At 45.2% G+C, this 288358-nt stretch overlaps 4 protein-coding genes, 6 non-coding genes and 4 pseudogenes across 16 annotated transcripts; 9 read left to right on the top strand and 5 right to left on the bottom strand.

The window, feature by feature from the left end:
* The first annotated feature begins 2412 nt into the window (after window positions 1-2412).
* Eif4a2 (eukaryotic translation initiation factor 4A2) lies at window positions 2413-9073 on the top strand. Of its 5 annotated transcripts, none has more exons than XR_004387654.1 (12): window positions 2413-2528; window positions 3290-3338; window positions 3420-3552; window positions 3822-3961; window positions 4683-4851; window positions 4938-5047; window positions 5279-5422; window positions 6256-6393; window positions 6627-6716; window positions 6949-7028; window positions 7478-7588; window positions 8295-9073. XR_004387654.1 is itself a non-coding variant. In XM_032900028.1 (11 exons), exons 1-11 carry the CDS (start codon window positions 2500-2502, stop codon window positions 7485-7487), a joined length of 1092 nt encoding a protein of 363 aa, XP_032755919.1. In that variant the 5' UTR covers window positions 2413-2499; the 3' UTR covers window positions 7488-7592. The 5 variants fall into 5 exon arrangements, 3 of the variants coding, with proteins under 3 accessions (XP_032755919.1, XP_032755917.1, XP_032755920.1); XR_004387655.1 differs by having other exon boundaries at window positions 7478-7584; window positions 8295-8403; XM_032900028.1 differs by lacking the exon at window positions 8295-9073 and having other exon boundaries at window positions 7478-7592.
* LOC116899917 lies at window positions 3656-3724 on the top strand. The gene has a single exon (XR_004387889.1). It is a non-coding gene; the product is annotated as a small nucleolar RNA SNORD2 (small nucleolar RNA).
* On the top strand, window positions 5083-5207 carry LOC116899806. Its single transcript, XR_004387808.1, has one exon. It is a non-coding gene; the product is annotated as a small nucleolar RNA SNORA63 (small nucleolar RNA).
* LOC116899916 lies at window positions 5454-5631 on the top strand. Its single transcript, XR_004387888.1, has one exon. It is a non-coding gene; the product is annotated as a small nucleolar RNA SNORA81 (small nucleolar RNA).
* On the top strand, window positions 6434-6562 carry LOC116899805. The gene has a single exon (XR_004387807.1). It is a non-coding gene; the product is annotated as a small nucleolar RNA SNORA63 (small nucleolar RNA).
* On the top strand, window positions 6754-6893 carry LOC116899819. The gene has a single exon (XR_004387819.1). It is a non-coding gene; the product is annotated as a small nucleolar RNA SNORA4 (small nucleolar RNA).
* Rfc4 (replication factor C subunit 4) lies at window positions 9074-23190 on the bottom strand. The gene is made up of 10 exons (XM_032900030.1): window positions 22984-23190; window positions 20265-20343; window positions 14781-14860; window positions 11291-11410; window positions 10238-10381; window positions 9917-10037; window positions 9685-9810; window positions 9520-9600; window positions 9293-9409; window positions 9074-9218 (listed from the first exon to the last, which is right to left on the bottom strand). Exons 1-10 carry the CDS (start codon window positions 23112-23114, stop codon window positions 9123-9125), a joined length of 1095 nt encoding a protein of 364 aa, XP_032755921.1. The 5' UTR covers window positions 23115-23190; the 3' UTR covers window positions 9074-9122.
* A 183-nt stretch (window positions 23191-23373) lies between these two features.
* On the top strand, window positions 23374-44430 carry LOC116897780 (annotated as a pseudogene).
* A 2702-nt stretch (window positions 44431-47132) lies between these two features.
* Window positions 47133-50264, top strand: Adipoq (adiponectin, C1Q and collagen domain containing). Its single transcript, XM_032899235.1, has 2 exons — window positions 47133-47580; window positions 49580-50264. Exons 1-2 carry the CDS (start codon window positions 47334-47336, stop codon window positions 50098-50100), a joined length of 768 nt encoding a protein of 255 aa, XP_032755126.1. The 5' UTR covers window positions 47133-47333; the 3' UTR covers window positions 50101-50264.
* Window positions 50265-113699: 63435 nt separating this feature from the next.
* On the bottom strand, window positions 113700-114370 carry LOC116897819 (annotated as a pseudogene).
* Window positions 114371-114679: 309 nt separating this feature from the next.
* St6gal1 (ST6 beta-galactoside alpha-2,6-sialyltransferase 1) lies at window positions 114680-240353 on the top strand. Of its 3 annotated transcripts, none has more exons than XM_032900031.1 (8): window positions 114680-115154; window positions 144753-144895; window positions 198218-198352; window positions 201412-202057; window positions 211516-211613; window positions 233884-233982; window positions 235223-235397; window positions 237624-240353. In XM_032900031.1, the coding sequence occupies exons 4-8, from the start codon at window positions 201460-201462 to the stop codon at window positions 237863-237865; spliced, it is 1212 nt and encodes a 403-aa protein (XP_032755922.1). In that variant the 5' UTR covers window positions 114680-115154; window positions 144753-144895; window positions 198218-198352; window positions 201412-201459; the 3' UTR covers window positions 237866-240353. The 3 variants fall into 3 exon arrangements, with proteins under 3 accessions (XP_032755922.1, XP_032755924.1, XP_032755923.1); XM_032900033.1 differs by having other exon boundaries at window positions 114680-114991; XM_032900032.1 differs by lacking the exon at window positions 114680-115154 and adding an exon at window positions 115766-116092.
* Window positions 240354-265398: 25045 nt separating this feature from the next.
* On the bottom strand, window positions 265399-274957 carry LOC116897783 (annotated as a pseudogene).
* On the bottom strand, window positions 269227-269357 carry LOC116899851. The gene has a single exon (XR_004387847.1). It is a non-coding gene; the product is annotated as a small nucleolar RNA SNORA17 (small nucleolar RNA).
* A 6239-nt stretch (window positions 274958-281196) lies between the features above and the next one.
* LOC116897820 lies at window positions 281197-282487 on the bottom strand (annotated as a pseudogene).
* Between the last annotated feature and the right edge of the window lie 5871 nt (window positions 282488-288358).

Raw genomic sequence — 288358 nt, forward strand, 5'->3', positions numbered from 1 at the left:
TTATTGTAAACACATTATAGGACGACAGACAGTGGGGTTTATCTTTTTAATTCATTATTATTGTCTTTTTTTTCGAGACTGGGTTTTACTATGTACCTCTGACTGTTTACTATGTAGACCAGGCTGGCCCTGAAACTCAGAGATCCATCTGCCTCCATGAGCGCTGGTATTAAAGATATGTGTGCCCATACTCAGATTATACTTTTAAAATACAAAATGCCTTCCACAGTCGAAGTCTAAATATTTCCTCTTAAGGGACTTACAAAAATCCTCAGGGCAATGTAATGACAGTACTAACCCTAAAGAAAACGTCCAATGGGCAAGTATGTGGACCTGCTTCTCTCTCAGTGAAACATCAGTTACTTTGTTGAGTTTCTTAGACCAGGTGGTTATTATTTACTTCTAATTTTATAGCAACTTTGAATGAGACTCTATGCTGATGGCCTCGTCCCTTGAGGCAAGGTCTCATTATATAGCCCTTGCAGGGATCCACAAGACTCTGTGTTGGGAGCAATGGCTTGAAATCCTCCATTATCGATGTTAATATTATGGTTAGAGTTTAGTATGACTGGGTTCATGGAAAATCCCCAGCCAGCTGCAGAAGACTAATACAAGTCTGGTGGTCAAGATGAGTAATGATATGACATGAAAGTTGTGACCTTGCCAAGAAATACATCTGATGTCAGGATGCCCAATATGACAAACCTGTAACCTTTCTGAAAAACCAACATCCTGTTGACATCAGCTGACCACACGAATACTGCGTCCTTGACCTGTGTAAATGTTTCCTACCCCTGTCCCCCGTTACCCCTGTTATGGTATACATTCAGCCTTGGGAAAAAATAAAATTGTCGCCTTGATCAGACTCTTGTCTTGGTGTCCTTCTTTGTGTCTCTTGTCCCCCATTCTCTTCCAGGTACCCTCTGCACCCTCACTGACACTCTGCTTCCTGAGTGCTGGGGGTTAAAAGTCCGTGTCACCATACCTGGTCTCTATTTTGTCATCATTTTGTGACAGTTTCTGACAGAGTAACTTCCTAATAAGTAAAGGTTTTATTTTTGAATAAGGAAGGTATCTGAGGTGGGTGAGATGACTCAGAGCTGGCCTTAGGGCATGCTGACCTGAATTCCATCCCCAGGACCTACTTGTGGGATCCACATGGTTGGAGAAGAATGGACTAAGGGTTGTTCACTGACTTCCACAAATGCTGAGGTGCATACTCAAGAAATAAATAAACACAAAGTAATCGTTTAGAGCCAAATACTTTTGGTAAAGTAGCAAATTGAGCCTTTTCCTCCTCCGGTAGATCAGCCTTTGGTCTTGGTCTTCTGAATTAATGAGAAAAAAAATTTGAGTTTTCACGATGCTTTTGTAATATGCTTTAAAATTCAATGATTAAATATCTTCTAATATTTTTAGCGAAGGGCCAGAGTTGTGGTTGACTGGAAACCTCTAGGCTTATGCAGCTATGCAAGTTTATTATGGGCAATACGAGCTGTATCGTCTCAATTTCAGTAAGGCAACATTAGACGATTAAAATAGTTTTTTTTTTTTTTTGTTTTGTTTTACCAAAAGAGACAAACAGCTTTTGAAGTGCTGGGGCTGAGCCTGCCAGGAGCACGCATTAACGTTTTTGTGTTACAAAGAATGACAGGTCCTTTGCAAAAGTTGGTAGTGATTCTATCAATCATTTCTCACACCTGTTAGGTTGAAACTGTTAGCATTATTTTTTTTAAACCAGAGCTGAAGACGACCGACCAGAAAGACATGAAATTCGAATCACCACCCTAGGGACATCTGTTAATGATACTCCAAGTTGTGCTCCTCGTCTTAAAAAAAAATATAACAGCAAACTGGATTTCCTAGGATGTGCTGGGTGGCCGACATTTTCCGTGGCAGGGGTTTCACCGGTTCCAGATCTGAACGGATACTAAATGGCTGGGCGAAATGCCAGGTGGCCCTTTACTGTCACATTAAACAGCAGTGAGAACGGTCGGGGTAACCCGATTCCGTTCCGGCGCGGAACGCGGCGGCCCGGCCCAGGGCCACGCTGACGCGCAGGTAGCCCGGAGCTGCGTCCTGGAGACGCCGCCCGCCAGCGAACAGCGCCACCGGCTTCCGCCCTAGGCGCCCCCGGCTCCGCCGGCCTCTGCGGCAGGGCCGCGGAAACCCCGTAGGAGCAGGGCGGCCGAGGAGCGCGGCGCGCGGTCGCGCTGCTGCAATATTCTTCCGCCGAAATCAAAGAGTCCCAGGCCCCCTCCTGATTCATGGATCTCCAGGAACGCTGTAATACCAAGTAATAGTGAAATGTGGATTTTGTCATCGACTCCTTTAGGGCTTCACCTCCGGTAACAAACTCCAGGAGTACAATTTTGTGGCTTCCGAAGAGGGAATAAGAAAATTCCTCCGCGAGAAACGGGTTCCGGCCGCGAGCCTATAAAAAACGGGCGGCGCCGTCCCGCTGTCTTTTCAGTCGGGCGCTGAGTGGGTTTTCGGATCATGTCTGGTGGCTCCGCGGATTATAACAGGTACGGCGCTCCTGGGGCGGCCGGTGGCCTGTAGTGAAGGTCACTAGCACCCGCGGTTGAGGTGGGTGGCTAGCGGCCACACTGCAGGTATGCGGGCTTTTTCTTAGGGCACACACAGTCTCCTTGTGTCCTTCGAGAAGCTTCCATGATGGTAGGACTCCAGATGTTGGGGAGACAGGACGGATAGGAGAAGGGAGTATTAAGGATGCCCTTCCTTAGGACACATTGTGACATCTTGGCCGCTGCCCCTCCCCATGTGGGACATGGCAAGCAGAGCCGTGGCGCAGTCTGCTTAGGGCAGGATAACCGGGTCCCGAAGGTTTATTTGCCGCCAGCGGCGCGAGCTGGGGTTCTTAGTGTTCTGTCGAGGTGGGAGACTGGACGGCCAGAGGACGATCACCCTGGACCGTAAACGGGGCGACGAGCCGTTGGCATGGTCCTGCCTGGGCCTCTCGGCGTCAATCACGCCGGCTTGCGCAGAGTTAGGGGCGGAGCTCGGCGCGCGGAGCGCTCGCGAGAGCTTCCCTTCCCAAACGGGAGGCCCGGGTCCTAGGGCACTAAAGTAGAGGGGCCTCTACACTGAGGACTCCAAATCCTCAGCTACTGGGGAGAACGAATGGTGTCTACCTGCAATGCCACCGTTCTTGAGGCATTTTCAGTAGAGCACACGTGCGCGGAGGGTAATGAGGCACGGGGTGGAAAGGCCTATTTAAGGGTTTGTGGCTTGGAAGAAGTATGTCTAACTGCAGTGTTCTTGTCAGCAGAGAACATGGCGGCCCAGAGGGAATGGACCCCGATGGTGTCATCGAGGTAAGGAATGGGTGTGGACGTTAAAGGGTTGGGAGGTACATTTTTTTCCGTCTTACTCATAGTTTTATTATTAACTTACAGAGCAACTGGAATGAAATTGTTGATAACTTTGATGATATGAATTTAAAGGAGTCCCTTCTTCGAGGCATCTATGCTTATGGTTTTGAGAAGCCTTCAGCTATTCAGCAGAGAGCTATTATCCCATGTATTAAAGGTAAAACTCCACTGACATTTAGGATAAGTGTTCTGCACCCACGTGGACCGTAAAAGGGAAAGTGACCTTTTGGGGAAGTACTAGCACCTGTTTGTATTCCTTAAAGTGAAATGATGGCAATCATCTTTCGGGACTGACCTGAAATGAAGAGAAAACTCTCTGCTGATCACTTATATGGGCATAATTTATGTTCCAACTGGAATACATGGTGTGTAGTAGAAGTAACGATTTGATGTGGGATCGGTAAATATGTATCCTACTTTTTTTAGGATATGATGTGATTGCTCAAGCTCAGTCAGGTACTGGCAAGACAGCCACATTTGCTATTTCCATCCTGCAACAGTTGGAGATTGAGTTCAAGGAGACCCAAGCACTAGTATTGGCCCCCACCAGAGAACTGGCTCAACAGGTATTGATAGTGTAGTTCAAAAAACTGCTTGCGTGTTGCATAGGTTTCAGGTTTCACAACTGTGAAAGATTTAAAATTAAGACGTATAAACTGTCCTAGTCCTATGAGAGCCCTCATAATGTCCGTGCATGCAGGGAGTTTGTTGTTAGCTAAGCAGAAATGGGTATTGTAGGTATGACTGTTGTAGGGCCTGGTGTAGCTCAGTTAAACCCATAGGTTTCTCAGGGTGGATTAGAAATTTGGAATGCAGTTGTGCAACATGAAAACTGCAGTGACATGTTAACCATTTGACTGTCTCAGTAGTTTGTGATGCATCTGTTGCATGCTATGTTTTCAAAGCGCTGCTATATTGGCTTTGAAGTAAATTCCTGATGAAGCTGCAAGCTTTACTCAGGTGAGGATAAGGCTCAGTACCTTGTGGGAGAAATACCAGCATTTGCCCTTACAGAGAGAACATTTCACTACACAGTGGAGAATGTAGACATTTTTTTTTTTTTACTTGTGTTCCTAGTTGGTGTTTGAGGCAACAGGGCACCAAGTTTGAAAAGACAAGAAGGGAGCATTAAGTAGTTCAAGAGTGAATTTTAAGCTTGTAATTAATAGGTTTTGTGCTATGCATGCATAAAAGCTGTTGGCATATATATGATAGTACAATTATGCCTTTAAGCTTAGTCCTAGACCTTGGCTTTACAGAATGGTAACTAAAATATTTTGCTTTTAGATCCAAAAGGTCATTTTGGCTCTTGGAGATTATATGGGAGCAACTTGTCATGCTTGCATTGGAGGAACAAATGTTCGAAATGAAATGCAGAAGTTGCAGGCTGAAGCCCCTCATATTGTTGTTGGCACTCCCGGGAGAGTATTTGATATGCTAAACAGAAGATACCTTTGTAAGTGACTTTTAAAGGCTCTTTCTTATTTGTCATCAAGAAGGCTGTGAGAACTTTGAGATGAAGTATGACTTTCTTATTAACAGCTCCAAAATGGATCAAAATGTTTGTTTTGGATGAAGCAGATGAAATGTTGAGCCGAGGGTTTAAGGATCAGATCTATGAGATTTTCCAAAAATTAAATACAAGCATTCAGGTAAAGTTCGTTTCTATTCATTTGGGTTTGGTTTCATGCAGGTACAGTTACAATAAAACTGAAGTGTTCTATTGTCGTTCCCCCTGCTTAAAGTATCTGATACATTACTATCTCTGCCTAGCTCTACCATAGTAAGGCAGAGACGCTTGGTTTCAAACATTTTTTCCCTGTAGTATTTGCTGCAAGCTTATACAAACTAAACAGGTAAAGACAGTCATTTCTTTTTTAAAGGTTGTGTTACTTTCTGCCACAATGCCAACTGATGTCCTAGAAGTGACCAAGAAATTCATGAGAGATCCAATTCGAATTCTGGTGAAGAAGGAAGAATTGACCCTTGAAGGAATTAAACAATTTTATATTAATGTTGAGCGAGAGGTAATTTTCTTTATTAAATGTAAGGGTTTTTACCTTCTTGTATAAGCACTGTGCTAAAATTACAGGAACTAGGATTATATCTTGGTTTTTGTAATAATGCTAGCAGAGTACACACAAGAAGAAGAGTAACTGCACTGGATTCCAAAGACTGGGGTGGACCTCTTTCTTAATGTCCAGTGTCCTTTGTCATAAGATTCGGTGCAATAAGTCTTTAGATCAATTCTCCTTGGAGATCATGACCGTTTGGGGGTGGCATCAGATATTTTACATTATGGCTCAACAATTAAGTAGCAACAAATTTATGGTGGGGAAATGCATTAGAGGTTTGTAGCATTAGGGTTGAGAACCCTGGGATGATGTCACAGGTGAGGCAGGTACAAGATAGAGTGAGGCCTGTCATTGGATGAGAAGGAAGGATGGGCAGGAGAAAAGTTTGAAGGAAGAGGAGATGAGAACAGAAGAGAGAGTTGGCGGGGTATGGGAGCTGACACTAAGCTTCTGTGTGCACCTTTACAGGTTCTTATGACGGTTCTTAAGGGGTGGGTGTGTACAGGGCTGTGTATATATTTAGGTGGGCAATTACATCTTATAAATTGGGCCAAAGGTTATTGTTTGTGTGTTCTTTCATGTAGCAATTTAAGTGTAAGGGAGTGGGGGTGGCTGGTCTGAGCTGCCAGAGTTGGGGTATGTGCTTCTGGCAAGAAATCTAGCAGATACCTTGGGGACTTGCTGGACTTGGGAGGGGTTAAGACAGTCATACTTTTATGTATTTTTACATCACAAACCACTGCTTTAGTTTTGTTGAAAATCATGGAAATTTTGTTTGACTTTAGGAGTGGAAGCTGGACACTCTTTGTGACCTGTATGAGACTTTGACTATCACACAAGCAGTTATTTTTCTCAATACAAGGCGCAAGGTGGACTGGCTCACGGAGAAAATGCATGCCAGGGACTTCACAGTTTCTGCTCTGGTAAGAGTTGTTGTATTTAGTAATGCTAATTATAGCCATTAAGCAGGATTTTACTACAATATGGCTGCTCAGTGCTGTGTTGTCGTTCCCCCTGCTCAGAACAATTGTTTCTTAACTATACCTGTCTGCTGTCTACCTGTAGCAGCCAGGGACGCTTGGTCTCATACATGATAGAAATTAAATGAATGCCTGACCTGAATAGGGATTGCTGAATTGAGTTGTTGCATTTGCAGCATGGTGACATGGACCAGAAGGAAAGAGATGTCATCATGAGGGAATTCCGATCAGGGTCAAGCCGTGTTCTGATCACTACTGACTTGTTGGTGAGTTTGCTTTTTTGTTTTGTTTTGTTTTTTTTAAGTACCAAAAGCTAGATTTGTGGAAAAGGTTTTATTTAATAACCTTAACCAATTCACGCTATTTGGCAGAATGAGTAAGACCACACTCCACAGTGGACTATACCACTTAGTATGGTTCATTACTATATTGTGGCCTACATTGATTGCAGAGATGTCTAGGTTTTGGATTTTATATTAAACAACCTCTTTATTTCAGGCTCGTGGGATTGATGTGCAACAAGTGTCCTTGGTTATAAACTATGATCTACCTACCAATCGTGAAAACTATATTCACAGGTGAGAAGAAAGCATCTCCAATATTTGTATTGGAGAAGTAAATTCAAACATGTCTACGGTGTTTTGTATACAAGGTACTGACTGGCAAATCAGGGAATAGATTGCAGTAAAAAGGCATAGTAATTTACTAAGGTCTAAAATTGTGTTTGGGAAGATTGGTCAGAACAAAGTGGGAAACTGTGTAATGTGGCCAAGGTTGTGTATTCACATGCAGACTAGGTTGATTTAGATTTCTTTGGTCTTAGCTTATGTTTGAGCCTTATAGTGATTTTTCTTGTGTCCATGTGCTTTTTTTCTTGGTGATTGATTCTATACAGTTGGGATTTTCTTGGTGTTGCTGGTAGCATTTTGAGTGATTCCCTGGTTTAGTTATAGTGGCTTTTTATCCCTAAATAAATTGAATTGTACTTTGTTATATGATGTAAAAAAAGACTTTTTAAAAAATACAGGAGTCGATAGCGGCAGTTGATGACGAGATGGCGCTCAGAAACGGCGTTGACGTAATTTAGGACGTGGAATCATAAGCGAAACAGCACACTGTTTGAATAAAGAGCGAGTCGGTATTTATATTTGATTTTCTTTTGTCATGATTATTTGATATTTTAAGTTGTTCCAGCCCAAGGCATTTTTGTATGTTAGCATTTCTGATAGGGAGCATTAGGTGGTTGTATTGTCTGGTACTTTGTAGGAAGGTAGAGAGCTGTTTTGGAGGTGTAACACGTTTGAGTAATTTGAGTATAACGTGTGAAAAGAAGCTGAGCAAAAAGCAGTGATGAGTTTGGGTTACCATACCAAATACTTGCTTTCACACTGGAAAAAGTAAGTTTTAGAAAATAGTTAACCTTGCAGTATTTGTATTTACAGTTTACAGTTCCAGAAGTGCGTCGAATGGATTGTATAACTGTTTCTTTTATTCCTGGTGTTTACATTTGTCCCAGGCTGACAACTGCTCCTGGCTGGCCCACTTTGGTATGGGCTTTAATTTCACCCCAAACACAATACTGTCATCTGCTTTATTGTAATGCTCAAGGCGCCTATCTCATTTTGCAGCCAGACAGGCCTTGAATTCTTTTGGCACTATCTGCAAAGGAAGATGTTTTCCCACCTGGATATTGGTTTTTATCAGCTAGTGCTGCACTTAAAAGCACGAACCCTAACCCTGATAAGTAACCAGCAGCTGCTGGTTAACAAGTGGATCGTCATATTCAGTAGCTTTGAATGGTACTAAAGCAACTTGCTGACTGCTGCTTTCTTTCTCTTACACAGAATTGGCAGAGGGGGTCGATTTGGGAGGAAAGGTGTGGCTATAAACTTTGTTACTGAAGAAGACAAGAGGATTCTTCGTGACATTGAGACTTTCTACAATACTACAGTGGAGGAAATGCCCATGAATGTGGCTGACCTAATTTAATTCCTGGGATGAGATAGTTTGGAATGCAGTGCTCGCTGTTGCTGAATAGGCGATCACAACGTGCATTGTGCTTCTTTGAGAATATTTGAATCTTGTCTCAATGCTCATAACGGATCACAAATACAGATTCTGATAGCAAAGCGACTTTAGTCCTGAGCTCTTGTGAGGAAAGGCATTGGCTTTATCCTCTTTAGAGTTAGACTGTTGGGGGTGGGTATAAAAGATGGGGTCTGTAAAATCTTTTTTTCTTAGAAATTCATTTACTAGTTATGTAGAAATGGTTGTATTAGATGTTCTCTATCATTTAATAATATACTTGTGGACTAAAAGATATAAGTGCTGTATAAAATCAGCCAATTATGTTAAACTAGCATATCTGCCTTTATTGTGTTATTAGCCTGACTAGAAAGGCCTTTAAAGTGATTTTTTTTTAGAGAAATTTGAATGCATTTTGTTGGTATTGTATTTATTCAATAAAGTATTTAATTAGTGCTAAGTGTGAACTGGACCCTGTTGCTAAGCCTCAGCAAGCAATCATCCTAGGTAGGGTTAACAACCCCCCAGTAAAATTGCCATATTGCACATGTCTTAATGAAGTTTGAATGTTAAATAAAAATTGTATATTCACTTTATATACAGGTGGTTTGGTCCTTTATTTCTATTCATACAAAAGAACATCAATCTTAACAGTTCTGGGTCAGTTGCTGCATCACAGTTGCGCAGAGGCTCATTAGCTGCAGGTGCTCATCTGCACCATCTGCTAAACACTTATCCACCTCCTGCAAAGGAAATGGGAAAGATGAAGGCGAGGCCAAAGATAGCTTGGTGACTTTTTGAAGTGTAAAATACTTACAGCAAGTTTTTCTGTAATAATGGACTTCTGTTTATCAGACAGGTTTTCATCTTCTATGATTGAATCATGAAGTTGGTTGACAAGCTGAGTGGCTGCATGCCCTTCATCTATTAGGTTCTGCAACAGAAAGTATGCAGTCTTAACTCATAAAATGGACTCCAAGTGGGCTTTACCCCACCCATGCTGACAAGGGAAGACTGCTGAGAATTGCCCCAGTGCAAATTTACCTTTACCACAGCTTCTAGTTTGTCAAAAGAGCCACTGTGACATGCAGTGACTATTCCCTCAATGGTTGCAGCTGGTATTACCTGAAACAACAAGCATTAGAAATCAGGAGATCTCTAGCTTGGAGGACTGATTGAAAAGTCAGAAGAGTTAGGTAGTGTACTTGCCCCAGCAATGTCTGTGATCACATCTTCCGAGATTTCCTTTCCACCTGTTAGTCGAGTAGCACTTTGAAGAAATGTAATTGCTTTCCGTAAATCTCCTTCTGATATTTTAACAAGATAAGCTATTTCCTGAAGAGAATTTGCAAGAAAACTGTTAACATCAAGATTAGAGCATTATTTTCAGGACCTCTAAGAGGTAAAAAGGGATTAAATCCCTAATCACCATAGTAATTACCTCATCGCCAATTTTGACGTTTTCCTTCTCAGCAATATCCAATAATCGCTTCTGTTGAATTTTATCTGACAGAGGCTTGAAGCGGAATTTTGAACATCTAGAAGTGAGGGGTTCAATTATTCTGAAAAAGATTGAAAACATGTATTTCAAAGCATAGAAAGGGCTGGATGTTCTCACTATAAATCCAAGTTGAAATCAAGCTATAATCTGACTATGACACATGTATGTGTACATAGATAGGTCAACCCTATAACTATATAACAGTGCTATGCATGATTTTAAAGAGACGGTTTAGCATGTGTCTTCCAGGTGTACACATACCGGCTGATGTAGTTACAGATGAGGCAGAATCTGGTTGTTTTAGACTCTTTTTCCATGGTTCGTCTTAAAGCTGCCTGAGCAGCTGAAGTCATAGAATCTGCTTCATCCAGAATTACAATCTTAAAGGGAGGACATGGTTTCCCACTAAATCAGAAACAAAGGAGTTGAATCAGGATAAGTATCTTTGCTAAGATACAATATATAGTTTATCTTTCACTATGTGGTACTCCATAACTCTTGGTCATACATAAGAATACTTTAGCACTCTACTTAGATTATGTGTATGGGGGGTGGTTATTTTCTGAACATTGATTGTGTTTCATTTTTATTCCCTATATCATGTTTCTTTAACACAGCTAAGTTTGTTCTGGCTTCTACTGTTCATTTAGCCAGTCCAGGACCATTTTATGAGGTTCAGCATAGTAATAGAGGCATTTCAATACAGTTTTCATGCTGCCAGGCTCTTACTGATGTATAATCTCATTGTATGGGGCTCTGGCTGACACCAATGTTTCAATGTAACAACAAAGGGAGGGAGGGGCCGTGCCCCTCACTACCCACCCCGGGGAGCAGCAGAGTCAACTGCAGAATCAACACAATGTGTAGGGAAGGATTTGGCTCTCATAGTAAGGGCACATGGAGGAAGATCCAGACTGCAGTAGCATCAGGACCTTGTAGGTCGTGGCCGCATGAAAAGCAGTGAAGCTAAATGCTGCCCTTCCACTTCCCACCCTCCTGATTCACTCGAGTAAGGGCTTATTCTGTGTTAAACACGGAATCTGAGACTGGTAATTCTAAGACTGCTATGAAAGAAACCATAAACCCAGTTGTGGTAAGCAGGGTCTGTCATCTTCTGATAAAAATACCTGAAAGGCTTTCCTTCCTAATTTCTATCAAGTTATCCCACCTGAATGCCCGACCTCCAAATACCATGCACTGAATTTGGGAATTAAATTTCCAATACTTGATTGAAGACCAAATTAAAACCACAGCCTATATTTAAAAGCATATATAATGAACGATGTTACAGAGAGGGAAAGGCAAGTTACTTACTCTGAACGACTTCCAGACACAGTTAACTGAGCAAAGTTTTTCACTTTCTCTCGGACTACTTGTATTCCACGTTCATCAGATGCATTTAACTCAAGGACTCTTAATCGAAAGAGTTCAGGCCTATTTCAAAATGAAAAGTATTATGAACCATATGGCACTAAGTCACCCAGGTTCTGATGTTGTGTATTAGTTCAAACCCTACCTGGTGAGCAAGACAGAAGGCACAGTCACACACATATTTAACACTTTGGCTAGAAACCTTGAGGCCAGGTGTACTAGCTGGTTTTGTGTGTCAACTTGACACAAGCTGGAGTTATCACAGAAAAAGGAGCCTCAGTTGAGGAAATGCCTTCATGAGACCCAGCTGTAAGGCATTTTCTCAACTAGTGGTCAAGTGGGGAGGACCCAGCCCATTGTAGGTAGTGCTGTCCCTGGGATGGTGGTCTTGGGTTCTATAAGAGAGCAAGCTGAGCAGGGGAACAGAAACCCCGACTAAGATACCAGGCATGGTGGCCAACACTATTAATCCCAGCACCTGGGAGGCAAAGACAAGCAGATCTGGGTCTAAACAACAAAAAATACTACCTCAAACAAACACTTAAAATATTCCTCAGCTCTGTGTAATAAACGTTTTCTATTAAAACAATAGTAACATGTTCCTTAATTTACTTATTCAATTCTTAGAGATCAAGTTTTAAATGTTGTAATTTAACATGTTTTGACTTCTTCCCATAGAATAGCTTGCTATAAGGAAGAGTGCTAGAGTCAAACATGAGTAGGTTGTACACGGCAAGGGATCCGACTGAGGGCCTTGCACGTCAGGTGAATGCTCTACCTACTGCTGAGCTATACCTCATCCCTAAATATGAACGATTTTTAAAAGATGGATTCTCATAGCTAAGCTAGATTAGAGCCCTCTATGTAGCCCACAGTGGCCTCAAACTTGCAATTCTCTTGTTTCCATTTTTTTGGTGCAGGATTTATAGGTATGTCACATCAATCACACCTGGCATATAAACAATTTTTAAATGAATATGTAAAGTAATATGGCACAATAGAGATCTGAGAAATAAAAAAAATTATACTAAAGAAAACCATTGTTTCAAAATTCTCTCTAGTGCATGCACTTTTTCATTTGTTCAAGGTTTTGCTATGAAGCCCAAATTGGCCTCCTCTGTGTGTGTGTGTGTGTGTGTGTGTGTGTGTGTGCGCGCGAGCGCGCGTCCGCCCAAGGGATGCACTAAATTGTTTTAGGTCTCCTAGAGCTGATATGAGCTACCTGTGTGGGACCTGGGCTCTGAACTCTGGTCCTCCGATACCTTTGATAAAGCTGAACTTTCTCTCTAAGACAATGGTTTAGTTAATTCTTTAAGTCACACGTACAACTAAGTATGTCATCTACAATTAAAGTCAAGTCTTTAAGAATATCCCTGCTGGGCACGTGGTGGTGCAATGCCATTAATTCCAGCACTTGAGGGACAGAGGCAAGCAAATCTCTGAGTTTGAGGCCAACCTGGAGCAGAGTGAGCTCCAGGACAGCCAGGGCTACACAGAGGAACCCTGTCTAAAACTAAACAAAAGGAATATTACCAATGTTACTTTGGAAACTGTTGTCATTTGGCCCAAGTTGGCCTTGGACTCATGATCCTGCCTGGCTTAGCCTCCTGAATTTGCAAGTATGCACAATGACTGGCCATGAACATAATTTTTAAAGTATACTAAGTAGATATATAAAGTAGATCTGTGACCGATTCCAAAATAAATATGCCGCTGAATTTTGTTAAAATTACACCAAGGTTGGTTTAGCTTGAGTCTGTGAGTCATTCTTAAAAGAAACTACATTTAGGAACTGTACACTTCAAAATCTAAAACAGTTACAGTAGTCAAGGCAGTAAACATAGGAAGAGGGATCTAAGCAAAATCCTGGGTTTTCCAATGTACCTAAAATTACACTCAGTTACCACTCACTGTGCTCACGCTCAGGGGACCCGAGGACAAGGAATGTGGCCACTAAAGGCAGGGCTGAGGAGGTACATGGCAGGACTACATAAAGCCACACGTAAATCACTCAGAGGATATGACTGGTCTTCTGGGTCCTATAATTAAAATAAAGTAATGAAATCACAAGCTTCTCTGTTATAGTACTCTCAGCATATGATATGAACAAGGTTCAGAATGCTCAAAAGAGGCAGGAACTGATTCACTCAGGGAAGAGTAAAATGGGGATCTAATTAATTTTTGTGGGCTGGAGAGATGGCTCAGCGGTTAAGAGCACCGACTGCTCTTCCAGAGGTCCTGAGTTCAATTCCCAGCAACCACATGGTGGCTCACAACCATCTGTAAAGAGATCTGATGCCCTCTTCTGGTGTGTCTGAAGACAGCTACAGTGTACTTATATATAATAAATGAATAAATCTTTAAAAAAAAAAAAAAAAGAAAATCTTAATTTTTGTTTGTTTGTTTTGTTTTTTCAAGGCAAGGTTTCTCTGTATAGCCTTGGTTATCCTGGAACTCCCTCTGTAGTCCAGGTTGAACTAAAATCCTCCTGTCTCTGCTGTGATTAAAGGTGTACGTCCAAGACAGAACCATGGAAACAAACAAAACAGCAATAAAGCCAAAAAGCACCCTACAGGGAGAAAGGGGGTAGCAGGAAGCAGTACCAAGATGTCGTGTGCTTTGCAAGTTTATGTACACCTGAGTGCAGGTATCTGAGGGAAGCAGGGAAGAGGAATGGGATTAGCTGGAGTTACAGCACAGTGCTCAGATGGGTGCTGGGAATTGAACTTGGGTCTTCTGGAATGTCAGAAAGCCCTCCTAACCCCTACATCATCTCTTCAACCTCTGGTGAAGTTTTAATCACTGATTCTAACATCATGTCTTAAACTCCTTTTCGTTCTTCTAAAGACTATTTTTTATTTATGTGTGTTTCTATGTGAGTATATGCTACATGTATTCAGGTATCCTCAGAGGCAAGATAGAGTCTGATGCCCTAGGGCTGGAGTCATAGCTTTCATTTGTGAGTCACTGGTTGTAGGTGCTGGAACCCACATTCTGGTCCTCTGGAAGAGAAGAAAAGCTCTCTTAAGCTCTAAGCCATCTCTTCAGCTTCTAATGTATAGTCTTTAAAAAAGAAGTTGACCAACTGGTGGTTTGAATAAACATGCCCCCCACCCAGGCTCATTTATTTGAATATTAGTCACCAGAGAATGGCATTATTAGAAAAGCATTAGGTATGGCCTTCTTGGAGGAAGTGTGTTAGTGGGATGGGCTTCAAGGCCTGGTGCTCTGTCTCTGCCTATGGTTAGGACTTAGCTCCAGCGACTACAGCATCAGGCTTGCCTGCGTGCTGCCGTGCTTCTCACCGTAACAGTAACCTTTGAAACCGTAAACCAGCCCCAGTTAAATGCTTTCTTTTATAATTGTTGCCTTGGTCAGAGTGTCTCTTCTCAGAAACAGATAGTGACTAAGACGCCCACCAATGTCAACTTACCCAAAGAGCTCTCTAGCTGCTGCCAAAATGGTGGATGTTTTGCCAGTTCCAGGTGGCCCATAGAACAAGAGATTAGGAAGCTGCAGAAATTAAATTTTAATGTTTGCACATTATACGCTGTCACGAAAGAAACTGAGAATACCCAACCATCTGTTGAATGATAGGTAACTTTTCTAATAGAGAATACACATGTCTAAAGATTTTTTTAATATAAGTGGTATCACAGTATTTAAAGTTCTAAACATGCCCTTGAACTTGCTATGTAATTGTAAGTGACTTTGATGACCTTGAGCTCCTGACCATCCTATGTCCACTTAAGAGTTTCAGGCCACGGGCTGGAGATGGCTCAGCGGTTAGGCACCCGACTACTCTTCAGAGGTCCTGAGTTCAATTCCCAGCAACCACATGGTGGCTCACAACCATCTGTAAAGGATCCGATGCCCTCTTCTGGTGTGTCTGAAGACAGCTACAGTGTACTTATATATAATAAATGAATAAATCTTAAAAAAAAAAAAAAAAGAAACAAGAGTTTCAGGCCACTACTCCCTGATAAAGCATTTAGTTCCAATTTAGGCAGGCAAATTCTAAAGGTAAAAAAGAGGCTGACAATTTGACTTTTGCCAAATGTTGCCCTTCTTGTTCATCCTGCTTTTTTATTCACGGTTCATTCAACCAGGGGCCACTCTGGGTGCTACTTAAAAGCTTTTACTGGGTTCATACTCCACTTGGAAAACAGTAACAAACCTCAAGCAATTACAATGACTTCTGATAAGAAAGAACTTCCCCTCCGAATGTCTGTACTTCTCAGTCTGGACTCTGGGCTCCATGCTCCATTTCAAGACTACACACTGCAAGTTGGAGCCTTATCTGACTGACATCATTCTACAGCGGCTCTTTTCTTCACTATTTTTGCTGCACTTGTTCTAATTAGCAGTTATTAAGTGTTTAACAGTTGAGTTTAATTACAAAAGACATGCTTACCTCATTAGATCACCTAAGGTGAAAAACATTTTGTTTACAGCTGGGAGTAATGGCACATGCCTTTAATTCAGCATTCAGGAGGCAGAGGCAGGTAGATCTCTTGAGTTTGACTCAGGACAGCCAGGGCCACACAGAGAAACTCTGTCTTAAGGAAGGAAGGAAGGAAGGAAGGAAAGAAGGAAGGAAGGAAGGGAAAGAGGAAGACAGATGACTACTTTAACAACATATAGTTTAAGTTAGTGCTATGAGACCCGACTTTCAAATAAAAATGAAAATCCCTTATGTGATAATATTAACTTGACAGGTTCTAGGTTCACAAACTGTGGACCTGTCCTTGAGGAATACCTCTAGAGACGTGTTTCCTCATGGTCAGCCCAGAAGACACAGAGGTCCATGCAACTGTGGTTCAGGCAAGTGAGCTAAATTTGAACTGAAACAGAACTTAGCACCATCATCTAAATGGTACTAGTTTTACAGACATGAAACATGCTAGAATAGGAAGGCTGGAGAGATGGCTCAGTGGTTAAGAGCACTTGACTTGAGCGTTCTTCTAGAGGTCCTGAGTTCAATTCCCAGCAATTACATGGTGGCTCACAACCATATGTAATGGGATCTATTTCCCTCTTTCAGTGTGCACAGAGACGGAGCACTCATATACCTGATAAATAAATCCTTTTAGAAATGCGAGAATAAAGTCACAGTGCTTATGCCAAGGTTCAAAATGCAGCTGAGGCCACTGCATGAAGCTCTCTGTGACAGTGAGGCCACTGCATGAAGCTATCTGTGACAGTGAGGGAGGCAGAAGTTACAAAGGAAACCTTTGGGATTTGGGAGATGCCAAGATGGTGGGATGTCTGCTGAGAAGCTGACCCAAGACAAAGGCTATGTGTGCTGTAGGTGGCAGAGCTGGAGGAAGGGGGCTACCTGGGTCCTTTGTACTAGAACCTCAAGTGTACAACTAGCTATCTATCCTACTGGGTTTAAGATACTCGTCTACTCTCTCCTTGCTGTCCTTTCTTCCCTTTGGGACGTTCACTCTGTACAACTGTATAACTGTAACAACTCTTCACAACTGTTCACTCTGTACAACTGTAACTTGGCTTCAGTTTTAAGGGACTCACAATTCAGAGACCATGTCTCAGAAGAATCTCTGCCCTTACACTTTTAAACAGTTTTAGCACTGTTAAAGACTGAAAATTTTGGAAATTGTTTTGAATACATTTTGCATTATGAGTCAGCCATTTGACTAGGGGGACAAAGATTAGAACGTCATAGTTTAAAAGTTTTATGCTTGAATGACAATTTGACAAGGGAGAGACTTGTGATGATAGCACTAACTGTATATTTGACATGAGATAGGCCTCAGAGCTAGGAAGCCAAGGGGTTGAACACCTCTCTGCCTCTTCCTTTTCTTTTTTAAATTCATTTTATGTTCATTGGTGTTGGCCTGCATGTGTGTCCGTGTAAGGGTGTCTGTCAGAAGCCCTGGAACCAGAGTTACGGATAGGTGTGAACTGCCCTGCGGTACTGAGCATTGAACCCAAGTCCTCTGAAGAGCAGCCATCTTGAGCATCAGTGCAGTGTGGCCAGCTGCCCCGAGTCCCCACTGCATGCCTTCTCTGCCTGTACTGTGAGCCAGCATAAATCCTCAGTCGTATTCTGTCTCAGCAATGTACAGAGTAACTGGCGCACTATACTGGGTCCCAAAGTTCTCCAGACAATAACTGATCTGTACACGGCTTAGTATTTGTAATGATTACCCCAGCTGACTATAATACATTTCAACTCTTTAAGGCAAAAGTAAAATTCTCCTTTTAAAATGTTTCTAACTCACATTTATTAGCTATACATTAAATGGGTTGTTTTTTTTTTAAGATTTATTCATTTATTATATATAAGTACACTGTAGTTATCTTCAGACACACCAGAAGAGGGCATCGGATCTCTTTACAGATGGTTGTGAGCCACCATGTGGTTGCTGGGAATTGAACTCATGACCTCTGGAAGAGAAGTCAGGGCTGAGCCATCTCTCCAGCCCCCATTAAATGGGTTTTATATGTGTGTATGTATCATGCTTTTAGCCTCATTACCTTGTCTTTCTTTCTAGAGAAAGACTTTCTCTGTGTAGCCCTGCATGTCCTGGAACTAGCTCTGTAGACCAGGCTAGTCTCAAATTCACAAAAATCGACTGCCTCTGCCTCCTGGGATTAAAGACATGCACCATCACTGTGTGGATGGAGGCTTTGTAACTTTTTAAGTGTAGTAGTTTTATTTATGATTTTCCTCGGTGTCTCAGGGAACCCTCAAAGCTCCAGGCTATTTCTAGTCTAGGTGCTGATATGTGAGGAGTGTGAAGGGAAAAGGTACACTAGAATGCCCCCCCCCATACAATCTAAACAGCTACCCTCTCTTCAGATTACTCATTTTTATACAATATAAACTGATCTCAGAAAACAACAAACATGGGGCTGGAGAGATGGCTCAGTGGTTAAGAGCACCTGACTGCTCTTCCAGAGGTCCTGAGTTCAATTCCCAGCAACCACATGGTGGCTCACAACCATCTGTAAAGAGATCCGATGCCCTCTTCTGGTGTGTCTGAAGTCAGAGACGGTATATCCACATACATGAAATAAATAAATAAATCTTTTAAGAATAAGTTCCAAGACTAAAGAGAAACTCTGTCTCAAAACACAAAACAAAACCAACTGACCAAAACCAGTAAAGATCCCCATCCCTTTATTTTATTTTGAGGCTAAGTTGGCCAGACTAGCCTTGAACTTACAATTCTCCTGCTTTAACTACTCCCTGAATAGCTAAGGCACCGACAGACCAAGCAAAATAAAAAGAAGTTAATAAATGTTGTATTAGGTGATAGTTTTATACTTGTCCAGAATTGTTAATTAGATTTTGTAATCTGTTACTATCAATTAAAATTGTATACCATTGTAACAGTAAAAATTAAGTGGCTATTTGGCTCAAATCAAAACAAATACTGGAAAGGATTTTTAAGTTTTGTAACTCAATTTTTTTCTCAATGTATAGTATAGTACAGATTTAGCATCCCTAGCTAGAATTCTCAAATCCAAAATATTTCAACACTAGTATGACGCCTCAAATTCATGGTACCCTGAACATATTTTTTTTTCACTGTATTACCCTTTAACCCTAACATTAAAAAGAGGAAGGCAGATCTCTGAGTTTGAGGCCAGGATATGTGAGAGAGAGGGGGGGGGAGTGGGGGGGGAAAAGACGCCAGCAACGATGTGAGACTAACCCACCGCTGCTTGCATGGGTGGGCACAATTTTGTTTTTGATGGTACAAAATCCTTTATGCCAATGTATAAGAATTCAGGGCATGGGTATAAAGTACGCACACATAAATGTTCCCCAAAGGCCCATCTGTGTGAGCTTGTGGTACTAATGGGTAAGGAAACTTCTGAACTATAAGCTGAAACAAAGTTTCCATTTAAGTTGTATGTATCATTTTGTCAAAAAGATACAAAGTTGCCTAACCTAGCAAATATTCCAAACTCTGAAAACACAATCTAAAATCCAAAATGTTTGGTTCCAATCACTGTGGAAAAGCAATAGTCATCCACCTGTACAGTAACTTCAGGAATAAATAATGGTGGCCTAAAGCAAACATCTCCAAAAGCAGCCTGGACTAGGAAACAAGATGGAAGGTAAAGACTACTGCCCACGCTCACTTCAGATTCCCTCTCTACAAAGCTCACAGGGACTTATTCGCAGACAACTGAAACCTGCTGACTCAGCTAGCTGTCCTGTCATTCACCTGCCAATCATACCATTTGGGAGGTAGACACTGGAGGATCTGAAACATGAGGCTATCCTCAGCTATGCTGGGAATTCAGGGCTACTTAGGGTACATAAAACCCAGTCTCAAAGTCCTAGTGCAAACCAAACTGCTCATCCTTCAAATTGGTTTATGTTGTCTCTAATACTTTAAAACCTAAGTTACCAAGGGTACTTATCCTATGTATGGCAGGAAATGTAGTGTTCTAAGAATTAAATGCTTCATTTTAAAAATAAAGTTAGGTTAAAAAGAACATGCACCCACACATATATGTTTCAGACAGGGTCCCACTGCGGCTGGCCTGGGATTTACTATGTAGACCATGTTGGTCTCTGCCCCCAGATGTTGAAATTAAAGCCACATGACACTATCCACAGCCAACTATATACATTAAAATCCGACCTGTTTTGATAACACACATCTGTAACTGCAACACGCTTCTATCTACTTGTTTAGCCTCTTTCTGCTACAATAAAGGCTCATGGAGTAAGGGTCCTAACCTATCTTAGTCAGTGATCTTCAATACTACATAATAATGCCACATAGAAGATGATGTGCAAACTACTTATAGTTTTAAAAATAATATCAAAGACTTATTGCATGTATTTCATATGGACAAAAGGCTAAAATAAAGGAAAAGGTGAATGAACCCCTAAATTTCCCAACATCATCAAACACCATCTACTTACATCAGCTCCTTCTAAAGACTTTTTCAGCACTGCAACCACTTCTTCCTGGAAAGCAACTTCATCCACGCACTTCGGACGGCTGGAGGATGGAAGGAAGGGAGGTTACGGAGCACACTGCGGTAGCCACAGAAAAGTCTTCAATGTTCCTGAAGCTAAGATACTAATGATAGCGCTCACATGTTCCTTATGAAATTGAAGGAGGCAGAAACTCCATTTGTATTTACCTTAAGCAAATACATACTGCTGGGATGAAGTTATTTTTGCTTTCTACTTGTACTGGCTGATAAAATATTAAGCAGAGGAATTTAATTTTATGCATCATGAAGAACAAACTTAGAATTAAAGTGAATTTCATGTGGAGGCTTACCTCTTTAATCCCGGCAAGTGGGAGACAAAAGCAAGTAGTTCTCTGAATTTGAGGCCAGCCTGGTCTACTTAGTGTATTCCAGGACAGTCAGGGACACAAACACGCACACACACGCACACACACGCGCACACACACACACACACACACACACACACACACACAAACAGTGAACACTTGTCTACAAAGTATCTCCTGAGATGTGGCTGTGAAGCTGAGTTGTGAGACTATTTAATAACCTAACAACTGGCAACTACTTTGGTTTAAAATAAATAAATAACACACTCTTTCTCAGCTAATACATTAAATGATCAGTACCATTTTCCCCTCTTGAGACAGGTTTTCTGTGTATTTCTGGTTGTTCTGGAACTTGTTCTATGGACTAGACTGGCCTTAAACTCAGAAATCTGCCAAGAGCTGGGATTAAAGGCATGGGCCACCATGACCAGCTAATGATTTTGATCTTAAGTCACTTATTAGCAATTTTTATTTTTTGAGACAATGTCTCAATATTTACCTCTGGCTAGCTTGGAACTCCCTGGGGTTGGGGATTTAGCTCAGTGGTAGAGCGTTTGCCTAGGAAGCACAAGGCCCTGGGTTCGGTCCCCAGCTCTGAAAAAAAAGAACCAAAAAAAAAAAAAAAAAGAAAAAAAAAAAAAACCTAGCCTAGGAACTCCCTCTCTGGGCCTCAGGCACCTGCTTGCCTCTCCCCCTCCAGTGCTATAACTAAAAGTGTGAACCGCCAGCCATTGTTTAGTAATTTTAAGAGAAACTATGACAAAGTCGTCTTTCTAAAATTTATGACTGAGGTTTCTACTTAGTAAATTAATAAAACATCCTTTATCTTGAGAAAGTTTCATGGGAGTTACAGACATGGCTCTGTGCTCTTCCAGGGGTCCTGGGCTCAATTCCCAGAGCCCTTATGGTAGCACACAACCATCTATGACTCTAGGCCTAAGGTACCTGGTGCCCTTTCCTAGCCTCTAGGGGCACTAGGCACACACTTGGTGCACAGGTTATTCATGCAGGGCAAACACTCAAACACATGAAATAAAACACAAGTGTAAACCTTTTTTGTTAAAATTTGGGGTGTCTGTGTTGTGTCACAAGTACACAGATGATATAAAGGGAACAAATTTCAGAAGTCCCTTTTCTCCTTCCACCAAGATGTTCAGGAATCAAACTCATGTTGTCAGGTTTCCACAGCAAGTGTTTTTTACCCACTGAACCCTTTCGCTGGCCCCAAATCCTTGCATCCACACTTTCATAATTAATCAGGTTGACACTGGGCATGGACCATTGCATGTGCTATAAAGGTCTGCGGAGGATTAGACAGATAACAAAGAAAATGCGATGTAAAGCTTCTTCAAAGGAGAAGCAGTATGTAAGTCTGAGCGCATATGGGAGCTAATAGCCAGAGCTGTCTGATTGGAGAAGCTGAAAATCTGATCCTCCCTTCCCCACATCCTTGTTAATTAAAAAAAAAAAAAAAAAAAAAAAATCTAGGTTTGGGGTGGTGAGGCAGACACTCATCGCCAAGTCTGATGACCCACGTCTGACACACGGGATACAGAGGGTAGCTGAGGACTTACTCCTGTGAGTCAAGGCTTGTTGGGGCATGTATCCTCCTTCCTCAACAACAAATTTTAAAACTAGGAAAACTATAGATTTATGGGCTGGAGTACAGAACAGTGGGAGGGTGCCAGTTCACTAATAAAAAGTAAATCAAACCCTAGATTAGGGTTAGGGAGACAGCCTGATGATCCGAATCCCATCAGTGGAATGAGTGTAACCACTTACTTTGGGGGTGACTATGGGATGAATTGGGGGCAGGAAGGGGGAGTGAAATCGATGAAGTACTCATATCTGAATTTCTCAGTAAAACTGAAACAAAACAACACATGAGGGCTTTTTCTGTCTTGTAAATAACCTGGAAATCTTTGGCAATCACAGAGGCTAAATCTAGCTAGCGGTTAGGGGTACTTCGAGTATCATCTTGCAAATGACAATTTAGTGGTACTTCACTACTAAAACAACCACAAAGAATCCCATATAATGATAGAAGGGTAAAATTTAGGTTTCAGTAGAACTGTTCATATCCAGCTCACAGAAACGTTGCCTCCTTCATTTTTGTGGGACTCTAAAAAATCTTAGGTCGTCTACAAAATAAGAGAATAAAATTCAGCTACTGCATCACTCCAAGGACCTAGGACTTATCATTGGTGATACCGGCCCCCCAAAGGTTATGATCTAAGAACAGCAAATTCCCCTTTACATTAAAAAAAAAAAATGACTAGAACTGATTAGAGAGAAAACTTATTAGTTATTTAAAAAAAAAGTACAAGCAGTTCTTACTATTTTTCCACCCAAGGAACTGGTTTGACTTTCTTGGTTTCTCCACTGCTTCCTGCAGAGGAAGATATGCCCCGTTCCTTGGTCAGTTGTGGTTTGGTACTGACAGATGTGCCTTTCAGAAATGCTTGCATGGTTTCTTCTCCTGGGTGTAAGAAAAAAAGAAACCATTATGGGGCAGTTCCCCTTGAAAGGACCCCTAACCCTGTCCCTTGAGCGAAGGCGGAGGACACAGCCCGGTCCCCGCTAGCCTGTAAAGACTGATAACACCCAGACCGGTCACTTACAGTTGTCTCTGTCCCCCTGGTGCCGCTGTTCCCGCCACAGGACGGCGGCGAAAAGCATGGCGGGAGCGCGCCACGCAACAACGTCACTTCCGGCGCGCGAGTCAAAATGACGCGCGCCTCCGAGGTGCGGCTCCGGGCTGCAGCTGGGAGCTCTATAGAGGTAATCCGCGGTCAGACTTCAGCCCGGAGTCACTGTAGAGTGCGGTGGGTGACGACGCGGCCACGGGCCCGACCTGCGGAGAAGGGACCGGGCCTAGGGCGGGCCCACGCTGGAAGAAGCTTTAATTAAGAAGCGGCTTCTTGGGTTTGCTGCCACAGTCACCCCGAAGGTCGGGGCCAGGACGCGTTCTCTTGACCCTTCGCCGGAAGGGGACACCTTGCGGACTACTGCCCCGCCCCCGATTTGCAAGGGCACCGGGCAAACTGCTTTTACAAGTGCGGCGGCTGAGAGATGGCTGCTTTTGTGGAAGAACTCGGTTTGATACCTGTGTTTTGATAGTGGCTCATCATCTGGTGGCTCACAACTGATTCAATTCAGTTCACTCCAGTTCAGGGGATCCAGCGCCCCCTTCCGGTCTCTGCAGGCCCTTAATACACGTGGTGTACGTACTTGCACGCTGTCAGAATATTCTCACACGGGGGGCGTGGGGGGGGGGAGACAGAGAGAGAGAGAAGTGTCTTAGCCAGTTTCTGCCCTCAGATGTCCCCATGTTAGCACAATAAGTTTATAGAGTAGCTATGTCTATGTGAACAGAGGTGGTCGCCACACGAGTTAAACGCGACTGCTCTAGTAACTGCATTGCTAGGGGCTGAACGTGCAATCCACAGGAATGAAAGATAATCACAGTTCCTGGGGTGGGGTGCCATCCCTCAAAGGGATCAACTAACCTTTGCCCTACAGTGGAAGAAATGTCATCGTTTCTACCAGAATTTGAATTTGTCTAATTGTGCTCATTTTCTAGAACCAAAACTCTCAAAGGCTGGGTTTCATCAGAAGCCCATATGTGTTTTGGCAGAAATACACTTTCAGTCCTAAAACAGACCTACAAGGTCAGAATCTCTGTGGTGTCTGTGAATATTTGTCATAGAAGGTTTTTGATTCCTCCAAAACTGGGATGGAAAACCTCAAAAACCTCAATGTAATCAATCCACAGTGTTGTCCTCAGTAATTCCAGGGCTAGTGCTGTAACAAAAGACTTTATTCCTTTCGGGTTTTCATTTCCCTTGAGATGGTTCTGTAAGAGATCCTCACCTTAAGCTGGTGACACCTTAAGCTTAAACTTCTCAGGTTTAAGAACTGGGATTACAGGGCTGGAGAGATGGCGCAGCGGTTAAGAGCACTGTCTGCTCTTCCAGAGGAACTGAGTTCAATTCCCAGCAATCACATGGTGGCTCACAACCATCTGTAATCAGGTCTGGTGCCCTCTTCTGGCCTGCAGGCATACATGCAGGCAGAAAGCTGTATGATGTATAATAAATAAATTTTAAAAAATTTAGGGATTCTAGCATAGATGCTGAAGAGATGGCTCAGCGGCACCTCCTTCCAAAGGCTTTGAGTTCAATTCCCAGAAACTACATGGTGGCTCACAAACATCTGAAATGAAATCCGATGCCCTCTTCTGGCGTGTCTGAAGACGGCTACAGTGTACTCACATACACAAGTTAAGTCTTAAAAACAAACAAACAAAACAAAACAAAAAAACAAGCATAGCTGGGTGTTGGTGGCATGTGCCTTTAATTCCAGCATTTAGGAGGCTGGTGAAGGTGATCTGAGTTCCAGGCCAGCCTGGTCTACAGATGTTGTTCCAGGACCAGAGAACAAGCCCTAAGGGAGCATACATTCATTACAAATTACGCAGCACACGACAGACTGCACTGCTTTTCTTTTTTTTCTTTTTTTTTTTTTTTAAAGATTTATTTATTTATTATATATAAGTATACTGTAGCTGTCTTCAGATACACCAGAAGAGGGCATCAGATCTCTTTACAGATGGTTGTGAGCCACCATGTGGTTGCTGGGAATTGAACTCATGACCTCTGGAAGAGCAGAGGTGCTCTTAACCGCTGAGCCATCTCTCCAGCCCTGCACTGCTTTTCACTACACTATTTGTTATTCTAACTGAGTTTCTTCTAGAAAATAGCCCAGTTATTGTGGATGGGGATGAGAATGCAAACTATGCAGGAATATCCAAACTGAAAAACAAACTCCATGCTGCTCACTGCTGGAAAGGTGGAGGCACCTGGGAGAATGGAGTCTAAAGATGAGGTGGACTAGTCTCATTCAATAACTAACTTTATTCAGAGCACCAGAGAGTTTATAACTCTGAGGGTTAATAATCGTCATAGGAGAAAATAATCATAAGGATAAGCCACACCTAGCAAAAACATGTTTCTTCAATAGAGGCATAAAACAACACTAGCCACTTGTAATGAATAATCTGAAAAAACTCACTCCAATATACCTGGGAGGGGTATGGAAACCCATCCCAAGAACAATTCAGTGTTTTGAAGAAACTGAGGACCGAAAACTTGTCTTTGCTTGAGTGTTCTCACAGGCCCACAGAATTCATACGACTTCATTCTTAGTGTTCTGACACCATGTTACTAGGAACAACCCACTGCTTATGAACAAATACAAAACCCACACATATAAGAGGCCCATGCGAGGCTGGCATTATTCTCTAGGCCAGTGGTTCTCAACCTTCCTAATGCTTTGAAAATACAGTTCCTCACAGTTCAGGTGACTTCCAACCATAAAATCATTTTGTTGCTGTTTCATAACAGTACTTCTGTTACTGTTACAAATTATACCTATCTGATACGAATTGTACATATCTCAGTATCTTCAGAAAGGTTGGTTGGCTTGCAAAAATGTTGCAACCCACAGGTTGAGAACCACTGCTCTAGGTTCTGATAACAATGAGAAGCATGAAGGTTAGCTATGGAGGAAAATATATACATAGAAAATATTAGAACCAAAAAGGATGAGGCAGCCCCTTTTACAGATCAATTGATCTAGCTAGCTATGTGTGTCTGTCTGTCTATCTATCTATCTATCTATCTATCTATCTATCTATCTATCTATCTATCTAAATTAAAATTTAAAAGTAACAGGGCCTCTAGGAAACAGCCCAGGAGAAGAAAACATTGAATTCAGAATATTCTGCTGGGATCTGGGCATAGGAGAACAGATGTTTGGGATACAAGAAGTTATGCACAAAGTTAAGGAAGATGGTAGGCACTGTAGTTTAGGGCAGTATCTTCATTTGTGACACGACTACCTGTGAGGAGAGGGTTGTGAGTGGTTTGAGGAAAGGCCCTGAGAATGGGCAAGTGTGTAGGGTCAACAACGTAGGTGGGATCCAAGGCAAGGGCCCAAGGCAGGCAGAAATCAGTCAGCTTATCCCCAACTGTCACAGCTGTTCAAGTGTACCAACCCCACAGATAATCAGGAGAGACCAGAAACCTTCGAAGACCACAGAGCTGCCTTAAAATAAGCACCACTGGTGATAAGTGTGACCACAGGAGACTTTGCATATATTCTAGTTTTGCTTAAACCCCTCACCTACTCTTCACTCCTTGTCCCATCCATGCTTACACCTTTAACTCCCAGTATTTCCCCTCTCCTTTTCCGATCACATGTTATACTTTCTCCTCCTCCCTTTAAGTTTTTTTTCCCCTCCTCAAGTTCATGTGTCCTTTCTGTTACCTGACCTTTACAGGCACTCTTTTCCTAGCTCTGGGAATTTTATATAGATTCTAAAAAATACTGTCTATTCATTCCGAACAAGAATTTTCTTTTTTATGCTGGTAACCTGTAAATTTGGTTTTGTATGAGTGTCCTGTATATCTTAGTATTTCTGCTGCTACCTTCTTGTATTAAGGATGAGGGGTATATGGGCAAAGACTGTGGGCCAGGGGCTCCAGAATGTTTTTCTGGATAAGGAACACAGAAAAAGGGTTAGAAAGAGAACTCTCTCTTTATAGAACTCTCTTTATATAGAGAGAACTCTCTATATATACCTTTAAATACATGGCTATAATATATTTATACTTGGGTGCCTGGTGCGTGTGGAGGCTAGAAGAGGGCATCGGATCCCCTGGCACTGGAGTTACCGACAGTTGTGACTTGTCACCTGGGTCTCCTGAACCAAACCCAGGTCCACTGGGAGAGCAGTCAGTGTCTTACTCTTTGAGCCCTTTCTCTAGTCCCCAGCAAATGCTTTAGTTGTTCACATTGGTCACTGATTTCCTTCCCTTTCCCCTTTTCATGAAAAATGTTAGCATTTAGTGACCCTCCCTGGGTGACTTCAAGTCACCAGGACACAGGCAACTCCCAAACCCTTAATCTTTTCCATCTCTTCTCTGAAGAATTTGGCCTTCACCACTGACAGGCTGTTTAGGGAGTGTCCCCTTTCCTAGAACTTCAGAGGGGCCTTTCACACAGCATCAATGATGGGAGCAGCTCCAGTCTGTGTGTGTGTGTGTGTGTGTGTGTGTGTGTGTGTGTGTGTGTGCTTTCAGCATTAACCCTCGTGTCTGCTCACTAACCAATGTCTCTAATTTATCCAGGTTAACAGTCTCTCATATCAGTTTTCTCCAAGTTACCTGGGTGCTATTTGTCAAAGTTGATCCCCTGTGGTGATGCATGCCTCTAGCATTCCCACCACCTCCTGGGTGCTTGCCCTGTGACCATGGTCATGGTTCACATGGCCCAAGAGTTTTTGGTTTTTCTGCAGTCTGGGTGGCTTGTCAGAAAGGAAAGAGGGAAACATCCCCCAAGTCTTGTGAGGTAGCAGGCCAATAAGTGTTTTTCTTAGCTTATTACAAAGTTATTCATTCATCTATCTGGAGACATGGTCTGTTTTATGTAGCCCTGGCTATCCTGGAGCTCATTATGTAGACCAGGCTGGCCTCAAATTCACAGAGATCTGCCTGCTTCAGCCTCTCGAGTGCTGGGATTAAAGACGTGCACTACAATGCCTGGCTACAAGTATTTTTAATTTTTATGGTAAGTATTTCAGTCCTCTCCAAGTGATTGTTTAACTCAGATTCACACACTTCAAGATGTGTACAGGTTTAAATTTTGGTTCACAGAACCAAACTTTGTAAAACACCTGGATTCAGTTTGGAAATGTATGTCAACCCAAGGTTCCTAGCCCAGTGCCTTTAATACTCACAAGAAGTGAGAGGTGGGGACAACAGTGGAAGGAGTGGGGGGCGGCAGTGACACCAATAAACAGTGAATGGAATGAAGAGTGTGAAACCCTATATCTCCAGGTTCAAGCTCAGCTCTGTCTGTTTGGGTAAGCTATTTTAAAACATTGTATTTTAAATCAGCCTTCCTCCCCTTCCTCAATATCCCTTTCCCCCTGTCCTCTCTTCCTCTGTCCTCCCCACTTCTACTCTTCCTCCCCTTCCTCCTCCTTTGCGTGTGGGATATTTAATAAGGACCCCATACACACTAGGTACCTGCTCCTTCACAGATCCATACCCTGAATTCTAAACTTCTCCTAACAAGAGGAAGGAGAAAGCATGTTGTCTCCTTGGAAAGATGGAGTGGGCTGGAGATGTAGATACGGTGCTGTGTTCAGAGAGTTCCCCCCGGGTTAGTGTGACAACTCAGTTTTCATATCCTCCAAGGACAAAGCCTTCGCCGAGGCTGCACATAGACAAGGACTGAGGGTGGCAGGGCTTCTCTTGAGACACGGTCTGTCCATGCATTTGAAGCTGGCCTTAACCTTGCTGTTTAGCCCAGGTTAGTGTTGAAATCACCATCCTCCTGCCTCTGACGCTATGCTACAATAGAAGGATCTTTAAGGCAGCTCCAGCGAGCTCAGTCAGTATGACTCATATACACACTAGGAAACGGCCCTGAATTTGTGTGACCTTTGATTTTTCTTTTCCACTAGATAAAAGAAGGAATCAAAAAGACCCCCCAAAACAAACGAGCAAACAAACAAGCAAAACCCAAAACCCCAAAACCAAAAAGCCCCCAAACCATAATTTGACCACTTTAAACCTCGGAGACTTACAAATGTCCTCTGTTGTGGTTTCATTCTGCCACCTAGTGGGCAAAAAGTGAAAAATCAGACCAGAGCAAATTAATTCGTCATGATCTCACTTGTCATTGTCATTTACCAAGTGCTTTCTGATTAGTGGGGTTAAACCTTTACCAAGCCTACTTCTGAGGTGACTAGCTGATGTTTCCAGAGAAAACATCAGTTCGATATTCTAAACCCCAGGCTCCCAGAGCAAGTTTTCCAAAATACTTGTACTTTGGAGCTACAAAGCATAAAGATTGTAGAGTGAGAGGCTCACGAGTTCTCATCCCCCTGAACTCTCCTGCTGCGTCCTCTCCTCGCTCCTCCTGCTCCCCCTCATCCTTGGAAGGAAGGGTTTATTTCACTTCTAAGTTTGAAGGTATAGTCTGCCATGGTCGGGAGGTCATGGTGGCTGGAGTGGTCAGTTTACATCCACAGTCAGGAAAAGGGAGCAGAGAGGGGACAATCTTCGCTTGAACGCCCCCCATTGAGATCAGCACCTACACTAGAAATAGCCTGAAGGCCTTGAGGGTCCTGTCTTCCCCAATACACTGAGCAAAGTCATAAATAAAAACTTCCACTTACAAATTACAAATCCTTGCTGGGTGACAGTGGTGCACCCTTTTAATCCCAGCACTCAGGAGGCACAGGCAGGTACATCTCTGAGTTCAAGGCCAGCTTGTCTACAGAGTGAGTGCCAAGACAGGCAGAGCTGCACAGAGAAACCCTGTTTCAAAAACCTAAAAACTCAAAAATCAAAACCACCCCCCCAAACCCTTACAATGTTGGTGTGACCGAGATGAATATTTGCTAAGGATTGGATGCTTGTGACCATGTTATGACTGCTAGGACCATTTCTTTAGTGTCTGTGGGAAAGTCTGTGCTTCCCAGGATGAAGACATTTGCAGTTAAGTCTGCCCCAGAGGGTAAACGCATCGGGTTCAGTGTCCAGCGACGCTCAGAGGATGGCTCCGGCTCTTACGACTGATACAGCATTGGCAGGTGCTGCTCCCCTCTCCCAGCTTCTGTGAGGTGCCTGTCACAAATACAGTTGTCCCCATCTTAGGGATGAGAACAGTCTTCTGACCTGGGAAAAATCCCACCCCCCAACCCTCCACCCGTGCTAATTCCTGCATGGTGAATTTCACTGATTGGCTGCTGGACTCTGGTGAATCAGTTTCCTTTCTTGCAAAATGGAATCATTCTCATGGAGGAGTGCTGTTCGTGGTGGCTCTGTAGTCCCTGGCAGCATCTGGGATACTGAGGTACTGACCCTGGGAATTTGGTCCTTTTAGTTCACACAGGGAGTAATGGAGGGGTTCTCTCCACCACTCTACATCTCCCTCATAGTGGAAAGACTGTCACCCCCTACCCCATCCACCATGCTGGCCTGCTGTAAGGGACCTCCAGGGCCCCAGTGACCTAGAGAGAATCTCCCTGGTGTTTCCAGTAGCCACAACTGGAGGACAGAGGTGAGGCCTGAGCCAGATGCTCTCACCATGACCAGATGCTAAATGGGGACCCAACCAGGCTGCTCAATTCCACACACCCTGTCCAGCTGCCCTCAGAGCCTCCCACATCTGGTGGGATTTCTGAAGATTTTTCCAGGAGGCGCTGTGTCCTGCACCCTGTGTTACTTCCCCTCCCCCAACATGTACTGGGCGAGCCCTAACCTCAGAATGGTGTGTGGGTCCTCCAGGTAGCAGGTGAGAATCTTCCACAGCCTCTTGCCTGCTGGGTGAGGTGACTGTGCCTCTGGTGCCAACACCAGGCCCTCTCTGCTCAGTGACCACTCCCTCCCCCAGTCAGTCTTTGCCCAGAATGCCTCTTTCCTCCATACCCACTCATCAGGGCTCCCCTGAGCCCTGGATCATTCCTGAACAGAGCCCTCCCTGTGGGTTTCCATTTTAGAGGTCCTTCTCTGCTGACTTGAGTCCTGGGGTGCCCTTTCTGGAGTACTTTTCATTAAGAAGTCTGTTTTATTTCAGAGTACGTGTATGTGTGTGTGGACAAGAGCATCTGAGTGCAGAGCTGGAAACATGCATTGGATCCCCTGAAGCCAGACTTAGAGACAGTTGGATGCCTCTCTTATGGGCTCTGGGAACTGCACTTGAGCCTTCTGCATGCCCAGTGCCCTCCCTTCACCACGGAGCCATCTCTGCAGCCATGCACTCCTTGGGATCTTCTGTGCACAGGCTTGCTCCCCTAGTCTGCCTCCCAATTAGTGGGGGTTGGGAGTAGAAAGCAGGAATCTTGTAGAGTTCAGCTACAGGATGTAGCCCAGGGAATCCTGCTACCTCAGCTTCTCATCTGAAAATGGTGAGACCCTTGGGGCACTGGGAAGATGGCGTTTGGATGAGCACCTGGTTCCTCCCCAGGTTCAAGGCTAGCACTTGCTCGTTATTAGATGGTGTGTAGTCATGCACTTTCCACCCATGCCCCACTGGCCAAATAGCCAATGAGAGGCTTTTTTATTTGATAATAAATGCCTAGGCCGTTAGCTTTGGCTCATTCCCTGACTAGCTTGTAACTTACATCACCCATCACTATTACATCACTATTCTGTCTTCCACATGGTTAGTTACCTCTCCTCAGTGTCATGTGTCTGAGTTCCTCCCAGTCCAGGCCAATGTCCTCCCTCTGACTGTCTCCCAGAGTCCCTGTGTCTCTGCCACATCTTCCACCTCCTATTGCTGCCTCAGTTTACTCACCGTGAGTTTTTTGTTGGCAGGAGGTGCCCCACACAGTACAGGAGAGAGTCTCTACAGATGGGTGCTATTCCCGACACAGTCCCAGGCTACCATAGATAGGTGCCATGCACTAGAAAATAACCACAGATCAATTAATCACACCACTGGTGTGAAGGTGCTGATGTACTTAATTGCTCTTCTGACTTCCCAAATGGAAGAGGTGCAGCAATTGATAGACACAAAGGAGGTGAGTGAGGGACATTAGTGAGAAGAGAGGGAGGAGGTGGGGAGGAGGGTAGGGAGAGGGACAGCTGCCAAGCACAAGGGCAGTGGTGGATTTCTTGGAGGATCAGGGAGATTCGACTATGAAAACTGAGTTAAAAGTCCCCCCCCCCACAGCATGTTAGAGCTGGAAAGGTTGTCCGAGACCACAGAATCCTCCCACCCCTAAGCCCAGGTGACAGTAGATGGCCTGGGGGAACAGGAGTCCTGAGACAGCACTGACAGCCATGCCTGCTCCTGGCAAGGACCAGTGCCCAGGGGCCCACATCCTCCACATCCTGGTCCCCCAAGGCTGCTTCAGCAGGGAGTGGGTCCCCATGGGAATTCCTGGAGGTGTGGAAGTAGTAGACACTCTGGGAAGGAGGAGAATGCTGAGTGTAACTTCCTCTTGCCTCCCCCATGCCCTCCCTCACTGCCATTGATCAGCTGCCCCTCTCTCCTCAGCCCCTCCCCCTGTCCCAGCCCCCCACCCCCACCCCCACTGACACCTGGCCAGGTCAGGAAGCAGAGTTCTGCATGGCACCCAGCACCTTCTTCTGGTCAGTGCTGGTTTGGTCACAGGTAGGGGCTCCTGCTGGGAACCCCAGTGACAAGTGGGCAGCTTCCCCCAGTGGCCTTGTCTGGTTGGAAGCATTCCCCATTGCTGCACTGAGACCAGACCCTTGTCCCCACCTGCCCCTCCCCCACCCAGCTAGATGTCCCCAGGTGCTTCACCAAGGGACACATCCACTCTGGTCCATTAGACACTGCGTCCTCTTCTCCAGGGTCTTGAGCATGATAGCTATTCCTAAAATAGTTGTCTGCTAGTTGTGGTTCGTTAGTAAAGCAGTTTGTACGTAAGATGAAAAGATGACTGTGCGTAAAACTGTTGCGTTGTTCCATTTGTTTAAATGAAAAGAAGACAGGAAAATAGGATGAAAGTCTCTTAAAACATTTGGAAGGATTGTTCTGTGGTGTGATACACCAGAGAAGACTACTCAAGGCAACAGAAAACCATTCTGAGCCTTTTTCAGGGTGAGTTTTCAAGCAGAAAAATCATATCCTGGGTGACACACCCCTGTGACCCAGAACAATTAGCCAGAAGCAGAACTACAGAAGCCACAAGGCACGGTTAGTACATCTAGGGACTTTCCCAGAACTATGGACTCTGATAGAAGGCGAGGGCTCAACCATTGAGCCATTGAGTTCTAACAGAACCCTTCTATTAAAAAAAAAAGTCCCTATTATTTATCTAACTCTTTGAATTCTTTCCTTTGTACAAAGTCCTATGCCATGCACATTAGCAATCTGCTATTACAGACCCGATGACGGGCGGCTCAAACAAAAAGTGTATTGGTGTCTCTCATGACAGCTGTAATACATGGGAAGGAACACTCCACGCAGCGAGGCAGAGTTCCTTGGTTTCTGTATCTGCTTTCTCCACCGTCCCCTTGAACACCGTCTTTGTGTGGCTTGCCTTGTTAGAGTTTCTACTGCTTTGATAAATCCCACGACCAAAAGCAACTTGGAGAGGAAAAGGTTTATTTCAACTTATGTCTCTCAAGTCACTGGAGGAAGCCAGGGCAAGAATCAAGAAGGAAGCTGGAGGCAGGAACTGGAGCAGAGGCCGTGGAGGATGGAGTTCAGTGGATTTCTCCTCATGGCTTGCTGAGCCTGCCCTCTTAGACCATCCATGAGCACCTGTCTATGGTACCACCACCACAGTGGGCTGGGCCTTCCCCCCTCAATCACGGAGCAAGGAAATGTCCCACAGGCTTGCCCACAGGGCATTCTGGTGGGAGCATAGCCTCACCTGAGGTTCTCTTCCCAGATGACTTATCTGATACAGTAGCCGTCAGAGAAATGCAAGGCAAAACCTCACTGTGATCCCATTTTACCCAGTCAGAATGTCATAAGAAAACAAATAACATTTTCATAAGACGATAAATAACAATAAATTCTGTCATGGGTGTGGATAAATAGGAGCCCTCGATACATGATACACTGCTGGTGGGAATGCAGGTTAGTCCAGTCTCAGTGGAAATCAGCCCGGATCTCAGGAAAGGAGGAAATAGATCCACCACACAGAACCCGGCTCTACTACTGCTGGGTCTTAACCCAAGTCAGCACATCACGGAGGGATTTGCACATTCGTGTTTACTGCAGCCCTAGTCTAGTGAACGAATGCAGATGCTCAACCATAGAGAGCGTTTAAAGAGAATGTGGATATATATGCTCAATAGATTTCCTTTGTAAGCCATGAGGAACGATCGGGTTATGGTGTATGCAGGAAAATGTGTGCAAATGGAGACAGTTATAGTGAACGGAGCCAGCCTCAGAAAGACAAATTGTGTTTGCCTGTCCTCTTCTGTGGCTCCTGGACTTTATACACTTACATAAAACCCTGCATGTGTACATAAAACAAAAACACAAGTGAAAGTGTTCAGGGGAAGGGAGCACGGGTGGCGAGGAGAGACGGCTCAGTGGTTGAGAGCACTGACTGCTCTTCCAGAGGTGCTGAGTTTAAATCCCAGCAACCACATGGTGGCTCACAGCCATCTGTAATGAGATCTGATGACCTCTGCTGGTGTGTCTGAGGACAGTGTACTCACATACATGAAATAAAGCACAAATGGGAGGGGGAGAGAAATGGGAGGAGGGTGTTATGCTCAGAGTATACTATTCGTTTGTATGAAAGATTTAAAGGGTAAAATATGAAGAGCAGTCCAAGGTCGTGGCGTTTCAGTGTGGGAACCTAAGGCTGCCCATCTAAGTCAGGCAGACCAGGGTCAGCAATCGTCCAGCAGCAGAAGGGGGGGGAGTGGCTGCTGGCCTCGGGCGAAGAACGGCTGTGCATCTGCCTTTGGATAGCACATAGCTGTCCTTTTCTTTTTCCTTTCCGGTACCAGGGATAGAGGTCAGGTGTCTGTAAATCACGCTACCACCGAGTTACACTTCTAAATCAACGACACTTTTCCTTTCTTGAATGTCCAAAGTTTTGGGAGTACTGCAGGATAGATCCACTCTTCTGCAGTTAGTGCTATGTCTCGCAATATGATTTTTATTTCATTGTTTCAATAAGCTGTCTTTTTTAAAGTCATGACTAAGTAATAATCATACTCAGCAAAATTTTAACCACACTTAAGGGAAACTCAGGCCTTTTGGGAAAAGCTGGCATTTTGCTTAAGTATCTCACTTCACACGTAGACAGCTCATGTGGACATGAGCTCCTGAAGGAATTATCCAATTTCTGTGGCTGCTTCATTCTGGGCAGTGACTCATCTGTTCTGGTAAAAAAAAAACCAGCCTTGCTGGGTGGCAGTGGCACACGTCTGTAATCCCAGCACTAGAGAGGCAGAGGCAGGAGTTTGAGGCCAGCCTGGTCTGCAGAGCAAGTTCCAGGACGGCTTAGGCTACATTGAGAAATCCTGTCTTAAAAAAACAAAAAAACAGAAACAAAAACCAAAAACAGAAAAAAAAGTAAAAAAAAAGAAAAGAAAAAAAGGAAAAGAAAAAAGAAACAAACAACAAAAAACCCTAAACCCAAACCAAAACAAAGCAAAAAAAAAAAAAAAAAAAAACCAGCACAAAACAAAACACCAAGCCTCAATACATGTGCGGTTGAACGTTCGCTTCTCGTCGCTGAGCAAATGTTGTCTTTCCACACAATGCCCTCTGTGGTGAGTGGCGGATTCTCCTGAGAGCTCACCAAATGAGAGGCTTTCACAACCCTCCGGGGTGTCTAGCAGACCCAGCGAAGTATTGATGTGGTTTTGGGGAGAAAGTCACTCCATCTTGTGCAACAGTTAGAATCTGCTGAAACCAGCAGTGCTCCTCCATGGGACAGGGGCCCGGAGCTCACCCGGAGGCTGAAATGAAGAGGCAGAGGTGAAGAGCACAAGGCATCAGAGAGCACACGGCCTTCCTGGTCAGAGATCCAGCAACAATGCACACACACACACACACACACACACACACACACACACACACACACATGTGCACAAACACATATGCATGCACACACATGTGCACAAACACACATGTGCACAAACACATATGCATGCACACACATGTGCACAAACACACATGTGCACAAACACATATGCATGCACACGCATATGCAGACACACACACACACACAAGCAAAATGCTAAGGTAAAGATACAGAATGATACAGCTTTGAGTTGCTTAAGTTCTTCTCTCTCCTCTGCTTCAGACAGTTTGCCTGGGAAGCTTACAGAGCCATATAGTCTCATCTGACAGCTCTTGGAATTGAGCTCATGTCCTCAATCTTCATGGCCGAAGTGTGTGTCTTCTGCAAATGTGTGTATTAATAGGAAGACAGGAAGGGAGATCATAGTTTGACTCTCTTTTCTTGGTGGGCTCGACACTGCTGGTCCTACCCAGCAGTAAAGGCAGGACTCAGGCTCTGTGCGGCCAGTAGAAAGTGGTAGTTAGAAGTAGCAGACGCCCTCGCCTGGAGTGATCTGTCTCTGAGTGTCCTATAGAAGTTGCTGCTGGCATCCAGAGCTCTTTCTTAAGTCACCATTCAATTCATCAGCTTTGTGCTCCTGAGAACCAGCTCTGGTCTTTCAAAAATAAGATGTGAGTTTGCTGAGAGGTTCCCAAGGTATTGCCTTTCCAACCTCAAGCCTTTTAGGAGCAGCTGAGTGGGTGGCAAATTCTAGTGAAGTTGTCCGTCAACCCAGAGCTGGGCTTCCCAGTAGACAGAAGAGGTGTATACTTCAGGGGTCTGGAGTAACCGAGGTTTATCTATTCACAGAAAATGAGTTTTCAAAACATTAGCTTGAAACTTGGAACCAGAAACATCTTGAAACATGGTGCTCTAGTGCCAAGGTAAGTGTTCTGTGACACTGGGCTTGAGTTATGTAGGATTTTAGAATCCGGAATTGCTATTTCCTTCACACTACATCAGGAACCTTCCTGTTCGTCAGCGCTCTGAACTCATATACACAGTCTTTCCTCAGTATGGGATCCAGGCTAGCAAGTGGCGGACACCTTCTATTTCTTAAAGGTTTGTCTATTTTTGTATACGGGCATTTTGGCTACATGCACTTTGCAAACCAGAAGAAAGCATTGGATTCCATTGGATTACTGTGGGTGCTGGGAATTGAACTCAGGACCTCTGGAAGAGCAGCCAGTGCTCTTAACCGCTGAGCCATCTCTCCAGCCCCTCTATTTCTTATTCTAGTGAAGCCTCTCTTCATTTTTACTGAAATATTAATGTCTGAACCCACAGCTTCACATTTAGTTACAAATGAAGAGTGGGATTATGATGTGAGAATTAGTGTTATTGACTCTCCAGGACAAATTTATGGGAGAGGGAGGTCTCCTGACCCCTGAAGCTATTTTTCATTGCATTTAGAAATATGCTTTTTTTATTTTCCTTACCCTTGCCCCATCTGTTGCTCTGGTAGAGTATGGCCAGCGCCTGGGAACAGGAGGGCTTGACAGAAGCTCTACTTGGCTTCCCAGACCCAAGCTGGATTAAGCCGGGTTCCCTGGGGTGGAGTCTTAAAGCAGCTGCCAGGAGCAAGGAGCTCACTCATTGGCTACTGGCCCTGACTGGGCTGGCCAATGGTGAGCTGGGGTCTGCTTGTCCCCATGAGTACCAGACTCACGAGACCTGGCGATTTTCTCTTCATTTCTGTCTGTACGAGTGCCAGTGGATCTGATTACACCAAAAGGTAAGAACAATTCTAAATTCCTGACTGGGTGGGTAGGAATGCCCAATCCCCGTTAGGTTGTGTTCAGATTTTGCTCTCTGCAGTAGTGTGAGGATAGGTGTAGAGAAAACTCCGACCATGGAAACATGGTTGGGGCAGATAAGCTTTGGGGTTTTTCTTTAATTCTTCAGAGCTCTGAGAGAGAAACAATTACCTTTCGGTTCACATGCTTGAGCCTAACCTGAAGTTTACCCTGTTCATTTGACAACGGGGTGCTCACTGCAAAAAGGAGCCTGGAATTAGTGAGATAGGACGGTCTATCCACAGATGAGACTCCGTTGGAAAGTGGGATCTATTGCTTCTCAGCTTTCTGAGTTACAGAGACAGGAGAAGCAGGCAGAGAGTCAGTCTAAGGAAGCCCAGTTGAGGTCAGACCTCAGACTGTAGGCTGTGTCTCTGCCACTTAGTTCTACTCAGCAGGTATGCATGGAGCATGCGCTGTAGAACACTTTGCCAGGACGATGAGTGAAAACATGGGTGGGGTCTGAGGAGTTCGAGACATCTGTCTGCATAGAGGCATTTTAGGGGATGCTTGAGTGGGGATTGGGTGACATAAAGTGACGAGAACCTGGAAAATAGTGGCAATCTGGACAGAAAGCCATATTTGAGAGATATTTTCTGACAGAGGCACTGCACCTGCTTGGTCTTTGTCAAACCTAACTCTTGCTCCGGGAACACAGCATCGGAACCCTGGTGGTGGAGGAGATGAAGGAGGGCGGGGTTTGGAAGTCAAGACAGCCTCTTGTGTGTCATGATATGTAAGTCCCTGGTCTGAAGAAATTTTGTTTTTGAGACCAGATCTCACTATATATTCCTGACTGGCTTGGGATTTACAAAGACCAGGATATTACTAAACTCACAGAGATCCACCTGCCTCACGGGCTCCCAAGTGTAGGGATCAAAGGCAGCTGAGAATGGGTTTTGAATCAAGCCTCACGAGAGTAGAGCCATCTCACTCCGAGTGACTTCATTAAAAAGGAGTTTGGTCAGAGTCATTCTGGGAGCAAGAGGGCAGGCAGAGCAGGCCAGAGGGGCATGAGAGTGCCGCTTGGTTCTTGGAGCAGTGTCATTCCCAAGGCTTAGTGAGAAATCCTTGATGCCTCTCACCCTGAGTCTTGAGGAATCTTGAGAGACATGGGCTTGTTTCTAGTCTTGTACGTGTGAACATGAATGCATGTGTATGTGGAAGCCAGAGGTGTCTCTCCATATGAGGTGTCTTTCTTAATCTCCGCCTTATGTTTTGAGACAAGGTCTCTTACAGAACCTGGAGCTTGATGAAGGAGGCCAGACTGAGGCCATTCATCTCTGGGGAAGTTCTCGACTCTGACATCCCCTACCCCAGTGTCAGGCTTAAAGCTGACGGCTTTTTACGTGGTTCTGGGGTTCTAATTCAGGTCTTCGTGCTTTCTCATCAACAGAGCCGTCTCCCAAGCATTTAAAAGCATTTTATTTACTTCTGTGTGTGTGCTTGTGTGCACGTACATGCAAGGGTCTAATGTGTGCAGTCACGCACATTCTACAGCAGGCATATGGAGGTGAGAGGGTAACTTTTGGGAGCCATTCCTCCCCTCCTATCTTGTTTGAGGCAGTTCTCTCTTGTTTCTTCCGCTCTGTGCCCCTGTGCACAGCCTGGTCCCCGAGCTTTGGGATGATTCTCCCATCCTCATCTACCCTCGGGTCTCAGGATTACCATGATCGCCACCTCATCTTGCTTTTTATGTGGGACCCAGGTATTGAACCCAGTCTCATCCTTGCCAGGGCGGTTACAGAGACAAACATTCCAGTTACTCGTCAACCCGGTAGCCCCCACGCGCTCTGCTGAAGTCAGGACAAGAGAATGCTCACGGCTCTCCCAACGCTGAGGGACACCTTCCAGATAATCTTAGGAGCTAGACAGAGTTGCCTGAGCTCCTGGCATTGCCATTTATGATTGGGTTGTATCATTGTGAAACTATGACTATTAACTTAATTTTTATTTGTTTGTTTATCATGTGCTGCTGAAGATGAAACTTAGGGTTTCATACACGCTAGGCAAATGCTCCACCACTGTCTACCCTTGAGTACCACTTCGATCCTTAATGGCTACTGCAGAGGCTGGAGAGATGGCTCAGTGGTAAGAGAGGTCTTGAGTTCAATTCCCAGCAACCATCTGTAAGGGGACTTGATGCCCTTTTCTGATGGCAACAGTATACTCACATATTTAAAATAAACAAATCTTAAAGAATGGCTTCTTTACATCATTCAACCCAAAGACTGCGTGATGTTAAGCCAGCATCTTGGCCTCTTTGAGTCTTAGGTGCTCCTGTTTATTGCAAGGCTGCCTATAGGCGGGCTAAATGAGATAAAAGTACTTTGTGCTGGGTGTGGTGGCACTCACCTTTAAACTGCATTCAGGAGGCAGAGACAGGTGGATCTCTATGAGTTCAAGGACAGCCTGGTTTACAAAGAGTTCTGGGACAGTCAGGAGTCCCTTTCTCCGTGTGTGTGTGTGTGTGTGTGTGTGTGTGTGTGTGTGTGTGTGTGTGTGTGTGTGTGTGTGTCCCTGTCTCATAAAACAAAAAATAAAATGGAGTATCTTGTGCAACTGCTACTCTACAGAATTGTCACACAGGTTAGGATGCTGGGCCCAAGCTTCGAGGCTAATCTTAGAGGCAGTGCTGCAGGCCACGCTGGTTTGTAAGCTGGAAATCTCTCAGGGCTCATCTTCCTATTCTCTCAATGTCTTCCCCTCTTGTGCCGTTGCGTCTTCTCCTTGGAGTCTCGTAAAGGTGAAAACCACCGACGAGTCCACGCTTCCAGCACACAGAGCCTTCCACGAGGGAGTCAGGGAATGCACTCAACCTTTCTGCCTCTACAAGCAAGGACGGGAGGGTCCTGCAATTGCTTTTTGGCTCTGGTACTTCTCTGTGCTGTGTTTACTGGCTGGAGGTATTGAGACCATATTCAGTGACCTCTTCTCTCCTTGTAGCCTAATCTCTGCCAGTCCCAGAGGAAACCCCAATCTTGAGTTTCACAAGATTCTGATGTTGCTGCTGCTGAAATGCCAGCAGGTCAAAGTGGAGTTTCACATCTCCTTCACTGGACTGTGATCCTAGAACATTGCAGCCATCCCTCTGTATAACTCCCGTGCGGTTTGCTAGGAAGGCAGTGTGGGTCATCGGACAGCATCTGTTTACTTGTTTTTTGTTTTTAATTTTGAGACAGGGTTTCTCTGTGTAACAGGTAACAGAGCCCTGGCTGTGCTGGACTCGTTCTGTAGACCAAATTGGCCTCGAACCTTACATCAATCAGCCTGCCTCTGCCTCCCGCGTGCTGGGATTAAAGTCATGCATCACCAGGCCTGGTTCCACCTGTTTCCTTCTTATTTTTTGGCAGAAATGACCAAACCTTTCTGGCTCCCAGATGTCTGAGCTGGAGGTCTCCCTTCTGAGGCTGTGTAGGTGAAGTGAATCGCAGCATCTGTCCACAGTGGGTGATGCATTCATGTTTGTTTGCTTCCCTTCTCTCACGAACTCGTAGAGCATTTTGTAGTTTATAAAATACCCCACACTTTCTGCCAACCGGGTCTTATGATAAGATTGTGAAATCACATTTCTAGGCAAAGAGAATAAAGCCAGTGAGGCAGATGGGGGCAGAATGAGGAGGGGGCTGGGAAGCCAGGCCATTTGATTGACAGTCTTCTGGTCTCTCATGGGGAAGGGTACTAAAAGGCAGGGTATATCACTGTAATAGTTTTCTCTTCCCCGTCTACATCAGAGTCTGTTATCGGGCCAGGACTGTATTTCCACGCCTTCTGTTGGATCTTGGAATTTCACTCAAGCAGTCAGCAGCCCCAGATCCCCACCCTTAAATCAGTGCAGTCAAAAGTGACAGCCATTGCTCACCGGCTTACTCCAGATACCCTACTAAGCATGGTTCATAGATTCTGTCGCTTAGTCTTCCAACAAACACATAAAGGGCAAGAACTGGTTATTCTGTACCCGAGAACGTGTCTCCCTGAGAACCCCCATATTGTCTCCAGAACGGCTGTGATCATTCAATGAGATGGTGGGACAAAGGCTTTCCAAATATAAAGGATTATACTGGATTCTTGCCATCTACCTTCAACACCTATCCAAAATGTTTCTTTTGTACCATGCTCTAGTCGTAGATTTATGTACAGCACTCAGTTCCACACCATAGGGTTTCCCCTATAGAAATAGGAGTCTTTCAAAGTCAAAGTGCAGCAATTGCTCTGTCTACATAACGAACAGAAATAATGCCGAGTTTAAAAAATGAGGTGTCTTGCGTTGTCCTTCACACAGCTGCCTTTACATCCAGAACGAGGTGGAAGTGAAGCCTCCAGTCAGGATCCGTCCTTAGCACCCACATGCTTAGGGCCAGGAGAGCGAGCTCGGCAGTCAGCAGTATGTGCAGAGGAAATTTTGCAAAGGGCTTGGTTCACAACTGTCTTTAACTTAGTTCCAGGGCATCCAATGACGTCTGCCCTCCATGGGTGCCTGTACGTAGGTGCATATCCCCATGCATATTCAAATAATCAAAAAATAAAAAATAAGTCTTAAAAAGGAACAGCTAAGGATATGTAGTGTTTAGTACCTCCGCCCCTTGCCACTCGGGGAATCTCAGAACAATCAGATCTGTGAGTGGAGAAAAGCATTGGTTGGGAACACGGAGGGGTGCGGGAGAATGTGGTCTTAGATGAGGAAGGTTGTTGGTTTTTCAGTACAGAGAGAGAGAGGGGCCAGAAAACTCTAGAGGTCTGCCTTTGCCTTCCTAGCACTAGGGATAAGTCTTGAACCACCCTTTGTCTCTGGGGTCCTCCTTAGCTGCCTTCATGATTCCAAACACTGGACTCTTTCCTATTCCCCCATGGAAAAGCTTGGTGCTGCTTAGACTCCCGAGTTGGAGTTCTCAGGAATATGATTGCTGGAGCTGTAAGAAGAAGGGCGGAGTTGACATAAGACACACGGAATCTTAAAAGTCTCAGGGCAATGGCAGCCGAGATGGCTCAGTGGGTAAAGAGGCTGAACCTAATGACCTGAGGTCATTCCCCGGGACCCAGTTGGTGAAAGGAGAGAACTGACTCCCACAAGGTGTTCTCTGACTTCTGTGAGTACACACACACACACACACACACACACACACACACACACACACACACGCACTAATTAACCAAACCAACTACCAAGCAACAGACTGACTGACTAACTAACTAACTAACTAACTAACTAACTAACTAACTAACTGTAATAAAAAAGTTTCCGGGCAAGCATTTTTTCTAATTACATGAGGTCTTCTCTACCCTGCCCTTTTTGCTCTGGGGCAGAGCCAGACCTAAGCTCTGCTTCGTTCTATTTTTAGCTGTTGCTGAGCCTAGGTTCCTGATCACTCCAGATTCAGGAGATGGCAACAGAGGCACTCGGAGACTCTATGGGCCAGTCTGGGGCAGCCTCCTGCTCTCCGAGAGCACCACCCAGGCAGTTGTTTCTGGCCCTCTCCTCCTCACATCCACCAGTTCCAATTGGTGAGCCGTTAACTAGAATTGGATATTTAGAGAGTGGTATGTCGAGGTGATAGGGAATGCAAAGATGAATTCGAGCAAAGGTATCTAACATGATCTTACGCCATAGTTTACAGCAACATTAAAGAGAGTCACAGGTACAGTAAAAAGTGATATCAGACAGATGAGTGAAAAGAATAAAGGAAACAGGGTATTACCAAACCCTTCCAGTGAGAAGAGCTGTTCAATGCTTGCAATCAAGGAGAATATCAACAGAGCTGAGCACAGGAACACAGACTCTCTGTTCCCCTGGAGGTGAGGACAGACTAACGGAAGGATGAGCTGCACAGAGGGCAAGTCATGGCAGTGTGATGTAAGAAGACAAAACCAGGGGTTCTTGTCCAGTTGAGACATCTGCAGTCGGGGAGTCAGTGAAAGTTGTCTCTTCCTGTGTGAACGCGGTGTGGACCAAAGCAAACGACGACGTCCCAGGAGCCTACAGGAAAGTGGTGGCTTCTCAAGCCCCCAGTTTTCAAGTTCATCGAGAAAAGCTGAAAATAAGTTTGCTGGAGGGAGCCCAGCCTGTGTGCGCCCAATTCCAAGCAGCAAAAAGGCATCGGGGAAGTCTTCAGGCTGTCCCTTAAAGATTCTAAAAAGGAGAACCAGATTCCCGAAGAAGCAGGAAGCAGTGGGTTAGGAAAAGCAGAGACAAAAAAAGGGACAACAGTTATAGATGGCTGGGAGCCACCATGTAATGTGCTGGGAACTGAACTCTCAACCTCTGGCACAGCAGCCCATGCTCGTAACCACTGAGCCATCCCCCTTACCTTGATTTTGTGGTTATTTTTAAAGAATACATCCAGGCAGTTCAAGGGAGCGTCTCCTTTGCAACCTGATCACAGAGATGATGAAAACGAATAGAGCTTACTCATCTGAATAATGTCTTCAGTTTACTGACATATTCTAGGGTGTAAATTTGGGTAAATGAGTTTGTCCAACTGGCTGGTTACAATAGGCATATAATGGAAAAAAAATGAGGCTAACATCTAGCCATTCAAGAGAAACCAGCTATAAAAGTGGAGATTTTTTTTTATAATTTGTAAATTCGACTTGCATACTTGAATTTATGTCATATGTTCCTTCTTTTACCTGGCAAGCTCCTTCCTAAAATCAACATTACATGATTACTAATCTACTGTCTCTGCTTAGATCTTTGTACTAACGCCGTTTTATGGGCATTGATTATGGAAATAGTGCCATATTGTTATAGCGTGTTTGCTTTAAAATCTTGACTTAGTCTTTTTCACATTAAAAACTTGAATATTAAAAAAAGACGACAAAAGCACCCCCCCAAGAAAAAAACCCGAATCAAAACATATCCAAGATACAACAGTGCAGAAGAAACACTTTGTGACCCCAGTAAGTTCACTGACAGAAAAGCACTTACACAGGTGCTTACTGAGGAAATTAAAAATAGCCCTTTCTATAAAATGTATGATTTATTAATGACAGAAGAAGAAAAACCCTTTATTTTGCTCACTAAATTTAACAGTTAAAACAGCAATATCTTTTCTTTTGTTTTTTTTTTTTTTGTTTGGTTCGGATTTGGTTTTTGAGACAGGAAATCCATATTGCTCTGACTGTCCTGGAACTCACTATGTAGATCAGGCTGGTTTCAAACTCACAAAGATCTGCTTACCTCTGCCTCCCAAGTGCTGGAATCAAAGGCCTGTGGCACTCTGCTTGGCTACCAATACACCGTTTAAAACTGAGAATACTCAAAGCTGGCAAGAGTAATTCGGCTAGGCCCACTCATGTTTTCTCTGTTGTGGTGAGGAAGGAGCCCAGCCCCTTGTGTGTGCTTGGCCAGTGCCCTGCTAAAGAGCAACACGCTCAGCCTGAGGTAGGTCTTCATGTGTGTATACTAATGCTGGAGTGAGTGGCAGGCAGCATGGTGTCGTGTAATGCTGGTATGTGCAGTAAATGATTTTAAAAGGGGTGGAGAGAGGGCACGTTACTCTTCCAGAGGATCTGAGTTCAGTTCCCAACACTGGAACACTAGAGGATCTGTCACCCTCTTCTGGCTTCCTCGGGCTCCTGTACAGGTAGTGGGAGTGTGAGCACTCTCTCTCTCTCTCTCTCTCTCTCTCTCTCTCTCTCTCACACACACACACACACACACACACACACACACACACACAAATGAAAATAAAATTAAATCTTTTTAAAAGACTTAAAAATGAATATTATGTTTAGGTGGGCTGGAGAAACAGCTCACAGTTAATGTCATGCACTTGTTGCTTTTCCAGAGGACCCAGGTTTAGTTCCCAGTACCCACATGGTGCCTCACAACCATCCATGACTCCAGTTCCAGGAAGTCCTCTTCTGGCCACCTTGGGCACACACACACACACACACACACACTCACACACACACACACACTCACATACACACACACACACACACACTCACACACACACACACATTCACACACACACACACACTCACACACACACACACTCACACACACACACACTCACACACACACACACTCACACACACTCACATACTCACATTCACACATACACACACATAAAATAAAAATAAATAAGTCTTTTTTAAAGAAGGTTAATCAGGGCATAGTGGCACATGCCTTTAATTCCTGCACTTGAGAGACAGAGGCAGATGGATCTCTTTGTTCTAGGTCAGCCTGGACTGCAGAGCGAGTTTCAGGTGAGCCAAGGCTACAACAGAGAAACCCTGCCTCAAAAACCCAAAAGGACAAAAACTTTAGAGTTCTGGCCTAATAATTTATATCTGGGAACATATCATAATAGTAAGTTTTACAAAGACTGTCTGCCCGAGGACAGCCTTGATTGATTATTTGTAAATCAATGTAAATATAATTTGTTGCAGAATATAATATGGAAATAAACTAAAAAATCCAAGTTTAAAACAATTACAGATATCTTGGCCATATCCACTCTATAGACTGGCAATGCATATATTTTAGATGATTATGAAAGCCAGAAAATGACAAGGCTGAAACAGGAGAAGAGCTTTAGGCAAAGAATGATGTCTGCCACTTTAGAGAATAAACAGATTCTTTGGATTAGGGATGCTTTCCCCTGTAGTTTCCAAAGAGTTCTGGTTCTCCTCTCTCTCTCTCTCTCTCTCTCTCTCTCTCTCTCTCTCTCTCTCTCTCTCTCTCTCATGTCTATGAAAACGAGGGAGAAAGGACTTGCCGGGGAGGGGAGTGGGGAGCCGTCTAGAGTTGAATGGAGCAAGCAGGAGCCTGAGTGCAGGAGGTTTTGCCACTCATTGCAGATTTCAGAGGAGGAGGATGTCTGAATGTGATGGTTTGAATATGCTTGGCCCAGGGAGTGGCACGATTTGGAGATGTGACCTTGTTGGAATAGGTGTGTCACTGTGGGTGTGAGTTTTAATTTCCTAGTCTTAGCTGCCTGGAAGCCAGTATTCTGCTAGCAGCCTTCAGATGAAGATGTAGAACTCTCAGCTCCTACAGCTTGGCTGCCTGAATGCCAACCATGTTCCCACCTTGATGATGATGGACTGAACCTCTGAACCTGTAAGCCAGCCCCAATTAAATGTCATTCTTATAGGAGTTGCCTTGGTCATGGTGTCTGTTCACAGCAGTAAAACCCTAAGACACTGACTGAAGGCTTCCTGGGAGAGAAAGGACTGGGTAGCCACTGACGGCTCTCTGCAATCTGTGGATACAGATCTTTGGACTGGAATCCACCTAGACGGACAAGGCATGATACAGGTCCTGATTGGATGTCCTGTGTGAGTCTGCCCTTCCCATGACTATACGCCTGTCAGTTTCAGGACTCAGGATGCTCCTGCTGCAAGCGCTCCTGTTCCTCTTAATCCTGCCCAGTCATGAAGGGATTACTGCGACCGAAGGGCCAGGAGCTTTGGTCCCTCCACCCAAGGAAACTTGTGCAGGTTGGATGGCAGGCATCCCAGGATATCCTGGTCACAATGGGATACCGGGCCGTGATGGCAGAGATGGCACTCCTGGAGAGAAGGGAGAGAAGGGAGACGCAGGTATGTAGAAGAGACCTGGGCAGAGGGGGTCCTTGCAGGGTAAGTGATTCCAGTGATTCTTTTCTATTCTTTCTTTTCTTTTCTTTTCTTTTCTTTTCTTCCTTCCTTTCTTTCTTTCCTCTTCTTTCTTTCTTCCTTTCTTTTCTTTTCTTTCTTTCTTTTTTTTTTGTGGTTCATAAGCATCCTGGAGCTTGAGCTGTCCTCCTTGAGTGGGATTAGACGGTACCTACTGAGGTATCTATGACTTCACCCCATCTGCATCTCATCCTCTCTGCCTACCCCTTCCATACTACCTATATATTCCTTGTTTTCCCTGTAGTTCTTGCTCTAGCCATTGGCATTCATAAGCACTTTCCATGCATTTCTGAAGTACCTTGGTTTAGTCAAGAAGACCAGTGCAGTGGGTTGGCCCAAGGCTGCTTGTATTCTAATGCTAATTTGGGATCCCCCAAGACCGTGCCCTAGCAATGAGTATATAAGACGCTGAGGGACCCTGCCCCCCCCCCAAGTTATTTCTGATTGGTAAATGAAGATGCCAATAGCCAATAGCAGGGAAGAAGAGACATAGGTTAGAGTTTAGGTTTCCCAGGCTTGGGTTCAGAAAAGGAGGAGGAGAAGAATGTGGAGGAGCAAGGAAGTGTCCATGGGGTCAGAGTCAAGAGAGCGTGGCCCTGAGGGGAGAGCGGCCCAGATGAAACATAGTCAGTAATAACTCGGGGTTATCAATAGGAAAGGTGATTCTCACAGCATAGAGGGTGGGCAGCTGCCCAGCTCTTGTGTTGTTTAAAGCTTGTTGTAAATGTGAAGACTGCGAGTGTGTCTTTCATCTAAGAACTCAATAAGCAAAGGTGGTGTAGAAATCCCGGGCTGGGGGCTGGGGATTTAGCTCAGTGGTAGAGCGCTTGCCTAGCAAGGGCAAGGCCCTGAGTTCGGTCCCCAGCTCCGAAAAAAGGAAAAAAAAAAAAAGAAGAAAGAAAAAAAGAAAGAAACCCCAGCCCGGGCTGGGAATTAAATAATCTTTACAACAGACGAGTCTAACATACAAGACTCTGGATAGCAGTTACTGAGAAGGAATGTCTTCCAACATGTAACACGTCCATCTGAATGTGTGCAGATGCTAAAGGGATGGTATACAGAAAGGGCGTGCTCGGTGAGGATGCAGATTGACAGTGAGGCCACTCTGAGGACTCAGGGCTTGAGCTACACCTCAAAAGGATGGTTGCAGAGGGTAGAGGAGGGAAGACAACTAGACAGGGATCAGAAGGCAACACAGTGGTTGGTTACTCAGTGCACAGAGAGCTCACAGGGCAGAGTAACTATGGTGGATACTTACAGGAGATTACTTTTCTGGAAATCTGCTGTGCTTTGGGGCATATGGAAAGGCATGGACGAAGGAGTGAATAGATGAATGAATTAAATGGATAAGTCATATTCAGAACATCTACTGACCCCCCCAAGGACCACTAATAACTCAGAGCTTCTACCAGAGCAAATCATTCCCATGTCAACCAAAGAACGATGAACGAGGTTTTACTATCTAGCTCGAAAATTCTAAATATCCACTACCAATCTGCTCACTCATCTTTTTTTTTTTTAAAGATTTATTTATTTATTATATATAAGTACACTGTAGCTGTCTTCAGATACACTGGAAGAGGGCATCGATCTCTTTACAGATGGTTGTGAGCCACCATGTGGTTGCTGGGAATTGAACTCATGATCTCTGGAAGAGTAGTCGGGTGCTCTTAACCGCTGAGCCATCTCTCCAGCCCCACTCACTCATCTTTTAATTCACCCATAAAGGCTTTGAAAAATAAGGTTGGAGATGAACTTAAGGGAACCTGCAGGCCGTGGAGAGTGCGGGAAGTGGAGATGATGTGTTTCCTTGTCCTGTCAAATGGATTGTGGGTAGAAGTTCGTTCCGGACAAAAAGCCTCTCACTGGAAAGAGTCTGGGCAGTTCTGTTCCTGCCATTCACAGAGTTCTTCTCACTTTCTAGGTGTTCTTGGTCCTAAGGGTGAGCCAGGAGACGCTGGAATGACAGGAGCGGAAGGGCCACGGGGCTTTCCCGGAACCCCTGGCAGGAAAGGAGAGCCCGGAGAAGCCGCTTACATGTATCACTCAGCATTCAGCGTAGGGCTGGAGACCCGCGTCACGGTCCCCAATGTTCCCATTCGCTTTACTAAGATCTTCTACAACCAACAGAATCATTATGACGGCAGCACTGGCAAATTCCACTGCAACATTCCGGGGCTCTACTACTTTTCCTACCACATCACGGTGTACATGAAGGATGTGAAAGTGAGCCTCTTTAAGAAGGACAAGGCCGTTCTCTTCACCTACGACCAGTATCAGGAAAAGAATGTGGACCAGGCCTCTGGCTCCATGCTCCTCCATCTGGAGGTGGGAGACCAAGTCTGGCTCCAAGTGTATGGGGAAGGGGACAACAATGGACTCTATGCAGATAATGTCAATGACTCTACATTTACAGGCTTCCTTCTCTACCATGATACCAACTGACTGCCACTAACTCAGAGCAGCCCGTAGCCTATACGACCCGAGAATCAAACAACAGGCGACAGGCTTTCAGCTTAGTTTGAGAGGTTGACTGTCTTGCTTGCTTTGAGGGTTCTGAGCGTTATCCCCATGAGTACTCATTTGTTCATTAAATGACTTTCTAAAAAATAATTTCTGTGTTCCTAGTCCAGAAAAAAAGCACTCCCTAGTCTCCGCGCCTCTTACAATAGTAGCAATACCAGAATAAAAATGACATTTGGTATGGGAGCTTCACAATAGTCTCATGACTATCTGGAAGTAGACCGCGCCATTTTCTGCTCACTGTACACAAATCTTGTTCACAAAAACCCCGTAAGGTACATAGGAAATACAGTATCTACTCTTTTCACGGCTGAGTTTATGAATGTCTAAAGACACACAAGCATTACAGTGGCAGAGCTAAAACCGAAAGGCAGAGTATGGTCTGTTCTCACTGGATGGCACCATTTTTCAAAAGCACATGCTCATCTGCAGTGTTGGCAGACGTCTCTTTCCCATCTCATCTGCGGGTCCCAGTTTACATCCGCCAAGACTTCTCCATAGAGCTCTCTCAGAGAAGGCGGTCCTATTAGGTCCTATTCTGATTCTCATTGGCTCCCTCCCAACCCGCACATCCTCCTCTCTGTGCCTTTGCGCATGCTCTTCCTTCCAGCTCGGGAAATCCCACCCACCTCCACGTGGAGGTTGTTCTCTGTTCCTCAAGGCCGCTTGGATAGGAGGTTTCTGGTGTGACCGCGTTCCAACTCCCTCTGTGTTTTTCCACGGATGAAAGTCTGTGTACGCGACATGTTCTCCTTAGACTAGGGGCAATTGCCTATTCAGGCTGAGCTTCCTTGCCCTCTGGATCCCCCCTGGAGATCTTTGACAAGTGCTTCAGAAACAGGAGTCTCCTGAATCCCGCTTGTATTCATAGTCTGTTTGCTTCAGTTTCTGCAAACCTCATTCTTATCTAAACTATTATTACATTTAGGAATCCTGTGGTTTAAGCACCCAATATCTGTTTGGTCAGCTTCACCCTTCCCAGGAAGGTGAAGGATGACTGTGCTTTCTACAACACGGGCCGAATTAATTCTTCCTCAAAAAAGTAACTTCAGCTGAAACACAGAGCATCGATGAGTTGATCTCATTCTTTCCGTGAGCACTGACAAAGTGGAGGGAGAATCCAGGCTCGGGAATCCATTCTTCTTTTCCAAGAATTACAGGTGAACAGACTGGGGAGATGGCTTTGTGTTTAAGAACACTTGGCATCTTTAGGGAGAACCTGGATTCTGTTCCACCCACACTGGACAGCTTACAACTCTAACTTTAGTTCCAGGGGGTCTGATGCCCCTTTCTGCATGCACGTGGAGCTCGTAAATACACCTCCCCCAACATACACATAAAATAAACAAATCTTAAAATACCCTACCATAGAAGCTGGTTAAGACCTTGATTAGTGGGAGCCTTTGAAGGATCATCTTGACACACATCTGCCTGGCTCTCGGTGTGCACTAAGGTGGTGAGGAGGCCTCCCTGGCTTGCCCATTGTCTTATATTCATTCTTCCTTCTGTGAACAGTGGGCATATGCAGCCCTCAGACAGCCGTTCATGACTGATGTAATGATGGCGCTGGAATCAAACCTAGAGCCTCCACAGGCTACACAGGTGCTCACCAATGAGCTGTAACACAAGCCCGGCATTTGGTTACTTTAGAACTGGTCTTCAAAACTGAGAGATGATTGGAAATTGAAAGACAAAAATGACTCTTGAAGGTGAGGGAGCCTGGGGGAGGGGCTGTGTGAGGAGGGGGCTACGATGGAGATGTGAAGTGAAAAAAATAAATAATGGAAAAAGAAAAAAAACAACCCCAAAATGATGCTTTCAAATGATTTAGTTTACATCCATTAAAAACTTTTTTTTTTTTCTAAATTATGGAATAGAGTTACAAGTGCCTCACAGTGGTAAACTATTCCTCAGGAGAGAGCTGCTTAGGTGACACTTTAAAGGCTTAGACACAGAGTAAATGACATCTATGTAAATGTTCTGTTTTCAAACTCAGGTCCTTGATGATTCCCTGTGGTAAGGCTACAGGAGGCTTTGTCGTCTTAAGCCTTTGCAGGTCCTTACTTTCTACAAATAAAGATCCACTTCAGTGCTACAAGTAAGACTACATGCTGTGCCGGACTTGGTTTTTATTTCTGAAGAAGCATCTGGTATTGAGAGAGGGTTAAGCTGTATTGTAACTATGTTGCAAGTAGCAGAATGCCCAACCTCAAATAGAGGGGGGGGGGGCGCAGCACTTGGTTGGGACCCAGGTGTCCCGCGCTATCGTCTCGCCAGCAAGAACCCACGCGGACACCAGGATCCTTTTGCAGCAAAGTGTTTACTGTACAGCTCTCTTGAATAGGGACAGGGGGACCTCAAGCGCTCGCCTTATATAGACAGCAGGCTGAGGCTATGCTAATTGTCCTTCAGGGATTGGCGGAACATGGTGCTGCTCCCTCATAGCATATTACCGTCCTACTGATGCCAGGTGCAAAGCCTGCGCACACGCAGTACCGTTGTTCACCACAGGAGGGCGCCCTACACCCAGGCAGGCTGTTTGTGTGCTCCTTCTCCTCTGTCTGCCTTAGTCCTGCCTCCTAGCTCCCCATCATCCCCTTCAGCTGACCTGCTTGCCCTATTCCTGGTCCTCTTTCCACCATCTTTCATGGAGCCAGACCCCAGACCTTCCTTAGGACAACAGCACAGCTTCCTTCCTCCACCTGTGAGCCACCCAACCAACCCACTGCACCATCTGGGGTTGCTTGGTGTTGAACCCAGAGCTCCAAACAGAGCTCCAGGTCTGGGTGGGACTAGTGACAGTTTGAAGCCTAAAGTCCAGAGTGACCTGGGATTGAAAACCAAGCATCATTCTGGTCAGTTTGGGGCAAGAACAACCGAAGAAACCACCCACCCAACAAACGTAAGGCCAGATATGGACACTAAGAAGTACCACAAATGTCACAATTCCAGATGCTCATTTAATAGCGCGACAACAACAACAACGACAACAACAACAACAAAAAGAACTATCAAGACATTATGCTTCCTCCAGAGGCCAGCAGCTCTTCCGTGATAAACCCTGAGAAAACCAATTTAGCCGAAGCACAAGCTAATGACTTCAAGATAGCAATTATGGGTATATTCAGGGAGTTAAAAAGGATATGGATAAATCCCTGACTGAAGTCTGTGAGCACACAATCACTGAGTGAAGTGAGAAAAAGAACTCAAAACAGGACAGTAGAATTTAACAGAGAAACAGTATCACGAAAGAAAAAACCACACTGAAATAAAACTCAAAACGAAAAACTCAGAGGTAGTCTTCACTAACGTATTAAAAGGCGTGGAAGAGAGAAATTCAGGTTTTAGAGATAAAGAGAAATAGATCAGTCAGAGAAAATGTTAAATCTAAAACCATCATCTTCTCTTCTTCTTCCTCCTCCTCTTCCTCCTCCTCTTCCTCCTCTTCCTCCTCCTCTTCCTCCTCCTCTCCTCCTCCTCTTCCTCCTCCTCTTCCTCCTCCTCTTCCTCCTCCTCCTCTTCCTCTTCCTCCTCTTCCTCCTCCTCTTCCTCCTCTTCCTTCTCCTCCTTCTCCTCCTACAACACCTCCTCCCCCCCTCCTCAACCTCTTCCCCCTCCTTCTCTTCCTCCTCTTCTCCTCTTCTTTCTTCTTCCCCTTCCTCTTCTTCTTCTTCCTCTTCCTCCTTCTCCTCTTCCCCCCCCTCCTCCTCTTCCTCCTCCTCTTCCTCTTCTTCCAAGTACAAGACACCAAGGAAATCTGGGACACTATGAAAATTAAAACACAACATATATCAAACTATGGGACACCACGAAGGCAGCTCTAAGAGACAAATTTATAGGTCTTAGTGTCTGTATCAAAAAATTGGAGACCTACATATTAATCACTTAACGACAGACCTGAAAGCTCTTGAAGAACAAGAAGAAACACCCCCAAGAAGAGTAGAGAGGAAGAAATAAACCCAGGGCTGAAATCAGTGGAATGCAAACAAACCTACAAAGGACCGATGAAGAGGGCTGCTTGTTTGTCTGAGAAAAGCAACAAGCTTGGCAAAATTTTAGTCAAACTAACAAAAATTGAGAAGATCCAAACTGACAAAGTTCGAGATGGAAAGGGAGACAGCTCAACAGATACCAAAAAAATCATAGGGTCATAAATTCTACCAGACCTTTAAAGAACTAATACCAATACTAAAATTATCCCACAAAATATAAACCGAATAAACAGCTCTAAGTTCTTTTGATGAAGCTATTGCCATGATACCAAAACTACACAAAGACTTGACAAGACATTATAGCCCAATATCCCTTATGAACGGATGTAAAAATTCTCAATAAAATATTTGCAAACTGAATTCTAGAACACATAAGAAAAAAAATCAACCATGATAAACCGGCTTCATGCCAGAGATGCAGGGATGGTTCAACATATGTAAATAAATAAATACAGCCCACTACATAAACAGACTGAAAGAGAAAAATCCCCACGATCATCTCATTAGATGGGAGAAAGAAAGAAAGGAGGAGAGAGAGAGAGAGAGAGAGAGAGAGAAGCAGGCCTTGGGAAGAATCTAATAGCTCTTTTTTCTTTTTTCTTTTTTTTTTTCTTTTCTTGTTTTTTTTTTTTTTTTCAGAGCTGAACCCAGGGCCTTGCACTTCCTAGGCAAAGCGCTCTACCACTGAGCTAAATCCCCAACCCTAATATCTCTTTATGATAAAACCCTAGAAAGACTAGGCGTATCAAACTAAGCCCAACAGAATAAAGTGAATTTACAGCATGCTCACAGCCAGTATCATCCTAAATGGAGAAGAACTCGAAGCATTTTGGGCGGGTGGTCCTGACTTGTATAAGAAAGCAGACCGAGGAAAAACAATAAGGGATGTAAGCCAGTAATAGCATTCCTCCATGATCTCTGCTTCATTTCCTGACCAGACTGCCCTCCCATAGCAACTGTGATCAAGACTTGTGAGTTAAAATAAACCCTTTCCTCCCCTACTTAGTTTTGATTGCAGTGTTTATCACAGCAACAAGAAACCAAACTACCTTCTCCTTCTCTCCGTCCTTCTCTCTCCTGAATATTGGGACGACTTCTCGGGTTCTTAGTGGATTAGATGATGTTTTGATTCTTTGTATCATCCAGGTTGGCCTCCATTCGATCTGGTCTCTGCCTTGGCCTCCCGCTACTGGGTGGCTTGGGATTTTGTGTTGGAACTAGCACATTGGGCTGTTGTGAAGCAAGATTCTGGGTTCTCTAAAAATCCTCAAGTCAACGTGCATGTCTGTGTGAGCAGAGTTAACTGGATTAGGCTCAGATTACATACAGTGTCTCATCCTCCGTGGGTATGGTTCCTTTGTGAATCCCTGCTTAGAGACGGGGCAGTTACTATCTTTCGTGTTCCGTGTGTCCCGTGTGGCGTTTTCTCTGGGACTTGGTAGCTGAGTGTGCGACCTTGGATCTATTCTTCGTTTGTGCAGCCTGGAACTGAGTCTACGAATTATGTAGGGACCTCTACAGAGTGAAAAGGACCTGTTTCCAGCAAGCTTCCTGGCCACTTCCTGGCTTTCTCCAGCTCCCAGGACCCTCCCTTTCCTGATTCTTCTGAACTCTGGTGGTGTTATGTGTAACTAGGGTTGGTTTGGAAAAAGCACTAGAAGAAAAAGAAGCCTTAGGTTGTCTTGAATGGTTTGAAAGCCACCACCCCTCCCTCTTACTGTCTCTGGCCCCAGGGCAAGCTGTCTTTGGGGTTGTGGAAGGATGCCTCACTGACAGGGGCCCTGCAGCATCGGGACCTTGCAGGCAGGACAGAGCGTCAAGAAAGTCAACAGTTTCTATTGGTGTTCCCGGGGCAGAGGCTACTTTTCCGGGGCCTGTTGGTTCACAAAGGTGATTTCCGGAGCCTTGCTGGTAGTCTCGAATACACAGTTCCAGAGCCTGACCTGCCTTTGGCTTAAATCGAGGAGCTGAAGACAGCAAACACACTCAGGACGCTCGGAGAGGCTATTTTCTGTTTCTTCAGCTTCCGCCTCAGTCCCGTCTGCCTACCTGTTCACTTTTCAGGCACATTCGGTGGTGGCCATTTTGCACTTCGTTCGGTATTTAGAAATCACTGGGAAAGGTAGACCACAGCTGGCTCGCTTTGGTTTGCATGTCATAGGACATTCCACGTGTTAACACTCTGGGCAAAGGAAGGGATTTGGGGAATTTGGGTGGCCCCGAGAAGGCATGTGATTTCCTTGATTCTTTCCAAAGATTCCATGTGGAGGGGGGCCGAAGCAGGTCTGGACTGTAACCCAGACTGCTTGCTGGGCCAGCAGAGGCTGAGAAGAGTGCAGACATGGTCCCGACACGGACAGGTCACCCTGGCTGCAGGAACCGAAGTGAAGTATCCTGAGCTCAAGTCATACTCACAAAGTGCTTTCCTTAGGAATATTTAGACACATCTAGGTTTTAAGAACGTTTGCTTTTTTCTTTTCTTTTTTCTTTCTCTTTCTCTTTTCTTTTTTTTCTTTCTTTCTTTTTTTTTTTTTTTTTCAAGTTTTTAGGTTTTTTTCCCCCCTACTTGTGGTTTTTTCTGTAAATAAACATTTTTTTAAAGATTTTATTTATTTTATGTATCTGAGTATACACTATTGCTGTCTTCAGACACACCAGAAGAGGGCATCAGATCCCATTACAGATGGTTGTGAGCCACCATGTGGTTGCTGGGATTTGAACTCAGGACCTCTGGAAGAGCAGTTGGTGTTCTTAACCACTGATCCATCTCTCCAGCCCATAAACATGCTTTTGAACAAAATTTACTATATAAAAAACATTTCGTTGTAGGTTGCTTTTGTTATTTTTTTTCTGTTTGTTTCTATGAGACAGGGTTTCTCTCTGTAGCCTTGGCTGTCCTGGAACTCACTCTGTAGACCAGGCTGGCCTTAGACTGAGAGATCTGCTTGCCTCTGCCTCTGGAGTCCTGGAACTAAAGATGTGTGTCACCCTGCTTGGCTCTCTTCACATTATTAAGTGTGTATTCTTCACAAAGAATTACTCGGTGGAATGAATGAAAGGTTTATTTCTCTGCAGTGGGTGGGCACAGACTCTTGAGCTCCTGTCCTCAGCCGAAACCCATTGTCAGCTGATGGGTCACTGGGATCTGTTTTCTTCAAAGACAGGCCCCTGAGAGACTCCCCATGCTCCAGCAGATGACCCAACACCAAGGCAAGCGCTAAGTAGGTTAGTAGGAAGTGCAAGTGCTTAGTAGGAAGCACTAAGAGGTTGCAGTGGGTTTTAGCACAGCATAGGAAGTTGGGAGACAACAAACAAACAAATGATGTAGGGTATAGGAGAGAAGTTTGACAGGGTGGACTAGGGGTAAATTTGATTAAAACGAAATATATGCACTTATGAAATTCTAAAACGAAAGCTTTAAACAGATAACTGTGGCTCAGTTCACGGTCAGGGTCAAGGCTGTGATGTGCAGGCACCTGCTAGATATTGTCATATCTCCCTCAACCTCCTAGGGACAGCTTCCTGTCCCTGCCCTTCCGGTACCCTTGAGATGCATATGATTTGCTTCTCCTAAAAGCCTTTGAGCAGCCTCAAACGGAACTTGACGTGGGTCCGGCCATGGTTTCAATGTGCTCTCCAAGCTCCTGTTGAGATGTAGTTTCCATTGTTAAAAAGAGTAAGAGGCGGGGTTGGGGATTTAGCTCAGTGGTAGAGCGCTTGCCTAGCAAGCGCAAGGCCCTGAGTTTGGTCCCCAGCTCCGGAAAAAAAAGAAAAAAGAGAGAGAGAGAGAGAAAAAAAAGTAAGAGGCAAAGCCATCAACGGGTGCCTCGGTCACAAGGGCCCTGTTCTTATGAAAGGGTTAACACGTCCATGCTGGCGGCCCATGCTACTTTTCCCTCTTGCCTGGCAGCTTCTGCTATGGGGTATTGGTCAGCAAGAAGGACTTGGCTACACACTGCCGTCTTAATCTTAAATTTCCCATTCTCCAGAAATTTGAGCTAATTAAAAAAAATGCTTTGGGGGTTGGGGATTTAGCTCAGTGGTAGAGCGCTTGCCTAGGAAGCGCAAGGCCCTGGGTTCGGTCCCCAGCTCCGGAAAAAAAAGAACCAAAAAAAAAAAAAAAATGCTTTGAAACCTACATTGGCCTCCACCTTGAGATCTTCCGAAGTCTCCCAAGTATGGGGATTACAGTTGTGTGCCATTGTGAATAACTATTTTCTATGCTCTTTAAATCACCCGGTGTAGAATTCTGCTGTAGCCTCTCCAGACACACGGGGTCAGTCAGATCCTTCCGTGAGTGTGGATCAAAGCACACTATGAAGACTTAAAACTCATGGACAGCTATCCTCTATTATGTGGCATAGGAAAAAAAGGCTTAGTTACAGAGAAATAAATTGGGTCGGGGAGGAATTGGGGGAAGGAAGGGTAAGGGAGGGAAAGAAGAGGGAGGAAGGGGGGGGAGGGGAGGCGAGCTCTCCTTGATTTCTGAAGGCTTCCCCTATTTCTCCTCTTGAGTCCTTTGACACAACAGGTCCTAGATTTTTACACAATTTCTCTTTTGAGCTTGGGCTGAGTTTCTTGTTTGCATCCAAAGATATAGGATCAGGAATTATTCTGCGCCTGTGCCCAGGGACCAGCCTGAGGTCTACTGAGGTCTGGTCCCATGAAAATATTTGTTCACGGTGTAACAAAGACACTATTATTAGGCTGTCAGAGGATAAATAAAGAACTATCATTTCCTATTTATTTATTAGCTAAATTACTCAGCTCCCACACCTGTGAAACTTTCCATTTCATCACTGGCTTCGTTACAGAAGCCGCTTATTCAGTCAGCCAATATTTACTCAGCAACTACTATGTACCAGACATATGACAATGAAAAAGTATCAACAGCATTATCAAAGCACATGAAATGTATTATTTTATTTAATCCTCACAGCACTTTATAAAATATCACTGACAAAGTTGACTGGTATGAAAGCTGGGTGTAAGAGAAGTTAGTATGTCACAGCTCTTAGACAGTCTAATAAGGAGTCACATCCAGAGCCCACGTTGTAGACAGGAAGAATCCCAGTGACATTCCCCCGCTGACTCAAAGACATTTGGGACACAGGTTATTCACAGGACCTTTTGTTTGAGTGTTCATGGTCTGGTGGGAAAACTCTTGCCTTGGAAAGTGAGTCACTGAGTTTGTTTTATGACAGGGAGTCTGGCTGCTAACAGGAAATATGAGGAAACGTCTTAGCCATCATTCAACCAGACAAGCCCTGAGGCCCTGGTTCCTTGTAGTATGATACAAGGAAAATACAGGGAACGTCTTCCTTGTTTATACCAGTGAATGAGGCCAAATCAATGTTAAGGATTCTTTATTTTTTAAAAACAATCAACAAAATGTTTTACATTGCATACAATAAAAATTAAAAATAAAATATAGCTTCCTTACCACGGAGAAAGCAGATCTGAAGTGGCGTGGAGGTGGCGTAAATGTGTGACCATTAAAGCTGGGACATGGGCAGAGTGCTGCTGCTTGACACTCGAGCCAGGGCTACAGAGCGAGAGAGATTTTTCTAAAAAGAAAGAAAGGAAAAAATACCTCATGGGTGGGATAGTGGGATAAATAGCTGGCCTTACTTGGGTACAAAACCACAGCCAAGAAGGGGCTCACTCCAGGCCTAAGATAAAGCCATCTGGTTATAATAGAGTGCTCTGAATTAGAGTCTACAGTACAGGAAGCTTGTGAATTCCACGTATTACAGGCGTTTCCTTAGAGGTGCCTGAACAAATGGGCGATTAGCTCAGAAGGGCAATTTGCAGTAGGGCTGGGGATGCAGCTCATTTAGCAAAGTGCTTGCCTAACGCACGGGAAGTCCTGGGTTCAAGTCCCAGCATTCATAAAATAACACACCAGTGAGCTCTGCACTTGGGAACTGGAGACAAGAGGGACTAAGGTCCTCAAACACGGAAAATTCAAAATCTGAGCCAACCTTGGCTCCATGAGATTCTGTCTCGAAAAACGAAAAAAAAAAAAAGTTTGCCACGAGTGATGGTGCACACCTTTATCCCAGTATTCAGGAGGCATAGGGAGCTCCATCCCAGCCAAGGGACAAAGCGACACTGAGGAGAGAAGAAAGCATGTAAAAGGTTGTAGACCAGTGGTTCTTGACCTTCCTAACGCTCTTCCCTTTAATGCTGTTTCCTCATGTTGTGGTGACCCCTAAGCATAGTATTGTTTTCGTTGCTACTTCATCACTGTAATTTTGCTAAGGTTGTGACTCATACTGTAAATATCTGATATGCAGGATATCTGATTAGCAATCCCCAAAGGGGTCGTGACCCACAGATTGAGAAACCACTCCTGTATAGGAAAGGATAGATATGACTCCAAAAAAAAAAAAAAGAGTATCTCTATTGCCTTTAAAAACTGGCTAAACAAGACCTGGATAATGATACCAACTGAAGTACCACAAGGATAAGGGAATGTCGCAGGGCCCCGCCCCTAGGTGAAGAGCTCCAGTAAATCAGTGGCTGCTGAGAGAAGGCAAACAAGTCTTCTCCCCGAAAGCTTCTGCAAAGCTATCCAGTCCCGGTGGTCAGCCCTAAACAAACATGCACAAGGGCAACTCTGTAACGTTTTCTCTCCCCACTCCTGCTCCCGGAATGACGACTCTGAGACTCATTATTTATTATCAAATACCTAGGCCATAAACTTTGGCTCATTCCCTGGCTAACTCGTAACTTACTCCATTTAAACTATTCTATGTCTTCCGTTTGGTTAATTACCTCTCCTTCAGTCCCTTCTTTGAGTGTCCACGTGTCTCACTCAGCATCTCCCTCCGAGTCTCTTTATTCTATCCTGAGTTTAGGTGCCAGTTAGTTTATGTCTTTTCATGGACCTCTTGAATCTCTTCCTTACATACTGTTTCCCAGAATCCTCTCTCTTCCTGCCAGTGTCCCACCTCTTGCCTCAGCTCATTGGCCATAGGCTTTTTTATTGACAGGTGATGCTTATAAGAGATTTTCTTATATAACACTAAATGGCTCAGAGGGTCATCTCTGTCTGTCTGTCTGTCTGTCTGTATGTCTCTCTCTCTGTGCATGTGTGTGTGCATGTCTCTTTCCAGTCTCTCTGTGTGAGAGAGATTAATTACAGAAGACAAGGTCATGGACTTGAGAGGGGAGGATACGTGAACAGTTGGAGGAGGGACAGAGGGAGTACAGAGTGTGTAACTATCCCACGCATGTGTGAAGCTATTAAAAATAAAAAGTAATTAAAAATTGTCTGAAATTATAAGACATCCAATAAACTTGAAGTTATTTGTAATAAGCACGACTAGTTCATGTCCCTGATGTACAAAGAGGCCAAACACATGATATGGGTATGAGGAGGCAAGTCACGGAGAGGAGAGAGCCACTGGATTGTGCACTGAGGAGATACGCTTCTTAACAAGTGAAGACTGAAATAACAAAGACACATATTTTACCTTAACCATTTCTCACGATGGAGTTAACTAAAGAGTCCGAAGTACCAATCTTTAATGCAGGTGTGGAGCATGAATTTGGGTTTTTACTAAGGCTGTTTTTATTCGTGTACAGCTCTTTGAAAGTCAAAGTTTTATCAGAGACATGAAAAATTGCCATACGTTTTGTCTAATGATTAAATTCTTGAGACTGCACAGGAGAATGATCTTAGCTGTAAGAAGATTATCTTGGTATTTACTAGTACAGTTTGGGAGGCAGAAGCTGGAAATGAGCTGTCCCGCAATGGAGCATTAGAATTATAACATCATTGCCTGGGAGGACATGATACTGCATATTCATGAACACTGATATCCACGTGGGATTCTTAATCGCCTGTGAAATGCTTAAATAGTTGTGCTACTTGAGTACAGAGCCGTGGTCTATGATTATGATTAGGCACAAAACATGCCATAGCAAAAGATTAGTGAACCCGGTAATCTCAGTGATCAGGAATTAGAGGAAATTAATGCGCTGACTTTCTGTTATCATAGCACATAATGGGGGATAGAGTAGAGAGTAAAGCTTTGACAGTTTGGAAGCCAGTTGCTTTGGTTGGCTCGTGACAAGGAGACAAACAGTGGTGGCAGGGCGTGGGTAGAGCTACTCCCTGGTAACAGGGAAGCAAGACAGCGTAGGCTAAGTCCCAGCACCCTGTAGAGGCCACCCCATGGTGCTATCTACCTTCCACCTCCTAAGGATTTCAAGACTACCAACAGTGCCACGGGCAGGGCACCAAGTCTTGTACGCTTGGCCTTGGAGGGACATTCAAGATCTAAATTTAGAGCTGGGCATGGTGGTGTATACATATAATCCCAGTGCTGAGGAGGCAGAGGCAGCAGAGCCCTGTGAGTTCGAGACCAGCCTGATATACATGGTGAATTCCAGAACAGCCAAAACTACACAGTGAGACCTGTTGGCTTGGATTTTTCTAAACCTACTTTATTTAGGGTTCTGGAATGCTTCAACCTCTCCTCTAGCCCACGGACCAGAGGTAGGGGAAGAAGAAGGTTTATTGGAAAAGGGGTTTGTGGACCTGTTTAGAAGTAGTTCTTTGGGGGCAGTTCCACTCTTTGTTGTCAATAGCGAACGCCAAACACGGATTCCTCTAGCAGCAGCTCAATCCAGCAGAAACGCAGGTTCTGGCTGAATTGTCATGAGTCAGTGGAAGCGGCAAGAATCAGCCAGGCTACCAAGAGAAGTTCTTTGGGGGAATTTCTCTCTGTGAAGTAAAGACCAGTGAAGGCCAGCAACGTGTCGAGGGCTGTAGCAACACAAGAGCCTCCTTTCGCCGTCTGTGTGGCTCTCCTTATACTCTTCCAAACATCTTCCCAAACATGCACCCTCTCCAGCAGCTGCTCCAGCAAAACATCACAAGGCCTCTCGTGTGTCTGCTTCAGCAAAACCTCCTCTCACAAGACAGCTTCCAGAAAAGCGTCACATGGCACAACTGAGTTGTTAAAGACACCAGAAATGTCTACTTCAGAGGACCTGCCAAACAGTATCTAGCCTTAGCATCAGGTATCGTCGTCTTTTGGTGGAAGACTTACTTTGTGTTGTATTATTCATTTACTTAGTTTTAGTTTTTGAGGCAGGATGTTTCTATCTTGACAGGTTGGCCTCATACTGGAGTTGAGCTGTCCTTGACCTCTGAATTCTCCTGTTACAGCGCCCGAGGGCTGGGATTGCAGACATTAGATCACCGTGCCTGGCTTTGTGGAAAAAATTAACACTTCATTTTTTATTTTTTATATTTTTGATTATTAATATTCTGTTGCCAATAACACAAACTTAAATCTGATTAGCTTACACAGAAATGGGAATTTATTGTTCAGTAAATAAATTACAGGGCCAGATCATAGTGCAGTGGACAGCTGTTGAATAATATGATTACTGGTCTATTATCCCAGCTCATCTATCTGCCTCTTTATTTTTTTTTTTTTTTTATTAACTTGAGTATTTCTTATGTACATTTGGCAAACATCCCCTTCCCTCCCCCCTTCCTTATGGGTGTTCCCCCCACCCTCCCCCCATTGCCGCCTCCCGACAGTCTAGTTCACTGGGGTTCAGTCTTTAGCAGGACCCAGGGCTTCTCCTTCCACTGGTGCTCTTACTAGGATATTCATTGCTACCTATGAGGTCAGAGTCCAGGGTCAGCCCATGTATAGTCTTTAGGTAGTGCTCTGCCTCTTTATTATCTATCTATCTATCTATCTATCTATCTATCTATCTATCTATCTATCTATCTATCATCCATCCATCCATCCATCATCCATCCATTCATTTATCCATCTATCATCTATCAATTATCATCTGTTTGTCTATCTGTCTATCTATATCTATCTATCTATCTATCTATCTATCTATCTACATCTATCAATTATCATCTATTTATCTATCACCTATCTACCTACTTATCAAATCTATCATCTATCATTGATCAGTCATCCATCTAATTTATCATCTACCTCTCAAATCTAATCTATCATCTTTCATCTATCTAATATATCATCTATCTACCTATATATGATATATCAATCCAACTATCTATCTACCTATCTATCTATCATCCATCTATCTATCTATCTATCTATCTATCTATCTATCTATCTATCTGTCTATCATCTAAGCAGGTGATTTATTTTATGTGCATATTCCTGAGCCTGTGGAGGTCAGACAAGGGTGTTGGATCCCCTGGAACTGGAGTTGCATATGATTATGAGCCATGATGTAGGCCCTCTTCAAGAATAAGTACTCTTTCTTTTTTTCTTTTTTTCGGAGCTGGGGACTGAACCCAGGACCTTGCGCTTGCTAGGCAAGCGCTCTACCACTGAGCCAAATCCCAAACCCCAAGAATAAGTGCTCTTTATCGATGAGCTATCTCTCTAGTCCCTGAAGGTGATGTCTTTTGTAAGACCAGAGAAAAAGGCCATCGAGATATTTCAATTTCTATGTATCATTCTTTTTAAACATTTTTTTTTTATAATTTCACATACGTGTAGAATGAAATATTGTATCTACCAATCTATGCTGGAATTCTGGATAGCTTGATTCTGTAGAGGCTTTATGCAGATACCCACAGCTGCAGTGAGCTCATGTTCAGAAGACGACATCTCTCAGTACTCCTCCTCATTCTCTGATTCATCCTCTTCTGCGATGTCCCCTGAGCCTCAGTGGTGGTGGGTGGATACGGATGTCCCCTTAGATCTGAGCACCCAGTCACACATTCTCCCTTCTCTCCATTGATGCCAATCCTGCAGAAAGAAGACTAACACGGAGAAACACCCATGTTCATGGGTGTAAATGCAAGTATTTAGAAGACAAGTAAGATCATTTAGCAAGATAGCAATAACAGGTTCTGCTCTAGTGTCTATGATCCTTCTGGCCACAGGCTTTTTTTTTCTTTTTTCTTTCTTTTTTTTTTTTTTTTTCGGAGCTGGGGACCGAACCCAGGGCCTTGCGCTTGCTAGGCAAATGCTCTACCACTGAGCTAAATCCCCAACCCCTGGCCACAGGCTTTTGACTAGCATTTCATACCAGACATGAAGTTCCTTCCTGTGAAGCAAGCTTCAAGTCCAATTAGAAACATGCCAGTGATCCCCATAACAGCTGTGCCAGTAGTGCAGGTTGGTTATTGTGCATGCAGGGTCCAGGGAAGGGTAAGCTGCTCCTTCCCTGCAGCTTGTATAGCATCTTCCAGCTCTGTGAAAGCTAGCCAGCATGGAGGAAGTGGTCTAGTTGGTTTGAGATTGATTTCCCTACAGCCTACAGTCGAATTGTGTGGGATCTTCAGCCATAGGGTCTTTCCATGTAGCTATGGTGTGAAAGCAAGAGCAAGAGCAATGACAGTAGAGAGAGCGCTGTTTTGCAGACGTCTGGGACCTCCCTGACCAATAACACATGGGAATGTATCCCAGGCCTTATACAGCGATTTTCATTTAATAACTTATGCTGGTTAGATTTTTGCCAATGACAAAACTGGGATTATCTGGGAAGACAAAAACCTCACATGAGAAATTTAGGTTGGCCTGTAGGCAAGTGCGTGGGGGCATTTTCTTGATTAGTCATTAATGTAGGAGGGCCCAGCCTCTGTGGGTGGTGTCACCCTTGGACACGTGGTTCTGGGCTGCATAGGAAAGATAGCAGAGCAAGCTAGACAGAGCCAGCCAGTGAGCAGTGCTCCTCCACGGTCTCGGCTTTGGAACCTCCATCTAGATTCTTCCCTCCCCTGGCTTCCCTTCACGAGGGATTATAAGCTGTGAGATGAGACAAAGTCTTTCCTCACCAGGTTGTGTTCCACCACTGTACTGATCGTAGCAATAGAGAGGAAACCAAGACAATGACTTAATGCCTTTTGTGACCTTTAGGCAGATTCTTTGGAATGTACGAGCAGACCCCTAATTTCCACCAAAGGACTAAGAATGCGTTCAGCCTCTAAGGTCTATAGCAGTTTCCCTTGCTCTGCTATAATGTGTCTATTGAATGTATCCATCAGTATGTTTGAAACATCTGTTGTTTTACAACTTTCTTTGTTCTGTTACTATCAAAGGGCCATGAAAATGCCACATCCCTGGAACATGTCTTTTGGGGAACTAATCCGAGTTCCTGGACCACGGTCACCTGGACCATGTCGCCTGGACCACAGTCGCTAGTACTTGCTCCCACATAAACCATCTCATTCGTCCTTATGATAGGAGCTGCCTCTTTCACTAGCAGTGCTTAGCCTTTTCAGTTCTTAAACTTAATGTTTGGGTAACCCTTCGTCAGATGAACAGCAGACCGGAGCACTCCCATTCCACAGGCTGCCTTTACAGTGGCTTGTTTCCTTTGCTGTACAGAAGCTTCGTAATTGGTCAACTCCACTGGTCAATGCTTGCTCTTACTTTCTATAGCTACTGCTACTCTTCAGGAAGTCCTTGTCTGTGTCTAGCTCTTGACGCCTTGCCCTGTGTTCTCCTCTGGTTGTTTCAGGTCTTACATTAAGGTCGCTGATCACCTTTGAGCCCAGTTTTGCATATTCTGAGAGACGGGCATAGGGTTTTATTCTTCGGTGTCTGATTCTCCAGTGTTCCCAGTGCCAATTGTTGAAGACTTTCTATTCTTTTCAAGTTTATATTTGGCACCTTAGGAAGAGCCACATAGCTGTGACCGGATCATCCTTGCGTTCCCTTTGTCTGGTTTTGTGTTTGTACCCTCCCACTTTGTCACTGATGTTCTATAATTAGAAGTCAGGTGTTATCATACATACAGTGTGGCTTTTGTTCAGTATTTCTTTGGCTATTTGGGGTCTTGTTTTTTCCATCTGAACCTCAGGATGAATACTTTCTATTTCTATGGAGAATGTCGTTTGGACTTTGATGGAGATGGCATTAAGTTTGTAGATTGCTTTGACTAGTATGGCCATTTTAACAGGATCACTCCTGTTTACTAGTGAACACGAGAGAACTTTCCATCTTCCAGTGTTTTTATAATTATTGTGTGTGCGGTGCATGCCTGTGGAAGTGTTCATGTGTATGTGCACCATTTTGGGTTTGGAGACCGGGTCTCTCACTGACTCTGGAGTTCATGCATCTGCCTAAGCTAGCCAGCTTTAGTGAACAGCGTAAGAGACAGTTCCTTCCTGCAGAAAGGCTGTGTTCCTACGGTTTCCATAAAATGAATAAGGTATTTCCATTTACGAGGAGCGGATGCTCCAGGCCCATACTCCAGGTCAGTCAGGAAGCCTTTGCATCAGAGATACCACTTAAAGGGTGAGGCACTTAATAAACCGAGGTGAGCAAGGGAAAGCCCCCACTCACACAAGACAGTGGAGGAGACGTTAAAAGCAGAGACACGCTGATAAGGCGAAATGAGAAGTTCAGTGCAGCCCATGGAAAAAGTGTTAGAAAAAGCCGAACAGAAAGGCTACTGAACCAGCAAGGTTCAACACATCGCGTTTCAGTGCACGTCTGATTTCAGTTTTCGGAGATGGAAAGCTAATGGACGCTTTCTAAGCAGGAGCACAAGAGGAGCACATTGGCACTGCTAAGGCGGCCTGTGACACAACCAAAGCTCCTAGGCAGAGTCGGGGCTGTTTATCATGGACTGGCAGTGAGGGCAGAAGCGGAGGTGAGTGAGTTCAAGAAAAAAAAAAGGCTCTACCTACACTGGGATGATGGTGTTGGCTCGGGAGACTTTAGGCTCCATTTCCCTGTCTCAGCAGTTAAGCTGCTGTCATTGTCAAGAGAGAGGAGGAGGGTGATTGTGTGCTAGGTGGGTGTAAGCGACCCAGCCTCCACTCCAGAGAAACAGACATGGGTTTGACCTCTTCACTAGCCCACCAGGTGAGTCATGCCTGTCAGTCAGGGAAACGTTCTGTGCTGTCCTTGCCACTTGGACAATAGGAGGGAGAGGAAGATCACTTCCTCCTAGGACGCCCATGGACGTTCTTTGCACGTTGCCTCTGCATCGAGGGGCACTACCTTCAATGCACTCATTGGTGCCTTTGACTTTCATGCTGTGTCTTGGGGCATCTTACTCTAGGGCTGCCTATATGTTGAAGGATAATGTCGGGGTAGTGGACAGTGAGGTATTTAGCATGTATGTAACGTTGAGTCTTACGAAAATATCTTCTAAGGTTGAGAGATGCCTTTTGGTAAAGAACTTTTGGGAGTCGATCACAACCAATAAATCCTTCCCCACATTTATGGCATTTTTTTTTAATCTTTATTAACTTGAGTATTTCTTATTTACATTTCGATTGTTATTCCCTTTCCTGGTTTCCAGGTCAACATTCCCCTAGCCCCTCCCCCTTCCCCTTCTATATGGGTGTTCCCCTCCCCATCCTCCCCCCATTACCGCCCTCCCCCCAACAATCACGTTCACTAGGTGTTCAGTCTTGGAAGGACCAAGGGCTTCCCCTTCCACTGGTGCTCTTACTAGGATATTCATTGCTACCTATGAGGTTGGAGCCCAGGGTCAGTCCATGTATAGTCTTTAGGTAGTGGCTTAGTCCCTGGAAGCTCTGGTTGGTTGGCATTGTTGTTCACTTATGGCTTTTCTTATCCACATTTTATGAGTCAATTACTGGTTCCAAGAAAGGAACAGGAAGTGTGCGTGGCAAGGTCAGTTGGCCAGATAAACCAGAGGCACCATTCCCCTAGTGCTCTGGTCACAGACTCTGGTTTCCTCCTTGATTAAATAAACATCCTTTCCTTATCCCTGTTTTCCTTGAAGTCAGCACTTCCCTAATGAGTTCCTGTTCTGGAGAAGAGCCCTCCAGCAACCAAATCAAATCAAATAAAATCAAACCATCGACATTAGTAAGGATGGCCACATGGTGAGGAAATCTGAATCAGAAAAATTTTCGAGTGTTTCTGGTCCTCAGCCTACTATCTTTCCCTGCTCGTGGGGCTGGGCTGTCTGTGGAGACAGGACACCAATGAACAAGACTCTCCATGAAAGTCGCCACCTATAACCACGTGGAAAGGGCAGCATTCTCCTCAAAGGAAAAAAACTTAGGACTAGATATGCATGTTTCTTATCTAAGAATGCTTCTAATTAGTGTATTGCTTCTCCCAAAATTAAAGGCTAAAATGCCACAAAGTGAATGGCTGTTTGTGACTTTCTTATCCTTGGCAGCTTTCCTCTGAAGGAATTGGCATCCTTCTGAAGTGAAGAGTGTCTTAAATTTGATGCCTGTTCTCTTTTATTTTTGTTCTGCTATCATAGAGTCCCTGAGACTGGTTAATTCATAGAAACGCAAATTTAGTTTTTAACAGTTCTGGTATCTGGGGAACCCAAGACCTATGTGTCAATGTTTTGTCAGGGTTTGGCCTCTGACTGTGGTGTGGTCCTTTGAATATTGCATTCTCTAGGAAGGAGGGATGCCCTACACCAGCAGGTCAGACCTCTGCCCCCGTAACTTCTTTCTGTAGTGTCATGAATCAGTTCATGAGTATGGAACCCCCAAGACCCAAGAACCTCTCATTAGGCCCCACCTCCAGACACTGCTACATTAGGGAGCAAATTCTCAGCTCCCTACTTTGGAGAACTATGCACATTGCAGAATTAGCTTATTTTCTGAGATGTGTGATTTATTTTTTATTTTTATGTTTTATTCTGTTTCCGTTAAATCGTCCTTATTGTTATTTGCTATAAATTGGCAGTTAGCATAAAAGTTGATGATGAACTCAATCTGTATTAGTTGAATAAAATGTTAGTAATTTCAGTGATATCCCCTCTATATTCCTACTTTTTTTTTGTCTTGATTTCTGTTTCTTGCTTCTGGCTTGGCATGTATAACTACGTATGTAACCCTGGCTGGCCTCATTCTGAGTTCTGAATTCTAGGATTTCAAGGATGGACCACCATGCCTGGTCCTTCCTTCCCTTTTCCCCCTCATCCTCCTTTTTCCCCTTGAAATCCTCCATTTATAGCCCAGACTTGCCTCAAACTCATAATCTTTTTACCTCAGCCTCTTCAGAGCTAGGATTATTGGAGGCAGCCACCATGCCTAGCTAACTAATCCTTTCCTTAAACCTATACTGTATTAAACCCTAAAAAGTCTTATTTATCAGGGGATTTAGATGGACATCTCATATTAGTTCATATAAAAGCAATTCTGCCACTTTAAGCCTTGATTTCATTTAGTGAGTTTTGAGACCTTCCAACTCATCCATTCCTGTTTGTACTAAATGCACCATGATCAAAATGGTTACCCTTGCTGACATAGACCATGCTACATGCGTTATGCACAAAGCCTGGCTGGATGTAGGCAGCATATGTGCTGTCTTGCCAAAAACTTCTAGAACATCAGGAATCTCTAAGCTTGCCTCCCTCCTGCCCTCTGCTTGCCCTCGAAGCTTCCCAGTTAGGAATTTCTGGACACTGTTCACTTCAATCAGACTGAAGGAAAGGCTAGCACAAATGCAGTATTGAAGAACTTGTAGAGATTTTAGGGGAATGACCCTCCACTCAGTAATTAATTACTCCACTAAAAGAATATTTTCTTCTTGGGGTCAACTCTTGGGTCTCCCAATGATCAAAGGATGAGATGTATTGGTAACAACCTGGTGGTACAGACTGCTAGGTAAGATTAGAAGGACCTTGGTCCCAAAAACTGAACCCCAGTGAACGTGATTGTTGGGGGAGGGTGGTAATAGGGGAGGATGGGAGGGAAGTCCATATAGAAGGGGGGGGGGTGGGGTTAGGGGGATGTTGGCCCGGAAACCGGGAAGGGGAATAACAACCAAAATGTAAATAAGAAATACTCAAGTTAATAAAGATAAAAAAAAAGATTAGAGGGACTTGGGCTAATGCTTGGCATGCAAGAGTTCCTAGGTTCAAGCCCCAATGCTGAGGAGAACACACAAAGTTCCTACCTTTAAAATACTTTTAGGGGGTTGGGGATTTAGCTCAGTGGTAGAGTACTTGCCTAGGAATCGCAAGGCCCTGGGTTCGGTCCCCAGCTCCGAAAAAAAGAACCAAAAAAAAAAAAATACTTTTAGGATTGGAGGCAAGATGGCGGTGGCCACTGGCACCCATGGGACTTTGGAGAAATTCCAAGGAGCCAATGGAGGCTCTAAGGGGAGATGTGGCAGTGGAGGAGTTCACAGAGCAGAAATATCCAGAATAGCAAAAAAAAAAAAAAAAAAAAAAAAAAAAAAGTCAGGTCTTATGAGAAGATGCCTTTTAAAAGAGACTGGAAGGAAAGATAGTGGAACAGAGGCATGTGTGGCCAAGAATGGTGATACTAGAGATCCTGTGAAGGGTTTGGGAGTTGAGGTGAGGCTTTCCCTGCTGGGAGGAGAAAAGGTACTGTCCACAGACCATAGGCATAAATGTCTTCTTCCAGGGTGATTGATTTCAGGCTGCATGATCACCCTGACCCTGGGCAATACAATACAGAAACATGAAACCTTGAACTGGACCAATGACTCAATGTGATAAGTATTTGTACTTTAAACTGTTTGGGCAAAAAAGTATATTGTGGGACACACTGTAGTTTGCAAGTCACTTCAACCAACAAATGGAGAAGAGGGAGAGGAGGAGGACCAGAGCCACGCATGTGTGGTGGAGAGAGGTGGAAGTAGAGATGGGCCGCTGTGACAGGTTTGTGAGAAGGCTTTGGGGGACAGGGAGAGAATAGTCATTGCCCAATGGAGTCAGCAAGGTGATGTGCAGCAGCCTAGAGCTCATGCAGGCTCTGCCCCTGAACGCCATGCACAGCTGCATGGTTGCCCTGGCTCTGAGCAATGATAGTGTGTTCAAGATGGAGAACAGTTTGTTTTCTAGAGTAGGAGTCCTCAAAAGACCTCCATGGCCCACGATGCTGCTGGAGGTCATGTTGGTGTCCACAGTCTGTGTTACAGCCAGGGGACATGCTGGTGTTCATGGTCCGTGCTGTTCCCAGAGGTTGTGTTCATGTCAATATCCATGCCACCAAGGGAGGCCATGTTGATAGCCGTCATCCAAGCTGTCACCAGAAACTATGTGGAAGTCTATGATCTGTGCTGCTGCTAGCTATAACAGGCAAGGGAGTTTCTTCTGCAGATCTGTTGGTGACTGCAGTCTCAAAGTTGGGAATGAGAGACATAGAAGGCTTCTGTGACAGCCTCTGCCCCCACCCCAGACCCAAAAGAAATAGTCTACATGGGAAGCCATCAAAGAGAACTGCCAAAAATTGTCATAGAGATGCTTAAGTGTAGCTGTTACAGTTGATGGCTTCTGCCTTGAGTTTCAAGTCCCATTGTGGGGGGGAAAAACAAAGCAAAATGAAAATGGAAAAACCAAAAAAGGCTGAAAAATTAATCTTAAACTAGTAGGGCAAATGCAAATAAACAACACATTTTCTAAAACATTCAAGGGTGGTCTCAAGATCTTTTGAAATAGGAATAATGTGGGTTTAAAAAGGTTGGTTGCGGGGTTGGGGATTTAGCTCAGTGGTAGAGCGCTTGCCTAGCAAGTGCAAGGCCCTGAGTTTGGTCCCCAGCTCCGAAAAAAAGAAAAAAGAAAAAAAAAAGTTGGTTGCCAGGAGGTAGTGGCACATGCCTTTAATCCCAGCACTCAGGAGGCAGAGGCAGGCGGTTTAAGGCGAGCCTGGTCTACAGAGAGAGTTTGAGGACAGCCAGGGCCACACAGAGAAACTCTTTCTCAACACACACACACACACACACACACACACACACACACACACACACACACACACATACACACACACACACGCCTCCCCCCAACCCCCAGGTAGCTTTTAATTCTATTCTAAATTCTACTCTAAATCTCAAAGCAGGGTGTCCGTGTCTCAGTCCTGGTGGAAGATGAGAAACTGTAACAAAAGTCAGCAGGTGTAGGAGTAGAAAGGTGTGAGTGAGACACTCAATTAGCAAAGACTAAGGAGCTCAGGAAGGCCATTCAGAAGACAGCAACGAGCACATCCCTGTACACCTTCTGTGTGGAGGGCAAAAAGGAAACATTCAACACACTAGGAATCTGGAGAGAAAAACTGGTCTGGGGGATGTGCATACATTCGCGGACAGAGGAGGGCAGACCACTGAGTTGCAGGTATGAGACAAGATTTCTTTCTGAATTGAAGTTGTAGGCGATAGGTAACGTGCCCTTTTCTCTTCAAGGATGCCCACTGAGAGGCATTCTCTACATCTGTGGTTCTCAACCTTCTTGATGCTGCAACCCTTTGAAACAGTTCCTCACGTTGTGACACCCCAACCATGATATTATTTCACCGCAAATTCATAACTGTAATATTGCTAGGAGTTGTAATGTAAATATATGAGATGTGGGATATCTGATATGGGACTCGTGTCAAAGAGTTGTGGGACCCACAGGTTGAAAACCAATGCTCTAAAGCCTTGTGGTCGGTAGTAAATGCATTCACTATTTCCTTTATTCTCAAGGAGTTGCCGTAGAGAAAAATAAGTCAAGATGGAATGATGTGGATGCAATAAAAGGCAAGTCAGGCCACAAACCTAACAGATCCTTAAGGAGCAGGAGAGGGGCTGGAGAGACAGCTAGGCTGTTAGGAGCACTGGTTGCTCTTTCAGAGGAGCCAGGTTCAAGCCCCCGCATTCACATTGTAGCTCACAACTGTCTGTAACGAGGATCTGGAGTTCAAAGCCCTTCTGGATTAAGGGAGAAATTATCTGAAGACTTGGAGCCGGGAACCTCGGATGAGAGAGAAAACCACAGATAGATGTTATTGAACGATATCCACATGCCGCTTTCAACGCTTATGAGATATTTGCTTTACTTGAGGCTGCTTTTAACCTGCTGGCTGCTTTTAGCACATGGTTACTACGGTAGACACACACGTCATTCTGGGTCAGGCGTGTGGATGGTAACAGGTTGAATCCATTGTCTTAAATGATCTCAAGGCACAGCATTGACTTGGTTCCAAGGGGCTGCTTTAGGTTGGATTTCTATTGCTGCGATAAAACACCATGGCCAGAAGCCATTTGTGGAGGAAAGGGTTTATTTCAGCTCATCGCTCTGGAAGGCAGTGCAGGGTGCTAAGGGCAGATCCTGAAGTCAGGAACTCAGGCAGAGGCCTAGGAGGAGTGCTGCTTACTGACTTGCTCTGAAGCCTGCCTTGCTCAGCCTGCCTTCTTACACAATCTAGGGCCACTTACCCAGGAGAGGCACTGTCCCCAGTGAGCTGGGCTCTACCACATCAATTTTTTTTTCTTTTCTTTTTTTTGGAGTTGGGGACCAAACCCAGGACCTTGCTCTTGCTAGGCAAGCGCTCTACCACTGAGATAAATCCCCAACCCCTACATCAATTATTTTTAACCTATATATTTTTTAAATATAATATCGTTTTTAAAAAGCACTGTAGACAGATCTCACGGAAGCATTTTTCTCAACTGAGAGTCTCTTCTGCCAAAAGACTCTAGCCTGTGTAAAGCTGACATAGAACTAACCAGGACAATCAACCCCTTGCCAAATCGACACACGAGAGCATTGATATTAAGTCATAACTTTTCCTTTCTTGTTCATCCCAAAGATCTCATATTAATATTAACATCACAATATAAAGTACTAAATAATCTTTAAAAAGCCCCATGGTCTTTAAAAGTTCAATCATTTAAAACTCCAATCTCTTTAAAACGTTCACCTTTCTAAACAGCGGAAGCTTCTCTAGAACAATCAGAGTCTCTGGAAAATTCTGAAGTCTCCTGGCCACGAGCTCCTGAAAAATTAAAAATAAGTTAGGTACTTTCTTACTCCGAGAAGGAAGAACCAGGATACAGCTATAATAAGCACAAAGTTTAAAGGTATAAAAGTTTGAGTGATTGATGTCTGGAATCCACTCATGACCCCCCCAATGGCTCCATTCCTCCAGCGCTGCCGTTCGTAGGTTAGCTTAAGCTCAGGTCAGGTCCACTCCACAGCTGCCACTGTCCTTGATGTCCAGCCGTCCAATAGTCTGACGTCCCCAAATGCTGTGATCTCCACTGTATCTGTGCTGCTCCCTAACCGATCACCTGTCCTGGGCTCTCTTCAGGGACTCTGATCCTGATACCTGGTGCAGAGCATTAACGTTTCTCCATGGTTCCTTCAAGACTAGGGCTTGTACTCCAACCAAGGCTGTGTATTCACTAATGGCCTCTCCTAGCCGTTCACAGCATTAAGCGTTAGCTGTTCTCTATGACCCTTTCATGCCTGGGAAACTCTACATTCCAGATTGTCAATGCCCCAAAAGCAATTCTTACCATTGTTAGCCCTTGAAGGTCAGATCAAATCAAATCAAACCTTCTAGAAGATACCACTTCACACCCATGGTGGTGATTGTCTCTGAAGACCCAGGCGTTAGCAAATTTTGGTGGAGGCCTCACAAAATTCATAGGGTTGCCAGGATGATACTGATGCAGTCAGTTTGGAAAATGATGTAGTATTTATTTTAAAGGGTAAACATGGCTCTCTCTCTCTCTCTCTCTCTCTCTCTCTCTCTCTCCCTCTCTCTCTCTCTCTCACACACACACACACACACACATATTCCTGAGATATTTTACATGCTACAGTGTTTACAGGCAAAACAGTGAAAAAAAATCCAGTGCCCTTCAATTAATGAATGGGTAAAGAAAATTTATTATGCACACATAATATGGAATTAAATAATCAAAAGGAATATGGTGGCTGTCTGTACTGTAGCATGCATGAAGAGGGCGTGAAGTTAAAGAAGCCCGTCATGAAACATGTCAGTGTGATTCACATGAAATGTGCAGCCCAATGTGGTCCCCAGCAACAGACTACAGGAGGGAGGATGTAGGAAGAAACGAGTGGTGGTTGCTTGTAGTACCCAGTTTCCTCCAGAGGTGATCAAAAGGACCCTGAAATCTCTTGTGGTGGAGGTCCAGGCGGCAGGGCTCGATTGGATGATGCTACACTTAGAAAACTGGTGAGAGAGAAAGCCACGGTAACAGTATGGTCCGGGTTTCAGAAGGCCACCGCCCCAATACGTCAGTCTTCTACATTGCTAGTAAACATCTCTGACTAGTTTTAGTTCCATGCAGAAAGGTCGGGGAGACAGCAGAGGATGCAGAAGATCAATAGATGAGATCGCATGAAAAGACAGGAAGACTGCAGAACACGAGTATCACAGTGATGTGCAGAGCAGAGGCCAGGATCAGCACCAACTCGGCTAAAGGCCACGTGTGATTACTGCACCGGTTATGTGATGATCGCACATGGTCATACAGGCTTGACTGGACAGTTTCAAAAACTCAGCCCCGGGCTCCTAACTCTGTATGACTGCTTTCTCCCTAACACCTCCAGTTTAACACGTTGGGGATGGTACCAAAGGTTTGCGTATTTCTAAAATGTCTATGCTAATGCTATGGTTTTGAGAGCTGCTTTGCAAACCACCATCTAGGTCTTTGAAGACACAGTTTCCTCTTGTTGGGTTAAAAGGAAATCTTCTGAAGAGGAAAAGGGAGGGTGGGGTGGGTGGAGAGACGGCCCAGTAGCTAAAAGCACTGACTGTTCTTCCAGAGAATTAGGGTTCAATTCCCAGCACTCACATGGCAGCTCACAACTGTCTGTAACTCCAGTTCCAGGGGACCCAACACATTCAAACAGTCAGACGTGCAGGCAAAACACCAACGCCCATAAAATAAAAAGAGATAAATTGCTTTTATAAAAGAAGAAAAAGAGGAAGGGGAGGTGAGAGGGAAGGAAGAGAGGGAAGGAAGGGAGGGGAGGAAGAGAGGGAGAGCTGTTGGATAAAGAAGGGGCAGGAGAGTTGAGGCTAGTACTTCCCTTTAAAATACTGCTAAAAATTTCTGTAAAAAAAATTTTTCTTGTCTTTTCCCATATTGTGTTTTTTGTGCTGTTAAATAAATGCAGAACAAAGCCCTTTGTTAGGGATAAACGCTATCACAGACAGACAGAGGCACACACACAGGCAGCAAGGACGGATGGATAAGACTTAAACAACAGGCAGGCAAGTTACAGACCGGTGCTGCAAACTGCACAGAGGGGAAGCCTAGGACGGAGAACTTAAGTGTGGACTCAGCTCTTGGTCAAGGGGAAGTCGCTTTATTTTCACTCCTGAATGTGTTTATTGATGCAAGTGTGCATACGGTTTTAGGGCTGACCACTTGGTATTATATAACCAATCGAGACGCTCATCCCTGGAGAGCACTGATTCTCCTTCTCTCTGCAGTCATTGCTTTCCTGTGGCTGTGACATGTCCCCCAGCAGGTTGGTATGTCAACCGGTGTCACTGTTCAGGTCTTGTTCAGGTGGTCTTTTTGTTGAGATTTTATAAGGGCAGCAGCAGTATTAGTATTTAGAAGACACAATCTTGCAGCAGATATCCCTGAGCCTTATTGTTGTAGATGTACCAACTGGGGCTAGACTCCCCACAGTCAATTTTTCTCTGCACTTTAACCAGTCATGGCTGAATGTAATGTACTCTGTAAAAGGTAGCTTTGTGTGCTTGTGGACATCTTTTTTTTTTTTTTTTGGTTCTTTTTTTCGGAGCTGGGGACCAACCCAGGGCCTTATGCTTCCCTAGGCAAGCGCTCTACCACTGAGCTAAATCCCAACCGGCTTGTGGACATCTTGCCATGCTGCTTACTGTTGTGATTCGTAGGCGTCCCGGTTGGTGAGGGCTACTGAATGTGTTCCTCCCTTGGCAACTTTTAACAGCATCTCCTGATCACTTGAAAAGGAATCTCTAGAGGAAGATTTCAGGTCAAACGCAGCCCTAGTCATCCATACCTGTGTCTGATGTGTGTGGTGTCTTCAGTACCAGAGACTTAACTTATACTGTGGGAGCCAACTGAGGGCAACACAATACCTACATTATTTGGACCGGCATCCCCATATCCATTTCTTTAGGTTTCCTAGAGACAGCACCCCAAAGTCAGCAGGAAGTAACTAACGATCATGTTGACTACCCTATTCCTGTTCCACCAATCACCTCTTTCTAATTTTTCCTTTTTTAATTAAACCGAAATGGGAGGATGTTGGCATTTAGTCTAGGCTCTGCCCCACAGTTGCCTGGCAACAGCCAGGTGTGCCTGACTCGCTATGAAAGGGGCTGCTTGCCCCCTCCTCTCTCTCTTGCTCTTTTACTCCCTTCTTTTCTCCTCTTGCTCCTGCTCCTTACCCTCTCTCTTCCCATTCTCCACCCCCTCTCTCCATGTGCTCACGGCCTGCTTCCAGCCTCTACTCCTCTTTTGTCTCTGTCTCTGTCTCTGTGCCTTTCTCTGTCTCTACTCCCCCTCCCCATGCCCCGAATAAACTCTATTCTATACTATACCATGGTGTGGCTGGCACCTCAGGGGGAAGTGATGTCTCAGCATGGGTCTGCAGAGGTCCCCAGGCCACACTGTGTCTACACCAAACATATCCCTGGTCTTTCTATATGGTTGGGCTTAATGATCGTGAGCTTTCTTCCTATGGGTTCTTTCCGTTTCCTGTGGAGTTTCTAATCATTCCTGCTTAGGTTTTGTTCTACGTTCCTCTGTGTGTGTCATAAGATATTCCTGAAGGAAAATGCCTGAAAAGAAGCTGGGGTTTGCTGTTAATAAAAAAAAAACCCTGGAAGGAATTTCTGTGTCTGCAGAAACTGATGGGCTGATAGGAATTTCAGTACAGTGCAGATTGGAATTTTGTAGGTTCAGAAGCTAGCGACTTTATCTTGGGTTAATTTTAGCCTTCTGGAACAGCCTTTCCTTGCCTTGTTAGTTCTGCATCTGAACTAACTAAATAAATAAAAAACCTCTTAGAAGTTATTAACATAGCAGGGCACCAGCTTCCACCAGTCTAAGAGCTAAGAGTGTCATCAGAGCATCTTGGGACAATACAGGAGGTCCTCCATCCCTTGTATCTGCCTCTCTTGGGTACCCACCCATGTATTTTAATCTTTGCTTGATTTGTAACTTTATTTGTTCTGTAAAAACAATAAAAAAAACTCTGTGAAATGGCTTCTGTGTTGGAATAAGGGATTTTGAGTAAGCTAAATCCTTGTTCCCAGGCGGTTGACCCTCAGACAGATCCAGAATAAACTATTTTTTGCCCCCTTTAAGATGAGACCTGCAGTTTTTGTCTCAACGGTTACGGCAGAAAGCCTGAGAAGACCTCTCCACTAGAGGAATCACCTGAATGGAAGCCAGGTCGGTGGACCATGGAGTCCAGAGGATTCGGTGTTTTTTCCCTCAGGTCTGAGGCTTTGGACCTCCCTTTGTTTGGTCTTTGGCCCATTTTGTTTATTCTGATCTGGTTAAGAAGTATCCTTCTTTGATAATCTTTTTCGTTTGCCTTTCCAAGTGTTTGGTTTAAGCCATTAAATCGTTTGCTTTGAAAGCGTTTTGGTCTACACCCGTTCGTTCGCTTGTTTTCAGATCTCCGAAGGCTTCCTGGCTTCTGGTTGCTCAGCTTACTTTCAATATTTTGTTTACCTTTGAACTTTGAAGGCGTTTTGGCTTTCCTTTTGTTTGTCCTGGTTTTCCTTGTTTCCAAAGTGTTATCTTTTGTTATCAATTAGCATTTTCCTCCTGACTGCACAAAAGTGCTTGATTCTGTGTTTTCCTGCTTTGTTTCCTGTGACCTTGTCAAGCCTTTAGCGTAGGAATCTTATGAGCACCCAGTGATGAAGACGCTGAGGACAAGAGGCATTTGCTCTGGTAATCCCACACAGGCAGCATCACAATTTTCAACCAAATTTGAAGCAAGCTTTAATTAAATACTGGCCCAGATGATGGTCTCTGGCCAGGTCCATTCCAAGGTTCCCAGAAAATGGCCACAAGCTACGTTGGCCAGGAGCTTAAAAGGCACACCCACATGGCTACGTACTTCCCAATCATGGCAAGCACATATCATGACTTACTTGTGTGATCAAGCACATCTAGTGCAGTTGGCTCAACCAAACTTGTTTAGGGAAGTGAAAACATGTGGCGCGTTATCTTATAGGAACAACAACCTCCCCACCCCCCACCCCCCCATCCCCCGCCACCATCATTTCAGGAAGTATCTGTTTTGGGCAAAGGGCTAAAGGCATTTTTGTTTTATGAATCTCTTAGGCACAAGAATTAAAACTTAAAACGTATCTTTGGCTCTCACAATTCCCTTCCACACAGAAGTGTGGAGATGTCAGGGGAACACTTCCATCATGTGCATATAGGGAAGCCTCATAGGGAAGCCCAACAAGCATACCCCATGCCCGGGTCAGAGGAACTTTATTGGCTTGCTAGGGGAAGCACGAATAAGGTCACCCAATGTCTTGAGTCCCTTCGTGTTTTCATAAACATGCAGGATAACCTGGAGATTCAGTATGATCAGATGGTCTGAGGGTAAAAGTAGAGAAAGTTGATCCAAAAAGTAACTGGCCCAAAACACTACACAGTCCCACACTAGCATAGACAGGCAGATTTCAGGAGAAAAGAAACACACAGACACACACACACAGACACACACACACACACACACACACACACACACACACGTTCACACACATTGTCTTTGTTATTTAGATTTGTTATTAATTAACCCAGTTAACCTTTTTCTCCTGACAGTCGTCGAATGCATGATTCTGTGTTTCCCTTCTGTTTTTCCTGTGACCTTGTCAAGCCTTTATCTTAGGAATGTTATGAGCACCCAGTGATAAAGCCATATATACGTGAGCAAGGTTTGGACATACATAAGTAGGAAATGTTTTGAGATAAACTGCTGGCTTTTTGTGTGATAATCATTAACTTGTAAGTATTTGAAAAAAAAAATGGGCACTCCTCAAACGTGTTAATCTTATACACTTAACAAAGTTTTGGGCAATAGAGTTTTCGTTTTGTTGAAATCATGAATAAGCTTTCTCCTTTAATTAAAATGTAAAATGTCTGTTAAGAACAACAACAAAGTCTGATAAAATCGGTAATGCAGATTAAATAAGAACTGCTGAAGAAAACTACATGTGGTTGGAGAACTCAGACATCTGCATGACTCTGCCTCCTGAGTTCTGGCACTCAAGGCATGTACTACCATGACTGGATCTAAGCCTTTCTTTGCCTGAGACTTGATCTGTATCAAGCTGGCCTTGAACTCAGAGATCTGCTTGCCTCTGTCTCTTGTAATTAAAGATGATGTACCACCACCTTTGGGCCTAAGCTTTTCATGGACACTATGCCTCAAGATAGATCCGAATCAAAAGCCTATGTCTTCCAGCCTCAAGATCTGGTCGTAGGTGTCCTCCATTTTCTGGATTGTAGTTCATTCCAGATTAAAAGTCCAAATGAAATCAATAACCGGGTAATAATAGTGCCTAACATGATATAACTTTTCCTTGTTCAACTACAAGCACATAAACAATAAGCTTAGCTGGGTGGGATCTTGCCCAGAGGTCACCACTCCCTTAATCTGTTTTTCTCCTCAAACACAGGATTCAGTTCTACTGCACTTCCCGGTGCTTTTTTAATACTTCGATCAGACATCTTGTATTTTTTTTCCTATGTTTCCTACACTTGATCAAAACGCTCATCATGAGAGTAAACCAGAGGACAAAGTCTGTGCTGGGCATGTGTGAGACTTCGTCAATGCAGCTGTTCTGAGTCTATTCGCCTTAGCCTCAGGCAGACTCTTAAGATAAGGGCAATAAAGTAACAACATTCCTCACCAAAATATCATAAGAATGATCTCCAGAGTTCAAATTACTCTCCGCTCCAATGTCTTCTATATTCCCAGTAAGAGACCTAAGTGGAGGCCCAGAAACATAAGCTTAAATAAAGACTCAAGTCCCGGGCGAACACGAGTGAAACACATCCGGCCAGCACAGCTACTCAGACAGAGTCACAGGTCCCATTGCATTTCTTTCTGCATGCAGGAGATAACATTTAGATAACATTTCTTAGCAACCCTAACAATCGTCCCACCCAAATGGCCGCTGGGGGTCACGTAGCACTGTTCCTGGAAACACGGCAAAGTGAGCTAATCGCTCCTCTTCCACAGCAGCTGTTAGTGGCCACATGTTCTCCAGAAACGTTTGCGGCCTTAGCACCTAAAACAGACCAATCATTTTAAAAATCAACTTCTCCATAAACCTCTTACCCAATCGTGTAATGCCAAGGCTTGATCATACCGCCCAGCCCCCTTGCAGTCCCCCTCCCCCTTAAAAAACCCTTCCCTAGACCTCGAGGTCTCCTAACCTGCTGCATCAGGGAGGGTTTGTGTCCCAAGCTTGAGCTGAATAAACCCTCTTGTGAATTGCATCTGAGTCGAGTCCTGGTAGTCTTTGGGGTCTCGTGATCTGGGCATAACATTAGAGAGGTCCATTAAGTCCCACTTAAAGCATTCCACTGCTTCCCAAATCCAAAGTCCCCAAATCTACATTCTTCCAAGCAAAATCATGGTCAGGCCTATTGCAACAATACCCTAGGCCTTGGTACCAACTTCTATTTTAGTTAGGGCTTTATTGCTGTGATGAGACAACATGTCTAAGGCAACTCTTAAAAAGGACAACATTTAATTGGGACTGGCTTACAGGTTCTGAGTTTCAATCCATTATCATCACGACAGGAAACATGGCAGTACGATATTGGAGAAGCTGAGAGTTCTGTATCTTGTTCTGAAAGCAACCAGAAGACTGACTCTTCCACAGTGGGTGGAGTTTCAAAGCCCACCTCCACAATGACACACTTCCTGCAACAAGCTCACACCTCCTAACAGTGCCACTCCCTATGGGCCAAGCATATTCAAACCACCACATTCCCCATAGACTCATGTGTTGGAAAAAGCCTATGGGGGTCAGAGAGTAGAATGCGGTGCTTTGCATATGGTTGGCCTGGGGAGTGGCACTAATTAGGAGGTATGGCCTTGGTGGAATAGGTGTGGCCTTACTCGAGGAAGTGTGTCATTACTGGAGTGGGCTTTGAGATCCTCCTCCTAGCTGCCTAGAAGTCAGTCTTTTCCTGACTGCTTTGGTTCAAGATATAGAACTCTCAGCTCCTCCAGCCCCACATCTTCCAGACACTGCTATGCCGCCCACTATGATGATAATGGACTGAACCTCTGAAACTGTAAGCCATCCCCAATTAAACATTGTCTTCATAAGAATTGCCTCGCCCCTGGGGTCTCTTCACAGCAATGAACCCCAACTAAGACATTTACTAAAGATCTCTATGCTGTTTCCTTTTCAAAATGAGGAATGAATACAGAAACACACACACGCACAATATAATCCCAACAAGCAATGATATTCAAGATCTCGGTTTATTGGAATATATCTTACGTATGTTTACATATACAAGCTACCTGCTCACATGCGATTACATTTTATTTGTATGTGATGCACTTATTGCCAGATTGGCTTATAAATAAGTGCTCATGTGAACCAAAAGTAACTTGGCTCCGTTTCATTTTGGTTCATAATAACACTAAGATTTTAAGGATCAAAATAATGATAAAAACAAAAGCATATTTAATCAATATGCTTTAGGCAATAGGATGACATGGATTAAGTAAAAATGGCTAAGGAGCCTAAATATTTCTTTGGGACAAATAATTTGAGTTTTTCTGTCTGAAAAATTTTAATTGATTGATTTATTTAATTTAATTGATTAATTAATTTTAATTGATTCATTTAATTTATGTATGTGAGTAGACTGTCACTCTCTTCAGACACACCAAAGAGGGCATAAGATCCCATTACAGATGGTTGTGAGCCACCTTGTGGTTTCTGGGAATTGAACTCAGGACCTCTGGAAGAGCAGTCAGTGCTCTTAACCACTGAGCCATCTCTCCAGCCCACATCTGAAACATTTTAAATCTAATTTTAAGGACAAGTTATACATAGTCATACAATTCTGGTCAAAATGCTATCCCTTTGGTCCTTATCCCAGTTCTGGTTCTGTAACACAGTCCTTCTTGCTTGAGGATATAAACTCACTAATAGATAATTACTCCTACTTTTGCCTATTGGACAATGGCACTTGTTTCAGTTTGGGCTACTATTGTTGTGAGGAAACACCATAACGTGGGGAAGGAAGGGTTTATTTCACTTACAGTTCTGTGTAACAGTTCACCATCAAAAGCGTGGAAAACAGGAACTCAAACAGGGCAGGAACCCGGAGGCAGGAGCTGATGCAGAGGCCATGGACGAATGTTGCTTACTGGCTTGCTCCCCATGGTTTGCTCAGCCTGCCTTCTTATAGAGCCCAAGACCACCAGCCCAGGGACGACACCACCCACAATAGTCTGGACCCTCCCATATCAATCATTAACTAAGAAAATGCCATATATATATATATATATATATATATATATGCATTTGAAGATATTTTTAACCACTACTGCTTTTTAAAAACAAACAGATGATTTTTTTGAGATCCTCATTCTAGTCTGGCTTATGCAGGAAGAAACCTTAAGTATTTTTAAAGTGTCATTTTATAGACCTATATTGAGGCTGACGGAGACATCTTAGACTTTACAGATCATTTTAACATATTACATTATAATAACACATGCTACACACACACACACACACATATATTTAAAAGTATACATCTCTATTTTTAAATTAAAATAATAATAATAGTGCAATAAATGCTAGTTCTGCCCTGAATGCACTATCCTACCTTAGATGCCTCCAACATTAACAAGAAATAAATGAAGAAAATGTCCTGGGGTTGGGGATTTAGCTCAGTGGTAGAGCGCTTGCCTAGCAACCGCAAGGCCCTGGGTTCGGTCCCCAGCTCCGGGAAAAAAAAAAAAAAACAAAACAAGAAATAAATGTTTTCTTTCTCTCACAAACCATTTCAAGGCACCTATTTTAATATCTTAAATCTGCGATGAGTAATTTAAATTTGGTTAAGAAAACAAAAATTATTAATGTCCTTTATGTTTATAACTGTTGGATATCTAAGGTATGATATTTGTTTTAGATGCAGACTCCTTTCAATTAAAATTATCTCATTAAAATTGTTTTCTAGATTTTATAATAATAATAATGTTAGATTAAGGTATATTATAAATGATTATTTAAATATGACTAACTAAGTTAAAATTAATATAAAGGTTATAAAATTTGAAAAGGTTAATTCAATACCCTGAGATAAAATTAATGGTTGAATTTCTGCAGCTATGTTTTCTTGACTATTGTTTTTAGTATGCTTTTACTAAATGGATATTTAAAACCTGTATATATATATATATATATATATATATATATATATACATATATATATATATATATGACAAAGTCTTAGTATTTAAAAAGCCTTAAGTATAATATTCATTTTGAAAATGACTCCTTAAATTATTCCTACTAATTTACACAGAGTTTGTAAACTCTGTTCTACTGGCCAAATGTTCAAATCTGTTTATCAAACTGTGTATATTTGATAAAGGAATAACACATAATATTGTAAGAGACTTTTAACTTGTGATAACTAAGGTTTAAAATGAGTCTTCTTCAAGGCATAAAATCCAGGTGTCTCCATCAGCTAAAAGGAAAAAGGGCATCACAGCAAAAACGTCATTCTGGTCTAAAGATGGGAGCTCTTTCCAGGTACTGCCACCTCACGTCACCTGAGTGCACATTCACATGAGCTTCAGCTCTGACTTTCTTCCCGCCCCTCTTCTGCAAGACCCCTGAGCCTTGGCAAGATTGATGTAGATGTTTGGGGACGTTCCATTCAACAGCCACTTGCTCTTAGCACTTGGAGCACTTATGAATCTGCCCACACTGCCACCCACTTGAACGAGGAAGCTCCTTTAGTGGCTTCCAAGAGCAGCTCTGGTCTGTGAGTATGAGCATAAATATTTAGAAGGCAGCTTGATAACATGTCAGTTAGCAAAACAACAGCACTGCATTCCCTGCTTTGGCCTTTGAACGCCCAAGCCACGGGCTTTTGGCCAAGTTGATAGCATGAAACATGAATTCCTTCCCATGGAAGGAGACCTCAATCACTGTCAGAAAGTGGTTGGTTACCTTGGTAACATGCTACTATTTTACCAGTGGCCACACCATGCTTGTCAGGCTGGTGTTCCAGAGGACTGTATAGCCCCTTCCGGCACCATGAATGCTTCCTGAATCAGTTTCTGTATTTCTGGTTTTTAATGAAGTTTTTGATCAATTTTGAATTGATTATTTTTGCAGGACAAGAGATGTGGATCTGCTTTTTCTGCAGGTTGATGTCCAGTTTTGCCTTCAGTATCTGCTCGGCGGTTATCTTTTCTTCTTGTGTATGTTTTCAACAGCTTTGTCAAATATTAGATACGAAGAGAAGTATAGGGACCTCTCCCGTGTTCTGTTGGCATACATGCCTGTCTTTGTGCCAGTACCACGTTGTGTCTTTATCATTATAGGTCGACAGTGTAAGTAAAAATCAGGTATTCTGCTGTCCTTAGCTAAGTTTCTGCTTAGGATTACTTTGGCTTGTCATGGTCTTTTGGTCTTTCCATGTAATCGTTAGGATTCTTTTTCCTAATACAGGCAGAATTTATTGAGAATTTTGATATAGATTTTATTGAATCTGTAGATTACTTTTATTTAATACTGCTGTTTTCATACTACTAATTCTGCCAATAGAGGATCATGGGTAGTCTTTCTGCCATCTGATATCATCTTCCTTTCGTTTCAGTGTTTTTCACTGTAGAGGACTCTCACTTCCTTAGCTAGCATTAATCCTAGGTAGTTATTTCATTGAGCTATTGTGAATGGGACACTTTACTAATTTATTTCTCAGTGGAACTTTATCAAATACCCTTTTCTGTATCTCTCAAGATCATGATGTAAGTTTTGTCCTTAAGTTTATTTCTATATAATTGATTTGCATATGTTGAATGAGTCTTCCATTTCTGAGATGAAATTAGCCTGTTCACGGTGGATGACCTTGATTGCTCTTGAATTCAGTTTGCAAGTATTTTGTTGAGATTTCTTGCATCTATCTGTTCATTAGCAATTACTGCTTCACTGAAAAAAAATCAGAGAGAAAATTAAAATATTACATTTATTTAAAATATCAGAAAGTGACATTTAAAAGTTTCATTTAGAATGGCAAGCAAATAACCTGTAGATATACCTCAAGGCCTTGGGAGAACAAGAAAAAGCAAAACCCAAAAGCAGTAGGCATCAGGAAGCAGTAAAGATCAGGGTAGAATGACTGAAATAGAGACACTACAAAGACAATTCAAAGACAATTTTTTTTAGGAGAAAAACTAAGTAAGATTGATAAACACATGGCTAAACTAATAAAAAAAGATCCAAATCAATAAAATTAGAGGTGGAAGGGGGCATTCTATTGATTCCAACACAATATAGAGAGTCCTGAGGATGTCCTGAAACTTATATTCCCAGATACTGCACAGTGCAAGAGAAATGAACTGATTAAGAAGATAAAGACAAACAAACCAGCAGGTCCTTAATGATCAATGAGATTGAACAATCATGAAAAGTCTCCCAACAGCAACTGCACGATTCTACCCAACGGTTGAGAAGGAATAACACCACTGTGCCTCAAAAGGGGAGGGGAACAAACACTGTCAAGCTCCATTGTACAAACCCAGCGTCATTATGATCCCCAAACCATATGGGAATTCAGTCCAAAAGGAAATAATAGCACAATTTCTCTGAGGAATTCAGAATGCATTTCAGATATATTCACATGTGGGTACATGACCAAGGATCCAAGGTTGGGTCACATACCCAAATCAGTAACTGAATTCAGCACACAAGTATACGGACATGAAATCCACGATCATTTCAATTGGTATGTAAGGTCCTTTAACAATGCTCAGTAACCCTTTGTGATAAACGCCCTGAAGAAAGTAACAATGAAAGGACCATGACTCAACAAGGGATGCACAGGACAAGCTCATGGCCAACACTAGACTGAATGAGGAGACTGTGCCTTGGAAACCTGGAAGAAAAGGCTGCCCCTCCTTCACTCTTGTTCAGTTTAGTGCTTGAAGCCTTAGCTAGAACAGTGTGTGTGTGTGTGTGTGTGTGTGTGTGTGTGTGTGTGTGTGAGAGAGAGAGAGAGAGAGAGAGAGAGAGAGAGAAATAGGAAAGAAGTTAAATTACTCATATTTGTAGATTATGTGAGCCTATAGTTAAAAAAAAACACACAAACACCCCCAATGTTGTTGTAAAATTATAAAAAATAAAATGCTGTCCTTTATCCCCCCATTGTGGTGCCCCATGATATCTGATAGATATCTTAAATCTCAGTCAGCAAAGCGTCTCACCCGCTTTGCTCCATCCCATATCACACTGCCAAAGGCCTCTCTCTGAGCCTGGCAGCAATCTCTCTACCCAAGGCAGATTTCCATGCCAGAAACACACATCCCAACTCCGTGGTGGCCCAGACCAGATGCCCCACACTCCCTTACACTTAAATCTACACATGAAAGAACACACAACACAATAACCTATGATCCAATTGATAAGATATAATTGCCCACCTAAACATACAAAGCCCTGTACACATCCATCCCTTAAGAACATTCATAACAACCTGTAAGGTACAGCGTGGAATCTTAACGTCAGCTGCCATATTGTCCCCAGCTACTCTCTCTCCTCTCCTCTTCCGTTCCTGTTTCCTCCTCCTTCAAACTTTTCTCCCGCCTATCCTTCCTTCTCGTCCAATGACAGGCCTCATTCTATCTTGTACCTGCCTCACCTGTGACATCATCCCACACCCCAAGACTGTGAGAAAACTCTCAGGTCTGCTAGCTACTTTCAGCAAAGTAAGAGGGTATGAAAATCTAGTTAGCAAGCTCAGTAGCTTTTCTACAGGTCAATAATGAACATTTCAAAAAATAAAAAATAAAAAAAATTCCCATTCACAAGAGGCTAAAGTAAAGAACAAGCCTAACTGTGGAGGTAAAGTGAAAACTGCTTACAATGAAAACTTTATGAAATAGGAAAAATAAATAGAGAAAGCACTCAGGCTGGGTGGGGGTGGCACACGCCTTTGATCCCAGTGCTTGGGAAGCAGAGGCAGGAGGATCTCTGTAAGTTCAGAGCCAGCCTGGTCTACAGAGCGAGTTCCAGGACAGCCAGGACTACACAGGAAAACCCCGTCTCAAAAAACAAACACACAAACACACAAACAAAGCACTCAAAGATAGTAGGCTCTCCCAGCTCTTGAATGGGCAGAACTGAGCTGACATTGTGAAAATGGTTTTATGACTGAAAGTGATCTAAAGACTCCATGCAATCCTAACGACATTCCTCACCTAACTAGGAGTAACAATCCTAAAATTAAGGATCTCGAAGAGCCCCAGAAATCCTTATCAGAAAGAGCTACAAAATACCTGATATCAAATCACACTACTCATCATCATAATAAAAGCAGCATGGTAGTCTCTCTCTCTCTCACACACACACACACACACACACAAATCAAATCTATAAACCAAATCAAATGACCCAGGGAAACCGGTCATGTTGCCATAACCACTCTATATTTCTCTTCACTGTGACAAAATGTGCTTGACAAAAGCAGCTTAAGGAACGTTATGTTTGGGCCTAGGGTTTGGGGGAGCTTTTGTGGCAGGAAAGTCTTGATAGCAGGAACGGGTAGCAGTTGTTTGAGTTGAATCTGCAGTCACTAAGCGAAGAGAGATAGACACAGATGTTGTCATGCTTCCTTTTTTCTATTCTCAGGGATGAGAGAAGTAACTAATACAGAACGTTGGTTCCAAGGGTGGGCTTGTTGCTCCGACAGACCCGACTGTGTGAGTTCTTGGTCTTTGGACCAGGTTTGTGGAATGAATGTGGAAGAGTTTGGAGCTACTCACCGGAGACGCTCAAGGGTGCTGAGTGTGTCACTTAAGGGGACAATCTGACATGAGAGTTTCGAAGACCAGAATACAGAGAGAAATGGGGACAGTGAACGCCAGAATCCGAAAGCTTCAGAAAGGAACAGGGCCTTTAGATCAAAGCCATTATTATGCTGTTTTTGCAGAGAATCTGGTTGTATTCTGACACATTATAAAAGAAAAACTTGAGTGAGTCTGAGTTTCAAGGACACGGAGTCGATTGTTTGACCGAGACGAGACAGCACAGCATTTATGGTTAGTAGTGCTCACCGCACTTAGTGAGATCTGTAGCGAAAATTCACAACAGAAAGATGTGAAAGCTTGTGGGTTGACAGAAGACTGTGACTGAGGTTAAGTATCAAGACGGGATGGACAACGTGCTTGAGGACAGAGGCACTATAACTGTTGTGATTAACACAATTGGGCAGAAACCAGTACAGTTTGTGCTAGAACAACAGGAAAGGGGAAGACCATGGCCACTGCCAACTACCGAAAACGCCTGGGTGTAACCATGACAACATACTCAAAAACTTTCCCTGGAAAAGGGAGCAAACAGAGATAGCTTCAGACATTCTAAGCCAGCAGGGTTGAATCAAGAAATGTGTCCCAGGCTCTGGCTGCCCCAATTAAACATTGGTTAAATTCCACTAAGTCTTTCTCTCTCTCTCTCTCTCTCTCTCTCTCTCTCTCTCTCTCTCTCTCTCTCTCTCTCTCTCTCTCACACACACACACACACACACACACACACACACACACACACACAGACATACACAGACACACACACACACACACACAGACACACACACACACACACACACACACACACACACACACACACACACACACACAGACATACACAGACACACACAGACACACACAGACATACACACACAGACACACACAGACACACACAGACACACACACACACTGTTCAAGGTTCATTTGGTGTTTTCGTTGGCTTGACCACTTAGTTGTTTGCATCGTCTATTTGTAGATATTACTTTTTACAAAATATTGCAATGTGCACCATAGAGACAAACAATACACAAAATAACACCCTTTAGAAGATGCATAATACATTTACACACTAGAGCCAGGATATGACTAATGGGGAACTCGTTGACCTAGCCATGTTTGGTGAGGGTGGGCAGTATGGTGACACAACAGGCTCACGGGATAATTGAAGCCTGCACACAGTTGGCAGTGCATCTTGGGGACAGTGGGACTGTCACATTAACCAGGTTGGCACTACACAAGTACCCTTTAGCATCGCAGTAGAGTCTTGGGACTGAGGGTTTCCCCAGGCTACCTTAAAAGCTGTGGGAAGTCAGGTTTTCTCCTGCACACCTTAACACAACTGCACTAGAACACAACTGCTCAGTGTGTGGTCTCCATGGAGATCCTGCTGTCGCCTGGACAGCGGGGAAGTGCTAGGATCTTTGTCTGGATCCTCCAGAGCATAGCATCACCCTCACAACATCCGAGATTCCATTTAGTCACAGGACAGAGGATGATGAGAAAGACCGCATCCTTTACTCCACAGAGACCCTTAATCGTGGTGGAAATAGAATGCACCTCCCTGAGAGTCTTCATTATGCTCTCAGCCAACTGTGCTACAGAGAGGCTAATGGCCCAAGACGTATATAACCTTTCAGTTTGATCACCTCACAGGCATTGTCAGCCTCCTTCGTGTGACCCTCCTCCCGCTGCTCCTTGTCTGACCTTGTCCTGAGAGTTCCAAGCCCCCATACTCACCTCTACCTGAGGCATGTCAGGTAGTCTCAATTAGTTTACAGGATTGATTTCCTTTCTCCTGACAAAACCTGTTCAGCCAACACCTGAGATTCCTGAAATGCTTCCTCATGCTCATGAGGCGGTCCAGGCAAGCCTCCTACCCAATGACCTTTGCCCATCCTGGATGTCCCTACTCTCAGTCCCCCAAAACTTTATAAGCCTTTAATCAGCCTAAGTAAGGTCGCTCTGCATACTGACAGCTGGTGTGATTTATACACAGTACGTACTCACAGGGCTTCTGAACCCTCTGTTCTATGCCTCTGCTCCTGCCCTTGTGAACCGTATCAACCGAAGATCCATGCGAGTGGGGAGACCTGCGAGATTGTGAATGGGACCATTGTAGTGGTGATTAAAATTGTGGGGCAGGCAGAAAAGCACCCTGTGGCATTAAAGAATGGAAAACCCCACTGGTAATGTCAAGGAGCTCCAGCCAGCTAGCTTTTGCTACTTAGACCGGGACAGAGTTAGAGAAGAGTGCTCACAATCTTAATCTTCACGTCACCCAAACAATGTCCATAATGAGTTTAAGAGGCTAGTTTTAATCTATGATATTAGCAATAATTAGTAAGTTCTACGGAATAATATCTTAGTACTGTTAGAGCATTTACTGATGAGATAGACCGCTTTAATCCTTTCGAAAAGCAGTTAAAAGAGTATCTATCAAAATTTGAAACCCATTTACCTTTTGACCAGCCCATCATCGCTTGTCCTAATAACATGCTTACAAACACGAGGTGAGATGTGTAAGGTTACGCACAATAAAATTTAAACTCCTTTTAGATTTTGTTTAGTTAGTTATTTTTGTGCATGAGCGAGTGTTTTGCCTGTATGTATGCTGTGTGCACCATATGAAGTTCAGAAGAGGGTGTCGGCTCCCCTCAGACTGGAGTTACAGATGGTTGTTGGCTACCGTGTGGGTTCTAGGAATCAAATTTGGGTCTTCTGGAATTGCAACCAACAACTGTTAAGCCAGCTTTCCGGTCCCATCAGAGATTTAAAAAAAAATTATTATTACAATGCATGTGTGTATGTGTGTGCATAAATGTGTAGGTATGTGTGTATTGTGTGTATATAATGTGTATGAGTATGCATATATGGTATATGTGTGTATATGTGTTTGTATATGTGTGAGTATGGTGTGTGTGGTGTATATATATGTGTGTGAGTATGGTGTGTGTGGTGTATGTGTGTGTATGGTGTGTGTGTATGAAGTGCATGTGTGTTTGTGTGTGCCTAAGTGTGTATTTGTGTGTATAGAGTGTGTATTGTATGTGTATATGTGTGCATGAATGTGTATTCATGTTGTATGGTGTGTGTATTGTATGTGTATAATGTGCTTGTATATGTGTATATGGTATATGTGTTTGTATATGTATATGTGCAAGTATGAAGTGTGTGTGTGTGTGTGTGTGTGAGAGAGAGAGAGAGAGAGAGAGAGAGAAGGTGCATGTGCCATGGTGTGTGTGTATGACACAAACAACTTGGTGTAGTCTGTTCCTTCTTGTGTTGCAGGAATCAAACTCAGGTTTTCAGGCTTGCAGCCTTAACTGTTTCTTTTGGAAACCACTTGAAATCAGCTAATAAAGAAAGGATTAAATAGATCTCCAGGCATCCATGCAATAAAGAACTGTGGATTTTCAAGAGAATGAAGCAACTCCATGTGTGCTAACTTGGTCTATTCACCAATCTGCAGCTTTAAACAGCAGCAGTCACCCAAACTGCGGAGTGCGGATAGTACCATCGTCTATAGAAGGCTGTGAATAAAAAGGCTGTTTACCTGAAGCCTGTCCATCTCCAGTTTACGTATGCGTGCAGTGTGTGGTAGCTTGTTGCTGGGGCTGCTAAAGTGCTCAGAAAGTACTACAGACGAGGCGATTTACTGACAGAAATATTTCTCATCAATCCGTCTTCTAGAACTTAAGAGGATGGCGTCCTCGTGGACTTTTTTCTTCTGAACTCTCTCTCCTCTCGGCTCGTAGATGGTTGTCTTCCCCAGTGTCTTCATGAGGCCTTCTGTATGTGCCCTAACTGCATAAGGACAGCGCATGCCTGAGGGCCTGCCTCAGTGCCGGCTCTCCACCGAATCTCTTCTTTAAAGAAATTATTTCCAGAAGTACCTTAGTCCCATTCTGAAGTGCTCGGAGCTCAGATTTCAGTGAATGAGTGAGCTGAGGAAGGGGCTACAGCTCGCTCACAAGAAAAGATCTCTTTCTGTACTTCAGAGAGGTTGAACAACTGAACAACTAGCTATGACCATTCTGGACCTGGGGGAGGGGAGCCGCTGAGCCAGCCAACAGGAGGAAAGAAACCTTGTCTCCCTTTCCAAGTTTCTATCCTATATATGTGACACAGATTTTTGAAACTTAGTCCGTGTGACCCAGCCCCAGACCTTAGAAGCCACCTTAGTTATACTAAGATATACTTAGTACCTCAGTATAACTTAGTACACCGTCCCCATGATGAAATACCATTTGGGTCATAAGATTAAGCAGATAGGCAGCACCACAGCCAGAACGAAAACAAAGACCTAACCCATCATAGTCTGTAGTTCTGGGAAAATCTCTACATGTACTAACCTTGCCTTTTGGCTTCTGTAATTCCTTATCTGATTAACTGAAATATGTCAATGACAGATGGTTTTTTTGTTTTTGTGCTTAAAAGCTCATCCTGAGATGGCTCTGTGATAAACTAGGATCCCAAGCACCCAGAGTAATCGCTAATAAAGACATTCTATTGATTTAAACCCGTGTCCAAGCAGTCTTCTCTGGGGGGATACTCCACAACAGTTGGGTATAAAAATAAGACAAATAAATTTTTCTTTCATCTTTACATTGTAAACATTCCTTCTTAATCTTTGCCACAGTTCAATATTCTGGGTGTTAAAATTAGCCAGAGATATATAGATCGGTTTCCTTTTTGAGTTTCTCAAACCAGAGAAGCGTGTGTGTGTGTGTGTGTGTGTGTGTGTGTGTGTGTGTGTAAAACCCCCAGTAGTAACCAGCTGCGACTTGTCTCTGATGAAATTACACAACCCGTCATGAAGTGGATTCCTCTACTTCAGCTGCATGAAACAGTGCTGGCTGGCATTGTTTCTGAGAGATGTCCTATTGATGTTCATGGTGACGGGTCTGTGTCACTCAACCAATCTCTCTGCTTTCCCGAGGGTAGGGTGCTGGAGAGAGTGCATGGGGAAGGCCCGAGAATCATTCTAGTGTTGGGCTTCCCTTCCACGGTGTCTAGGGTCCTTGCTCCCAGTAGTACTTGGCTCTATCTTACTTCTTCTAGGACAGATACCTCCCTTAGTCACTGCATTGAGGTTGGCAATCTGTGGGCAGTTCTTCAACCATTCTCAAACTGGATCTCAGTCAGTGTTTCCTAGACTTACCCCCATAGCACCTCATAACTTTGAACACACTATAGTTTTTCTTGCCTGTTCCCAGGAATAGGCCTACGTGGTCCACAGATAAATCCTTAAGCAACTGGGTTCATGCCTACCCCATAGTAGATACTTGACAATTATCAGTTGATTGGCGGACAGAGCACATGGCCATCTGCTGGGCACGATACCCCTTTCCTTTCTGGCCTATGTCTATGTCTCCTCTCTTACACTGTCTCCTCTCTGCATGTTATTCTCCACTTCTCACAGGTAAGGACAGCTAAGGCAGCTGGCCTGGTGTGTCTTTCGGCCTCAGGAGATCCTGTGATTAAGGCCTCAAGAATGTAGTTATTTTAGAAATTAAGGTTTACACATGGTAAGTGACTTGGTTAGCATTCCCAGCAATTACGTTCTCCGGGCTCATCTCCACCTATGTTTTATACAATCTGTGATTTTGGATGATAAACCGAGGTGAGAACTTGCCCTTCCGGAAGTGCCTCTGTGTCTCCCTCATCCTCTCAGCCACTGCATGTCATATCCAGCTCCCCAGATTGTAAATCAGAGTTTTCATTTTTAGAGAAACTTTGTGAGTGAGGCTGGGTGGTTGCCCATGAATGCTTCTGCTGGCCAGTTTTATGTCAGTGTGACCCAAGTTAGAGTCATTGAGAAAGAGGAACTCTCAGTTAAGAAAATGGCTCTGTGAGATCTGGGCTTTTTTTTTTTTTTTTTTTTTTGGTTCTTTTTTTTTTTTTTTTTTTCGGAGCTGGGGACCGAACCCAGGGCCTTGCGCTTCCTAGGCAAGCGCTCTACCACTGAGCTAAATCCCCAACCCCATTTCTTTTTTTTTTTAATTTAGTGATTGATGAGGGAAGGCCCAGCCCACTCTGGGTGGTGCCATCTCTGGGCCATGGTCCTTGTATAAGAAAGCAGGGTGGGCAAGCGATGGGCAAAAAGCCAGTGATCAGCACCCACCCCTGTCCTCCCCCCTGGTGTCTGAACACAGATTCCCATCCTGTTTGAATTCCCGCCCTGATTTCCTGCCGCTGTGGACTTTTACCTGGAAGTGTAAGATGTGGTAAGCCCTTCCCTTCCCCAGTTGCTTTGGACATGACGTTTTAACACAGCAGGAGAAACCCCAACTAAGATAACGCTTATGTCAGATTGGTTTCACCACAGAATTGGATCTGTACACAGTTTTCTTCGACAAACATCAGTGGAGGACCTTCTGGGTCCTGGCACGGGATGGACAGCATCCCAAGAGTTCTTTAGAATGGCTTCTAATTGTTTCTCAACCTGCATACGGACTTTTCCCAGATGAGGCAGGCCTTTTCAGTGTTACACCCAAATCTAGGCAAAGAGGGCACGGCCAAGTCTCACCAAACCTTTGTCTTCTAGATAGAACATGCCCTATTGGAGATGACTTCATTCAGAAGTGGGAATCAGATACTATTTGGCACAGCAAGGGAAAAAAAAATCTAAAGCACCCTCCGGCAAGGAAGGCATTACGCAACGGCCTTAGAAGTAAATTCACCTTCTTAATTATGGATGCCTGTGGCTACAATTACAGATAAGTAGCATTTCCCACGTCTCAACTTCTTCCTGCTTCCTTCTCTGAGCCCATTGGGTGAGACCTCCTGGGCCTTCTATTTAATTCTCAGAGGTAGTGAGGCAGATTGAAAGAACTTCGCCTGGCTGGGAAGCTCAAAGGGGCCAGAGGTGGAGAGGGGCAACCGAACTAAAGAAGCATCATTTGTAACAGCGAAGGCTTGCTGTCCTGCAGCGTGGACTTCCAGGCCGTCTGATCTCCGAGTGGCTTCCTACTTCTCATGCCCTTCCTGGGGTTGTTCTCTATTCAGTGGGTCATGAAGTGGGCATGCAAAACTGTTGGGAGCCGCGCCAGGCAGGTTCCACCCCCGAGCTCCAGAACAGGTGCACACGCTTTCTCAGGCCAGCGTTGCAGACCACTGTATCCTAGGGCTGGATCTCTGCCTTTACTGTTTTAGAAGTGTTGGTTCCTATTAAACACGGAACATTATTGTATTCTTAAAACAAATAAAAAAACAAAGCAAAAAAACCCAGCCTGTGGACAGAGGTTGGGAAGGTGGGGAGTAGACCCACTGTAGATCCTAACAGCACAGGATCTGACCACGTTTCCGAGCCACGACTCTGAGCCCTTGTTTCGGTGCTTGACTAAGTGTAGCCGTGGTACACAGAGGAGCCGGCGCCAACCTCCAAAAGGCCTGACAAACCCGCCAACCCGCATCTTTGTCAGGCAAAAGCGTTACTTTCTATCATACCTGACAGCGGATCTTACCGTTTCTCTCCTCGGGTATTTCTGGTCCTTGAATACCTTCTGCCTCCCACCCGAAACCTGGATATATAATTCCCCTGCACAAAGCCCTCTGAAGATAGTCATACGACTTGGAACCTGGTCAACCTACTTAAGCTCTACCTTTGCTGTGTCCCCTTAAGCTTCTCTCACAGCCCAGGTGGCTCACCTCTCCGGCTTCGTCTCACCACGGCTCCTGAGAGGATGAGAGGCTTTTCCCCTGTTGTCTTGGCCAGCAGGGCCAGCAAATGAAGCAGCAGGCATAGCACTGCCTCTTCTAAAGAGAGCGGCCAGCTTTCTTGGCTCTACTGAGATGTGGCTAAACCCACTCTGCTCTTCCCAGCAACCACCTCCCCCTGCCCCAGCCCACCTAGTCTCGGAAGAAGCAAGAAGAGTAGAGAGAGGCTGAGGGACTGTGAGGGCCAACAGTAGAGTGCTCTCCCTTCTAGGGGGCAGCAGTATTTGTTTCAGGACACACTGCTGTGCTCTGAGAAGCACATCTCACCATTCTGAAAAGAGAGGATTTTTTTTTAAAAAAAAATTTGCATGTTAGAACAATATATGGATAAAAACAAATTTATATTAAAATTTAAAACCTAAGCTGGGTGATGCTGGCAACAGCCCACGCCTTTAACCTCAGCCCTCCGGAGGCAGAGGCAGGTGGATCTCTGTGAGTTCGAGGGCAGCCTGGTGTACAAAGTGAGTTCTAGGACAGCGAGTTCTAGGATGCTACACAGAAAAACCATACCTAGAAACAAAACAAACAAACAAACAAAAAAAACCCAAAATTTAAAATGTAAAACCGGTTTTGGATTCTGTTGTCTAAATGTAAATGATAAGCGAAAAGTGAAATTCAAGGGGTTGGTGAACTTAAAAATGAGTATTTCCTCGCCCTGGGTGGGGGGAGGGGTGGGGGACACAGACTTTAACTCTCTGATGGCCTGGGCCAAGTTGTTAGGTTGACACACAGAGGCACTTGGTTTGAATGCACACAGTTTACTGGAAGAAATAGAAGCCAAGTGCCTTGGAAATGGGCGTGGGTACACACGTTTCAATTTGCTAAGCTTCCTGCCCACCGCATGTGCCATATTACCCTGGTTTCTTCACATGCTCATGAAGATGGGGAAGAGGGGAAGAGGGTCATGGGGCTGTGAATACACACAAGTGAGTTAGTTAACGGCATTGTATTTTCTCCCCTTTATCATAGCACGAGCCTGGTAACATACTGCTTTCTGGTGTTACTGACAGGATCAGGTAAGTTAACTTGTGTCCTATCCATCCTGTTGCTTGAGTGATCAAATTCTTTGCAAAAAAAAAAAAAATGTCCAATGTTACATTTTGTGGTGGTTTGGCCCCCACACATTCATGTATTTGAATGTGTGGCCCATAGGGAGTGGCACTGTTAGGAGGTGCGGCCCTGCTGGAGTAGGTGTGTACTTCTCGGAGGGATTGTGGAGTTGGGCTTTGAGGTCTCCTATGCTCAAGCTACACCCAGTGTAGCACACAGTCTCCTTTTGCTGCCTGTAGATCAAGATGTAGAACTCTTGACTCCTCCAGCACCATGTCTGCCTGCCTCCTGCCATGCTAATAATGAACTGAACCTCTGAAACTGTAAGCCAGCCCTAATTAAATGTTGTCTTTTTTTTTTTTTTTTTTTCGGAGCTGGGGACCAACCTCAGGGCCTTTCGCTTGCTAAGCAAGCGCCCTCCCACTGAGCTAAATCCCCAACCCCTTAAATGTTGTCTTTATAAGAGTTGTCTTGGTCATGGTATCCTTTCACAGCAATAAAACTTCAACTAAGACATAAGTTGGTACTAGGGTGGGGGTATTTCTATGACAGGTCCTGCTATGTTTTTGTTTGGAGGAATATGGACTTTGGGACTGTGAATTTAAAAAGCAGGTTAAAGCTTTAAGTGGGGCTTGATGGGCCATTCTGGTAGGAGCATGGAAGACAGTGGTGATGAGGCTGATTTGAACTGTTGGGCCCAGCTCAGAAGTTTCAGAGGAGAAATTTTAGTATGTTGCCTAGTGATCATTCTTGTGATATTTTGGCGAAGACTGTATTTTTTTGCCCTTGTCCAAATAGTCAGCCTGAGGCAAAGATGAAAAAAATTTAGATTAATTGCATCGGCAAAGGAGATTTCAAAACAGTCTATTGTAGGCTCTGTCCTGTGGTTCACTCTTACTAAGAGTGTTTTGATGAAACATAGCAAGCTGAGAAATGATAAATACAAAATGTATGGTTTGAGGGTTAAAGCAGCATCAGGAAGTGGAATAGAAATAAATCCTGTGTTCAAGGAGATAAACAGATTAAAGATATTAACTGAGATTAAGAGAATGGTGACCTCAGGGAAAGAACTCACCCAGCTAAGCTTCTTTTTGAAACAGAATTAAAGAAAAGCTTAGGTCCAGGTGTGCACACCTTTAATCCCAGCACTCAGGTAACAAAAGCATACAGACTTCTGAGCTCAAGGCCAGCCTGTTCTACATAGCAAATTCAACAATTGCCAAGCTTATGCAGTGAAGCAAACCGTTGGAAACAGGAAGCTGGTGAAGATGTAATTTAACAAGAGGGGCATGTTCTAGCCCCAGCAAGCAGCAGGACTTGGAAGCTTTGGCCACGTGATTCTGGGTTTAGAGTCAAGAACTCTCAACTCTAAAGTATTGGACTGAGTTATGGAATCTCCCTTTATGACTAAGGGAAGTCACTGAGGTCAGTTGGGTGGCAGGGGTGTCCCTGTATGGAGGCTCAGAGAGACCATTGTATGAAGCTGTGAAGGTGAAGTCTGGATTTCCTCGGAGACCCCAAGAGGTTAGAGATGCCAGAGCTGTGGGATATCTGTCAAGGAAAGCTGCTAACAGGGAGTGGAAACAGCTCAAGAGAAAGACGTGTGTTTCAGTCAACAAAGCTGAAAGGAGTTGGAAGTCTGAAGAGCATTTTGACATCAGACATGGAGATCCAGAATTTGGAGTTTGTCTAGCTGGTTTTTGGTCTTGCTTTGGTTGAGTATTTCCTCACTGTGTTTGTTTTTCCTATAGTTTGAAATGATAATGTATATCTTTTGCCATTATATATTGGAAGTATGTCATCTTTTTTAATTTTAATTTTATAGGGGGTTACAGTGAAGAGAATGCATGCACATCAGAAGAGACTTTGAACTTTGAACTTTAGAACATTGTAGAGACTGTGATAGACTATGGGGACTTTTGAAGTTGGACTAAATACAGTTTGCATTATATTGTGGCTACAAATCTATCGGGGCCAAGAAGTGGAATGTGGGGGGTTGAATAAGTATGACTCCATGGATTCATGTGTTTTAATGCTTGACCCATAGAGAGTGGCACCATTAGAAAGTGTGGCTTTGTTGGAAGAAGTGTGTCACTGGGTAGTCAGGCTTCGAGGTCTCCTATGCTCAAACGCTGCCAGTGGGACATTATCCTGCTGTCTTTCAATCAAGATGTAGAACTCTTAGCGTCTCCAGCACCATGTCTACCTGCAGTGCACATGGCTTCTAGCCATGATGACTGTGGAACTTCAGTCTCCACTTCTTTTTTTTTTTTTTTTATTAATTTGAGTATTTCTTATATACATTTCGAGTGTTATTCCCTTTCCCGGTTTCCGGGCAAACATCCCCCCCCCCCTCCCCTTCTTATGGGTGTTCCCCTCCCCCCCCCCCCCCCATTTCCCCCCTCCCCCCAACAATCACGTTCACTGGGGGGTCCGTCTTAGCAGGGCCCAGGGCTTCCCCTTCCACTGGTGCCCTTACTAGGATATTCATTGTTACCTATGAGGTCAGAGTCCAGGGTCAGTCCATGTATAGTCTTTAGGTAGTGGCTTAGTCCCTGGAAGCTATGGTTGCTTGGCATTGTTGTACATATGGGGTCTTGAGCTCCTTCAAGCTCTTCCAGTTCTTTCTCTGTCAATCTCCACTTCTATCTCATGTTGTTGCATTGTTTTTTTTTTTTTCTTGGTTCTTTTTTTCGGAGCTGGGGACCGAACCCAGGGCCTTGCGCTTCCTAGGCAAGGGCTCTACCACTGAGCTAAATCCCCAACCCCATGTCGTTGCATTGTTAATTGTGTCCAATCATAGCAGACACAATTGTGCATAGCAGGTACAGTTGTGCATAGCAGACACGATTGTGCAAACTGTGTAACACTTGATAATGAGAGCAAAGGGCTGTTACCAAGTTTCATCCTTGCTGCACTATGCCCCTTATGATTTCTTAGAGTGTACTTTTATGTATCAAAAGAGTTTTGAACAGCAGAAGCCTCACACACCTGGTTACAGTGTCTTTTGATTGCTTTAATGAATCACATCCAGAAACTGATGTAAACCACCTAGGTTTATGTATCACCCGATCTTCTCAGAGACAAACATGTTTATCAAGTAAGGTGTGTTCCAATGTCAATAGACTCTTGGCTGAAGACTTCTCATCTCTCAGAGCTTGCTTATAGTCTGATATGCCCACTTAGTTTTTATTATTCCCACTTAGCTCTGAGTTATGAAGCACCTTTGTGGCTGTCTGGGAGCAATTTTGTTTTCCTGTTCAATGACCTTTTGTAAGTCTGAACTTTAGCCTTTGTCTTCTTAGTCTCCAAGAAGCATGCAAGTAGTTCATAGGTGTTACTCAGCAAGGACGTTAGCAAGTTTCTAGAAGGCAGCAGAGAGAGATCTGGACTGTGGAGCCCAGGCTTTGTTTAGTCAGTAACTGTTAAACACAGGGCCATTTATTGATCACTCTAGGGTCAGCCTCATTACAAGGGAAGCAAGATTATCTTTGACATTCTACAAAAGGAATGATCTCCCAGTATGACCTTAGCTTTAACAAAGATATTTATTTTTATTTTAAAATTGTGTGTGTGTGTGTGTGTGTGTGTGTGTGTGTGTGTGTGTGAGACTGTCTGTCTGAGGGAGAGGGGTGCCATGAATGTATTGTCTTCAAAGGCCAGAAGAGGGCATTACATTCACATGGAACTGGAGTTATAGACAATTATAACCTGCTGATATGTGTGCTGGGAATTGAACTCCAGTCCTCTACAAGAGCAGTATACACTCAAAACTGCTCAGCTACTTCTGCAATCCAGTTACTTAGCTTTAAAAATGCATTTTTGGACAACGCCATACATGTGTATAATATATTTTGATCATATCCACTTCCATTATCCCTCTTTTTCTTTTCTTCCTTCCTCTCTTTATCCTTTCTTTCTTTCATCTCTTTCTTCCTTCTTTCCTTTCTTCCTTTGTGTAAGAGTGATTTGCTCACACATATGTCTGTGAGCCATGTATGTGCCTGCTGCCTCTGTAGGCCAGAAGAGAGTATGGGGTCCCCTAGAGCTAAGTTACAGATGGCATGAACTACCAAGTGGATGCTGGGAATTGTTCCCCAGTCCTCTAGAAGAATAGCAAGTGGTCCTAAGAGCCCATCTCTCCAGTCCCACACTACCCTCTTTTTTCTCCACCCACTTCCTCGGAATACCCATTTCTTCCCATCTAGTTCATCTCCTATGTTCATGTCTTTGGTTTTTGTTTTGTGACCCACTGACTTTGGTTAGGGTTGCTAGCAGGAGCATGGTTGATGGAGGTTATTTACTAGAGAAACGGCCACTAGCTAGTGGCTGCATTAATGAAAAAAAATGACACCTGCCCCCCCACCCCAAATTCATCATGGAGTGTTGATAGACCCATTCTCATTCAGTAGTCTAATCACCACTTCACTGGTCTTAGTCGTGTCTGTGAATTCAGAGTTAAATGTCAGGAAACCATTACCATGCTATGTCTTTCGAATGTACCTCACCTCCTATCTGGATCCAAACCCTTTCTGCCTCTCAGTAGAAAACAAACACATTTCTGTGATAGCAATAGAATATATTATTAAGATAAAACAAAAACAAATCCAGATAGGACAAAACAAACAGAAGGAAACGATCCCAAGAAAAGGCGCAAGAAACAGAGCTGTAGAGACCCACTCACACACTATGGAATCCCATGAAAACACAAAACCAGAAACACACACACACACAAGGGATCTGCAGTGTAAAAAAAAAAGGGAGAAAATAAAATAAATAAAAAGATACAGGGAACCACCAAAGTTGTCATTGAGTTTGTTTTCTGCTTCACGTCTACCTTCTGGGCTTGCAGCAGCCCTACTCTCAAAAGTAGTTTCTTCCCCCAAAGAGCTTCTTTGGGGGAAAACCACACCTTCATTTGCAAGTGATTATCAACTGGAGATAGCTTTGGTTAGGACTGGCGCAGGCCCTGTGCATGCTGCCCCTGTCTCTGTGAGTTCTGCTGTGCACTGTCCTGCTGTGTCTGGAAGGCCTTGCTTCTTTGGCGTCCTCCATCCCCTCTGACTCTTATATTCCTTCTTCCTCCTCTTTAGCAGTGTTCCCTGAGCCTTGTGTGAATAACGTAAAGAAACGCCAAAGGCGTGACTAGGGAACTTCTGCAATGCTTAAGACTCTTGAGAGGGAAGGAAGGGTTGTCCACTTGAAGTTTCCCAGGACAGCTGAGTTGGAGGAGGCCTCGGTGAACCAGTTGTATTCGTGACAGCAAAGCGAGATGAGGGATGTCAGCGGGTTGAGGAAGCGTAAGGTCATTCAGAAGACCAAGACCCATTCACTTTGCTTATGAGGATTCGAGGAAAACCTGAAGCATGGCTTTGAAGTCACACGACTCCTAATTCAGTCATTAGATCTGCCACTGCACTAGAGACGAGCCTTTGGCCCATTATTCTAATTCCTTAGGCATTAGCTATCTAATTTCCCATGACTCATAGTTCAGTTGTTGGTTTAGTAATTTGAGGAAGTCATTGTCGCCACTCAGACCATTCTGGAGTACCCGGCTTCTAACTTTACTGTGCTCTATTTCCCTTCAGGAACCAACAGTGGAAAACTTTTATCCAAGCTAATGAGAACCACAAAGCTGTAAACTACCTCACCACAGGGTGAGGGGAAAGGGCTGCCGTGGGTCCGTCTGCACAGGAGTTCCTCAGAGGAGTGAGTGGCTTCCCTCTTCTAACAGCAGTGAGCCTCCTCTGGCCTTTCCTCTCCTGCCCTGCCATCTCCTGCTATCATGTTATACTCATTCCCCATCACTGTGGAGAGCCAGGCTGAAAAATATTCCTCATGCTCCCTAGACACCAAGACAAGCGAGAGAGCTACGAGCAGGTTTTCCTTTTCTCTTGGAGGTCTCTTTCTGGAAGAGCCGCGGCAGTTTCTGGTGTTTCTCACCTTGAACTCTATAGATATTTAACTGAGCTGCCCTCTGGTTTCTTATTAATATCTAAAACAAGGTCAGAAGATATGGATACTTGGCTAAACTCTGCTGTTTGTTACCTAGGTGACTTTTGGTAGGGCTATCGTAGTCTACCGACCTTAGATTATCCGTGTGATTTGGAGAGGTGGGAAGACGTAGGTAGAAGTGATTTGGAAATCCTTCAGCAGGATAGCTAGCATCAAAGCAGGTGTTCACGTCTCTTTAGCCAAGCATGGATGAGCTCAGATTCCATAATCAATTCCCTGTTCAGTAGCTCACTCTGGTTATGGCTTTGCGGCTGCTGCATCTATTTTGAGCAAGGCAAAGATTTCAGTATCCCTCTTTCCTCAGAGTCTGAAAAGCATCGCACTGAGGAGTCGACTGAAGGTGTTGGACAGATGGTATGTCTTGATATCTGGGATGACAGTCACCTACTGGGATCCCACACAGATTTGATGTGGGCCTTTAAGGATCGCTGTGTATATTTAATACATGTGTCTGCATCCCCATCTTCCAAACACAAGCACCACAAATCTTTGGCGTCTGTGGTCATGATTGGAAGTCTTTGCCTTTCAGATAGAGTCATTTCGAGGCCTTCAGGTCATGACCTGTGGTGTTCCAAGCCTATCAGGTTGCTGTTATCATTATGCACGGTCTGCTTGTTAATTGAACTGGACAGTTGAATGCCTTATGACATCACCAAGCGAGGCTATAAATGGGTAGTGTTGCATGATGTATGGGCTGTTTCCGGCACTGAATGCGGCCAGAGATTTCCAAATGCATATCTGATTATCCCACAGTTAGACTTTAGCTAGGCTGGTTGTGAATTAATTCAAATTATGGAACCTTCATCAGCCCCTGCCAGAGGACACCATGGCTGTAACTTGTGGGGCTCTAATTAGAAGCTGTCAAAGGTTTGCATTATGACCTAATCAAAGATAGGCTAGAAAACAGATAGCATCCCAGGGAGCATGGAAACTTTAGGGGGAAATCCCAGTGATGCAGAAATATGTCTTTTTAAATAAATTTTCTATAATTTATTGGATTTTTTTTGAGATGGTTCAGTAAGTAAAAGCATTTGCTGCCCAAGAAAGCCCGATGATCTGAGTTCAATTCCTGGAATCCAAGTGGAAGGAAAAAAAAAGTGGAAGGAAAAAAACCAACACTGGGAAGTTGTCTTCCAACTTCCCACACATGCCACAGCACAGATGTGTGCACACAAACAGCACACATCACACACACACACACACACACACACCACATACACACAGCACACACACACACACACACATACACACACACACACACACACACACACACACACACACACACACACACATACACACACACACACACACACACACACACACACACACACATGCCATACACACACACACAACACACATATACATACACATTCCACACACACACACACACACACACACACACATACACACAATACACACATACATACATATACTCACACACATACACACATATATATATACACACTCATACACACTCACACAACACACTCACATTTACACACACTCATACATACACACAGTACACACAGACATACATTCACACACACACACACACACACACACCACACACACACCACACACACACACACACACACACATACCCATACACACACACACACATACACACACACACCATACCACACACACACACACACACACAAAACACACACCACACACACACCACATACACACACACACACATCACACACATACCATACACACACACACCACACATACACACACATACACACACATACACACACACACACACACAAAAACACACACCACATACACACCACAAACACACACACACACACCACACACACATACCATACACACACACACACACACACCACACACACACACACACACACACACACACACAAATACAAAAATAAGGGTTATTGTTCTGCTATTTGTGCCCGGTTAATTTCGGGTAACAAATAAGAATGTGGTTGAAGCTTTAGCTGTGTGTCTGTCTGCATAGCGTGAAGTTTATATGCCCTCTGCCAAGGGTCCCTCCCTCAAGGACAGCAGCGGGAACAGAACTCTCCTGTTGACAGAGCTCTCTGTCCTTAGGTGTGGTGACTGACTCTTCACAGCGTGGAGGATCTTCTCTGAGAGGAGTCAGGAACTCTGGAGGTGACCTTCGCTGACCCAGTCAGCTTCTTACAGGAACGCTCACCAGCTGTACACACCACTGATCTGGAGGAGGAAAGGAATGCAGTTTTTGCTGGTCAGTCATGCTTGGATTTAACGGTTGACCTGCCCATATTTCATGAAGTAGAAAATTGATCGCCAGAATAAAAATGTCTTGACTGTGATCTGCAGGGTGGGTCGTGAGAGCTGGCTGTACAATTTTGTATATTTTCCCCTTCACTCACACTGTGTAAGGTGTGGATTTTGTAAAACTAAGCTCTTTTCTTCTTTTCAGAGAGATGTATAAAGTTCGTGGGGATAAGCAGTGATTGGCGAGACTCTCGGAATTCACCTCTTGCCATCGGCTCACTGAAATCAGTCTGATGTCTTGGTTACAAATCCAACTTCGACACTTGTGTGTGCTCCCAATGCTGCTGCTGACCTCCCTGCTCCCTTAGCTGTAAAGCATAAGCAATCCAGTTGGTAACACTCATCTGGTAAGGATCCGGCGGTGGTGTTCGCAAAGGGCTTAGCGCAGTGCCTGGCATGCAGACGGCAGCTGTTAGGTTTACAGTGCTCATCGTAAAGCACATGGTCGTATGTGTGCTTTACAGATGCCGTACTTTTGTTCACATCAGTCCTCTCAAGTATAAAGGCAGTGTTTACTGATAAAGGTTCCCAGAGGAGAGTGTGAAGAAGTATCAACGTCACTTGTACCCACTGCTGTATTGGTTGGCCACCCTTGGACATTTTTGTGGTCTCTGTCCACATGAGTGACATGTAGAAATATCTCATTACAAAAATGTAGAGATAATATCTTATGTATTGTATGGATGCACCATTGGTCAATTAAAAAAAACAAAAAACAAAAAACAAACAAACAAACAAACAAAAACAAAAAACAAAAAAACCCAAAACCTATGGCCTATAGGAAAGGGTAGGATAGACGGTGTCTGTCTAGACATTCTGTAGACAGAAAGGATTCTGTGATAGCCTGAGGCTTGGGAGATCACCTGGGAAGATGCGAGGAGACGGATGCTTAGTACCTGAGCACAGGTAACCAGCCACATGACAGAATGTAGATGAGAATAAATGGGTTAAGTTATGATCTAGTCAGAGGAGAGCCTAGCCAAGGTATTTGTAAATATATTTTGAATCTGAGTCTTATTTCTGCAAGCATAGGGATGAGAGGAAGAACCAGACATAATTTCTACACAAAAATGTCCTCCCAGAGGCAATAATGGTAACATTTTTGTAAACCTACAGAAGCTTCTTAAAGGTGGGCCCTGTTTTCCATTTGTCTTTGTGTCCCTTAACCTAGATGCTTTCTGGGCCCACTGAGATCAGTAAATATCAACTGGGATAAACACTGCCCTGTCAAGAAGTGAAGTTTTGAGCAGGGTGTGTCAGTTTAGCTTTGTAATCCCAGACTTGGGAGGGGAGTCAGGAAGATCAGGAGTTCAAGGCGAGCCTTGGTTACATAGTAAGTTTGAGGCCAGGCTGGGTTACATGATATCCTGTCCCACAAAAAGAGTTCTCCTGGCACACTTACTCTATGCTTTTAAATCAATTATGAACAGCATATCTTCTTGATGTCTGGTCATTTCCCATTAAGATACAAAGTCATCTTTCTTCCCCTCATGCATACAGCAAGTGACTTGCTACAGATCATTTAGAATGGCTGCAATTTTGGAAACAACCTTGCTGTCCCCCTGTAGGAGAGGCCATCTAGAAGGATGCTCTAGTAGACGTCACTCCATCGGCTTGACGCTTCCGGTGTCAGGCATTGCTGTAAGCTCTTACAATCCACTTACTTAGTCTTTAGAACAACCTCAAGAAGCGAGATCTACAACCCTCATCTTATAGCAAGGAAAGAGAGCTGGAAGAGGGCAAGTCAGCTTTTCTCAAGGTTACACGGCAGAGTCAGGCTTCAAGGTCAGACAGCCCCACTACGGAGTCCTCTCTCCTGTGGTCGAAGATCAGCTGATCGCCACAAGCGCTTTGCCCGAAGACATTACCTTGCATCAAATAAGGGCTAAAGGGGATGAAAAAAAAATCTGCTCTCAGGCTCACTCCAGAAAGACTGAACGGGGCGGGGGTGGGGGTGGGGGGAGGGGAAATGCAGCACTGTGTACAAACTGTAATCTTACCCACGGAAAGCTGAAGAAACGCACACAGGGAATAACCGGAAGGAGAAAGGCCGAAAGGTTAATTTTTCTCGGGGCTGATCGATGGTTTTCCTCTCTGCTTTGCATATTTGTTTCACCTTTAAAAGTTTTTTTTTTTTTTCCTAAAGCAAATGTTGCTGAGAAATCAGAAGAAATAAGAAAAAGAAGTCATTTCAAAGTCGGTTTTTGTGTGCATGTGTGGCTGTGTACCTCATGCATGCAGTGCCCTGGGGGCCAGAAGACTTTGGATTCCCCTGGAACTGGCGTTACGGACGGTTGTGAGCCATTAAATGGGTTCTGGTACTCCAACCTGTGTCTTCTGCATGAAGGACAACTGCTTTTAAAGCATTTCACCATCTCTCCCGCCCACTCAAAGTTGATTTTTAAAATAAACTTTATTATAAAAAAAAAACCCTGGGAATAAAGAACATCGTGGACTAAAATTAACCAGACCCAAAGTCTGCACATCACGATGAATAAAGGGTTTAAGTGAAACATAAAAATAAATGACTAAAAAAATCATAATAACAGGGAGGCCTCAGGGAACAGAAGGGAGCAAGTTTGAAACAAATCGCTAGCAGGTACAAAGTATCCCTCCTCCTCTGCCCCTGAGAACATTCATACATTTCAAGGAAGTTTCTAGAATCCGCATATTCTCTCACACAAAGCCTTATCTGCCCCTGTGGGTTTTATTCTGACAGCAGTCCTCAGGGCAGCAAGTAGACAGTAGATTGCTTCTACCGTAGAAGTCGTCCCTCTAAGGAGAGCAGATGTCCAACTCTCTGGAAGAGAATTTATAACAAGCATCTTCGCTTCCTCGAAAGGCCATTGCTGGTCAGTTTGTGCCCAGGGCAGTTCTGTGAGACTAGGGCAACAATTTTGGCAGCTGTAGATTGTGGGGAGTCACTGTTTCTTGGGGGGTTGTCCTACAGCAGCCAGGGGTCTGGAAGTCTCTGAAAGGAAAAAGACCTTGGTGGCAAAGCCCCCCCACTCAATGCCTTACTAGTGCACTTGAGGCTGCTCCCTTGATCTCTGCCTCTGAGTCTGGTTTTAACCCGAATGTAGATGGTACATACTTACCCCTCAATGCAAATATGTAAATAGATACAAATATGCATTTTTTACATGTATAGGTGAGCCCTTTGCAAATGTGAAGAAAAAATTCTTGTGAATTGTCTTTATTATATTTTTGTACCTACTATTTCTTTTTAAAGAAGATTTGCTTTTATTTTATGTATGTATATAAATATACTCCCATGGAGGCCAGAAGAGGGCACTGGATCCCCTAGAACTGGAGTTAGAGATGGTCCTTGAGCCACCATGTGGGTGTTGAGAACTGAACCAGGACCTTCTACAAGGGCAGCGAGGGCTCTTTACCAATGAGCCACCTCTCCAGCCCCAGCTTCCATTGTCCCTCCGTCCCTCCTTCCCTCCCTCCCTCCCTCTGTCCCTCCTTCCCGCCCTCCCTCCCTCCCTCTCTCTCCCTTTCACTTTCAGGGAAAGCAAGTATTTTCTATAGAGTACAGTTAAATGAACCATCAAGATGAGAAGATCTAGGAAGCAGATGGAAGGATGTTGGGGATGGAGACATGGAAATGGGGGAGGTTGCCTGCCCAGGTGGCCCAGAGAAAAGTACGTAAAGAAAGTGTGTCAGCTGGGACTCTTGCCTTGTGACGGTGTCAAAACACGATACTATTTTGTCTTCTTAAGAACACATATGTAAAAACAAACGTGGTGGAGCTGTGTGCCTTTAATCCCAGCATTTGGGAGGCAGAGGCAGGTGGGTCTCTGTGAATTCAAGGCCAGCCTGGTCTACAGAGGTAGTTTCAGGACAGCGAGAGCCACACAAAGAAACCCTGCTTCAAACAAAACAAAACAAAATGAAACAAAAACAACAAAGCAAGAACAAGCAGTTTGTAACAGTATCATCCCCGACCCAGAGAGCTGTTAAAACCTTGTTTGGAGTTTTAAAAGATCATGTCTGAATATTTATGAACTCAAGAGCAGATACCGTTCTAGTAGAGGACCCGAGTTCAGTTCCCAGTGCACACGTTGAGTGGCTCAGGATCACCTCTAACCCCAGCTCTAGGGAACCTGATGCCCTCCTCTGGTCTCGAAGATCACCTGCATTCATGTGCACACACCTACACACTCCCTCCCTCACACAGAATTAAAAATAAAATAATTCTTTAAGAGACATTTTGAAGTCAGATCTGTAGTTGTCTCCCCATCCTGAGGCATGGATATCAGACTAAGATTCCCATTAGGGCAAGAGCATGGAAAACAGCACTGCATGATCTGCAAATAATGGACTTCTCAGAATAAGTGAGAGCATCAGCACAGACTGTCTTGCATTAAAGCACTGACTATGTGGCGGTGTCATACAATAGGAGATTTGTACAGAACACGTGATTTAATAATGGAGATGCAGGATTTTTTTTTTCTCTTTCTCTCTAAGGACCTAGAGTGGACTTTAGAACGAATGGGCGAAGTGTAGCCCACGTACCCACTTAGTATGTCTAGCCCGATTGTCCTAGTTACGCCAAACTAAACTTCCTTCTGTTTCAGAGTTGGTAGGATACTGCTTGCTGTACTATGGGCTACATAGCTGGCTCCTTCCCTGTCTGTGGCCACTGACCTCCTCACAAGGGACCTTGTCGTCTACCCCTTAGTCCCTGATAGTCCATTGGCCCCTTTATGCCACTCAGCAAGTGGCAGAAGCCCTCTTGGGTGCTTAGAGACATCGCTATTTTATTCCGTTTTCTTGCTTGGGCTCCTTGTAATTCTCTGTGTATATGAGCTCCACCCTGAGGCTTGGCCACACTGAGGAACAATGTGGGCAGCCCAGGTAGACCACAGTTGGTTGGGTCCCAGAGGCTAGCCTCATATCAAACAACGTACTCGGGTACTCAGAGAAGACCGCTTTTATAAGTGAGAACCACTTCTAGGTCTTTGTGAGCATCTGTAGTGGGGTTGGAAAAAATGACTTGGGAGGAAACTTCTAATTTGCGATATCCTTTGTTGCCAAGGTACTTCTCAAGAACGCCTCAGAAATACTGTGTGCAAGTGGCTTGTTGTAGCAATTACGAGGCAAGAACTCATTTATACTCACCAGTAAATGACCTGAAGTGATTACTGGGAAGGGCAAGATCTAAGACACGGAGGGACTGTCTTAGTCTATTAAGATTGCAGCAACAAAGCCAACACAGATTAGGTGGTTTAAATCACTTGAATCACCATTCTGAAGTCTCGTAAAGTCCAAGGTCTAGGTGACAACAGCATTGACAACTGGTGAGGACAGTCATCTTATCTGTAGCTGGTGCCTTTTAGCTTTGTCTTAACCTGGTAGAAGGACATGCCAGTGTCTCCTTGGTAAGTGGTCTCATTCAAGATGGCTCTGCACTCAGGACTATCTGCCTCACTAAGACCTCATTTCCAAATGCTATCACTCAAGTGTGGGTTGAGATTTCTGCATAGGAATGGAGGGTCCACTCAGATGGTGGGAGCAGAGGTTATGGAATGTGGACTTCTAAGGAAAGCAACCAGCATGGTGAACTACATTCCTGTAGCCAACAGCTCTCTAGTCCCCAACCAGCATGGTGAACTACATTCCTGTAGCCAGCAGCTCTCTAGTCCCCAACCAGCATGGTGAACTACATTCCTGTAGCCAGCAGCTCTCTAGTCCCCAACCAGCATGATGAACTACATTCCTGTAGCCTGCCGATCTATAGTCCTGAGTTATAGTTCAACGTTTTCTTCCATTGTAGGTCAGAAGGCCCTACTGATGAAAGAGCCCCTGTGGAAAGCCACCAGACAGTGACGTCCCTTGCAATTTTCTGGGAATATCCCTACATGTCTGTTCATCTGTCCCAGATACCCCAGGGCTTCTTCTTAGGTTTGCCATGGTGTGCGGATATTATAAATGTGGCAAGTTCAAAACCCAGAGTGAGCCCTTTCCCTGTTTTCCGCCATTGACTGGTTGGAATTTTAGAAAACAGAACTCAAGACTAGGGACTGTACCCTGTTTTAAAAGAGTCTCTTTTCCTATTATTTGGTTCTTACCTCCTAAATTGAGTGAAAACAAGAGGGAGGTTGAAAGAAAGGATTAAGGCTCTCAATGAATATGAGGGATCTGATACTTCTCACGGGCCTGGGTGACTTAATTTCCTATCTACAAGTGGGCTTAAAACCTCATTGTAGCATAAGCAACACTGTAGCAAGTGCTGTGCCTTTGGTGGTTCTTGTTTAGATCCTTAGACGGTTTCATTTCCTGTGTGGCAACACAGTTCAGGTGCGGAAGCCATCTCCATTGCGTCAGCTTCCAAGCCAGCCTGAGATTCTCACTTAAAGTCCTTGCTCCTGCTTCCATCTTCAAGAACGGCGACAGAAGAATCTGCATCAGTCACAAGGATGGGCTGTATGCTGTCTATAAAAATCGTTGATGTAGTAGAAAAGATCTTCGACCTTCAGTTAGCACCCTTTCAGAAACAGTCACCCGGGGTTGCTTCCATTTGCTCACAGCAGAGTGCACTATCTTGAGCATGCCCAGTAGGCTGGACTCCGCGTTACTTGCCCACACAAATCATTTCGTGTAAACACGATCATTAGTGTTCTTCCCTAGTTCTCCATGTTGCAGAAGAAAGAATGGCCCAAAAAGACTGTGGAACTCACCCAAGAACAAATAACTTCTTGGCCACAGAACTGAATTCTCTGTCTGGCACTTTCTGATTCGGGTCTCTGCCTCCAGAGCAGCTGGGGGGAGGCGAGCAGCAGAGGAGGTCTGAATCAAAGGATTGTGGAAAGGCGATCTGAAAGAAGGGTGCCGGGGAGGAGGATGCAACTTTTTCTTCCCCTGGTTGTTGGTGGGAAGCATTCCCTGGACTTGAAGAGAACGCTCTGGTTCTCTTTTTTGCTACACAGAAAACCCAGACCAGCAATTTTCTGCTTTCTTGGAGCTCTATTTGAGTCTTTCCGCAACACAGAGGTGGAAAGGGCAGGTATTTGGGATGTGATTACTGGAATCGGGTAGTGGAATCTCTTGTCTGGGATATGAAGGACTGAAGGGGTGGCTAGATGCCTGCTTCCAGTTCTCTTATAGAGAACTGGGAAGTTTTCAGTCTTTCGGAAGTGGCCTGTGGGTAGTCAGATGTGGTCAGGCTGCAAGGCTGCTTCTTCAACAAGATGTTTCCTCCTGGCCTCTCCAGTAGCCTTATCCTAAGCCCATTTGGAAGGAGGGTGTCCGGCTGTCTTTACCATTGTAGCCAGGGTCTGTCTGCCTGCATATCTGCTGAGAAAGTTCCAGGTTGCAGGGCTTGAGAGCATTTAAAAAAAAGTTTGACCATGCTGTGTACAGGTCACACTTGATGTTGGGGTATTTTTTTATTAAACTCTAAATATTACAGTCTAAGATGTGTATGTCCTACATTTAAAAAAAAATTGAGTTTTCACAGGGGTTAAATATGACTTGCCTGATCAGGGTCACCCCGTGTAGAGCCAGGACAAGCACCCTGGTAAGAGCGATTTTACCAGATAACACTGAATTCAATCCATCGGGACACGCAGGGGTTGGGGGTGGAGGCAGCATTTGGGCTTCCTTGCCTGCCGCATTGCTCCGCCCCCAGGCTTGCTCTTTGTGGACGGACCGCACGATTCCCTGCATTACTCGGAGCCCTAAGCAGGCACCTTTAACCTTGAGCCTGCTCGCTAGCGACCTCCAGAGGGCCAGGCTGGTTTGGGACCGGTATGATAAAGCCCTCTTCTAGTTTTAACGACTCTATTTGCATAACGGAGACCACGCTTCCTCCCGCCGGTCTGCAGTGCTTTTCTTTGCTCCTTCCCGGACCTCTGCACCCACATCTGCGGGTCCCTCTCTGCTCCCCAGAAGATCCCTTCTCAAGGGGACTCACTCGGAGCTTGAGTCCCGGGCTCTTCTCCCTCCGCCGGGTGAGGTCGGGAGGCACCTGGGGGAGCGGAGTTGAGCACCAGGCTGGGCTGGGGAGCCGCCCTGGCACTGCCCGACCCTAACAAAGAGAATCGGGCTGCGCGCCGCGCGAGCGCTCGGTGGGCTCCGGGGCCGCCGCCGCCTTCCCGGCTGAGAGCGCCGCAAGTGAGTCCGGGCGAGGCGGGCCACGGGCCGGGAGGAAGAGTGCAGGGTTGCGCTGGGAGGTATTCCGTGTTGCGCGGGTGGGAGTCGCCGCCCAGGGCTGGGGATGTCTGTCGCCCTTCCAGGGGAGAGACCGCCTTGGCCTCCCCTGGCAAGGCAGCCTGCGCACCCATAACAAACCCACGTGTGCGGGGCCGCAGGAACCTACGCCACCGCGTCTGTACTGTGTAAAGCGTTGCCTTGCAGAGTGTGGGTCCCCTTAGATCTTGCTCACTGGGGTAACAGATCAGGAAACTAAGCCTGGTGGAGGGGGAAGGAGCGCAGGCACCACAACAAACGCACGTGTGCCCCGCCAGGGATCGGGGCGCAGCCATCCCTGCTGAACCTCCTTTGGGTAGGTTATTGTTCCAACGGGTGCGGCGCTTGGAGGCCACCTACTGCTGGGTGGCAAGGGACGTTTCACCTCGGTGCCCTGTGAAGGGTTGGACTAAACCTGTAGATTTTTAAAGGGGGGAAAAAAACCCCAAACAAACAAGAAAGAGTCTACAAAAACTCCCACCCCTCACCCCCAAGTATGCTTCACCCCTTGGCACGGGTTTTGAGGTGAAACGGACAAGCCCTCGCCTCTTCCCTGAGGTTTTCTTAAGAGTCGTGGGTTGCACTAAGGGTCTGTAGGAACCCTTCTAAAACAGACCCTGCCCGACACACCATTGTCCCCATGCTCTGGAGACTGCCTCTGTTGGAGAATCTCGAGCGCCTCCCTAGCCTGCTGAAAGAATAGTTCATTTTAACTAAATCCACCAGTGAGGTCTTGGGTTTCGCTTGCTCTTCGCCTGGGAGCTCCCTGTGCCTAGACACTCCTGGTGTCACTGGTTCCTCTTCACACAAGGCCACCCAGGACCCCTCATCTAGACCGGGGCTTATCGGAGGCGCTCGCAGAGGTAGGTCCGCTGTTTGCTGTGCCTTCCCCTTTACTTTCATTCCGCTCACGCAGCGGCATTTTTAGCGTAGTGAGGTCTGGGCTTGTCAGCCCTGAGGATGAGTTGGGGATCGGAAGGGGGCGGTGAACAGATCCTAGGCGACTTGTGCAGGAGTGACAGCATCTTACCTATCGGATGCTTCACCTTGAGTAGTCCCTGTGGAGACTAACCTGCCACTGAAGAGAACTAGAACCATTGTTATTGAAAAAGGTCCAGGCAGCAGCTAAGGAACCTTCTATTTCACTGGCAGGAAGCTGAGGTCTGAGAGTTCAGCCCCTTGAGTGTGGGTCTTCCAACTGCTCGGCCTGCATCCAGAGGATTCTGCGGTTGGCTTAAAAAGCAGTAGCCTTAGGCAGAGCGGAGTGAAACAAAGAAAATAATTCAAACTGGAAGCTGCACCCTTCCATTATGCCTTTCAAGAGTTCTCTGCTTAGTGGAGAAGAGAGAGTTGGCATTTCCTTACTTCCCAGCCTGTCCTGCTTCATAACTTTGCTCTGCTCTCCTGGCTGCCCCCCTTGTTCTCAAATTGAACTAGGGCCAACTATAGAGGCTTAGATGTTTTGCCTGCGGCGCTAAGAAGCCTTTGTTCCGGCAGAAGCAGAGGCTGTTGACATCAGCCTTGCTGGGAGGAAAATGTCTCTCGTAACCCGCTGCTCCTGAGCCCATCACTAGAGAACGAAACATTGTTTTCATTGATTTGATTTAATTAATTTATCTATTATTTATGAGTCCCGTGGAAGTAACTGTGCTTTTTGTGTTTAGCAGAGAAGCAGGTCAGTTTCTCCAAAGCTAGCTAGCTGTGGTCTGCGGCTTTTCTCTCCATCCTCTCACCGCCTAGGTGTGTTTACGTTCCCCTTCATTTCCAGGCTGTTTAACTTCGTAATGTCAACGTACAAAACCACAGCTCTCAATTTACAGGAATAGGAGGAGAGAGTGTATTCTGGAGCCACTTTGAGTGACCATGGCCTGGGAACACAGATTTAGGTTATCCCAAAAATCTATGTTGCAACGTGGAAGCAGCTTCTTGGAATGTTTAGTTTTACTGAGCAGAGAAAGTCGAGAGTTAAGGAAAGTTTAGAATACATTGGCAGGTACACCACAGAGGCAGGCACATAGAAATTTGGGAAGCTTTTCTATAGGGTCAAGAATCTATCTGGTGGTATTCTTAGCTTTCGACTGGTCGAAGGTAGTTTCCTGCTAAGTTAGTAGATTCTAAAAGGCTTTTTATATGTTGTCAAAGCATATTAGTTCCAACACGGGAGTCAGGGTTGGGGGATGGGGCAGGAGCTGGCTAAAGAATGGACTAGGTTGAGGGAGTGGTGATGGAGTGGGGTGGTGGTGGTCCAAGAAACGGCTGTTCTGAAGGACCAGAGCTTAGCCCAAGATAAAGTAATTAGCCTCTGGACCTGCAAAATTCCAGTCTTCAAAGTACTGTAATTCTAAACAGCCAACCAAGCTCTGCAGACAGGGATTCCTTTCTGAAGTTTCTGTTCCCAGCCAGGTGAGGATGTCTCCTCAGGATGGTAATGAAGTTGAGGCTCCCTTTGTTTTCATGTGGGAAAACTTTAAGGACCCGAGAAGAGAAATTACCTGCTCCCTAATACACAGAAACACACAGTCCACCTGCTTTTAGTGTCCTTTTTTGCGTCAAAGGGAAGGTGTTGCATCAAACAAGTTGTCGGTACCCCAGAGTAAAGTCAAAGTTAGGTTGCTATAACAACACCCTTAAATCCTAAAGGATTTAAATAGGTTTGACTTTCAAGCAGAGGAATGGGTGCTGAGGGCAGGTATTGTGATTCTCAGGATTGAGAATCGCTTTGCCAAGTGGCTCATTTCCCTCTTGTTCTGGGGAGCTGCTTTGCAAATATTTGCAAAGCAAAGGACAAAAGTCAGAAGACAGAGACTCCACTTAGCTATTTACTGTGGTTGACTTCTAACCTGCCAGTCTGTGCCCTGGCTGTCCTGGGAAGTAGATGCTGCTGGGGGCCGTAGAGTCTGAGGAGGGCATGGGCTGTAGTTCACTGCTCATAACTGGCATTAGTGTGTGGCATTCCTGGATAAGAAGAACTTGAGAAGTGAAACCACAGTTTTTTTTTTCTTGCTTGTCTGCATGCATTCTCAAACCTCATGATAGCACTCTGACTCCCATAGCTGTGTTTCTATAGGCTCATTTGCAAAGCTAACATATTCTGCAATGTTATTGTTCTGTATTAACATATTAGGTATGATTTTACTAAGCAATTACTAAAAAGGTCACGTCACATTTCATAATCAAAGTTTTCCAGTTATAAGAATGAGACATTCCCACTGTAGAACATTTACAAAATGCAAAAAAGGATTGAGAAACAGAAATAAAAAAATTCCACTATCCCAAACAGCTATGCGCTATCTGGTAATTTGGTTTTTGGATTTTGTTTAAAACAAAACAAAACGAAATATATTTATTTATTTATCTTGATGGCTTTTTAATTTCAAAATAATATATAATAACATATAATATACAAGGTATAATATATAATATGGAATATATAAAATGTAAAAAATATAATAATATATAATATATAATGTAAAATATAATATTATATACATAATTGCTTGTCTGCATGCATCTCAAACTTCGTATTCCAGTTACATTTCTTTTCTTTTTTTTTTTTTTTGTTTTTTTTTTCCGGAGGTGGGGACTGAACCCAGGGCCTTGCGCTTCCTAGGCAAGTGCTCTACCACTGAGCTAAATCCCCAACCCCCACAGTTACATTTCTATAGACTCACTTGCAATACTGATATATTATATATATCATACAATACAGTATATTGTATGATATATATAATATAGTATATATGTATAGTATACATATACAATATAGTATATTGTATACTAATATATACATTATATATACAAATATACATATATAATATTATATTATTAAATACATTATTAAATACAATTATATGAATATAATATAATATATAAAGCATATGTTATAATAATATAAATATAAATACATATATTTTTGATTTATAAATACATATTATCTCTATGGCTTTGTTTTTCTTTTCAAAATAATTGAGTCTTGTTGTGTGAATAGTGACAGCTTTTCTATTTCACGCTTTGCAATAAGGTTTTGATGATGACCACATCAGCTGCCTAGCACCTTCAAGTTCTCGTGTTCCCTTGAGATCTGAGCCCTTTGATGCTTGTTTCAGTGAGGGCATGTGAAAAGTGGAGCTGCCACCTCTCTCCTATCCCATTCCTGCCTCAAGCCTTCAAATGTTAGCCAAGGTTTTTCTTTGAGAAATCCAGAGTTACTGACAAATATAGTAGAGGGAGAAGGATGCCGTGCATGGCCTTTGAGCTATGGTCTTGCTTCCCTGTTCCCTGAAAACTCAATAGTAAAGTGTCTATAAATGCTCAGTGAGCAACCCCAGGGTCGTTTATTAATTCACTTGACACATTGAGTACAAACCTTGTGATCTAAAGGAGGGAACACGGGCAACGAGAGAGAAATGCCAGATGCCATTGCTCACAGAGACAAGCTCTTGTGCCTGGTCATTCGTACCGTTTCACTTGATATTATGATTTACTTTCTTGAATTTCCACAGCATGGAGCCTGATGTCGGGAACCGTTGGGTTATGTTGTAAAAGGCGTGACTGTTGGGGAGACTTAGGAGAGTTGGTGTAATTACATATGAAGTCTTCGAGTGAAAGGGCATAGAAACTTAGAGCCCAAGCAATTCAGAATTTGAATTCTTGCTTGCCGTTCACTGCCTGTGGAGGTATGGACAGTCTTCTTCTTGTACTTGTCGGGGTTCAGGAATAGCCACACAAACCACAAGGCTGACTGTTCAGGGCCACAAAAAGGACTTGGGAGTCAAATGGTGGCAGTAGTCGTCCTCAGGGTGAGCTTTTTATAGGAATAACCAGGTTCAAAAGTTTAAAGGCAAGCAGTGAAGTGCTACAACATTTTTTGCTAATTAGGCAAAGTATTCTCAGCTGTCCTTTGAGCTCATTGATCCTAGCTGAAGTAAGAGGGGAGATACAGATTGTGAACTGGGGAGTCCCAGGACCTTGAGATAACAGAGTACAAGGGATTCAGCCATAGCCTTTTGGGTTATTTTGTAGCATTCTTGAAGGTCAGATAATTATGTCTGGGAAGTGGAGTCAGAGAACCTAAACTTAATTTCACCTTCTGAGCAAAATGGAGACTGAATACAAAATGGCTACAGTTATGCTAAAAGGAGCAGCCTTTGACAGTACTTAGCATCAATTAGTGCTCTCTGGGAAAGGGGGCTACTGGGCCTAATTCCACAGGGCAGTTGTAAGATGATATCAAGATAGAAGGCCAGTGCCTGGTTAAGCCCTCAGTCATCGTTAATACCCCTCTTCCCACACCCCCAACAAGGTTTTAGAAGTTGTGGCCCTCATGGTTTTCTTACCATGAAATCAGGGTGTGGCTTTTTTGTCACTGGGGGGGCTAATTAAAGTGGAGCCCCTTGTCAACTAAATGGCAAGTCAAGGGAGAAATAATCACTCGCACGATACAGTTTCATTTTGTTTATTATGGAAAACTTCAAACGCACATCAAAAGTGCGCAGCGAGTTCTGTACTCCTTGTCCACTCCTTATGAAAATGCATGGCTGAGACCTATAACCCTGCCTCAACCCCATGCTAACTTTAAAGCATGCCCCAGACATCTTATCAGCCTAGACGTAAATATTTCACTCAGCCCCGTGGTGCATATTTAAGGCACTGAGCTGTGTTGGCTCGGGGCCTGTCTCTTGTCTTGCCTTTATGGAACCCTTCAAGTTCATGGGGAGCGGGCCAAAGAGGGAGGACACAGCAATCCCGGGAACTTTTTCAGCTTTCCTGGTCAGATATGAAGGTCATGCCATGTCCCAAAGAGACAAAGAGAGTGTAAGAAACACTGAAGTTAGAGTCAGGAGACCTGATTTGAGCAAGAGTCACCTCTTACCAGTTGTCTGCTTTTGGCAAGAGGCGTGGATCTGTCTGTCTGTCTGTCTGTCTGTCTCAGCACATTTGTGACTGTGATTAAGGTAATTCAGGTAGCCAGTGTTAGTTAGGCCTGAACCATACTTGAGCCCAGCTTTCCTTCCTTAGAGGCAGTGTTTCCGTATGGATTGAGGGAGGGCCCTTAGGCTGAGGGCCCACGCTCACCGTCCTGTACTTCCGTGGTGTGCCTGAGGTTGCTCAGATGTTTAGGTAACCTCCACAGACTGCTTGTAGCTCTTCCTTCTGTTTCCTTCCACCTTCCCATCCCCCCACCCCTTCTCTGCTTCCTGGACGGAGCAAAGAAGGTCCTGTCATTCTGCCATTCATCCCCGAGCCACTTGTTTTTCTGAAGTTCCTTTTTATTAGGAGAGGGGCTGAATGTCCCTCTTGATCTCTGACGTTGTTAAGTCTTGGTTTCTTCTGTCGTTGTACCCAAGAAGGAAGAGAGAATCAGATACGGTAGTCAAATTAAAGCCCCAGTCATTCCTAAGGTTAGCCAGTGACGGCGTGTGGTCTTTGGCTACTAACAAGTACCGCTTAGGGCACGAGGCATGCCACGCTGGGTATGCCATGCCAGGAACTCAACTGTTGCTTTTTCCCTTCTCCCCCCCCCCAGTCTCCCCTCCCCCATCTCTGATATCAAATAAAAGTCGTATGCAAGTCTAAGAGTCTTCCCTCACAAAAGTAATCACGGAATTTCCTTTGTAGTACTCAGATAATAAAAAATCAACCTCCTTCTTGTGTGCTGTTCCTCTCACAGCCCATTTGTTTGCCTGCAGCCCTGGAGATCAAGCCCTGGGTACACACATCCTAGGCAAGCTAACACCAAGCCACGTGCTCAGCCCTTCCTTCCACTTCTCCAAAGTGACTCCTTTTTACAGATGGAGGAAGACCCTTTCAGTTCTTCTGCCAAGCTGTCATGCTCCTGTACAATGTGTTTGCTCATTTGTTTCTTGAAATGGGATCTCACTGTGTAGCCCTAACTGGCCTGCAATTCAAGCTGGCCTTGAACTCACAGAGATCCACCTGTCACCCCAGTTCTGGGATCAAAGGAATGTGCCACCCTGCCTGGCTCAAAAGTACTTTACAAACTCAATTTGTGGATTACATCACGGCTGCCACTTTTCAGATGGGTCTTTTTAGTTTGCTGTACTACATAGAAGTCTCCCTAGCAGTGAGGGCTGGCTATTTCTTTCACAGCTACAATGCAGTCTGTATTCTGAGTACATTTACTTAACCGATCTTTGCCTGCAAGATACATTTGTCTGCTTTCATAAAATATATTCTGAGCATTACACTTTGCATATACGGAAGTCGGTTGCAAATGCCAGTGAGTGACAGGAAGCCAGCTCTGGGGAGGGTGGCAGTGTGTGAGATCGGGGACACTGAGGACCAGGCCTGGAAAACTGGACTCGGTAGCTGCCCAGCACGCCACCAAGAGCCTGTATTTGGATGAAAAGATATTTTTGGAACTAGCCTGACCTGGTTGGGTGCCCTCGGCTGCGAGTGAAAAACTGAGTGATGTCGTCATCGTCGTCAGCTTCTCCTCCATCCCATGGAGCCTTCTAAGGCTGTTTCTATTCTCAGGGTCAGGTTTGGGGATTTGTGGGGAGGACAGAGATGAGAGGCAGGAGTGGGGGCGGTGAGAAAAGGTGATGTTTGTTCTCAGGCTCTGAAGGAGGAAGTTTTCTACTCCATCTTGCTTTTCAGATCTTTTAGAAGGCTGTGCTTCCCTAGGGCTTTTGAAAGATGGGGGGCTTATGACACATTGGCAAGGAAATAGATGTGGAAACAGGAGCTTGCTTTCTTTCGCTTTTTTGTTTTCGTTTTGTTTTGAGACAGCATTTCTCTGTGTATGTAGCCCTGGCTGTTCTGGAACTCATTCTACAGACCAGGCTGACCTCAAACTCAGAGAACCGCCTGCCTCAGCCTCCTGAGTGCTGGGATTAAAGGCGTGTGCTACCACACCGGTGTGGGGACTGGAGCTTTCTAATCCGTAGGCGGTCAAAACGGCCTCTCTCACGGGGAGTCACACTGAGTGACTGTTGTGGAATAGAGAACCACTCTGGGGGGGAGGGTGGGCTGGGTGCGGTGACTGGGGAAGAAAACAGAACTGCCCATGGGGGAGTAAGCTATGTTGCAAGGCAGTGCACTCCCCGTCAGGATAGAAACAGAGGACTCTAGGAAGTCTGTATAGGAAGAAGCAGAAGACACAGGACTGAGGATATGGGACCAGCGGAGGGAAGAAAGGCCGGTTTCCACTTCTTCAGTGAACCTGGAATAGCATGAAAGCCTTCAGGGAGGCCTGACGGTAGTTTCCCCTGGATCTTGGCAGCCCTCCACTGTCCTGTTGACTTCAGCTTGGCCTGACCTTATATTCATAAATTATGTTCACATGAATAAATATATCATATATGCGTTAGATGACCAGGAAACCTGGCGTCTGTGAGAGAACTGTGTGCCGCAGGAGGGTGACCGTGGAATTCTTTTCCTTACGGTCTGCTTCTGTCTTCCAGTTAGTAGGCTTTTCTACAGCACGGTGTTTCTGATGTTACTCCTACTTACTCTCTTTGTTCATGGCAGGACTGGGGCTATGTGCATGCAAGGCAGGTACTCTACCATCTAGGCTGTAGACCCAGACCCTCACCCAGCTTTAACCTTGGAAGCAATCAACCCTCTCTGCTTGATTGGCCTTCTGGGCTAGGACAGAGGGTACCCGCCATTGCCATTTGTATAAGCCTTGGTTTAGTTTGATGAGGGAAACATGACACAGGTTTTGCTGTGTTCTTGGTTCTCATTATGAGGCCGTGTGTGTGTGTGTGTGTGTGTGTGTGTGTGTGTGTGTGTTCACCCAACCCTGACAGCAAGCTGGGATCTTGACACTAGTACCTCCCTTTCACGGGTGAGAAGAAAATCGAGGTTCAGAGAGGGCAAGAGGGTTGCCCACAGGTCTGCTGCTGTGGGGGTGCAGTTCAGAGTGGGGGGTAGAGCTTTACCTCTGTCTCTACACCCTGCCGCCGGTGTCTCGCTGCCAGCATCCCCCACTCTTTTGGAGAAATGCTTAGTTTTGTCTGTGGGGAGCCTCACCAAAGAGTTTCTTCTCACTGGGCTCGAGGGAGCTTCCCACAATTCCTTTAAGACAAACGAAGGAGTATATGGGGCCATGAGGTGTGCGTAGTGTGGCTTTTGCATCAGGCATATGTCCGTCCGTTTTTCTTTTTGGTGAGACTCATTTTGCATCTTGCTTGGTTTCTTTTTCTCTCCCTCTTACCCTTTAAGAGCTGTGATACCCACTTATGACCACTGTTTGGTTAAGGGCAGGGTTGAGGGCACCCATTGATCAGCATAGCCTGGGATTGGTAGCCTGTCAGCTCGCTACCTTCAGTGTTTTGAAACTTGTAAATGGACTCAATATTGGTATTATTAAGGTCTTATCTTACAGATGCGACGCTTAAATGACTTTTTTTTTAGAGAATACAGTCAACAATAAATTGTTATTTAAATATTTATTGAGCACCTATTATCTGCTTGACAAAAGACTACCTACTTAAAGAATATACTACACACACACACACACACACACACACACACACACACACACACACACACACACACACACACACTGTAACCAGTAGGGCTTTGGAAGGTAGTGACTGACAGACAAACTTTCCATACTTCCCTGTTCCTCCCTTCTCAGAGTCCTTAACTTTGTTCATTGATTCAATAAATCCCTGGTTCCTGCTGCGTGCCACGCTCAGCACTCGCTTTAGCACATAGACAAATGAGCCCTATTCTTTTCTTCCATCCAGAACTTGCTCGAAGGTACGCAGGACTGAACAGTTACAAGCTAATTGATGCGTGTTACGATTCGAGTGTGCTCAGCCTGGGGAGAAAGGTTTCGAAATCTCTGCAAGAAGAAACGGCTCAGTTAGGTGTCAGCAGGTAACAGAATTACTCTGACAGGAGAGTGAGAAGGAGCTGCACGACAGAGGGTCAGGCGCGAGGGCCAGCGTATTGCTGTGCTGAGGCCGACCCCGAGAAGGAGCATCAGAGTCAGGAAGTGGTGGGAGATGAGGCTAGGTACTTGTATGCGCAGGACAGCCTTTCCTCATTCCCAGTGTGCCACGCACTGCTATTACCTGTTTTGTGGGTGAGGAAACAAAAGCTGAAGGCAGTCTGGTGACTTGTTCAAAGGCGGATCATTCCGTGAGCTGAGGCGCTTGGACTTGATCGCAGGCATCTTGCTCTCCAGTCAGGCATTTGGCCTCCACTCCAGGGCCTGCAGGGGCAAGCTGAAGTCTGACTTTGCTGGCCAAGATAACCTTCCTTTTCTTTCAGTCTTTCAAGGGGAGCATCCCTTGTCAAATCTTGGTTCATCCACCTGCCTCTTGGCATTGGCTAATCCCCTCTGCTACACTGAGGCTGGCTGGCTGGCTGGCTGGCTGGCTACCTACCTGATGTTGCCCTTTTCTGTGGCTTGGTTTTGGTTTTTACTTCTATTTATTCAGCTAACTAGTAGACTAGAAATGTCCAAAGACACTTTTATATGTGACAAAAAAGGACGAAGAGCTTTTTTTTTTTCTTAAAACATTTCAGATTCGTTTAGAGTTTAGGCATTGCCTGTGAAACATCTGGGATTGGATTAGGCTTTGTGGAGGGCCTAGAGGGGCGGAACAAGGTCTTCGGCTGGACTGGATGGGTGGGAAGGATTTGGGAATGAACGAAACTCACAAACAGAACTGTTTTGTCTTAGCCAGCTATAAATGAGCTCTTGGACTGCTGTCTTCATCTCCCAGGATAGATTCTGGTTTGGAGTTGGTCTCGGGTTAGGGGGAGAGGTGTAACGTACCTATTCAAAGTAGAGTTTATTGAAAATTAATGAATTGAGAACTCAAAGACAGAGCCATGAAATTATGGGCTGGAAATAAAACTAGAATTACAAGAAAAAGAATTGAGGGGGTTGGGGATTTAGCTCAGCGGTAGAGAACTTGCCTAGCAAGCGCAAGGCCCTGGGTTCGGTCCCCAGCCCCGAAAAAAAAAAAAAAAAAAAAAAAGAATTGAGGAGAACACAGAATATTTTTAGAGACCGTTAATAGATAAGCTGGGGGTATAATGGTGGCTCAGGGGCAGGATCCTCTCTCAGCATAAGTGAAGCTCCGGGTTCAATCCCAGCAGTGAACACACCCCTGGGAGGGAACTGAATGGGATCCATTAAAAACCTAGTTGGTGGCGGCAAAGGGAAGCCTAAGGACAAAACACAGCATGTGCTGAGGAGGAAAGAAATAAACCTGAAGTCTCAAGGTTGCACAAAGGTGATCCTTTTTTTTTTTTTTTTTTTTTTTTTTTTTTTTTTTTTTGTTTTTTTTTTTTTTTTTTTTTTTTTGTTTTTTTTGCAAGCACTCTACTTGCTTTGAGCCAAATCCCCAACCCCAAAGGTGATCCTTTAGAACGACCATAGGGTTTTTTTTTTTTTTTTTTTAAAAATCCCTTTAAAATTTAAATTGCACAGGACTTACATAAGGTCACCGTCATGTAAGCATCCAGTGTACTCTGGCCTCATTTCCCTCTAATCCCTATGTTCAACCATCAGGAAACCCTTAAGAGGCACACATCATTCTTGTCCATGCTCCCATTGTTCAAAACTTGGTCCCATGCCACACCTGGTTGCAGAGGTCTCCATCACGTCTCCAGCATGTCTCGAGATGGGGGTTGTCTGATCTGGGAGTTGGCACCGGAGAAGCCTTTTTAGTGCCGAGAGTATGAGAGTCACATGGACGTCGTGCTACGTGCTAAAGCAGACGGGACAACCTGGGGGATCACGGCTCCGAAAACAAACACAGAACAGAAAACCTCTTAAGCTCATCTAAAATGGCACTGTCGACCAGGAGTGTGTGGTGTGTGTGTGGAGTCAGACAAGAGATACAGAGGAAAGGGACCGTGTCTTCTTACCAGTATTTGGGAGTCAATCGGGTAGACAGCCTCCAGGCAAAATGAAGCACACTGTAGAAGCTGCTGGGGGAAGGCCTCTCAGAGGAGACGATTTGGCCTGGGTGCTGGAGATGAGCTCTGGGGTTTGATTTCAAAAAGAGGGAGTCGTGAGAGTACTGAGGAGGAATGGAGGTATGTGGCCTGTCAGGGTCATTGTGAGTAACTTGTGGCCGGAGAGCAAGGGTAAATGAATGCACAGCTGTTCTTAAGTGTGTAGCCTCTGCGTGCCAGGAAGCACACACCTGTTTCTATAAACAGCGTTTGGCCCCAGATGCGTAAACAGAGGACATGATCTCTCTGAGGTACGGTGGGCGGTGGGGGGGTGTTATTGTAGATATGAAGCATCTGGAAGGGGCCAGAGCTGAGAGAGAGAAAGTAGTAGATTGAACATGGCCAACAGACTGGACCTGGCCGTGAGAGGAGAGAGAGATAGGGACAGCAAGAGAGAAGAGAGAATGTGGGCAGAGGAGACCAAGAGAGAGAGTGACTAGAGAGGAATAGGAGAGAGGGAATAGCCAAAAATAGTAGGGTTATAGAGGAATGAGAAGCTGGGTGAGGTCCCCATCCCCCTGCTGGAGAAGTTTAGGTGAGTGAGCCTGGAGGCCTCTGTATACCTTGGTAGGCTAATAGGCCCCACAGATAGCCTTCTGACCTCCTTGATAGTGACAAGGAAATGGTTGCTTTAGTAGGGAAACAGGTGCCAGAATTTGAGGGATGGAGTTTTCTTTGGCCCTGACAACAGCCCTATGGAAGGCATAGTTGTTTTTCCTGTGCAGATAAGGGCACTGCAGTTCAAAGTGGTTTACCTAAAGTAACTCAGGGTAAAGTTGTACTTAAACCCTGCGGGCTCTCTCAATTCCAAAGCCTATGGTTTCCTCTTAGACTGTGATTTGTGGGGATATAAAGAGACCTGATTAGCTACCTTACTGAAACAAAAATTACAGAAGGCAAATGGGAGATATGTTTTTCATGGGTTGCTTTTTATCAATGAACTTATTATACATATGCTTACATACTTATATTTACCTGTAAAATGGAATATACTTGAGATAGAGATAGAGATAGATAGATAGATAGAGACAGAGACAGAGACAGAGAAAGACACACACACAGAGACAGAGAAACACACACACACATACACACACACACACACACACACAGAGAGAGAGAGAGAGAGAGAGAGAGAGAGAGAGAGAGAGAGAGAGAAAGAGAGGCAGACAGACAGACACAGACAAGACTAGACTAGACTAGACCTGGCCATGGTCTTTTGAAATCTCAAAGCCCATTCCCAGTGACACACCTCCTCCACCAAGGCCACACCTTCTAACCCCTTGAATCCATCCCATACAGTTCCACTCCCTGGTGACTAAGCATTTAAATTATGAGCCTATGGGGACCATGTCTGAACCACCTCAGGCTGTAAATTTTATAGCTAAAGTTTTAGATCTGATAACAATCTATTGTCCAGACTCTGGTATCCAGCTGCTATGTGATTTCAGCCCACGTAATGACATCCCTAATTTCCTTCTCATTAACATGGGTAATGGTTGTGCCACTGCCTCATGTCATGAATTACGTTCAAATCAGGATGAATAAACACAGAAGGGCCACATAGAGGGCTTGTTATTGTGAACACAGGCTTTGCCTTCCTGAAGGTGTACAATGACTAAAGCACCCACAGGTGTCCAAATGCTCATAGCCAGGGACAGGGTCCCTGAAGTGTAGAAACAAATGACTTGGTCAAGAGACACAGCACTGTACAGACCTGATTCACATAAGCAGCCCTGGGTTGCAGTGGGAGGCAGCAGAGAAGGCTGGGCAGGCACCTGTATTGCTTGGCCTGGTGAGAGAATCTTTCCCATCTTCCTGGTAGCTGGGGAATGCCTGGGCTAGGAAGTTGGTCTGGATGACTGTCAACAGCTCGGTGAGGGTGGAGGAATGTGAGAACTGCCAGGCAAACAGTTCCCCTTCTAGGAAAGGCTGGTGGTCAGGACAGAGACAGGTTGGGTAGGGTTGGAGGGACTGTGGCAGCAACCTTCATTCTGTACGGGTACCTACGACGAGGACAAACTACATTCAGGAGGAAGGGCACCTAGATCTCAGACTGATCTAATGTGGCCTAGAGTGTCTTCTACTCTAGGAAGAATAGAAAGGGCCCTTGTTAGGGTTTAAATCTCGGCCCGTGCCTGGACAGAACACACCAAGCCAACATGGTTCCACGTGGAGAGGTTTAATGAGAGAAGAAGAGTAGAAGAGGAGAGGAAAGGGGGCCGGCCATGGGCACGTGGGCGGGGGGGAGTAGGGGGATGGGGAGAGAAGGGACAGGGAAGAGCAGAGAAGAACTGAAGAGAAAAAGAAAGTGAGGAGGGGGCAAGCAGCGCCCTTTATAGTCAGGCACAGCTGGCTGTTGCTAGGCAACCGTGGGGCGGAGCATACCTGGCTGTTGCTGTATACCAGGTAGCTGTGGGGGTTGAGCTTAGACCAACAGCTGTGGCATGGTCTGGAGGTTCAAAAGCACAGGAGAATGTGTGCCCACATAAGTAGGCGTGGTCACGCCACTGCAAATACCCAGCGTACTCCACAGTGTTGAAGAGAGCCATCTGTCTGCATTCACCAAATCTCTCAGCTTATGAGAGCCAGGCGTTTGTCACCACGCTCAGCGGTGGACAGCCATAGCCTTAGTTCAGGTGAAACCCCTGAAGCTGACAAAGAGGCCTACTTTCATGTCTTGAACCATCGTTATCTGTTAGACTGTGGTTTCTTGGACGGTGGGTAGTGTGCACACCTCCAAGCCTAGCACAAGTCTGAGCACTGGGGTATCTCCTGGAGTGAGCTCAGCCCTCCTGACAGTCACAGGCCACACTTGGCCACACCACATGCACAGCAGCTCTGCAGGGAAGGCAGGAGAACTGGCAGAGGGAGCTGCAGCTGTCTGGGGCAAGCACCACCTTGTAGCTTGTGCTTAGCTCATGAAAGAATACTTTTTCCCCCTACCTGTCAATTATGGCCTTGGCGGGGAGAGTCAAGCAAAAATGGAAGAGGGGATGTGTCTGGTGTGGCTCTCCATGTGAACTGCGGTGGGGAGCCAGCCTTGGAGCCTCGGTTGTCTGAGCCCCTTGAGAACCAAGGACATCCATCGGTGCTTGTTCCAGGTGAGAGAGGGAAGGAGGCAGCCTGCCAGCTCTGGTAAATGCTGCTTGCTGTAGGACTGGAGGATGCTGGCCCAGGGCCTGAGCTGGAGGAGGCTAATGATGGTGTGAGGACTAAATCTCCCAGATGATGCTTCCTGCTAGAGGGCATGCGGCTGCCTCTCTTTTCATCCTCACAATGAATGTCTTATTCTGGGCTGTCGGTTTGGAAAAGGAGGGGAACAGGCAAAGAGGAGCCCTGCAGCCTTGCCCAGGGCGGCCTTCCTATATAAGAAGAGTCCTACCCAGCTTCCACGGGCAGTCCACACGGTGAGCTTTTTGCTGCCACCGGGTCACCTTTAGAGTCTCCCTTCCTCAGGAAGTCCTTAGTGTCTGGGGTGGGGGGGAAGTCACACACTTTCCAGCTAGGAGGACTTTGGTTTAAATCCCAGATGTGTTCTTTGTTAACTCTTTGATCTTGAAGAGCAAACTTCTCAGAGGCTAATTTTGCATCGTAGTCTGCAGTAATTATCCCTACGTCATAGCATTCACATGCACGCTTCAACTAGAGCTGGGCACATGGCTGTGATCGACAAATGGGTGTTCCAAAGCCCACAGCTCAGGATCCAGAATCTACAAAGTACTGAGAGGTGGGGGGGCAGGCAAGCAGACAGTCAGACAGAGATCCAGGAGACAACTGCTAGTCAACAATGGGCTGGTGAAAAATGAACAGGTAGCTCTCAAAGAAGAAGCACAAATGGTCAGTAAATGTATTTAAAAGCATCCAACATCCGTAGTCATCAGGGAAAGGCTTCGAGGTATTTACTATCTCATCCTAATCGGAATGGCTGTCATTAATAAATCTGATAACAAGTGTTGGAGAGAAGTGGGGGAAAGAGAAAGCCTTATTCATTGCTGTGGGAATGCAAATTATACAATCCTGGTGCACATCACTGTGGAGAGTCCATGAATGAACGAATGAATGAACGGATGAATGAATACCACATGGCCCCACCATTGTCCTGTTGGGCATACACCCAGAGACTCCATGCCCTACCACAGAGACACTTGAACCTCCATCCATCTTCATTGCTGCTCTTTTTTACGGTAGCAAGGAAACAGAACCAACTTAGATTGCATCAACAGATGAATGGATCATGAAAATGTGTGTCTTACACAGAGTGGAATACTATACAGCTGTGAAAAAAGAAAGAGAATTTGCAGGAGCCACCTCCCCTAGCCCTGAAACAGTGATTGAAAAAATGTTTTGGGGAGAGGGACTTTGTAACCCGATACTACCTTTTTGTCTTCTGTTTATAACTATCTCTACCTAACTATAGCAAATCATTTATTGCCACACCATTTACCTTGTAAATTGTATTTCTTTACATAAAGTATGGCTCTAATTACAAAATTCAACACGCCAGCTCGTTTTAATGGTTGTTCTGAGTTGCTGCTCACCTGGTGGAGCAGTTTCTGCGCTGCCCATACAAAGGCACGAGAAACAGTTTCTGGAGGAGCTGTCGGTCTACGAGGAGAGATGGCTGTGTGCAGTGGCACAGAAGGGACAGACCAGTTGCTGAGGAAGGAAGAAGAATGACAAGGCCAGAGAAGAGATAGGACTCCCCGCCCCACAAAAGAGGTTTTATTTCCCCAGACATTTAAAGTAGGAATCAGGAGGAAACAGTAGGACCAGACAGGAGGGTCACTGTGGGATTTTGGCCCTAGATATTGTGAGTAGAGGCTCCCTTGACAAGCAAACCTATGGGGCATCTACTGCTGCTGGCATTTGAGTCCACTCAGGTTGAGTTAGGACAAGGTCTATAGTCTTTTTCCAGCAGGCGGGGATGTCCCCAAGCTTGATTATAAGAGGACATTATGGGCTACTTGTCAGTACAGAGTTCTTCCCAGGCTCAGGCTTGAGGTCAAAGGTGGGCCTTTATAAAGGAGTGGGGGTGTGGGGATTCATCATTAGACGGGATCTACGGAGGTAGAGCAGGATCCAGGTAGTGTGGGCAGGAAGAGCTTCACAATCCAGGAGCCTTGATCACATGTTGATACCAAGTTAGGAAAGAGACCAAGTGGGCACGCGGGACGTCTGCAGTCGTTGGAAAGGTCAGGGACATCGTGGGCAGCATTTAATGTCTGAAAGAACGGGGCAGGGGGAGGGATTCAAGGTCTCGGTAATCTACTAACTACCTGAAAGCCCTGTGGTGGGCGTTCGATGGGTTATTTGAGACAGAAACAGACGGTGTGTAAGGCTGCTACGGGCCATTTAGCCGATGAGGAGAAAAGCAAATGCAGGTATCTTCAGCTGTTGGGCTCCACACCGTGCCCAGGCGAAGTACAGGGCTCTGTGTTTCTCTCATTCGGTCCGATTAAATCCAGTCTGTACCATACCTGCCTCGTGAAGGGAAGGGACTCCCCTCCCCCACCATCATGCTTGTCTCCCCAGCTCAGATGTCATCCCCATGGTTCCGTGTCCTAACCCTCTGGCTGCTGTTAGTGTACCTGAACACCGTCTCCCTTCTGCCCTAAGCTGATGAAATGGAAGTCTCAGTAGGGTGGTTCTGGGCACGAGCCTTTTCTTAGAACTCGGCAGTTGTTCCCCAGGCAGCCATCCGCCAGGGTGTTTCATGCTGTCCTCCTCCTCTTCAGACAGCTCACACCATCTTCTCTCTCCCTCCGTCTCCCCCCCTGGAACTCAGAGATCCGCATGCTTCTGCCTCCTGGGTGCTACTATGAAAAGCGTGTGCCACTACCACCGCTGCCACCACTACGCAGCCTAGGGTTCACTCTCTTACTCTTACCTAAAACCTTGCCTGACATTTGTCTGAGAAACGGTGCTGATGAAGAGAACATCCGTGGCGTGTGTCTTAGTCAGTTCAGGTCGCTGTAACAAAGGGTCAACTGAGGTTGAGAACCCAGGATTAAGGCATTGATAGAGTCACTTCCTAGTTCCCAGCTGGTATACGTAAGGGCCGCTGGCTCACCAGGGTCTCTTCTACAGGAACACTAACACCATTGGTGATGGCCTTCCTGACTTCCTCAGCTTCAGCTCCCAATGCATTGTTCCGCAGGCTAGGAGTTCAACCTCTGAGCCTCTGGAGGCACCGGCATGGAGGATGGAGACCTTAACACATGTCCATCACCGAAGCTGTGTTCACACGGCTCTCCTTTCTGCCCATTACCACGGATGCGCCTGTGTCTTAGTCTCCGTTCTGTTGCTGGGAAGAGAAGCCATGACCTCGGCAACCACTAAAAAGAATTATAAAAAGAAAGCGTTTGCAGTTGGGAGCCTGCTTACAGTTTAGAGGTTCAGTCTGCCATCATGGCAGGGAGCGCGGTGGCGGGCAAGTGTGATGTTGGAGACGTGTGCAAGAGCTACATTCTGATCCGTAGGCCAAGAGAGAAGACACTAGGCCTGGCTTGGGGATTGGAAACCTCAAAGCCCACCCTCGGTGACACACTTCCTCCACACCTCCTGATCCCTCCAATATTAGCATAGAGTTCTACTCCCTAGTGACTAAGCACTAAAATATGGGAGCCCGTGGGGGCCATTCTTATTCAAACCGCCACAGGCCTACTGACTCACTCTCGTTATTCGTGAATATATATTATTCCGTCTTAATTAAGGGTGTGGCTCTGGCCGCTCTTCCTTCTCTCCACAATACTATTTCCCTGTTGTGACAGTCCCCTGCACCTACCTACCACCTGCTCGTCTGCCTATCTCTGAATGGCTGCTCAGTATATACCGTTTGCGTATCCTGGTGCGTTCCCCCTGGTTTCTTATGCTTTCTAGCGAAATGCTTTTCTGTTCCTTTCCCGATGCTCCTCTTTGCCCACTCCCTCTTAAGCATGTTTCTCCCCAAGCCTCTACCAATTAGGGTCATCAGTCATTTGCCAGACGCAGTGGTCACACCGCGAGCCTTGTCTTGGCTTCTCTGTAGGACCTGTATAATTGCTTGTCCCGTCTTTGCTCTCTTCTTTGGCTGTCTTTCCTCACTTTCTGTGGTTGGCTCATTGTCACTTTCGAGTGGGCGACAGTGGCCTCTTTTCTGTGCCTCTGTCCCTGGTCCCTGTTTGCTACGCTGTCAACCCTCTCCTGGTGTCTACACCCCAGACCTTTCCCCTGAATCCCATGCTTGCACATTCAGACATCCACGGGCAGCCTTCCTCAGGTGTGCAGCACCTACCCCAAGTGCAGCAAACCTGAAACTGAGCTGCTGTCTTCTGAAGTGGCTGCCACCCTCCTGGAGACTTGGGTTAGAACTTACAGCTCCAGACTCCTTCCAGAGGCTTCTACCGGACTCCATCCATGAGTGCAAACCATGCCGGTTGTACCTTTGTAGTAAGCCAAGGGATGGATTATTTATTCGATTCACCAAGTTTGCCTCAAGACAAGCTCATCTCTATAGTTAATTTGCAGAATAATGATAATTTCATACCTGGACCTGTTTCTGTTCTAACTTCTAAGGCTTATTTAAAAAAAAACACAGGGGTTGTCATTTCAAAAGTTGCAGCAACGTGTTATTTCTCTTTTTCAAAAACTGTAAAGTGCTCTTAGACGTCTGCCCCCCACAGGCTGCCTCTTCCGTTTGCTCCATTACTGTGAGGTCTGCGCCTCAAACACAGAGTGTACTGCGGCCGCCTCAGAACCTCTGTGCTTCCCCCCCCAAGTTGTCCCCCTATCCCACAATCCTGTGGTTTATGCGATCTCTTCCTTCTGGCTTGTATGTGAATGTCATTTTGACAGAGATAATTCAACAACCTTGTATAAAGCAGTGGTCTGTGCCCTCCCTCTCACACCTGGCTCTGTCCCTTAGCCAGCTGTGCTGTCCGCCATAGTGTACAAGGCCAGCTGACTTACTTAGGCTCTGTGGTTTTCCAATAGGGGGTTCTTTCGATAAGGCCAAGGGAGGGCTTCATCTTTTCATATCCATAACTAGTTTCCTAGGATCCAGTTCCAAAATAAAACACTAGGAATTGAACTAAATCCTCCCAGCACCACTTCAGAATTAACCAGAGTAACCCCCAGTTTATAGGTGAGAGGACCAAGGCCAGAGAGGTAAAGTAACTTTCTCAAAATAGCACGGCTTGCTAGAACAGAGCAATGAGGGAGACCTCTCCAGAGTCCACACCATCAGCTGCTCCTTCTGTCAAGCCTGTTCCCCCAGCATTCACCTCTTATTTAAGCTGCCCCAGTTTTTCATGCCTTGTTGTGAGCAGACAGCCCCCACAGAGAGACAAATGTGACTGGAGGTGTAGGAAACACAAATTGAATGCCCTGTGTATAATTTCCAAGCAGAAATCAAGTTTTATTGCTAGCTTACTTGGTAGAATTGAGGTGAGGGCCTATATAAAGTTATTCCTATTTTTGGAACTAATGTTTCTTTTAAAAATATTTCCAAGTGCATGCTAAGCTTTCAGAGGTGACTGGGACATGTCAGGAGGGGCTGGAGAGGTGGCTCTGAGGCTAAGAGCACTTGTACTTGCCAAAGACCTGGGTTCAATTCCCAGCACCCACATGGTGGTTCACAACCATCCGTAACTCCAGTTCCAGGGGAACTGATGCTCTCTTTTTATCTCGCTGGGCATCAGGCACACTTGTGGTGCACAGACATTCATGTGAGGAAGGCACTCACACACATGAAAGAATAGAAATATACCTTGTATAAACAAGTCTAGCACAGGAGGCCCACATGAGAAGGCGGTGCGCGGCATGCTGTTCTGCCCTACAGGGAAGGAGGGGGTAGGTGCCTCCATGCATGGTGAGTCTGTCTAACCACCCACACTAGTTAGACAGGGTGATGCTCTGTTTGACAGTCTGACTGAAAGGCTTACAGATACTTATATTAGGAGTTCCTCAATAAAATGTACAAAGTAATCTCAGTATTTCTGGGCTGAGACCTGCCAGATCTTTTTTGTGCCTCACTTTAGAATTCGACAGCGTAGCTAAGAAACATTAGATATCTGAGAGAATTGAGACACGAAAGACAGAAACCAACAGACAACATCAACAGCAACGACAATACAAACACGTACTACCACCACCACCATACACAACAGCATAGAGATACAACACATAAACAACAACACACACACATAACACACACACACAACCAGCACCACCACCATGCACAACAACACAGAGATACAACAGCACACAAATAACAACACACATACAACATACACAACCTCACACATACATAACAGCAACAACACACACACACACTATCATTACCACCATACACAACAACACAGAGATATAACAGCACACAAATAACAACACACACATACAACACACACACACACACTATCACCACCACCATTCACAACAACATAGAGATACTACAACACATACTACAACACACATAACAACACACACACACTACCACCACCACCACCATACACAACAACATAGATATAACACACATAAACAACACACACACAACATCACACACACAACAACTGAGAGAAATGGAGGCACTGTAAAGAACAGAGGAAAACTTCAGGACTTGGGGATGTGGTTCAGTGCTAGAGAACAGGAAACTAACCAGCCCACCCCCAAACTCTAATACTAGACTCAGAGGTAAAAGGCTTTGGTAAAGGAGAGATTCATGTAGCAAGGAGAGCTCAGAGAAGGAGAATGAGCTCTTGGAATTAAAAGCACGAGAGCAGAAGGAAAGAGCTACAGGGTTCGTATTAGAAAATTGAAACAAAGGTGGAAGCGATGGCTAGAAGCCAAGGAGTCCAGAGCTGTTCAATAGATAAAAGCTCTTGCCACCAACCCAGACAGCCTGAGTTCGATCCCCAGGGTAACCCAAACCAACTCCTTCATGTCCAGACACACACACACACACACACACACACACACACACACACACACACACACACACACACACACACACACACACCACACACATGCTATGGTATCCTTGTATGTACAGATGCACACTAAATAAGTACATTTAAGAGTTAAGAAAAACCTCAAGAGGATATGATTTCTGAGATAGTCTGCCACACTCATAATCATGTATTAATCAGACTCGTGGGTGGAATAATGGTGTTCCAAGATGCAAGAATCGCCAGTTTTCTTGCCTCCCACAGAGGCTTTATGAGAAGGCACTGGCTACATCTGCTCCTCTAGCCGGGGAGTAAACTAGAAAGAGTAAAGGGCAAGCCTATTATACCCTGAAGCAAACTAGTTCTGGTTGGTATAGGAGGAGAGAAATTTTCAGAAGGGAGAGATTCAAGAAATCAAAAACAAAAGAAGCCTATTGATGACGTAACAGCCTTTGGTTGGACTCGGATGAACTGTATAGCTCGGTGGGAAAGATGAGGCTGAATCAGTGAGATTTATACTGAAAAACCAGGCATTTAAACGGGAGGCTGTTGTAGACTCCTGAAATGACGGTTAAGAGCCGTGTGTGAAGGGAGTGAGCCTCAACCCATATCACATGCCTCTACTGTGAGAATAACCACACGGTCACATAATCAGAAGCTTGGAGGCTTAATTAAACGGAATGGTGTCACTTCCTTAGGAGAAGTGTGTGGGCTCAAAAAGAACTAAGTCTTTCTTTTGCATAATAGGAAGTACATGACTAACACCTAATGCTAAAAACAAGAGCCTCCTAAGTATGTGGTTTCCAGATGCTGGCAGGAGCATAGACGTAGCTAAGAGATGAAAGTTTGTTGCAATTCAGTGCAGAAACCAAGGCTGTGGAGAGCTGGGCAGGGACTGCTGCTACTGTGTTGAACTCGGTGGGATGTCTGGACAGAAAGGGTCATGAATGTGCTCTGCTCTGCTTAAAAAGGGGGCTCAGTGTTTCAAAGTATCCAGATGGGTACTAGGATCGTAATGGTGACCGCTGTAGACCTGAGTTCACTGCGTGGTTGTGTATTTTCTCCTTAGGGGTCTTTTCCATAGGGCAGTGTTAGGTGACCCTTTGCGCTGCTCTGAAAATGAACTGGGCCTTTTCTCTGTGCTAGAAACCATTCGAGCGCTTTTGTCCTCTGCTCCCATTTAATTTCAGCTCCTCCCTTGGAGTGAGCAGAAGCCTTTAGGAGGCAGGTCTGCTGGTGACATTCTTAGTCACTTGCCAGCTCTGTGCTTAGGTTCCTTACTAAATCTCTTGTCACTTTGTCAGCAAATAGAGATGTTGATTGGAACACAGAGTGCCTAGCATGGCAGCTGAAAAATAAAGTGTGTGTGTGTGTGTGTGTGTGTGTGTGTGTGTGTGTGAGAGAGAGAGAGAGAGAGAGAGAGAGAGAGAGAGAGAGAGAGAGAGAGAGAGAACACCTAGGGGAACAGCTGCAGCTAATCCTTGGTCTGAGATAGGAATCCCCTAATGCTGGGCTGGGGCCTCACAGATGAACCTTCTAGAGGGAGCATCCATCCTGGAAGGGATAGAAGGGGGCAGAGGGGAAAGGGGGCTGTCCCAGAAGCCTCTTGACTTAGCAGATGTTCATATTGGGTTTCTAATACAGTGTCTTCTCACTTGACGTAAGTGCTCAGCAAATTTACAGGTCTTGGGGGATTGTACTGGCTGGTTTTGTGGGTCAACTTGACACGAGCTGGAGTTATCGCAGAGAAAGCAGCTTCCCTTGAGGAAATGCCTCCATGAGACCCAGCTGTAATGTATTTTCTCAATTAGTGTTCAAGGGTAGGAGGGCCCATTGTGGGTGATGCCATGTCTGGGCTGGTAGCCTTGGGTTCTATAAGAAAGCAAGCTGAGCAAGCCAGGGGAAGCAAGCCAGTAAGAAACATCCCTCCATGGCCTCTGCATCAGCTCCTGCTTCCTGACCTGCTTGAGTTCCAGTACTGACTTCCTTTGGTGATGAACAGCAATGTGGAAGTGCGAACTGAATAAACCCTTTCCTCCCCATCTTGCTTCTTGGTCATGATGTTTGCGCGGGAATAGAAAACCCTGACTAAGTCAGGTATCTTCTGTGTAAGGATCTTGTAAAAGCATTTACCTAATTTACATTCACGCCCGAATGGTATCAGAAACACTGCCCACATTCCACACAGTGTGGAATTGTGGCTACTCAGGGGTGCCAGGGACTCGACTTGTGCTCCATACTGGTGACAGGCTACACCAGCCTGACTTAAGCAGAACTCGTTAGCATTGCTCTGCTTTGGGAGGCTGGGCCATGGAATTCTCAGGGTACTCTTGGCTTCACTCTTGAAGCCTTGGTTGTGGTCTGTGGTCAGTACCTCATGCACCAGTACTTTAGAGGAAACATTCCAGGAGGCAGCTAAACCCAAGACAGCCCTGTTCTTAGACTTTTGTTCTTCTGGGGGCTTCTGGGTGGAAGAGAGGAGAGACTGGCTGAGTTGCTGTCAGTGTCGCAAGGTAGGGTGAACTGCACAATAAGGTGGGGCTATGCAAACAGAACATACCCACTGGAAAGCCTTGGCTACCAGGGAGGGAAAAAAGCGGGAAGCCAATTTAGATGTCAAACCCAGTGAGTGACCCTAGTGCGATCTGAAGGGTGATCGGTGAGTGCTGATGGGAGAGACAGTAGGGTGGGGAGTACAGACTGAGAACTGCTTGGAGACAAAGGTACACATGCTCACGTAGGCTGCTGGGGGATGAGAGGGTTATGTGAGGGGACCAGTGACCTGCCCAGTGTGTACAGAGTCTTAAGAGACTCACCTAGCTGTGCTTAATCAACTCCAGTTGGCACAAGCCCGTGATTGCTGCAGACCTAGAGCCTGAGAGACTGGGTGGGGTAGCGCCCTTCACCCAAATTCCATCAAAGGGGGGTTTTGTGAAAGATATTCAGGATGGACACAAACAAAAGAGCAGAGACTTCCTATCCACTGCAACCATGGAGCGGGTACCGTCTCTGGGTCTGATGGTACCAGCTTCACCCTTTGGCAGGTTTCCTACTGTTTCTTCATCAATCTTGTGTGTGTCATTTGCCCAGCACGGGCTTCTGCTACTTTTCTTTAACCCTGGGGCCTATCCTCAGTCTTTGAAACAATGTCTAGTCAGCCTACTTATCCTTAAAATCTACCCCTCATCTACCAGGGCAGGCCCAGGAGAGTGTGAGTGACTTGTATCATTCAGGAATGTTGGAAGCCTGCAAACTATTTACTGAAAGCCTCCCTGAGCACCCCGGAATGTCCCCAGGGAGCCAAACCCCCTTCAGGGGCCTGGCAGTTGTTGGGGCTCCAGTGATGTGTATATAGGGATCATGTACTAGGAGAAGCCAAGGGACTGAGTCTGTATTGCTAGTGACATCTGGGTCTCAGAAATCCAGCCATTTGTTTGAATAGATTACCCGGTGAATTACTTGTCTATCTCTTACCAAACAAAAACGTGGCTTAGAATCAAAGATAGCAAGAAGACTGACTACAGAGAGAATATGTGTGTGTGAGGGGTGGGGGTTTCCCATTAAGAGGCTGGTGAGCCAGCTGCCCAGGGTTCTTTTGTACTGGGGAAGGGCCCCTTCCTGAAGGCCTGGTGCTGATCTCTGGCTGGCTGTGAGCATGCAGCTCTGTTTGCTGGCTGCCCGCCTTCACCACAGAGTCTCTGGCTGGCTTCTGGTGTTTTGTTGACATTAATTATACACAGCAGCAGGGTGCCTGAGGCCTCCAGCAGCTAGCTCTCTCTCTCTCTCTCTCTCTCTCTCTCTCTCTCTCTCTCTCTCTTCTCTCTCGTTACCTGTTGCTGTTTTTACAGTTTGCTGTGCTCTGCCCCAATCTTTGTGAAGCCTTGCTATTTCCAACCTGGCAAATAGGCAAATGTCAGGGTCAGCTTCCCTGTCCTGTTTCCCTCCTCCTCTCCTGCCATGTCTGGGAATGGCCCTTTGGTTTTCTTTGCCTCTAAGACTTCTTCACCTGTCTTTGTGTGTTTTCACAGCCCCTTTCCTGCCCTTCATGGCCTTCTCACTTCTTGCCTGTTCGTTTCTCAGGCTCCCTGAGCATCTGAGACGGAAGCCGAGCTCGCTGTGAGCACAAGAAAGCCAGACTTTTGAGAACCGTTATTCATTTCCACTGGTGTGGCCGTGAAGGAGAGAGGCCCTCCTCCTTAGCTCGGTGGCCTTGGAGGATGCATATTTCCTGGATACAGAAACCTGAGCAATTTGGAAAGTCTTTGATCCAGCAATTTGGTTTCCCAGACTGTGGCTTAAAGGATGAATTATGGCTTTCATATATGTATATATATGCATATGTGACATATATATTATATATGATACATGTCTATATCTATATGATATATGATATTTGATATATATTATATATTCTTCCAAAAATACCCCACACTAAAATTAATCAGACACGAAGTCTGACCGTATCAACAGTTAGAATATCTAAATGTGAGTTTGTGGAGCTTCCCATTAGATTTTGAATTCTCAGTATTAAATATATTTTATGCACATATCTCCCACCAAAAATATGAAAAAAAACGCCCGGCAGAGTTGAAATATAAAAACAAGTGGCTTCGCATCCTCTTACGTGACTCGTGACCTTTGCCTGCCTACAGTTCTTACCTAATTGTTACCCTTCCTTGTTCTGTCTGCATGTTATACAGTGCCCACGAGTACATTTGTTTACACATAAACAGACGTTATTGGCCAGGTTTCTCCTTTGAAAGGAGAGCAAGTGTTCTTTCTTTCTGCGATTGTGCGATCTTGTTTAATGTGGTTCATTCCAAGTACCCCGATTTCTTCCATCTCTTCCTGCAAATTTCGCCATTTCATTTCTCTTTAGAGCCGAATAGCGTGGACGCACACATGCACGCGCATGCTCCTCATTCACACTCACACGCACACATGCGTGTGTGCACGTGCGCGTAAACACCATATTTTTTTTCCTTTTTTTTTTTCTTTTTTCTTTTTTCTTTTTTTCGGAGCTGGGAACCGAACCCAGGGCCTTGCGCTTGCTAGGCAGGTGCTCTACCACTGAGCTAAACCCCCAACCCCCACACCATATTTTTATTACCCGTCTATCTGTTGATAGGCAGATAGGTTGTTCCAATTGTTTGCTATGGTGAACAAATCAGCAAGAATAATGGCGTGCAGTTATCTTTATGGGAAGGCCAGGAGTCCTGGGTGTGTGCCCAGGACTGAAACAGCTGGGTCAGATGGCAGTTCTAATTTTAGTTTTTTGAGAAATATTCAAACCGATTTCCACAACGGCTGCATTAATTTGCACTCCCACCGACAGTGAACAAGGATTCCTTTCTCCCCGCAGCCTCTTCAACACTTGCTGTGAGACTTGATGACAGCCATTCTGACTAGGATTAGATGGTATCCCAAAGTAGTTTTAATTCATATTTCCCTGATGGCTGTGGATATTGAAGACTTTAAAAAAAAATGCGTTTCTTTTTCCTTTTTTCAAAAACCATCTGTTCAGTTCCTTAGCTTATTTGTTAATTGGCAATTTTGTTTTCTGGGATTTCAGTTGATGCAGCGCTTTGTAATTCTGGCTATTAGCTCCTGAGGGTTTCTTGAACAGCTCCATCTGTTAATAGTTGGGGGTTAGCTCCTTCGCTACTGGCGTCCTGGTTAAAAAGTTCTCGCTCACCCCTGATGAAGAGCATTCCCTACGCTTCCTTCTAGAGATTGAGGTGTGTCAGGTTTTAAGCGAAGACTTTCGATCCACTTTGAAGTGAGTTTTGTCTGATGTGGAGCCGTGGTTCTAATCACATCGTCTGCCAATGAAAACCCAGCATTGCCAGCCCCATTTGTTGAACAGGTTCCCTTCTTCCTCTCCTTGGCATGTGTACATCCACGGCCAGGTTTAGGTGGGCACAGGGTAGCATTTCTTTTCCCATCCTTCGTCCTATTGCTTTGGTCTTCCTGTCTGTCTGGGTGCCAGTCTCGATCATGGCCGCGCTGCAGTGTATAACCCGAGGCCAGGCGCTGTGTACGATAGATACCTCTGGCTGTGGTCTTACTCTTAGGACACCTTGACTATTTATGGTCTTCCGTGGTTCCATGTGAATTCTTGAATTGTTTCTTTCTCCAAACTTGTGAGATATGATGTTATTAAATTACCTTTGCTAGCACAGCCATTTTGACAGCATTAATTCTGCCACCCCAGGAGCATGGAAGGTCTTTCTATCTATCTACTATTTTCTGTGTTCTCCTTTTCAGTACCTTGAAGTTTTGGGTGTAGAGGTCTTTTGCTTCTTTGTTGTGATGTATTTCTAAAAATTTATTATTTCGGGGTGTGGGCTGAAACAATTTCAAATAATACTTGTGATTAACACAAAAAGAAATAGCAGGAACTTAGATGTCAACCCTTTGAGGGTTTCATAAAATTTATGGTAGGGCACTGCACAAGGGTCACAGGGGACTCATGGATACACACATATTATGTAGCCATTAAATGGCACTCAGGAACTTTGTGAGGACTCACATGAAACCACACCTCACCCATTACCATCTTTATAAAAAAAAAACCAGGCTGATAAAGATAAGACAAGAATCAGAAAGTGATGTGCTTTATAAAACGAGGTATGCTCTGGCGGGAGGGGGTGCCTTAGTGGGGTCCGTGCTGAGGCATTTCCCTGAGGTATCAGCCATAAGACAGGTCTAGCGTTAAAGGAAGTTTATTTGGGAACTGGGAAGGGAGTAGAGGCAGAGAAAGAAAGGGGACAGAGAAGGACAGAAAGAGAGAGGAGAGAGAAAGAGGGAAGACGGCAGCTAGGATCATGTGGCAAGAGAGAGAGAGAGAGAGAGAGAATATGGGGGAGAGAGAGAGACAGAGACAGAGAGACACACAGAGACAAAAGATGGAGAGTCCTTTAATACATGAGCCAGGCTTGTACCTGGCTGTTGCTAGGTGACTGTTGGGCAGAGCCTAGAGGAAACGCTAACAGACAGGGTATTCCTATCCTGTGTCGTTTTCTTGAGTACAGCATCAATGAGTAACTTCTTCTTTTCGTTTAAATGTTACACATTTTAAATGCATAAATAGAATCTAAATCTCTCTGGCACAAGCTCAACTGCAGTTACTTTAAAAATTCACGCTCAGTTTGTAGTCTATGGACTGAAAATTCAGGCCCAGTCTGAAATGCTTCCAGAATGAATGAGAACTTGCATTCACATTTGTAGCAGCAGAAACAGTATACTCCGGGTGGGGAGACGGAGCAGGTTTGCTGAGATCAACAGAACCGCCTGCTTTGTGTGGATCCTGGCCTTGGGCTGGATCTGAGGATGTCTCACCTTGCCTTTTCCCGATACTAACATTGAGTAACATCAGGATTCAGTGGCTTTGATAAAGTTTTACTTTTCTCAATTTGTTACTCAGACTGGGCAAAAACAGGTGGGCAGGGATGAACAGATGGCCAGCTTAAGTCATTTGGGAAGAGGCTGGCTTCTTCCCCGGGAGGAATGCGCTCTGGGAGGGACTCTGAGGTGGGAGCTGCCGGGACAGGGTGGAGGGAGCAAGGGTGTTTGTGGGGGAGGGCGTCCACTCCCACATTGTATTTCCTTGTGCTCGGGCCTCAGCTCACACTCTCACTCTTCTCTGCAGGCAGGGGTAGAGCCAGCTGTGCCAAGCTCCACAGCCAGTGGCTGAGAGAGAAGCAATCAGTGCCCCGGAAGTCAACTGAAATGAACTGGCCCCCTTGAGGCTTCCCCAAATACCTGATACCCACTTTCCAGCCCGATGCTGAGGTAAGAACATCCAGCTCCAAGAAGAGGGCACAGTGGGGGAAAGGTGATGGCACATCTCAAGACTCGGGGAGGAAGGAGTCCTTGTTTTTAGTTCCAGTCATCGGCTTCCACCTCAGCTACACAGAGGCAAGGTCACTGGAGGCCAAAAGCTTTGATTTTAGCACAGGAACTTCCATTTTCTCCACTGCTAAGGAAATTTGAACCCTAAAGAGAGTGAACTTATCCTCAAGGTAAGAAGACTACAGAGAATTCAGATGGATGCTTTTGTGCTGTTCTGTACAGGAAAACAAGCTTCTGGGGAACACATCCATGTGGCCCCCCCCCCATGCACACGCCCTAACCCAGGAAATACAGATGGCAGGCATTGTGCAGGGAGCTTATGGCAAAGCATTCCAGGAGGTTTATCAAAAAGACTTTAACAAACTTAGATAATAAGTACTCCTAGGTCATTTGGAAAAAAAAAAAGCAGGGTCTAAAACCAGTGCTCCGTCAGGGTTCCTCTTAGACAAACTACTGCAGGATGCTGGGGCCTTCGACATGGAGGTGGAGGGGTGAATGATCCACTTCGAGGGGCCAGGAGAGCTCGCTTCTCACTTATAAACTCTCCTGAGCTGCTTCTAGGTAGCCAGGAATTTTTTTCCCCAACGTGATGTTTTTATTGTTTTTCTGGGGGCAATTTCACAAAATGCACTCCAATCACATTTACTTCCTAGTCCTCCTAGGTCCCCCTACCCTGTGACCTTCTCCCAAAAGAAAGAAGAAGGAGAAGAGGAGGAGGAAGGAGAGGAAGGGGAGGAGGAGGAGGAGGAGGAAGAGGAGATGAGATACAGAGTCTGACTGTGTTGCCCATATACTCACTGGAGCATGGTCAAGCTCCCAGAGGCCAGCCTCATAAAGAAAACTGAGTCCTTCCCTTCCAGCACCCAGCCTGAAGCCAATTGTGAAGAGCTTCATGTAGCTTACCGTAGTTTGTTAGAGTTCTCTTCAATGGCTTCCTGTCTAGACTCTTTTCTTTTGTTTTTGTGGGGTGGGGTGGGGTGTGGGTGCCTGGGGGTGGTGTGTGTGGGAGGTGAAGGTGAGGTGCGGGGAGAGGGCGGGAGGAGAGAGGTTGTCACTGAAGCCTTTTAAGTCTTCTCAACTTTGAGTCTGCAGCACCCAGGGGTTTTACAAACTGGTTGTTAGAAATTGTTAGAAACAAAGCACTACGACCCAAAACCTCCAAAACAAGAGGAAATAATACAGACCAGTTTGCAGCTTAGAACTGACCATTGTGGGAGAGTGTCGCCATTGAAATTGGAGGAGCTACAAAGCAGGCTTTCTAGATTTTTCTTTTGGTGGTGCTGAGGATCAAGCCTAGGACACCCATGCTAGGCAAGTGCTGTGCTGTGTCTCTCTCCCCCTGTGAAGACAGGGAGTTCAGTAAACACAAGCTGAGAGCGGCCTGTTCCCAGCGTCTTGTGGGTAGCGGTCAGAGTTTGCTACATAATGGCAGTCTGATACTGTGAGGCTCCTTGCCTGATGCAGGGAGGGAGTTAGGCCACCAGAAAGCCTTGGCTTATTGTTGGAAAGAAACTGGCTGCATTTCTCTCTCTGACTGACATCTCAGGATGTGTGCTGTGTGTGTGTGTGTGGGGGGGGTTCTGAATTATTGATACCCTTTCATAACGGCAGATGAAAACCCTCCCTTTACTGAACAACATCTGGGGTGCATTTTCTTTCTGGAAGAGTTGAGAGGCTGGACAGAGAAGTGTGAAAAGGAGGGTTCAGCAGTGGCAACACTAGATGTGAACGCCAGGACCTCAGACGGGGCTCATAATATCTGAGGGAGGGAGAGGGTGACTTCCTACCAAACATGAAGTTTCAACAAAAGCCTCTTTCTCTCTTCAAGGCCTTGCTGTCAGCAGATTAGAACTAATTACATTAGCATAATGGAGTCCTGGCCCCCTTCCTTCTCAGTCTTCTGGTTACACCCCTTGCTCGCATGTCCTTTGAAAACAGGGCTTAGGGACAGGGTTCCTAAGGTGGAAAGGACATTCCACTTTCCTTTTTCGGGTCAGGGAATTAGAAAGGTAGGAAAGCTCAGCGGTCAGGAATCCAGACCACCTAGCAGCTGGTGGTCAGCTTTTGAGGTGAAGCTATGGGGTGTTCTGGAGGAAGAGGCCGGAATTGGGAGGGGCCTGGGCCCCCTCGGCTGCCTGACCCCTGAGCTTTTGTATGTAACTAGCAATGGAACGTGTCCGTGGTCCCCGGATGCCAGCCCTGCCTCTGCCCTTCTCAGGCCTCCCCTGCATGGTTACCAAAGCCCCAGTACCCTTCGGAAGCAGCCTATAGTTGTCCTGGATGTAAACCTCCTTTCTTCACGGACTTGGTTTTCCTTCTTGGTGCTGATGCAGGTGGAGAAGGTCTTACTCTAAGGACTGGGGAAATCTTTGTGAGGTAAGAAAAGGCAGGGCATGGGTTGAGCACCCATTCTCTCTGCTCTGTCTATGCGCCCTCTTCTTACCTCTGCACCCTCTGGCACTGTGCCTGCACCCATGTCTCAGATAGGGAAACTGAAGCTTGGCTATCAAAAAGCTCCTCTCAGAGTTGCCAAGTGCCCTTCACAGCAAGTGGTCATCGGCCGGGTTCCCAAGCCAGCGCCTGCAAGCATTTCCTCCCCTAAGGGAGTATCCCTCTACTTCAGAATGTGGAATGCTTGTGAACAGGGGCCATGGAGTTTGAACATCTCCCAGGGGCTCTTCCTTGTACTGTGAGAGAACATCAGCTCTGGGAGCCTGTGTTTCCTGCAGCTTGTCCACGCAAAGCCCCAGGAGACGGGCGGGCCCACACTGTAACCTCCCAACCGTCCCTGCTGACTGGAAACAGGGTTTCCCTCTCCTGAGTTCTCAGATTTCTTTACAAGGGCATGGATGTTTTGTGATTGGAGGTAGGCTCCACGTATGGGAGAAAACATAAGGCACTTTGTCTTTCTGAATCTGGTTACTTAGCTCACCACAACGATTTCCAGTTCTACCCATTCTTATGGTTTTTTAAAAATGGCTGCATAGAGTTCTGTTGTGTAGATAGACCTCCTTTCTTTGCCTTTTCCTCAGTTGATGGGCATCTAGCTAGTTCCAGCTCTTTGGTACTGTGAAGGGTGCTGCTGTATAACATAGATATGTAAGACATTTTTTCCCCCCTCCATGGCTCAGTCCATCACTAGGGGAAACCAGTGCAGGGATTCAAGGCAGGACCCTGGAGCTGATGCAGAGGCCATGGAATGGGTGCCGCTCACTGGTTTGCTCCTTGTAGCTTGCTCAGCCTGCTTTCTTACAGAACCCAGGACACCAGCTCAGGGGTGGCCCCACCCTCAGAGAGCCAGGCCCTGCATGTCAATCATCTATCACAATAATATCCCAGGATTGCCCATACCCCAGTCTACTAGGGGCATTCTCTCATTTGATGTCCCCTCTTCTAAATGACTCTAGCATGTGTCAAGTTGACATAAAGCAAGCCAGCATCTCATGTGTTACTTAGTGTGCTCATCATAGACCAAACCCTTCGAACTAAGGTTAGGGGTCTGGACAGCCTGGAATATACCTGCTTGAAAGATAAGCAGGAGGTGTATAGCTCTAGCTGGAAGGAGAGCCTATATCCTATATGGTCTTGTTTCCAGAATGTTCCTCCCCTTGTCCTTGTTAAATCTGTGTGTCCAAGGCTGGGCCAGAATTTCTTGCCCAAGCAGGCTGAGCTATCTGGCTGCCATGTAGTAGATACTCAGTAAACAGCTGCAAAACTAGATCAAAGTCTTCTTGCCTGGGATATTTTTTGAACAGGACTCTAATAGCACGAGAAGAGTTGAAATGAAACCAAGAGACTTCCATAAAACAAAGAGAACAATCACTGGAGTGAATGGACAGCCTGGAGAGGTCTTGGCCAAGTATACCCCAGGCAACAAATGTTGTGTCAATGAGTGTGTCAGTGAACGGAACAGGCAGCATATATATTCTAAAACGTTCAACATCCTTAGCCATCAGGGCAGTGCAAAATAAAACTAGGTTGGAATTCCATCCCACCCAAGTGAAGAAAACAAACAACAAGAAGTTCTGGTGAAGATGTAGGGAAAGGAACCACAACTCACCACTGATGATGTGCAAACTGGCGTAGCCATTGTTCAACCCATATGGAGGTTTCTCAGCAAGTTGACATAGAATTACTGTATGTATGTATGTATGTATGTATGTATGTATGTATGTATGTATGAAGCTATACCTGAAGGGGTCGGTCAGCACACCAGAGAAAACCCTTTCCTCCTCAGGCTGCTTTTGGTCATGCTGTTCTACCACAGCAAAAGAAACCCTTAGCCAGTGCACATGGGGAAGAGGGGCACCTGAGGGGACAAGACAGAGTGGCCAGGGGCTGTCTAGAAAGGCAACGCCAGATGGAAGAGAGCTCTGCTCTGACTAAGCCGGGGGTGGTGAGGTCGTGGGGTGCGGTTTCACAGGGAATCAAGACTTCTTTTGACTGTGACAGCTCGGTTCCACAGGATGCTCAGAGAACATAAACTAGGGTTGAAAGGGCTCTTTTTGTCTCCTCCCTTGGAAGAAGCAGAGACCCAGAAAGGAGGAGGTCTTACTTATTGCTCAGGAAACAGGAGTCTGGTCTCCTGACTGACCAGAGTCTGTCTCATCAAATCTTCCTGGCCAAAGGGAATGCTGGCCCGGAGGCTACACTGCCGCCTTCCTGTCCTAGTTTGCAGTGGACTTTGCTGCTGTAGACATTTGTAGCAATGACAACCCAGGATGGGGAGGTGACATCTTAGTTACCAGAGATCTCCCTGCCTCCCCACTGCCTTTGTTCAGTGTGTGCTTCTGTGTCTGCTTTTGCTAGGATCAGCCACCCAGGGCTCACCATGAGTGCTCAGCCTTGGAGAGGTTGGGTGCTTGAGCTGACTTGATGGCAGCTGCAGGTCCCCCAGGCCCTGGAGGCTTTCTGTTCCAGCTTCCTTCTGTAATAGATAGGCTGCAGGGTTCCTACCCCTTGTGGAGACCAGTAGTAATTTGCATAAGTCTTTTCTCCTTGAAGCTGATTCAGTGGGGGACAAAAGACCATTATTATCACACTCCCTCCACCTTTACCAAGGAATGATTGATAGATAACCGACCTACCTATGTTTAAACTGCGCAGCATGGAGGAGTTTTGGCATATGTATCTGCTTGTGGATCACGTCAGTGCTCGCAACCATTGTGGGCTTCTCCACATCTCTTCCTGTGCTGTATTCTTCCCTCCTGCTCCTTTCTGTCTCCCTCCCACCTCAGCAATGGCCATTCCATTTCTCCTCACTGCAGTGTGCAGTGCTCACAGGAAAACCACAGGAAGCTGGGTTCCTGTGGCATGCACCCCTTTTCCTCCCGTGTCGGTCTCTAGTGTGTGAAGCAACCATTTCTTCCTTTGCTGCTAAAGGGGCGTGGATGTCCCAAGGTTTCACCGCGCACCTTTAGGCAAATATTTGGATTGTTTTTAATTTGCGGCTATTAAAGTCGCTAAGCATTTGAAAAGCGTAAGAAAAAAGACAGTCTTTGTATAGCCCACACGTAGATTTCTCTTGTGAGAAGCCATGACAGGGACCGGCTGTGTGGTATATGGTAGGTCTGCCTTTGCTTTTCAGGAAGCTGCAAACTGTCTCCGAGATGGCACTGCAGGCGCTCTGCCTCCTTGTCGATCCTTGTCTGTGGCAGGTTTTGAACCCTGAACCCTGGGAACGAGTGGCCAGGTGCCTATTTAACATATGAAAGCGGAGAGGGACTGCTGGGTTCTCCCTGGACCTCTCAGCCCCCTCCTGGCTTCCTACCCCGGAGTTCTCCAGCTCAGGGGGCTGGACTGCTCTTTTGTAAAATCCAAGTATTTGGGTACCAGCTCTCTTTGTACTTCGGGCCTCCTTCCTGGCTACTGCATCTGGTTCTCCTGCTCTTTCCTCTCCCTTCTCCTCCCCCCTTTCCCAAGGCAGAGTTCAGTCTGGCCACGTCCTCTGTGGATTCTTGCAGATGTCCCTGCCTCTCCTCCACCATAGCCAGCCAGGACCAGCCATTTTCTTTTTCTTTTTCTCTTTCTTTTTCTCCTTCTTTTTCTTTTCATTCAGTGTGCCAGGTTTACTTTTAGCCACTTTCACCGCGATGTCCGCCTTGAGGTGCTTGGGTTTCCTTCCAGGTTCGTGTTGCTCCACTCTTTTCACGAATGCCCGGGCTGTCTACGTATTCCCTTCTATGACGTTTCAGCTCGAACCTCCGGGCTTTTATAAAAAGTTACAGTGAATTTCATCTCCTAATTCAGTTGAAAGATTTTCTTATCTGTTCTACCGACGGGACTTTATCGGCTAGGTTTATAACCATTTCCTCAAGTCCCGTGCCAGTCACGGAGCCGGAGATAACCAACGAGAAGCGTAGTAATTCCAATCTGAGTAAGTGTGATGCACATCCTGACAGGAGGAGAGCGGCAGTCCCGAAGCAGGAAGTGTCTTGGGGGAGAGTGACGGCTCCACAGGAAGTCAGAGCGCAGTGGTGGAGGGTAGACCGCGGCTTGAGTAGAGGCTTGCTCACACCTCACTCAGAGCTATGGGCGGTTGGATCTGTGAGGACCGGGGGTTTGGAGCACACGGGTGTGGTCTCTAATCCTAGTGCTCCCTGATTACTGGCTGGGCACTCCTGTCTTTAAATCCGTTTTGTTTCAGAAATAATTACAGAATCCCAAGAAAGCTCTACAGCTGGGTCGGAGAGATAGAACACAACTGTGGTTTCTCCAGTGGCTCCATCTTGCATAATTACTGGGTGGGGCGGGTGCCTGAAACAGCTGTGCTGAGCGTACAGCGCTCAGACCTCTGTGGAGACCAGTATGACCACCATTGCAACTGGGATTCAGAAGTGTTCCCTAACCACGGAGCACCTCTGCCTTTGTCGTTGCACTGGCTCCTCCCTGTTCTCTACCCAGATACTTGTCTAACACAGCACACAATCTTTGAGATGCATTTTGGACACTCACTATAAAGACCCTCAGGCCCACTGAGGACGTTGAATCCATCCCGAGGCCTCTCTTTTTCATGGCTGAGTACTATTCCACGGCATGGATGTTAGCCACCCTAGCCTGTGTATTTGTTATCTGTTGCTGTGATAAAATACCATGACCAGAAAACATGTTAAGGAAGACAGTTTATTTTAGTTTGTGATTCCAGAGGGTTGGAGTTCACACGGGTAGGGATGGCATGGTAACAACGCTGGCAGGGACAGGAAGCCGAGAGGTCACATCTCAACCATACGAAGGAAACAGAGTGAACTGGAAGTGGGGTAAGCCTGTGAGCTCTCAAAACCTTCCCCTTGTGACTCCTCCTAAAGGTTCCATAATCTGCCACCTGGGACCACGGTGTTCAAACACCTTAGCCGGCCGGGGACCAATTTCTCATTGAAACCACTGTAGCCCTTCACCCATCGAAGGATATTCTAATTACTCTCAGGCTCAGAGGTGCTAAGAATATGGCGGATGTCAACAGTCACATGCTTTTGTATGAGCATGAGCTTTCTTTTTCTCTTTTTCTCAGACAAGTGCGCAGGACTAGAAACAGTGGGTTCCATGGCAAACATGTCTAATTTTTAAGAGACTACCAGAATGTTTGGTAGAGTGATGGCCCACTCCACACCCTCCACACCTCCCCGACCACGTCAGGGGGGATGCTAGTTTGCTCTCTTCAGCGCACTACTAACTGCTGTGGTAGCTCTCCTTATCACGCTGCCTGTTCTGACGGAGACTGACTGCCACTCTCCCGTCCACCCAGTCTTGGTCTGGATCTGTCTGCGGGTGCAGCCTCGTGTGCCCTCCAGTGGGGAAGCAGATGGATCTAGTGCTGTCTTTCCTCTTCCACCGCGTCCAAAACTGCCCTGGTCGTGCTCCCTCTTTGTTCGTTGCCCTGGTTCATTGTTTCTGGGTGGCTAAGGAAGAGGCTATTTCACAGAGCTGTGTGGTTTTCCAGGGAGGACTTTTCCTTGTCTCCACAGATGAGCAAACAGCCCCAAGTACTTTTCACTGTGGTCCCACTGCCCCTCCCCAGTACCAGTGTACCAACATCGATCTGTGCCTCTGCCACTGGCCCTGGGAGCCATTTTCTCAGTGTGTTCTGATTTGACAGTGCCAAGGGCAGCTGTCCACCTTCAGGCCCACCTCAAACCCAGTGTTGTCCACTCCTTCTGCTTGCAGGCAGGTTGGCAGCTTTTGCACACTGAAGAAAGAACAGAGGCACCTAGCACTGGCGATGTGCTCATGTTATGGGCACCGGGTTTGCCCTCCTGTTCCCTCAGTTCATCAGTACCACAACTGTAAAATGGGCATAATGTAAATATTTGTACCCAGAGAAGCAGGCATGCAGAAAGGTTTTACAGCTAGCAAATAGCTCTAGCATTTGCAACCACCAAGACCGCAGCAGCCACCCTGCTCCTCCTACTTTACCTGAATACTAGCTAGATTCGTGCCAAGACCTACAGAGCACCTTGCTGTGCATCTGCGGGTCACAGGCCTCCCCCTAGGCATTCACAAGGGAAGAGAATTTGCTGTCAGCCTTTCCTGGAGCAGAAACAGTTTGTGTGTTTTCGATGGGAAACGGTCGATGGGAGTGAAGGAATTTCTGGGAGAATGGAAGCTTCCTTGAAGACCCAATAGGACTCATTCTGCACAAGTATGACTGGAGCTTAGGTTCCAAATACCATGTCCATCTGCGAGACACATTGTGTTTCTGTGCCTGCCGCTTGCTCAGTGTCCATTTGTACATGCCCGGGCTGAAGGAGGGTGGTGCAGGTCCCTGACTGTGGGGTAGCATGTGACCTCACTAGGGCTAAGATTCTCAGCCACTGGCCTGGCTGAGGTAATCTTGAGTGTAGACTGCCATCCCACCCCTCCCGCTTCTGCCTATCAGGAATGGCTGGGAAGGGGTGTGGACAGTTTATTCTGCCCAGTCTGGGTTTTGGTATCCTTCCCTTTGAGAAAGGTAAGAGTTAATAGCTTTTCATGGGCAGAGAGGAGGGTAGATGGAGGGAGTGACCCCGGGGGAGTGTTCACTCTTTCAAGGATTGGCTTTCTCAAGGCGAATACTTGGTACGTGCCTGTCCCTCCTTCAGGTGCCCTATATAAACGGGGCAGGACTGCTGGAAGAAATCTGGCTGTATGCCTCACCCCGGCCATTCGGGGAAGCATTCCTTACTCATTTAGTGCACATCTTGGGTCTGTGTCAGGCACTGTGAGCACGTGAGCCTGGTCTGCACCCTTGCATGTGTTGTCTAAAGAGAGAGCCATGAATACTAAGACCAGCAAGTGTGACGTCACAGATTTTGTGCAGGAAGCTCTGATGCCATGTGAGCGAGCTGTCTGAGAGATAGATCGCTCCTTCAGGAAGTGGTCTCGCGTCCTGACCTGGGGTTTTAGGCCTTAGCTGTGGGTGATGTTCAGGAAGGTTTTGTGCTTTGTGCTCGGGTGGTGACTGTAGCCAGACCCAACGCTTTGGCCATTCAAGACCTTTCCTCCTCAACAAAGATGCTCTACAAGGTTACTTATGTCCAGCCTTTCGCCTTCTGGTACTCATGGGTACTAACGGACTCTGGAACTGTGCCTTCGGGGGTAGCCATCTTTTTCTGTTGTGGAGTGTGCTTATAACTCTGTTCAGCACTCCGCTGGAACCAGAGCGCCGCCATGATGGCTTAGATCGTGATATAAAGTTTTCAAACCGCTTGGCTGAGGGTGCAATTACTTGTCCATGAAAATAACCCAGGTTAGAAGGATGATCAAGAGAAGGCCAGGGTGGGTAAAACCTTTTTGTATCAAACCTGAAGTGAGTCAGTCCATCCCAGGACTCACATGGTACAAAGAGAAAGCCGAGTTCTGCAAGTTGTTCTTTGGCCTCCACACAAACTCTGTGGCACGTGCGCCCACACATATATTCACAAATCAATGCATAATAAATAAACGAGTGTGGAGGGAGGAGAGAGAGAGAGAGAGAGAGAGGTTTTGATGTTTTTAAAAGTAAATTACTGAGTTGAGCAGCCATTGCTACAATCCATTATTGGTCAGATGAGAATATTTTTATTCTGTATGAGGTTAGTTCTGTGCTTCCAGAACTCATTAATTAATTAATTAATTAATTAATTAAATTGTCCACTGAGAGCCTGCTGAAGCCCACAGTTGGGTTAGGGACAAAACCGCTTTTCCGCAGCTCCCCAGCTTCTTGCTGAAGACAAGCTTGGCCTTGACTTGGCTCTCTGGCTCTCCGGTGTGGGGCTGGGGGAGCTGCAGGGCCGGTGTGTGGTTTTTTTTCTGCTCCATGATTGTCACCTGCAGAGCAGGTAGAGGCTTTGTATTTGCTGTCCCTTGAGGTTCGCATCGGTAAATAGCCGGAGGCTTCGGCAGGCCTGGATGGATGATCGCTGGAGGAAGGAGATGGCTGAGCTGACTGCAGTGCTCAGATTTGATTGACAGGTGGGATTGGAGACAGGATATGTGACGTCAGCACACCTGGCTGGGGAAGGTGAATGAAGAGCTAGTGGCCAGGGGCAGGGCGAGAGCGTTAGGGGCTGTGGTGGATCAGTTTGGTGGCTGGGAAGCAAGGTTTATACTTGGCCTGCCAGGCTGAGGAATTTCAACAGGGTGGATTGAACATAGGGATTTTTTTGAAGTGTTGGAGGCACTTTTGATTCTTCAGAGCTAGGGAGACTTCGTCTTGTACAGGTAAGGCATTTGACGCGGAGACTGGTTAGGGGGCTGTGGTGAGGGTCCTGAAGGTAGGTATAGTTCTGGGTTCTTCCTCTTCTCTTGGAGTGCCTGGGTGTCTCCGGCACACCGGCTGGGAGAGGACAGGGCAAAGCTGCTGTTTACCAGGTTGGGGAGGGTAAAGTGGAGTCCAGTCTGGATGAACAGGACCCCGGTCTGGTTGGGAGAGAGAGAGAGGGTGTGTGTGTGTGTGTGTGTGTGTGTGTGTGTGTGTGTGTGGTGTGTGTGTGGTGTGTGTGTGTCGGTGTGTGTGTGTGTGTGTGGTGTTTGTATGGTATGTGTGTGTCGGTGTGGGTATGGTGTGTCTGGTGTTTGTATGGCATGTATATGTGTGTCTGTGTATATGGTATGTGTGTATGGACTGTGTATATGCTGTGTATGTATGGTGTTTGTATGGTGTGTGTATCTCTGTGCATATTGTGTTTGTATTGTGTATATGTATGGAGTTTGCATGGTGTGTGTGTGTGTGATGTGTGCGGCTGATGTGTCTGGTGTTTGTATGATATGTGTGTGTTTCTGTGTGTGTGTATGGTGTTTGTATGGTTTGTGGGTATCTCTGTGTGTGTTTGTGTGTCTGTGTATATGGTGTATGTGTATGGGGTATGTATATGGCATGTGCGTATGGTGTTTGCATGGTGTGTGTCTGTGTGTATGGTGTGTATGTGTCTGGGTATGTATGGTGTTTGTATTGTGTGTGTGTCTGTGTATGTGTGGTATGTATGGAGTTTGTATTGTGTGTGTATGGTGTTTGTATGGGGTGTGTGTGTATGTATGGTGTTTGTATGGTGTGTATGCGCGCGCGCGCGCGCGCGCGCGTGTGTGTGTGTGTGTGCATGTGTGTGTACACATGAGCTCTGTTTGTCCCATTGAGCAGTGATGAGTAGCACAGAGAGGTTTCCTTGAGAGTGCTCAGCTGTACCCACACAACAGAAGTCAGTGAGGTGAACCTGGGAGGCCGGGCCCTCAGGGTTAGGATCAGGTCCAGATAAGCGTCTGCTGAACATACACAGCTGGGTGAGTTTCTCCTCAATCCTGAGTCCTAGATGTTTCCCTTGCCCCAGCCCTGCTCTGGTCCTGGAGACAGTGGTAGGGAGGAGGCTGGAGAAAGCCTTGGTCCTCCAAGCTCTAATACTGCAGATGCGAGCTGGCTTAGAAGAAATTCCCAAAGCTGCATGGGGCTCACTCTTCTCCCTACCCCGAGACAGCCCTCCCGGGCTCCAGACCACAGATCAGAGCCAACTAATACAAGGTGCCCAAGACATGGCCAGTGGGACAGTCGGGATCAGTTCTGTATCTGAGGATGAGAAGCCCATTCGTGGGGAGCCTGCTGTTTCCATGCATTGCCTGGGGTGACGGATGATGTTCTGCATACCTCACATTCTTAAGTGAACCTTTACACCATGTGCCGTCATTCCACATCTTCCTGCTGAGGGAGCTGAGGGAACTGAGGCAGAGAGGGAGCGAAGGGCTGGTGTCAGTTATGCGTCGACTGCCTAGGGGGCTGAGCTTGGGCTTTCTTCCTATATACCGCACCCTACTTCAGTTTCGGTCCTTCATGAGTGAGTGCATTGCTGTCTTAGGTACAGAGACCGTATGGACAAAGGACGTGAAAGTCCTCTGAGCCTCCACCCCACGGTGCCCTCCCATGTTTTCAGTCTCAGGCAAACAACACCAGTTTGCTGTTGCTGGGTCAATAAACCACAGGGCTGTACTCCCCGCTTCTTGCCTCCGGAGCATTCCCTTGGGAAGTCCACTGGTGAGGGAGCACTCAGGAATGCCTGTGCTTGCGCCCCTCTCTCTGACCCCTAGCCATTTCCTCTAGCCTCCCCCAGGGAGCCCTAAGTCCCTCCAGATAAAGGTGAGTTACTCTGGCCACCCCTACCCTCAGCCCCAGGGAGAATTTTGACACAGTGTTTCCACTTGTCATTTCAGACTGTTTGCCAGAGTTTGCGGAAAAAGGCCTGTATTATTAATGCCCTCACTGGGAACAGCTGCGCCCGCCCGCCAGGCTGTCATGTGAGACTTCTGAAAAGGACTCAGTGTGAGGCCTGGAGATCTTCTGGATCCCGTGGGTCAGGGGAAACTTGATCCTGTGGAGGCTGAGAGCAGGGCGGGGGAGGGGGGGTGCAGAAAATATTTGGAAGCATTCTTCTGTCTCCCATAGAGACAGCAGCCCTGTGCCTCTAGGTGCTGACTCCACCTGCTCCCCCGTGGGGTTCTTTGAAGCCTCACCGAGATTAAAAACAAAGACATTAGTAATTAGCAACAGAGAGGCGTGGCTGCTTACAGCACTCACTTTGAATGAAATTAGCGCTCAGAACTGGGCTCTGGACTGTGTGTGTGTGTGTGTGTGTGTGTGTGTGTGTGTGTGTGTGTGTGTGTGTGTGTGTGTTTTGTTCAGGTTCTTTTGGGGACTTTGGCGTCTCAGACACAGGTTTCTCACGTTGTCCCTGTAGCTGTCCCTGTTACTAAATTTTAGGGTGAGTTCCTGAGCCCTAGCAGCCTGGGAAGAGAAACAGAGATTGTAGTGACCTCTTTCCTCAAGTCTGAATGGTGCTTCACATTCCACCAAGCTCCTCACGGTTTAGACCAGGGGTTCTCAACCTTCCTAAGGCTGCCGCCCTTTAATACAGTTCCTCATGTTGTGGTGACCCCCAGCCATGAAAGTAGTTTCACTGCTACCTTGTAACCGTAATATTGCTACTCTTATGAATCGTAATGTAAACATATTTTTGAGAAAGAGGTTTGACAAAGGGGTGGTGACCGTGGTGTCCCTGCTTGGAGTGGAGAAGCCACAGATTCCTGGCCAGAGGTCTATGTTTTCGAAGCTTCCACAACTCTGACCCATACATGGCCCAGTCTTTGCCTTGCTGTCTGTGGCTGGCCTTTCCCTTGCTCTGTTTAGTAAACCGTGCAACCTTACCTTTTCTAATTTCCTCTAGCAAAGGGAGCGGCACCTCACTTTGTAGTTCTTAAGGCTTCACATAGGTTCTCACCCAAGAAAAAAGACCTATTTATGCCCAAGCAGCAGAGGGTAGATCCTATTCCTCCCTGAATCCCCGGGACTTGGGCCACATCTGTGTGATAGAATGATTCGTAAGTTGCATACTAATGTGTGAATCGAAACTGAACTACTTCTATCAAAATCCTAGGCTGAGTTGTTGAGAAAGAAGGGAAACTGTGGGCTGGTTGATCTGAAAGCCAGGCACAGTACTAAAACCTCTTCCTTAAGCCCTAACCTGTGGTCCCCAGTGCTCGGCCCACTAAGGGTCATAGCACGGGAGTGCAGAGAGGGCAACACTGCTTCACAGGTCTTCCAGGAGAGGAGCCCCACCCCACGAGGCAGGGCTAAGTACAGGCTTGGAGGAAGAGTGGAAGTCCTGAATCTTCCACGGGAGTTCTGGGGGAAGCTGTACAGGGTGGGATAAAAACTGTGGAAGCCCTAGGCAAGCTTCCTTTTTTCCTCCCTGAGGTGCTCAGGGGCACCTCTTTGGCTGGTGCCACTCCCTAAGAGCAGCCCCTGAGGAAGCAACACGAACTGTGTCCAAGGCTCCACTTGGAGCCAGTACTGCTTATATAGGCCGTTCTACCGCGTTGGCGTTGGCATCCAGCCCAGCCACATCCCCTTACTGCTGAGGCTTATGGGAAGTCCTCGTGTCAGCCCTTTGCGTAGTCTGCAGTTGGCCAGGTCTGAGTTTAAGTCCTGTTCTCAGACATGGCTAATTGTGCAGCACTGAGAAGAGCAAGCTGAGCCCTGAGGCCCAGGGCTGCAGCTGATTCTGACGAGAGTTTTTAGGAGCTGGGCATTGTGTGGGGCGGCACGACGTGACCATTGCCTTTTAAAAGTCCCCTGTAAACAAGTGCTGGTGACACTGTGAAGTCATACATGCCCACTTAAACTCCGGCAAAGTTAAGCTGCCCAAAGTAACGTGAGTAAATGACTAGGCTATGGCGTGGACCAGCCGTGCCGCTCCTTAACTACAACGCCATTGCTTGCCAGTAGTCTGGTCGTAAGCCTCCCTCCCTGGATTTCTTATTAAAAAATGAACCCAGCTGGGAAGGAGGGAGGGCACCGTGGTAATAATAGCATCCCGGGTTTTAGAAACACTGTTTGGTAACTTCTTGACTGTAAAGGTTTGGCTCAAGGCAGGTCCCCACGTAAGCCAGTGTGCTGTGATTGAAAATCAACTTTACCGTAAAAGGACGTCTTTAAAAACTCGTCAGTCCTAGGACTTCATCTCAAAGGAGTAGAGATTCCGGATTATCAAGCTGTCACTCTGTTTGTGAGTAGTAGTATGAGCCGTCTTCCATAAAGCCTATCCCTTAGGATCAGGCTACTGTGATCTGAGGGTGATGATCAGGAAGCTAATTCTGCAGCCCCTATTCTATGCATGGCCTTCCCCCCCATGAGGCATGCCCTGGTGCAGCCGGATGGAGCAGTGTGCTAAACGAGGGCTCATAACATCTCTACCAGAGAAGGAGGAAGGTGTCAGACATTCAAAGAGAAAACGAATATAACAGTTTATTCAAGCAGCTGGGCGGCGCTGCAGCCAGTCAGGCAAGCACATCTGGGTAGGTCAGGGTAGAAGACCCTTTGTGAAGGAGGTGTATGATTGGTGACATCAATGTTTGCAGTTCAGTGTTTGCATTAAGCAGGATTTTGGTTCGCTTACCCAGGAGCTCCAGTTACAGAGGTAATAGCAGGTTTCTGGCCTCTTTGCTTTGACATTCAGTCAGAGGCTGCAGTGAATAGGTCACTTCCCACTGTCACCCATTGCGTCATGTGGCCCGAGTCTGCCCTGATGTGTGCAGGTTCTGAGCCTCTGGTTGAAGCCCTGGCACTAGCAGACTCAAGCACTTCGTTCTCCTCAGTGATTCTGACAGATGGTGCCTTTCTAACTCATCTTTGTTTTGAGTTTTTAAGGGTCGTCTTCTGTGTATTTCATTACAGAAGATACTTAGGAGAATTTCCTCATCAGACTCTGGAGAGTGCTTGGATTCCATCTCCTACCCTAGACCATTTTATGTTTCCTACTGTAGACTTGAGGAAACTCAGCAAAAGCTTCCTATAGAATAGGAACGCTGCAGAAGGTACTGTTGTAGCTGGAAGAAGCCCAGGGAAGAGCATCTTGGGACATTTCCATCCCAAAGATCCAGGATTACCTGAGAGTTAGGATCCATCAGCACTTTTGCTCTGAACACGGATAGTGTGCTGGGCCCTTCCTCATTTAATCCTCAAAACAACTCTGTGACCCTGGTCATGAAATCTCTGCTTTACAAAGAAGTTGAGACTTGGGAAACTGACCTTGGCTGCCCTGGGCAACAATGTGATAAGTGACACTTGCCTTCACACTGAGGCCTCTGCGGCTCTGTGGCCTTGCTCATGCTATTTCCTGGAACGTTTCTTGTTTCTTTGAGTGAGAAGGAAAGAAAGAATTAGTTGCCCTGATTGGCATGAGAGAGAGTGAAGCTGTGAACAGATTGGATTTGGGGCTGGGGGCTGGGGTTCCATGTTCACACTGGAAGTCATTCCTGTGTTTGAAGTGTGGGTAGGATGATCGCAGCAGTGGTGGAGGGCTGGCATGTGGTGGAAAGAGAACGGCCCCCATAGGCTCATAGTGTTGGGTATTCTGTCCCCAGCTAGTGGAACTACTTGGGAAGGATTAGAAGGTGTGGTCTTGTTGGAGAAAGTGTGTCACTGGAAGTGGGCTTTGAGGATTCAAAAGCCCTCTCCAGGCCCGGTCATAGACGCTCTCACTCTATATGCTGCCTGTGGATCAGATGTAAGCTCTTACCTACTGTTTCAGCACCATGCCTACCGGCCTGTGCTAAGCTCTCCACTATGGAGAGTGTGAGCTAACCCTCTGAAACTGTAAGCGAGCCCCCCCCATTAAATGCTTTCTTTATAAATTGCCTTAGTTGTACCAATAGGACAACAACTAAGACAGTGTCCAACTGTCAAGGAATATGTGCCTGCCACTGGGGTTCTGTAGCAAAGGGAAAGAGGGCGTTCAGGAGTGCTGGCAGCTGGGCAGAGGGAGCTCGAGGAAGGAGAATGAGCAAGTTACATACTTGACTCGGGACTGAAATATACCTAAGCTCATTGCGTTGATAAGGATCTCATTTGAGTTTCCATGTAACATGCTCAAGGTATCTAGTGTGTAGATCTGATGGGTTAGAAAGACATCCCACAGGAGTGGCATAGAACCTGAGGGCTTTCTGCTTCTTGTCCAACCCATTGAGCTGGTGCCTCCTTCCTCCTCCTTCCTTTGTGCTGTCCAGCACTTTAAGTCCTGCCTACCAGAGACATCCTGCTCAGGGCTTTACACTGGCCCTTCCTTCGTTTCAGGTGCTTTGCCTCAGGCACTCTAGGGCTCTCCCAGCATCTGATATCTCTTCTCCATGAAGCACCTCTGACTGTTATGTGTTTCCTGCTGCTAGGCTAGAGTGTTGTATAAAGTGTGTGTGTGTGTGTGTGTGTGTGTGTGTGTGTGTGTGTGTAAGCATGTGTGTTTTTAAAACTGAGTGAATGTACAGGTTTCCAGTTTGGACATTTCTAGAGGACTGCCTATGGGCAGTGTCTGGAGTCTGGCTATGTGGATATAGGAATCGTTATACAAGAAGTAGAGAGAAGTGAACATTTCTGGGCCAACAAGTTGCTGATCACCGTGAATGCAGTGGCGGGCAGGGAAGGATGCACAAAAAGAAGGACTGAAGTTATACTTGGAGGAGGGGAGGGGGTGTCTCTAGATTTTTGCTATTAGGAAAGCAGTTTCAGTGGAATGGTGTGAGTTAATAATTTCAATTATTTCTGGGAGATGGGGAAGTGTGAACAATTCGGAACACCCTGACAAAGAAAAGGAATCTCTTTCTTTAGCTGTGAGGAAGTCGTTGAGGGAGTCACTTGCAGACTGACTTAGGAAACTTCGTGCCAGTCATATCTGCAAATATGTCCCATGTGGAATAGTCGCTCCTCGGTTCACGGCCCCAGCCCAGTGCTCTTCCCTCAGCAAGTCAGCAAGAGAACGTGTTGAGTTCACTAACTTCTGTAGAACTTAGAGGTGGGCCACTGTATCCGCACGACAAAACTAAGTGGGGGTGAGGGGGGCAGCTGCTGGCTCTGTGGTGCTTTCTTGCCTTGTATATCTGTAGGTGGTTTTATTAGCTTCTTCCTTTTTTCTTTTTCTGCACAGTGGTTTTGATTTTGAGAGAGATGTGCAGGCAGCTCGCTTTCATGATGAGAACGATGTCTTATCTGAGTCCTGCAATGACTGTGAGAGAATGTGTCAGTCAGTTCAGGGAAACCAAGGAAATAAGAGTTTCCCAAAGAGGACAGAATAATCTTGGGACTCAGCTCAGAGGCTGCCATCAAACTAGTGACATCTTGCATCCGGTTGAGCCACCCCTCTGGAAGGTAGATTTAGATGATCCAAGGTAATTTGTTTGTGGTCTGATGAGAACAGTGGGAGGAAGGGACAGAAAAGAATTAGAAGGAAAGTATGACTTGCAAAACACGTTAGACCCTTCGTGCTCCCCTCTCCCTCCAAACAGTGGACGTGCTGAGAATGCAGATCTGGTTCCCCAGTGGTAGCAAATGACACAGTCTTGGCAAATGTCCTCGGAGAAAGCAGAACTGCTCAGTTTCTATTTTAATCCCATTGTTTTTGAAAAAATAAAGACACAGATCATCAGACGACACAGAAAACAAGTGAAAGAAAGGACAAATAAAAGAAAACCAGACTCTAGAATGATCATGCATCCTATGTCCCCAGACCTGTGTGCAACTTAACAGCCATCCCTGTCTTGTGTCAGGGTCTCAAGCAGCCTACGCAGGTCACATGACCAACAGTAGGGAGAGTGCAGGACATACCGTGGGGAGAGAAACATGAAGAGTAAGTCTAGGAGACAGAGACGTAAGTGTTTAACACCAGCTGGTTCCCTATCAGCCAGAACAATGTCTCATTCTTAGGAGACTCAGGAGGAATTTGTTTATTAATAGAAGGGATTATCAGGCCCTGGAGAAAATGTCTGGGCTTTTATTACTTATTCATTTATTTTTGCTAAAGTATATTGGAAGTACTCCGGGTCTTATGGAGAATGGTCAGGGAGAGAGGAAAATACATTTTTTAAAAGAGAAATTCATAAACCAACAATATCAAACAAATAGTTAAGATGGCCTAAGTCTAATGCACAGCATGTGGTAGTTTTCAATAATGATAGCTTTGATGTTTAAGGGAGTTTATAGAATGAATAAATATACACCCACTGACTCTCCAAATACCTAGATATGAGACCGAGGCTAACGTTGGGAAGTGCCACAGCTTGTCTCTGGTTTTAATATCTTTTTAGAGCTTGGAGATAGTGGCACACACCTTTAATTCCAGCACTTGGGAGGTAGAAACAGGCAGATCTTTATGAGTTTGAGGCCAGCCTCATAGAGTGAGTTTAGGGAAAGTATGGAGGAAGACCCTCTCTGTCTGTCTGTCTGTCTGTCTGTCTGTCTGTCTGTCCGTCCATCCATCCATCCATCCATCCATCCATCCATCCATCCATCCATCCATCCATCCATCCATCCATCTATCTATCTATCTATCTATCTATCTATCTATCTATCTATCTATCTATAAATATAAAACAGGGCAGTACTTTTCTCAGTGGAAGCCGTGGCCATCTGAACGCCTGTTTTAGCTCCTCTTCATGTGTTAGCACAGGGAAATTCTATGAAGCCCTGCAGTCTGTTCTTCACAGATAATGCCAGCATCCCCAAACTACGTTTTACAATACAGAAACCTAGGGAAACTTGATGATGATGGCGATGACCTGGGATTTTTCTCAGTGTTAGGGATTGTAGGTTGACATGGCAGGCAAGCACTCTCCCACTGAACTAACCATGAGTTCAGTATGTAGCCCAGACTGGGTAGGAACCCAGGATCTTCCGCCCCAGCAACCTGAGTGCTACAGTTACAGTTGCATGGGACCATTCTTTGCGCTTAAAGTTCCTCTGTTAGGCACATGATCCCTGCGGGGTAGCTCATGGCACGTTTTTACAGACAAGATTGAAAATGTGGACTGGGAGATGATTTTTATTTCCTTAAACGTAGTGGGTGGGGAGTGTTGGTGACCGTGAAAGGTTGCACATAAAGAAACCACCTTTCCTCAACTTCAGTGACTTAGATGAATGATGTAGGGAGGGTCTCGGTCACATTCTGGGTGACAAAAAGCCAGGAGGACTTCACATATGCTGTGTACGCCGTGGTCTGTGTTCTCTGTATTCGCAGATGGGAAGAACTAGGTGAAGAAAGGATAGCTTGAGGTGGACTCGAGGATCTGCCTGTAGGCTCCATAGTAGTTGCTTGTTCTGTGGCTGTTATAAAACACTGAGACCAAGGAATCTTACAGAAGGAAGGGTTTATGTGGACTTACAGTTCCAAAGCTGGCAAATGGCAGAGGGAGCACAAGTCAATGACACAGAGTCTTTAAACTCTCAAAACCAGCTCCAGCAACTCACTTCCTCCCACAAGGCCACACTTCTAAGCCTCTCTAAACATTGTCGTCGGCCAGGGATCAAGCGTTCAAGTGCCTGAGATTATGGAAGGCTTCAAACCACCACAAGCTCCAGATAGCAATGGCAAAGAAAGACAAAGGGGGCCATTTTGTTAAAGAGCAGGACTTGGAAGAAAAAAATCAGAAAGTTTGAGACACTGAACTGAGAGTTATTATTCAAATGAGCCCAGTAAAAACTACCCAGAAACTTAACAGTTGACAGTAAAGGTACAATTGTTCTCCTGCCCATATGTCACATCTGGAAACTGTTAGGGTTTTTAAAGACAGGTGTAGACAAACGGGAATTGGCCCAGAGAAGATCAAGGAGTTCAGAGGCGATGTTATATAAGGAACGACTCAAAGATTGAGGATATTTAACTTGAAAGAGGAAAGACTCTGGGTGTTATCATTGTCTTAAAAGATTCTTTGTGGAAAGAACAAACATTTGTATTAATCTAGAGAGTAGGATTAGAACCAACAGGGAGAGTTGAAAGGCTGCAGGGAGGTGTTCCGACCAGTGCCAGTAAAACGTGTTCCACGACTGGACATTGCTCTCTGGGAGGTGAGAGTGACACTGTGACAGCATCAAGCTGGAGTGGGCTGCCTTTTTTCTTTTTCTTTTTTGCGACTGAGTGGACCTGTGTGTGCTGCTTGAAGGGTGGCCTGACTGTCTCCTACAGTCTTTTCTAACCACAGCCGTAATGACCAGTCTGAGTGTCCATGGTCTCAGTTTCCATGTGCAATCTAGGCGAGACTGCTGGCAGGCAGGGGGGGGGGCATGACATCGAGCAGAAGGTGTGAACTTCGGATGCAGAATTACTGATCAGAATCTGCATGCATTTGACTTGCTGTCAGCATGATCCAGCATCCTAGGTTCTCAGCGTAGAGAATTTACCGATTGGAGTATCTCCGTGTGCTCACCAGGTACTGACTATTTGGAAGACACCAGCTACCTACTGGGCATTTGCATTCGAGTGTCTTCTCCTAGGGGGCCTCAGGGATGCTCAGAATTTTCTGGTTGACCATCAGCGCTATTATAGCCAGGTCCAGGTACTACCCACACTTAATCACAGGAAACCTTTGTTATCAAACTTCTTTGCAGGGCTGACCTTTCTTCAGTGTGACGTAGGCATGGGTTCAAGTCTTGGCTCTGGATTAGTTGCGTGGTCTTAGCGAGCATAACTCATAGACTTTGCTACCTTGCAAGGATTTTACCTCGAAGGTTCTTTAAGGTGAGTAGAGACAGACCACTTAGCAGCACAGCACCAGTACATTATGCCATGATGTAATCAGTGGTGCTGATGTTTGGGCTGATGATTGGTTGATATCAGACCTCACTTCTAGCTGGGGAGAATTCCCTGTTAAGCATTGCTGAAACTGAGGTGAGGTTTGCCAGGGATGTCTTTCAAACCACTGCAGTCGTTTCCCATGTTGTCTTAGTTAGGGTTTGACTGCTGTGAACAGACTCTGTGACCAAGGAAACTCTTATAAGGACAACATTTAATTGGGGCTGTCTTACAGGTTCAGAGGTTCAGTCCATTATCATCAAGGTGGGAACATGGCAGCATCAGGCAGGCCTGGTGCAGGAGGAGCTGAGAGTTCTAAATCTTTATATGAAGGCTGCTAGGATAAGACGGGCCTCCATGTGGTTAGAAGGGGGGGTCACATTTCCCCCCACCTCCAGGGACACAGTTATTCCAATAAGGCCACACCTATTCCAACAAGACCACAACCCCTAATAGTACCACTCCCTGGGCAAGCATATTCAAACCACCACACATGTGATACGTCTCTTTCCTGATTTCCCTTTTAGACGAAAACTTGGACAAATCATAGCACTGTTCTTCTGTATCTGGAGGTTTGTTGGCCATGGGTTCAATCAGCTCTGGACAGAGAATGTTTGGAAAACAATGACTGTGTGCGTATTGACTGCCGGCAGTCCAGTGACTGTCCTTATTCTGCTCTGCATTGTGTCAGGTGTTATACATCACCTAGAGAGAACAGGAAGACATGTGTGATTGCATGCAAATAAGACATTGTATATAAGGGATTAGAGTTTTGGTATCTGAGGGCACCGGGAACTGGTTCTCTAAAGATTCCTCCCAGGGACGACTGCATGGACCAGATTCTGGTTTTCTCTCGAAGCAGCTAAGTTTACTGTTTGTTCCAGTGAGCGCTCCATCACCCCCGGTCAGCCTTGCTTTGGCCCTGCTTCCGCCTGGCTTGCAGAGCGTCTACAATTACTTGGTCAGTTTCACAGTATGGGCGTGATCACCTTGCCAGGTTTCTGTCCTTTGTGCTCATTAGTAACTCAGCTGTGGAAGTAGTCAGGACCTTGCATTGGGACTTTGAGTTTATAACAGGGGAGAAGCAGACAGTTCTTACTAGCTGCCCCATCCTATACCTGCCCTGATTGGTTTCTTCAGCTAGTCCAGATGTGCTGGCTGGTTTTGTGTGTCAGCTTGACACAAGCTAGAGTCATCAGAGAGAAGGGGTCTCAGTTGAGGAAACGCCTCTGTGAGACCCAGCTATAGGGCATTTTCTCAATTAGCGATCAGTGGTGGGAAGGCCCAGGAATATCCTGGGCTAGCAGTCCTGGGTTCTATAAGCAAGCAGGCTGAGCAAGCCGTGGGAAGCAAGCCAGTAAGCAGCACCCCTCTGTGGTCTCTCTCTGTATGAGCTCCTGCCTCCAGGTTCCTGTCATGTTTGAGTTCCTGTTCCTTTTGAGTTCCTGTCCTGACTTCCTTTGGTGATACACAGCAATGTGGAAGTGTAAGCTGAAGAAACCTGTTCCCCTCAGCTTGCCTTCTGGTGTTCCTTGCAGCAGTGGAAACCCTGACTAAGACACCTGGATTTTAGGAAGTGCGACTGACTTGCTGCTAGACAGCTCTCCTGTGAGCTTTCATTCCAAGTGTGCAAAAGCCAGGGCTGAGAAGTGCGCTAGGTGTCTGAGGCTCAGAGAAGGCTCAGGACGTTCCTGCTTTCTGAAAAAATCTAAACCTGGTCAAGAGAAAAGGTGGGAGAGCTGCCAGGCCTGCTTCAACCTAGGATGTGGCAGCATTCAGAGCAGGGGCTTCTAATGCGGACTAGGGAATGGCCTTTGAATTTCTCCTTACTCAATAAACTGTATGTAAAGACCCCTTGGTTCTTTTCTCACAGCGTCTCTAAAGGCACTTACAGTTCTTTTTATTCTTTTTTCTTCTTGTTTTTTTGGGGTGGTCTATACAGTCTTTTGGTTTCTCCCCACAAGGGATCATTTCTTCCATTTTCTAGGCCTCATAGATAAATATAACCTGTAAGTTTTGAAGCCTGGATCTCTCAGCTGATGGCCTCACCCCATACTAGATATAGATGTCAGCTGCTCCAGACAGTCTGTCCCAGCCACCAGTCACCACGCTTTCTTTGTCCCTGTAAAGTCACTGCTATAGCTGGAGGTATCAAGCTTGTAGACAGAAGGGGGTGCGCTTGCCTTTGCTTAGCCTCTCTCTTAGTTACTTTTATGTTGCTGTGATGAAACACCCCGACAAAAGAATGCTTTAGGGAAGAAGTGTGTACTTTAGCTTAAAGTACCAGAGGGGATGCACTCCATCACAGCGAGAAACAAGTAACACCAGAGACATGGCTACCTTTTAGGTTGCATTGGCAGTCCTGAAACAGAGAGGGATGGGAGGAGGGAGGGAGAAAAGGAAAGACGGAAGGCTGGAGGAAGGGAGAGAGGAGAAGAAGAGAGAGGGAAAGAGAGAAGAGAGGGATGGAGAGAGGAGGGAGAGAGGGTTGGAGGGATGAAAAGAGAGGGGTGAGAGAGGGAGAAATAGGGGAGAGGGAGTACATGAGAGGGAGAGGGAGAGGGAGGGAAGGGACAGAAAGGTAGTAGGAGAGGGAGGGAGAGAGAAAGGGAGGGAGGAAGGGAAGGAGGGAGGGAGAGAAATAGAGAGAAAGCGCATGCAAGCACGAAGTGGGGCCTGGCTCTACAACCTCAATGCTCATTGCCATATATCTTCCAGCAAGGCTCAACCTCCAAGGTTCTATGACCTTCCCAAGAGCACTGTCAGCCAGGGCTAGGTATTCAAAGACATAAGCCGGTGGGGGACATTTCATATAGAAACCACACCAGTATCCTATACTAGTGGCTGGAGCTAGAGTAAGCTCCTCCTCTTCCTTCTCGGAGGTCTGTTGTGATGGCAGCAGGTTCAGTGATCTGAGAGGTTCCAGATACCATTCTAGCCATCTCCTTTCCCTGCATCTGACTTCCCTATATGGCCAAATTCATTACGAGGACTGGAATCGAGTGACTCAAACCAAATTATTTGTGGCTGGGAATGTTGAGAATGTGGCTCTGTTGTGGAAAATGTGCATGTATAAAGCCATGGGGTCCCACCCTTCTCCTACCTCTATCCCCATCCACACCCCAAAGAGTCAAACCAAATTTTTCAGACCGCCGTGGCCCCTGAGACGAGTTTCAGTATTCAACCAAAAATATCTTTAAAAATTCTAAACATAGGAGTTGACCACAAACTAAAAACAAGCTTCTGAGAAGCTGGGGGATGATGGGTACTCTCTTGGGGACTACAAGGCAGAGTAGAAATGGCCCCTGCTCCTTAGACAATCACGAAACAGTTTTCTCCCCATCAAAGGGTTCCTGTAAATCTGTTGTACCCCCCACTGTAGTTCTCGGAGTGTCTCTGGGTTGACAGTAGGATGGTATCACTGAGAGAAGATTCTGAGCTCTGATAGCTGGACTCTGTAAGCTGGGTCTCTGACTTGAGATGGGATGCGTTACTGTTCCAGCTTGGGCAAGAGGCTGCCTCACAGGTATTTGATCAACACCTTAGGGAAGACTCCCAGGAACACTTCACAGAGGAATCTGCACCCCAAACTCCTTGGGGTTTCTGTGGCCACTGCTTGACCAGCCTTTGGTCAGAACACATATTTTGTGGGTCTCTTCTTGTGAACAGTCAGTCTGACTCCATTATTAAGCAACCATTACACCCCAAAGAGCCTGAGAGTTAAAGAACGATTTTTGTATACTTCCCCCCACTTGCAATCCTAGCTCTGTTACCTGTTCCTTTTTCAATCTAAGTGAGGTCATTTTCTATGTTTTCAATCATATCGGCATGAAAGAAAGGTCTTATAGGCTGGAAGAGTAACAACAGCACAGTTGAATTGTAGATGCTATCCCATGGGTGTCCCATGGTGATGGTCCCTGCATCTTAGACAGTTCTGGTGTGTGTGTGTGTGTGTGTGTGTGTGTGTGTGTGCGTGTGTGCACGTGTGTTTGTGTGGCATCTGTGTGTGTGGTGTATGGTGTGCAGTATGTTTGTGTGTGATATGTGATATGTTTGTGTGTGGTGTGTGTGTGGTGTATGGTGTGCAGTATGTTTGTGTGTGATATGTGGTGTGTTTGTGTGTGGTATGTGTGATGTGTGTGTGTGTGTCTGTGTGTGGTGTATGTGTGTGTTGTGTGGGGTGTGGTATGATGTGTGTATGTGTGTAGTGTGTGTGGTGTATGTGGTGTGTGTGGTGTATATATGGTATGTGTGGTATGATGTGTGTATGTGTGTAGTGTGTGGGGTGCATATGTGTATATGTGTGTATGTATGTATGTGGATATGTGTGTGTGGTTTATGTGTGTATGTGTGGTACTCTTTTAGAAAACAGGGTGTCCAATGAAGTGACTACCTAAAGGCTCCTTTTCCTCTTCATACTGTGCTGAGGAAACTCTGTTGTGTCTCTTTCTGAGTGTGGCCTTTGAGAATAGCATTCGCTGTCAGTCTGGGAGCTTCAGTTTCCTCAGAGGTAGAACCATTTGCCTGCAGGTCTCTAGTAAATTGCCCGGCACAATCCTTTGTGTAACTGCTCCTTACTGTGATGGTAATGCTCTGATAATAATGAGGGCATAATGATAGTTACTAAGTCTCTGCTCCCATGTGGGTAGGCAGTGCTGCGTCATCAGAGAGTGCCCGCTACTTGGGCCGGTCTCCACGTCTGTTCTCATCTGCACGTTTCTATGTGGGCGTGTATGACTGTCCTCACCACTAACTTTGACTGTAATTCTGGAGGTCCAGTGTAGCTGTCCCCCCTCTTCCTCTACCTATTTTTACTTTAGTTTTTTTTTTTTGAAACATGGTTTTGCTATGCAGCCCAGGCTGGCTTTGAGATAAACTTGCTGCCCCAGCAGTTAAGAAGCCAGAGGGACAGGGTTACAGGTGGCTCCACACCTGGCAGGAACAGGATGTTTTGAGGCAGGAGCTCCTACCTACCCCAGTTCCTCTGTGAAAACAGTTGAGGCTTGAACATGTGGGGTACTCCACACCCACAAGAGCTTACCGCATGAGTCCTTGAGTGGACTATGAGGGGAGCTGGAGGAACCTGGAGCAGCATAGGCAAAGGAGCCATCGCTTCCCCATCTGAGGCCAGACCCAGCCCGCCATAGGCTACATACTGAGCAGCCGCTGCCTCCCCCACACTGGCCGATGCCACGGATTGCTTGCTAGGACCTTTTCATCCTTTCCTTTGTCAAAGAGTGTGGTCTAGAATCCTCCTGTTGTCTTCGCTAGTGCCCTGCTCTCCTCAGCCCTCTGCACTGACCCTGCCAATCAATTCCTATCTTCCAATAGTGCAGTTTTTTTGCGAGACTATTTCTCCAGGAGCTCCTTCAGGCCTGCCTCCTCCAGAGCTGCATGGTGGTTTAACCCGCTTCCTGCTTGTAGCCTGGGCTGTATAGTGGGGGAAGAGTGGGTGGGAAGGAGGCGATATATCCCTGGGGGATATTTGTTTTTAGAAACCCAAAACATAGAAAGTAGTTTGGCCATTTCAATCCCGTCTAGAGTCGTTTGCAATTTGCCAGGAAGCACCACGTGTGCAGTTTGTCATCAACAGAATAAGGTCTCGTGACTCTTCGTTGTGTAAATGACAGAGCTGTGCCTCAAAAATGAAGACTAGGTTGATGGTCAGCACCCGCGGTAGAGAGCTGGAGACCCTTGTGTGGGTCTAGATTCCTTTCCATTCTCCATCATTTGTCTCTTGGTGACACACTGGATCTGGAAAGGAGAACCCCTTGCCCGACACTGCAGTGGTGACTAAGGACTTTACATGTGCTAAAATGCTGAGCAGTTCTTGTGACAGTGAGCCGGGGTGGGGGTTGGGGGCAGGAATAGGGAAGGAACTAAGAACTCTGAAGCTGTCACTCTTTCCCAAGCCTGTGCTCTCCCAATGGCGGCAGCAAGTCACCGATGTTGGTTGTGCTTATGTTTATGGTAGCCTTGTCACTAGCCAGATATTTCAGGTCCTTCTTTCCATGTGACGTCTTGGAATTCTGGTGAGAATTCTGGTTCCTGTTAGCACAGCTCAGTTTGAATAGCCACGTGTGGCCAGGGACGACAGCATTGCAAGTTCTTAGCATTTTGCACACATGGTTTTACGTCCCTCAACACCATGCACAGAGCTGAATTAATTATCTAGTAGCTCAGGAAATGAAGCCTCATAAGGTAAGGCCAGTTGATGTCAGTCACGAGTGAGGCTGGGAAGTGCTGGAGTTAGACCGGCCAAGGGCTGCCTTCCGCTCCCTTCTCTGCAGAGGGAAGACTGGGGAGGATGGAACAGGTGGGGTGAGCAGAGGCTGTGGTGTTGTTACATCACCTCTGAGGGGCCGAGTTGTTGGTGATACTGTCGTACTTAGCAGAGAAGAAGCCCATTGGCCAAGCCGGGGTAGCCAGTTACCCAGCTGCCCTTCAACCTGTTAAGAGTGAGACATTGGATGAAGCAAGAGGAGTCATTGCCTTCAAGGGCATGTGACAGCAGTAAAGGAGGCCTTTGACTAGCACCTGACCCTTGCTAAGAGACCTGGGCCCTTAGAACAACTTTCGTTTTGGAAATTAGGTGATGTTCAAGGTTGAAATAGCTTAGCCATGCCAGGCCAGGGTGTTGCTGGTGCTGAATTCCGATGGCTGCTCCTGAGTTATGACTGTGGCTCTTCTAGAAGAGGCCAGTCCTTTCATGGAAGACCACAGTAGTTTTGTGGGGAGTCAGATCAGGGGAGCACATGCTGGTTCTGTGGGCACCCGCCACGTTCCTGCTTTGGTTCCTAAGCATGACAGTGATCAGTTGTGAGCAAAGGTAGGCTTTGGAATCTCGGCATCCTGAGGCAGTGTGGCTTACAGCATTCCACTGCAACCACGGACCACTGAGAGGACTGCGTGGGATGACATTATACTGTTAGTGTTGATGAGAAGTTCATGTTGGTTTTTTTGTTTATTTGTTTGTTTGCTTGTTATAAACATTTTTCCAGCTAGGTAGTGTTGGTGATGGACTAGCAGTTTCCTAGGATGATCTAGAATTCTGTATCATAATTCGCTTATTTCTGTGGATAAATATTTAGGTTGCTTTGATATTTGACATCAAATTTGTTACTATAGTATGCTACCGCTCATTCGCCGTCATCCAACCTTTGAACTGTATATTATAATAAGCACTAAGTCTTTGGGGTTAGCACCCAGAGAATGCTCAGGTTTTTGGACGTTCGCTGGGCACTACTTATGCTTCCTACCTCTGTGTGACACCCAGGCTTTACTAGCATTGGGTATGAAGATGTCTTGCCACGTTTTGCCCAATTTAGCTGAAGGACACGTGTCTTGCATTTGTGGGTCCTTCCCATGTTCCTTTTTAGCATCACCAGAATAACTTAACCACTGAGAGCTGAGACCATAGTTAGCTGGGGGATGCCCCTTTCTCCAGAAACCTGATTAGATAGCCTCACCTTGCAAACTGACCACACGGTCATCCGACTGGCAATGGTGTGACCCTAAGTAAAGCCTCAGCCTTCCACAGCTGCACAGAAAGAGGGCAGGACTTCATCCCAAATTCTACACAAGCTTTGGGGAAGGGGGGGTGGGGCTGTCTGTCTGCTTCTGTGGCCCCGTTGCATATGGTTCTGACAGGGGCTTCAGAGGCACAGATGGATCTTTGGATTGGTTATTTATCCTGTCTTTTAATCTCATTTTCCTCCCCTCTAAATAGACCCAAGAGCGGGTGTGGTAGCTCACGCCTGTAATTCCAGAACTCGGATGCTGAGGCTGCAAGTTTGAGGCCAGCCTGGAATGCATGGCAAGGTTGTGTCTCAAAAAGAAAAGAGTAAGAAAGACCACAGCAGTATCTCTATGTGTAGCATTGCTGTAAGGGTTGCACTGCTCACACGGGAAAGTCCTAAGAACAGTGTAGGTAAGGCTTCGCCTCTCATCCCGTGCTCTCTTGGGGCTGACTTTTGACAGGAGGCTGTAAGTGGGATTGTAGTGCTTGCGCTCACAGAGGTATATGAGTGAGGAACCGTATTCAGAGCATTTAGCGCTGCGTCCTGCATGCCAACGACCCTCACTGAACACAACAACAAAAGGACACCCATTCTCAGTTCTTTATAAAAAAGCGTGATGCGTTCTCCCTGTGCACAGTCTAGGCCGCGGTCCTGTTGATTTCGACTGTATTTGGTGCCGTGGACTCTTTTTGAGCCCATGTTGTAGGTGCAGAGGCCACCGCAAATCAAGTCGGGTGGCAAGTCAAGATTTTTTTTTAAAATAAAGTCCTATGGAGATACCTTTGCAGGAATACATAGAAAAAGCATCCTCCTTGGTCAGTTCCTTTGTTTGGTGACTTTCCTCACAGGCAGGTTTCAAAGAAACTGTCAGGGCACGTGGAAAACGTCATGCGTTTGGCTCAGCAGCACTTATCAAAGATGTTTACAAAAGAAGGGAAATGCCGTTTTCCAGAGGAAGCACAGAAAAATGACGGAAGCGGCTTATCTGCTCCCCTTTCCCATGTACCCAGCTCTGCACATCTGGGTCAGGCTGTGTGTCCCCGGGAGCATTCCCAGGATCATCTGGACTCTCTTCTAGTCCCTCCAAATGCAGGCCACCTTGCAGCTCTATTTTCTTTCTCTTTGCTCCTCTCCTCTAGGAGCAGAGACCCTTGAGGATGCTGTAATGTGTGAGCTAGGTGCTTGGCCGTGGGTGTTCGCTGGGCTGCAGGGATGAACTTGCCATTATCCGTTTGAGATATTGAATATCCATTAGGAGGTGGGCAATCATGACAATTGAATCTGCAAAGCGAGGCCAGGGCTAGGTCAGAGGCATCATCCCCTTAAGCTGTGGAAAGTCGAGCACAGCGATTATGCTGGGAAATGCCAAGGACTTTCTCCTCCGCCCAAACGCCCTTGTTCTTCATGAAGTACTGGGTAATCCCTTACTCCAACACATTCACAAACCTACACAGCATCCCGCCCTCGGCGTCTATTGCAACAACCTTTCCATGCCAATGCCCCCTGCTTGGGATTGTGGGCAAAGAAAGCTCTGGGTGTGTCTGCTTCTGTTTTCTGTCTAAAAGCTGACTCTGGGCACTTCAAGAAAAGGTGCGACTGTTTTCGTCTTCAACCTTCATGCTCTGTAGATGAGAAACAGGCCTTTCTCTCCCTTCTTGAATGCAGTCCTAGGTAACACAAGAATGTGATCGTCAATCTCGATGGTTTGGTTAGATGAAGAAACACCTAAGGGTGAGGCATGTGTTCATGTCCTAGAGACAGGTCCTGACAGCTCTGATATGACTGAGGTCATCCCTTGCGGGGTTCATAAATGATAGTAGTGTAGGGAGGTGGTGGAAGGTAGAGGTAGGGCCTAGTTGGAGGAAATACATTTTTATGGTTATATCCTTGGGGCTATTTCTTGCCCTGCCTCCTACTCGTTTGCCCCTTCTATCTATTTTCTGCTTGTGCAACATGAAGAGCAGCCCCTGCCTCATGCTCTGCCCTCAGGACTTTCTCTACCAAGCACATGGGGCCGTGTGATCATGGATCAAACCGTTTGAAAGCCTGAGCGAAAATAAATCCTTCTTCCTTGTTTCCATTGGGTATTTGGTCTCAGAGAAAAGTAACTAACCCAGGATCCACCTCAAGTTTATGTTCTGGATAGAGTGGTGAGGGATTTTTCTCTGTTTCTGTGTAGCTACCTAGACCCCAGGACTATTTATTAAGTCTTTTCTTCTTCTCCATTGGCACCATTCTAAGAAATTATACGAATGAACGTGTGATGTTCATGGGTCTATTTCTCCGTTCCTTTTTGTGTTTTGATTGTCGTAGTTTCATGAGAAGTCTGGTAAAGCCCTCTCACACTCTTCCCTTAAGATTACCGCTTTGTATTTTAAAGTATTTTTTCTTAGTTTAGAATTAGCTCGCTGTTGATTTTCACAAAATAGTGGCTGGGATTTTTGATTGAAGCTATCGGTCAAAGTATTAAGCTAGAAACAGAATCAAAGATCTTCCACCCAATCCCCCAGGAATTGGTCTACGCATTTGAGAGGGTTGAAATGTCTCCAGATCTGCAGTTGGCAGGCTTGGGACACAAGACAGCCAAAGATGAAGTTATGGTCTGCGTTAGGTCTAAGGACTGGGGATGCGATGACAGAGTCTCTCGACCAAATGCCAGAAGGCATCATACCCAGGAAGAGATGACGTTTTGGGCAAGAAAAGCCCTCAGTGGCTCAGGTCCAGGCGGGAGGAATTGCTTTTGGCTTGTGAGCAGGTCAGCCTTTCTGCTGTGTATAAGCCTTTGACTGTGTGAGGCCCTCCCGGCAGGAAGGGCAATTCACTGTGCTCAGACTCAGCACAAAACAGTAATCTCCTGTAAACAGACAGATCCAGAGTCATGTTTGAATGGATATCTGAGTACACGTGGAGTCGTAAAGCTGACATAAAAGTGACCCTCATAACCATTGGGGGGTGGCGTAAATTGTTTTAAAAATCAAGTCTTCAAAATCATGAACATAAATATATTTCCATTGTTTAAGCCTTTGGTAAAATGACTCCCAGCGACGTCCGCAGTTTTCAGGACGACTGTGCCCACTTTCGTCAAATGCTTCTGCAAACTGAGACTCAATAATTATACCTGGCATCTGGTCTTTCTCAACTGAAAATCGAGTCCAAAACATATTTGCCAAGTATCTACGAACTTCTTACACTTTGTGTTTTTCGTTTTATTTATTTTTTTTGTAATTTTAAAAATTGTTTGTTTATTCACTTTACATCCAGATTGCTGCCCCCTCCCATTCCCCCCTCATGAAGTCTCTCTCCCAGCTCCCTACCCCGCCCACCCCGCCTTGGTTTTAGAAGGACGAGTGTTAGCCTCCTGGATACCAGTGAAGTGTAGGAACAGCTTTGCAGGATGCAATTCTGAGTCATTTTTGAAGCTCCCTTTATACCTGTGCACTGTTTAATCACTGCCAAGACATTTGTTTCCTTTGGTCCTCATGAGGGCTCTCGGGGGACAAGAGGAGCTACTTTCACTCAGAGAAATGACCTTAAGGTAGTGGTCCTCATCCCTTTCAACAGGGGTCACCTAAAGGCCCTGGGAAAACACAGCTATTTACTTTACATTACGATTCATAAGAGTAGCAACATTACAGTTAGGAAGTAGCAACGAAATTGTTTTTGTGATTGGGGGTTACCACATGAGGAACCGTATTAAAGGGTCAAAGTGTCAGAAAGGGTGAGGGCCACTGCTCTTAGGGTGTGATCTACGAGTCCTAAAAACATTTCCTGAGAGAGGCCCTCCTCCCGCCCCAAAGTCACGCTCCATGAAGATGGCCTTTTATGACCGTTACTGGAACACTTCTCCGAGGGACTCATCCTGGTGGAGACTCTCCTGCTTGGGCCTTCATAGACAATGCTGGAGGGAGAGCACAAGGCCGTGGGGAGAAAGCAGGCCGAGGTCTTCTATGTTAAGCCCTAAAGAAGGGAAGGAAACCGGAATACTGTTGGCCCATAAGACGTGTTCTTGACTCAGGCAGGGACTAAAGCTTTTATTTCAGCAGTGCTGTAAGCTGTGTTAAGTGTAGCGCCCCAGGCTGACAAATACAGAAACCCTGGTTGAGGACAAGAAACAGGAGCTAGTGTTTGCTGTATTCTCCGCTTCTACAAAGTTCACCAACAGTATTTTCAAAACAGTTCAAAGCTAAGAGAGAGGATTGGTTTTTTCTCCTCCCTTACGACGTTCTACCTCTCTTCTCTTCTTCCTTCCCTTAGTATTGTGCAGGGAGTCCCCAGCCTGAACATGGCGGTAGATAAACCAGCATCCCTCATTGAGCTTGTGACCCTTACATTTTTTTTTTTACACTTTTACTTCCACAAACAATAAGCAACGTGGTTGCTTTTCTAAAGATGCTTTTTGGCTGTTGTTGTTTTTCAAGACATGGTTTCTCTGTGCAGCCCTGGAACCCACTCTGCAGACCAGGCTGGCCTTGAACTCTCAGAGATCTGCCTGCCTCTGTGCTGAGGATGAAGGGATGCACCACTACACCTGGAAGAAGCTTTTGTTTTTAAAGACATACACAGTGGACTATTTGTGAGTGGAAGAGCGCATGAGATCTGTTTCGACATATTCTAGAAGATTCAGAAGTAGAGAGGACTGTAAACAAGAATGTCTATGAGCTGATCGTTGACTCTGGTTTGTGGGACTTTTCTACATAGCGTCCATTTATAGCCATTTTTTTCATTATCTGTTACAGACAACATTTCATGAAATCTTGGTTGCCCTTATATGTAGCGAAGTTTGATATTTAACCACATGGTCCCTTTCATTTTAATATAACTGATCATTATACTCTTGCTTTGATTTTGAGACTGGGTGCTGTCAGGATAGTGTGGTTGTGGCTTCCCGCTTGACCTCAGTAAAATGACCCCTGTTTTGGAAAACACACTGTAGGTACAGACACTAAAACACATGGCATAGGGGATGGACACCTACTGTCAATCGATCCTGTCTGGTGTACAGAGGGCAGTAGCCAGATCAGGACAGGACGGTCACTTTCTATGTGAAAGTCTGAGTAGCATCCTGCCTGGAAGGGAGACACGTGGAAGCATGGTGAGAAGACAAACGTTTGAGATCAATAGTGTGGGAATGGGGAGGGCTTACCTCTGTTCAGGATGGCTGGAAAGTGAGGGCAGTCAGCCAGTGTGACCTTCTGGAGGGCACAAATAAAAGTTGCTAGGCCCTACGGGATAGCTTAAAGACTTAGACTTTCTGTTTAGGGCTGTAGGGTAACTGGAGAAATGACCCCGTTCCACTGGACTTTTATGAAGGTCATTGCCGCCTGTGTGTCTGTAGAGTATGTTGTCTGTGTGTCATGTTTTAGAGTAAAGGACTCATACCTAAAGCAGGACCGTCCCAGAGCACAGGTCTCTTGACACTTTACAGAATTATTTTCCTCCCCTCTGCCATGGGGTTTTCCAGAAGAGCCACACAGACACTCGGTTTGAGATTATTTCATAACAAAAATGGCTTTCACTTTCAGGGAGTTAGAGGAAGTGAACATGGACTCCTTGCAAGCTCCTGCCCCCTTTCCCTGACAGGGCTCCCTCTTCGGTGGGATGAACTGTGGCAACCTGTGAGACTCTGAGGATACTTATGTGTGGTACTTTTTCAGGTCTTTTATGGCTGTTAGGTAGTAACTCATTTAATCTTCAAAAAAAAAAAAAAAAAGCTCTGGGAAGTATAATTATCACCATTAGAGTCAGAGTCAGGATTTAGGCAGCCTGACACCACAGTCAGCCTTACCCGTCCTTGTCACACGTCATTAGAAGCCTAGTCAGTAAGTGTAACGGTGGATATTTGAAATGCTTGGATGTACTTTGCAAAGTCGCCTTTCAGAGTTGCTTGCTATTTGCCGGAGACCTAGCACGGTTTTAAGACACACATAAGCGGTGGGCAGAGTACACCTGTTGCAGTAAGAAAGCGGCGTGACCAGTTCCCAAGTGTACTTCTCTCCCAGGCTCTCCCTGCCTCGGGCGGTCACTTTCTGTCTAGTTCTGGCTCCATCAGGCCATAGGAACTAGTGCTAATTTATCTCAGCAGCTCCACGCTGCCCCCGAGGTATTCTCTGACCCAGGCAGTCTGAGGGCCGTTCCAGCATGGCACCTTGCCACTCTGGTCTCTAGTGTTAGTTCCGGCTCCCGTGGGGCCAAATGGAACTAACCATAATTTATCTCTCTTTAGTATCTGCTCTCTGCTAACCTGGAACTCTCCAGTTCCAGCTACCCGGTAAAATCAGGGCTCTAGAAGTTCAGCGTGGGCTGGCCTATCACGGCTCCCTGCCACGGACTCTGCTCACACTCCCAATAACCCAGTGAAATCATCACTCAATAAAGTGTAATTTATCAATCAGATTTATATGTTAAATTCTCAAGCCGCAATACATCCACACAATAGACTTACAACCAATGGATAAGGTTATAAACTGCCCACCTAGATAAGATAAATTTGCCTACAGAAATCCTTCCCTTAAGAAGTATACATGACTACCTTGGCAATTCAAGACCACCATATTGATACGTGCAGCCCAGGTTCAAATCCTGGCCCTGGTACTTACCACCGGTGCATTTTGTGCAGTTTTCTCTATAAGAGCATTCTATAGGGAACAAGCCTGGTGGTCAGTGGGCAAAATGGAGGTGGTAGCTTTTTTGTCCTTGTAGTCTGAGTCCCAGGATGAACAGTGTTGTCTCATACCATGGTTGCCCAAGCCCTGGGTTCCCTTTTGCAGAGGAGGCTCCTACAGGAATCCCTGCTGGACATCTCTTCCCCTCTCAGTCAGTCCTCACCACCTAGCAGGCCACAACTCTCATTCCCTACTGGGCCTCGAGGCAGCAACTAACTAAATCCATCTTGGACAATTAGACTAATTAGTCTGGGAGCTCATTCTGATTGCCGAAGGGTCTTATGGCTAAAGTGGCACACTCCTCACCGTAACTGGTGTGGAGAGCTGTGAGGGATTTCGGGTGGATTTGCTTGACAGTGTCTTGCCTTTTTTACTAAGCCGGGTCCAGCTCTGGAACACAGTCACTGCAGGGCGACTCAGCCAAACCGAAGTCCCTACTTCAGTCAGTGGGTTTCCTCTGGCCTCACTCGTGGTTTGTGTTCAGGCTTGGCGCTTTTGTAAAAGGGGGATGTATTTCCATTATAGGCACACATCTGTAGGCTGGGAACTCTGAAAATACAAAATGGGGCCGCGGCGACTCTATGTAACTGCTTACAGACCAGGAGACTTCTTGGTGTGGACCACGGCATCCTTGAGATGATCCTGACACCAGGCGAGTGGTGGAGCCCACAAACATTAACAACACTGCCCCTGCGCTCTCCTGGAGTCGGCTCTGAGTGGCAGGCCTCAGGCCATTTGCTTTCTCTCCAGATCAGTTCAGTGACACCCGGTTTCTTTTCTGGGTATGTTCCTGGACAGGAGCTTGAAGGAAGTGTGTGGGGGTGTGAAGGTAAGGCTGACCTGGTTCCTAAGCTCAGGAGAAATCCAGGGTGAGTTAGGTTCTGCTGTAAGGAGCTGGGTAGCCTGTCTTTTCCTGTCCTGAGTGGTTGGTGCCCTCCTGTTCTGTGCAGTGCAACGTGAATGCAGACACATCGAGAAAGAGGCCACACTCTCATGGTTATGGAAGAAATGACTCCACCCCAGTTTGCAGTTCATGAGTGTATTAATGGAAGGATTCTCCAGAGCTAGGGAAGGAGCTCCCCCTCCCCCAGCCGTGTCTCCTGGGTGGACCCCTTTGAAACCGGACAGAGTGTTGTCTACGCTTTTTCTGTGGCAGCACAGAGAGAATAGAGTAATAGCAGTGACTTGGAGGAAACACAGATTTCCCTTGTCTGTCCGATAAACTCCGGTGTCTTGCTCTCTCTATGTTTTACCACAACTCTGTATGGAGAATTATTACGCTTTTGGCTTTGTGTATGCATGTTTGAGAGAAAGAGAGCAAGAGAGCAGGAGAGAGAGAGAGAGACAGAGAGAGAGACAGACAGACAGACAGACAGACTTACTACATAAGCCAAGGCTGGCTTTAAATTCATGGTTCTCTTCTTACCCAGCTCCCTACAGTTGGAATAACGGGCATAAGACATGGTTCTCGATGTGTTGCAGGCTTGCCTTGAATTCCTGGGCTTCAGTGAACCTCCTACCCCAACTTTTTGAGTACCCTGGAGCACAGGCATGTGTCGTGACTTTTAACTCTGAGATAGCAATCATAAACCGTTTATTTCTCTTGAAGCAGACACAGAGGGTTGTGGCTTCCAAGGAGAATGAGGAATAGAGTGATTTGACTAACCAGTGAACCCACCCTATACACGCACTGTTTTGTGGTTATTCTAGAGTTCACCTTTCTGTTGGTTTCAGTGCCATCCCCCTGCCGCTGGCTCCCCTGAGGGTTTTGCATTCTTATTCTCTTTGCCATGGGGTGGTGTTTGAAACAGGAAAAATTTAAAGGGGTGCAAATGTTGGTTTTGTTTAGATCCCAGTTAAGCCAAAGACAAATATTGACACAGGGCACTCCCAGAAAGTACCATCACATCTCAGAAGAGAAGACTTCTGTGTCCAGAGCAGTTGACCTGGGCTCTAGACTCCTGCCACTGCTGCCTTCTTCTTGGGAGCCCAAGTGCACACATTTTACAGCAGGGAAAATAAGTCCTGGAATGTTCCAGTTACTTGCTTAAGATGCCCCAGAGAACCAGGTAATAAATCAGGAATCCGAATCTAGTGCTGTCTGTGTCTAGGGTGTGGGTTCCAATGACATTTATCACAAATCCCCCAGCGTGGGCCTTGTCGAGAGCTCCCTGCTTTCTGTCTTGGGCTTGATCTCCTCAGTTAATGGGTCAGCACCAGGTTTCCACGTGCTGCTGACTCGTGGACAGGGACAAGTCTGACTCATGTCACGGCTCTGTCGCTGTTGCAGGCTGAATGTGGAGAATCCCACAATTCTCCTGAATTTCCTTAAAAACAAGCAAAGGCCTTCTAAAAATGCTCATTCCTCAGCTTCACCCTCCTCGTCACGTGTAGAATGTCGGAACAGTAGGCTTATTATTGAGAGAGTTAATCTTGAAATCTCTTGAGAATCCTCAGGTCAGTCTTACCTGATGACCTGATGGTGTTACGTATGCCTTAGGTGAGCTGTTCTGGCTGACAGATAACAGAGCCCTGTGCATTGTCCCAGAACGTCTAATGTCTTCTTTGTATGCAGTCAGGCATAACTGCAAACTTAAATCTGTGGAATAAAATGTATCCCCATATGCAAAGATCCAATCGTGAACTAGCTGTTTGTTTTCCTTGGGAGCCATGGGGTACAGGTAGTAACTTTTCATATCTGGATAGAAGGAAGTTACAGAGATCTTGGTACACTGGGTTCTAGTCTGAGAGTGTGAGCTCCTTATGAACTAAGGTGGTGTATTGTACTCGCCAGTTTTATTTCAACACAAGCCAGAATTGTTTTGGAAGAGGAAACTTTAATGCAGGAAAATGCCCCGTAAGTGCTGCAGGGGGCGGGGGGGGGGGTGGGGTGGGCAAAACCTGCCTATAAGCAAGTTTGCAGCACATTTTCTTAATTAGTGATGGATGCGGGAGGCCCAGCTCATTGTGGGTGGTGCCACCCCTGAATGGTGATTCTGGGGTGTATAAAAAAGTAAAAAAAAAAAAAAAGAAAGAAAGAAAGAAAAGAAAACCAAGAGGAGCAAGTCTGTAATCAACACCCTCCATCCATTACCTCTCTGTATCGGTTCCTGCCTTGAGCTCCCGGCCTGATTTCCCCCAGTGACAGGCAGTTAAACTTCAATAAGCCTTTCCTCCCCAGGCTGCTTTGGTTATGGTGTTTCACAGCAATAGAAACCCTGACTAAGACAGAAACTAGTTCTGGGGTCCTGGGGGAATTGTTGAGACAGGCTCGCCCAGGTGTTTTGGGGAGGATTGTTAATGGCATTTAAACTTTGGGCTGGAAATCTGTTGAGCTTAGTGGGGGTGTTCTGTGGGAGTGTCTGGAAGATAAGATAAGCTTTCTGCAGCTTTCTGCAGCTTCTGAGGGAAGTTTGGGAGCCATGACCGAGTCTTATGCAATGGACACTGAGTTACTTACTCCTCCCACTTTGCTTCTGCTTTGTTCAGACTGTGACTGTGCCCTGGTTCTAATGTCCTGGAGTAAAAAGGTATTTAATTTAGTTTTGATTTTACAGAAGTCCATAGTTAAAGAGACCGAGATTTTATAGACAGGCTATTTTGGAGATTTTGAGTGGCTTAAAAGACTGAGCTTTTGAAGTGTCTAAAGTAAAAAAAAGAATGTAAGCATCCCCTCTATGCGACCAAGAGATGAGCTAACGGGTTGGAGAGATAGTTCTCACAAGAAGTCTCAGAATAAATGACCAATAATGGCTATGATGCTGGCAAGGATGTGGAGACATGGAGCCCTTCTCCACCGCTGGTGTGATGTGCATTGGTGCAACCACTACAGAAATGAGTGTGGAGGTTCCTGAAACGCTACAAATAGAGCTCCTGTATTTACTCAGCTCTACTGCACCTGGATGGAGACCCAGGGGCCGCAGAAGCACTCACACATCCCTGTGTGGTCCGCCGCATTCACTGCAGCTGAGACAGGAAGCCAACCTACACGTCCATTCGCAAGATGAGTGGAGAAAGAAAATGAGACAGCTACTGGCTCTTTAAAGGGTTGAGCCACTGCTGCAAAATGGGACAATCACTGATCGCTGTGTTAGAAGAAATGAGCTTGGCCCTGACGAACTTCATTCTTCTCTTATACACAGATGCTAGTTTAGCTGTGCTTGTGTGCTTGTGTGCAGTGCAAGTAGGAGGGGAACAGGGAGAGAGGGGGGCATGAAACAAGGACTATATGTAGGGAGAGAAAGTGGGCCAGAAAGAAAATGTCACGTTCAAACCCACTTATTTACATGCTAACTTCCCAAATTATTAAAAAGAATAAATAGGAAAGGTCCCATTAAAGAAAACGTTACAAAATAATATTTAAATTATTTAATCAGTTCAAAAGACATTCACGGAAAGTTAACATAAAAATAACGGTTAATAAAATGGTTATAGGAAAAAAAGAAAGAAAGGAACCACAGAGCGTCTCTGAGTTCAGGCAATCCTGGGTTCAAGGAGTTGGCTCTGCTATTTACCAGTAGAAATCCTTCAAGGTCCTTGGGTTCAGCGTCTTGACCTTTAAAACAGATTGAAAGACCGACTTCACTGTCCCACCGTGAGGCAGGCATGCTCTGTGCTGGGTCGATTTTGAAGCAGCTGTCTGGGTGACTAGCGTCCATGGATTATAGGTCATCAAGAGACCTGGGCCGATGCTGTGGGCTTATCCCATCCTGTGAAGGCCACCCTACTGTAATGCTTTAAGAACTGCTTATAGCTTCCAACCAGTTCAGTTTCAATCAACTTTGGATGTTAACAGGGCTGCCAGGATGCTATTAACAGATCAGAGCAAGACTTTCCTCCCTGAATTTTCTTCCCCTTTCTCTGTGCATGGTGCCCAGTGTGAGCTTGACTTGGTCCTGTGGAAGACATTAGAACAGTTCTTACCCTGGTGACCTGGAGGTAAGGTTACCTGTATTCAGTGATGCTGGTGTTTAAGAAATGTCTCCTGGAGAGAAGGCTTCAAGGTTAAAGGCCATAGACTCCAAAGGCTCTTCCAGTGGATCCTGGGTTCAAGGACAAGCATCTGTAACTCCAGTTCTACCTTTTCCTCCCTGCCCTGGGGCTGCATGTCTCAGTGCACAAAGCCTTACAACTTCCCACCTCTGCCACCCTTGAGGTGGTCAGTAGCCTGGTGGCCATGCCCAGTAAGCACCTGGGTTTACTCTTCATGCAAATAAGGTATTCCTGAGCCCCAGCCTATGATGTAAAACCACCCCCAAGGCCTCTACCCACTTCCCAAAGGTTTAAGTAGGCTTTGTTCTCCCTAATTAAACAGCTGCTCAATGAAGCCTGCCTCCCTGAACTTACCCATCAATGTCTGAGGTCTCCATCAGCCCCGGGCCCATTTCTGCCTGCCTCCCTTTCCCTCAGGCCACATGTCTGATCGCAGGCGATCATGCGGGTAAGGAAGGGTGTGCAGAGGCACTGGGCATGCACACGGTTCGCAGATCTGTGCGGTCAGAACACACATACATATAAAACAATAATTTATAACAAGGCCACGGAATTCTGGCCCTGGCTTCCTTTTGCCCGAATGGGCAAGGATACAGTGGAATACAGGAACAGCCCTTGCTTCACATGACCCCTGGATCTGGAGGCTCTGGGTGAAATGACGCTTAAGATAACACTAACAGGTGTGACTGTTCTCCCAAAAGACACAGTCAAACGGAAGTTGCAATAGAGAAACTTACATTCGTAGATTTAAGAGAGAACTCTTATTTTGAGACAGGGTCTAGATCTGCAGTGCACAGGGTAGCATTGAACTCACTGAGTAGACCTCAAAGAGGTCCCTTTTGGCCTCTTTCTGAGCGCTGGAATTACGTTTGTGCTACCACCATGCATGTCCAGGATTTAAGAGAAAAGCCTCAACATTTGACTTACTTCATTTATTTTCTTCTTTACTTTGCAGCCAGCTGGCCCTCTTTTGCAGTTTGGCACACGGGGCTTGTAGGGAGCCCATTCTCCTGCCTCCTGTAACTGCACCGCTGACTGTCCGAAGGGACATGTCCTAAAATGTGGGGTGGGGCAGGCCCACTGACTGGTCCAAAACTGAGTCTAGCCCAGCTCAACCTGAACTATGGAGGAGGGGGTCTGGTAGTTTAAAAAAAAAAAAAGTCAGCATTCCTCAGGAACTAATGAAGTTCTTTCCCATTTGCCTAAAGGAGCTAGCTGGCTCTGTGCTGGTGAAAGGGACACGTGGCTCTCCAAGTAACACAGGCCCATGGCTCCTATCAAGGCCTGTTACACAGTTCAAGGTCCATGCTAATCCTGAGCTTCTCACTGCCTTACACTCCCTACACTCACACTCACACTCACACTCACACTCACACCTAGGAGCTCCCTTGAGCTTCTCTCCTCCTTGATCCAGGAGTGACCAACATTGTTTTGAATAACATTTGATGACAGCTAGTTAAAATGATGAAGGAGACAGAATTCAAGGCAACAGAATGGCCAGCAGCTGCAGTGGCTTGGTAACCCTCTGAATGGCCAGAGCAGACAGGCACGCATAGAAATGCAGCCAGCTTGTGTGTTAGAATAATGTGGTTTACTCCCTTTGGGCTACAGTGGTGTTATATGAGAGACTTTTTCTGGAGAGACGTAATACATCCAGATCTAGGCTTTCCAGAAAGAGAGCCCCTGACAGACCCGAGTAATGCTTGCCTCAGAGGCCAGGTAGGTGAACCAATGAGGTTGTTTGTTTGCTTGCTTGCTCGATTGATTGCTTTGGAGACAGGGTTTCTCTGTAGCTCTGGCTGTCCTGGAACTCACTACGTATATCAGGCTGGTCTTGAACTCAGAGATCTACCTGCCTCTGCCTCCTGAGTGCTGGCATCACCACCGCCTGTACCAAAGAGTTTTTAACGCGATCGCTAATGGGGGAGTGAGTGAGGGGTCACTACGTGCATTACTGAGAAGCCCGGCATGGGCGATGACTCACAGAGGCTGCATCTCTGGAGCTCTGCACAGCTGACACGCAGCTCAAGATGCTCCTACTGACAGCTCACATGGGCCTCGGCTCCCCGTTCAGTAGCAGCTCACTGCCTCTGTAACGCTGGGGAGGGTGGCACTGCAGACATGTTGACCTGGTGAGTCTCCCTCTCCCTTCTCCAAATGGATGTTCCAATTTGGAGGGAACTGTTGTATAACACAGAAAGGCATCTTAAAATGACGATGTTAAAAAAACAAAAAGCCAGAAAACAAACCACTGAACCTCATTTCTTCACAAAGAAGACGATTATCAGTACCCTGGCTCCCAGGGTGATAAGATCGATTTTGGTAACATAAAATGCTCCTCCTCCTCTTCCTTTCCCACCCTTGTCTTCTACCAGCAGCAGCAGCAGCAGCAGCAGCAGCAGCGGCTGCCCCCTCTCCCCTCCATCTTAGGATCTCACACTGATGCCCAGACTTAAGCTTTCCATGCTCCTCCTAGGGACAGTAGCTACAGTGAGGCTTCTCACACGTGTCATCTAAGGAAGCCCATATTCTTCTCACAGTACTCGAAAGCCCCACCTGACCTGACAGCTCTCAGGCCCCAGCTCTTCTTGTGCTCTCTGCTGCAGGCCTGGCGTTGTTCCGGAAGCACAAAAGGCTTCTCTCTGCCCAGGAAATTTGCTCATCTGTTTTCCCTTCCACCAGGAACCCTCTTCTTGCAGAAGACTGCACGGCCCCTCCTGTACCTCCTGCCAGTCTATGATGATGTGGTCTCTCACACACTCAGTTTATTGTCCACCCAGCCCATTCCCATCGCTCTGCCCACTGCAATATCTTGCAAAGAAGTTTTCTCTTTCCACAGTGCCTCCTGCATATTGTATTCGATTGGATTCTTTATTTCCTCCCAAGTACATAGCAAATGTTGGGTACAAGGCATTTCTAGCCACCTTCAGAACCTATTCTGGAGTCTCCATTGGTTGAACTGTGAGCACTGGCAGATGTCCACCACACTGTGGGACTCTCCCCCTCCCCACTGCCATGCTCTTAGATGGTAGGACTTAGATTTTCTTTGTAGGTATAAAAGCAATCCAACAATGACAAAAACCCCTGCTGAACTTGAAATGATTGGATAGCAACTGGAGGTTTGAAAACTGGCATTGATTTTCTAGGACTCAGAGCAGGGACTACGGAAATAACACCCGGCCAGAGCCATCAGCCAGAAGCAGGGCACATGGGACAGGTCAAATGGTGTAGTCTCTCAGTAGAAGAGAAAATAATAAGGGAGTGGAAGCAACAATTACAGACTAAGTACTGAAGACACATATATTCTTGGAAGGATTGTGTGTGTGTGTGTGTGTGTGTGTGTGTGTGTGTGTGTGTGTGTGTGTGTTGGGGGTAATAAAGAGAATTAAAGAAAGAAGTTTCGTGGAACATTCTTCGTTCTCCCAAGGATGATCCACAGCTAACACATTCTAGATCCCTGTCGACGACCTTATACATGTCAGCAAAGAAGGTGTTAGAATATTTGGACTCTTTTCCTTGTCAAACACTACCTGAGAAATGCTGTAAGTGTGGGGGAACTGGTAGGAACCGGTAAAGCACTTTAAAAGAAAAAAAAATGTAGCAGGGACTGTAGAGATGAGAAGGAAGTGAAACTCTCCCCTTTCCTGGTATGGAGACAGACATAGTTTTCTATTTTTCTGAAGCACAGGGGCGTGGTGTAAGCCCAGTGGAGTAAAAGGTAAATGTGTTGCTTAAGAGCACGGTGTTTATTCAGCCTTCTTAAGAGGCTCTTTCTGTGCCTCCCTCCCCTGCTCAGTCCCTTTGATTGATGGAGCAGAATGCAGATTGGTGTTTGGTGTGGTAAGACTGGGGGAGATACCTGCTGGGACTGGGGCATCAGCTGCTCTGGGGAGTGGGTGTTGCACCGAAGGAGAGTTAATGGGGCATGGAGGGGCTGCTTTTCATCTGAACCTGCGCCGTCAGGCGTTTGCTCATCTGCCTGCAGGGCACAAGGGTGAAGACAGCAAATAGCCAGGAGGGTTTCTTTTTAGGGTTTCTTTTTTAACCTGTTTAGATTATCTGGCTTTGGTTGGACTGGGTCGGTGTCCTCCTCCCCACGAAAGTTCTTGTTAGGCTGTTGGGCAAGCACTGTGAGAATATACTATTTCTGAAGACTTTAGCAGCCTTCCCAGCACTGTCTCCTTGGCTGGGGGACATCAGATCTCTGGTAAGAGAACCTTTTAGAAAGCTCTTTCCTCAAAGCTTTCATGTGGTCAGGTTCTCACCTTCCTCAGCTTAGCCTTATTCAACTTGGCTTTGGGTAAACATTACAAAGGCTGCTGCACTCAGAGGGTAAAGGGCTTATGCCTTCCTAAACTGACTGGCTTCTCAGATTCCTCAGCGGCTGCCCAGTCTCCTGCTGCTTCTCACGGAGCCCTTGCTAGCAAGAGAGAGACTTGTCAGGAATGTTTTGGCAAAAGATTTAATCTTGACTCACTCAGGCTTCCACTTTGTGGAACTCGATCTTGGGTATTGGAATCAGACAGGAGAAGTGTGTTCCCAACTGCTACTAGTGTTTCCTCAGGAACCAGATCCTCAGAATATTAGCCCCATTTTTAAAAGGAGGAAAAAAAATGGTTTTGTTAAATGATTGTAAGAGCTCCTTACTCTGGGTGCTTGTGCTTTTTCCTTCCTGGATCTTGAAACCTTCCTCAGATTCTTGCTTTTCTCCACATCTCACTTTGGCTAGCCCTGCTCTAGCTACCTGCTCCTCAGAACCTGGTATACACTGGCCAGCTGCATTAGAATTCGACAGGGGAGTGTAGCCCAGTGGCAGTAGCAGGAGGCCCTGGCATTGATTCCCAGGGTCCAACACAACAACAAAAGTGTCCGTTCAGCTTGTTAGATACAGTTGCTCATCCCCAACACAGACTCTTTGGATCAGATTGATTAAGATAGAAGTCAGGAAACCCCATTTTTCCAGCTTCCGGAGAATTTTTGTTCTCTGCTGTATGTACTGCCTCCATAGGTAATGGGTGAGAGGGACGATCAGGAAGCCGCTATGGCTGATTCCAACTCCCCAGTGGCCACCTGCAGGCTTGATCTGATATCCCCCATCTCTCTTCACCAGAACTTCCTTTGAGGGATTTTAGTGAACATGTTTTGAGTGCAAACTGTCTGCTGGGCAGAGGGAGATAAGATACATGCAGCCTGTAGAGAGTATGGACACAACCTAGGCACTTCCATGCCTAGAGGTGGGGGAGGCGAGGAGGAGCCAGCTATACCCTGCAGAGGAGGGGCTGACCTGTAAGGTGGAGGGACCCCAGGAGGAATAAGGGTCGGGGAGCTGAGTAAAACATGTATGCCAAGAGAGAGGATGTACACGTGGCCTAAGGGTTGATGCTGGCCGGATGAAAGGAAGACCGAGTGTGGCCCACCTGATGCCTCTAACAAGAGCAGGTTCCTAGAGAGTCTTGCTACAAAGGAGAGAAATAGAGCCAGGGCTGGAAGGAAGGAACGAGATTGGGAGGAGGAGGGAGAGGGGGCGTACATTGACTTCATTTAGAACAATACGAGGGGCAGCTTGTGTAAGGTTGTGTTTGACTTTGTAGTTCGTTCTGTCAGCAAAACAGAAACAGTTGTTTGTTATAACCGTTTCTTCAAATTTTATCCATTGGTCAAGAGGAAAAGAGTTTATGGATCAATCTTCCTTATGTAGCTTAATGCAAATACATCTGAAAATATTTTTTCCCAGTTATTTTTGTTATTGTTATGTTTGTTTGTTTGTTTTTCCTGAATCATTTTAAAGTAAAAACATCCACTCCATATTCAAGTAATCCCATTTCTCCTCAAGGGATTTTTGTGTTGTTCAAATTAATGTTCAAATAAAGTCTATCTCACATATCACATATCTTTAAACATGTTTGGGGTTCGTCTATCTATTGTTGAAACCAGTTCAGTTGTCATATCGAAACCTTATTTTCTGAATTAGTAAACAGAACCCTGCAAACTTCTCTACTTACTATTTTAAGTATTCCCCCGCCCCACCCCCACTGTGACATTTTCTAATAACTGGAATTGCATCTGAAGCCCTGGCAATACAGAGATTGTGTGCTGTGTGCTCTAAATTGTCTTGTCAGGTGGGCTGGCAGGTAAATGCTGTCTATGTGCCCCACTTTTTTGGTTTTTTTTTTTTAAGATTTATTTATTTTATGTATGTGAGTACACTGTTGCTGTCTTCAGACACACCAGAAGAGGGCAGTGTATCTCATTACAGATGGTTGTGAGCCACCATGTGGTTGCTGGGAATTGAACTCAGGACCTCTGGAAGAGCAGTCAGTGCTCCTAACCGTTGAGCCATCTCTCCAGCCCTATGTGCCCCCCTTCTAATGATGTCAAGACTCCACTGATCGTGGGGGCTTCCTGAATCATGAGAGATCGCTTGTGTTTAGTGTTTGTGTATTTTTAAAGTAGAATGGCAGCCTGTTTGTGTGAGGATGGAGTCGCCTTTGAGAAAGGGACATTCATTCCTGCTGAAGAAAGTGGAGGAGTTGATGGAACTGATTCTTCAAGTAGGCAGGAGTATATAGAGTCCAAGGGGTCAGGGTTAGTCATTGTGGGCGAGACACCGCCAGTTCATTTTTAGTAATAAGAGGAATCTGGGCAGAGCCAGGGAGCGTGGGCTGTTAGTGCAGTGGAGAAAGTTCTGCTGTTCTCACGAACAAGGAACAAGCTTGTCAGAGCGGAAGGAGACTAGGAGGGGAGATGAAGCAGAACTCCGGAAGAGTGAGAGGTGAGTGCATTTGGGGAGACCATCATTGCCAGACAGGGTTAAGCATAGATTTCCCATAGCCATCAGTGGTCAATCACGTGAAATGAAATCAGTAAGTGAGTCTATGTCTATGTGTGTATGTGCATGTGCGTATGCATGTGTGTATGGATGCATGAGTGTATGTGAGTCTGTGTGTGTGCATGCACATGTGTGTATATGTGTGTGTGTTATTCTAGTTCAGCTGCATAAGTGAAGGGGTGAAATATGATAAAGAGTTAAGATTTCTCCAGAATTGGAATTTAGCAAATTATGGGTAATGAAAGTGGGTAAGGGAGTCATCCTAGTATTGACCATTGAATTCAAGATGACCAGGAGGAAGTGAGGACAGGAGGGTAGAGGGGGACATTCAGAGAAGATTGTTGGGGTTGAGGTAATCATCAGAGTAAGTTCCAAAGGCTGAAGTGGTGACTGGAAAGAGCATGTCTGAAACTGGGGTTATCGATTGGGTATATATTTCTTTGGGAATAATGGAATCAGTTATTTCCTTGAGAGAGTGTGGCTGAGATGACAACCAGCTGTAGCAGAGAAGACTGTTGAACTGTGAGGCCTGGGAACTGGAGTACTTTGTGGTGGTGAAGAATATCACTGAGCATCGTGACAGCTGTAGTGTTGGGGGAAAGGCCAGTAAGCCAGGAGCAAAATCTTCTGGAACTGAAGGGGAGCATCTTTTTCTGCATTAGAGCAGAAGTGGCCACAGCAAATGGGATGTGGAAGTTAATGGCGTAGACAGCATCGTGCATTTGCTGCAGGAATGAGATGAGTTGATGCATACAAGGTCTTAACACAGCCTTTAGGTCTGTGTGGTGAGCAGGTGTCTTAGTCAGGGTTTCTATTCCTGCACCAAACATCGAGACCCAGAAGCAAGTTGCGGAAGAAAGGGTTTCTTTAGCTCACACTTCTACGTTGCTGTTCATCACCAAAGGAAGTCAGGACTGGAACTCAAGCAGGTCAGGAAGCAGGAGCTGATGCAGAGGCCATGAAGGGATGTCACTTACTGGCTTGCTTCTCCTGACTAGATGGACGGCACTACCCACAATGGGCTGGGTCCTCCCCCCTTGAGCACTAGTTGAGAAAATGCCTTACAGCTGGGTCTCATGAGGGCATTTCCACAACTGAGGCTCCTTTTCTGTGATAACTCCAGCTTGTGTCAAGTTTTGTGTCACACAAAGCCAGCCAGGGCAGCAGGTGTCAGGGGTTCTCACTCTGAATCCACGTGGCTCAGGGAGCAGCGCTTAAGGCACTAGGTATAATTTTTACAAGGAAAGTGATTGCCTTTCATGTTAAAGTCTTTCCAAACAGGAGACACGGCTCCTTGCATAGCCACGAGTAACTAGCGGTGGTAATCCTTGCATCGTCTTGAGTAACTCACAGACTCAAGGAACATCTGCAAAGTGCTGCTGTAAAGGGGATTCTAGAGATTTAAAGGGATGAAGCAGGGTGGGGTTGTATCAGAGCCAATTGTGTTCTTTCATTAAAAATGACTGTGCGGACCAGGCAGTGGCGGCTCATGCCTTTATTTAATCCCAGCACTCGGAAGGCAGAGAGAGGTGGATCTCTTGAGTTTGAGGCCAGCCTGGTCTATAGAGCTATAGAGTGAGTTTTAGGACAGCCAGAGCAGCACACAAAAACCCCGTCTCAAACAAACAAACAAACAAACAAACAAACAAACAAACAAACCATAATAATAATAATAATAATAATAATAATAATAATAATAATAATAATAATAATGGGCTGGAGAGATGGCTCAGTGGTTAAGAGCACTGACTGCTCTTCCAGAGGTCCTGAGTTCAAATCCTAGCAAACACATGGTGGCTCACAACCATCTGTAATGGGATCTGATGCCCTCTTCTGATGTGTCTGAAGACTGCTACAGTGTACTTATATGTAATCATAAATAAATCTTTAAAAAGAAAATATAATAATAATAAACGATTTGAGAATTTTTTAGTTATGGGCTGGAGTCTGGCTAGACGAATGGGATCACTTATCTGAAAGGAAGAATTTTTTATATGGTTGGAAGAGATCTGCAATTAGGGGAATGTCACAGAGTGTGAAGAGAGCTGGAGTAGGCACAGTGGAATCACATTGAGCTCTATGAGAATGGGGGAACCTTGAGAGGCAGGAGTTGGTGTTGGAAGGAGATGTAGGTGTGGCCCACATCAAAAACAGTCTACACAGTATAAAAGCTAAGGGCACAAAAGTGTCTGGACCATTGAATGCTCTCCTTGAGTTCCCTGGATAAATTTCTTTTTCGTGTCTGTTTCCTCATTTGTAACACTGGGGTAGCATTGGTCCCCACAGAGTAGGGGTAGTGACGATGTCAGTGAAGTGCTGTGTATAACACTTACCACACACTCCTTTGAGCATCCCTTCTTACTTGGTTTATAAATAAGCCTTGGATAATAGGATCAGCCATCGTCCCCACTTTCCATAGTGTTAGCTGAGTCTTGGGGCTTTGAGTCAGCCATGATCACGTGACTGCTGGGAGGTAGAGCACGGGCGGTTCCCCAGGTCAGTGTGACACCGGATCACATGCTCTGAGTTTGAAGCTTGCCAATGTCAATAGAGTTCGTAGTCTGTCATCCCAAACCAAGGGTCCTGGTCTCACTTCTACGGCTGGTGGAAGATCACCAGACCAGCCATATCACGAGTGGCGGTCATGACCTTTGGAAGACCCTTCTAACTCTCAGTAGAACTCGATAAACAGCTTCAACTGGTTCACTTTTGAAATCCAGTTAAGCATGGTTTTTAATCCTCCCGGGAGGCATGACTTTCTGAGGAAATGCAGTTGACAGGAGGAAGGAAGAGTCAGGGGTAGATGGCTTCTTCTCATGTCTGGGGGTGCTACTCATTAAAAATCTCATGTCCCAATACTTTGTGTCTTAAGAAACAGTAGAGAACTTTCATGTGCTGGCAAGAGGTTCATCCAAGGGTCAGTGCTCTCTGAAGGCGTTATGAAAGAGTCTCTTTCATCAGCAACGCCTGAACTATGCAGAATGTTTAAAGAACTGCTTCAGTCAGCAAATACTTACTGTGCTCCTACTATGTGTTCAATACTCACCTAGTGTCTGGAGTTACTCACTGACAATAGCACTAAAGAAGACTGACAAGAGCTCTTCCTATATCTGTAGTGGAAGGAGGCAGCAGTCAATTAAATATGGACGCCCGTACATTGGTAAATACTGATACCACAAAGGAAACTTGTGACTAGAGAGGGAGCTGTCAGAGACATTTTCTGGCTCCCCCAGGAGGACACTCCAAATCCAGTTATCCTCTGAATTAGTAAAGGAAGCCCTGAACTGTTTTCCCTCTTCCTGAGCCCAGGACTGAACCCAGGGCTTTGGTCTTACTAAGCAAGCACTCTAGCACTGAGCTAAATCTCCAACCCTGGCCCTGAATGCTTTGGTAAAGGAGAAAGTGAGCTTCTCCACACTTGCTTCTGTCTTGCTCCTACTCATGAAAGAAATGGTTCTTTCAGATAGGCACTGTGGTCTTCAATGAAGCATCTTTTCCATTTTTCTGACAAGGCTCTTTGTCAGGATACCACAGTAAAGCCTTTGGGTATGCCATCATCCTTATTGTGGCTAGTCCTCTGTGACAGAATTGCTTACCGCTTTCTCCTGGTTGATAATGCTACATCTCTTGAGATAGGCTTCAAGGCCAGCTCAATATGATGCAGCCAGTTGATTGCATAGGATAAAGTGTTTTTTCCTCAAGAGTTTGCCTTAGTTACTGAACTATACCATCATCATCACCACCATCATCACCATCACCATCATCATCCACCACCAGTTCCTCAGCAACTTTCCAGGCATGACACTTGAATGTGCTTGGCTTGTACTTGCAGTCACATATGTATAGATAACACAATATATGTTTCCATTAAAATATTTAAATGTTTTCTTCTCTATAGCAACAAAAGTCCGTATGTATGTATGTATTTGTATGATCCACAGTATTATTCATGTTATTCATTCAAGTGGATGTAACTTCCAGGGGCAGTAGGTTTTCACCATTGTAAATAGGTTTGAAATGAAAACCTGTTTTCTGTACATATTATTGCTGTAGAGCGCCCGAGTTCTCTCCTCAGTAATCCTTGTTCAGTCCCCACAATTATAGAAAGAAGGACCTCACTTTACACGACAGGAGACTGAAATGGATATCTCCTCCTTGTCAATTGCTTATTCAGTCCTAGATTTTGGCAGTTTGGTTAGTAGTCACATGATTCTGGGGCTTGTGTAGTTTCTAGAAGGGGCAAAAGTTTGAACTTCTCCTTCAGTTATCTGACAATTTTATTGTGATCTTCCTGGCAATGTAGAAGACTGTTTTGAAGACTGCTGTGCACTGTCTAGTCTGTAAGCTGTTATTTTAATGCTCTAGGTGCTCCTTGGAGGTCTCCCTTAAGATCAACCTTAAGGCTCAAGGGGGACACATGGATCTCCCTGGGAAGGGAAATAGAATAGATTTCTATTTTCTAATAGACCATGGGCAGGGGAGTATGGGGATAGGAGGATCAGGTGGGGGATGGGGCTGGTGGAGGAGTGAGAGAGGCAGGGTGAGAGAGTAGGGAGAGATGACTGGAATTGTGGGACATTTGTGTGGTGTGTGTGTGTGTGACATTTGGGCGTGTGTGTGTGTGTGTGTGTGTGTGTGTGTGTGTGTGTGTGTGTGTGTGTGTGTGTGTGTGTACAGTGCCCACAGAGGCCAAAGAGGGTGTCAGATCCCTGGAATGGAATCATAGATAGGGTCCTAGCACCCACAGGTGCAAGTGCTGAGCACCTCTCCAGTCTATATTAGCCTTGCCTTATACATTGACTCTGTTTCCCTTTTTATCTTATTATGGTTTCCACTGAACGGAAATTTAAATTTTCTTGCAATGAAAATTTCATTTAGGTTTCCCTTTGCTATTTTTTTTTTATGTAGCATCAAAACTGGAAAGAATAAATATGAGTGAATTGTTTTGCCTTTGAAAATATTATATATGCTATGCTAACTACATAAAGCTTGGCTTTTATTTTTTTGCTGGTCTGGGGGTCAAGCCCAGGGCTATGCCCTTACCATATAGATACTCTACCACTGAGGTATATCCCATGGTTATTCCGTTCTTATCTTTTTTTGCTTTTCTTTTTTTTTTCGGAGCTGGGGACCGAACCCAGGGCCTTGCGCTTGCTAGGCAAGCGCTTTACCACTGAGCTAAATCCCCAACCCCTCGTTTCTTATCTTAAAGAGTAATTCATGTCTAGTTTAGACATCGTTCATTGTCCCTCATTCTACCACCCTAGGCGCCATTTTTCTCCTAGTACTTTTTCTTTTCGAAGGACTTTTTTTCTGGGTTTAAGTAGTTTTTGCAGTTCTGTAACCCATGTTAAAGATACATGACTCAAACTTCCCCATCTCATTAAATATTTTATACAAATAAATGCATTTTAAAAATATATCTGGAGGGTTTTTTGGGTGGGCTATTTATTCTTTAGGAGAGATTAATCACGTGTTCCTTCCCAGGTGGTTTTGTAATGCCCGCCTCCTCTTTCTAGAATATTCTTATCTGGCATGACTCTTTCTCTAGGCTGTCTGGATTGTTCATAGATCTTGACTATTTCATGTGTGGTTGGCCTTTACTTCTTCCTGGGATGTGCTCACACTTACAAAAGCGTCCATCCTTCCTGTTAATGTTTAACGCCACCCTGCTAGAAAAATCAGTCTGACCTTCTCCTTTATTTGTATTTCAGATGGTTTTTGATCATCCTGAGAAAAATGAGCCTTGGCCTCCAGACCTAGTAAAGTAACCTCTTTCTCATGGAGAACAGTGCTGGCTCCTGAGGATCTGGAGGGCCTGCAGCCCCAGAGGGATTAGCCAGAAGCAGGTAAGAAACTCTCAGCTCTTCACTGCCTCACCACAGCCCCTCTGCTTTCTCTCGGCTTTCCTGTCCTAGTTTTCTAAATGCTTGTTTAGTGAGGGCCAAGAAGGTGTGGAGAGCAGGCTTGCCCATCTCTGTCAGCTGCAGAAGAAAGTCTGAATTGTTCTATAGTTGGTAGCCTTTTATAAGGCTTTATAAAGCTCATAAGGTTTATATGCCTTTGACATGTCACATTACGTCTGACATTAAACCTGTTTCAGGGAGTAGCGAGGCAGAACTCCTTATTTACAGAGGCTCTCTTTAGTGCCTGTCTAGTGTTGGCTTGGTCTCTGTGGGTGGTAATGTATATGATTCAGTATTCCTTTTCTAGAAGTCTCCCCCAGGCATTACATTCACTGATACAGTTTCTTCAGCTTCATAGTCCCTTACTGAGCCTGACCGGGTTCGGTTCTGGGGCCATTTTTTTTATTATACAGAAGGGGTATAAGGAAGCATTTTCCTTTGGAGTAAGGGCAGGCACAAAACCCAAGCTTTGTAAACACCTGGTCACTAATGAGCAGGGACTGTGGTAAAAGTCAAGGGCAGAGAATACATCAGTTACAAAGCATGGAAGCTTTCAAAATAGTCTGGTGAGAGGGAAATTCACAGGTCACTTCTCTTTTGCTGAGGTGGGTATTAGGTAAGGCCTTCTTTGGTGTCTGTCTTGATCAAAGAGCTAGACAGGTGAGAATGGGCCGCTTCGCTCTGAGCGGCTGTGACTAGAAACCCCAGCTGGCCTTAGGTGACGGCAGTATCGGGGGGGGGGCACACAAGCACTGATGGAAGGTTCCAGATGAGTATGTTAATGCTGTTGTATTATTCGGGGTTCCCTAGAGTCACGGGACTTATGGAATAAATCTCTTCCATATCTTATTGGAATGAATCTCTTCCATATATGAATAAAAAGGGAATTTATTGCAATGCCTTACAGGCTGCAATCTAACTAACCCAACAGTGATCAGCTGTGAATGGAAATCCAAGAACCTAGTAATCGCTCAGTCCCACAAAGTCGGTCTTCTCTATATGTTGGAATCCCTCAGAAGCAGGCTCCAATGTCATAGAGGGAAGATCACAGAAGAAGATCACAGGTGTGCCCTCCATGTCTGGATTGTACTTAATTCCAGATGTAGTCAAGTTGGCAACCAAGAATGGCTGCCCCAGACATGAGGACCCAGGCCAACTGAGGGCTCTGAGACTGTCAGTGAGGTCATCTGTGAAAACTGCTTTTTTCCTAATCATCCCAGCAAAGGCAGTGGCAGCCTTCTCTGAGGCACCATTCTCGTAACAGTGAGGAGGTGTCTTTGCTACTATCTCCTCTCCTTAGAGTTCTAAGTCACATCCCAGCTCGTCACTCACACATGTCACTCCACGTCACTCACACAAGTTCAGAATTGCATGTATTTCTCCACCTGCCATGGAGCTCATGGGAGCCTCCCTGGTTAATTCAAAGCACCATACTGGATATTATAACACTTAAGAGCCCCTGGTAAATGGTGCCCACCAATGATGGCTGATGGAGGACACTTTGCTCTGACTGGGAGATTCAGCTCTGGGCGCTCTGATTTCTGAGTTCTGAAGGTCAACACTTACTGTTTACTGATCCCAATTAAAGATTTCTGTCCTTCGGTGCAAAGACTATAAACCACTGTCTTTTTCAACCTTCCCAATGCTGTGACCCTTTAATACTGTTCCTCATGTTGTGGTGACCCCCAGCTATAATATTATTCCATTGCTAATTCATAACTGTGATGCTGGCTTGTCTGGGGAAATTTAATTCATTTGTTCTCCAGTGGCGTAACAAGCCACTTCATGATGTCAGATCCGAATTCTTGCCCATCTCCGCGTGCCCCATCGCTTCCACAATGCCATCCGTTCCATTTTCAGTCACCCACATCACTCCCGACATGGCCCTCTTCTCAAGGGGCTGTTCTTCTCTCCCGGCCTTTGCTTTTACCCCGTTCCAGCCGGTCAGCACAGCCTTTTATTTAACATTCCCAGCTCCGCACAGATGAGATGGGTGGAAATGACTGTTCTGTCGATGCTCAGGGGCAGGCATTTTCACTCGTTCAAGGTCAGCAAGAATAGAATCAGGATCCCAGGATTCATGAACTTCCAGTCTGGAACTCCCACTGATGTATCTCAAACATCCTCAGGAACGAGCTTGGTAGGAAAGGACTTCAGAGTCACAGGGTAAGCAAAGTCCCAGGGGAATTGCTTTGACTCATCCCGGTGAGTAAACTTGGGAGAGGAAAGAATTTAATGTTTTCCAAAGGATACAGACCTTGTTTGAGTACGGAGTGTTTCCCTCTTTCACTTAGTCATCAGTGGACTGTGAGAAAGCAAAGATATGAAGGGCCCAGATATAAAGGGGCCATCCTAGCTATCTTACCAAGATTTTATCTTCTGTCATAAAATGATCTAGCAACTCTAGTACACTGAATGGGGGACTGTGGGGCTGACCTTTGGTCTAGAAGTCCTGGATCATAGCCCTCACAGATCTGGAGTACAGGTGCATGGGATTTCTCTGGCACTTTTAACTGATGTAGGATTTAAGAGACTCTGGGCTTGGCATATAGACCAGTCAGCCTGTTCCCTTTTTACAGTTGCCTGCAAGCCTACATGTCTTTGTTCCATAGAGAGCATGGGCTATAGAGTGAAATGATGTGAGAGGCTTCAGTCTAACATACTTGAGTGAGCGAGAGCAGAGAGAGCATCAGAATCTAAGAATCATGGTGCACACAGACCAAGGGTAGAAAGATGCATAAATGTTCATGGCTTGGTGAGATGTTCAGAGGAATGCTCCCTACATTCAAAGTCCAACCTAAGGCTTGTTTCCCCACCTCTGGCTTGCTCAAGGCTACATAGTTGATGGGAGGCTGTCAGGGTTGGACTTCAAGCCTGTTTCTGATAGACCTTATGCTCTATTCGTTGCTTGGTCCATCACCCCCCTGCCCGACACTTTGGACATACTGGTCGTCACCTTTCTACCCTTTGCTCTGTGTTCTTTTTGTCTTTTGTTTCTGTAGGCGTGGTTCCTGCTCTGCACAGTGGCTCTCCTGTCTGGATCATTCATTATGATTCATACCAACTTGAAGAAAAAGTTCAGCCTCTTCATCCTGGTCTTTCTCCTGTTCGCAGTCATCTGTGTGTGGAAGAAAGGGAGCGACTATGAGGCCCTTACACTGCAAGCCAAGGGATTCCAGATGCCCAAGAGCCAGGAGAAAGTGGCCATGGGGTCTGCTTCCCAGGTTGTGTTCTCAAACAGCAAGCAAGACCCTAAGGAAGACATTCCAATCCTCAGTTACCACAGGGTCACAGCCAAGGTCAAACCACAGCCTTCCTTCCAGGTGTGGGACAAGGACTCCACGTACGCAAAACTTAACCCCAGGCTGCTGAAGATCTGGAGAAACTATCTGAACATGAACAAATATAAAGTATCCTACAAGGGGCCCGGGCCAGGAGTCAAGTTCAGCATAGAAGCACTGCGTTGCCACCTTCGAGACCATGTGAACGTGTCTATGATAGAGGCCACAGATTTTCCCTTCAACACCACTGAGTGGGAGGGTTACCTGCCCAAGGAGAACTTTAGAACCAAGGTTGGGCCTTGGCAAAGGTGTGCCGTCGTCTCTTCTGCAGGATCTCTGAAAAACTCCCAGCTTGGTCGAGAGATTGGTATGTGTGCTTGTGAGGGTTTCTTTTGCTGCAACAAATTCCATCTCCAAATAAGGAAGTTGGGGAGGGAAGGATTTACTTGGCTCAACGCTTTTACATTGTTCACCACCAAAAGAAAGTTAAGACGGGAGACACAAACAGGTCTGGAGCCGAGAGGCAAGAGTCGATGCAAGAGGGCATGGAGGGGTGCTGCGTACTGGCTTACTCAGCCTGCTGTGTTATAGAACCCAGGACTATCAACCCAGGAGTGGCCCCACCCACAGTGGGCAGGGCCCTCCCCCCTTGATCACTGAAATAGTCTTACAATTATAAATGCCTTGTGGCTGGATCTCGTGGAGACATTTCCTCCTTCCTCTCATGACTCTAGCTTGAGTCAACTTGACACACAAAACCAACTAGTACAGTAGATCAGAGCTGTTCCCCGAGAGGCTGATGGTCCTAGGATTGACTGGGGAAGTTCAAGGCCCTAGAACAAGAAGCTAAGCATAGCTTAACAGACTGGCAGAGTTGTCTCAGTACAAGGTTTTCACATGTCTTTCTTAGAGTGAAAAATGCCACCACCCCCCTGCCCCCGCCCCCCATGATGTCTAACAGGACGGGACTGAGGCTTAAGTGTTTTTTCTTTTAATATCTTCTTTTAAGAAGTGATTCTTTGAGAGTTTCACACATGTATGTAGCATATATTAACATGTATGTAGTATATATTAACATGTATGTAGTATAAATTAACGGTTTGCAACCTACTCCATCCTCATCCCTAGATTTGTCCACCTTTCCAACTTCATGTCTTTTTTTTTTTAAAATAATCTACTGTGTCAAACTAATGTTGCCTGTGTGCACACAGATGTGTGTGCACAGTATTCCACTGTGAGATGATCAACGTACCAGGTCCCACAACCCTAAATTCACCCAGGTTCCATCAGGTGTTAATGGCTCCTCACCTCTCCGCTCCCCCCACACACACTGAGTGGAGGTCGTTTAGATTACCTAGGTCTTGGGTGACAAACAACAGTTGCTGTGCCTTTACAGGTTCAGTGATTCTGTCATCCGGAAGCCACTGTGTGGTCCCAGACCTTCAGGGAACTTGCTCTGTAGACCAGGCTAGCCTCAAACTCAGAGATCCACCGGCCTCTGCCTCCAAAGTGCTGAGACAAAAGTCATGTGCCACCGCTGCTTAGGGGTAGAATATCTTTCTATCTGTTTGGAATACTGGTATTCTATGGAGTATTTCATTTGAGAGAGAGAGAGAGAGAGAGAGAGAGAGAGAGAGAGAGAGAGAGAGAGAGAGAAGACCACTGTGGCATTTGAAAATACTTGAGTCATAGAACCTGACTTATTTTCAGGGTCTAAGCTTCTGTTTGTTTCTAACCCTGTGGAAAATGGTCACCCACATGTGTCACAGAGGTTCCAGAGCTCAACCTTGGGCACTGGCCATCACCTTCACCTTGTATTCAGGCAGGGTCTCTTTGTCGTTTGCCATTGCTGGGTACACCAGCCTAGCTGGCCTATAGGCTCCTGGGGACTCTCTGGTCCCTGCCTCCCATCTCCTGTAGGAGTCCTGGAATTACAGACACAAGACACCACGTGCGGTTTCAGGTGGGTTCTGAGAGTTCAGCTTCCTGTTCTCAAGCTTGCAATTTGCCCCTTGAGCTGCCTTCCTCATCCCGGTTCTAATACATGTGAATTCCTTTAAGTCTCACCTGGCTAATTCTCAGTTTTTCTCTTAAAAAAATATTAATTCAGCAGTATTTGGAGTGTGTTTGCATGCATGTGTATATTTGCATGTATGTGAGGTGTGTATGTGTTTGTGTGTGCATGCATATATGTGCAAGGTATGGGTATAGAGGTCTGAAGACAACTCTTGAGTTGGTTCTCTCTTGTCACCTTTATGTAGATTTAGTAGATCAAACTCAGGCTTGGTCAGTAAGAACTTTTGCCCCATGTTCTTTTAAAGGCACTCGAGCTGCAGTTCTTAACCTGGGGCTTTAGGCTAACTCCAGGTGTTTCATGAATCCTAAAAGTTGCCTGCAAAGCCATTCAGGGGAATTAGGAGTTTGGAAGTCTGTCTGTCTGTCTGTGTGTTTTTTTCCTAACAATGTGCCTGCTCCTCAGAGTGCTCTGTAACTGTAAGAGGCCCCATGTCTAAAGACACCAGCTTGCTATTCTTAAAATCCATAGCATCTAATAAAGAGCCAGAGTCTGGTCATATTGGCAAACTTGCAGCCGAGAGCTGACTGACTTGTGTGAAGCCACTTCTTTTTGTTATTTTGAGAGAACTCTGGCTATGGAGAAAGCCTCGCTGTCAGGCTGGGGTCCTGGGGAGGGTGAGGTCACACACTGCTTTTAATTTCCTAATGGTCTGCCAGGGAGAGTGGCCTGAAACCAGGCATAAGCTTTCAAAGAAGTAATGCAGACCCGCACTGAATTCTCTAGTACAGAAGGAGGTGAGATCACATTTTCTGTCTCCCGGTGTCAGTGGTGACTCAATGAGGCTCACAAAATGGCCAGTCCCAACCCAGCTTTGGTTTTTATCCTTTCGGTTTCTTGGGACTTTTTTTTTTTTTTTAAATAATTTTCCTTTCTAGAAACTAAATTCAATTGACTTCTGTAATGTGTCATAGAATTAGTTCTCTCTCTCTCTCTCTCTCTCTCTCTCTCTTTCTTTCTTTCTTTCTTCTCTGCATCTGCAAGAGAACAGTGGTGTTTAGGACGGTCCATATTAGATGACCTCTAGCTCTTTCCTTCAAGTTACTGTCTGGCTAAAATTGTGTTCAGATTTGCCCCCACCAGCGGGGACCCAGTTATTTGTGGGGGTTGAGGGGAACCCATCCCTGCGGGAGAACGGGCGAGAAAGAGGAGCGAGACCAAGCAGTGTCCTTGTTAAGGTCTGTTTATTGAGAGGAATGTACAGCATTTAAAGCTCTGAAGCAGGAATTGAAGCAGGAACTGAAGCTTAGAGCGGGAGGATGGGGGTGCTGGGAAGTGCCCAAGGACGTAAGGTGAATCTCTAAACCGCAAGATATTCTCCTTTTTTTTTTTTTTTTTTAAAGATTTATTTATTTATTTGATGTATGTGAGTACACTGTAGCTGTCTTCAGACACCAGAAGAGGGCATCAGATCCCATTACAGATGGTTGTGAGCCACCATGTAGTTGCTGGGAATTGAACTCAGGACCTCTGGAAGAGCAGTCAGTGCTCTTAACCACTGAGTCATCTCTCCAGCCCCTTTTATGTGTTTTCTAATAAAAAAAAAAAAATTTTTTTTTTTTTTTTAGAGTTTTGAGTTCATTCATGAATTGGGCTGTAAAGCCCACTTGGGCAGAACCTTGGTGGTTGTTTTTCTATCTATAACAAGACATCCATAATAGTCTCCCAAATTAGACTATGGTGACTCCATAATAATTAGGGCCTTTAAAAATTAATGGTATGCTTTCGTGTGTAACTATGTAGATAAGTCGAGGGTTTTATTTCAAAGTATAGCATATTTTTATCATACTATTACCAATAAGGGGGTTGGGGATTTAGCTCAGTGGTAAGCACTTGCTTAGCAAGCGCAAAAGGCCCTGGGTTGGGTTCCCAGCTCGAAAAAAGAAAAGAAAAAAAAAAAAGAATGATCGTGGTACACTCCCTTGTGTGCTCAGCATAGCGGCTTTCCTCATTTTAAATTTCATCTTTCTATATGGGAGTTTTGCCTGCATGTATGATGTCTATGTACTATGAGCATGCGCAGTGCCCATGGAGGCTAGACGGAAGGTATCGGAGCCCTGGAACTGGAGTTACATATAGTTGTGAACTACCTTGTGGGTGCGGGGAATTGAATCTGGGGCTTTTGGGGGAGTGGCCAGTGTTCTTAACTGCCGAGTCATCTCTCCAGTCCCTCAGTTCCAAAACTAATATTTTCCTTCATTCTTTGAGAATTTCATACAGTCTTACAATCTGTTTCGAGCATAGTCGCACGCACGCACGCACGCACGCACGCACGCACGCACGCACGCACGCACGCACGCACGCACGCACGCACGCACGCACGCACGCACGCTGCTTGCCCCAGATCCGCCTCTGGCTCCTCGCAACTTTTTGTGTTCTTTTTATTTTAACAACTCCCTGAATCTCACGTACTCATGGATGTGGGGCCATTCGCAGCAGCTTGGTCTACCCACTTAAAGGAAACTTAACTCGTTCTCCCCTAGGAGCGATACACTCTTCCTAGCTCCTCAGCTATGTGCCCCTCCTCCCACAAGCTGGTGCTGACTGACTTTGTCCTGGGCAGCACCTGCTGCCCTGGGCCCCTCCAAGTCCCCAGGAACTAACTGTGGAGGCCCAAGGGAATTGCATAACTGGGTGTAGGCAGAGAAGAGGTTGAAGGTGACTCCATGGCTCAAAGAAACGCTGGTGTTCTCTTGTGTCTCGGAATGGTAATGGCCTCCGAGTGAATTTGGCTGAGTCAGTTCCTTCTAACCCACAGGAAAAGAAAACAACATTCTGAGGCAAAATCGAGGAATGGAGGATGCATGGAGAGGATGTGGGGCCCATTGGGTGGAGAAAGGGAAGGAGTTAAGCCCAAGATATCACCAGGAGTCAGGCTGACAGGTGGCAGACTACATAGAGGCTTTGGATTTTGGCCTTTGTTTGTTTTTAGTCAATCCAGACTTCATGCTCAGGTCTCCACAGCTCTGTGCTGATCTGTACCGACCTGACCAAGTGCATCTTTTTCCTTCTCTTCATTTCTCCTTCCGTTGTACAGTGGCTCTAAACCTGTGAGTTGAGACCTCTTTGGGTTGAGCAGCCTTTCACAGGAGTCTCCAAAGACCACCGTAAAACATAGATATTTATGTTATATAACAGTATAGATAATGGTAGTGAACTCACAGTTAAGCAGTAGCAATGGAAATAATTGTATGACTGGGAGTTCCCACAACAAGAGGAACTGTATTAAAAAGTCGCGTTGTTAGGAAGGTTGAGCAGTCACTACCCTGGCCAGTTCTCTGCCTAATTTTCACCGTGTACTTTTTGTGCTCTCTGGTTAGGAGGGACTACCCTGGCTGTGCCTGACTATCTTTTGGGTCTTGGCTCTGAACTGTCAGACTATCAAAAGGAAAGTTCTTGAGTGTCTCTCCTTATACTAATCATATTTTTCAATTATGCATGAATTCCTATGTCTACCTTCTTTCTCCATGCAGTAAAACACAATGTCGTCGTGGGGAGGGACCTTGTCTTTTTTTGCCTCACAACATCGTCTCTGGTACCTAGAACTGTGGCTGGCATAACATAGTCGTCAATCAGTATTTTTCTGCATGGAGAAATGATTGTTTTTTAAAATGTGCAACATCAAGGACTTGCCCAAAACTTTCTGTATTGGGGAGTCCCCATTTTTCCTCCAAGCCCCTCTCCCCACTTCCCACCTACCTCTGGTACCTGGGAGTTGAAGTTTTGGACTATGTGAGTGGCTTCTGGCTTGTCTGTAACAGGCTCACGGGAGCACTGGCTTGCTCCTGAAAAAGAGGAGGGAAGACTACGCTTACTTTCTCTTAGTGCTCCCACACTGAATGACCTTCTGCTGTGGTTTTCTGGGATCAGAAGTCTCAGCTCCTGTTAGGTAGAACTTTCCAACTTTGGTTTTGCTCTCTCTTCTTTCTCTTCAGTTCTGTGAGATCAGAGGGTGAGGCAGATGGGAGTGGACAATGTTTCTCTCTCTCTCTCTCTCTCTCTCTCTCTCTCTCTCTCTCTCTCTCTCTCTCTCTCTCTCTCTCTCCAGACGCTAGGTTCCTCTCCTTCACAGCTGGTGTCAATGACCTTCCTGAGCTCAGAGTCTCTACCCCTCCTGCTGGATATGCCTGGGGGGTTAAAGAGCTCCATGAAGCCCTGGGTACTGTTCTGATTACCTCAAACTCAGCCTTGTACCCAGCACTTTCATTGCTCCTGGGATCCGTGGCTGGGAATGTTGCCTACGTGCAGTTTCTGACAGACCCATGTTTTGCCTGTGGTTTTGAAGCCCATGCTAATTCTGAGAAACCTATTGCAGGTCTGCGTTGTGTAAGGGTGGACCCGATGCCCTCTCTGCAGAGTACTGTGTGGAAGCTGATAAGATTTGGATAGGCTCATCTTGTGTTGTTTCCAAACCATTCCAAAGGCACACTGTCCAGGAATTCTGCACTGTAGTTTCTGTGAATAAGGTATCTGGATTCCTACAGTTTAGAGTAGTATTTATGAATTGAAATAAAGAGGAAGACTTTTGTGGCTTAATTCTGCAGGCACATCCCTTTACGGGTCATTTTATTTGGAGCTAAATGCCTTCTGTTCTTCCCATCCTATCTGTGTGGTTATTAAACAACCCTAAGCAAACCATATGGACAGTAGATGGTCTCTAATCTGATGCAGATTGTCAGGAGCCTTAACAGGACAAGCTAATAACTAGCAGGTGATCACCCTGAGATGGCCAGCCTCGGATTATTATATAATCTGCGACTGGTTCGCCCTTATTAAGCAAGGCTGTAAGGGATTCATTTTGGAAAAGATTCCTGCTATTAAAATGCTTTTCCTGTTGTTATTATTAGACATATATAACCATCATTGAGTAATAGCACACCCCTTTGGAGCAGATCTCTGCAGAGCTACGAAGTTGTACTATCTTGTAGTGATGCTATACAGACAAGTAGATGACTTCTTTAGTCTCCATGATGATCCTATAAGAATTCCTAAAATTATATCAATGATTATTAAGTTCTTTTATAGTGGGACTGCTATAAAGTCTCTTTCTGATAGTTAAAACTGCAGTGACAGCTCTGCCAGTTCTCAGGTGTCACCAGTTAATTGCTCTTAGATAGTAACCAGACCTTCTCCCACTCCGAACACATTCCAAGAAGTTGTAAAAACAATTATCAAGAGCAATAAGTAGAGAACAAACAATTTATTACAGGTGCAAGGACAGAGGATAAAATATTGACTGGGTTTGTCTATACAAATCTTCACTAACAACTATGGTTTTAGACCTTCAGTGAACCTGTAGAGCTGACACTGGCGATAAATGTTTAGCCAGATAATTACTCCTGATGGATAGTCATGTAAACATTCTCAGTTGTTAACTTCTTTTTCAATTTATGCTTTGATCTTTCATATGAACTTGTGATGAACTTTGTAACACTCGATCATGTATTCTGAAAGATGTTTAAGTGCTGAGGACAAAGAGAAGACACACAGACGGACAGATACAGAAGGACTGAGCTGGAGAGGGACTGAGCTGAAGAGTCAGGTTTGATCTAAGGAGAACTGAGCTAATAAGATCTGGGCTGAGAAGAGATGCAGAGAGGAATAACTTAGAGACTATAGGTAACATACGAGAACAATGTGCAGAATGCAGAGGAAAAGAGGAAAAAAGAAGCTGGAGAGAACAGAAGGAGCAGGCAGGTTTTTCCTTTCCATGGGACTGAACAGGCCATTTCTCAATAGCAAGGCAGACTTAGTCTTATTAAAAGGAACAAGCCTTTTCTCTTACAAACTTGGGTTTAATTCATTTAGTATTAAAAGCGTAGAAGCGATTTCTTCCTCTATATAATAAAGATTGTAGCTCATCTTTCATCCAGAATGAGTGAATTCTTTCTGCACGGATGCTTAATCTTTTGCCCCATATGAATATGTAAGTATGGATGTCTGTGTAATTGTGAGAATGTACGCATGTGTGTGTGTAAGAATGTAATTGTGAGAATGCATGTAAGCTGGGCCCAGCTGAATTTGAGTGGAAATGTATAAATGCACATTTATTGAATCTGTGTGTGAAATTATATACGATTATGCATATATGGCTATGTAGAAGTTTTTCCTTCTGCAAGCGCTATTCACTTCTCTTGGTTCAATAGAAGTTTATTGCTCTAAACTTCCCCCGTAGCCTGACAAGGACATAGGGACAAAAGGGAAAAGGCTCCAGCAATTAATCCTCTACTTGATCTCCAGCTGTTTTAGAATGAGGAGCTAAATGCCAGAGACTGCAGTTTCTGGCCTCAGAGGAACACAGAAGGCAGGTCAGTTACAGCAGCAGAGCATAGTGACTTAGACATAGATAAGTAAATCAGCTACAGTAACACAGTAACTTAGACTTAGATAAGTAAACTTATTATTATACAGCAACCCCAAATATCTCGTAAGACAAAGTCTTACCCTCCGCCGAAAAGAAGAACCAACAGGAGAAAGAAGACCAATGTCGGGGCTGGACTCTGGCAGCAGATGTTGCTAGTGAACCGCAAGCTTGTTTGAGCAAGTAGGGGTGGGGTCAGCTCTCACAGAATCTCAGAAATTTGGGGTTGGGATGATACCATCATGACTCACCTCCATCAGATTGGTCAGTGTTAGGGTTCAGAAACATGTGCAAGTCTTGCTAATTTTGCTTTAAAAAAAACAAAACAACAACAACAACAAAACAACAACCATAGGGACTAGGAAGTAGTTATGTGTTTTTGAGATGTTAGGTCTGACCTTGACCGGAGTTGTCTTACTTAGGGTTTCACTGCTGTGAACAGACACCATGACCAAGGCAACTCTTATAAAGGACAACATTTAATTGGGGCTGGCATACAGGTTCAGAGGTTCAGTCCATTATCATCAAGGCAGCATCCAGGCCTTGATGTGGTAGCATCCTGGATGTGGTAGCATCCAGGCAGGCGTGGTACAGGAGGAGCAGAGAGTTCTACATCTTGTTCTGATGGCAAACAGAAGACTGGCTTCCAGGCAGCTAGAAAGACTGTCTTAAAGCTATGGCACAGTGACACAAATACTCCAACAAGGCCACACCTACTCTAGCAAGGCCTTATTTCCTAATAGAGTCGCTCCCTGGGCCAAGCATACACAAACTCTCATAGCAGTTAATAAAGTATATTATTTCTAACAAAGTACTTACTTAAAACAAACAAAAAACTCCTCACAGTTGGGAATTTAAGTGGTACTATGACCTGTCCCGTTTCTGCCACACCAGATTTGTGACCTCCTATGAGCCCCAGGTTCCTGAATGGAACAGATACTTCAGGGCTGTCTTTAGTGACATATTGAATTCCTTCTATGTGTTAACATTGTACATGTTTCAAAGTGCATTGACTACGTTGGACATATGATACAAGACTGACATAATCTGGCAGGGCTAGAAATATATTCTACTGGAGATACCTAGTGAATGTGTGTTTTGTTCCTTTGATAACTGAGAAAGGATTCTGCTATAAGTAGCTTGCTAGCCCTGTCCATTTTTCTGTTGTGTCTGTATACACTGATGCCAGTGAATGGGTTTCACAATTAATGGACATCATATCTCTTGTAGTGGCCAGCAGACCCATAATCATCTTTGTGAGCTTCAACTGGGTACCGCACTCACATGTTAATAGCTCCTGGGCATCATGTATTTTGATCTCTCCTCTACTTTCCTATTTCCTGCATGTTGCCAGCACTCACTCCCATTTTTCATTTCCTGTGGTTTACAGATAATCATGATGCAGTCCTGAGGTTTAATGGGGCCCCTACCGACAACTTCCAACAGGATGTGGGCTCGAAAACTACCATTCGCCTAATGAACTCTCAGGTAAGGATTCTTTTCTGCAGATAGCACTTCAGAGAAAGATGACTCCATTGTGGGCCCCAGTGCTGAGTATGTCCACATCAAAGCTGCCAGGTTGATTATGTTTCTTGAGCTCCTGAGTTCCAGATACATCCCTGAAGAAGGGACAATGATTCCATGGCCAACTTTGTGATGTGCCCATAAAATCCTCTCCACATGAATAGTGTGTACAACGGAGCTGCCTAGGATTTAGGGAAACAGGGTTCTGGTTTGTCTTGTAACCATGCAATTATGCCTGAAATTTTAGACAAGAGACCAGCAGATCACAGGACATTCAGGAGAAAAAGAGAGGTGCTGTGATAAAAAGGAGAGATGGCACACAGCTCAAGGTGGGCCCTAAAGCACTGCTCAAGTGTGGGGCATGACTCCAGTGCCACAGGAGCCTGTGTGCGATATACTAGAATCTACGTGTTACTTCATGAGGTTCCTAATCCTTCCTTAAAGTTTTTCTGAGGAGTAGACATGTTGCTTTCTCAACACTAATAGAAATGATAGGCGTGTTCTTGCCAAAAAGTTCTGTTAATAAATTTAGTGAAAAAAAAATTGATTTATGCACATAGCAAACTGGTAGCCAGGTACAGTGGTGCGAATGTGTAGTCCCAGTCACCTGGAAGACTGAGACAGGATAAAGACTCCATATCAAAATAGATAGATAGACAGACATGATAGATAGATAGATAGATAGATAGATAGATAGATAGATAGATAGATAGATAGATAGATGGATCGGTTCTGGATGGATGGATGGATAGATAGGTAGATAGATAGATAGATAGATAGATAGATAGATAGATAGATACATAAGTTTTGGATGGATAGATAGATAGGTAGGTAGATAGATAGATAAGTTCTGGATGGGTGGATGGATAGGTAGATAGATAGGTAGATAGATAGATAGATAGATAGATAGATAGATAAGTTCTGGATGGATGGATAGATAGGTAGGTAGATAGATAGATAGACAGATAAGTTCTGGATTGATGGATAGATAGATAAGTTCTGGATGGATGGATGGATAGATAGGTAGGTAGATAGATAAGTTCTGGATGGATGGATAGATAGATGGATGGATGGATAGATAGATAGGTAGATAGATAGATAGATAGACAGACAGACAGATAAGTTCTGGATGGATGGATAGATATACAGACAGACAGACAGACAGACAAGTTCGGTACTAAGACTGCCAATCTAGTAACCGCACTATTTACAGTGATGTTTGCTCTTCCCTCAGCAGACATGGGATCCTTAGATGTTCCTCTGTGGATGTCTAATCTCTCTACTATTACGGTCTGCCTCTTAAGACTGTAGGGCTTGGAATTGATCAGAAAAGCCCACCAGAACTTTGCTAGTTTAGAGGCTGCTTCCTTTCCTGCAGCAGAGCTCCATGTCTTTCCTCTTTCCTCTTCCCTGTCTGACTTGCCAGAACTTCCTGCTGGAACGCTGAACTTCTTCCTGTACAGCATTCTTTGTGTCTGAGACCCACGGTCATAAGAGGAGGGTCAAGGAACAGAACTGCTGTGCATGCAAACTTATTTCTTGTCCCATCCTCACCCAATCTTTTTGGGAACAGTATCTTGTATTATTGCCCAGGTTAGCCTTGACCTCTGTTCTCTTCCTCTCTCTTAAGTCCTGGGAGTCATCCACATGAGTCACCATGCCCAGTTTTAAACCTCTCTGTTATTATTTTAATTTAGAAACAGAAGTTACTTTCTGTCCTGGCAGTACCTCCAGTGTCCTCATACTTGCGGTGTCTCTGCTATTCTGCCTCAGAGATTTGCATCTCCTAGGATCTCTCACTGGGACCTGGGGCTTGCAGACTAAGCTAGTTTGACTTGCAAGCCCGCCTCTGCCTCCTCAGTACTGAGGTTACAGGAGCACGCCATTATGCCCAGTCGTTCGTGTGGATGATAGGAATGGAAGTCTTGTTCTTGTGCTTTGCTCGGCAAGCATTAGCATTCCACCAATCGAATCATCTCCCTAGACCTGCATTTGGGGGTTTTTTTTTTGGTTTTTGGGTTTTTTTTTTTTTTGGTTCTTTTTTTCGAGCTGGGGACCGAACCCAGGGCCTTGCGCTTCCTAGGCAAGCGCTCTACCACTGAGCTTAAATCCCCAACCCCTTGGGGGGTTTTAATATCACTTTCCTTAGCAATGAAAGAGATAAATGTTAAAGAAATGGTTTGGTTAACAAAGTTCTCTGATGCAAGTGACCTTGAGCTTGACGTCAAAGAGGGCCTGGATTTGGAAAAATATTGATGGGGAGGCCTACCTGAAGGAGGGATCGGCTGGACAGAGATACACAGGAAGTGAGAGAGTCTCCCTACCTTGGGCTGGGCTGAAGGTTGAAGGAGGCAGGATTCACATTGCCTGGTGGAGGGGGATGAAGCTAGCCTTCAAGATTGCTCAGATTAACAAGTCTAGGAAATCTGATATTTAGTTGTGATCTTTTATTTCACCCTCTAAATCTTTTCATTCTCCCCTGGTTTTCTTCTCATGCTCCAGACATAGGAGCTAGAGAGTGTAGAGCCCTACTGTTGCAGCCAGGGTTTGTGTCAAAGTTAGGTATCTGTAGAGATGTCCATGTCAGGTAGGCATTTACCCAAGTCCAGATGGAGTCTAAGCAGATCTTGATGGCAGGTGCTGGGACCTGTCTGCATCTGTGTGGTAAGGATACCGAGAATGTGTGGGCGGTGAGGGTGGGGCAGACGGAGAGACAGACAGAGATAGACAGAGAGGCAGAATTTCAGCAAAGCGTATATCTTGTAGTCTAGGTGGGAGAAGAGGAAGTCTGCTAAAGGGGATTTCAAACAGGGACAATCTTCATCTATAAGGAATGTGTCAGCCTGTAAGTGGGCAAAGGGAAGAAGTTAATTTTAGCAATTAAAGTATCTTTCCTAAGAATGCTTTAACAAGATGGCACAATCATAGTTCAGTAGCCTGCAACAGTGGCTTTCCACAGTGTTGGGGATTATTGGAGGCCAGTAACTTCCCAAGCTACAGTGATTCCAATGGCAGTAATTTACCAGGTAACTCCTGCTTTCTTAGGCTGCCCCAGCCAGAGCAAACGTGGGTTCCTTTATTAGCATCTTAAGTTCTATCATTGACTTTTAGGTCATACATTTCACATCACACAATAAATCTATCTGCCTGCCTGCTCGCCCGCCCGTCCATCTGTCTGTCCATCCATCCATCTACCTATATCTATCTATCTATCTATCTATCTATCTATCTATCTATCTATCTATCTATCTATCTTTCTAACAGTCATCTATTCATCTGTCTATCTATCTCTTTCTATCTATCTCATCTGTCATCTATCCATCTACCTATTTATCTATCTATCATCTGTCTATATACCACCTATCTATATACCATCTATCTGTATATCATCTATCTATTATCTGTCATTTATCCATCTGCCTATCTATTTATCTATCTATCATCTATCTATATGCTATCTATCTATCTATCTATCTATCTATCTATCTATCTATCTACCTACCTACCTACCTACCTACCTACCTGTCTGTCTATCATCTATCTATGTGTGTATGTGAGTAGGATATAGAGTGACTAAAAGGATTAAAAGATCACTGCAAGGGCATTCATAGGTTTATGAAGGCCTATGAGTGGGGAGCTGATAGAAATGCAAGAGGCCAGATACCGTGTTAGGCTTCAGGGTCAGAGCTGAGCTACAGAGTCTAGTGGAGCTGTACAGGCAAAAGGGCAGGACCAGGTCAAGATGAATGAACAGTTGGATGAGTGGATGGGCAGGTCCAGGTAGGAGAACAGAGTGGTGGGTAGATGGCAGTTCTGGTAGACTGTATCAAAAGATGGACTAAGCCAGGCTGAAGCCTCTGGGGAAGCGGCAAGTTCTGCCAGTTGGTTTCTTGACGTACATACTAGATGGTCAGCTCACAGGTTGGGAGGGGTCATTGTCACTGTAGTTTTAAGTGTTTACTTCAGTCTGTGCTGTGTGAGTGGTAGTGGATATGTCCACACTGGTACAGAGTCATCCTCCCTTCTCAAGAGAGTGTCAAAAAAATTACTTGAGAATGGATTCTCCTGGGACAGGGCAGGGTTTGACAGACCACTGTTTACACAATGCAGAGTAAACTTGGAACCCGGCACAGGCATTTTACTCTTTTCCTGTTGTAGACGAGATGGGGTTGAGTAAGTTTAAAAACCAGCACAGGTGGAAGGGGAGCTTCTGGGGAGGTGCCCAGGAGGGAGCCCCCAAGCTTGTCTCCCACCTAGACCACCACTGCAGCCAGCAGAGGTAACACTGTTGTGGGACTTGTATAGGTCTCAGGTAACTTAGAGCTTCAGGGGAAGGTTTGAATGGTAAACCGAGGTTAATTTAGGTCAATCTGTGCTGTTAGCATTTAGAAGACCCCACTTCCCAATTCTTAACCCCAGGACAGGCCGCTGTGTACACAGTCTTAGATTAGTCTAGATAGAAATCGGGCCTTGCTAATTGCTGTTCATGATCACCAGGATAAAAGCTCTGAGTAGGTGGTGGAGGTAGTCAATACACTTCCTCCTCATTGTTAAAAGCAACTTCCCCTCTGGCTAAGGTGACCGGAGAGATTTTAAAGCCCAAACCCCCCCCCCCCCTTTTTACTCCTTTTGGAAACAGGTACTGAAAACTAGTTTGTTTAAAATGACGGGGGGAGGGGTGGGGGTGGGGAGGAGGTGGGTTGGGGATTTAGCTCAGTGGTAGAGCGCTTGCCTAGCAAGCCAAGGCCCTGGGTTCGGTCCCCAGCTCTGAAAAAAAAAAAAAAAAAAAAAAGAAAAAAAAATGACATACGGGACATTTTACTTCATTTTATTATTACTGCAAATACATGGAGAAATCCAGTTTACAAGCAGAAAAGTCTGGGGTTGGAGAGACGACTCAGTGGTTAGAAGTGTGCACTGGTCTAGCAGAAGACCCGAGCTGGGTCCCCAGCATCTATGTCAGACAGCTCACAACTGTCTGTAGGAGAACCGAGGGTACCAACACCCATGTACACACAGCCCGAGATGCAATTTAAAAAGATAATAAATCTTAAACCCAAGAAAATATTTGCTTTGGCCCACAGTTAAGTTGGAGTCTGTGCTGAGACAGCACATCATTGCTCACGTTGTGTCTGGTACTGGAGAAAGGGGAAGTCCAAGTGCCCTCTTCCAACACATGTTCTTAACAAAGCAAGGCATCTCACTGGGCTCTCCCACCCTTAAATGTTAGTCATAGGCAGGAAGGAGATTCCGGCAATGGAACGTTCGTCAGAAGCGTCTTATTAACTGACCCAGCCGAAGAGAAAGGGAGCTGGACTGGTTCACCTCAGCTGTCAGCAAGCCCAGGGCTTGAAGTCATTTAGAACAGTTTGTCCACAGTTTTACTTAGGTGGTATCTGTCAGCAAAGTGGAAATCTGCTGAACCAGATATAGACGAGGGATAGAAGTTAAAGTTAAGGAACTTAAAGGAAAAAAAATCTTAATTTTGTAGCTTTCAGGACCCTGGTCCTTGTGGTTAGGTGAGGAGAGGAGTCCCAAGATGGTGATGGGGGTGGGGGTGGGGGTGGAGGGAATTGCAGAAGGACGGGTGGGGGCGGGATATTCCCATCCTCAGAAAGAGGCAACCGGGCTGTACTTATCTAGAGTCTGTATGACGAGTGAGAGGTAGATTCAAGTCTTAACGACTCCCACAACTCCCCGAAGTTACACAAATTATTTCAGTTTACAGAAAGAGATAAAAAAATCTTAGATATAGTACTATTATCATTGTTATTAATCTGTACTGAAATCCACATCGTTAAAAAAGCAGCCAGCAAATGCCTGTAAACAGCAGGAGATACAGGCCTCTGGGTCACAGCAAAAGCTATGGGTTTGGGTTGAAAAGCATGAACATTTGTTTCTCTGTCCTGAGGGCTGGATCTATAGATTGAACAGAGATTATTTTTAGCCAATGAGAAGCACCTTTAAGTCTACACTTAGAAGACAACCGAAGGACCCTTGAGCCTGTGACGGGCAGTAGTCGTCAGTGTTTTACCACTTCATCAGAATCCCACTGACCGAGGCTAGAACTCTGAACTTCTGAAATCTTAGTCTAACAGTAGCAAAGGAGAGGAAGAGATCTGAAACATTTCTTAAGAATTTTCTCATTTCCCATATGTCTTAACTAATTGCCTTCAGAACTTACGAAGTTTTTACATCCACAGAAGTTGCTCTCTTAGACTCTTGTAATTCACAGAGACCTCAAGTCCTTTTCTTTCTAAATCATTTGACAGAGACATGAGTACTTACTACTGAGGGTAGTCATCGCAAAGCAAGTTCGTTTGAATAAAGGAATGGTAAAAAGATTACCTCTGAAACCTGTTCATCCTTTAATAGGAAGCCCGCTAGCCTGGCTAGCTTGTCTGCTTTTACCGAGCAGGAAGCCTAGTAGCTCTAGAAAGAGCAAGGTCCAACTTTTGCATAGTAAATGAATTAACAAGGTGGCTGCCCCTTTGTGAAGAATCTGGTTGCCGCTGCTGCCAGGATAACAAAAGTACAGTTAGATGTTGCCAGACTTTTAGCTACTTTATTGGGTTCTTTTCCCTACCTGAAACATACTCACATAGCGTTTCTGTGTTTTTAAAGAAACCAAAATTCTCCTTATAGTTAGCCATCATTTTATAGCAGGAAGAATCATCCAGATGGTCTCTGTATTGATTAAAATGTCAGAGACTTACCAGCTATCTGGATGATTACCCTAGTAGGCTCTGATGGTCTTGATCGATTTGTGGGGGTTGAGGCAGGGTCAGAGGTCAAAGGTCTTCAGCTGTTAGACAGGACAGCATTGCACAATGGGCTGCTGCACAGGACAGCATAGATCCTCAGCTTCCAGACCAGAAGGTCTGAAAGATTTTCTGGTGAATGAGGAACTTGAGGAAATTGGCCTCCCTTGACTTAAGACATAGTCAGTCCAACGGCATTCACAGTTTGTGCAGAGCCCAGGGCCCTGGCAGCAGGTGAGGCATGGGGCAGGTTTTCCCAGTGGTTAGCATCACTACAATCCTGGCCCATGCCCCATCTGCCTTCTTTGGGGACCTTAGGGCAGCTGCTAGCAACTGGCATTTCTATCGCAGAACATTTTTCCCGTTAAACATTTCAAATGTCATATTCAGCAGATCTCTGAAAAGTTTCGAGGGCCATCTATTGAGCATACATGATTTGAAGTAAACTTGTTTTTAGTTACTCGCTTTAGGCTTAAACTTGAAAACTTATACAGGAAGGTAAATCAAGCTTATTTCTACAAACAAATTACATCAGACAACTACAAGTATAACTCTGAACACATTAAAGAACTTGATTACTTTTTAAAAACATTTATCTATCTATCTATCTATCTATCTATCTATCTATCTATCTATCTATCTATCTATCTATCTATCTATCGTGTGTACAGTGTTCTACCTATGTGTATGTCTGCAGGCTAGAAGAGGGCGTCAGATCCCATTACAGATGGTTGTGAGCCACCATGTGGTGGCTGGGAACTGAACTCAGGACCTCTGGAAGAGCAGTCAGTGCTCTTAACCACTGAGCCATCTCCCCAGCCCCAAGAATTTGGTAATTTAATAAGGTGGCCAACTATTAAATTTGAATGTCTTTTCATATTTAACAGTTTACAATAAGTTAGTACCTTTAAAAAATAATTGTTAAATTGACGTTCTTTTAGTATCAGAATTAAACTTGGAGTCATTAAACGCAGTGGGTCGGGAGACCGGGAACGTTCCTAGCCCGTCTACGGTGCAACACTGCAGAATATCACAGTTTCCTATAGGATTCTCATCTAAATGGCTAATGCGTAACAAAGTGGGCAAAGCCTGAGACTGGATTTCCTTCCTCAGTCGGTCTCTCAGCCTGGGTAAGCAGACATTCTAAGGGCTCTTTGCCGAACTGCTTAGTTTCTTTCTGTACCACATGATAGGAATATTCCAGGTTCTCGTGTTTGGTGTTTGGTGCTGCAGCTCTAATTCGTTAGCCATGTATTTATTATTTATTTATTTATTTACTCATTTATTAATAAGTGGTGATGAACACCTTTAATTCCAGCACTTGGAGGGCAAAAGCAGGCATATTTGTGTGAGTGTGGGCTCCAGGTCAGCTAGGGCTGTTATATTAGAGAAACTCCCAAAATTCCCAAACACAAACAAATTTCCAAAGAGCATATTAATAAAGACATCATAATATAAATCATTTTATAAAATTAACATGTCCCATAGCCTTATAAATCTAAATATTTAAAGAAAATACCCAAGTTTTTAAAGTTTTTAAACTCCAAAATTTCCCTTTTAAAAAACGTTAAAAAAAATCTCTCTACTGTAGATTCTGAGAATATAAAAAAAAATTAATTAAGTACTCTTTTTTACTGCAAGAGGGAGGAAATGGCACAGCCGCAATGGGGCAAAGCAAAACCAAACTCCAACAGTGCAAACAATTCAACGTTCAGTGTCTGGAGTCGTTCATTCACAATCCTCTGACTTCCCCAAAGGGCTGGGTCCCCTCTCTGGCCCCACCCTGGACAGCACACACAGCCAGTCTTCTAGGCTCCAGCTGGTTCTGTTTCATTTTGGCTGGTGCTTCTTTGGCCCTCATAGGGCATTGGCATGTTCAAAACTGCTGAGGTCCGCCATTGCAAGTGGGCTCTCTTAGAAACTCCAACCCTGCCATGCTGCCAAGCCTCAGCTGCTCTTCATCGTTCCCGGTCCCTTCATGTCTTTAAAACAAATACCACATGGGGGACTCTTACATTACAACATTTGCCTGTCAACATGAGGTACATTCTTATATATGAATGCCTGGAGGTATGGTTTTAATACCTTATTAAACAAACATTGTTTTCGAATTCTTTTATAAACCTTTTTTTAAATGATTGTTTTCAGGATGAGAATAATACAAGATTCATCTTATTTCAAAATATCTTGGAGACTATGGTTGCCTGTTTGGTTTGTGTATACCATGTATACCATAACCTTTAACTGAGATGGTGGTGAAGTCACACGGCATCCATTCTCACCAATGCTATCAGGTGGCTGCCAGCCGTGTGCCTGCCAGCCGTGTGCCTGCCTCCATCCTGACGGGGGACAGTGGCTAAGATGGCGACAAGCCATCACACCACATGGTTCCTTTAAGGTTACCTATGCATAGATTTTTAACTATCAACCACCTATGTTACAAGTTTTTTTTTTAAGTATTTATTTATTATATATGAGTACACTGTCCGTAGCTGTCTTCAGACACACCAGAAGAGGGCATCAGATCCCATCACAGATGGTTGTGAGCCACCATGTGGTTGCTGGGATTTGAACTCAGGACCTCTGGCAGAGCAATCAGTCTTCTTAACCATCGCGCCATCTCTTCAGCCCCCCTATGTTACAAGTTTTAAGTTAACTTTTTTCTTTGTTACAGATGTTATACGTTTTTTAAACCATACCCAATAAATATACAACTCTTGAGATACTGAAAGTTCTTATAAGTCTTGAGCAAAGGTTTATATCTTAGCAAAAGCTTTCCACAGTTAAATGAAACCACTCATCTAGTTTTTGTTGTTTTGCTTTGCTCTCCTATCCCTGTCACAAAGTCAAGTGGCCCACCTGACAGAGGACAATTGGAGGTTAAACAAGGATGCTTGGGTCTAGAGGAGGGAGAGCCATAACCCACTCCAGAGTCAGCTTTTCAATACAGCAGAGCACACAACAGCTTTACGGTCACCCATATCAAAGATACTTGAATCCCTGCTAAACTGAGTCCAGTGACAAGAAAGCTTACAGATAGGAAATGCAGAGGCCTGGCCATCAAAGCCATCCCAGCAAGTGGCATTAGTGGTAGTCGGTGTTGGCAGAGGCAGTAAAAACAAAACCGGTAAGCACGGAACACAGAACGGTCACGCACTCAGAGGAGGGCAGAACAACACGGAGTGGCAACCATCGTTTATACATTCTTCTGAGCCTGACCTACATCCCCCTCACCTCCCATGCTTGCACACCAGAAAACAGACTACACACACACACACACACACACAGAGAGAGAGAGAGAGAGAGAGAGAGAGAGAGAGAGAGAGAGAGAGAGAGAGAGAGAGCAGACAAACAAACAAAACTTTATGACCTTTAACTGGGCCCAACCAATTTCCATTTTGGCTCCCAGTATCTGAACAAGAACCAGGTGGGTGGACACCGTTCTGCATTTTGCCCTGGATAAGAGGGTATTAGGTGCTGTGGAACCCTTCCTCATCCTGTACTGGGATTTGAACAGACGAGATGTCGCCGCAAATTACCATGGCTTACCAAAGGAGGCCTCTGGTAGATAGTTCCTGCTTTTCTCGGGATGGCGGTTCACTCTGGTAGCCTGCAAGACCTAAAGCATGCCTGGGAATCTTGGAACATCTCAGAGTACACACCTTCTAGGGGGCCCTTCAGCGCTGGCGTCCTGGAGCGTAGGTCTGGCCTTAGAATTTGGGTCTGATCTTTCTGGGGGCCTCTGAAAGATGCTGACTCCACCAGGTGAGAATAACAACATTGCCACAATGTTTGAGCCACATTTAAAGCAAGCTTTTTAAACACTGTCCAGGATAATGAGTGTTCGTCAGGTTCATACCCAGGATTTCCATAGTATGGCCGCAAATTACATTATTAGTCAGGGACTGATAAAGGTAAAATCCCCAAGGCTACTTACTTCCCACCTTTGTCCAGCCAGGGGCAGGCATGCATCCTGATATGCATCCTGTCTATGTACCTCCTGCTAACATGCGGTTAAGCACATTAGGTGCTGTTGGGGCAACCAAGCTTGTTTATAGAAGCAGTTGTTAGCTTAAGCAAGCAAGAGAACCCCCAGCGATCCAGGTAGCTATCTGTCCTTGGGCAAGTGGGGCTTGAGTTTTTTGTTTGATAGATCTCTTGAGCATAGTAATTTAAACTTAAAACATAATGTTAGCCATCATAGTGTATCCTAGAAAATACCCATTTGTCATTGCGAAGAATGTGTGCTCTCTTGGTTGGAGAGCATCTCTTCATGTTAGTTCTAGTTGGCTTGTTGTATGATTCTCTTCATCCCTTCTCTTCTGTTTTTTCTGCCCTTTATTCCTTTGAGAGTGAAGAATTATAATCTCCAGGGTTTTTTTTTTTCTTTCTTTCTTTCTTTTCCCCCAACTCATGGAAATCACACAGCATACTCTTTAACCAACAGATAAAAGAGGTCACAAAGGTGTTATGGGGTATTTGAGGGGCCTGAATAAGTCAAATGGAGCTTCAATTGCTGACAAGATATTCCCAGAAAGATTAGTAGGAAGCAGCCTTGACTTCCAGTTCGTTCAGATTTTAAGGGCAAGAAAACATGATTGCGCCACTCAGAAAGGCAGTTCCGGACATCTGCTGCAAACAAGAGCTGTTTACTGAAGTGGACAGACAGCAGTAAATGGTCAGGCAGTTAACCTTTAGCTCAGGATCGTGTTGTGTAGGAATTTATGGCTAGTCCAGAAACCTATTTTACCAAGATTGTTTGAGCACTTAATGTATACTTAGAAATACTTCCATGAAATGGGATAACTATACTTCAGTAGCCCACAACACACGAAATCAGAGGATTCTTAGAAATGATTGAAAACACAATGCAGCATATAAAACTTAGAAAATTCATTTAAAGTACTGGTAAAGGGGACTTTTTTTTTTACTTCTGAATTCATACATCAAAAGGTAAGAAAGATAAGAAAGACCTCAAATTAACATAACTTTGTGACACGAAGAAATCTAAGCTATGAAGCTAGCAGAAAGAGTGAAATAATAAAGATGAGAGATTTTATATATGTATTTGTGTGTGTGTGTGTGTGTGTGTGTGTGTGTGTGTGAGTGTGTCAGAGAGACAGAGACATGGGGGGGGGTGTAATAAAGGAAAACAAGGAGCCCAAAGTTGGTTCTTTGCAAAGTTCAATTATATTGATAAATCTTGTCTCAAGGGACAAAGGCAAAAGGAGGGAAGACACCCTATGACTAAAACCAGAGATTATAAAGGAGACATTACTACAGTTCTGCAGACATTTACAAAAAGATTACAAAAGACCATTCCATAAACAGTTACACCAATAGTACAACCTTGATGAAGTGAACAAATTTCTAGAAACAAAACTCCAAAACCACTCTATAATGAAGCTTAAAGCCTTCCGTACTTAGAATGAGTAATAAAATTGAATATATATACATACATATATATATGTATGTGTATATATATATATAATTTTTTTTAAAGTTGTAGACAAAGTCCAGGACTCCCTGGTTTCATGATGAACTATATAGAATATTAAAGTAATCTTTTTATAAACAGTCTTTCTAAAAGCAATTTTCTTTCTGAAAATGTTTAACCAAAAGAGTGAAGAGGAGGAAAGACTCTTTAACTTGTTCTGTGAACATTACCTCATAGTTGAACCAGCCGGGACACCAGAAGAGAGCTACAGGTCAATGTCTCTCATGGACTATTCAAAAGTTGGCAATAAAATGACAGCTTTCCAGACTAGATGGCCTTAAAAGAGGATGGCTACCTTGTCCAAGTCAGATTTATTTATGGAATGCAAGAATGGTTAGACATAAAATATTGACGACATATATGATAGATTAATAGAATTGAGGGGGAAATGATCATTTTAGCTGATGAACAAAAAGTATCTGACAAAATGCAGATACTTTTCATGATTAATTGCTCCATAAACTAGAAATGGAAAGAAACCACCTTTTTTTTTTTTTTTTTTTTTTGTTATATATTTTGTAGATTACATATTTTTTTTTTTTTTTTTCCGGAGCTGGGGACCAACCCAGGGCCTTGCCTTCTAAAGGCAAAGCTCTACCACTGAGCCAAATCTCCAACCCGTGGAAAAAACCACCTTAACATATAGCAAGGGCCATTTATGAAAAACAGACAAACGCCATTCGCAATGGTGAAAACTTGAAAGCTCTCCATTACAGCAGGAACAAGACCAGGACACCTGCCTGTGCTCTTCCTGCTTAAACAACACTGGAAGTCCTCGCCACAACAATTAGAAAAGAAAAGTAAAAAATCCCATCTGTTTACAAATGGTATCATATTATACATAAAAAGCTAAATTTTATCCAGCCCCCCAACCCCCACCAAAAAACGTTCTGTTAGAACACTAACAACTAGTTTGGTAAAATAACAGAGTCCAAAGTTCACTGAAAAAAAAAAAAAACAGTTGAAAAATTTTTAAGCTTTGTTTGTTTATTTATTTAGTGTATTTGAGTTCTTCATTTGCATATATACCTATATGCTAGAAGAGGGTATCAGATCCCAGTATAGATGTTTATAAGCCACAACATGGTTGCTGGGAATTGAACTCAGGACCTCTAGGAGAGCAGACATTGCTTTTAATGGGTGAGGCATCTCTCCAGCCCAAACAGTTGAATTTTATATGACTTGCTCCAGCAGTGAGTGTGCTGGCTAATTTTATGTCAACTTGAGACAGGCTAGAGTTATCTGAAAGGAGAGAACCTCAATTGAGAAAACGGCTCCATAAGATCCGGCTGTACGGCGTTTTCTCAGTGAGTGAGTAACAGGGGAGGGACCAGCGCATCATCATCCCTGGACTGATCATTCTAGCTTTGCCTATCCAAGGAATTTCGTGCTTCCAAATGAATTCTAAAGTTGATTTTAGAATAATTCTAAAATTAATTCCATTTCTGTGAAGAATGACACTAGGAATTTTATGAGGGGAAGGATGTGTTAAATCATAAGATGGCTATTTCCACAGTATTGATTTCTCCACATCATAAATATGGGAGGTCTTCTTGTCTTCTAGCATGTTCTTCAATTTCTCTTGAATGCCTTAAAGTTTTCATTGTCAAAGTCTTTCATTTTTTTGGTTAAGCTTATTCCAAGTATTGTTGTTGTTGTTGTTGATTTATTTTTATGTGTTTGAGAGTTAGTTTCGAGCATATAAAAGCATCATAGGCATTCCTGGTACCTGAGTTGGCCAGAAGAGAAAGGCTTGACTGACTGATTTGATTCGATTATTTTAAGACAGAATCTCTCTGTGTATAGAGCCCAGGCTAAACTCAAACTCACTCTCCTCCTGCCTTGGGCCCCATGTTGTACACATGATAGATACCGTTCCTAAACACTTTGGTGTGTGTCGTAGGAAATCACAGGTTCTTTTTGGTTCTAACTCAGGCACAGATACTGCATTCCGCAGCTTTGTCCTTTTAATTGTGTTTAATGTAAATGTCTTCAAAGCCCCCTTTAATATTTTAGCCCCATTATAGCAAGGCTTCTTCTTTTTAAATTGAAAGTATTTGTTGTTGTTGTTGTTGTTGTTGTTGTTGTTGTTGAACCGTTATGCTTCTGTAGGAGCAGAAAACTTTGGAATGCTCAGCAGACATGCTGCAGTTTGTAGCATGCAGTAGTTTTGTATCTGAGCCTGGGTTTGGGTTTAGGCTTTGCTTTGCGTGGTAGCCTATACTGCAAAATATTTTGTGTTCAGACCTATGGCTGCAGGGAGACCCTATAATACAATATGGATGAGAAGCCCCCCAACACCTCAGATTTCTTGCATGTTTGCTTTTGAATTATTTCGTGGTTGTGCATTCTGCAACCTTTCCTTATTGCCACACGCCCACAGTTATACACGAATCCACGTGAGGTTGTGACAGACAGGTTAAGAAACAGGTTATTACAGTCCAAACAAAACAGTTTGCGCCTGCCACCCCTCCATCCCTCCTTCCTTCCTTCTTTTGGTAAGGACTCAACATTTGTTATTCTTTTCAGTGGCTTGTAATTCATTACTCTTCTGAATTCCATTTGTGGCAAATTATTCCAGATCTGTCCAGCGGTGGCTTCTTCATTCTGGCTCTATTTCTTTTTTTTTTCTTGTGATGTGCACACCCTCACATTTCTTTTTCTTTCTTCCTTTTCTTTTTTCTTTTTATAGCACTTTTGTGCTTTCTGGTGTAGTGACACGTTCCAGGGCATTTGCTGGGCTTGTATCCCATCATTATTAATTTAGTTGTGACTGTACAGACTGGATGTTCTGAGCCAGGGGTAAATTCCTTAGTAAATACTGCACGGTGAAGAGTGGGAGGGAGGCATGGTAGTACACACACGGAATCCCAGCTACACGAGGCAGGCAGGATCGCTTGAGCCTAGGCATTCAACTCTAGCACAGGGAACACAGGGAGACTTTGCCTCTAAATAAGAATTAAGGAAATGAGTTGACCCTGTTTGCCTAAGTGTCTGCAGTGAAAGATAGAGAGACAAAAGCTTGGCCAGTTACCCCAAATTACTAACCAGACACTGTTCAGGCAAGGACTGCCCCCTCCCCCCAAGTGGTTTTTTTTCTCCTTGCTGTATGAATGCCGAGTGTAGCTGCCCCTGGGCCCTGCTGATGACTTTATGCTGCACACTAATATATGAAGTCGCCTAAAGTGAAGTTCACAGACCTCCCACTTAACCTTGAAATACAAAGACCCAGGAACTCCACGCTTCAGTCTCTTGGCCCTAGAGGTCTCACCCTAGACATACACACTGGGCGTGACCGTTTGTTTACGTGACCAGAACCTAAGAGAAAATGTGTTATCTAGAACAGAGCAGAGCCCTGAATTCAGGAAACAGCTAAAGATTTAATTCCCCTATGAAGAACTGGGGGTGTTGTTCAGGGGCACTGAAAGTTCAGAAAACTTACTTTCCTTGTGTTGTCTTGCTTGCATAGGGACTGATCCGTGGTTTTCTTCTGTTTCCTTTAAACTCGCAGGCTCTTTTTTTAGTGAAAAGTCGTCCCAGAAACCAAGCTCCATCACCGGTGTGCTCACTCCTGATGGAGTAGCACTGATTCTCCATCCTTGGAGCAGGTTGAGCTAAGAAACATACATATTTACATTCACAACATATGCATTATATACACATATATACATGTTCACGCATGTATACCCACACAAAACACATACATGTATACATATTTATAGATGTTTGTGTGTACATGTTTACATGCATATATTAATGTGTACATGGTTGTGTATATATAGTTTATACATGTTTGTACATGTTCATCTACACACACAGAGGTATGGATTCACATATGCACACACCCATGCTTTTATCTCACAGCTTCAAGCACTTAGAGTTCTTCTTTGATGTTCAGATATACCTTCATGTCTATTATTATATCCCACAAAGCATACTCATGCATGTACACATATGCTCACATAGGATACTTTAGTCAGCTCAAACTGCAATTGTAGAATACCGCATAATAAAATCCACAGAAGCTTATTTTCTCAAAGTCATGGAGGCCAGGAGCCCAGCTGATGGTGGCATCACAGTTGGTTTCTGGTGACAGCCAGCTTTTTACTATGATCTCATTTGGCCTTTCTTCCCGTACACAAACACCCCAGTGTCTCTTTCTCTGGTGAGGACATCACACTTAGTGGATGACGGTTCCACCCTATGGCCTCATTTAACCCCCAGAGCCTCCCTAAACGCCCTGGCTCTAAATGCAGACACACTGTGAATAAGGTTTGCATCATTTCAATAGGACGGGGCACAGCCCTACACAAGAGAAAGTGTTCTAGGGAGAAAAGCATCCCAACTAGTCAGAGGTAAAGGCTGGACAGCGGAGTTGTGTGCAGTCACAGATGAGTAACCCCCCTGCCATTTTTTGTGTGTGTGTGTGTGTGTGTGTGTGTGTGTGTGTGTGTGTGTGTGTGTGTGTGTGTGTGTGTGTGTGTATACAAGACATTTAGACCTAGAGATGAGGAATAAGTCTACCTAGAACCACAGGGATAGCTATGGAGGAAGTGGGGCAGGAACTCACACTGCCACATCCCCATACCCCCGGAAGTCTCAGGGATTCTTTCTTTGAGGTAACATTTGAACATCACCTGGTGGGAGTGGATGTGCATAGTTCAGAACCATGCCCTTTGAGGGCCATGGGAAGGGGTACAGTGCAGCTTGATAGCTTGTCCCTTTTCTTTCTGGCATATCCCAGCCCTGGCTACTTTCTGCTCTCAAATCTACCACTTCTCTCCTCTCTCCGGTCTCTTGGAATGCCTTTTCATTCACCTCCAGCAGTTCAGGTGAATGAGTGGTTGCCATGTGGACAAGACGCTGTGCTTTCTCTGAATTCCTGGCACTTGTAAGAGTGTCACGTGTTCCTGCTGGCCACCTGGTGGGAGGCTGCCCTCAGCTTTCATTTCTACCTCCGCCTTAAATTCAGCCTCTCACAGCACTCTGCCTTCTCTCTGGAACTTCCCTTTATTCACTGATAAAATGGTGCTCCGATCAGTCCTGGAATTCTCTGGTGTGGCATGTTAACCTCAGGCAGGAATCAGTGTTCCCATGATACTTTCAAACTCAACTTTGACACCTCTCGACAAGTCTTGCATGGCTCGAGTGACATCAGTGTTTTGATTAGCCATCTAGCCTCTCAAGCTGGATGGAAGACTCGTGGTCTGACTCATAGGCTAATAAGCTGTGTGACTTGGGAAAGGAAGTTCCTTGGCATCTCTGAGTTCATTACAACTTTTTAGAAATGGGCGTATTAATGCCTCCCAGGACATGGGTGAATATCTTTTGAGATAATGTTTAAAACACTCAGGTTGTAGTAAGCACCATTTGATGGCACATTGCTGTCATTTATTATGAAGGAGAACTTTTGTTTCTCTCGAGGTATTTCTGAGGAGAGTAAAGCTGTAGATGCTGGGAAAGTCTACAGAAGCCAAATGAGGCCACTGCTAGCCTCTTCTTGCTAAAAAATCAACTGGAGGGGGGCAGTAGTAAGAGAAGGTGACATTTTAAATCAGTCATTGTGGATGATTACACTGATGTATACTTACCTGGTATCTGCATTCTGCTGACAGAGATAGGAATGTGGGCAGGAACCGAGTGGGCGGTCCTTCCATTCTGTATCCCATAATTGGAGCCGGCTTCTTCAAGTCTTCCTGTGCACACGTGATGGAGGGGATAGGGAGTTCATGACATTGTCATGCTTTGTACCATACATGGAACCCCTTTCGTGCCATTGTCAGGCACTGCAGGGATATGATGATGCTGTGATTCCATGATGCTGTGATGTAGGACTGGGGTCTATCATGGGTGACTGAGGTAAGAGGGGACTATTGTAATTTTCTTCCTCTCATTTTCAGTCACTTTTCAATTTTATTTTTGCCATATGCACCATGCAGTTTTGACAAGATCAACTTCATGTTCCGGCTACACTTTGAGATGAGTGTTTTGATGGTTGATCTCATAGTGTGTGTGTATGTAATGTGTGTATATATGTACACACGTGTGTGTGTGTGTGTGTATGTGTGTGTGTGTGTGTGTGTGTGTGTGTGTGTGTTGTATATTAAAGGAACGTAGCTATTCTCACTTTTAAACCTTTGGACTACTTTTCTTTCCTATTCACTCATGTCCCAGATTTGATTATTTTTTCTTCCACTTTTATTAAATTGGGTATTTCTTGTTTACATTTCAAATGTTATTCCCTTTCCTGGTTTCCTTTGATTCTTAAAGCAGCTCCTGTTTTTTGTTATTTTTGAGATTACAGTCTAATTACAATGTTTTCCCCTTCCCTCCCACTAAAACTCCATATGTACTCCTCCTTTGTCTCCTTAAAACCCACGACATTTTTTTGCTAATAGTTATATGCACGCACACAAACACACAGACACACACACACACAGACACACACACACACACACAGACACACACACACACACACTCATTCCTCAGTATTCTGCTGAGTTCATATAATGTCACTTGTACGTGTGTTTTCTGGGCTGACCGATTGGCACTGGACAACCAATGGGTGTGCTCTCTCCTGGGGAGGACCACCCTCCTGCTCCAAATGCCTGCAGTTCTCCCTGTAGGGTTGACGCCTCCTGAGCTTTTCCTGTCCAGGCTGACGTGTTTGCTGGTGTTATCCACGTTCAGCTCATGTTGGGGCAGTCACGTGATGAGACTTTACCTGTACAGTTTCTAACAGTACTAGGAGGTACAATCTCACAGCAAATTCCCTGGCCCTCTGGCTCTTAGAATCTCTCTGCCCCCTCTTTTGCAATGTTCCCTGAGCCCTGGGTGTGGTAGCGTTTTGTAGATGTATCCACTGGGACTGGGCTCCACAACTCCATATTTTGATTGGTTGTGTTTTCTATAATGATCTTCATCTGTTACAAAGAAAAGCTTCCTTGATGAGGGGAGAGGAGTGCCCTTACCAGTGGGTGTAAGGACAAATGTTTAGATTGTAGTTAGGGGTTATGCAGGTTGATGAGGGGAGAGGACTGCCCTTACCAGTGGGTGTAGGGACAAATGTTTAGATTGTAGTTAGGGGTTATGCAGGTTTAATAAAGTAGTGATTGGGATATAGATTCTCCTCTAAGGCCTGCTGCACCACCAGCATTGAGTACTTAGCTAAGTCTCCAGTACCAGGCAAGGCATCCCTCTCGTTGAGCTTGTCTTAATTCCAATTAGAGAACTATTGGTTACCTACCCTTAGGGTTATTATGCCATGCTGGTAGTTGATACGGTTCATAGGTGTCATAGCTGGGACTGTTGGTGGCTTCCCACCTTTGGGAACTTTTATAGCACCTTCTGTTACTATGAAGGTTGTCCTCAGGGAGAGGGTACTTAGGTCACTTCCAGCTCAAGGGGCCTCTGGGTTCTATTTCCTAAGTTCGTGGTGTGTTCCGTAATACTTACGTTATATCTCTCGGGTGTGACATCTTTTAGATTTGGAGCTAGGAATCTCCAGTAAGAGAGAACATGTGATATTTGTTGTTCTGGGTATGGATTGCCTCACTCGGTATGATCTTTTCTAGTCCCATCTGTTTGCCTGCCAAGTTTGGGCTCTCGTTTTTCTTCCCTGCTGAAGAGGAAGCGTATCTGTGACGTTTGTATTGTCTGTTCATCAACTGAAGGGCATCTGGCTTGTTTCAGTTTCCTAGCTATTGTGATAGAGCAGCAATGAACGTGGCCAGGCAGGTGTCGGTGGACTAGGATGCTGAGTTCTTTGGGCAGATGCAAAGGAGTGGCAGAGCTGGCTCACGAGGTAGACTTAAAATAGTTGATTTGGGGAGAAGAGAGTAAGTATTAGTGGTGAAGACAAGAATGGACCTGGGTCCTTTTGTATCCAGGTCTTATCTTCCGTCTTCCACTGCCACACTTTCCTTACTTTGAGATATAATTCAATCGACGATCCCATGCATGCATTCCTTTGATCGTAGATTCTTTCTTAGGATAAGTTCCTTAAAGTGAAATTGTTGAGTCTAAATGCAGTTTTTGGCTTAAAGTTCTTTCTCTGGTTTATAAAAGCATCCCATCAAGGTTGGCACACTTAGCTCTCAGCCAGACAGGCTAATCGCTTATCTGCAGCCAGAGTGGGATGGGGAGTCGGGCTCTGGCTCAGTCTCACCGTTGCAGATGAGCGTCTCCTTACCCCGGTGGGAACCTGCATCTGAAGTGCGGATTTTTTAAGTATACTTGGTCTCTCCACATGAGCTGCAGCCTTCTGGTACTCTGCCATAGCCACCGTGATCTTGTCTTGGTGACAGAGAAACTATGGTCTGTATTGGCCCCTGTGAGAGACAATGTAATCACACCAGACACTAGACTTTGTGGATGGCTGGAAGGATTTCCGTAGATCTTTAATTATATTTAATGATTTGAAATCCCACGTTTCTGACTTGCCCCGTGAGACTTAAGGACCCTCCCTTCAGAATATGAGTATTGGAGACCCAGAGTAGCCAAAGCAGGACAGTTTGTTATTTTAGGATTTTGCAAGACCAGGCATCTGCCCAGAGCGGTAGGCACAATGGCTGAGTTCAGAGAATAGTTCGTAGCACAGAGTGTCTCTCTCTTCCTCCCTTCCTCACTGATTGAGTAACCAAGAGGGGATGTCTGTAGTCCCTGGGGATTATCCTTCCCTCTGGCACTCGTGCTCCTTTACTTCTTACCAAAGATGAATAGGGTGTGGGCTCATCATTAAGTTTTATGGCGAGTTTAGTTAAAGCTTATCAGATATATGACCCTGTCATGTCCAAGGTGATTAGGCAACAAGCATGGCTGTTAGTAATTCGGGGTGGGACTGTTGCTGGACTGGCAGACGCTAGCAGGGATCCAGTGTAAGGTTCGAGCTGAACCTCTTCCAGGACCTCTTGAATGAGACTCAAGGAGGCGGTGATCGATACAAAAGCACTTCAACGAGAGAGGACCCTGAGCAGACTCTAACAGGAGTCATAGACCTTGCAAACATTTGGGGCAGAATTTGAACAGTGGTAACGAGGCAGGGTACTATGTGCACTTGATGGAGCGAAACAACTTTCAAATCTACTCAGTGTACCATTTAAGACTTTCAGTTGGGAGTCAGGTGGCTTTGTGTGACATTTTGCCTCGCATCTGTTCCAGGAATTAAACCAGTTTTTTTTCTTCCTGGAAGGGAGGGGTCCTTGTTTTCGGAGGTTTGTGGTGGGAATTTTCCCGCTGGCCCCAGATCGGTCCCAACTCTGGCTTTCACCAGTATTCTCAGTGTGTCTGTCATTGGACCCCAGCCAGTGGCATCTTTGAAAATGAGCCATTATTATCTTTATTGCTTCTGCTCCTGGGCAAGGTATGTGTCTTAGTTAGGGTTTTACTGCTGTGAACACACAGCATGACCAAGGCAACTCTTATGAAGGACAAGATTTAATTGGGGCTGGCTTACAGGTTCAGAGGTTCAGTCCATCATCATGAAGACAGGAACGTGGCAGCATCTAGGCAGGTATAGAGCAGGAGGAGCTGAGAGTGCTACATCTTCATCTGAAGGCTGCTAACAGAATACTGGCTTCCAGGAAGCTACGAAGAGGATATTAAAGCCCACAAGCATAGTGACACACCTATTCCAACAAGGCTACATCTTTTAATAGTGCCACTCGTTGGGCCAAGAATATACAAACCATCACAATATGGCTGTAGGATTAGGGTTCTGTACCGTTTTTCACTGTGGCCCTTTAGACTCAGAGTCTGACAAACCTTTTGTAATCAATGTCTGGCAGCTGTCATTAATATAGTCCACTCTAGCATGGTTTCTTTCTTTCCACTGAAGGTAAGCGCGCAACCATTTTAGATCCTGATGGGGCTCTAGACCTCAGTGCGTACCAACCCGATGATGTATTACAGGTGTTATTACAAGCTGAATATTTACACGTAAATGCTCACGTTACAGCCTTTCTCTTTCTCACCGTAGTTAGTCACCACAGAAAAGCGCTTCCTCAAGGACAGTTTGTACACCGAAGGAATCCTAATTGTATGGGACCCATCCGTGTATCATGCAGATATCCCAAAGGTAAGTGAGCCACTCTTCTGCCCTCAGGTTTCCTCATTTTGCTAGGTTTTTAAAATTGTGTGTGACTTGAGCCATTCCTGGCTGTTTGAGTTTTAGGCAGCCCACTCCGTGGGGACTAGCACACTCAGAATTCCCCCCTCCTAACTAGTGCCTGTGCTTGCCTTCCCTGGAAGGTCACGTGCAAGTTCCAGCAATGGTGGGTATCGGGTATGGCGGAGACTGGGTAGGAGGTATTGTGGAACAGGATGTGGTCATCGCTGTACTTGCACCTGATGAACCTCGGTGGGAAGTGACAGTAATTACCGTTACCCCCATCAATCGCATCGTCAAATTTTCTGCTCCTCACTTGCAGTGTCTAAAACTCTCATTTCACTCTCTTGTAACACTATCAAGAATTAGGGGGAGGCCTGGTCACCCCCATGTTGTAGATGGGAGAGCAGCGTGTAGATGGGAGAAGTCACCTGTGTTTGGTTTCCTAACTCAGTGGCACAGAACTGCAATGGTGATTCTTTTAGGGAATATGTGAGCCATGGGACTGCTGGATTCTCAGGCCTTCTGGAAGTGTCTACTCACTTTTGGTTCTCTACGTGGGTTATATATGTGGGGTCTCTTGGCATGGGCTATAGAAACCTAGGGGGAATGGCTTTATAGAAGCTGCAGAAAGCACTGCTCTTGGTATGTTTTGTCCCTAAATGTCCATTGATGGCTCCTAGCTGTGGCTATCACAGTGCCCTCACGCCAGTCTACTGCTTCCCTCTGATCAGTTATAACTCGGGTCTGCATGAGTCAAGTGAAGGACTTTGAGTCCATAGATACAACAACTTGTGCTCCAATTTCCTCTCCTTTAACAGTAAGGGTACCTAGGTGTGATGGTCCCAGCTACTGGGGAAGCTGAGGCAGGAGGATCTCTTGACACCAGGAGCCAAAGGCCAGCCTTGGCTAAATAGTGAGAACTGCTTAAAAACAAAAACAAACAAATAAGAGACAACCTGGATGGTGCAGAGACCGCCTTTCAGATTATACCGTTCCCAGACTTGATGGCTCTGAAATGTTTTCAAGATCACCATCCCAACAGTCCTATAATCGGAGACTCTGCTCGTGCAGAGTCTAGCCCAGACTAGACTGCCCACTAAGGGTTGGGATTTGATGTTTGGGATCTTCCACAAGACAAGGCTGATCCTCTGGCAAGAATGTTTGTGTAAGGTTTCTCTGCTGAGCACACAGCCTCCTTCTGTTTCAGTGGTATCAGAAACCAGACTACAATTTCTTCGAAACCTATAAGAGTTACCGAAGGCTGAACCCCAGCCAGCCATTTTATATCCTCAAGCCCCAGATGCCATGGGAACTGTGGGACATCATTCAGGAAATCTCTGCAGATCTGATTCAGCCAAATCCCCCATCCTCCGGCATGCTGGGTGAGTCTGTGTGTGGAAAAGTCAGTCCTGTGTTTGTCTTGCAGAGGACTGGCTTTCTTCTTCTGTCTTCTTCATTCACCAGAACACCTTTTCTACATATACACTGTACTAAGTCCTATCTCAAATAAGGTGTAACTTTTATTCATAAGATGTCGGCCGAGGGGGATTGGGGATTTAGCTCAGTGATAGAGCGCTTGCCTAGCAAGCGCAAGGCACTGGGTTCGGTCCCCAGCTCCGAAAAATAGAAAAAAGAAAAAAAAAAAAAAAAAAAAGATGTCGGCCGAGGGAATTTAGTCAGGCATCCAAGGCCACATTCAGTTTGCTCCACAATGAGGAGACTGCAGACCTATTGTAAGAGAGAAGGCCCCCCTATAGCTGATGGTCAGAGAGATTTCTGTGGAGGAGAAAGCATCTGACGGGGGAGCAAGTAAGGGAGTTAAAGCCAAAGAGGAGGAAGAGACAAGGTAGGACCTTGGATGGAGTAAGCAAGACCCTTGTCTTAGGCTTACGATTCAGATAGTGACATTTTAATGCAGCATCTTTCAAAATCACAGTGCCAGAAACTATAAACAACAACAACAACAAAACATTTCATATGTACATATGGATAGAATTGGTAACATCGTCCTGCAGAGTCATGTTTGGAACCTGACGAAAGTTAATCATGCCTCTCCTGGCTTTGTAGATGTTTTAGTCACAACCATGAGAGAACCCGGGCAAGCTTGTCTGTGTGGGACCATGTAGGAAGCCGGAAGCAGATGTGGGGTGGACAGGAACAAGAGCATTGAATGCTGGTCAAAGGCACTCTTCTTAAGTTCTCTTCACATCCCTCAGATCTTAGTGCCCATCCATCCTTCCCTCCTTTTCTCTTGGGACGAACCACTGGGGCATTTCCATGAATGGGCAGGCTGTCTCTGCAGAGGGATTGACATTCCCTCCATGGGCACCCATAGTGGAGCACCTTTAACCAGACGATTCCAAACACTCACCACTGCAACTTCTCTGTCTACTTCCCATACTAGAGGGCTAACTGACTTTCACTTACCCTGTGGGTTTGACATGGCAAATGCTCCCCTAGTAATAGAGGCAGGGGTGAAAAAAATTGGGACCCTTGCAGTGTGTTTTCCCCTTCGCTCCCTCTGCTTCAGCAGTCGGGTAGGTGCATCTGGGTTCTTCCTGGAGCTTTAAGAGCAGCAGCAGGTGACATGCTGAGGAACACACTTCCTGTTGCCCCAGTGCTCTGCTACTGTCTGCATTGCCCCTGCCATGCCTATCCCTCTCCTGTCACCACTGTGCTCAGGCCTTACTGAGAAGTGTCCCCACCTGTCATTCCTAGAGGTGCTTCTGTAGTGCCCGAGTCAGCCAGGCCTTTCCCCCTCATTGAGTTAGGAGCAAGCAGAAGGCCAACGTGTTTTTTCCAGCATGTGATTCTTCTAGAACAGAGCTGCTCCCACAGTCTGTAGCTTAGCTCTCGGTTAGGAACTGCTCCATTTTAGATAGCTTGTATTAAGCCTTACCGAAGAGGACTCTTTGTGCTGAGATCTCGTTTAACTCCAGCAATAACCCACAAGTAAAGCATTACACGGGCTCCCTCTTGGGATCGACTGAGGCACACAGAAGCATTGTTTCCTGCACAAGACAACTCAGCCTGTCAGGGTCAAGTCTGGGTGGTCAGGTGAGTCCCCAGTACCTGCATGGGTTTATGTCTCACTGCACAGCCTCCCTGGACAGCACCACTGTGCTCCATGCTTTGGCTTCTCTTGTCTCATTCCAACTAAGGGGAAAAATCTGTTCTCAGAACTACGTCCTACAGGTAGTCTATGAGGCCGTCTTCATTATTCCCCATGAGTCCTTTGCAGGGTGAAGCAATGCCAGGAAGAGCTAAGTACAAGTGACAGCATTGTTTGCTTTGTTGTCTCAGTCACGTTGGGTTTCTGTAGCTTACTCCATTGATAAATTCACTGACTGGGTCCGTTAATCCTCTGCCATGGTGGTAGGTTTATCCATCATGTACCAGGGCCTGACCTTGGTGTTGGGGGGTGTAAAGTGGACCAGTCTGCCAGCCTTGTCTTATCAGCAAAACCCAGACTGGGAATCATAAGAACAGATAGAACTCTGGGTGACTGACTGCACCAAATTCAAGGTGCTAAGAAGCTGCAGATACTGAGCAGAGGTCTGGGTTGCTCATGGTTGCTGAACACGTCTCACCTCTGCTCCGTTCTCCAGGTATCATCATCATGATGACGCTGTGTGACCAGGTAGATATTTACGAGTTCCTCCCATCCAAGCGCAAGACGGACGTGTGCTATTATCACCAAAAGTTCTTTGACAGCGCTTGCACGATGGGTGCCTACCACCCGCTCCTCTTCGAGAAGAATATGGTGAAGCATCTCAATGAGGGAACAGATGAAGACATTTATTTGTTTGGGAAAGCCACCCTTTCTGGCTTCCGGAACATTCGTTGTTGAGTACCTAGCCAGGCACCCTTATCCTTCTCCATACGTCATTTTATGGCTACTCTCCTGGTTACCGCTGCTTGAAGGAGTGTTTTTATTCAACAGGCCCAGCCTGCTTCCTGCACTCTAGGGAATTTTGTTGGCAAGAGTTCTGGGGCCTCCAGAGCCTGATAGCAGGGAGGCAGACCCTGCCTCCCTGGGGCCACAGAGGATGGGAGTCCAGATTCTTGCCACACTCATTCCTCCTAGACAGCATCCTTCTCTCCTTCCACATGGGTAGGGGAAAGATCCACATTTCTCACCAGGGTTGCCAAAACTAGACTTTGTTTTCTCCAACTGGATGATGTCATCCTCTCAAAGCAGCACCCTCTGTGGCTTGAAGTCTCTCCCTAGGTATTGATTTCACATCCGAAAGAAACTCTCCCAAATCATGATTTGTGTCAGATGCAGGGTGGCTTCAGGGAGGGGAAGAAAATAATTGGGGCAGGATGGGGAAGCCTACTCAGTTACTCCAGAGTCAAGGTGCTCCCAAGGGCACTCCCTTGGGGACATAGTCCTGTTGTCACCCTGTCTGGCTAGGCTGATCCTTAATCCTGGGTGCTTATGAGCAAAGGACTTTGGGTAGCCCACTTCCAACTCCCTGTGGAGATGAAAGGTACAAAACCTCCCATCTGTCTCCAATCTGATCACCTGAATGGAAGAGAGAGACACCCAACAGGCAGCTAAAATGCAAACATTCCGTGTGCTCCTCCCTAAGAGCCTGTTGTCTGTATACCCAGCTCTGCTGTGTTCTTGTAGGGCTGTGGCGCTGGGGAAGCTCTTGGAGGAAGAAGAGATACACACCTTCTGCGTCGGAAGATCTCTTTTCATTTTGCCCTTTATCACTGATGTTATATTCTATATGGCCTGTTAGAACATGGAGGCCCAAGGAGTTTTTGTTAGGAAGTCCCTACCACCAAGTGCTGCCCCACAGTAGACAGCAGGTTAGTCAGATAGACTGGGGTTCTTATTTTATTTTTTTTTAAATGTCTACTCCCAAACCTTCTCCTAATTGCTATTGTTACTCTCCCCTATAGCAGGCTCCCCTCTCGAATTTTAATCTTTTTCTGTTTGACAAATACCCCAACTTTCGCTGACCTTAGGGGCACCCCATGAAAGGTCTCTCAGGGCATGGGGAATATGTTTTCTGGGACTTAGGTTAGAATCTTAATCATAAATGATTCTTCCCAAGGGGTGAAGTGTGTGATCACAGATTGCCCTGCTCTTCCTGGTCTCTGGGCAGGAAGCACCCACCCTGTTTGGCAAGCATACCCTCACAAGGATTTTCTGAGATTTCTCTACCAAGTGGGAAGCCACAGTGGGCTACCTAGCCTCTGGTGTGGAGTGGTTCAATAACCTATGGTCAAAGTTAATGCTATTGAACCAAGGCCACTAAGATACAATCAAGGCTGGCCTGTGTTCTCACAGGGCTTCAGTGTTTCAAGCTGCAGACCCACTGTCTTAGAGCTCAGAAACTTGTTTACTGCTGACCCCTTGCCTTATTCGGGCAATAGAAAGCCCGGAGTGAAAAGCCCTGGGTTTCCAGGTTGACCCCTCACTTCCTCACTGTGCCACTTTGTTTCTGTATCTGTAAAATGGGGGTGACAATCCTACCTCACAGGGCTGTGTGGGGACCACAGGAAAACATGGCTGCGATGTATGAGAACCACTGGAAAGCGCGTGGCTGGGCTGTGACCACAGTGTATAGGAAGTAGGTACCCTGCTGTCCTTCCTATTTCCTTATGAAGAACCTATCAGGTGATCACACCCGTGCTGGGCCTTGCTACAAGGGAGGGCAGTCGAGAGGAGCAGGACATTCTTTCTGTTGTGAGACAACTGCATCATTTGCAATTTGCAGGGGCCTACTGTCTTGCTGCCTGCACCCCAGGTCTATTTGTGCTGGGGTTGGGGGTGCACAGAGCATTGAGCTGCTTGGCCGCTGTGTGGGATGAGTCTAAAGAATTCCTGGCTCACTTCTTTTGATCTCACACGCTCAATATAAGGCATTAGGACTGTGGATGGAGTGGCCAAGAAGTTGATGTTCCTTCTGTCAGCAAGAGGTACATTAGAGATGGAGACTACACTGGGTAGATTCTAGTTTTTAATTCTTATTAATGTGGGGGGAATAAATTAATAAGTATAATATGATTCTGATGTCTATTAGACTTTCTCTGTGCTCTTTGTGAGTAAGGTGGGCCACGGAGTGATGAGGGCATCACTGTTAGTTTGGTGAGGTGGTTTAAATGACTGAATGCTACAGGAAAGTGTCTTCTACGTGGGCACTGACGTCAGTAGCCATCTATGCATCCTAAATGCAGGATCCTCTTGATTCTTTCTGCCAATCAAATATATCGTTGCTCTTGGTTCAGGGTTTGTGTCAGAAACTTTAAAAACATACCTGTTGATTCTAAATTATCCAAAGATTATGTACAAATTTTAAAATAAATGTCTTTTTCAGAAATCTGCTTCTTCTCTTCATACCTTCTACTGGGAAGGACTGATTGCCACTCTTGTGTCCGAAGGGGACACATCTGGCAAGTCAAGTGCTCTGTATAACTCCAGGCGTTTCTAGCCTCAATCTCCCTCTTCAACACTAGAGGAAAACGTGTATATATTTATTGTGAAGGACGGAATCTCAGAATATCGACAATTTATTGATTTTTCTTCCATTCACCCTTGCTAGATACAAGTGACGAAGCTATCGTTTATTGCACACCTTAGGAGAGAGGAGAAATAGAACAGGGTCAAGAATAGAAGGAAGGGCTCTTGCTCTGGAACGCAGGACCCTTAGATCAGTAGTCCTCAACCCTCCTAACACTGCAGCCCTTTAATACAGTTCATGCTATGGTGGCCCCCAACCATAAAATTATTTCCATTGCTACTTAATAAGTCTAATTTTGATACCATTATGAATTGTAATTAAATATCTATTTTTGATGGTCTTAGACAACCCCTATAAAATGGTCCTTTGACACTCACAGGGGGTCCTTTGACAACTCACAAAGGTTGAGAACCATTGCTTTAGATTCCTAGGACAATAATGTTTTTTTAGAGAATAGCTAAGAATGTTTGAAGAAAAATCCTGAAAAAGAGCAGGGTTTTTGGAAGGGGGATTTCTTTTTCCCTGGACTGCTTGCTTTCAAGATAAGGGCATCTTCCCAAATCCTTACTATTGAATTCCTAACACCAGGACTTAGTATGGAACCTCTTTGGAAATGAGACCATTGGAGATCTAATTATTTAAGATGAGGTCATGCAGCAGTAGGGTGGGACCCCCTCCAGTATGACTAGTCCTCCCACCCCCAGTATGATTAGTATCCTCATAAAAAGGAGAAATCTAGAGACAGGCACACACAGAGAAAACACCATGTAATGTTGAAGGCTGAGGTTGTGGTGATGTACAAACCAAAGAATGCCAATGATTGCCAGAGAACCCTTCAGAGGCTGCAGAAGCTGCCTAGAATAGATTCTCCTCACAATCCTCAGAGGGACAAACCTCCATCCGGGAGTTCTGGCTTCCAGAAGTTTCAGACAATACACCTCTGTTGTCAAAACCACACACTTTGAGGTACTTGACACATCATAGCCGTTAAGAAACCAAGCCTAACGCCTCCTCCCTCCACACCCTGACTTTTAAACTCCCAGCTGCATCTTCCTGGGCTGGGAATGGAAAAGGGCAACAGGTCTTTTCTGAAGGGTGGTGCTTGTTACCCATCTACGACTCTTGGAGTCTTGGATGCAGGGGTTTGTGGGGCTTCTCCTTCAGGAAGATGGGACCCTGGGCAGCCACTGCTGGTGACATCTTGACCTGAGTCTTCCTGGTGACCCAGAGAATGCCGAAGTGTTTCCCTGGCTCTGCATCCAATGCTTTGGCATTGTGAGCTCCTTGGAGCAATGCAGCCCAATAATGATAGAGCAGCACTGTTTGGATCCCACGAGAATGGGAGTTGAAAGCAGAGAATGGAACAATAATTCTGTTTGGCCAAATTTCCAGTGGCCGCATGCCTGAGGCCCTTCCCACTGGACTGGTGGGCTGGTGGGTGGGTCTCTCCATCTGTGTCTAGAGACTGGTTTCTTTTGTTCCTCATTCTGGAATCTAAATCAGTTTTTAAGATATAGATGTTAATTATGGGGAGGTGGAAAAATGGGGTCTCAGTTCTTTGGCTAACTAAGAAGGAAGCAGTGTGTGAGGTGTCATGACCCTCAGCACAGCCTCCGGGAAGTACTGTGCAGTGTGGGTTTCCCTCTCTTGGGAAGCAGGAGTGCTTCAATCCCAAAAGTTTGCCCCTCAGGCTGGGAGATTGCCATCGATTCAGGAGAGTGCAAAGGACTGCATTGTACCATAGAATGCTCTCATGATTATTTATACTCAGTCCTCAGGATTAATTGGAGAACAAATTTTGATAGAGAAATACCATTCAGGACAGGGAGCACATGAACACCGCCTGCCTAGCACCGGGAGATACGTCTCACGGCTTCTGCCCTCCATGAAACGGAAGCCTGGGAAGATGAGCCCGCCCTGCCTAAGCGTAGGTCTTTTCAGTAACATTGACCTGGACAATAGTGCTATGCTCTTGAGCACATGTTCATAATTGCCTGAAGGAAATACATGCAAATGTCAAGTGGGGAAACATGACAGTGCAGGTCGACTTCAAGGAGGAGTCTGAAGAGCAAAAGGACTCCTGTCGACGGGAAATAGGTAAGCCGTGGTAGGTACCAGTTTTGAATGTCCCTTCCTCCTTTCTCCTCTTCTTCTTCCTCCTCCTCTTCCTCTTCCCTCCTTCCTTCTCTTCCTCCTTCCTCTTCCTCCCTCCTCTTTCTTCTTCCTCCTTTTTTCTTCTTTTCTTCCAGTCTTCTTCCTTTCCTCCGCTTTCTATCCCTCCATCCTCCTTCCCCCACCTCAGGCAGGCAGCTGGTATTACAGGTATGATTATTCTTTTCCCCTCATTGCCTTTCTTCAGGGAGACAGGAATTGTCTTGTTTCTGCCATGTTGTGTACCCAGGCTAGCTAGCACATGAACTTCCCACCTCACTCTAGGGATTCTGAGATTACAGATACATGCCACCTAACCTGGCTTTTTACCTGAGTTTCTGGGATTGAACTCTGTAAGTCCTGCTTGCTCGGCTAATGTGGTACCCACCTTACGAGCTCCTGGCTCTCCTTGCACTTATCTGGCTATATAATTTCAAATCTTCTACCTTTACATCCACTGATGCTTTCTCTGACTAGTCTGTGACTGATGTCTTCTAGTAAAACATTTAGCTCGATTATTGTATTCTCTATTCATAAGGGCTCTAGTTTTCTTATTTCTATTTCACCACTAATTTCATATTATTTATCCACTAGAAATATCTTACCCTTTCGCTCGATGTGAATAAAACATATCTTAAAAATAAATATACTTTCATTAAGAAAACTCTCAACAGATTAGATAAAGAACCACGCACCCTACATAATAAAGGGTTTTTATGAAGAGCCTACAGCTAGCATTTCCTCCAGGGACAGATAAAGCCTTTGCTTTAAGAACTGGAACAAGCAGAAAATACCATGCTTGCCACTTCTTTTCATCACAGGATTGGACACCTTTGACCAAAATGGACTTAGCAGGCCATTCAACCGCAGTTCAGAATGATTTTAAAAATTTCAACAAACCATTTAATTTTGCATCTGAATCTTTGTGTGGTTCTTTATCTCTTTAAGGGAACTGTTCCGGATTCATCAGTTCACTTATGTCCATTTCTTCAGAGTTTACCTTTTACAACTTCATTATTTCTTCCTTCAGTGGTGTTCTAGTGCCAGCCTCCTGTGTTCTGTCGTGGACACCTGTGCAGGGAAAGACACAGCGACTCTTTCCAGCCTCTGCTTGTGTTCTTTGACGCGGGCACATCCTTGCCATTTGATCTTGCCTTTGATTCCTGCTGTGCTAGTTAGTGATTCACAACCTAGCCATTGTAGACTTGGCTCTTGTGTTCTCTAGTTGAGCTGGGCTGTAAGCTGAAGTCAGTCTACAGTATGAAAGGTAATCCAGTCGATGCAGTTGGACTGTATCAGACTGCTGCTTCACCATTCAGGGACTGAGGCTGCATAGGGAATGGTTGGGTTCCAAGGCTCAGCACTGTCTCTGGCTTTCTGACATAACTTGTCAGAGTAGGCAGAGCCAAATTTAGATCTCTCTCTCTCTCTCTCTCTCTCTCTCTCTCTCTCTCTCTCTCTCTCTTTCTCTCTCTCTCTCCACACACACACACACACACACACACACACACACACATATGGAGGTGGGGGGCTTCCACAAGCAGTGCACCAAGGCTGGATATAATGGCTGCTTCACCACTGGGCCTGGTCAAAGTTAGATGTTCCCACTATGGTTAATTGATTCTCTGGCTCTGCTTTCCAAACGCTAGGAAGGTTAGCGTTTGGTTGGGTTAAAGACTGAGGAATGGGCTTGGGCAGGGACAGATATTCCCTTTTTGAAGAATGGTCAGATTGGCCCTATTCTCTATCCTGGGGGAGGTTTCAAGGTGAGCATTAAAGTTAGGTGTGGAAGCCAGACAGGCGTGAGCCAAGGAGACCTGCCAACTGCTTACAGAGTGATGCTGTTGGCTTGTGTCCCTGTCGATATGCGTGCAAAGCTACTGCTAAGGTCTGAATGCTGGGTTCTGCGAGCCCACCTCTGTTCTCCATTTGAGCCTTGGCATTCATGAGACAAGACCATAGAGTGCCACTCATAAAGGATCCAAGAATGGTGGGGAGCCTAAGTTTACCTCTGATTCTCTCCTCCCTCTGTAACGACGTCAGGAACCTGGGATAGTTGTGTGCAGCAGTGTGCCAACTTGGAAGTGCGGTAACATAGTCAGCACTGCTCCTTTTATCCTCTGAGTATGGATTTTTTTATTCAAGTAATTCTTCCTTCTCCTTCTCCTTCTCCTTCTCCTTCTTCTTCTTCTTCTTCTTTTCTTCTCCTCCTCCTCCTCCTCCTTCTTCTTCTTTTCTCCTCCTCCTCCTCCCCCTTCTCCATCGTCGTATCATCATCATCATCATCATCATCATCATCATCATTTTTACTTATTCACATTATATCCCATTTACTGCTCCCCTGCCAGGAACCCCTGCATATCCCCCCAACACCCTGCTACCCTGGTACATCAAGTCTCTGTGAGGCTAGGTGCATCCTCTCCCACTGAGGCTAGACTATGTAAAACATATCCCATGTACTGGCAACAGCTTTTGGGATAGCCCCTACTCCAGTTATTCGGAACCCACATGAAGACCAAGCTGCACATCTGTTACTTATGTGCAGGGAGGCCTAATTCCAGCCCCTGTACATTCTTGGGTTGGTGGTTCAGTCTCTAAGAGTCCCAGGGGTCCAAGTTAGTTGACTTTGTTGGTCTTCCTGTGGAGTTCCTATACCCTAAGGGACTGCATTCCTTTCTCCTATTCTTCCCTGAGAGTCCCCAAGCTCCATCCACTCTTTAGCTGTGTGTATCTGCATCTGTCTGAGTCAGTTTCTGGGTGGAGTCTCTCATAGGACAGCCATGTTAGCCTCCTGTCTGCAAACATAACAGAGTACCATTAATAGTGTCAGGGATTGGTGCCTGCCCATGGGTGAGTCTCAAGTTGGGCCAGTTATTGGATAGTGACTCCCTCAGTCTCTGCTCCATCCCCATCCCTGCATTTCTTGTAGACAGGATAAATTTTGGGCCAAATGTTTTGTGTGCGAGTTGGCGTTCCTATTGTTCTACTGGGGTTCCTGCCTGGCTGCAGGAGGTAGCCTTTTCAGGTTCCATATCCCCAAATGCTGTGAATCACAGCTAAGGTCACCTCCACTGACTCTTGGGTGCCTCCCTTATCCTAGGTCTCTGTCTCTTCCTGGAGATGCCCCCTACTCCCCACCCTTGTCAGTTGCAGATTTCCATTCATTCTCATGGCCATCTGGCCATCTCTCCTGTCCCTCCCCACACCTGATCTTGAACCCCTCCCTATTCCCCTCCTCATTTCCTCTACCAGGTCCCTCCCTCCATCTGCCTCCTATGACTATTTTATTCACCCTTCTCAGTGAGATTCAAGCATCCTTGCTTGTACCTTCCTTCTTGTTCAACTTCTTTGGATCTGTGGAGTGTAGCATGAGTATCCTGTATTTTATGGCTGATATCCACTTATAAGTGAACACATACCATACATGTTCTTTTGGGACTGGGTTACCTCAATCAAGATGATATTCTCAAGATCCATCCATTTGCCTGCAAAATTCATGTTAATAGTTGAATAATATTCCATTGTGTAGATGTACCACATCTTTATCCATTCTTCAGTTGAGGGACATCTAGGTTGTTCCTGTTTCTGGCTACTATGAATAAAGCTTCTATGAACATACTTGAAGTAAATGGAGAGAAATTAAAAACAATTCCACTAAAATCAGGAACAAGAAAAGGCTGCCCACTCTCTCCCTATCTATTCAATATAGTACTTCAAGTTCTAGCCAGAGCAATAAGACAACTAAAAGAGATCAAGAGATACAAATTAGAGAAGAAGTCAAATTACCTCTATATGCAGATGATATGATAGTATATATGAGCAAAAATCCTACCAGAGAATTCCTTCAGCTGACAAACAACTTCAGCAAAGTGGCTGGATATAAAAATAAATCAGTAGACTTCCTCTACACAAAGGATATATGGGCTGAGAAAGAAATTAGGGAAATGACACCCTTCACAATAGTCACAAATAATATAAAATATCTTGGAGTGACTCTAACCAAGCAAGTGAAAGATCTGCATGACTTTCTTCAAGTCCATGAAGAAAGAAACTGAAAAAGGTATCAGAAGATGGAAAGATCTCCCATGCTCATGGATAGGCAGGATTAACATAGTGAAAATGGCCATTTCACCAAAACAATCTACCAATTCAATGCAATCTCCATCAAAATTCCAATACAATTTTTATAGACCTTGAAAAGCAATCCTTGACTTCATGTGAAAAAACCAAAAACCAAGATAGCCACAACAATCCTTTTTTTTTTCTTTTTTCTTTTGGATGTAATAAGCAAAGGCGAGGTTTATTACAGAGATCTATTACGGGGATCTCCGGGCCGACACATACCCCACGCAGGAGACAGAGGTGTCAACCACAACAATCCTTAATAAACAAACTTTCAGAGGAATCACCATCCCTGACCTCAAGCTATACTAATAGCTTGAACAATAGTGATTAAAAACTGCATGGTATTGTCACAGAAACAGACACATTGATCAATGGCATCAAATCAAAGACCCAAAAAGAAACCCATACACCTATAAACATTCAATTTTTGATAAAGAAGCCAAAACCATGCAATGGAAAAAAGAAAACATCTTCAACAAATGGTGCTGGTCTAACTGGATGTCTACATGTAGAAGAATGCAAATTGATCCACATTTTATCACTCTGCACAAAACTCAAGTTAAAGTGAATCAAGGACTTCATAAACCCAGATACGCTAAATCTCATAGAAGAGAAAGTGGGAAATAGCCTTGGATGCATGGTACAGGAGACAATTTCCTGATCTAGAATCAATAACTGATAAATGGGACCTCTTGAAACTGCAAAGCTTCTGTAAGGCAAAAGACTCTATCAATAGTACAAAATGTCAGCCTTCAGATTCAAAAAGGATCTTCACCAACCCTACATCTAACAGAGGACTAATATCCAAAATTTATGAAGAACTCAAGAAGTTAAACACCAACAACCCAAAGCGCCAAATTGAAAAATGGGGCACAGAGTTAAATAGAATTCTCAACAGAGGAATCTTGGATGGCTGAGAGCCCTTAAAAAATGTTCAAAGTCCTTAGTCATCAGGGAAATGCAAATCAAAACAACGCTGGAATTCTATCGAACACCAGTCTAAATTGCTAATATTAAAAAAAAAAACTCAAGTGATAGTACATGCTGGCGAGGACGTGGAGCAAGGGGAACACGCCTCCATTGCTGTGGAAATGCAAACTTGTACAACCACTTTGGAAATTAATTTGGCTGTTTTTTAGAAAACTGAGAATAGTTCTACCTCAAGATCCAGCTATACCACTCCTGATCATATCACCAAAAGATGCTCCACCATCCTGCAAAGACACTTGCTCAACTGCGTGTGTTTGTTTTAAGTTTTGTAGCCAAGTGAATGCCTTTGCCTTGCTTTTAGGTTTTGGCTATTATCTCCTATGGTGATTTGAAGCCCCCCATAGACTTGTATGTTTGAATATTTGGTCCCATTGGTAGAATGGTTTGGGGTTAGGAGGTGTGGCCTGGTTGGAAGAGGGTGTCACTAGGAGTGGGCCTTAAGGTTCCTAAAGACTGACATCCCAGTTCTCTCTCTCTCTCTCTCTCTCTCCTCTCCTCTCTCTCCTCCCCCTCTCTCTCTCTCTCTCTCCCCCCTCTCTCTCTCTCTCCCTCTTCTTCTCCTCTCTCTCTCTCTCTCTCTCTCCCTCCCTCCCTCTCTCCCCTCCCTCTCCTCTCCCCTCCCTCTCCCTCTCCCTCTCCCTCTCACTTTCCCCTCTCCCTCTTTGTGGGTCAAAATCTAAGCTCTCAGCTCCTCCTGCTGCCATGCCTTTACCCTTCTAGCACGAAACAGTGAGTTTAAATTAAACATTTTCCTTTAGTTACCTGAGTCATGGTGTCTTGTTACAGCAATAGAAAGTAACTAGGACATTACCTCAAAGTTTTCTCGTTCTCTTTCCCTTTCCTGAGATAATTACCAGAATGTTGACTTCAGGCCATCTTAAAACTCTGTGGTTCTGTTTCTTATTGGATAATTTGTATTATTTAGGCCACTAGTCCTTCCATGCCCCTCATAATGTTAATATACCATGATTATAACCATAATATAATATACCATTATTATAACTATAATGGTATTTATCATTATTATGACCATACTATTAATATACCGTTATTATGACCATGTTACTATACCATTGATCCTATATTGAGCACTTTTCAGTTGGGCTACTGAATATTTCATCTTTTCTACATCTTATTAAATAGTTCAAACATAGTTTTAGCATCTTTAAGAAACCATCTTTGACCCCAAATTTTATCAAGTGTATCATTTCTTGTCAATTTAAACTGATTTGTGGAACACATTTTTTTGTTCCTTGGTGTATGTATTAAATTTTTGCTTCCAAGAACTTCGATAGTGTGTATCCATTGTCTGTGTGCCATGTTTCATAGGGATATTGTAATGCAAGTGTACACTGTGTTCTCTACCCCTCCTGTCTGTCCCTTTGTTCCCAAGATGGTTTTATTTCTTCTTTCATTATATATATATATATATATATATATATATATATATATACACACACACATATATATATTTTTTTTTCATGGCTTTAGGAATCTGTATGAAATCTGAGAACCAAAAGTGAGAGGGAAAATACAGTATTTTTCTTTCTGTAATTGGTTTAATTCACTTACTATAACCATCTCCAGCTGCATTCTCTTTTCTGGAAACAACATAACTTTACTCTTCATGTGTCTGCCTCGTAATTTTTGACGGAACGCCAGACATTGTAAATGTTTTCTTTTTGCTCAGTAGGTATTTTGTATTCCGATAACCATCTTCAGCTTTGTCCTCAGATTACAGTTAAGCTCCTTGGTCATCATTTGCTGTCTTTAGAACCTGTTTCCACGCTTGTTTTTCTTCTGTGTCTCAAGGGTCATTATTGTTTGCTACCTGGTTTTGGGCACCCTACCAAGTTGTTTCATTCAGGAGAAGAATCCAATCTCTTTCATCAGAGTAGAGGTCTCTGAATGTATTCATTTGAGGCTGAAGTGAATAATTTTGTTGCAGGAGTTGTATGTCCATGGAATCTGGGTTCTTTCAACCATTTGGACCCTGAAGCAGAGGCAGGAAGCAGGAATCCTTTGGACATCTGTTTGCCTCATTGGTAGGGAACTTCCTAGCCAGGACTTTGCCAATAAGAAGACAGGAAAGCTGAGGTGAACCTGCCTGGCTAAATTTCAAGAGTCTATCCATGGGATGGGAGGAGGGCGCTAATGGTATTGGCTTTCTCCATCCTGAAAATGGAGCAAAGAGATCTGTAAGTTCTACTTTCCCACATCTGTGGGATTGAAACTCTGGTGGGGCAGGAGCAGTCTACAGCTCCAATAGCAAGATATGGTAGGCTGGGAAGAAACAAAAGTGTCTGTTGCCTAGCATTAGTGCAAATAAAAGGAAAACAAAACCAAGGACAGTGACAGCTGCCTTGATGGCAAGGCTCCCCCAGAGCCTTGCTCTCAGCTCTATTTGAGTGAAAATTTGAGAGGACTAGATTTCCTCATATAGGAGCAAGGTCATAGCAAGACCTTGGCAAGTAAAAATGGCTCTTAACCGAGAAATACATGGGGTATACTTGTGTCTGGGCAAGAAGTTGGCAGGGAGGTGGATCTCAAGTTGGTGTGGTTCGTTTGAATAAGTAAAAATGTTAGTCTTTTGTTCTTTTCAGATGTTTTATCTAAGCTGTTTTTCTGTGGCGAAGAGGGATTGTTTTGTTTCTAATAGCCACATTTCTGCTCTGTGGAAACCCACAGCTCAGCTGAATAAATTGAGACCAGGAGTGAAAGTCTGAGTGAGGCCTGGCATTGTCAGAGGCTTGCCATGGTGCCTCCTAGAGGTCTCTTTCAAGCTTTTGTTAAAGAGGGATTGTGAAAGCTTTAAAGCAGGTGGGGAAAGGCTACACCAAATTCTTCAGGAAGCTCTGAGAGCCACCCAGCTACTCTGCCTGTGGCATCCTGGTTATACCCTGGTCTTTGTGCATGGGTATATTGCTCAGAATATGACTGGAAACCATTAAACCCAACAGTTCAGCCTAAGAGAAAGCCCATGACAACTTTGCAGTTCTTGAGGGAGATCAAAGCAAGAACACATCTGCCGGGGCCGTATCCCTACGCAAGTGTGCAGTGCCTGATTCTTGGAATGAATGGCACAGGAGAAGGCCGGTGATATAATAAACCATGCAGCATCCCAGGCAGGTTTGGTGCTGGGACCCACTTTGCCCTCATGTCCCCTCTTTTCCCCAGCAGAAACACCTCTGTCATCTGAGTTGTTTCTCACCCAACTCTTGGGAAATGCTCAGAAGTCACACCGCTGTGTTTCACAGTTACCAGCTAAAGGGACAACGGTCCTGCTAGCCAGCTTCCCAAGAGCTATGTTGGTTTTCCAAATCTGTCCTCACGCTGAAGCCTTTGCTGATGCCTAACTCACGACTTAATAGCTCTGAGAGTCTCTAATAGATCTAATGCACACTTTCAACTATTCACATGGCGCCCACAACCCTGACAGAAACCGTCTCACTCTTTTCCTTTAGAGCTAACTTAAAGGTTCTATAATGGATCAATGTTGATGGATTGTACATATTAGCGGGGGTCAGTGCAGTGTTTCAGCATACACATATGGTGCATATGGAACTAATGGGGTCTTCCCCATTCCCGTCCTCTCGTCATGACTAATCTATGTCCTGGCCAATTGTCTTTGGCTGTCACCGAGGGGAGATAAACACAGTACTTGTCTGTCTGTGTCTGAGCACTTCACGTAACACTGTGTTCTTTTCCATCTATTTGGCTGCAAATGACAAGACTTCATTTTATAGGACTACATGAAATTTCATGTGTATATTAATATCCCACTGTGTATATATGACCATGTCTTTTTTATTACTTAGAAATTTCAAGCTTGTATACAATGTTTTTAGATGATTTCCACTGCCCTCTTTCCTGTTCCAACTCCTCTTGGACCACCCCTCTCAAGTTAATGTCTTAAAATTATATTAACCAATTTTAAATAAGTTAATAATTTAACTATTAATAAATATACCAAAATAGGTTAGTATGGGGTGGAGAGATGACTGAGCAGTTAAGAGCACTTGCTTCTCTTACAGAGGACCTGGATTTGATTCCCAGCACCTACATGGCAGCTCTCAACTGTTTCTAACTCCAATTCCAGGGATCCCTCCAATATCTTCTTCTGATCTCAGTGGGGTCTGTATGCACTAGACACGCAGACATATATCCAGGCAAAATTTCTGTGCACATAAAATAATAAAATAAAATAAAATAATTTTAAAAATAAATTAATTAAAAACAAGTAATTAACTTTTATAATCCACTGAGTTTAATTATTCTGCCCATCTGGGTATTGGTGCAGGACCATTCCAACAAAGCATGGGCAATTTATCTATGTCCATGCCAATAGAGACAACAGAGTCTCCTCCCCATGGCCATCTGCCAAGATCTCCTCAGCTAAGGGTGAAGCCTCCAGTGTCCCTTCACTATCCTGCTGGAATGTTGACTGTCTTGACCTGCTGCATCCTGCAGGGATTGGTCCTGGAAACCTGACTGGGGTCACATGGGAATGAAAAAATGACAGGCACTGAAATGATGGTACATACAGATGACAGGCACATACAGAGCGGCTGCCATCAGGTGGACTGTGCTCACCCTAATGGAGCATGGCTACTATTTAACCCAGTGCTGAGGGCATCTGTCATGTGCAGCACAAGGAGGAGGGGTTAGCTAGTCTTGGTACAAGGTCTCTGTAGGGGAGGAGTCTCCAGCTGTCAACATCTGTGAGGAGGAAGCTGTACAACGTGCTTTCTGCACACACGGCCAACATTCATGCTTGGACCAGAGGAAGGCTTTAGCACTTCCAAGGGTCTGAAGTGTGAAGTCCTTGATATAAGCTTGGTGTTTATATCAATAAGACACACTCTCTCAGAACGTCCTCTACTCTGTGGGATGATCTTGTGCAGGGAGTCATGCAGCTGTGAGCTCAGGAGTATAACAGCCATGCCATGTCTAGAAGTCACCATTTCCCAGAAGTCCTCTACAACATCTGGCTCTTATAGTCTTTCTAGCCCCTTTTCCTCAATGCTTCATAAGCCTTGAGGGAAGGAAGTATGATATGGATGTCTCCTTTAGGAATGAGGAAGTCAACTTGCTCTCTGTACTTTGGCTAGGAGTGATTATTTGTGTTATTCATCACTTTCTACAGGAAGGAGCATCTCTGATGTGTGAGAGCTACAATAGCCTTCAGGCATAAGGCTAAATATTTAGAAGGGGGTTTGATGCTGTGTCCATGTAACAAAGTAGTAGTAGTAGTAGTAGTAGTAGTAGTAGTAGTAGTAGTAGTTGTTGTTGTTGTTGTTGTTGTTGCTGTTGTCATTGTTTCTCCTCTAGCGTCTATGATCTCCCCCAACCACAGCTCTTAGTCGAGTTTAAAGTACCAGGCATAATTTCTTACCAGTGCAGCAGGTCTTAAGTCCCATTAGGAAGCTGTTGGTTGTCCCCTAATATTCAGAACATTATTGCACCCATGAGCATGTCTTGTCAGGCTAATAATTCTACTCCATAGGATTCATAGCTGTCTGAAACTGCTGATGACTTTCCTTCCACAGTAGCCTACATAACACCTTCCAGAACTGTGACAGTAACTAACAGGAAGGAAGCTTCCAGATCAGTGCCAGCCTGATTGCCCCATTTTCTGTGATCCAGCTATTTGATAGTCTCACCATCAAGTTCTGGTGGCTAATAAAGAGGTATGTTGGTGGTGTATAGTGTATTGGGGATTTCTGACAAGCAAGTCAAAGGGAGGTATCTCACATCCGGCTTGAACGTTTGTTTAATAATCTATACCTATGGCTTCTCAGAGAAACGTTATCTAGCCATATGTCACATTTCCTCGTCTACTTTTTTTTCCATGAGCATCTAAACTTAGTCCATGTCTTCCTATTTATGGAACATAGAAGTGAAGTTAACTCTTTGGCATGAAACATTTTTAATTATTAAATTTGTTTACCTGTTCATCCATCGGCCTATACATCTTCCTGTCTCCTCATTTATTCAACCAGCAGACATTAGTCTACCTATGCTGTGCTCAGACCTGGTACCCCAAGAAAAAATTATATAAGTAACACAGGCAGCATCAGTGGCAGACTTTTGTACAGAATTTGCCCACAACTATTGACACACTGGTGACCAAGCACTAGAAGTCATTAAACTCCATGAGAAGGCACTGTTACTATCATTGTGCAGAACCAACAACCAAACCAAACTAGACCAAAACCAAAACCAAGCAAAAACAACCCCCACCCTAAAGCAGGTTAGTTAGACATGACCCTGCTTTCAAAGCATCTGCAGAGTAGTGAGATCGCTAACACTATTTGCAGTGAGTTTCACATGGTTAGGTCTAAGGATCAACCCAAGCCTGAAAGATGAACAAGATAGGGTGCTTTCAGGTGGAACAAAGGAATATGTCTTAGGTTCTTTCAAAAGTCAATATTGAGCTAAGGATCTGGGCCACCCTCTCAAGCAGCATGTCCAATCTGCAGCCTGTGGATGATATGTGTCCCAGGCTAGTTATGAATGCATCGCAATACATTTGTAGATTAGAACGTCAGGCTGCATGTGGAAAGGTTGGATGCTTATGCAAATAAGAATTGGATGCATGACAACGACATAAAGTGCCATCAAAGGAGCACTTTCAGATGAAATTTCAGCCTTAATCTGAGCCTAAGGAAAACACAGCAGTGTAAACTGCACCTTAACTTGTCTAGAAGCAAGGAAATGAGGTTTTGAATTACCATCAGCCAGTAATTGACAATAAGAACGCTCATGTTTGTTTGTGGAGGTGAAAGATCCCCAGATCCTTTGGATATGGCAATCATGTGGTGGAACAAGTGTACAATGTTCCGGGTTTGTCAGGGTCGCCTAGAGAACAGGCTGGCTTGCACAGTGTGAACCGGATAGTCCAACAGTGGCTGACTGTGTGCTGGAGAGGCTTAGAAACCAGTAGCTGCTTAGTCCACAATTCCAGGTGACCCAGCAGTCCCATTCTGGGACTGAAGGCCTGGAGGATTCTTGGGGAGATGCTGGTCTTTAGTTGATAGGAAAGCCAAAAATGCTAGGTGTGGATGGAGAGGAGGATGGCGGTAACTGACAGGAGTAGGATGGGCTCACTCCCGAGCTGCCCATGACTACCAGGAAGTGAAGGCAGATCATCGGGCAGTGCTGCGTTACTTTCTGATCTCCTTATACCTTACTTTCTGATCTCCTTATACCTGGACCACCACTAACACTATTACCCACTCTGGATGAGGGGCTTACCCTTCAGTTGACCCTGGAGTAACCATCACAGATTTACCCAGAAGTCCTCTAGCTGACTCCAAGTCCAAACAAATTGACAACCAAGATCAACCCTCACAGTTCCCAGGTCTATGATAAATCCTGTTAATATCTTATATAGGGTTTAGATTTTTTTCAAAACCTACTTTATTTAGGGTTCTTAAATGCTTCAACCTTCCTTCTAACACACCAACCAGATGTAGGGGAGAAAGAAGGTTAATAGGAAAAGGGCGATGCAGACCAGCTCAATCCATCAGAAACAGCAAGGCTGGGACGATTAGGCAGGGCTCAGCCGAAATGCTACAAGAAGTGCTTTGGTGCATTTCTTTCTACGAAGTGAAGACCAGTGAAGAAGCCAAGCATTGCACAACCTAGCAGAGCGAGAGCCTCTTCTCTCTGACTGTTGCGTTCTATTTATATTCTTTCTAAACATTCCCCCCTTCTCAAGTGTCTGTTTTCAGTAAAACATCACATGCCCTCTCACAAGACAGCTTCCAGAAAAACACTACCACGTGGCTCAACTGAGTTGTTAAAGACACCAGAAATTTCCACTCCAAGCCTAAGTCAAAGTATGCAGAGCTGTGGTGTGAGTGCACAGAACTGAAAAAGAAACGTTGAGGGGGGTCTAGAGACATACTAACAGTTTCCCACGAGAGTTCACATGCTCATCTTATATCTCGCACACAAGCTGGCTTCTCTCAATCCTCAAGTTCATTCTGTCTTCTCATGTCATCCTAAAACTCTGATTGGATGATTTGGGGATGGGGGGCACTTAAATTATATTAATGGTGTAAGCTATAGCCCTCACCATTACAGTTGATCTTAGTAATTGTCATTTCTGCCTCTGCTACCTTCCTTTGATTCCTTCTTGCCTTTAGCAGCTACTACTACTACTACTACTACTACTACTACTACTACTACTACTACTACTGGTTCAGATGTTTTCTGGGTCCTGTGACTCAGACCTTAGAGCTGGGAGGTCTGAGCCCGTGCTTGCTTTAGTAGCCAAACCATAGCTGCTGTAGTAACCCATTCAGATTCGATGCTAGCCGTGAAGAGAAGTCTCTCCCCATTTCCATCCTGTAGCACAGCCCTAGCTGAGCGCCAGTGCTCACAGTGATGCTGAGAGCCGATAGCCCTGTTAGTAGGGATATACAGTATCTTTCAGTTCGCAGGTAGTAACCAATGAGCAGCCAGAGCATGAAGCTTAATGGGGTTCTTAGTAGATCTTCTGATGGAGTTATAGACCTCTTAGGAAATAAGGTTTTAGACCCACTGGGCAGGAGTTTGAGGGTTTGAGTTTGTGGAAGTCTACATTCCACCAGTGTGAAATGACACTTTTTTTTTTGGCTGAATAATTTTACTCTTTGACCATTTCACACCTGTCTATAATGTGTTTTCCTCCTGGTGTCGTATCTTCTATGTTGACACCCCCCCCCCATTCCTACAAACTAGGAAGCAACAAGTTTCCTTAAATAGTTATGGGGGGAAGATAGATGAAATTAATAAAGTAAGAAATGCATTAAGTCGAGCAGGCTGGTTTTGACCACATGATAAGATGGAGCTGTGTGTGACTCAGTGCTTCCCTGATTTCAATTCATGTAGAGGACAACACCCAAAACATAATCATTAAAATCACAGCTCTTTGCCATGTTGACAGAAGAGGGCACCAGTAATCCAAGAATACGGTAACTCATCCTAAACTCAGCCAAGAACTGGGAAGAATGAATTTCACAAGACCCTTTACAGAAGAGAAGCCAGCGACTCAGTGCACTCTTAGCAGGAAAAATCTCCAACCTCTGAAAGGAAACACCAGAAATAAATAAAGTCAGGAAAGGATGCAAGGCTTGATCAAGTGACTTCAAACAAATATTTGGAAATACGGGAAACTATTTTAATTAAAGATTAAATGATAAATGATTTGGGGGCAAATGAAATGAAATTAAGGATGCTGCTTGAAGTCGGTATGAAAATGAAAAAGAAAAATCTCCTAAAATTAAAAACTAAACCAAAAGAACAGACCCTCCCCACTCTCTGGCTGTAAGTCTCTTTTTCATAATCGAGATTAGGGTGGCAACAGAGGTGTTTCTGACAAAGCTGTGATCAAAAAGGTAAAACCAGGAGCCACTGGGTACACAAAGGGGTAGGGCATGCCCTTTTGCTCTAGTGGAGCATGTGAGAGTCCTGGAAAACTGCAGGTTTACAGCTAGGAAGGGAGAAAGAACTTAAACACGTGTTGGAATTCTTTCTTCTCAGCTGGTGCAAGGTTCCATTCCCTTCACTTCTTTCTTGCCTTAATGCTCACCTCTGTGACTTTAATCCCTCCACCTTCAGGGTTTATGAGGTTGAAGATCAAGCTTCTATCACTTGTTTGGTACTAAATGGGGACACAGGCACCTACCTGTTCAGGGACTGAAAGTCTCCATTAGCGGCATCTGAAGGGGATTGTGTTGGTGCCATTCAGTAGACAGAGGGTGTTGTTACTCAAGATGTCCCATATGGGGGGTTGGAGATTTAGCTCAGTGGTAGAGCGCTTGCCTAGCGAGCACAAGGCCCTGGGTTCGGTCCCCAGCACGAAAAAAAAAAAAAAAAAAAAAAAAAAAAAAAGAAAAAAGATGTCCCATATGTAAGAAACAAAGCTGTCTTAGAGTTTCTATTGCTGTGATAAATACTCTGACCAAAAGCAACCAGGGAAGGAAGGGTTTATTTTAATCTTACATTTCTAGGTAATAGTCCATTATGAAAGGAGGTCAGGGCAGAAACTCAAGGCGGGAACCTGGAGGCAGGAACAGAAGCAGAGGCTATGGGGAACACTGCTTATTAATTTGCTCCTCAAGCCTTTTCCAGCCTGCTTTTTTAATATACCAAACAGGACCGTCAGCCCAGGGATGGCACCACCCACAAGTGGGTGGGGCATTTCCACATCGATCATTAGTAAAGAAAATGCTCTATAAACTTGCCTACAGGCAATCTTACAAAGGCATTTTCTCAGTTAAGATTCCCTTTTCTGGGCTAAAAAGATGACTCAGAGGTTAAGAGCACTGACTGCTCTTCCAAAGGTCCTGAGTTCAGTTCCCAGCAACCACATGGTTGCTCACAACCATCTGTAATGAGATCTGGTGCCCTCTTCTGACCTGTAGGTGTACATGCAGACAGAACACTGTGTATATAATAAATATATATATATTTTTTAAAAAGCATAGAAAAAAAAGATTTCCCCTTCTCAGGTGTGTCTAGGTTTCTGTCAAACTCATAAAAGAACAACCTGCACAAAAGTATACATTGTTACACCTAAGAGGTAACAATCTGGTAGGTTTAATTTAGATGTGTAAATCTTTAAGGATGAAGAACATATTGTTTCAATTGTGAGGTGTTCTACTCTATCAATGACACAAATTCCGGTGCGTGCTGTTAGAATAACAAAAGCCATCAGGTCTTGTAAAATAGCTACTCCTTTATATACTTTTGAAGTTTAAGAGTAAAAGCCCAGTGCTGCCTAGGCCCCCTTGGGCTCCCAGGGTGAGGAGTGAGCCCAAGACAAGATAAACCCTGCTTGGGACTGGTTGGCTGAGAGCGCCACCAGTCCAGGGGTGTGCATGCCTTGGGGGCAGACTATGCCAGAGATGACCCGGGTGATTGCTTTGCCCAGTGCCGTAATGCATCATGCTCCTGAGATCACTTTCTAGATGACCTCAGACACTCACAGACACCCACACACTAAGCGAAGCAATTAAGTGATGGAGAAATGGAAGAGAAAGAGAAGCAGAAGGATGTGGACACAAAGATGAGAGGCAGAGCTGGATACTAGAGAGTAGAGAGGAACAGCTGGAGAAGCCTCCTGGGACCCTGGTGGAGTCCTGGCCTGTGCTTCCATAATTGGCCTTGCAGCAGCAGGGGTCTATTGATACTAAAGGCCAGGCAGATGTCCCTGGTCCCTAGTCTGGGCTGAAGCCAGGAGCCATATTGATGTATGAGGGCTGTGCAGACTTGGACCCACCCCTTGCCTGGGATTTTTGGGAGAGCTGGCCCTGAAGGCATGAGTGAAGGAGCGCTGACCCCACCCTTATCAGCACGGTACTCAGGAGAGTGCCCCTTCCCTCGCCTGCTACCTCTTTATCTCTCAGGAAGCACAGTAGAGTTGGCCCTGGATGCAGGAGCTGCAGGGTAGAAGCATGAGAAAGTGGGGGAGCTGGCCCTGACTCTCGTCGCCTGTGCAATGGTATGGATGACAAAGAAATGCCTTCTCCCAACCTCGCCCCCTGACACCTGCTGCAGGTGGGAGACCTGGCTTTGGGGTCATGAGAACGGGAGGGCTGACTGTCCCTTACAGCACTCGGGAGAGCAGACTGAACGCCTCGCCTGGGCACCACAGTAGAGCTGACCCTGGTGGTATGGGCAAGCCATTGAGCATGGGAGAGCTGGGTCTGCCTCTTTGTTTGTGTGGGGTGACATGGGCAAGAGAGAGATGCCCCTCTGCCCCTCCCCTCTTGCCACACCCATGGCAGGCAGGAGAGCTTGTTCCTAGGTCATCAAAGCAGGGGAGCTTGTCATACCCCTCACCTGCTGCAGCGCTTGAGAGAACAGGCCCTATACCTCACATAAGCAGCACAGTGGAGCTGGCCCTGGATATGGTGGTGTGGGTGAGCCTCTCCTGAGGGCACGGTGGGAGAGCTGGCCCTGCTTCTTGTCTGTGGTGCCTGTGGTGCAGATGAGGGAGGAAAGATGCCCTCCTCTCCTCCTTTGTCCCTCACCACCTTGGGCAGGCAGGAGAGATGGCCCCTGGGGTCATGAGAGTGGGAGACTTGGCATGTTCCTCTTAGCTGCAACACTTGGGAGAGCAGGCCTTATACCTCACCTGGGTAGCAGGCTAGAACTGGCCTTAGTTTGGGGGCGGGGGCAGGGGGTGGGTGTTGCGGTGAGCTGGCCCTGAGGCTGTGAAGGGGGAGAGTCGGTCCAGCCCTATGCCTGTTGCAACACTCAGGGGAGCAGAGCCCAGCACCTTGCCTGGGCAGCACAATAGAACTTGCCCTGAGAATGGGCATGCATGAGGCTGGCCATATGGCATGAGAGCAAGAGAGCTGGCCCTGCCCCTTGCTGGCTGCAACATTGGATTGGACTGGACAGGAAAGCTCACAGTGGTGTGGAGACAGGAGAGCTGGTGGTCTGACCAGCTCAGATACCTCTCAGGCCCAGACCCAGCCTTTGAATTGGCCCATCTCAACATCCACCCCATCGATGATGAAGTGCATGAAGGGGCCAGTCCTACAGATCTAAAATGACAGGATCTTCATGACACAGGGCAACAATAGGATATCTGAGCAGAGCCCTGGTGAGGGTCCAGTATTGTCAGTGTAGCAGAAGCCTGAGGCCTCTAGACCAATGACTCATTGCACTGAACATTTGCAAGCAGAGATGTATGGACAAAAGGGTATACTGTGGGATACACCATGACATACTACAGCTTACACAATGGGATTCTTTTCTTCTTTTTCCCTTGAGGGGAGCAGTTTGTAAGGGTGGAGGGCAGGCATGAGGGGAGGAGAAGATGAGAGGGATTGGAGTAGCTGATGTGAAATTCATAAAGAACCAATACAAAGGTTTTTTTTTTTATTTCCTTTTTTTATTGGATTTTTAAAATTTACATTTCAAATGTTATTCCCTTTCCTGGTTTCCCAGACATAAGCCCCCTATCCCATCCCCCTCCCCTTCTTCTATATGGGTGTTCTCCTCCCCAACAACCCACTTCCTGCTCCCCCCCCCATATTCCCCTACACGGAGTGGGGGGCAGCCTTGGCAGGACCAAGGGCTTCTCCTTCCATTGGTGCCCAACAAGGCCTCCCTCTGCTACATATGCAGCTGGAGCCATGGGTGAGTCCATGTATAGACTTTGGGTAGTGGTTTAGTCCTTGGAAACTCTGGTTGGTTGGCATTGTTGTTCTTATGGGGTTGCAAGCCCCTTCAGTTCTTTCAGTCCTTTCTCTAATTCCTCCAATGGGGGTCCCATTCTTAGTTCAATGTTGGCTGCTAGCATTCGCCTCTGTATTTGACATGCTCTGGCTGTGCCTCTCAGGAGAGAGCTATATCAGGCTCCTGTCAGCATGCACTTCTTAGCTTCATCAATCTTATCTAGTTTTGGTGGCTGTATATATATGGGCTGTATACCCATGTGGGGCAGGCTCTGAATGGCCATTCCTTCAGTATCTGCTCCGAACTTTTCCTCCATATCCCTTCCTATGGAATTTTTGTTCCCCCCTTTAAGAAGGATTGAAACATCCACACTTTGGTAGTTCTTCTTCTTGAGCTTCATGTGGTCTGTGGATTGTATCTTGGGTAATTTGAGCTTTGGGGCTAATATTCACTTATCAGTGAGTGTATACCATGTGCGTTTTTCTATAATTGGGTTACCTCACTCAGGATGATATTTTCTAGTTCCATCCATTTGCCTGTGAATTTCATGAAGTCACTGTTTTTGATAGCTGAATAGTACTCCATTGTGTAGATGTGCCACATTTTCTGTATCCATTCCTCTGTTGAAGGGCATCTGGGTTCTTTCCAGCTTCTGGCTATTATAAGTAAAGCTGCTATGAACATAGTGGAGCATGTGTCTTTGTTGTATGTTGTAGCATCTTTTGGGTATATGCCCAGGAGAGGTATAGCTAGGTCCTCAGGTAGTGGAATGTCCAATTTTCTGAGGAACCTCCAGACTGATTTCCAGAGTGGTTGTACCAGTTTGCAATCCCACCAACAATGGAGGAGTATTCCTCTTTCTCCACATCCTTGCCAGCATCCGTTGTCACCTGAGTTTTTAATTGTAGCCATTCTGACTGGTGTGAGGTGCAATCTCAGGGTTGTTTTGATTTGCATTTCCTTGATGACTAAGGATGTTGAACATTTCTTTAGGTACTTCTGAGCCATTCGATATTCCTCAGCTGAGAATTCTTTGTTTAGCTCTCTGTAGCCCATTTTTAATAGGGTTATTTGGCTCTCTGGAGTCTAACTTCTTGAGTTCTTTGTATATTTTGGATATTAGCCCTCTATCAGATGTAGGATTGGTAAAGATCTTTTCCCAATCTGTTGGTTGCCATTTTATCCTAATGACTGTGACTTTTGCCTTACAGAAGCTTTTTATTTTTGTTGTTGTTGTTTGTTTGTTTTGTTTTGTTTTTTAAAAAGAAGAGTTTATGGGATTAAAAAAACCAAAACGTGAGAGCCCACAGACTACAGAAGAACTTGTGGTAGAAATATGCTGATACTGTGGTCAAACACAACAGAGCAGTTTTAACAAGGAATCCAATGAAAGGGAAAGTGGTGTGAGGCATTTGTAGTGTCAAAAGGAAGATTGATAAGGATCACGAGTTAGTTCAGTCAGTGAAGTGCTTTCCACGGAACCATCAGGAAGCTGGTACTAGACTGGGCACCATTGCTGTGACAGAGCTGGCTACGTATTTTTTGGTAGAACTGAATGGCATTTGAACTTGGGCTAGAAAATCCAGAGTTATGAGAGCTCAGGGGGCCATTCTGCAGGAGCTTGGCTGGTGGGTGAGGATGCTGAGAGCAACACAGATGAGAGCCTGGCTTGTAAAGTCTCAGAGAGTTTTTAGAGCTTCTTAAACATTGGCGACATTAAGTATTTTGAATTAAGGCTCTGGCTCTGGTTAGTTGGTGCTGATGAATTAGCTGTGATTAACAAGAAACCAGAACCACTAAATGAAACCTTTGCTTTGCTGGGACCATTGATGTCGGTCATCTGGAGCTGAGAAGTTAGCGGTGGTTAAGAAGAAACTGGCACCATTGAAACGGAATCCTCTGGGAGTATTTTTTCCCCAGAAGCCCTGGTCCAGAGTGGACCAAAGCTGTATCTCATGGCAGCAGCTGAACTTGGTAATAAAGAGTCTCCCAGGTAGTATCAGTTTGGAAGGCATAAAGCGCTCATGGAGATCAGCTGAGGTTTAGCACTGTGAGAGACCAAGAGAGGCCATCGGTGAAGGAGCAGCCTTAGTAGCAGGGAAAACCCCAGGACTGAAGGAATCATGGAGACAAACTGAGGCCTGGCACCGTGGCACAGGTTCAGAGACCCTGAAGAGAGACCAGGAGAGGTGTTTGGTGAAGGTGCAGCTCAGTTTCCATGGAGACGCCAACACTTTGAAGATGCTGGTACCACAAGATAGCCAACAGGATAACCACAGGTGTGGAGGTGAGCTGGCCTGAGACTAGAAGACAGGATGTATGTGCTGTGAATGACAGCCAGAGAAATGCAACTGTGAGCCTACTGGAACCCATAACACCACGAGTAAATCTCACACAGTGGACACTGAATTTCTTACACTGTTGGAGTCTGGTTTTTGTGATTGTGACTGTATCCTGGGCCTTTCAATCTTAAGAAACTGTCTGTCTGTCTATCTGTCTATCTATCTATCTATCTATCTATCTATCTATCTATCTATCTATCTATCTATCTATCTATCTATCACAGGAATCCGCAGCTAAGATACTTTGGAATTTTAGAGACTGGATATTTTGGAAAAGCTTTGGATGTTTCAGAGAAACTTCAGATATTTTATGGAAACTTCGAATGTTGAAAGAGCCTTTGGATATTTCAAGGAGATTGTACTTTTAAAATATTTGAATTTCTAGACTGTGAGACTTTTAGAAGTTGGAATGTTTTGTATTGTGATTTAATATTGACAAGTCACTTTGGGGACTTGTCTCAAAGTTCAAGGATAAGGAAGGAAAAGTTCTAGCTGAACGGTGATGAGTTTTTGTCAAGTTGACAAGGCGTCAATTTTGCTAACTGGTTTTGTGTCAACTTGATTCAAGCTGGAGGCATTTGGAAATGCCTTAACCTCAGTTAAGAAAGTGTCCCCAAGCTCAGCAGTTGTGGTGCATGCCTTTAATTCCAGCACTCAGGATGTAGAGGCACGGAGATCTTTGAGTTTTGAGGCCAGCCCGGTCTACAGAGGGAGTTCCATACAGAGTGAGTTCCAGGACAATGAAGACCACACCGAGAAGACCTGTCTCAAAAAAGCCAAAACTAAAACCAAAACCAAAACCAAGACTAAGTGTCCCCATCTGATTAGTCTGTGGGCAAACCTGAGGTTCAATTTCTTCATTGCTGGTTAATGTGGGAGAGCCCTGCTCACTGGGGTAGTGTGAACTACCACTGGGGAATTAAAATGAAAATGGTCCCCATAGACACATATGGAGTGCACTATTTGAAAGGCTTTTTTGTTTGTTTGTTTTTTGTTTTGGTTTCCAGGAGGGTGGAACAAACAACTGCTGTGTTTGCTTTAAAAGCATCTGGTGTTAGTGCTGATGCTCTTGCTGGCCTCCAAGTTCTTGGCTTCTTCAGAGCAGACTGGGCCAGTTTTCTGGGCTCAGGGGGTAGGCTCTGCATGGAATGTCCTGCCTCCTCTCGCCTGAGGAATCAGGCACTTCGGTGTTGCTCAGGGATGGTTCCTCTTTCTCCATTTGTTTACATCAGACTCCCATAGCCAGTTCTGGCTGGAGACCTCAAGAAGCAGATGGGTCAGCCCAGGGATACTTGGTGGCTGTGGCTTTTCCTCCTCAGGAGACAGGTTCTTAGGAAGAGTTGGAACTGTGGTTTCTAGATCTCAGGAGTTAGTTGGTTTACCTGTCCCTGTTACCTTCTTGTTTGTGGATGCTCTGTCTGGACCCTCAATAAGGAATTTCCAGGACTATGTCCCTGGCTTTCCAGAGGTGGAGGTGGACGCAGAACAACTGGTAGGGATAAGTACGCTCTGAAGAGCTGGGACAAAGTGCAGCTAGGGCCTGTGTGTGGAGCTGCTGAGCCTTCCAGCAGCCTTCATGGGGTGAGGTGGGGGGCTTGTGGGTCCAGACCTGCTCAGGCTAGGGGCTTATAAGAGGTTGGTAGCTTCCTCAAAGGCTTGTGGCCTCCAAAGCTTCCTCTGGGAGAGCTCAGGAACATCTATTCGGGGGTGGGGGTGAGGAACCTAGTATGACCCTTGTCAACAGACCAGAGAGTACAGGACCCTGGTTCTTTAGATCCCTGTGCAAGAAGGTGTCCTCTTCCCTACCCTCTCCTGAACCTTTAGGGAGTAGATTCTGGCTTGCTTCTGGGTGGGGCAGGGAGACAATCTTGGTTTCTATGTGACCTGGCGGTTCTCAGGCTTCCTCATCAGTGTCATCTTCTGAGGAGTCTACTTCCCGGATAGCTTCTTGTTTTTGCAGTGACTCTCTGCGTTCAGCTCAATCCTGCCGTAGGGTTCCAAGGGCCCGTGAAAGGAGCAGGCTGAAGTGGCCCTTTCCCGGATAGCACACTTCTGATTCCGTCTACCTCCAGAGGGCTGGCTTCCCTGGGTGTCAGTTCCTTCTTTAGCTCTCCTCAGGGCAGGTCGAGACTATGCTTTCGGGAAGGTGCTAACTTCCCAGAAGCTGCCAGTGCAGCCGCTAGCTTCTCAGCAGACTGTAGTATCCTCTTAAGTAGCAGAGAGCGGCTCTGCACTCTTGGACCGTGAGAGTTGCCGACCTAGTGGATGAGACAATCGAAGTTTGGTAGGAAAGGACTGAGACCCATGGACAGACAAGGGTTATGGGGAATGCTGAGGGGAAGCTGCTGTTGCTGCTGGTGGAGAAGGGATGCGGGCCAATGGTGATAGTGGGATGCTGCCTGCTGACTTGTGCCTTGGCGAGCGGTACTTGTGTTGGAGCTTGGGTGCCAGACCATGAAGGGAGCTGGACCGTGTATGTTGGGAGCCAGCAGGAGAATTCGGCACACTGGAGCTTGGAGAGCTGCTCTGCGATGAATTCCCTCCTACTGAGTACACAGTATCTGGGGCTACGAGGTAGCCCTGAGGAGGAGATGGGGGAGAGAGGCTGTGGCTGTGTGTAGGAGAGCCTGGACCACTTTTCCCTGATGACAAAGAGCAGTTAGGGGAAGAAAGGCTGTAGCAAGGAGGCCTGCTTTGTGATTTTTCCGGAATCGGGAACTTCTTTTTTGGCTTTCTTGCCCATCCTTACCCCGGCTCCGTTTGCTCCTTCAGGCCAACTTGGCTTTATAGGGGCCTTTTCTAGCTGGCCCCACTTGGATGGATCAGTTTCCAAGGGAGTTGTTGAAATTTATACATTGTTTCCACTCTTCAGAACCAGCCCCTCCAGTTTTGGACTAACCTATGCACAGGCTCACCATTGACATGGATGATGAGGTCATCCTGAGGAAGCCCAGCTTCACTGGTTTGACCACCGTACTCCACATGCCACACCATGTGCTGTTTACTGTAGACATCTGAGTCACCCTTGTAGACATGAATGGTCTGCAGGGTGAAGCCATACTTCTTGCCAGCTCAGCGGATGACGATGGGAGGCCTCAGGCTGCTGAGGGCTGGCAAGAAGTCCCTGCTTGGAGAAGAGTCCCTGGATGATGTATTGGATGACTGAGAATGTAGGGACATGGGGCTGGCCAACAGTGAGCAGGCATGGTGTTCTGAAGGAATGAGGAGGGAAAGGGCTGTAGCTGAGGCTGACTCGATTACTGTGTTGACGGGGTGAGTGGTAAGCTTCTCTATAGAGTCCCCAGAGAACAGCGGTTTTGGGCCCTATGCACAGCTAGGTCACTGATGGCTTTGGCTGCAGCTTCCTCATAGCTGTGGGGTCCCAGAGCCATGGAGATGGCTTCCTATTGTTGCTTCCTAGGGATGCTACTGGTCTCCTCAGGGCAACGAGGCACATCTGGGAGGCCTGAACAATGGTGTCGCACTGTCATTGGAGGACTGGAATCACTCTCTGTGTGGGATGACTCAGACGCAGATAACCGCTTCCGTAATATCTCAGGGGACCCAATCACCCGGCTGCGGTCTTGGCCCCTTCAGTCCCACCAAGCCATCTGAGTGAGCTTTCTTTTCCTCACTCAGGTCACGCTTGGTTGGGGGTGGTGTCCAGTGTCCTTCAAGCAGAGAAAGCCTCTTTGTGGCCTTATTGTAAGAGGTGTGTCACTGGTTTCAAATGTCCAAGCCAGGCCCAGTGTCTCTCCCTTTTCCTGCTGCCTGCTGATCTGGATGTAGAGCTCTCAGTTTCTTCTCTGGTACCTTGTCTGTCTATACACTGCTATGCTTCCCACCATGGTGATAATGGACTGAACCTCGGAACCTTTAAGTCATCCCCATTAACTGTTTTCCTTTATGGGAGTTGCTGAGGTGGTCATGGTGTCTCTTCACAGCAATAGAAACGCTAGCTAAGATAGGGTTTTTAAAAAAAATAAAAAAGTAGGCTGAGGAAGCCAGGAGAAGAGGCAAACCAGTAAATAGCACCCCTCCATGGCTTGTCTGCATCAGGTCCTTACTCCAGTTTCCTGCCCCGTGAGCTCCTGTCCTGACTTTCTTCAGCAGTGAAGTGTGACCTGAGAGTTGTAAGCTGAAATAAACACTTTCCTCCCCAAGTTGTTTATGGCCACGTTGTTTTATCACACAGTTAGGTACCCTAACTAAGACACCATGTCTTGGAGGGCTATGGTTAAGCATCATCTTGAGACAAAACATCTTGCTTAAGATTGAGCTACTCTAGAGTCTTGATACCGAGGAACTGCCACAAATAAGGGAACTTGGGATCTGTCTGCCAAAGTATAAGGGTAGAAGACAGCTGAAGGAGGCTGAGATGGGGAGGGACACACATGAACACATGGAGAAGCCTAGGTGTCAGGAAGCTAACCAATAGTGAATAAGGATTGCTGGTCCCAACTCGGACACCCGACAATTACCGTAGAGTCTGACAGGTGGAACCTGAGGTCAGCTCAGCTCTCTGAAGTCACCCACCTGACATGAGGTTCATATCTGGCTGAACCGGAAACTCTGACACACCAGCGGGGTACCTAACTTCCACCGCCTCATTCCTCCAACAGTGTAGTTAAAGATAAGCAAGTGATGAGAAAAAAAGTGGGGGGCTGGTTATTGGAGAAGCCTGTTATTAAGGTAGCAGTCCTCCATGACAGATGGCCTTCTGAGCTTGGGGTAAAACGTAGGAGCTCCCTTTCTCAACAAGGGTTCCCTGCTCTGCCTGTCTTTGTCAGAGAGCGTCCCTGAACACAGGTGTCTGCCCTTGTCTGAAAAGTGACCTTGTATAGAGGTCTCTGCAAGGCTGCACAACTCAGCACACATGTTCCACTCTGGCTTCCTGCCTGTATGATAATTTGGTGCTGTATTATAACCAGTCAGCCCTTTCCCCTTGCTTGATGCTATGACCAGTTAGTCCTTTGCACCCATACTCCTAAAAGCCCTTATAGACACATCCCTGAAACAGTAGACTGTCTCACTGTAGCAGTCTCTGGAGGTCTTTCTGCTATGCTCACAGCAGTCTAAGCCCCGCTTCCCACCTCTTCTCCCTTTGTTCTCTCAGGCTGGTGGCCAACAGCCTCTGAGGAGAAGGGGGTGGGACACAACTGGCCCTCTTGTATACCTATATGTCAGAACTTTCCTCCCCATGCTCCCAGTACTCCAAAGAGACAGTCTGTCCTGGATGGAGCAGGAGCCCTTTGCTGAGGAGTCTGTGGGGGTAGGGAGAGCCTCCCCAGTCCCACAGACTCTAGAGCTAGAAGGTGATCTTCCGTCCATTTACATGGTAACCTCATCTTCAGAGGCCTTAGAAGCTGCTTCAATGCTTTCTCTTTGCCCCTACTGTGATTTCCTCTCTTAAATTACTATATTTTAGTAGTATTTTGAGTTTTTGAGAAAGTGTTTGTGTCTTAATTTTATATTAATGTATTCTTATCTATATTTCTTTAACTGGACAATCAGATTTTAAAAACATACTCGGGTCAGCTCACCTGCAAACCCCACATGCAGAGCCAGCTCTACTGTGCTGCCCAGGCATGGGGCAGGGCCTATTCTCCCAAGTGCTGCAGGTGGTGAGGTCTGGGTTACTTTGCTGTTCTCAGGCCCCAAGGACCAGCTCTCCCATGATGCCCAGGCGAGAGATGGGATGAGTTCTGCATAACCCTCAGACGTCAATATGTCCCTCAGGCCAGACTAATGGTCATCTCAGGCTAGCTCCCTATCTGGGCACCATGGTGCAGGTCTGGTAGTTGTTGAGATCTCACTCCTTACCTGGGCCCACCATCCCAGGTGAGATTCTTCTAGTCGCCAGCTTGCTCCACACCCTGGGAGCCCATCCAGGCCTATGTGACACCGGACTGGTGGTAGGCTTAGGCTCGATTTTCTCAGAGAATGTTAGATTACTGATAATTCAGATGTCTACAGGTCAGAACACTGATCACAGACATAGCCTCACTCCTCTCTGTCCCCACTGATGCACACGTGACACTGCAGCCACACCTGCAACACCTCCAGAGGCACAGATTTTTTTTAATCCTTTGAGTTATTCTCTCCCTTGTCATAATATTCTTCTCTATTCTTTTCTTAATTAACCTCCCTCATGCTTTACCTTCCTCCTTTCTCCCTCTTTATTTCATCATATTTTTATCTTTTATAATATTAACATTTAATATTTTTATTTATTCTTTGAGAATTTTATACATGCATACATGTATTTGGGGCACGTTCACCCACACTTTCCCTTTCAACTCCTACCAGATTCCCCCCTCTTGACTTCATGTCCTCTTGTTTATAATATAACCCTCTGAGAGCAAATGATGCTGCCCATATACACATAGACATGTGTTAGGGTTTTACTGCTGTGAACAGACACCATGACCAAGGCAAGTATTATAAAGGACAACATTTAATTGAGGCTATCACACAGGTTCAGTATCATCAAGGCTGGAGCATGCCAGTGTCAGGCAGACATGGTGCAGGAGGAGCTGAGAGTTCTACATCTTCATCAAAAGACCTCTAAGAGAAGACTAGATTCCTGGCAGCTAGGAGAAGGGTCTCCAAGCACACCCACACAGTGAAAGGCACATTTCCTCCAACAAGGTCACACCTACTCCAACAAGGCCACTCCTAATGATACCACTCCCTGGGCCAAGCACATTCAAATCACCACATTCCACTCCTTGTCCCCCATAGATTTGTTCAAACACATGAGTCTGTGGGAGCCATACCTAGCCAAAGCATAATGAAAAATCACTTTAGTCCAACTTCAAAACTCTCATAGTCTATAAACAGTCTCAACAATGTTTAAAGTTGAAAGTCTTTTCTGAGATTCAATCACTTAATTGTAATCACCTATACAGTCAAAATCGAGAAACAGATTACATATCTTAAACATCATTATGATGTACATTGTGATTCCAAAAGTTCATAGTGAGGAAATACAGGACCAAACAAACCCCCCAAACAGGTGGGCAAACTCCATAGTCTGCATCTCATGGCTTATATCAAAGCAGCCTTCAGATCTCCAATTCCTTTTTCATCTTCGTTGACTATAACAATCTTCTTTCTCCTAGGCTGGTTCCACTCCCTGTTAGCAGCTTTCCTCAGCAGGTATCCCATGACTCTGGCCTCTCTAACATCTTGGGCAACTTTACTTCACAGCTTCCTGTTGCAATGTCTGGGATTCACACACAATCTTCTGGGCTTCTCAAAAGGACTCAAGGTCACTTCTCCAAGCTTTGCTCTCTGTAGTACTCTAGGCTTTGGTTGACTCCATTCCACTGCTGCTGCTGTTCTTGATGGTCACACCGTGGTACTGGTATCACTCTCAGCAACAGAGTCTTCCACTCTGGATAGCCCATTAAGCTCCGCTTAAAGCATTCCATGGCTTTCCAAATCCAAAGTGCCAAAATCCACATTCTTCCAAACAAAAATATGATCAGGCCTATCACAGCAATATCCCAGTCCCTGGTACTAACTTCTGTCTTAGTTAGGGTTTTACTGCTGTGAACAGACACCATGGCCAAGGGAACTCTTATAAGGGCAACATTTAATTGGGGCTGGCTTACAGGTTCAGAGGTTCAGTCAATTATCATCAAAGCAGGAGAATGGCAACATTTAGGCAGACATGGAGAAGGAGAAGCTGAGAGTTCTAAATCTTTATCAAAAGACCTCTAAGAGAAGACTAGATTCCTGGCAGCTAGGAGGAGGGTCTCCAAGCACAACTCCACAGTGACACATTTCCTCCATCAAGGCCACACCTCCTAATAGTGCCACTCCCTTGGCTATGCATATTCAAATCCCCACAGGCTATCTACTGGCATATGGCCAACCTACCAGGGGCCACATTTCTAAAGAAAACTGATTCTCCTTCCCCTAGCAGCCATTAGTTGTCAATAGTGCTTCAGCCAGGGGTGAGGACTCCTCTGCCCCTCCTTTATCCATGTCAGGGATGTGGACTGGCTTGATCTTGTCCTGGTCTTATTTAGGTAATCCAGCTGCTGTGGCTTCATGAGTGCAATGTTCTTGTCATGTCCCGAAAACAATGTTTTGCCCCATTCCTCCTTGACCTCTGGCTGTTACTGTCTTTTTGATCCCTCTTCCGCAGCCTTCCCTGAGCCTTGTGAGGACTGTGATATAGACGTCCTATTTATGGCTGAGCATTCTATGGACACTTATTCTCTGCACTTTGACCAGTTGTGAATTTCTGCATTAATTGCCACGCATAGAACAAAGACTGTCATTGGACGAAGCCTGACAGCTGCACTCATCTACACTCTAAATAACCTTCCTGAAACTTCATAGTACATCTGCTCCTTAGTTTCACAATACTCTGCATTGCTTTTGCTGTTTGCTGTTCTGTGGTCGTTGATACTATACTAGTGAGCTTTAATCAGTTTTAAGTATGTGTTCATGTCTTGTTTGGTGCATGTGGTGTGGCTGTTGGAGAAGTTTGCTTTCTCCCTTCTGAGAGGATTGAACCCTCAGAGTAGGCTGCCCACCGAGAAGATCCCCCCAAAAACCAGAAGAGCAACTCAAACCAACAACAGATGGACACATTGTGACACAGAACTGCAAAAGCAGGACAGAATGAAGCCTCCAAGAGATCACAATCCCTCAACTACTAAATCCAAACATTCTGAGATGCTTGAAATGTTAGACAAATGGCTCAAGGTACACTTCTTAAAAAATAATGTCTGCTGTGATGGTTAATGTTGGTTAACATTGGCTCAGGAGCTGATTGACAAGCCCACAGAGTACAGACCATCTGCCACACCTGCGAGAGATTTCCTTAACCAGTTTAATGGAAGTGGGAAGATCCATCTAAATGTGGGCAGCCCAGATAAAAGGAAACCAGTGAGAGAGAGATCACTGCTTGTTTGCTAGTGCTAGTGAGTTCATTCACATGGTTGACACCTTGCTGCTACTGCTCCTGCCACTGCTGCTACTTCTGTCGTCAGCCTTCCAGTGTGAACTGAAGATCAGTGGCTCCTCAGGAATCCGTCGGCTGCAAAGTGGAACTGCTGAGGTGCCCAGCCTCATAGATTGATGGACTGCAAGGTTTTCAGCAGTGCCAATGATACGGCAGCTATTGCTGTACTAGCCACATGTAAGCCAGTTTAACAAATCCCCTTTTGCTATATAACTGTTCAATTGGTTCTGCATCTCTAGAGGACCCTGGCTAATACAGTCAGTAAGATACCAGGTTCTAAGTTGCTGCTGTGTGACGTGGTAAAGGAGAAGTGTCAGGGTCCGGAGAGGAGAAACTATTCCAAATAAAGAAGGGGAAAGCGAATTTCAGAAACTTACGTCATATGTGACAGGGCCGCTAAAGAATGCAGAGACATGAAGGCTGATGCTCTGAGGAGACTAGAGCCCAGGCAAGCAGTGCTTTCGAGGCACAGCTTTCCAGTAGAGCATGAGGAGAGCACGCGCACAGCCTGGTGGCCTTGATAGACAGGCCACAGTTTTACTACAGGACCAGCCCACAGCTCTCACAGGCCCCCCTGTGGATTTTCCTGCCCCTAAGCTGATGGGATGGGTCATCAAAGAAAAAGACTTATACTAGTCTAAAGAGCTGGGGCACCCTTGGGGCTGAGTTTAGAGAACATTTGTAAGTCAAGGAGCCCGAATGTAACTTGCCGAGGTCCCAGGGTGAGAAGTATCCTTGGGAGATATTTTCCTTTGGTTATCGCACTGTGCAGCAAGATGCCCAAGGGAACTGAGATGCCTTAGGAAGGTCATGCAGGGAGAGGAAAAACACTCAAACCTGACACCAATCAGAGGGAAAGCTCGTCTCCTGGGAAGAGACAGCTCTTACTCTCTGCATATTATCTGGCTGTGTGTATCTGCATTTGTTTCCATCTGTTAGAGGAGGGAGTTTCTCTGATGATGGATAAGCAAGGCAGTCGTCAGAGTATAGCAGAATACCTTCACAAGTCACTTCATGGCCATGCTTCTTCAGCAAGGCAGTAGACGTTGGTTCTCTGGACCCGAGTTCTCCACCAAAGCAGCATTGAGTATGGACCCCATCTTATGGTGTGGGCCTTCACCCAAAGCAGATAGTGATTGGTTACTCCCACAAGCTTTGTGACACTAGTGCACCACCGAATCTTGCAGGCAGGTCACTCTTGTGGATGAGAGAGTTTGTAGCTGGGTCAGCATTCTCTTTTGGCGTGTAGAGCACCATGAACACTAGGTCAGTAGGGATGTGTAGCTTAATGGTGGGGTCTCATTTCTGCTCTGCCACAGGGCTCGGGTTGCTTGGGGAGGCAGGACGTGGGAAGTGACCATGCTTACTCCACACCACTGCTGGAGATCTGTCTTGAGCCTATGTGGCTGTGCTCACCACGTCCTCTACCTGTGGAGGAGCTTGGGGCATTGCCCTTTACGTGACTGATGGTCACAAATCTATGGAGGGCTGTGGCTAGTGGCTGGCCTGGTTTCCTTAGAATCAGGTGAAACATCTACAGTCCCTCAGGGTCTTTCATTGTCCCATAGGGGTAAAGGTTTTATGTAGGCACAGCTTGACTTTTCCATGTTCAATGAGCTGTGCAGGCATCGTCTTCAGCAGTGGGGTCTTAACTGTCAGTTTGGGGAGAGCAACCAACAGCCTTGGCAATAGACTGGGTTGTTCGGTGGTTTCTAGGAGGCCTCTTTGGCCAACGACTCAATTAGAGGTAACCGATTCTTGGCACTGAAGGCTTCATTTGGTGGTGAGAGATGACTAATTGGGGCTTTGCTTCTTTGTTATTTAGTGACCCTATTTAGACTTCGTTCATATATTTATATATTTTAAAAAGCTTCTACTGTAGTAGATTTCCATAATAACCCCTCAGCTGTCCTTTAGTTTTAGCTGTCCTTCCCTTTAATTTCCCTTTACTCTCTTCCCTCCCCCCTCCGTTGATCCTTCCATTCCAGTCTCCCCACCCCCTCCCCCTTCCTTGGAGGGTTCTTCTTAATACCCAGTCCCTTATTCTATACTTAACTTCTGTGGTTATGCAGATAGCAGTCTGCATATGGAAGACTTAACAGCTAACAGTCCAATATAAGTGAATATATACCATTTTTGTCTATTTTTATCTTCAATAACTCAGGATAATTTTTCCCTACATCCATCCATTTCCTGTGAATTTTATGATTTCATTTTCTTTAACAGCTGAGTATTATTCCATTGTATGAATATGCCACATTTTCTCTATCCATTCATCCATTTATGGGCATTTAGTTCTGTTACCAATTGCTGGCTACTATCAGAGCAGCAGCAAGCACGGTTGAGCAAGTGTGTCTGTGGTAGGATGAAGCCGCCTCCGGGTACTGTCCAAGCATGGCATAGCTGGATTTTGTGGTACATAGTTGTAGGGCTCTGGCGCTGAGGTGTTCGTCCATGGAGACTTCTCGCCCTGCTAGGTGCATGGGTACAGGTGAGGGGGAGAGAACTCGGGCAGGGAAGGGGAACAGCTTTTGCCGCCCCAGCTGCCGGTCCTTCTTTCCGCTGCTGCCTGCCACTTCGGTTGCTGGGGACGAGCTGAGCCAGCAGAAGACTAGCAGGCGAGGGGTGCAGGGGAGATTCTGGTGGAGATTTCGGGGAGAGGAGATCTCTTCCCCAAGTTCAGTAGCCATTTGGCTTTGGCAAGAGAGTTTATCTGTAGCTGGAAGATCCCAAGTCTGTGGGTATCAGCTGTCATCTGCGGATCTCGGCGTGTGTCGTGTGTCTCGGGAGTCGTCAGTCAGATCAGGTGTCTGGAGAAAGGCAGCTTTGTTGTCCCAGGCAGGTCTGAGGAGATGGTGTTCCGTCTTGGCTGGATCTGGGGGAGCAGCACTGTAGAAAAGCCTGTAGGGTGATTACAACAGAGGAGCAGAACCCCGGCAGGGGGATGTCTACATAGGGTGGGTAGTGCCAGGTCCTATATTTGAGGGAAATGCCCTCGCTGACCAAACTGCCTCAACAGGGATATTCATGGCCTCCACTGAGCAGGCAGACCAATTCCATTCGTGCACACACACAAATATAAAAGGGCTTCATGCCCGCTCCCCCCACATTCCCCGTGCTCAATTTCAAAGGATAATAAAAACATGCTCCTCTTGTGAACCCTTCATTACCACCCCAGCTTCACAAACAATGGGCGCCGATCCCCGAGACCGCAAATTCAATGCCTTAAGGCAACTCGATGTCACCCATATCTCCCAATTTGGTAGACAGAAATATGTTTTTGTCACTATAGACACATACTCCCATTTTATATGGGCCACAGCCCAGACAAGTGAAAACACTAAAGGTTAATTCACCACATGCTCTCCACCTTAGCCATCAAGGGCATTCCTCAACAGATAAAACCTGGTAATGGCCCCACCTTCCCTTGCTCTCAATTCAAAACTTTTTGCACACGTTGGGAAATTCCCCACCATACAGGGATTCCCCACAACCCTCAGGGTCAAGGAATAATAAAAAGAACACCTGAAACCCCAAAAGCCCAACTTCTAAAACAAGGCGACCACCTACCTCCTTAATATACTACAAATGATGGCTCTGACTACTCTAAACATATTTAACATCTACAAAAACTCCCAAATCCCCCGTCTCCCTCCATTGGCATACACCAAAATTAACCCCTCCCATCCTAGTAGGATGGCGAGATCCTTTGGATGGAATTTGGAAGGGACCAGACCCCCTCCTTACAACCAGGAGGGGGTTTGCTTGTGTTTTTCCACAGGACCAGCCTGAGCCTATCTGGGTTCCCACAGAAATGTCCAATACAATCCCACCAACCAAGAAGATGGCCCGCCTCTCACTGGCAGACCAAAGATCAAAGAAAGGAGGCAGAGGAAACACCACATCGAGAGGGACAGCGAGATCTCCTGGAAAGACATTGATGACCTGATGGTTGCTGCCCAGGCCATGTGTCCTCCACAAGCCCCCTCTCCTCTGTTCTTATGGCTGTTTTCTTCATTCTTCATGCTAACAACTCTGCCATTGTCCAGCCTCTCCCTATCATTCCCAACACATACCACTGGAGATTCTACACTAGGGAAACCTACGATGCACACAACAAAGTTACAGGAACCCAGGGTTGCCCACTTGAAGGATGCCAGACCAGGATTGAGATCCTTCTACACCCAGACTCCATCTCCACTCTCCCCAACCCTTTCCTCTGCTTTCCTTACTGAAACACAGGTGAATGTCTCCAGGAGTCTCCATGTATGGAGGTTGCAGATATTAGAGCTGCAGAAGAGAATACACCAGCCATGGCGGCACCAAGCTCGCCAACCTTAAAACTCATTTTCAGCTTTCATCAGTAATCCATAGGATGAACATTGGTAAACCAGAGTCATGATGCCAAATACCTTGTAGGTGACTTGCATATTTCCTGTGAGTTTATTCCTGCCTCCAAATCAGTCTTTACTCATGCTAACATTATTCAACAGGAAAATCAGTCTCGGAAGGAACTCTGAGCTACCCTCTCCTGGCTATAGTAAAGCCAATATCCAGCTGACCTCCTTCCCTTAACCACCCACCTCAACTCCTCCCAATGCTTTTCTGTGCTTCTCTCTCCCGACCATTATTAGCAGCCGTTCTCATTAACATTTCCCTCTGTGACCTCCATTGACCCTTACCCACAAGGAAAGAACAGGACATTCCTCTTTTGGACCTACCCCCACCTCTTTGCCTCATAGGGTCCTCCTCAAAACTCCATTCTACATGTGTCAGTGACATCACCATCACCAAATCAGTATGTGTTTACCCTCCTGCCCTCCTCTGGTGCACAAGCACTGCAGGTGCCTGGATTAACTCCCCTTTTCAAGGTTCCTGCACCCCTGTGATAATTGTCCCCTAGGTTTTTCTCTATGAACCTGAAGAACTTGCCTTGCAGATAGGAGGAAGGCAAAAGAAGAGAGAAATCTTCATCCCTCTGCTTATTGGATTAGGCCTTGCTGTCTCACTGGGTGCAACAGGAACCACTGGAGAAGCCCTTGTCCAAACACAACATCTGGCCAGCAACTTCCAGGACAAGCTTGACCAGGTAATGGCTTCCACTATAGAGAGCCTTGAGTCTCTTCAATGCCAGATAAGCTCCTTAGCAGGAGTTACTCTCCCAAACCACAGAGCCCTGGACTTACTGACTGCTGAACAGGGAGGAACTTGCATTTTGCTGGGGAAGGAACGTTGCTTCTATGTCAATGAATCTGGGATGGTAAAACCAGATATACAAATGCTCAAAGAGCTCTGGGGAAACCTCTGGGCATGCTATACTCCTAACACTCCTTCCCTTTGGTACTCTAACCCCTTGATAGCTTGAGTTCTTCCCCTCCTTGGCCCTGTACTAGCCATTGGAGCCTTGCTTCTCTTGCAGCCTGTCTCATTCAGTTTCTAAAGCAGCAGATGAGTAGCACTGCTAAGATCACTACCAATCAGGTCTTGGTTCAGTATCAAACTGTTCCCAACCCAGGAGATAGTTATTTTAATGATACTTTTCCCTTATAAAAGGATAGGGACGAGTTGTGGGGCTGCAGGTTGTGAAAAGGTACCCTGATTCCTGGTCGAGACAGGTGGAATCCCTGGGGACCCTAAAAGGGGATGGCAGGTGCATTCCCAGCCTCCCAGATCAGGGTCTCACTAGCTGCAGCCCCCCACAAACCCCTGTAGAGAGGTTTGAGACAGACCAAATCATATAGAGCAATGCCCCAAGCCCCTCCTCCACAGGTGAGGACTTCACCACAGGTCACAGAGGCTCAAGACAGATCAGTCGTAGAGACAGGACCACGCCCCCAAATATGTAGATGAAATGACCCACCCAAAAAAGTCGTGTTCGGAATTAAAGCTGCGCAAGAATCACTTCATCATCTGAGAGCTTCTGTCCTAAGAGCTGTCACACTGCCACTTGGGGAAGAGATCTGCTCTCCCAAAATCACTGCCAGAAGCTCCCCTGCATCCTTTGCCGGCTGCTCCATCTCCTGAAACAGAAGCGGAACAACACCTGCCTGAGTTCTCCTCCTTTCTCCTGGACCCACCAACCTAGCCAGACCAGAGATCTCCGTGGAAAACCGCCGACACGGAGGCCCACAGAGGGATTCCCATCTTTCTGAGGAACTGCCACACTGATTTCCACAGTGGCTGTGCAGGTTTGCATCTCCATCAGAAATGGATGAGTGGTCCCCCTCCTCTGCTTCCGTGGCAGCACGCACCGTCATCTGTTTTATTGATCTTGGCCATCTGGCTGGTGTAAGTAAACATCTCCAAGTAGTTTTGACTTGCATTTCCTTGATGGCTAAGGATGTTGAACATTTCTTTAAGTGCTTCTTGGCCATCTGTGCCTTATCTTTTTAGCGTTATCTGTTTAGATTTGTATGCCATTTTTAAATTCGGTTATTTGTTTTCTTGATGTCCAGTTTGTAAAGTTCTTTACATATTTTATAAACCCCTCTATTAGATATGTAGTTGATAAAAAATAATTTCCCATTCTGTAGGCTGTCACTTTGTTGAAATGTTGGTGTCCTTTGCAAAACAGAAGCATATCAGTTTTGTTAGGTCCCATTTATTAATTGTTCTCAGTGTCTTCTGCTCAAAGAGTCTTTTCCTGTGCCAAAGGCATCAAGGTTATTCTCCACTTTCTCTTCTGTCAAATTCAGGGTATCTATTTGACCTTATGTTGAGGTCTTTGATCCATTTGGAGTTGAGTTTTGTGTAGAGGGATTAATATGGATCTATATGGATTCTTCTACATGCAGTCATATAGATTGACCAGCGTCATTTGTTGAAGATATGGTCTTTTTCTGGTGTGTGCTCCTGTAGGTGTGCAGATTTATGTCTACATCTTCAATTCAATTACATCACCTGACATTTCTCTCGTTATGCCAACACCATGCTGCTTGTATTACTGTAGCTCTATAATACAATTTGAGATTGAGGAGAGTGATACCTCCAGCAGTTCTCCATCATCATCATCATGATCATCATGATCATCATCATAATCATCATATCTTTAGCTTTTTGTGTTTCCATATGGAGCTGAATAATGTCCTTTCAATTTATGTGAAGAATTGTGTTGGAATTTTCAAGGGAATTGCATTGAATGTGTAAATTGCTTTTGGTAGGAGAGCCATTTTTACTGTATTAACTCAACTGATCCATGAGCATGGGAGAGCTTTATGTCCTCTGGTAACTTCTTCAATTTATTTCTTCAACATCATACAGTTTTTAACATACAAGTCTTTTACTTGTTTGGTTATGGTTACCCCAAGATATATATATATATATATATATATATATATATATATATATATATATATATGTAATTGGAACTTTGTAAAAAGAATTAGGCAACATTCCTTCTATTTTTATTTTGTAGAATAATTTGAGGAGTATTGACATTAATTCTTCTTTGAAAGTCTGGTAGAATTCTGCACTGAATTCATCTGGCCCCTATAAAGGGCAAAAAGGTCTTTGTGCATACAGAGAAGCAGTAAAGAATCCAGGAAAAGTTAAACACACAGCTAATTTCTCCAAAGGGAGAAGGTATTTGGTCATTCTCTCAGAATGCTAGAGGAAAATGTAATTTGCAACTTGTAACCCTTTGCAATTTGTTGAGCTAGGCTCTGCCTGTATCGCCCAGGATATTATATTTGTTTATCCTACATCTTTTCCTCCTAAAACATTGAGCATTACTTCTAAGTCATAAAATTCATCTTTGTAAGAAATGTCATTTGTGCTTTATGCCTAAGTATCTTCTATAGGGTCAGGCCAATTCCAACATTCACAGGCACTGTGTGAGAATTACTTTAGCCATTCTCACTAGACCATTACCTTCAGTACTATTTTTAAGTCAACAATAACTCATTTTATGGATAAAGCTTCAATATTAACATGTCTTTTTTTTCTTTTTTAAAAAAACTTATTTATTTTATTTATATGAGTACATTGTTGCTGTCTTCATGCACACCAGAAGAGAGCATCAGATCTCATTATAGAAGGTTGTGAGCCACCATGTGGATGCTGGAATTTGAACTCAGGACCTCTGGAAGAGCAGTCAGTGCTCTTAACTGCTGAGCCATCTCTCTAGCCCTATTAACATGTCTTAAGCTATGTTGTACTTAGGTACTTTTAGAAAGCTTTTAATGTTTAATTTAAAGCTTTGAATGTTTATTTTAATTACTTATATTTAAAAGTTTTCAAATGTTTTACCTTTTTTTGGCACTAGAAACTGTATTTTATCCACCTTCCTTTGTTAACATTCTAAATAGTATATAAAACAAATCAATCTGTTTGTGACCGAGGGTTGTGGTAGGAACCATCAGTTATACAGTAGTGGCATGGCCTTTTCCTATTTGTTTTTCCAGCCCTTTCAGTTTCTATCACTTGTCCTTTCTTGGTTAATCTATTCTAACCCTTGTGAAATAAGGACCAAAAGTACCAACTCAGTATTAAGGGCCTAAGAGTTGGCCCAACAGTAAAAAAGGCCAAGCTCTCAGGAACCTTCAAACTCCAGTGGTTCCTACCCTGTGGTAGACTCCTTCTGGGGTCCTGGGCTGAGAAATCAGCAGATCTGTAAATCAAGCACACAGATCTAAAGGCCAAGTGAGGATCTGGATAGTAAGGTGGATGGGCTTGTGACCATCACTAACAACATCTAGCCTCAGGACTTCCAAGACTTCTGAGCTCAGATGCCCTGTAGATGCCTCCCAGGTACCTCTCTGTTCCCCCTGCCACACAGGAAACTATATGAGGGATACAACAGAAGCTAAAGACAGAAAGACCAGCCACAGTTGGGGGGGTGGTGGTGACACTGGTAAAACAACTGCAAAGTTGGTGACATTTGCTCTTGGGAATGAGAGGTAGGCCCAGAGCAAGGATGGCAACTGGAAGGTGAAGGACAGTCCCAGCTCTCAGTAGAGGTAGTGATCAGGCTTGAAGGGGCCGTTAACGGGCATGCCCAGGTACTGAGCCTGCTTCTCTGTCAGCCTGGTCAGTTTCACATTCAGTTTGCCCAGGTGGGCTTCAGCCACTGCCTCATCCAGCTTCTTAGGCAGGAAGTGAACCATAACAGGGTATTTATATGGATGGGTCCACAACTCAATCTGTACCATCACCTGGTTTGTGAAGGAGTTGCTCATCCCAAAGCTGGGTGGCCCATGGCACAACCCAGGTTGACCAGATGGCCTTCAGTCAGCAAGGTGATGTGGCATCCATTCTTTAGCCAGTAGTGGTCCACCTCGGGGCTGGATGTTCACCTTCTCCACAGAGTTCTTATTGAGCCACTTCACATCAATCTCCACATCAAAGTGTCCAGTGTTACAAACAATAGCATCATCCTTCATCTGTTCAAAGTGCCGACCAAGGATGATATCAACACAGCCTGTGATGGTGACAAAGATGCGCCCTCCTTACAGGCTTTGTGCATGGTGGTTACCTTATAGCCCTCCATGGCAGCTTGCAGTGCATTGATGGGGTCAATTTTGGTGATGATGGCCCCAAAATCCCTCAGTACCTGGGCACAACTCTTGATCACATCACCACAGCCTGCTACCACTGCCACCTCGCCCACAATCACATGTGTGGGTTGTTTGATGCTGTCTATGAGGGACTCCCAGCAGCCATAAAGGTTATCAAACATGCTCTTGGTGAAAGAATTGTTGACATTAATGGTAGGCGCCTTCAGTAGCCGATTGGCCATTGTCTTGTAGAGGTTGTGGACCCCAGTCGTGGTCTCCTCAGAGCAGAAGCTGTGGGTATTTGGTGTTGATGAGGCTAGTAAGGTCACCACCATCATCCAGAATCATGTTGAGGGGGTCCATCCTTGAAGTACAACATCTGCTCAGTACACTACAGGTACTCCTCATCTGTCTCGCTCTTCCAGGCAAACACTGGAATGCCAGCCTTGACAATGGCAGCTGCTGCATGGGAAGTGCACCTGGGAAAGTGCAGCTGGACCACTGCACTTCAGCATCCAGGGTCACGAGAGTCTCAATGAGGACAGCAGTCTCCACAGTCATGTGCAGGCAGCCATCAATGTGAGCACTCTTCAGTGGCTTGGAGGCTGAGTACATTTCCCGCATGTGCATCAAACCTGGCATCTCATTCTCAGCTACATCCAGGGCCTTTTGTCCCCAGGCAGCCAGTCTCGTGTCTGTGACTTACTAGGGCAGTTTATCAGACATGCTGGCAGCACTTCTGTAGGAGTGACAAACTCAGTGAAGGGTGCCGGGTGGCACAGGGCAGGGCCAGATGTCTTTTCTAATGTCTGTCTTGACTCATTTTTCACTCAGTAGAGAGCTGTTCGGTTTCGATGCGTTTGTAAGCTTTTTGTTATTGCTAGTCAGCTTTCATCTGTGGTAGTCAGCTATAGTGCAGGGAGTGGTTTCCGTTTTCTTCATCTGTTGAGACTTGCATTGTGTCCAAGTATGTGGTCAATTTCGGAGAAGTTTCAAGAGGTATTGAGAAGAAGGTGCATCCTTTTGTGTTTGGGTGAAATGTTCTGTAAATATGTTAGGTTTGTCTGCTTTATGATGTCGGTTAGCTCTAACATCTCTCTGCTTATTTTTCATCTGGATAAGTGTTGGTGAGATTGGGTAGCAAAGTCTCCCGCTATCCCTGTGTGAGGCTCAATATGTGATTTAAGCTGTAGTAGTGTTTCCTTTACAAACTTTCGTGCCCTTCTGTTTGGTGCATAGGTTCTTCAGAGTTTCCCTGTCTTTTTGGTGGATTTTTCCTTTGGTATCTATGTATCATCTTTCCATATCTCTTCTGATTAGCTTTGATTTGAAGTCACTTTGTCAGATATTAAAGTGACCACACTGGCTGGCTTCTTAGATATGCTTGGAATATCTTTTTCCATTGTTTTACCTTGAGATGATGTCTATTCTTGGTGTTAAGGTGTATTTCTTGGATGCTGCAGAATGATTCCTGTTTTCAATCCAGTCTGTTACACCATCTTTTTATTGGTGGGATTGAAGTCATTGACTGGTGAGAGTTATCAATGAGCAATGTTTGTTATTCCCACTATTTTCTTGGTGTGGTGTGGTACCTTCTTCTGATTGTCTGATCAGTGTCTATTTATTCCTTGTGTTTCCTTGGGCGTTGTTAACCTCTGCCACCTGTCTTGCCTTCCAAGTGCTGGGATCAAAGGCAATGCTCACCACACCCAGCAAATAGATACTTTTAAAATTTGGTGTTACTGTGGGATGTTTTTCTTTCTCCAGCTCATACATTCTGTTGTTGAGGCTTGCCTCTGTTTGCCTCTGTGTTTCCTGTCCAGGTATCTGTGTTTTTCATTTCCAGTTTTCCTTCAATTTGGTTTTTTTTTTTAATTGTTTTTGTTTCTACTTGTAAGTCTTGAACTGTTTTCTTCATTTCATTACACTGCTTGTATTTTCATAGATTTCTTAAAGGGATTTGTTAGTTTTCTCTTCAGTGACCTCTATCCTACTCTGATAGCCTATTTTGAAGTCCTTATGTGTGTTTGAGCCATGTTGGAATACTCGGGGCCTACTGTGGCACTCCACTGGGCTCTATGGAGACATCTTGTCCTGCCAGTCATTTCATAGATTATATTTGTATATCTAGGTGTCTGGGTTTGGGATAATTATAATTCTAGGTGCTGGTACCTGGCCATGTCTTTGTTGAATGGGTGTTCTGTTTTCTGGTTTCTATTGCCCCTTCCCTCCCAACCTCCAGATCTAAGAAATTTGTGGTTGCTGTGGGTTATCGGGTTGGGAGTTCTTCTGAGTTCCTACTAAGTGTGGTCACTGGAGGGCCCAGGCAGAAGGTGTTTCAAGGTCTTGGGGACTGACAGGAAGAAATAGGGGACTCAGAAAGTCCATCACAAGGTTTGGCCAGTCTCTAGAGATTGGAGGTGGCATGGGAGGACAGGCCCCTCTGGAAGCAGTCTGCTTCAGGTCTAGGGATGAAACTCCCTTCCCTCTTTTGATCCCTTCTCTGTTTTTTGTTGAAAGAATTGCTTCCAAAATGGAAGTTCTTGGATTGCCTGTTTATTTTAGATCCAGAAACAGTCTCTTGTGAAGCTGTTTTGAAATAGTACTTTGGAAGAAAGAGAGGCCTTTGTGAAGTTTTAAATAAGTTTCTGGTAACAACTGATCTATTTAGACCAATTTTGGTTGAGTTATATTTCAATGAAATTAGCTTTATTAGAAAATTATATGCTTCATCACTGTTTTCAAATTTAGTTGCCTGAGTTTGCAAAATCATCTTGTGATTCTGTCTGCAACAATTTCCTCTATTGCAGTTGAGTTTTATATAATTGAATTTCTAATTTTATAAAATTAGACCAACAGCAGACCAACTTTACTGCTTTCTTTCTGGTCCTCTAAAGAACAAGCATTTGGGCTTTAAAATGCTTGCAACTTTTAAAATACTCAGACTCACAATAGCTCCAGCCTTTTCCTTCTGAGTTCTTTCCACCCGGTTACTATTTATTTTAGTTGTTCTTTTTCTGAGTTGAGGCTTTGAAGATTCTCCCTTGCTGTTTACTGTCCACATTCCTCTCATTTTCTCTGAGCCCTATTGTTATATCCCCAGGTTCTGGGTGTGATGTCATCATTGTCACTTGCTCTCATATGTTCTGTAATCATAGTCTTAGATTAGATTCAAGAATTGTTTTAAAATTACAAAGCTGAAATTTCCAAATGGTAGGAGACTTTTGTTGAAATATGTATGATAAATGCCATTGTTTTATTATTTATAAAGACTGTTACCTGAATAGGGTTTCTCAATTTAAAAAATGTATTACTATTTTCATATGGCTTGGTATGTGACTGGTTTTCATGACTGTCCCTTTATGGTTTTTGATAAAGAAGAGAAGGCCCTTTCATAGGCAATTTGATAGAAAAGATTATGTTTTCTTGGTTTTCAGTTATATAATCTGGGTCTTTTATATCCTTATTTATTCATTTTTATTCTCTTGGGATTGTTTGGCAGAGGAATGATAAAATCTCTTTTAAGCCAAACATCTTTATCCATTTATCCTTGCAAGGCCTAGCATTTTTGTTCATGAATGTACACATCATCTTGTTTGGCACATAGAGACCCACATTTGCTGTTCTGCATCTCCATACTCTGTCACTATGCAGTATTCTTTGAGCCATCTCGTTTAACACAGTTCTCACCTCCCACCTTCCTCTGCCCAGAACACACAAGCCACCGTCAAAGCACTTAACTCTCATACTTTGAGAGGACACACCTTGAAATTGGTTTTGCTTTTTAGATCACTACAAAACCTCTGTCCTTATCTGAACCTTATTTATTGCTGTGCCAAAGCCAGTTTACAACTCACAAGAGAAAACAAACAAACAAACAAACAAACAAAAACCAACCCAAGTGTTTGTTTCTTCTCAAATCAACATCAGCAATATCAGATCAATAACTTGAAACTGGCCATGGCCAGAGTCCATACAGCAGGGAAAACAATGAAGATGCCATTAACGTTGGTTCTTGTTCCTAGCACTCAATGTCTGTTAGGCACGGCCAACACTGGGACATCTTAACTTGGCTGAATTCTGCCCATTTATTTTATGTTTTTATGTTGTATTTATCTTGAAATATATTTAGTAGTTCTTTTTTCTTGAATGTGTATGCTTAATCTAATACTTTGGAGTATTCTTTTTAGTATAAAAGTTACTATGATAGGCATGATTTGAGACGCAATCTTATCCTTTTGGTAGGCAGAACCCCTGACTCCATGAGCATTCTCAAATTAGCCCATTTCTTTTTCTTCCTTTTAATCTTCTACCTGATGCAATGATCTATCTTCTTAGCAGTTACCTTTGTCTTATAAATAACCTTTCGATGTTTTTATGTGACTTAGCATCTTCTAATGCTATCATCTCACTGCTTTCAATACAGGATTCAACATGCATCAGTGTCAAGTTATTCTGCTAAGTATTTTTGCAAGTTTGCACTCTACCCTGTTACTACAGCCCCCGAATTCCTCTAAGCCTTGGCACATCGTAAAGTAGATTCAATCTCAGTGTGAGTTCTGTTGCTTTTTTATCAACCTCTTCACCTCCTTAAGTTTATCAGTCAGTGTTTTCTATAAGATGGGCTCATCTTCATATTCAAAATGTCCATATCTTAGCTTCATCTCTTTGAGGACTTTTAGGCATTTCTGAACCATTTTCTGGATTGGTGATTTACTCTGCGGTAATTTAAGGTCAGCCCCCTTTTTCTTTTAAGTGACAAATTTTCCATAGTCCCTCAAAGAGTTCTTTGCCTTTGAAGATTAAAACTTTTTTAAAAATTTATTTATTTATATGAGTACACTGTAGCTGTCTTCAGACACACCAGACAAGGGCATCAGATCTCATTACAGATGGTTGTGAGCCACCATGTGGTTGCTAGGAATTAACCTCAGGCCCTCTGGAAGAGCAGTCAGTGCTCTTAACTGCTGAGCCATCTCTCCAGTCCTGAAGATTACAACTTTTATTATAGTGCTTCTTTCTTCCTTTTTCTTGGGACAAATCACTTCAATTTTTAATCAAATCTCCAATTTTTGAAAGCGCATCTGAATAATTCCTTTGCTTCCATGTCATGTGTTAGACTCCAATTCATACTGAATTTTGTGTAGTTGCTATACATATTTTTCCCACAATCCCTTTCACCTTTACTTCCATTGAATTTGGGTCTATTTTCTCATTTTTCTTCTGTGCTTATTGGTAGGTTTCACAGTTTGTAATTTTTTTTAACACTTTGCAGTCCAGGTCCTTTATTTCTTTCTGTCCGTTAGGCCATGAATCCGAATGTCATGGGCTCCAGCAGCCCAGGCTCCTTCCCGTTAGTCCTCACAAAGTGGGCTTCTGTGGGTGGCATAGGCTGGCGCTTCAGCTGAACCCAGGCACCCTTCTCTTTGGCTTCCTTTTTCTTCTGATCGTTCTCCTTCACCCGATTCAGGAAGCTGTCTCTGCTCTTTGAGGGCTTGATGTACTCAATCCGCACATTGATCCTCTGGGCCAGAATCTTGCCCTTAACTTGCTTGTTTACAATGATGCCCTGGGTGACATTGTAGACTTCTGGTTTTGCCATGGTAACACTTATGGGACATTCCTTTTTGAACAGTACCCATTCCCTTGATGTCTACAATATCACCCTTCATGTATGGTGGCCAAAGGAACAACTCCATATTTCCTAAAAGGTCTAAAGAACATATACTGAGTGCCTCTCCTCTTTCCTTTTGTGTTTGCCATTTTGGTGAGTTATTGAAACTGGAAAGTGGCCAAAAAGCCAGTTTGTACTTTCTTTGTGTTATTACCATGATAATCTTTTTTTTAATGTGATTTTTAAAACTTCCACCATGAACTGCTTCAGCTCTCATATGCCTGTGTACCTGCATGCATGTGTGCATGTGTATATGCATATGTGTCAAAACTTAATAGCAAAATTGAGAAGTTGCAGAATGTACAAGGTAACTTTGAATTCTGTCCATTTTCCTGGTATTTTTTTCTTCCTGTTGTTTTTATAATTCTTCACAGCCCTTTTCTGGGTCCTGTTTGATGACCTCAGTCTTAAAGCTTTGGTTGTGCCAGGTATTTACAGACGTTTCATGGGTTGTTTGAGCTAAGTAAGTCAGTTAGCTGTGTGGAATCTTTTACAATTCTGAAATTTAATTGTGTCTGCATGTTTTGTAGTGGAATGAGGCAGCTGTCAGCCTTTGTGTGTAAAAGCCTCTCTTCTCTTCCACAGAGGCAGAATAGTATTTTAAAGTATGTGTCTTTGTAATTCTATCTTGCCACCGCAACCTTTAAAACCATTAAAATATCCAATGGTCCTAAAATGCCCTCTAAATACTTCTTTTTCTGTTCACAGATGTGCACAGCTCTCAGTCCTCCTCAGAGAAGTTCCTCTTCACAATGGTTCCTGTAGAGACTCAGCAGTCATCAAAGCAGAGAATAAGTGACTTCGAGGTGCTCAGTCCTAAGTGGGACAAGTGTACCGCCCTCTCCAACGTTCAGAGATCATTAGGGTAGAGTGGGTGGAAAGATCCAAAGAGTCAGAGTTTGTCAAAGGGGTACTGCTGTGAT

Source organism: Rattus rattus, chromosome 4 (genome assembly GCF_011064425.1).
Source record: "Rattus rattus isolate New Zealand chromosome 4, Rrattus_CSIRO_v1, whole genome shotgun sequence".
Classification (NCBI taxonomy): domain Eukaryota; kingdom Metazoa; phylum Chordata; class Mammalia; order Rodentia; family Muridae; genus Rattus; species Rattus rattus.

Coding starts and splice junctions, on each gene's coding strand:
- Eif4a2 (XM_032900026.1), top strand. CDS start 2,500: ATGTCTGGTGGCTCCGCGGATTATAACAG. Junction 3,553..3,821: donor TATTATCCCATGTATTAAAG/GTAAAACTCCAC, acceptor TACTTTTTTTAG/GATATGATGTGATTGCTCAA. Junction 6,394..6,626: donor ACTTCACAGTTTCTGCTCTG/GTAAGAGTTGTT, acceptor TTGCATTTGCAG/CATGGTGACATGGACCAGAA.
- Rfc4 (XM_032900030.1), bottom strand. CDS start 23,114: ATGCAAGCATTTCTGAAAGGCACATCTGTCAGTACCAAACCACAACTG. Junction 20,344..22,983: donor GTTCCTTGGGTGGAAAAATA/GTAAGAACTGCT, acceptor TCCATCCTCCAG/CCGTCCGAAGTGCGTGGATG. Junction 9,811..9,916: donor ACGTCAAAATTGGCGATGAG/GTAATTACTATG, acceptor AATTCTCTTCAG/GAAATAGCTTATCTTGTTAA.
- St6gal1 (XM_032900031.1), top strand. CDS start 201,460: ATGATTCATACCAACTTGAAGAAAAAGTTCAGCCTCTTCATCCTGGTC. Junction 202,058..211,515: donor CCAGCTTGGTCGAGAGATTG/GTATGTGTGCTT, acceptor TGTGGTTTACAG/ATAATCATGATGCAGTCCTG. Junction 211,614..233,883: donor TTCGCCTAATGAACTCTCAG/GTAAGGATTCTT, acceptor TTCTCACCGTAG/TTAGTCACCACAGAAAAGCG.
- Adipoq (XM_032899235.1), top strand. CDS start 47,334: ATGACTATACGCCTGTCAGTTTCAGGACTCAGGATGCTCCTGCTGCAA. Junction 47,581..49,579: donor GGGAGAGAAGGGAGACGCAG/GTATGTAGAAGA, acceptor CTCACTTTCTAG/GTGTTCTTGGTCCTAAGGGT.